The sequence below is a fragment of the Eschrichtius robustus genome, chromosome 15 (assembly GCF_028021215.1).
Source record: "Eschrichtius robustus isolate mEscRob2 chromosome 15, mEscRob2.pri, whole genome shotgun sequence".
Taxonomy (NCBI): domain Eukaryota; kingdom Metazoa; phylum Chordata; class Mammalia; order Artiodactyla; family Eschrichtiidae; genus Eschrichtius; species Eschrichtius robustus.
This window is the reverse complement of record NC_090838.1, coordinates 86,892,745-87,181,102: the sequence shown is the minus strand read 5'-3', so window position 1 is coordinate 87,181,102 and position 288,358 is coordinate 86,892,745. Positions and strand designations below refer to the sequence as shown.

The following is a 288,358-nucleotide window of genomic DNA, read 5'->3' as shown; positions in this document are numbered from 1 at the left end:
CTGTTTTAGAGAAGACATCTCCATCCAACCATCTGGGGCTGAATAATCCACTGTCCTGGATCACTTTTCTGAATAGCCGTGCCTTGGAAGGGGGCCCAGGCTGGACACCAGGAGAGCTGGTGCTATAACAGCCTTGCTGGGGATTAGCTGTCTGACCTTGGAAAAATCCTTTAATCTCTTGGGGTTTAAGTTTCCTCTCTACTAAATCTCTGAAGAACTTTCCAGTTCAAAAATTATTCTATATGACAGCATAATGCTTAAAGGAAAAGCATTCTTGTGAACTTCCACTATTGTTTTTTATTATATTAATCAAAATAGTACTTAAATATGTAAACTTAGAACTAGATATAAACTCCTGATGCACGTCATTTTAGAGATTTTGAAATAAGCAAAACAACAAATCCAATAAAATTTTAACCAATAAATATTATTATTAAATTTCAATTACTTTTATTCATTAATAATGGACAGTATTAAGTCAATGCAATGGCTAATACTGCTTTGCTGGACATAAACTGCTGCTAACAATTGGAATATAATTTTCCAGAGCACTGCCTCTACCACTGTGTTCTGTTTGATGACTCCGTTCTCCCATTCTCTCCCTTTGAACTCTTGTGAAACTTTCTTTAAAGCCGTGGCATCATTTGGCCTTTACTTTGGAAGAATGCACTGTTTATGTATTATGTTCTCCTTTGCTCTTTTCTCCTGAGCCTGCAGTTATTAAAGTAAAACAATATGGCTCCAAATGACGCTGCAACCGATGGTGATATCTTCATAAGGAGTCATCCAGATGATCCCAAACGTGTTTACATTAGTATTTTTATTGGGTATTTTGAGGTTATCATTGAAATAAAAACATGAGCATTTTAAATTTCTTATAAATTCACCATTCCCTGGGATCTCACTTTGAGAAATGTTGTATTATGACTTTACAGTGGCCCTGGCAGAATCTTCCTCTAGTGCCTGCATGATACCTCTTAGAAGGACATAACATATACATTAGGCCCTCAGTTCGTCTAACGTGTTTCTGGAAATCAGGACATAGAACACATGATCCAATATGTTTCCAAACGTCATCAAACACAAGGTGATGCCCAGGAAAGAAAAACCCATGCTCTCTCTTACAGAAATCCAATTCCCATTCCCTGCTTTCCAAAAGATCTTTAAGAAAGAAAATAGATCAGTAAGTTCCAAAGAACAAAAGGAGTATTACTACAGTGAAAAAAAAAAAGCATGGCCTGAAATTCACCTCTTGGCCTCCAGATACGCGGTATATTTGATTTTAAGCAGGCTGCTGCCATAGAAAAAACTCATGAGACTCAGACACAAAGAGAAGCTCATGGTGACCATTCTGAAGTGTGCTTGTGGGAGAGTGGACAGCCTTCGTAACAGAGTTCAAGGTCTGCAATCTCCAGGAACAGCCTACGATACACAAGAAAGCCATCAGCACCCTCGAGTCGTGGCTGACCTTCACAGTATAGCCCCAAGACTCACACCTCAGCGCAAGAACAAGGTGAAGGTAGCTCTCTCATGATGAGGCACAGGAAGGTGAACTTGGCATCAAAATTGGTTATGACACAGAAGCCAACCACCACCCAGGAAGTTAAGAGTCCACTGGTGGCCTGGCGGAGTATAATGGATCCGGAATGAAACTATCAGCCTCTGTGGGAGTTTGGCCACTGTCACAAAGAAGCACAGAATATTCCTCTCCCTGAACTGGTAGAGGAAAACTCAGAGGGCCAGGCCATTCAGCAGCAAAGCAGCTGCCAACACCAGCAGAAACAGGGACACTGACAAGGTCCTGACACTCTCAGGTTTTATGGAGGAGTTGAATACCTGGGAAGCCTGCATTTTTACAAATATTGGGGTGAGATTTTTGTTTGTTTGTTTATCAAAGATAGAGTTCTTTCTTTAAGGTCTACTTCTTACCTCTTTCCTGTGGAAATCCTTGTCTAGGAAGGCACAGAACAATTGTAGTAATTGCTGCAAAGGTGGGGGAAAAAAAGAAAAAAGAAAAATCGAAGGTAGTTAAAGCCTGAAATGGAACATTATTGAAAACCCCTTGTACATCCTTTCTTTTTTTAATTAAACTTTTTAAATTTTGAGATAATCGTAGATTCACATGCAGTTGTAAGAAATAAAACAATGAGATCCCAGGTACCCATTACGCCCTTTCCCGCAAAGGTAACATCTTGCAAAACTATATTACAGCATAAAAACCAGGATATTGACATGGATACTATCGACATACAGAGCATCTCCATTATCCTTCACATTGCACTTTTATAGCCACATCTACTTCCCTCCCACACCCACTCACTCTTTAAACCCTGGCCAACCACTACTCTGTTCTCTATTTCTATAATTTTGTCATTTCAAGAATATTACATAAATAGAACCATGCAGTATGTAATCTTTTGGGATTGGCTTCCTTCACACAGCATAACTCCCTGGGGATTTATCCAAGTTGTTGCGTGTACCCATAGTTTGTTCCTTTTTATTGCTGAGTAGAATTCCATGGTATGGATGTACCACAGTTTACTTAACTATTCCTCTGTTGAAAGATATGTGGGTTGTTTCCAATTTTTGGAATGAAGTTCCAAATGAAGTATTCTATTATAAATAACGGTGCTGTAAACATGCCTGTATATTTTTGTGTGATTGTAAATTTTCATTCCCCTAGGGAAAATACCTGTGAGGACAATTGCTGGGTTGCTTGGCGGTTGTAGGTTTAGTCTTTTAAGAAACTGCCACACTGTCTTTCTGCTGTACCATTTTACATCCCTACCAGCAAGGTATAAGTGTTTATTCTAAAATATATAAGGAAAGGAAAAGGAACTGGGTATTTAAAAACTATTTGAAAAAGAAGAATAAACCAGGAGCGTTTTGTGGTTTTCAGTATACAAGTCCTGAACAGGTTGTATTAGATTTACACCTATTTCTCTTTTTTTAATGATTGTAAATGATAATGCATTTAAATTTTTAGTTTCCATGTGTTTATTGCTAGTATCCAAATATACAATTGATTTTCTTTTGATTTGATATACATTTAATGGGGTTTTTTTGAATAGCAAAAGTTTTACATTTTTTTTAACATCTTTATTGGAGTATAATTGCTTTACAATGGTGTGTTAGTTACTGCTTTATAACAAAGTGAATCAGCTATACATATACATATATCCCCATATCGCCTCCCTCTTGCGTCTCCCTCCCACCCTCCCTATCCCACCCTTCTAGGTAGTCACAAAGCACCGAGCTGATCTCCCTGTGCTATGCGGCTGCTTCCCACTAGCTATCTATTTTACATTTGGTAGTGTATATATGTCCTTGCATGTTGATCTGCATCCTGCAATTTTGCTAAACTCACTTATTAATTACAATTTTTTGGTTTTTTGGTTTTGGTAGGTTCCTTGGGGTTTCCTTTGTAGACAAAAGTGTCCTCTGCAAATAGGGACAGTTTTAGCTCTTTCTTTCTGATCTGTATGCCTTTTATTTCCTTTTCTTGCCTAATTATACTGGCTAGCCTTCCAGCACTATGCTGAATAACAGTGGTGAGAGTGGACATCCTTGCCTTATTACTGATCTCAGGGGGAAAGCATTCAGTCTTTCACCGTTAAGTACAATCTAAGCTATAAGGTTTTCTAGGTGTTCTTTACCTAGTTGAGGAAGTTTCCCTATATTCAGTTTTCTGAGAGTTTTAATCATGAAGTGGATTTTAAACATTTTTTTTCTTCTTTCATTGGTATGATCATGTGATTTTTATTCTTTCTCCTGGTATTTTAGTGGACTGCTTTAATTGATTTTTGGATAATTAAACAGTCTTGCATCCCTAGAATAAACCTCACTTGGTTGTATTTTATACTTCTTTTTATATATTGCCGAATTCTATTTGTTAATCTTGTGTTAAGGATTTTTGCATATGTATTCATGAAGGATATTGGTATAAACTTCTCTTTTCGAATGTCTTTGTCTGGTTTTAGTGTCAGGGTAATACAAGCTTCATAAAACAAATTGGGATATGTTCCCTCTTCTTCCACTTCCCAGCATAAATTGTGTAGAACTGGTGTAAAATCTCTAACCTTTTGGTAGAATTTGGGGGGACTAGTTTTTTCTTTGGAGGGAAAATTTTAAATTATTAATTCGATTTCATAATATTTATAGGGCTATTCAGTTGAGCTATTTCATAAATGTGAGTTGTGGTAGTTCGTGTATTTTGAGGACTTGTCACATTTTATCAAATTTTTGTGGGTAGAGTTGTTTGTAGTATTCTCTTATTATTATTTTAATAGGTAGAGGGTCTGTAATGATATCCACTGTTTCCTTTCTGATAATGGTAGTTTATGTCTTAGCTCTTTTTTTCCTCTTGTCAGTCTTGCCAGAGGTTTTACATTTTATCGATCTTTTCAAAGAAACAGCTCTATTTCCTTGATTTTCTCTATTTTTTTCTAATTTATTTTCATTGATTTCTGCTCTGATCTTTATTACTTCCTTCCTTCTCTTTGCTTCAGGTTTATCTTCTCTTATTTTTCTAAGTTCTTGAGGTGGGAACTTGGATTGTTGATTGGAGGCATTTCATCTTTTCTAATGTTTCCATTTAGTGCTATAAATTTCCCTCTCAGTACTGTTTTAGTTGGGTCCCACAATTTTGAGTTGTATTTTCTTTCAATCTAATGTATTTTTTAATTTCCCTTGGGAGTTCCTCTTTTATCTGTAGATTATTTAGAAGTGTGTTGTTTAGTGTTCAAGAGTTTGGAAATTTTCCTGTTATCTTTCTATTGTCAATTTCTAGCTTGATGCCACTGTTGTTGAAGAACACACTCTATCACTTCAATTCCTTTAAGCTGTGGAGGTGTGTTTTATAGCCAACAATGTGATCTATCTTGGTATATGTATTGAGGGCACTTGAGAAGAATGTGTATTCAGCTGTTGTTGTGTGCAGTTTTCTATAAATATCAATTAGATCTCCTTGGTTGATGGTGTTGAGTACTTCCAAACTTTTGCTGATTTTCTGTCTATTCTATCAATTGTTGACAAAAAGGTATTGAATTTTCCAACTGTAATTATGTACTTGTCTATTTCTCCTTTCAGTTGTATCAGTTTTCCTTCACATCTTTTGCAGCTCTGTTATTTGGTACATACATATTTAGGATTACTATGTCTTCTTAGTGGAGTGACCTTTTATTATATAATGACCCTTTCTGTTTCTAGTAATAATTTTTTCCTCCCAAGTCCCTTGGATTATTGATTTTAGATCTTTCTTCCTTTCTAATATGGCACTCAATGCTATAAATTTCCCTCTAAACACTGCTTTTGCTACATCTCACAAATTTTGATGAGTTGTATTTCATTTTCATTTAGTTCAAGATATTTTTTAATTTCTCTTGAGACTTCTTTAACCCATGTGTGTTATTTAGGAGTGTATTGTTTAATCTTCAAATATTTGGGGATTTTTCCAGGCATCTCTCTGTTATTGATTTCTCACGTAGTTCCATTGTTGTCTGAAACAATACTTTGTATGATTTCTATTCTTTTATATTTTTCAAGGCATGTTTTATGGCCTAGAATGTGGTCTATCTTCATTCTAGTGAAAGTTCCAAATAAGCTTAAGAAGAATGTGTATTCTGTTGTTGTTGGATGAGGTATTTTATAAATGTCAGTTCGATCCAATTGATTGATGGGTGTTCAGCTTAACTCTATCCTTAATTATTTTCTGACTGTTGGATCTGTCAATTACTGCCAGAGAGGTATTGAATCCCAAACTATAATAGTGGATTTGTCTATTCCACTTTGCAGTTCTATCAGTTTTGGTCTCATATATTCATGTTAAAGACTTTTATGTCTTTTTGAAGAATTGATCCTTTTATCATTATCTGTGATAATTTAACTTGCTTTGAAATCTTTATCTGAAATTAATATGGCTTCTCCAGTGTTATGAATTGAATTGTGTCCTCGAAAATAATGTTGAAGTCCTAACCCCCAGTACCTCAGAATGTGACCTTATGTGGAGATAGTGTCACTGCAGATGTAATTATTTAAGATGAGGTCATACCAGAGAAGGGTGAGAGTCTAACCCAATAGAACTGATGTCTTCATAGAAAGAGGAAATTTGGAGACAGATATGTACACAGGGGGAACATCAAGTGAAGATTAGAATTATGCTGCCATAAGCCAAGGACCTATCAGAAGCTAGGAGAGAGTCCTGGAACAGATCCTTTCCTAGAACCTTCAGAGGAAGCATGGTCCTGCTGACACTTTAATCTTAGACTTCAGGCTCCCAGAACTGGAAGACAATAAATTCCTGTTGTTCAGGCCACCTACCTATGGTATTTTGTTACAGCAGCTCTAGCAAACTAATTCATCCAGGTTTCCTTTGATTAGCATGGTATTAGGACAAGTCTTAGGACTTAAGTCTGCCATTTATTTTTTGTTTTCTGTTTTTTCTGTTTTTCATTCCTCTGTTTTCTTTTTCTTCTTTGACTTCCTTTGATTTAGTTGTACATTTTTCAAAATTCTGTTTTGACTTATCTATAATGCTTTTGAGTGTATCTCTTTTTATAGCTTTTTTTAGTAGCTGATTTAGGTGTTATATTATACATACATAAATTGTCACAGTGTCCTATTCTCATTTTACCAGTTGAGTGAAGCATAGAAATTTAGTTCCCTTTATGGCCCTTTGCTCTCTCCCACTAACAATACAATGTTCTCCAATATTTCCTCTACATACTTTTAGAACCACATCAGATAGTGCTCCAATTTTTGTTTCTGCCATCAAACATAATTTAGGAAAATCGAGAAGAGAAGGAGAATATATTATATTTTTTCTGTGCTCTTTCTTCCTGCTTTTCCAAGGTTCTTTTTTTCATTATTCCTTTCTGTTTAGAGAACTTACTTTATTCATTATTTTAGGTTAGCTCTACTGGCAACAAATTTCTTCAGTTTTTCTTCATCTGAAAGTGTCTTGATTTCCTCTTCATTTTTAACGAAAATTCTCACTGGATATAGGATTTTGGGTTAACAATCCTTTTCTTTCAGTACTTGAAAAATATTGTGCCACTTCCTTCTGGCCACCATATTGTCATTCAGATTGGTTTCCCCCTATAGATAAGATATTTCTTTCCGGATGCTTTCAAGATTTTTTTTCTTTCTCTTTGATTTTCAGACTTTGACAGTACTGTGTCCTGGATGGATTTCTTTATGTTAATTCTATTTAGGGTTTGCTCAGCTTCCTTAATCTGTAGTTTTACATCTCTCAACAAATTTGAGAGTTTTCAGCCGTTATTTCTTCCAGGAATATTTTAGCCTTGCTCTCTTTCTCCTCTCATTCTGGGAATCCAGTGAAATAGCATTAAGTTTTAGGTTATAATCCCACAGACTCCAGAGGCTGGTGTTGATCGTTTTCAGCCTATTTCATCTTTGTTGCTCAGACTGAGTAATTTCTGTTGTTCTATCTTCATGTTCACATATTCTTTCCTCCATTTCATCCATTTTGATGTTGAGCCTATCTATTACGTGTTTGGTTTTTGTACTTTTCACTTGTAAAACTTCCATTTTGCTTTTCTTTATATCTTCTGTTTCTTTGCTGAGAATTTCTACTTTTTCTTTTGCTTCAGGCATTTTCATAACTGCTCCCTGAGGTATTTTATCACAGCTGCTTTAAAATCTTTATCAGATAACTCTAACATCTCTGTCATCTTGGTGTTAGCATCTATTGTCTTTTTTTTACTCAGTTTGAGATCTTTCTGGTTCTTGATACAATGATGAGTGATTTTTTTATTGACTCCTGGACATTTTTAGTATTGTTATGAGACTCTGGATCTTATTCAAACCTTCTGTTTTAGTTGGCTTCTTTTGACACTACTCCAGCAGAAGTGAGGTTGCCACCTTCTTACTGCAGGGGAGGGTAGAGCCCAGGTTCACCATTTGGCCTCCTTTGACACTCAAGGGTGATGGGGCTCTTCATTACTACTGCGTGGGGGTGAAAATTCTGGCTCCTCACTAGGCTGTACCTCCCTGGCTGGGAGAAGTAGGAGTTTGTCATTTACTGCTCCCCACTGACACCATCTGGGAGTGGCCTAGTTATTGCTGGGCAATAGCAAATATCCTGATTCTCCACTAGGCTTCTGAAACACTACTTGGGTGATTGGGGCATTTCTTTACACCTGGTAAGGGTGGAGGTCTAGGCTTCCCACTCAGCCTTTGCTGGAATAGGTGGGAGTGGGGCCACAGGCTTTTCTGTAGTATTTAGCTGGAGGAGAGCAGTTATTGTCTAACAGTTTCCTGTCTTGTAAGTGGTCCCTTTCCTGATCCTTTGGCTAAAAGAGCAGGCTCTGTTGAGGCTTTTTTTTGTTTGTTTGCACCATTGGCATTTCCAGGCTTCCATGATCTTCTACTCTAAGTCTGGAATGTAAAAGGTCGAAAGAAAAAAAAAAACCTGGGGAACTCACCACCATGTCATTTCTTGGATCCTGAAGCCCAAGCTAGTCTGCCTTCTCCTCTCCACGCTTCAGAGTCTCCTTTTGTTTATTTTGTGTATAATGTCAATGGCTTTCAGTTATACTTAGTGGGAGGAATAGGTAAATTGCACCTACTCTATCTTCCCGGAAGTCCACTGGTGTATCTTTAAGATTTATTTTGGAAGTTTTTCTTATATGGATAAAAGGAATAGAGACTCTCGCTTTCTTTAAGCCCTTGTTGCCTTGCAAAGGCCTTTTCAATGGTCATCCAATTAGAGCAGAGCTGTCCCTGCCTGTCTGACAGTCAGTTCCCAAAAGTAAACCTGAGGTGGGGATTTAGGTGAAAGGGATGTATTAGGAAGTAAATAACCAGTAGGGGAGTGAGGAAGTGGGACTGGGAAATGAAGGAAGCCAACAAGGGTGCATTATCCACAGAGTAACATTGGCTTGAGCTCTCAGGGAGCAGTGGAGACGGTGCAGGAGTCCCCTCTGAGTTTTCCTAATCAGAGGCAAGGGCAGGTGCAGCTTCACGGGAGTCCATGGTCATACAGGGCTCCACACTCGGAAGGGCCCCATACTTAGTTTAATGCTCTGCTCCCATCATTTTGAAATTCTTAATAATTTTTTAACAAGGGGCCCTACATTTTCATTTTGCACTGGGGCCTACAAATTATACAGTCAGGTGGTGGAATATTTATACCTACTTCCATTGCAGGGATGTAAATTCCTAGACATTCTGGGTTCTTCTTTAGCTCAGGGGTGCTGGGTTGCACAGTATCTCCCCAAAATGCACGTCTACCAGAACCTCACCGTTTTATTTGAAGATAGGATCTTTGCAGATATAATCAGTTAAAATGAGATCATACTGGATAAGGGTGGGCCTTAATCCAATGACTGGTATCCTTATAAGACGTGAAAACAGATGCACACACACACGCACACACGCACACACACAGGGGAGAATGTCATGTGAAGACAGAAGCAGAAGTGGGAGTGAACACCAAGGGTTACCAGCAGCCCACCAGAAGCTAGGACACGCGTGGAACAGTTTCTCCTGCAGAGCCTCCAAAAGGAACGAACCCTACTAACACTTTGATTTTGGACTTTCAAACTCCTTAACTGGGAGAGAATAAATTTCTGTTGTCTTAAGCCATCCAATTTATGACAGCCCTTAGAAACTAGTACACCAAGTAAGGTAAACTCCAGGTCCTGGCCATTGGGAGTGAAGGCACACCTGGACCATCCTGCAAAACACTGACAAAGGATCTGAGGGGCAGGGCAGAGCCTTGCTGGGGCCAGGCCCTCTGGCCTTGGCCTTTCATTTAACCAAACCAACCTCTTGTCTCTACAATGAGCATGTGGCCTAATGACCCAGCCAAGGAGGAGCCATTCAGACAATAGGGGGGTGGGGCCTCCAGTGAACCAGAGAGGCTGACCCCACTTAATTGCATTTGCATTCAAATTTTACAAAACCAAGCAATCCCAACCAAACAAGACCTGTCAGAGGGCCAAATTCAGCTTCTGTGCCTGGAAATTGCACTTCTGGCCCAGAAAATCTCCAGGAACTCAGCAGACTCACGCTGATCTTCGTGTTACAGCTGTTCTCTGGAGTGAAGATTCTTCTATCCCAAAGGCAAGCCAGCTTTATTCACAACTCTGTTGTTCAGTGTTCTCAGCTATTCATAAATATCTCCCCCAATGGCTCTAAGGGTTCTGAAATTCCTAGCTGACTTACTTCTTGGGTTAAGATATTAAAGTTATTTGCTTTATTGCAAATATCGTTAATGTCTCAGTCTACTAAAGCAATGGAAAATTAATTCGAATTATCAATACATTACCACATAATCTCTCTGAAGACCTTGCAGAGCCTTAAGCATGTAGGACGCCAAGCAGGAACATTTTGATGAGAATCAGGAGAGTGTGAACCATAGGCCACTGCCAGGGAGTGCAGTCCAGGCTGAGTGACACTGAACAAGATGGCAGGCAGCAGGGGAAGGAGTGTGCTACGAGTTGGAGGGAAGGTTACATAGATAAATAAAAAGGAGACCTGGAAGATAAACAGCCTTGAATCAAAATATTGCACATGGCTGGCACTGCCCTCAGAAATGACTCAGGGATTATGGCCACAAAGAATTTTTCTCCCAATTTTAAGCGTTTTGCTTGACGCCAGAGCCTCAAAAATAATACAACCATAAATGTAAACATACATGTTTTCTTCTTACGTCATTTCACCCTCACAGCATCTCTGAAAGGAAGCTATTTACACGGTGTAGATGAGGAGAATTCAATTCATGAAGATTGAGTTTTCCAAGGAGCAAGGAGGAACGCCAACATCAACCCAGCTCCTTTCCAAAACCTTATGCAGGGGCTCCTGGCACATGGAGATAAATCCTGCCAGTGGGAGATTGGACAGAAGTGATAAAGGGTAAATGGCAATCTAGGTCGGCTGCATGGACCTGTGACCAGTGTGTGACCCCACAGTGCCACATGCTCAGAAGGGGGCCCCGCGCTTGGGGCTTAGTGTTCTGTGGTTGCCATCTTGAAACTCTTAATGATTTGATCTTTGAATTTGTGTTTTGTGACTGAAGTCCAGTGGAACAATGGAACACATGCCAGGGGGCGTGGAGGCTCTGCTCACATGTAGTCCCACCTCCTGCTGCCTGCCAGCTACCCGGAGCTCAGTTGCCCATCCCCCATCCCCGCCCAGCAGCCACTACTGCCTTCCACCCCTGCTCGGGGCTGGGCTTGGACTCAGAAGGTCGAGGTCAAGCACACTTGTCCGTGCACTGAATTGTAGGTTGGGGTGCTGGGCATCTGGGAGGGTCTGCACTTGCCCCATGAAAATTCCCACACGTGAAGTACGTTAAAAAGAGAATTAAAAAACACCTTATCAGGTCGAAAGAATATAGAGACCACAAAAGAAAAGAAAAAGCCCTTTCCTCCTAGTAAACAAAGGGGTCCACATTTTCATCTTGCACTGGGCCCCGCACATGATGTAGCCAGTCTTGACATCAGTGTCCCAACATAATTGTGTATATAGGCCACTTGCTCAGGCAAGGAGCCCCTGGGCAACTTGCTGGCACACTTAACACAAGCTCCAGCACACTCAGACGTATCTGTAGTACTAAAAGCAGCGTCCCAGGGACACCCAGTCTGTCCACACCACTCTCAGCACCCTCCAGTCTTTGACCCGCTCTGCAGCTCAGAACTATGCAAACCAGCTACGGACTCTCTTACGTAGAGCCTCAGCTCAGCCTTTCCTGTGAAGGAGCTGTAACGCATACTCTTAGATTTGTAATATTCTATATACGAATAAATTATGTTAATTTTGTTCACTGCTAAACTCCTTCAGTAGACCCACTGGGAGGAACATAACAAGTAGTCCTGAGCGCATCTCTTAACCCTGGCCTTCTATGGAAACGTGGAGGAGATGCCCAAGTTGTTACCTTCTGCTGGCTTTTGACCCTTGACTTCCACAGATCAAGGCTGCAGCGTTACCCCCATATGCCTGAGGATGTGCAAGCCTTTTCAGATTAAACACTATTGCTGTCCAAAGTGGGGCTTTGTTTTGCTCCAAGTCTGCCATGATCTCTCCTGTGGTCTCTCCACTGACTTGTGTTGCTCTGGGGATATTCAGCACTGCTCTTGGTGCTGCTTCCAGCAACAGCTGACCGGTAGGACAAGCTCCTCCTGGGCCTGCTCCCGGACAGCTGGCAGGAACAGAGGCGATGCACTCGAGCCTGGGCACAGAAAGGGAGCAGGTGAGCCGGGCAGGGGCAGCTGGGGTAAGGGGGTTCTGCTGCCCCGTGACCGGCAGACCTCGGGGCACAGAGAGCAGCAGGGTGCACCCAAAGGACAGCCATAGGCTTCCTTATGCCCGTCCATTTGCAGTCCGTGGAGGGGCATAGAGAATATGCTTGTGACTGTGTTTGCAGAAAAAATTAAAGCACAGATGAAGAGCCTGCCTCTGTGGGGACCCCGAAGTGACCGGAGGCTGCACCCACAGCCAAGCGCACTATGGCTACAGTCCTCCAGGTCCCTAGCAAATGAGCTCCGACAACTTAAGATACTTGCTTAACCCACTTCCTCAAAAGTCACAATAAAACAAGTGCTCCAATGGGACTGATGCAAGTGGGTATGAGGGATTTTACTGGGGTGATGGAAATCTTCTAAAACTGAATTGTGGTAATGGTTGCACAACTCTGTACCTTTGCTAAAAGGTATTGAATTGTACACTTAAATAGGTGACTTTTATGATACATAAATTATACCTCGATAAAGCTCTTTAAAGAAAAAAAGAGAAACATATACTTTCTCATTCCCTTGAGAATTCCTGTCCATTCAGATCCCAGCTCCAGATTGCATTTATGTTTTTGTTTTTAAATCAGTTTTATGGAGGTATAATTTGCATATAAATAAATGTATAGCTTGATGAGTTTTGACAAGTGTATATATCTGTGTAATCGCTGTCACAATCATGATATAGCACATTTCTGTTCTCCCAAAAAGTTCCCGCTAACTGACTCACTGCAGTCAATTCAGCCCCAGCCCCAGGCCAACACTGATCTGTTTTTTGTCACTGTAGATTAGTTTCGACTCTTCTAGAATTTCATATACATATACTCTTTCGTGCCTGGCTTCTTTTGCTCACCATAATGTTTTTGAGAATCATCCTTTGCTCCTCTTTAAAAACCAAACAAAATAAACTTGTGTTGGTGGTTTCTTTAAAGTGAGACAGCATCTCTTTGATGTCTCTTTGATAAGAACAAGTTTTCTGAACTAAGAAACAACTTTCCTTCATTAGCCTAAGGCTCCTAGCTGATAATATTTTTCTTAGTACTGAGTTTGGAAGAAGAAATTTCACTTCTAATTTAGAATGAATTTTTATGTTATCTCTGTTCAATTTTTTAAAAAGTGAAAGAGAAAAAGGGTCAGGTTGGAGGGAAAGAAACACACTAAGACAAAAGTATTTTAAACTAAAACACCTCCCTAAAGATGTCACACATTTAAAGCTTTCAAGCTAGGTGAGTAATTCCTCAGGAAAGACAGAATGTTTCATGTTATGGCATGTAGTAGACACTCAAGTCATTGTTGAAAGATTGAATGAATTTGAAAAAATTTATAGTACTCACAGGAACAGACAATGTCTCTCCAAACTCGCCTAAATTGCTGAACGAAGCAGTCCGTGTGAAATCTGCCTTTCATCATGGGCAAGTTTTGCTCACAAGATAGCAAGCGGTCACTTTGAAGTTGCAGAGTGACTTTTAAAAATAGCCAAACCAAATGGAACAAAATGTGGGTGTTGGCTGACGTAGAAGGAGTATGCTGTGTCGAAAGTGAGGCCTCGAGCTGTTATTGAAGCCAAAGGGTTGACCTCAAATGGTTTAAGCAACTTGGGGAAGGAGATGAGACCATGAGAAGGAGCAGAAGTGGGGTCCAGGCAGAGCACACAGACCCCCATCTCTGCCTCCCACCAGAGAAAAAAATCGTTCCATTGATACTTTCCAAAGAGGTTAGGTGTTTCTCTGCGCTGTACCCTAACAACACACCCCATCTCCAGAAGTTTCCAAGAATGTGCTCCTGGAAATCTGTTTCTATAACTAGCCCATATACTGGCATCTGAAGCCTCTGCTTGGGCTTCCCTCTCCCTGCCATTCTAACTAATTTTATCATTTTTTTTAAGTGTTTCAACTTAGAAGAGCACCTGGGAATCTAAACTCGCTCATTTATTTGCTTTCTTTGTTCCCTGCTGTTCCCAGCTTCCATTAGGGATCATCTTCCTTGGACAATCTAACCATTGTCTTTGATTCACTTTGGATCACCCAGATCCCACAGCCTCTTTATCCCTTTTCCCATGACCACTTGGACCAACCCACCTCCCTGGCTCATCCCATATCATCTCCAGGCCCAATCCCTGCTGGCAGCAAGGGCAGAAATGTTTTCCACCTACATGAGTTTACACAGGCACTTTCTACCCAAAGAGCCTTTACCCAATCCAGGACCTGCTCCTGTTCTTCCCCGGGTATTGTGGATTGAATTGTGTCCTACCTAAAGAAGATTTGCTGAAGTCTTAACCCCCAGTACTTCAGGATGTGACTTTATTAGGAATGAGGATCATTGTAGATGTTAGCAGTTAAGATGAGGTCATGCTGGAGTCGGCTTCTAAACCAATGTGACTGGTATTCTTGTAAGAAGACAGCATGTGAAGACACAGACACACAGAGAGAATGCCACGTTACGATGAAGGCAGAGATTGGAGCTACGCAGCTGCAAGCCAGGGGACATCAAAGATTGCCAGCAACCCACGAGAAGCTAGGAAGAGGCAAGGAAGGATGACTCCCCTGTAGGCTTCAGGGGTGCATGGCCCTGCCCACACCTTGATTTTGGACTTCTAGCTTCTAGAACCATGAGACAATAAATCTCTGTTTTTTTAAGCATCCCAGTTTGTGGTACTTTGTTAGGGAAGCCCTAAGAAACTAATACAATGAGTAACTCTCATTTGCACCTGACCTTCACTGTAATAGGGAAAAAACAAATCTGACTCCAATTGGATCTGTTTCTTTTACTTTAATCTTTGTATTCTATTGCTTTTGCTACAAGTTAAGAATGTTGCCTATGGCCTGAAATATACAGGAGAACCCATCCTCAAGGCTGTAAACTTTAAAGGTATAACACTTTTCCATCCTTACAGAGATAAAAAGTTGAAGAACAGAGAGTAACATTTGTCTTGTTGGAGGTTTATGGGAACATCGTGACCTGACCTATGTGGACAGCTGCAAGAAGGAAGGATTCTGATGCCAAGAAGTTTGCAATAACCAACCACACCCTCTCCCGTTTTAGTATAAAAGAAGCCTGAACTCTAACTCAGGTAAGATGGTTCTTTGGGACATGAGTCCACCATGTTCTCTGTCTGTTGGCTTTCCAAATAAAGTCACTATTCCTTGCCCCAACAACTCATTTCTCAATTTATTGGCCTGTGGTGAGGTGAGCAGTATGAGCTTGGACTCGGTAACACACCTCCTCCAGGAAGCCACTCAGGGTTAGGAGCCACTCCTCTGAAATTGTATTTTATCCTCTGTTTAACCCCCTGGTAAAATAAGGTTTCTTAAATTATATATATATATATATTATATATTTTATATATAATATATATATATAAAATATATAATATATATATATACACACATATATATATTTTTTTTAAATATAGATTTTTTTTTTCTTTTTTCACTTTCCTGGTAATTCCTTCCAAGTAAACGATCAGCCCTGATATGGTCAAATGTATGATAGAATAGGGGAAAAAATACTAGCAAGGTTCTTCCTGACTTTTAGATTCTAAAGCCTGGGTCCTTAGGGGAATGTGGAGGACTGAAGCATAGACATCATGTTTGGGAGGAGTGAGGTTTGAGGAATGGTTTGAAAATATTCCCCCTGGTGTGGAGGGAGGAGGATGAAGAGGGGAGGAGAGGAGAGCAGAGGGTTGGAGCGTTTCAGGGAGAGGGGCTGCAACTGGCTTCCCTAGAAGAGTCCTGGGTAATGTTTGTCCAGGGTCGGGGAGGGGGAAGCAGCTCAAACCACTTTATAAGCATTTAATCTCCACAAATTCCTGGGAGGTGTTATTATTTATAAATGAGAGAACAAGGTCTAGACAGATGAGTGACTTGCACAAAGACAAACCCCAGGTAAGTAGGTGTGGTAGCCTTCAGGGTGGCCTCCACTGAGCCCAGCTTCCTGGTATTCATGCCCTTGCATGGTTCCCGTATTAAATCAGGATTAGTCTGTGGGACCAAGACAATATGGCAGAAATGATGGTGTTTCACTTCCAAGGCTAGGTCATAAAAGAGGGAAACATGAGAGAAAGAGTTTGAAGGCTGGTTTTGGAGACACTTTCCCAAGGACAGAGGGATGACTTGAGGTGTCACAGGAGTCCTTGCCTCCCTGGGGAGTGGTACCTGGTCTGAAAAGATTGTGAAAAATTCAGTCCAAGAGGTAGAAAGCAAGTTCATATCTGGTTGGGGAATCAGGAGAGGCCTGTGGGGCTTTGAAGGATAAGAGGATTTTTTTATCAGCAGAGTTGATAGTAAGAAAAGAATTCCAAGTGGAGAAATTAGCATGAGCAATGGACAGATATGGGAAAGGGTGAGGCATGCTTGCTGAGCAACACACAGTCATATACGGAGGGGGAAGAGGGGGGAGAATGCTATCAAATCATAGCAATGTCGACGGAAAAGAAAATGCACAATCTAAAAGTTGAGAATTATGTTTTATTAGGAGGACAAAACTGAGAACTTAAGCCTGGAAGACAGCCTCTCAGATAGCTCTGAGGGACAGCTCCAAAGAGGTAAGGGAGGAACCAAGATATATCGGAGTTTTGCAGCAAAAACTAGGTAGTCAGAACATCCAAAGATTACTGTTAATTAAAGAAAACCAGGGACTTCCCTGGTGGCACAGTGGTTAAGAATCCACCTGCCAATGCAGGTAACATGGGTTCGAGCCCTGGTCCGGGAAGATCCCACACACTGCGGAGCAACTAAGCCCGAGCACCACAACTACTGAGCCTGTGCTCTAGAGCCCATGAGCCACAACTAGTGAGCCCACATGCCACAACTATTGAAGCCCACGTGCCTAGAGCCCGTGCTCCGCAACAAGAGGAGCCACCACAATGAGAAACATGTGCACCGCAATGAAGAGTAGCCCCGCTCGCCGCAACTAGAGAAAGCCCATGCGCAGCAATGAAGACCCAATGCAGCCAAAAATAAATAAATTAAATTAATTAATTAAAAAGAACGGAAACCAGACATCTCAAGTTAATGAATGTAGCACTTTTCTATGTATGGGTAGATGCAAGAGTCTGGGCTCATTGAAATCGTTCCTTTTATATGCATCTTAGCTATCTAGGGCTAGTATCCTGGCTTTTCTCCATCCTCAGGGTGCACAGTGGGGGGCGGCTGCAGTGGCTGATGGCTTGACGGATGCAGCATCCTTTGCTTACTGATATGGCAGGGGACGTTCTTTGTCCACAGAATGAAAGAGATTTGACTGGTCATTTAACCCAATTCCTTCAGTTTCGTTTTGTCTTCATGGGGTAAAGGGCTGTGAATGACAGTCTGTGGAATGCAGCCATTGTTCTGTGGACAGTGAGAAGACAAGGTGTGTTGGACAGCTGGGGGTAGGCTTGCATTCTGAGTTAAAGAGTTGGTTTCCTGTTCAATAGAAAAAGAAGTGCCATGTGCTCTAGAACTCTTATTTTCCTTCCCAGTTGCACTGCGTGCTGTTTGATGCCTAAACCCGCGCGAAAATTTCAGCCTTTGCAAACACTGATGGTGCTCTACAGAAGGGACTCACCTTCCTTACCAGCCAGTTGGATTCTAACCATTCTTCAGGCCCAGTTTCAATGTTATACACCATGTTTTCCAAATTTTTTACTAGCTTCCAGGCAGAAGATTACACTCTGATGGGATTGTCACTGCCTGCACCTATGCAAGTTTAGCCACGTGTGACTGTTTCTGATGATCTGATTGTCTCTTTGACTGAGTTATTTGCATTGGTAACACCAGGCAAGATTGAATTGAAACTTGAATTCAGTTCCCTAAGCACCATTTAATACAACTCTGAAAGATCATATGTGATGCAGAACTGAAACTAAAAATAGTGTAGCATGCAAAAGACTCCCTGAGGGTGAGACTTCTGGTTTTAAAGTGTGGCATAAAGAGGGCAGTTTCCCTCTTCTCTGAGAAATCACCCAAAAGCAAGAAGGAGAATAAGAAACAGGAACAAAACTCTAGCTTGAAAGAAATAAAGAGACATCTGTAGCCCTGAACCAAAATAGATGAAGTGCAGTGAAGGTCAAGTAGGCGCGTGGGAAGATAATGAGAGAGGATAGCCACTGTTGGAAATGTCACTCAAACGCAGGAAAGCCTGGTTCCTCAAAGTAAGTGACACACCCTAAGGGACAAAACCAATGGCCTCTTTTTGGAATAATGGGAACAGTACAGGTTTGTGGCTGGAGATTCTGTTGAGTGGTTAAATCTAAAGTCTTGACAAATAAGAAATGTGGAACTGGATGAGGAAGGACACAGACGGGCCACGTTTGCATTCTGATAGTGACACAGAAGGGTGTGAGCAGTCTTATCTGACTGAGGAGAGATAAAGGAAATAAGAACTCTCACACTCAACCGCGTTTACCCTGGGAAATGGCACCAGCCCTTCTGCAATTTAAACCTCCAGGCAGACTCCATCTCTTTATAAAAGAATATTAATTTTTTTTAAGCCACAGAATATAAACAAAGATAGCACATGAAGATAAAGATGAAAGTAACAGTGGGGAAGTGGCCAGTGAAAAACAATTACCAAAAAGGCTGTTGCCACAGAACAGATGAAAAGTTGACTAAACATAGTTCCAGGAATTTTAGAAAAAAATGAGTGAAGTATTTGCTTATGAAAAAAGAAGAGCACATGGGCTTCCCTGGTGGCGCAGTGGTTAAGAATCCACCTGCCAATGCAGGGGACATGGGTTTGAGCCCTGGTCCGGGAAGATCCACATCCTGTGGAACAGCTAAGCCCGTGTGCCACAGCTACTGAGCCTGTGCTCTAGAGCCCGTGAACCACAACTACTGAGCCCACGTGCCACAACTACTGAAGCCCGCATGCCTAGAGCCCATGCTCCACAACAGAAGCCATCACAATGAGAAGCCCACACGCCACAACAAAGAGTAGCCCCCGCTTGACGCAACTAGAGAAAGCCCATGCGCAGCAACGAAGACCCAACGCAGCCAAAAGAAAAAAGAAAAAAGGAAGAGCACAAAGCAATATTGAAGAGTCCAGGAAAGACAAGGTAAGGCACAGAGGAAGACGGAATATGAGTCAGCAGAGCATAGGCAAGCAGAGGAATAAAAAGCAAAACCACTACAGAAACAAAGACTCAAACAGATGCGGCACACAAGAGAAGAGGGCTTAGCTGGAAAATACAATAAGGTAAAAGGAAGAGAGAATTGAGAAAAGTGAGCTAGTGAAATTAAAATAACCAAATAATTTTAAGCGATTCAGAGATATTGCCAGTATGATGGAGTAGTTTGTATCAGATCACCCTTCCCCACAAGAACAACAGCAGATTACACACAGAAGAGGGAATTAGGAAATTGAAAAATAAGTCAGTTGAAATTCTGAAAGGAAAAACAAAGAATAGGAGAAATAAGTGTAAGACACATATGGGACATAGTAAAAAAAAAAAAAAAGAAGTCTGACATACATGGAATTCAAGTCCCAGAAAGAGAGAAGAGAGAGGATGTGGCTGCAGAGAATCTGGTTATTAATTTTCCAAAAGTGATGAAAGGTATCAAGTCACAGATACAAGAATCCAAGTAGGATAAGTACAAAGAAAACCACACCTAGGCACATCATTCAAAGGCTAAAGGCCCCACATTCTGTCTATGGAATGTGTATATCTCTAAATAAATCCACTTCTTACCTTAAAAAAGAAAAACCAAAAACCGAAAAAAAAAAAAAAAGGCTGAAGGCCAAAGATAAAAAAAAAAAATAGAAAGAAAACATAAAAACACCAAAATATAGATCCTGTAGACATTAAGGATATAATGAAAAGATATTAAAAATAACTTTATGCCAATAAACTTAGACATTTAGATGAAAAGGGACAATTCCTTGAAAAACAGACTTTCCAAGATTGCCTCAGAAAGAATGGAAAATATAGGGGGCGCCTTCAAGTCGGTGGAGGAATAAGATGTGGAGATCACCTTCCTCCCCACAAATACATCAAAACTACATCTACATGTGGAACAACTCCTACAGAACACCTACTGAAGGCTGGCAGAAGACCTCAGACTTCCCAAAAGGCAAGAAACTCCCCACGTACCTGGGTAGGGCAAAGGAAAAAAGGAGAAACAGAGACAAAAGAATAGGGATGGGACCTGTACCTCTGGGAGGGAGCTGTGAAGGAGGAAAAGTTTCCACACACTAGGAAGGCTCTTCACTGGTGGAGGCGGGGCGTGACGGTGGGGGCGGGGGGAAGCTTCAGAGCCACGGAGGAGAGCACAGCAACAGGGGTGCAGAGGGCAAAGCGGAGAGATTCCCACACAGAGGATCGGTGCCGACCAGCACTCACCAGCCCGAGAGGCTTGTCTGCTCACCTGCCGGGGTGGCTGGGGGCTGGGAGCTGAGGCTTCAGCCTCGTAGGTCAGACCCCAGGGAGAGGACTGGGGTTGGATGTGTGAACATAGCCTGAAGGGGGCTAGTGCACCACAGCAAGCCGGGTGGGAGACCGGGAAAAAGTCTGGAACTGACAAAGAGGCAAGAGACCATTGAGAGGGGATTCAGAGCACCTCCTAAACAAGCTCCAGAGACAGGCACGAGCCACGGCTATCTGCGCAGACCCCAGAGATGGGCATGAGACGCTAAGGCTGCTGCTGCAGCCACCAAGAAGCCTGTGTGCAAGCACAAGTCACCATCCACACCTCCCCGCCCAGGAGCCTGGGCAGCCCACCACTGCCAGGGTCCCGTGACCCAGGGACAACTTCCCCGAGAGAACACACGGCATGCCTCAGGCTGTTGCAACATCACGCTGGCCTCTGCCGCCACAGGCTCGCCCCGCATTCCGTAACCCTCCCTCCCCCCGGCCTGAGTGAGCCAGAGCCCCCTAATAAGCCGCTCCTTTAACCCCATCTTGTCTGGGCGGGGAACAGACACCCTCAGGTGACCTACATGCAGAGGCAGGGCCAAATCCAAAGCTGAACCCCAGGAACTGTGCGAACAAAGAAGAGAAAGGAAAATTTCTCCCAGCAGCCTCAGGAGCAGTGGATTAAGTCTCCATAATAACTTGATGCACCCTGCATCTGTGGAACACATGAATAGACAATGAATCATCCCAAAATTGAGGCAGTGGACTTTGGGAGCAACTGTAGACTTGGGGTTTCCTTTCTGCATCAAAGTTGTTTCTGGTTTTATGTTTATCCTAGTTTAGTATTTAGGGCTTATTATCATTGGTAGATTTGTTTATTGATTTGGTTGCTCTCTTACTTTTTTTATTTATATATATATATTTTTTCTCTTTTTTCTCCTTTTGTGAGTGTGTGTGTGTATGCTTTGTGTGATTTTGTATGTATAGCTTTGCTTTTGCCATTTGTCTTAGGGTTCTGACTGTCTGTTTTTTGTTTTGTTTTGTTTTTTAGTATAGTTTTTAACGCTTGTTATCATTGGTGGATTTGTCTTTTGGTTTGGTTGCTCTCTTCTTTCTTTCTCTCTTTTTTCTTTATTACTTTTTTATTTTCAATAATTTTTTTCTATTTTAAAAACTGCATTTTATTTACTTATTTATTTTCTTTCTTTCTTTCTCTTTTTACTACCTTGTCTTCTGAGCTTTGTGGCTGACAGGGTCTTGGTGCTGTGGCTGGGTGTGAGGCCTGAGCCTCTGAGGTAGGAGAGCCGAGTTCAGGACATTGGTCCACCAGACACTTCCCAGCCCCACATAATATCAAATGACAAAAGCTCTCCGAGAGATCTCCATCTCAACGCTAAGACCCAGCTACACTCAACGACCAGCAAGCTACAGTGCTGGACACCCTATGCCAAACAACTAGCAAGACAGGAACACAAATCCACCCATTAGCAGAGAGGCTGCCTAAAATCATAATAAGTTCACAGACACCCCAAAACACACCACCCAATGCAGTCCTGCCCACCAGAAAGACAAGATCCAGCCTCATCCACCAGAACACAGGCACCAGTCCCCTCCACCAAGAACCCTACACAACCCACTGGACCAACCTTACCCACTGGGAGCAGACACCAAAAACAACAGGAACTACGAACTTACAGCCTGCGAAACAGAGATCCCAAACACAATAAGTTAAGCAAAATGAGAAGACAGAGAAATACACAGCAGATGAAGGAGCAAGGTAAAAACTCACCAGACCAAACAAATGAAGAGGAAATAGGCAGTCTACCTGAAAAAGAATTCAGAGTAATGATAGTAAAGATGATCCAAAATCTTGGAAATAGAATGGAGAAAATAAAACAAACGTTTAACAAGGACCTAGAAGAGCTAAAGAGCAAACAAACAATGATGAATGACACAATAAATGAAATTAAAAATTCTCTAGAAGGAATCAGTAGCAGAATAACTGAGGCAGAAAGACGGATAAGTGACCTGGAAGATAAAATAGTGGAAATAACTACTGCAGAGCAGAATAAAAAAAAAAAAAAAAAAAAGAATGAAAAGAATTGAGGACAATCTCAGAGACTTCTGGGACAACATTAAACGCACCAACATTCGAATTATAGGGGTCTCAGAAGAAGAAGAGAAAAAGAAAGGGACTGAGAAAGTATTTGAAGAGATTATAGTTCAAAACTTACCTAATATGGGTAAGGAAATAGTCAATCAAATCCAGGAAGCGCAGAGAGTCCCATACAGGATAAATCCAAGGAGAAACATGCCAAGACACACATTAATTAAACTATAAAAAATTAAATACAAAGAAAAAATATTAAAAGCAGCAAGGGAAAAACAGCAAATAACATACAAGGGAATCCCCATAAGGTTAACAGCTGATCTTTCAGCAGAAACTGCAAGCCAGAAGGGAGTGGCAGGACATATTTAAAGTGATGAAAGGGAAAAACCTACAACCAAGATTACTCTACCCAGCAAGGATCTCATTCAGATTCAATGGAAAAATTAAAACCTTTACAGACAAGCAAAAGCTAAGAGAATTCAGCACCACCAAACCAGCTTTACAATAAATGCTAAAGGAATTTCTCTAGGCAGGAAACACAAGAGAAGGAAAAGACTTACAATAACAAACCCAAAACAGTTAAGAAAATGGTAATAAGAACATACAATCGATAACTACCTTAAATGTAAATGGACTAAATGCTCCAACCAAAAGACATAGACTGGCTGAATGGATACAAAAGCAAGACTCATACATATGCTGTCTACAAGAGACCCACTTCAGACCTAGGGACATATAGAGACTGAAAGTGAGGGGATGGAAAAAGATATTCCATGCAAATGGAAATCAAAAGAAAGCTGGAGTAGCAATCCTCATATCAGACAAAATAGACTTTAAAATAAAGACTATTACAAGAGACAAAGAAGGACACTACATAATGATCAAGGGATCAATCCAAGAAGAAGATATAGCAATTGTAAATATTTATGCACCCAACATAGGAGCACCTCAATATATAAGGCAAATGCTAACAGCCATAAAAGGGGAAATCGACAGTAACACAATCATAGTAGGGGACTTTAACACCCCACTTTCACCAATGGACAGATCATCCAAAATGAAAATAAATAAGGAAACACAAGCTTTAAATGACACATTAAACACGATGGACATAATTGCTATTTATAGGACATTCCATCCAAAAACATCAGAATACACTTTCTTCTCAAGTGCTCATGGAACATTCTCCAGGCTAGATCATATCTTGGGTCACAAATTGAACCTTGGTAAATTTAAGAAAATTGAAATCGTATCAAGTATCTTTTCTGACAACAACACTATGAGACTAGAGATCAATTACAGGAAAAAATCTGTAAAAAATACAAACACATGGAGGCTAAACAATACACTACTAAGTAACCAAGAGATCACTGAAGAAATCAAAGAGTAAATAAAAAGATACCTAGAAACAAATAACAATGAAAACACGATGACACAAAACCTATGGGATGCAACAAAAGCAGTTCTAAGAGGGAAGTTTATAGCAATACAATCCTACCTCAAGAAACAAGAGACATCTCAAATAAACAGCCTAACCTTACACCTAAAGCAATTAGAGAAAGAAGAACGAAGAAACCTCAAAGTTAGCAGAAGGAAAGAAATCATAAAGATCAGATCAGAAATAAATGAAAAAGAAATGAAGGAAACAATAGCAAAGATCAATAAAACTAAAAGGTGGTTCTTTGAGAGGATAGACAAAATTGATAAACCATTAGCCAGACTCATCAAGAAAAAAAGGGAGAAGACTCAAATCAATAGAATTAGAAATGAAAAAAGAGAAGTAACAACTGACACTGCAGAAATACAAAGGATCATGAGAGATTACTACAAACAACTATATGCCAATAAAATGGACAACCTGGAAGAAATGGACAAATTCTTAGAAAGGTATAACGTCCAAGACTGAACCAGGAAGAAATAGAAAATATAAACAGACCAATCACAAGCACTGAAATTGAGACTGTAATTAAAAATCTTCCAACAAACAAAAGCCAAGAACCAGATGGCTTCACAGGCGAATTCTATCAAACATTTATAGAAGAGCTAACACCTATCCTTCTCAAACTCTTCCAAAATACAGCAGAGAGAGGAACACGCCAAAATTCATTCTACGAGGCCACCATCTCCCCGATACCAAAACCAGACAAAGATGTCACACAAAAAAACAAAACTACAGGCCAATATCATTGATGAACATAGATACAAAAATCCTCAACAAAATACTAGCAAACACATTAAAAGGTTCATACACCATGATCAAGTGGGGTTTATCCCAGGAATGCAAGGATTCTTCAATATATGCAAATCAATCAACGTGATAAGCCATATTAACAAATTGAAGGAGAAAAACCATATGATCACCTTGAGAAAAAGCTTTTGAAAAAATTCAACCCCATTTATGATAAAAACCCTCCAGAAAGTAGGCATAGAGGGAACTTACCTCAACATAATAAAGGCCATATATGACAAACCCACAGCCAACATAGTTCTCAATGGTGAAAAACTGAAACCATTTCCACTAAGATCAGGAACAAGACAAGGTTGCCCACTCTCACCACTATTATTCAACATAGTTTTGGAAGTTTTAGCCACAGCATTCAGAGACAAAAAAGAAATAAAAGGAATCCAAATAGGAAAAGAAGAAGTAAAACTGTCACTGTTTGCAGATGACATGATACTATACATAGAGTATCCTAATATGCTACCAGAAAACTACTAGAACTAATCAATGAATCTAAAAATAACAGGATACAGGTAAAATAACAGGATACAAAATTAATGCACAGAAACTTCTTGTATTCCTATACACTAATGATGAAAAATCTGAAGTAGAAATTAAGGAAACACTCCCATTTACCACTGCAAGAGAAAAAAAAAAAACCTAGGAATAAACCTACCTAAGGAGACAAAAGACCTGTATGCAGAAAACTATAAGACACTCATGAAAGAAATCAAAGGTGATAGAAACAGATGGAGAGATATACCATGTTCTCGGATTGGAAGCATCAACATTGTGAAAATGACTGTATTACCCAAAGCAATCTACAGATTCAATGCAATCCCTGTCAAACTACCAATGGCATTTTTCACAGAACTGCAACAAAAAATTTCACAATTTGAATGGAAACACAAAAGACCCCGAGTAGCCAAAGCAATCTTGAGAAAGAAAAACGGAGCTGGAGGAATCAGGCTCCCTGACTTCAGACTATGCTACAAAGCTACAGTAATCAAGACAGTATGGTACTGGCACAAAAACAGAAATAAAGATCAATGGAACAGGATAGAAAGTCCAGAGATAAACCCATGCACCTATGGTCACCATATCTTTGATAAAGGAGGCAAGAATATACAATGGAGGAAAGACAGTCTCTTCAATAAGTAGTGCTGGGAAAACTGGACAGCTAGATGGAAAAGAATGAAATCAGAACACTCCTTAACACCATACACAAAAATAAACTCCAAATGGATTAAAGACCTAAATATAAGACCTGACACTATAAAACTCTTAGAGGAAAGTATAGGAAGAACACTGTTTGACATAAATCACAGCAAGATCTTTTTTGACCCACCTCCTAGAGTAATGGAAATAAAAACAAAAATAAATAAATGGGACCTAATGAAACTTAAAAGCTTTTGCACAGCAAAGGAAACCATAAATAAGATGAAAAGACAACCCTCAGAATGGGCGAAAATATTTGCAAATGAAGCAACTGACAAAGGATTAATCTCCAAAATATACAAGCAGCTCATGCAGCTCAATATCAGAAATACAAACAACCCAATCCAAAAATGGGCAGAAAACCTAAACAGACATTTCTCCAAAGAAGATATACAGATTGCTTAGCACAACAAACACATGTAAGGATGCTCAACATCACTAATCATTAGAGAAATGCAAATCAAAACTACAATGAGGTATCACCTCACACCAGTCAGAATGGCCATCATCAAAAAATCTACAAACAATAAATGCTGGAGAGGGTGTGGAGAAAGGGGAATGCTCTTGCACTGTTGGTAGGAATGTAAATTGATACAGCTACTATGGAGAACATTATGGAAGTTCCTCAAAAAACTAAAAATAGAACTACCATATGACCCAGCAATCCCACTACTGGGCCTATACCCTGAGAAAACCATAATTCAAAAAGAGTCATGTACCACAATGTTCACTGCAGCTGTATATACAATAGCCAGGACATGGAAGCAACCTAAGTGTCCATCGACAGATGAATGGATAAAGAAGATGTGGCACATATATACAATGGAATATTACTCAGCCATAAAAAAGAAATGAAACTGAGTTATTTGTAGTGATGTGGATGGACCTAGAGACTCATACAGAGTGAAGTAAGTCAGAAAGAGAAAAACAAATACCATATGCTAACACATATATATGGAATCTAAAAAAAAAAAGGTTCTGAAGAACCTAGGAGCAGGACAGGAATAAAGACGCAGAGACATAGAGAATGGACTTGAGGATACGGGGAGGGGGAAGGGTAAGCTGGGACGAAGTGAGAGAGTGGCATGGACATATATACACTACCAAATGTAAAATAGGTAGCTAGTGGGAAGAAACCTCATCGCACAAGGACATCAGCTCGGTGCTTTGTGTCCACCTAGAGGGGTGGGATAGGGAGGGTGGGAGGGAGACGCAAGAGGGAGGAGATATGGGGATGTATGTATATGTATAGCTGATTCACTTTGTTATACAGCAGAAACGAATACACCATTGTAAAGCAATTATACTCCAATAAAGACGTTTAAAAAAAAAGAATGGAAAATATAAATAGTCCTTTATTTGTTAAATAAAATTGAACATATAATTAAAACTCCTTTCACAAAGAAAATTCCAAGCTCTGATGACTTCAATGGGAAATTTCTGCAAATAACAATAGGATCAATATTACACTAACTTGTCCAGAGAAAAGACAAAAAGTTGAGGCCAGCATAAACTTGATCACAACCTGACACTTCAATAAAAAAGTTTACCGCTATAACAAAATATAAATTTTCTAATTACCAGAAAACACATACACACACACAAACACACGAAGTCAGACAATATGGTGAAAGATTTCAAGAGAAGCAATCAAAACAAAAGCGTAACATAAAATATGACAGAATTGAGATCAAGGGTGTTAGTTAAATTAATAAACAGGCTCACCTATAAAAAAGGAAAACAGTATCAGATCAGCAAAAAAGCCCACAGTTCTAATATATGGAAATACATACAACTCTATGTAAGAAATATACCCAGAACAAATTGCTCAGGAAGGTTAAATTTTTTTAAATGTGCAAAGGCCAGTCAGGCAAAGGTAAAGAAAGAAAGAAAGAAAGAAAAAAAAAGCAGGGTCGTAATCTTTATTATACGTAAGTTGAAAATTCAGGACAAAAAGCATTTACAAGCTAAGGGAAAGCACTTCATTATAGCAAAATTGTGCAATTCACAAACTGTCATGAACTTCTGTGCCTCAAATAATATCATGTAGTCAGTGTTTCCAATTGACTCACTCAGCACAACCTCAGTCAACCTCTAGCACAAAAACAGCCAGAAAGCATGGGACTTAAGTTCCTTTCATCAGACGTATCGACAGGAGAATTGGAACACAAGTGAGCAGTGGGAGATGATCAACCACGCACAGGGATTGGCATCAACTGGAAAGCAGCAGTGGAAGCATTTGGTTCTTCTGGGACAGCTGGTGGAGGTGTTCCTGTCTTGTCCCTGGCATTTTGCATAGCAAGTGTCAGATGGCAGCAGCTGTGGAGTTTGGGGCAGTGGTGCAGTGGGCATGCTCTTTGCCTATCCTATGCTTGTTCCCTCACTGTATTTAGGAAGAAGATAACTTGTTTTCTTGTTTTCACAGGTCTACAGATAGAGGAATTTTGCCCCAGGATGGACCGTACCCTGGGTCTTACTCATAGATTTAGAGGTTTTAGAAGATGAGATTTGGGACTTTTTGATGAGATTTGAGACTTAAAGTTGATATGGGAACAGGTCAAGACCTTGGGAATCTTAGGATAGGATGAGTGTATTTTGCATATGGAACAGACTTGAATTTTTTAGATGCCAGAGGGCAGACTATACTAGGTTGAATAGTGTCCTTCCAAAATTCACATTCATCTGGAGCCTTAGAGTGTGACCTTATTTGGAAATAGTCTTTGCAGATGTAATTAAATTAAGATGAAGTCATACTGGATCAGAGTGGGCCCTAAGCCAGTGACTAGTGTCCTTACATGAGGAAAAAACAGACATACACACAGCAGAGAAGGCCACATCAAGATGGAGATAGAGATTGGTTTGATGCATCTACAAACCAAGGATCACCAAGGATTGCTAACGACCACCAGAAACTGGGGGAGACAAGGAAGGATCCTCCCTAGAGCCTTCAGAGAGAGCATTGCCCTGCTGATACCTCGCTTTCAGGCTTCTAGCCTCCAAAACTGTGAAAGAATACGTTTCCGATGTTATAAACCACCAAGTTGGAGGTAACTTGTTTTAGCAAATCTAGGAAACCATTATAGTGATCCTCTGGTCTTTTTTCTATACATACATACTTTTCTTGAATGTATGTGAATGTGTGTGTAAAATTAAGGTGTGTATACACTTTTTTAGATATAAAGCATCTTTCTATGTGATCAAGTAAACCCCATAGCTGCATACTTAATGGCCATGTGCATGCCATTTTATGAATCCCACAGAATTTAGTTAACCTTTTCCTCATGGCTGGACATTAATATGCTCCTTATTGTCCCATCTAACATCTCTTTAAAGTTCACCTGACCCTGGGACTTCCCTGGTGGTCCAGTTGTTAAGACTCCGCACTCCCAATGCAGGGGGCACTGGTTCCGTGCCTGGTCAAGGAACTAAGATCCCGCATGCTGCATGGTGTGGCCAAGAGAAAAAAAAAAAGGTTCACCTGACCCTGTATGAGAGGTAGCAGAGGGTGGTAGTTAGAGCTCAGAATCTGGAGCCAGACTGAGTTCAAATCACGACTCTACCTCATACCAGCTGGCTAAGAGTGCCTGAGTTATAGAACCCCTCTGTGCTCCCGTTTCTTCCTGTATGAGGTGCGAACAATGTCTGTGCCCTCCTCATAGGTTATTGTGAGGACTGCTGGGTACAGGGAAAGCCCTTAGAACAAACAGTGCTAACAACAAGTCAGGTGTTCTATCTAAACCTGAACGTAACCGTAACCCTAACCCTAACCCTATCGGTACTCCTGCCCCTCCTCCTCCACAGTAATGACCTCACCTTTCTTCACACAGAACCTTCCATCGTGAGGAGGAGTGAGAAAGCCCTGGAGAATGTGTGGTACAACTTTAATGCCCTTAAGTTCTGAGAAGACTTTCAAACCTAACTCTCTCCCCTAATTCCTCTGAGATGAGACCAACGTCCACAGGAGCGGGAATGACACCATTCAGTGGAAACACCATCTGGGAAAGACACAGGCAGGTGGCCAAACTCTTCTCCAGCTCCTCAAATGGTTCTATTCAAAGAATGCAACAGATTGGGCAGATTACAATCCAACAAAAATGTGTTGAGGGCCTACTACAAGCTAGGCCCTGAGCTGGATGCTTTCACAGTTACTATCTTTTTAAAAAAATTTTATTTTACTGAAGTATAGTTCATTTACAATGTCGTGTTGGTTTCTGCTGTACAGCACAGTGATTGAATTATACGTATATATATATATATATTCTTTTTCATATTCTTTTCCATTATGATTTATTACAGGGTATTGAATATAATTCCCTGTGCTATACAGTAGGTCCTTGTTGTTTATCCATTCTATATATAATAGTTTGCATCTGCTAATCCCAAACTCCCAATCCATCCTTCCCCCACCCCTCCTCTCCCTTGGCAACCACAAGTCTGTTCTCCATGTCTCACAGTTATTATCTTGTTTCAACCTCACAATAGCATCGTGATCTCACAGCAAACAAATACACAAATCTATACTAAGCTATAGAGGCTAAATGTTAAAGCCAGAGGGAGTAAACCAGGGGTTCTAAAATTAAACACGCAACGGAATCACCTGGAGAGTTTGTTAGAACTCAGGTTGACGTCAGAGTTTCTGATCAAGTTGGTCGGTGGGGGGGGGGGGTGCGGTGGAGCCTGAGAATTTGCATTTCTAACAAGTTCCCAGGTGATGCTGATACTGCTGGCCCCAGGGAGCATACTCTGAGAACCACTGGAGGAAACGCTGCAGTCTCTCAGCGACCATCCTGAATGCCCCTCTTCCCCGCCAGGGGTGCTCTCAAAGGACAGGTGCTTTAGTTGTCTACATGTCTGCTTATGCACTTCCTTCTGCTTCTTCCTTCCTCGTCTAACCCAGTAGCACTTACACTTGGGTGTCCCTGAGGGTTTCTGGATGGGGTTACAGAAATGAAACCCAGAGTGCGTGCTCTATGGCAGATTTAAGAGAATTTCAAGGGCAGTTTTTGTTGTACTTGATTTTGCCTTCTGTGCCAATTACAGAACATAATCTGCTCATAGGTTCTGATGCCACTGCATAATAATACATGGGATAGACTGTGAGAAGAAAGATTTTACACACACACACACACACACACGCATACACACAACTGAGGGGGAGGGGTGGGAGAGGAAGGATTTATGCGTGTGAAGGCATGTGTGCTTACACCTGAAGACGTCAGGAGTTCTTGTTAGGGCGGGCATTCCAGGCAGAGAAATAACAAGTGCAAAAGCACAGAGGCAGAAATGCCCAGGCTTGTTTAGGCATTGACGAGGGGATGTGTCATGTCACCTATGTTCCTCTCTTTGTTGAGGGGCATTAGCTCCTGATACTAACGGAGGGCTACACTGCTTACATTTTCTCTTTTGTTCCCAGGGCTAAAACGAGTTGGCATAGCTCTGACGGGCTAGGAGTGCAATGGACAAACACCAAGAGTATCCTGGCACTGGTTTCACAATCCTCTTAGGCCAGCATTGTCCAGTAGAACTTTCGGTGATGATGGAAATGTTCTAGAGCTGTGCTGTCCCAGGTTAGTCATAGGTGGCCCATGAAACACTTGAAATGTGGCTAATGGAATGGAAGAACTGATTTTTTAATTTCAGTTAATTTAAATTCAATTTTAATTTTAGATCGAAATAGGTACATCTGGTGACCTGTGATGGCAGCTCCAGAGGCAGGCCATCGGGGATCAGAACCGCTATGGTCTTCCAGCTACGGCTACGACAACTGCCTGAAGGCAAGATTCTGAATTCGATGCTGGTGGGAATAAATGCTGAAGGAGATATGGTCCCTGTCCTTGAGAGAGACAGAACTAAACATGCGACCAGAAAGCCAAGAGGTGAGTGCAGCAAGACAGGGAGCCCAGGATTCTGTGAGAACACATGGAGAGCCTCGTGGTCCTGTCTGTTGCTCAGAGATGGCGTCTCAGAAGGGTGGCGGCTGGTCTGAGGGTGAGGACGAGCTGGAGGTAGTATGAGAGGCTGGGGAAGGGCCAAGTGGAAGTGGTGGTGCCCTGGGGTTGTCATGGCGACACTGAGGCCCTGGAAATCACAGCGTGCCCTTGGGCTGCTATTTAATTAAGCCATCAAACCGTGGCAGGGAATTGCCATTTATTTATTTTTATACTTTATTTCATCCCCAAAAGAGTTAAGGAGGATTGTAAGAACAAACATAGAGCACAGCAGGATAAAAATAGAAAGCCCTTAGAGTGAAGGGAAAGTAAGGGCAACTAGTAAGATGAACCCAGAGGGCTTCTGGGTTGTCTCCATCCTTGATGAGCTGTCAGCTGCTTTACTCACATGGAGGAGTCCCTGCCCGCGCTGACATCTGGCATCTAAGGCACTTGATATCACAGTAGCTGGGTCCTGGGCAGGCTTCCCCAGGAAGTGCCTGACCAAACAATTGTCCGAAGATGGAGGTGATTTTGAAGAAGGCAGCACCACGGAGCCCTCCCAGTTCCATAAGTGCAAGAAGCAAGAACATATAACTCAGATCTGTGACCTAACACCCTGCTATGGATTGGATTGTGTTCCCCCAAAACACAATTCAAGTCCTAACCCCCAGCAGCTCAGAAAGTGACCTTACTGGAAAATAGGGTCTTTGCAGATGTAATCAAGTTAAAATGAGATCATGAGGGTGGGCCCTATTCCAATATGACTGATGTCCTTACGAAAAGGAGAAATTTGGACTCAGGGGCAAACACACACAGAGGAAAGAGGGTCACGTGAAGACAGAGGATTGGAGTCATGCACTCATAATTTTAATGAGTGCCAAAGATTGTCAGCAAACCACCAGAAGCTGGCAAGAGGTTTAGGAAGGGTCCTTCCCCTACAGGTTACAGAGGGAGCATGGCCCTGCCAACACCTTGCTTTTGGACTTCTAGCCTCAAGAACTATGAGACAATAAATTTCTGTTGTTCTAAGCCACCTGGTTTTGTGGTGCGCTGTTACGGCAGCCTTGAGAAACTAACACAGACCTTGACTCTGAACATGCTGCTTGAAAGGCAGTTAGAGTCAGAACTAGCTTGGGAATGTGTGAGGTTCCGGGTAGGGTTCTCAGGGGGACTGTGTATGCGAGAGGCCCTGGGTGAGAGGTGAGTGCTTCAGCAACAAGGAACTCTAGGAACGCTCACCATTCATTTAATTATCACTGCACCACATGGAACAGGGGCAGACCACGCGCGCGCGCGCGCACACACACACACACACACACACACACACACACTTCAGTTCATATGCAATCTTAGAAAGACTTCCCATTTCCTGATTGGTGCGCTACTTATTTCTGTTTTGGGTTTTGTTTCGTTGTTTTTTAGTTCCTAATGTCTTTGATTAACCATTTTTCTACATACTCTGTAACATTTTATTTTAAAATACAAACAGCCAATTATAACTAATGTGCACCTTTCAATCCACGTCAGGATTACAGCGTCACTTGTCACACCTGACAGAAAGTTTAGACGTGCCCTTAGGTGACTAAATAAATTCACTGAAAATGATACAAAGGAATAATAAAAAAATGTTTAAAGTGGGAATAAGGCCAACTAGTCAGTTTGTCTTAGTGTATAACAAAGCTTCAACATTCATTGTGCAATTTTTTCATTTCTAAATTTGCTTTGATAACAGCATTCCAATGTAAGTTGGCTTTGATTTTTTGAATACTTTTCTGGGCCTTATTTTCCTTGTCTGTAAAGTAGGGATGATAATAACGCTATCTCTGAGGTTGCTGAGGCTTCACAGTTAACTTGGAAACATACCAGGCACATACTTAGCGCTCCAGGGTGTTAAGTCTGAAAGGTATTTCGGGCCCAGGTCCTGCCCTCAAGGAGTTTATAGTCAACTTTGGGATACCAGCAAGTGAGGCAACACTGGGTTTTTTCCTCTCCCCAGCTGCTCCCCCCAGCCCTTCCTTCACCTGGGAGAAAGTCTTTTCTAGAAGGTTAAAAAGACAGAGACTGTGATAGCAAAAGAGTGTTAAAGATAGATTAGCATCTTTCAGGCTTCTCCTTAGCTCATTCTGACTACAGTTTACTAAACTTTACTGAAGCTCTTTATTTCTTCAGATGGACCAAGTAACTGTTTAGTGTCTTTTATTTCTGTCTGAAGGACTTCCTGTAGGCAGGTTTGCTAGTGATGAATTTTCTGTTTTTGTTTATCTAGTTATGTCTTAATTTCACCTTCTTTTTTCAAAACTCTTTAGAAAGACAGTTTGCTGGATACAGAACTCTTGGTCAACAGTCTTTTTCTTTCAGAACCTTTGACTATTTCATCCTACTGCCTTCTGGCCCTGTGGTTTCTGACGAGAAATCAATTGATCTTACTGACGATTTCATGTTTATGATGAATTGCTTCTTTCTTCCTGTTTTCAAGATTCACTTTTTGTCTTTAGCTATCAATAGTTTGGTTTGATATTTGATATTTCTAGGTGTGGATGTTTTTAAGTTTATCCTGCTTGAAGTGCATTGAGTTTCTTGGATGTGTAGATTATTTTTCATCAAATTTGGAAAGTTTTGAGCCATGGTTTCTTAATATATTTTTTCTGCTCCTTTCTCTTTCTCCTCTTCTTCTGGGACTCCAGAAGATTCAGGGAGTCTCTGTTCATTTTTGTTCACTTTTTTTTCTTTCTCTTCTTCAGAATAGATAATTTAATTTGGCCCATTTTCTTTTTTTTTTTTTTAATTAATCTATTTATTTATATTTTTATTTTTGGCTGTGTTGGGTCTTCGTTTCTGTGCGAGGGCTTTCTACAGTTGTGGCGAGCGGGGGCCACTCTTCATCACGGTGCGTGGGCCTCTCACCGTCGTGGCCTCTCCTGTTGTGGAGCACAGGCTCCAGATGCGCTGGGCTCAGTAGTTGTGGCTCACGGGCTTAGTCGCTCCGCGGCATGTGGGATCTTCCCAGACCAGGGCTCGAACCCGTGTCCCCTGCATTGGCAGGCAGATTCTTAACCACTGTGCCACCAGGGAAGCCCTTGGCCCATTTTCAAGTTCACTGATTCTTCCTTCTGCCTGCTCAAATTTGTTGAGCCCTTCTAGTGAATTTTCATTTCAATTACTACACATTTCTATATTTTTTCATAATTTCTATCTATTAATATTCTGTATTTGGTGAGACATCATTGTCATACTTTCCTTTAGTTCTTTAACAGGTTTCCTTTAGTTCTATGAACATATTTAAAATAGCTAATTTAAAACCATTATCACCATGATTCTGGGCACTTGATTTTCAAGGCTGCCACAGAGCTGGGCGGGGAGGAGGGGAAATGGAAATAGGGCAAGTTAAAATCCCAGAAAAACCATTGTTCTTACTCTAATTCAGCCTTTTAAAAAAATAAATAAATAAACACTACTTCCGGATTGCTAAAAGTCTTTGGTTAATTTCCAAAGTTCTGAAAAACATTGATTCTGAAAAGTTTGCCATTTTTTGCTTTTATAGAGTTTTGCCTATCCTTACTTTGCCATTTTTGCTGATATTACTTAATTTCATTGGTTTCTGGTCTTTCATTATTTTTTTTCCTCAGCACTGCTTTAGATGCATCCTGCAAATATTGATAACTTGTATTTTATTTTCATTTGGTTACATGGACCTTTTTCCATTGAGACTTCCTCTTTAACCCATGGATAATTTAGAACTCTGTTGTTTTATATCCAAGTGTTTATAGATTCTCCAATTGACTTTCTGTTATTGATTCCTACCTTGATTCCATTATCTTCAAAGAACTTACTTTGTATAATTTAAAATCTTTTAAATGTGTTGAGGTTTGGGGATGGAAAAAGATAGTCCATGCAAATGGAAATCAAAAGAAAGCTGGAGTAGCAATACACATATCAGATAAAATAGACTTTAAAATAAAGACTTTTACAAGAGACAAGGAAGGATACTACATAATGATCAAGGGATCAATCCAAGAAGAAGATATAACAGTTACAAATATATATGCACCCAACATAGGAGCACCTCAATACATAACGCTAATGCTAACAGCCATAAAAGAGGAAATTGACAGTAACACAATAATAGTGGGGGACTTTAACACCTCACTTACACCGACGGACAGATCATCCAGACAGAAAATTAATAAGGAAACACAAGCTTTAAATGACACAATAGACCAGATTTAACTGATATTTATAGGACATTCCACCCGAAAACAGCAGATTATACTTTCTTCTCAAGTGCACACAGAACATTCTCCAGGATAGATCACATCTTGGGTCACAAATCAAGCCTTGGAAAATTTAAGAAAATTGAAAACATATCAAGCATCTTTTGCAACCACAACACTATGAGATTAGAAATCAATTTCGGGGAAAAAACGTAAAAAACACAAACACATGGAGGCTAAACAATACGTTACTAAATAACCAAGAGATCACTGAAGAAATCAAAGAGGAAATCAAAAAATACCTAGAGACAAATGATAATGAAAACACAATGATCCAAAACCTATGGGATGCAGCAAAAACCGTTCTAAGAGGGAAGTTTATAGCAATACAATCCTACCTCAAGAGACAAGAAAAATCTCAAATAAACAATCTAACCTTACACCTAAAGGAACTAGAGAAAGAAGAACAAACAAAACCCAAAATTAGTAGAAGGAAAGAAATCATAAAGATCAGAGCAGAAATAAATGAAATAGAAACAAAGAAAACAATAGCAAAGATCAGTAAAACTAAACGCTGCTTCTTTGAGAAGATAAACAAAATTGATACACCTTTGCCCAGACTCATCAAGAAAAAGAGGGAGAGGACTCAGATCAATAAAAATAGAAATGAAAAAGAAGTTAAAATGGACACCGCAGAAATACAAAACATCATAAAAGACTACTACAAGCAACTCTATGCCAATAAAATGGACAACCTGGAAGAAATGGACAAATTCTTAGAAAGGTATAACGTCCAGGACTGAACCAGGAAGAAATAGAAAATATGAACAGACCAATCACAAGCACTGAGATTGAAACTGTGATTAAAAATCTTCCAACAAACAAAAGTCCAGGACCAGATGGCTTCACAGGTGAATTCTATCAAACATTTAGGGAAGAGCTAACACCCACCCTTCTCAAACTCTTCCAAAAAATTGCAGAGGAAGGAACACTCCCAAACTCATTCTATGAGGCCACCATCACCCTGATACCAAAACCAGAGAAAGATAATACAAAAAAAGGAAAATTAAAGACCAATATCACTGATGAATATAGATGCAAAAATCCTCAACAAAATACTAGCAAACAGAATCCAACGACACATTAAAAGGATCATATACCATGATCAAGTGGGATTTATCCCAGGGATGCAAGGATTCTTCACTATATGCAAATCAATCAATGTGATACACCATATTAACAAATTGAAGAATAAAAACCATATGATCATCTCAATAGATGCAGAAAAACTTTTGAAAAAATTCAATACCCATTTATGATAAAAACTCTCCAGAAAGTGGGCGTAGAGGTTACCTACCTCAACATAATAAAGGCCATATATGACAAACCCACAGCAAACATCATTCTCAATGGTGAAAACCTGAAACCATTTCCCCTAAGATCAGGAACAAGACAAGGATGTCCACTATCACCACTATTATTCAACATAGTTTTGGAATCCTAGCCATGGCAATCAGAGAAGAAAAAGAAATAAAAGGAATACAAATTGGAAGAGAAGAAGTAAAACTGTCACTGTTCGCAGATTACATGATACTATACACAGAGAATCCTAAAGATGCCACCAGAAAACTGCTAGAGCTAATCAATGAGTTTGGTGAAGTTGCAGGATGCAAAATTAATGCACAGAAATCTTTTGCATTCCTAAAGACAAACAACGGAAGATCAGAAAGAGAAATTAACGAAACACTCCCATTCACCATTGCAACAAAATGAATAAAATACCTAGGAATAAACCTACCTAAGGAGGTAAAAGACCTGTACTCAGAAAACTATAAGACACTGATGAAATAAATCAAAGATGACACAAACAGATGGAGAGATATACCATGTTCTTGGATTGGAAGAATCAATATATATATATTTTAATTTATTTACTATTTATTTTTGGCTGTGTTGGGTCTTCGTTTCTGTGCGAGGGCTTTCTCTCATTGCGGCAAGCGGGGGCCACTCTTCATCGCGATGTGCGGGCCTCTCACTATCGCGGCCTCTCTTGTTGCAGAGCACAGGCTCCAGACGCGCAGGCTCAGTAGTTGTGGCTCACGGGCCTAGTTGCTCTGTGGCATGTGGGATCTTCCCACACCAGGGCTCGAACCCGTGTCCCCTGCATTGGCAGGCAGATTCTCAACCACTGCGCCACCAGGGAAGCCCGGAAGAATCAATACTGTGCAAATGACTATACTACCCAAAGCAATCTACAGATTCAATGCAATCCCTATTAAATTACCAGTGGCATTTTTTTTACAGAACTAGAACAAAAAATGTTAAAATTTGTATGGAGACACAAAAGACCCCGAATAACCAAAGCAATCTTGAGGGGAAAAAATGGAGCTGAAAGAATGAGACTACCTGACTTCAGACTATACTACAAAGTTACAGTAATTAAGACAATATGGTACTGGCACAAAAACAGAAATATAGATCAATGGAACAGGATAGAAAGCCCAGAGATAAAGCCACACACCTATGGTCAGCTAATCTATGACAAAGGAGGCAAGGATACACAATGGAGAAAAGACAGTCTCTTCAATAAGTGGTGCTGGGAAAACTGGACAGCTACATGTAAAAGAATGAAATTAGAACACTCCCTAACACCATACACAAAATAAACTCAAAATGGATTAAAGACCTAAATGTAAGACTGGACACTATAAAACTCTTAGAGGAAAATATAGGAAGAACACTCTTTGACATAAATCACAGCAAGATCTTTTTTGACCCACCTCCTAGAGTAATGGAAATAAAAACAAAAATAAACAAATGGGACCTAATGAAACTTAAAAGCTTTTGCACAGCAAATGAAACTATAAACAAGACAAAAAGACAACCCTCAGAACGGGAGAAAATATTTGCAAATGAATCAACGGACAAAAGATTAATCTCCAAAATATATAAACAACTCCTGCAGCTCAATATTAAAAAAACAAATAATGCAATCAAAAACTGGGCAGAAGACCTGAATAGACATTTCTCCAAAGAAGACATACAGATGGCCAAGAAGCACATGAAAAGCTGCTCAACGTCACTAATTATTAGAGAAATGCAAATCAAAGCTACAATGAGGTATCACCTCACACCAGTTAGGATGGGCATCATCAGAAAATCTACAAACAACAAATGCTAGAGAGGGTGTGGAGAAAAGGGAACCCTCTTACACTGTTGGTGGGAATGTAAACCGATACAGCCACTATAGAGGACAGTATGGAGGTTCCTTAAAAAACTAAAAATAGAACTACCATATGACCCAGCAATCCCACTACTGGGCATATACCCACAGAAAACCACAATTCAAAAAGACACATGCACTCCAATGTTCATTGCAGTACTATTTACAATAGCCAGGTCATGGAAGCAAACTAAATGCCCATCAACAGACGAATGGATAAAGAAGAAGTGGTACACATATACAATGGAATATTACTCAGCCATAGAAAGGAACGAAACTGGGTCATTTGTAGAGACGTGGATGGACCTAGAGATTGTCATACAGAAAGTAAGTCAGAAAGAGAAAAACAAATATTGTATATTAACGCATATATGTGGAACCTAGAAAAATGGTACAGATGAGCCGGTTTGCAGGGCAGAAATTGAGACACAGATGTAGAGAACAAAAGTATGGACACCAAGGGGGAAAGCGGCAGCGGGGTGGTGGTGGTGGTGTGATGAATTGGGCGATTGGGATTGACATGTATACACTGCTGTGTATAAAATTGATGCTGTCATTCAAATTGTTTTTCTTATGTAGGTAAAGTGTTTCTTTCTGGATGCTTCAGATTTTTTATTTTATTTTTTATTTGTTCTTAGGTTTGACTATGATGTGTCTTGGTGTGAATTTCTTTGGGTTTATCCTGTTTGGGGTTCACTCAGATTTTGGAATGTGTTGTTTTATGTTCTTTGCCTAAACTGGGAAATTTTCAGTCATTATAGCTTCAAATATTTTTTCATCTCCACTTTCTTTCTCTTCTCCTTCTAGGACTCCAATAATATGAATATTAGGTTTTTTTCATTATAGTCCCACAGGTCCCTGAGACTCTGTTCTTTTTCTTTTCAGTGTATTTTCCCTGTGCTGTTCAGATTGAGTAATTTCTATTGTTATATCCTCAATCTCAATGATTCATTCCTCTGAAATATTTTTTTCTGGCATTGAGTCCATTCAGTGAAGCTTTTTTTTTTTAATTGGGTTATTGTATCTTTAGCTCTATAATTTAATTTCCCTTTGGTTCTTTTTTAAAACCTTCTACTCCTTTTCTGAGATTTTCTATTTTTTCCTGTGTTTCAAACATGTATGTAATTGCTTGTTGAAGCATTTTTAAAATGATGGCTGCCTTAAAGTTCTTGTCAGACAATTCCAACATGTGAGTCATCTCAGTGTTGACATCTGTTGATTGTCTCTCTAACTCAAATTGTGATTTTCTTGGTTGTTGGTATGATGAGTAATTTTCAGTTGTATTCTGGACATTTTGATTATTATATTGTGAGACACTGAATCCTATTTAACTTTTTTGGCGGACAGTCACCCATTTTAGCATACAGGTGTAGCATACAGGTCAAGGTGTGGGTGGGTTTTCAGCTCCCTGCTGGACCCTGTTGACAGCATCCTGACAAAGGCTGAGCAGTGACTCATACAGCCTGTGAGTACAAAGGAGTGGGGTGGAAGTTCAACAACCCTGTTAGCAATGACTCACACTACCTCATTGTCTCCAAGTGGGGTGTAGCTCAGCTCCCTGCTGAGCTGACACCGGGGTGGGGGATGTGAAGGACCGTCTAGCCCACCCACAAACTGCCTCCTTCCATTTCACTGATGCCAGGTGGAAGAAGATGTGCAGCTACCCACTGGGCCTCACTGACGGTTCCACAGCAGGAAAATCAGAGCACTGCCTGCTTCTGCTGGGTGCAGATAGAAGGTTAGCTCCCTGTTTGGCCCTGCCAACACCACCAGCTGGATAAATCAGAACTTCACTCCTGTTTCCTTGAGGCTGTCAGGGAAATGGAAGACTAGCTCCCTTTTGGGCCTGGCAGAAAACTTGGGTGGGGATATTTATCCACTGTCGTTTGGCTGGAGTAGGGGAGGTATTATCAAAAAGGTTTTCTGTTCTCTTATGCATCTCTTTTCTTGGTCCTTTGTTCAGGAGGAATAGGCTTTTCTTGGAGCCTTTTTTTTTCTTTCATTGCTCTTGTTGGTGCTTCCATTTTGCAGGCTTCACCAGTGCTCCATTCAGAACATATGGGAGGCAGAAAAAAAACCTATTGTTTTCTCAAGTCCTGTTGTTCTTAGGAAGTCTGCCTTCTATCTTTCAGAGTCTTTTTATGCTTGTTTGTTGTGTTGTGTGCAGGGATTTTTTAGTTGTAAGAGGGAAATCCTGGGAGGAATGTAACTATTCCATCTTGGGTGGAACCAGAACTCTGAAATTACTTTTTGTGAAGATCTGTAATGATGTGGGAAATGTTTCCTGTTAAGTAAAAAAGAAAGATATAATTTACATCTATTACATAACCTTGACCATGAGTGGATGAATGGAATTAACATTTGTTGGGCAGATGGATGAATTAATTCATTAATATCCTCAGTCAATGCTGTACCACCTGAGCCCCCAAATTTGATCACTTTCTTACTCCAAGCCTTAACATTTTCTACAAGCCTCTGTATGTATACAGCTATGGTCTCACTGAAGTTTACCTTACAAATCCTGAACACCCTTGGAAATGTTAGATTTGTGAGTCCTGATTTTAATCTTTTGTCCACTTTTATAATACATATAGTAGGTAGTGAAATTTTAGGAATAGATTTTTAAATAAATTGGTTGGTCATTTTCCTGAGACTGACTAATTTGGTCAAATAATTTTTCCTGGCTAGGAAAAAAGGCAATCCTCATTACAATGAGGCATCTATTTATCCATCAAGTAGATATGAAGCGAATGAGAATTAAAGAGACAGCTTTTATTATTTTTTCTTTTCTTTTTCTTTTTTTTATTTTTACAGTAGTTCCTTATTGGTTATATATTTTAAATATAGCAGTGTGCACATGTCAATCCCAAACTCCCAGTCTATCCCTCCCCCACACCCTTTCCACTGGTAACCGTAAGTTCATTCTCTAAGTCTGTGAGTGTTTCTGTTTTGTAAGTAACTTCATTTGTATCATTTTTTTATATTCCGCATATAAGCGATATCATATGATATTTGTCTTTCTCTGTCTGACTTACTTCACTTAGTATGATAATCTCCAGGTCCATCTGTGTTGCTGCAAATGGCATTAGTTCATTCTTTTTAATGGCTAAATAATATTCCATTGTATATATGTACCACATCTTCTTTAACCATTCATCAGTCGATGGACATTTAGGTTGCTTCCATGTCTTGGCTATTGTAAACAGCACTGCAATGCATGTATCATTTTGAACTATGTTTTTCTCTGGATATATGCCCCGGAGTGGGATTGCTGGATCATATGGTAGCTCTATTTTTAGTTTCTTTCTTTTATTTTTTTAAATTTTATTTATTTATTTATTTTATTTTTGGCTGTGTTGGGTCTTCGTTGCTGTGCGAGGGCTTTCTCCAGTTGCGGCGAGTGGGGGCCACTCTTCATCGCGGTGCACGGGCATCTCACTGTCACGGCCTCTCCCGTTGCAGAGCACAGGCTCCAGACGCGCAGGCTCAGTAGTTGTGGCTCACGGGCTTAGTTGCTCCGCGGCATGTGGGATCTTCCCAGACCAGGGCACAAACCCGTGTCCCCTGCATTGGCAGGCAGATTCTTAACCACTGCGCCACCAGGGAAGCCCTATTTTTAGTTTCTTAAGGAACCTCTATACTGTTCTCCATAGTGGCTGTACCAATTTACATTCCCACCAATAGTGTAAGAGAGTTACCCTTTCCAGCATTTATTGTTTGTAGACTTTTTTTTTTTAAATTTTATTTATTTATTTATGGCTGTGTTGGATCTTCGTTTCTGTGCAAGGGCTTTCTCTAGTTGTGGCAAGCGGGGGCCACTCTTCATCGCGGTGCGCGGGCCTCTCACTGTCGCGGCCTCTCTTGTTGCGGAGCACAGGCTCCAGATGCACAGGCTCAGTAATTGTGGCTCATGGGCCCATTTGCTCCGCGGCATGTGGGATCCTCCCGGACCAGGGCTCGAACCCGTGTCCCCTGCATTGGCAGGCAGATTCTCAACCACTGCGCCACCAGGGAAGCCCTATTTTTAGTTTCTTAAGGAACCTCCATACTGTTCTCCATAGTGGCTGTACCAATTTACATTCCCACCAGTAGTGTAAGAGAGTTACACTTTCCAGCATTTATTGTTTGTAGACTTTTTGATGATGGTCATTTTGACTGGTGTGAGGTGATATCTCATTGTAGTTTTGATTTGCATTTATTTCTCTAACACTTAGCGATGCTGAGCATCTTTTCATGTGCCTCTTGGCCATTTGTTATGAAGAGACAGATCTTAAAGCTCAGAACTATTGGCTGACCAGTGAAAGACCTTAGCAGCGTCCAGGGGGTGGTCAGGATCCACCGCAGGAGAGTTAGAATGGACTTACCTTCCTGAAGGAGCTCAAGCTTAGACCTTTGATATTATCTCCAAATAAGATTCTCTATACAGGGGCTTCCCTGGTGGCGCAGTGGTTGGGAGTCTGCCTGCCGGTGCGGGGGACGTGGGTTCGGGCCCTGGTCTGGGAGGATCCCACATGCCGCGGAGCAACTGGGCCCGTGAGCCACGGTTGCTGAGCCTGCGCGTCTGGAGCCTGTGCTCCACAACAAGAGAGGCCACGATGGAGAGTGGCCCCCGCTCGCCACGGCTGGAGAGGGCCCTCGCACAGAGGCGAAGACCCAGCACAGCTAAGGATAGATAAATAAATAAATAAATTTATTTAAAAAAAAAAAAGATTCTCTATACAGTCACAGATACCCCAAATGGCATAATAAACCATGTTGTATGTTCTTGTTTTAAAAGTATTAATTTATTAAATGGAAACATTTAAAATTTATCACAATTTTTATAACCCTGTTTTGGAGGTTTACCCTTTTTTAATATATCAGGAACCTCAAAAACTGGAAGTACCTGAGGGCCTTTCTTGATCTTTAAGAAGCTGTGGGAATTGGAACGAATATTCCTGGAGTTGCTGATCACCGTGTCTTGGAATACTATGGCCACCATTATCACTATATGTCCTCCTGGAATAGTGAGCAAATGCAATAGTCTTGGGTGAGAATTCATATCAAAGAAGGTATAACTAACTCGCATTTGCTTCTTTGGCTTTACCTCTGCTTCAAGAGATGCCCTCTGGGTTTATGAGAGCTCCAGTACATAGGGGGACTCAAGTTCCTTGGCAAAGTTCCATCAGAGAATCTCTTCCGGTGAGGGTCTACGGTTGTTTGCTCATTCTATGTGAACACAAACACAAGAGGCTTTCTTCTCCAGACACATTCTTTCATACTTCAGAGCAAACCTATGCATAACAAATCTTTAGTGTAATGAGGCTATTTTTGGCTCTGAATGCCATTGTTTCTGTTTAAGAAGGAGGAAAAATAGGTTCTTCTGGAAGATACTGATGGTGTAATAGCATTGTCCCAGGGTGCTTCACTTCTTTCGCTTATTTTTATATGTTCTTCTTCTTTTTTATTAATTTTTATTGGAGTATAGTTGATTTACAATGTTGTATTTGTTTCTGCTCTACAGCAAAATGAATCAGTTATATATATACATATATCTACTCTTCTTTAGATTCTTTTCCCATATAGGTCTTTACAGAACATTGAGTAGAGTTCCCTGTGCTATACAGTAGGTTCTTATTAGTTATCTATTTTATATATAGTAGTGTGTATATGTCAATCCCAATCTCGCAATTTATCCCTCCCCCGCTTCCCTCTATATGTTCCTCTGTTTGGACTTTATTGAAATTGACCTGCTTGGAGAAGATGATTGAGCCCAGGACACTTCACCTAGATAAACAGGATAATTTCCTCAGTGTGATGTACAACAACCTACAAGTACTTTTGCAGTGATGGCCTTTGTTCATAAGAATCAATAAAATATGCAGATTTTCCCAACATATTTGCCATTTGGGATGCCTTTTTTCAGTCTTTCCTTATCACTCTGAACTGTCTCACAAAAATTACATTTAAATACATTTATTATAATTCATATTATTCATTTGACTTCCTTTATTGAGAGCTTGCTAAATGTCAGGCACTGTTCTAGGAGCCTGGGGTACGCCAGTGAAGAAATCAGAAAAAGGTCCCTCTTCTCATGGAGCTTACTTTCAGTAGGAAAGATAAATAAATGAAGAGATACAATGCATGTCAGACAGTGATAAACGCTATGAAGAAAATGAAGCAGTGAGAGGCAATAGAGAGTGACAAGGGGTAGGATCTTAAAAAGGGTGGTCAGGGAAGGCTTCTCTGAGGATGTAACATAAGGAGCGAGGGAGTGAGCCACGTGGACGTTAGGAGGAAGAACATTCCGGAAAGAGGAACCAATAGATACAAAGGCCCTTTGATGGGAACATGCCTGGCAGAATCAATAGACGTCATCAAGAAGGTAGTATGGCTGAAGGACCGTGAGGGAGAGAGTAGGAGCAGGTGAGCAAGTAGAGCTATCCAGGGCTCAAAACACTTAAAGCTTTTTAGGCCATGGGAAGGACTCTGAATTTTATTCTAAATGTGATGAGAAGCCAGTAGAGGGATTTGAGCAGGGGCATGACATGAGTGACTTACATTTAAAGAGGGTCCCTTTGGTTGCTACATGAAAAATGGACTAAAGAGGCCAAAAAAGAAATAGAGAGACCAGTCTATGAGCTATTGCAATAGTGCAGGTGAGAGATGATGGTCATTTGATCTAAGGTGATATGTAGAGGTAGTGAAAGGTGATCAGATTCTATGTGTATTTTGAAGATAGTACAACAGGGTTTGCTAATGTATTGAACGTGGAGTATGAGAGGAAGAAAATAGCCAAGGATAACAACAGCACCAAGTGTTTTGGTCTGAGAAACAAAATGAGTGAAGTTTCCATTTGCTGAAATGGGAGGAATGCTAGGGAAAGAGCAGATCTGGGAAAAAAGTCTTTGGAAATTTAGACTTGTTTTAGATGTATTGAGATTAAGAGGCCAATTGGAGATCCAACGGGAGTGGTAAAGCAAGCTGCTGGAATCTAAGAGTCCTTATTACTAAAAATGGGGCTAAAATTAAACATAAACGTATTCAGTATTTCTCAAAGTATATTTTACATGTTGCTAGTTTTCCAAGTACTGTTTAACAATATTATATTGGACTTCCGTTTCTGATCATGATAGCGTAAGTGATACCAGAATAATTCCCCCTCCATAAACAACTATAAAACTGGACAAAATCGATAGGCAATTGTTTTGAGGCAGTGGACAACAGGGAACCCAGGACTGTAATCCCTTAGAAAAAAGGAAACTTACAAAGTGAGCTTCTTGATTGCCCGAACCTCTGCCTTGAGAACGTTTTCCAACAGCTAGCAAAGCACTGGAGCCTAAGCAGAACACTGTGTTCTATCCTAGCTGAGGACGTAGAAATAATGTTCTGGGGCAGCTGAGGCAGGCAGAATCTGTGGGGCGGGATACAGCAAAGGAAGGACCTAAGAAAAGAGGGCACCCTAGAAGTCCATATGGGGAGCCCCCATGAATCCGTTGCTGAGGGGTGGGCTGTCCATGTGCAGAGAAGCACTTCTTGAGACTTACCAGACGGTAACTGCTATGATTTTGAGAGCAGAACAGGGAGTAGAGACTGAACAGCACTTGAGGACATTGGAGTCCAGCCCTGCCGGAATGAAGAGATAGTGTTTATACCTCATTAGCATCCCTGGCATCCAGCTGAGACACTGGAAAGCCTGTACCTTAGGAGTAAGGACCAAGCCCTAGAGTAACATCTGCTCTAAATTCACCCTAACAGAGTCTAAAGCCAAGTCCCAACAAAGTTCACATGGGATAAAGAGAGTTTGGAGGCTGAGTCCTGCCATATATACAATGGAATATTACTCAGCCATAAAAAGAAACGAAATTGAGTTATTTGTAGTTATTTGTAGATGGACCTAGAGTCTGTCATACAGAGCGAAGTAAGTCCAAAAGAGAAAAACAAATACCATATGCTAACACATATATATGGAATCTAAAAAAAAAAAAAAAATGGTTCTGAAGAGCCTAGGGGCAGGACAGGAATAAAGATGCAGATGTAGAGAATGGACTTGAGGACACAGGGAGGGGGAAGGGTAAGCTGGGACGAAGTGAGAGAGTGGCATGGACTTATACATACTGCCAAGTTAAAATGGCTTGGGAGAAATCTCGAACTTTCCACATAACAGCACTAACCAAATATAAATGTAAGCCTGTATAAGTTCACCGTGATCGTTCATTAATTAATGAGCCTGCTAAAACAAGAATCAACACTCTTCAGAGAAAGAAAACAAAAACTAGAGTCTCTAAAATGTACTATCACAATGGCTGAGAATCAAAACTTGTTAGACATACAAACAAACAGGATAATAATCTATAGTAATTTTCTTTTAAAGAAGGCAGTTAATTTAAACCAAATCGAAGATGGGCCTCGATTTTAGAATTCGCAAAAAAGACTTTAAAGTAGCTGTTAAACTTCTCTTAAAGGATTAGAGGAAAATATGATCTTGGAGAGTGAACAGATAAGGAATCTCAACAATGAAAATGAGATTTGAAAAATGAAAACTATGAAAAATGGAAATCCTTATTTAAAAATTTTATTAAAGTATAGTTGATTTCCAGTGTTGTGTTAATTTCTGCTGTACAGCAAAGTGATTCAGTTACACATACATGTACATTCTTTTTTCATATTCTTTTCCATTATGGTTTAATCACAGGATACTGAATCTAGTTCCCTGTGCTCTATGGTAGGGCCTTGTTGTTTATCCATTCTATATATAATAGTTTGCATCTGCTAATCCCAAACTCCCAATCCATCCTTCCCCCACCCCTCCTCTCCCTTGACAACCACAAGTCTGTTCTCTATGTCTGTGAGTCTGTTTCTGTTTTGTAGATAAGTTCATTTGTGTCATATTTTAAATTCCACATATAAGTGATATCATATGGTATGTGTCTTTTTCTTTCTGACTTACTTCACTTAGTATGATAATCTCTAGGTCCATCCATGTTGCTGCAAATGGCATTATCTCATTCTTTTTTATGGCTGAGTAGTATTCCAAAAAATGGAAATTATTGAAGTGAAAAGTAAAAATGTTATTTTGCGGTTTAAAAAAAAAGGGATTCTGTGGACAGGTAAAAATGGGAAACTTGTTTCAAAAGAGTGTAACAGGTTGGCTTCCTGCAGTACTTCTTAAAGTCTTTCATATGCTTACATGCATTATGACTATGCAAAAGAGATTCTGGGGTACAATGGTTTCCACACATCCTTGACTTCAGAACTCACATCACCCAGGAACAGTGGTCTGCAGAACATATTTAAAGATTATCTCTTCTACCTGTGCTCATTCCCTGCCCTGCCATGCACTCTCAGACCTTCATGCCCTTGAACAATATTTCTTCTGCTTCAAAACTTTTCATACACCCACATTCACCTGATTAACTATTCACCCTTTAAAACTTATTTTAAGATTCTCCTTTTTTTTTTTTTGGCCATGCTGCACGGCTTGTGGGATATTAGTTCTCCAACCAGGGATCAAACCCGCGCCCTCTGCCTTGGAAGCGTGGATTCTTAACCACTGGACTGCCAGGGAAGTCCCTTTAAAACTTATTTTAAATATCTCCTTCTTTCTGAAGTCTTCCCAAACTCCCTCTCACAGAATTAGCCACTCCATCTTCCGAGATTCCCTAGCATTCTGAACAAACATCCGCTGAATCATCAATGGCCATATTGCATTATAATTATGTGTTTGCACAACTCTCTTTCTTGTGACCTCCTTATGGGAACTGTCACCTCCTTGAGGCCAGCGATCAGTCTGACTCATCTTGATGTCCTCAGCATACAATACAAGGCTAGGGATTGGCAGCCTCATGAGTGTTTGTTGAATGAGCAGTGTCTTACTTCAGAAGGTGACAACCAATGGAAAGCAATGATCAAGATGATACATGCTCCAATTTTTAGTAGCAAGTAAGTCACTAGAATCCTGTGAGGCACAGTACTTCCTGGTGATGAGGACCACAAACTCTGGGACCAGACTGCCAGGGCTTTAATCTATACTTTATCACTTGCTACCTGTGTAACCTAGGGCTACTTAATTACGTTCCTGTAGCCTGAGAGCCCTCATCTGAAAAGCGGGGATACTAGCACACTCTACCGCACAGGATATGTGAGGATTAAATGAGAAATTCATGTAACATAGCTAGCACAAAGCCCTACACATAGAAAGGATTCAGTGAGCAGTGGCTATGTATATTGTTGACTTTTCCTGCTTGTCACCTGCCTGCCACAACCTCCCCTCTAAGCATCAGTCTATTATCAGTATTCTCCCCTCCAGCTTCTTTACCTACCCACGCCCCTGCCTGTTACTACAGCCCCTTACCAAAGCCTATCTTCCCACTTATACCAAAAGGGTAGCAGGAGTTGTCAGCATGTTCCAGCATGCATTTATCACTACATTCACCTAGAATGCTTTATGCATAGGCCCCACTTACCCCTCAAGGCCAGATTAGATCTGAGTCTGCCCATGAAGCTTTACCAACTCTTAATTTTTCCCTTCCCTTCTGCAGTATTTGTCTGGTCCATATGATTTGACATTTGACTGCGTACTTCCATTATTTCATATATGCAAGTGCTCTTACCTCAAGAAAGACTATGGTCCTTCTGAGCAGGGACCTCAGATCATTCTATTTCCTTCTTTAATGACCTCCTAGATGCAAGACCCAGGAAACGGCCATTGCAGGATACTTGGAGTGCAATAGGGCATCAGACCATCTCTCTACATGCCTTTTGGGGTCTCAATGGTTGTACAGCAGAGGTTACACCCTCTCAGCTGCCTACAGAGTCCAGGCAGCAGGTTTGTGTGTGAGACTCTCAAGGTTTAGATAACTAAACATTATAAGTCAGTAGGGTCATGTGTAATCTAAAAAGGTTTGATGGTGTTAGACTACGTGAATAGAGGATAGGGTCTAGGACAAGGGCAAGAATTTTGTGTCCTCTCAGCTGGTGTGACATATTGTGTTTTATCCTTATACACTGATAGATTCTAGTGGCATTTCCAAGTGTATGCAAAGGAGGGAAGCAAGGATGTTTAGTAATCTAGAAATGGCATCAGAGGATGAACAGCTGGAAGAGTTGAAGATATTCAGTTAAGAAAACGTATGGCTTAATGTGGTGTCCTTTGATAAAGATTGTTAGAGTTTTTTCTAACCCTTGAAATCTGGCCTTGGTAGTGACATGGCTATAACAACTTAGCAAGAGGCTCTTTATCAAATTACTTTTATCAAATCACTGTTAACTGAGTGATTTAGAAAGGTCTTTTGCCTCTGTTCCCCCATTCCAACCTTAATTATAGAAAAAACAGCCCACGGTATTCTCCCCAAATCAGAGCTTTATAGCTGATTTTTTTTTAATTAAAAAATTTATTTGTTTATTTTTGGCTGTGTTGGGTCTTCGTTTCTGTGCAAGGGCTTTCTCCAGTTGCGGCGAGCGGGGGCCACTCTTCATCGCGGTGCGCGGGCCTCTCACCATCGCGGCCTCTCTTGTTGCGGAGCACAGGCTCCAGACGCGCAGGCTCAGCAGTCGTTGCTCACGGGCCCAGCTTCTCCGCGGCATGCGGGATCCTCCCAGACCAGGGCTCGAACCCGTGTCCCCTGCATCGGCAGGCAGACCCTCAACCACTGCGCCACCAGGGAAGCCCCAAATCAGAGCTTTAAAACAACATGAACTATCTCATACAAAATGGAGTTCTAGACATCAGTAAAACAATACTCTCAACTGAGTGTAGGAAGTGTAGTGAATGTTAAGTGTAGGAAGACAGTGAATATTATCCCGCAATACTGGCATTACGTTATTGCAGACATGTTAGGTTACTACACACATCTACTTGAGATCGTAAGGAAGCGACTCAGCAAACACTCCAACAACTAATGATCGTAAAACAGTCTGAGAGATTTTAAATGTTCAAAAGGAACGAATGGAACCCACAAGGCAGGAAGAGAACATTGGGGAAAATAAGGACGCAAATAGAAATTTTAGACATGAAATATATAGTCAGAAAAGTTAAGAACTCAATAGACAAGTTAACCAGTCTGGACGACTAGAGAGAGAACTAGTGGTTTGGAAGATGGGTCTGAGGAAGTCACACTGAAGCACAGAGAGAAGAACAGAGATTGTGAAAGTGAAATCAATATAATGTGAAGAATAGAATGACGAAATCCAATATGAATCTAATAGGAGATCCAGAGGAGAGAACAGAGAGAATGAAAGAGAGGCAACACATTGAAGAGGTAATGGCAGAGAATTTACCAGAATTGGAGGACGATGAATGCTCAGATTGAAAAAGCACACTGGGACTTCCCTGGTGGCGCAGTGGTTAAGAATCCACCTGCCAATGCAGGGGACACAGATTTGAGCCCTGGTCTGGGAAGATCCCACATGGGGATGTATTTTGTACTGCAGGATGTTTACCAGCGTCTGTGGCCTCTACCTAATAGATGTCGGTGGGAACCCCACCCACAGTTGTGACAATGAAAACGGTCTCCAAATCAATCTCCCATTGTTTCTCAGATTCCTTTGACTATGATCCACAGCTGGACATTCTCACATACCTGAAACAAGTTTCAGAAAACATTTCTTATGCTTAATTTTCTGATTTTCTGGTCTTTTCCATCTTTTTCTATTTCTTTTCTTTCTTTAATGCTCATTGTGACTTACGTGTCACTTCAGTCTGACTTCTGCCTCAGAACTTCATCAAAACTGTTCTTGGTGAAGATCAGCAATGACCTCCTCGTCCAGCAGACCCTTTGCAGTCCTCAGCTTACCTGAGCCCTCAGTGGCACTACACAGCGTGGCCCACACGCTCCTTCTGAAGTTGTCTCTTTCGTTAGCTACCATGACATCACGCCCCCTCATTTTCCTCTGCCTCCTCTGCTCTGTTTGTCTTCATTTCTGGATATTCCCTCTTTGTCTGATCTCTATATTGTGAAGGCTCTTAGAGGTCTGTCTTGTCATTTTCTCTCTTGTGCTAGACGATCTTCCACATTCTATGGCTTTCAATATCAACCATATGCCAAAGACTGCCAAATGTATGTTCAGCCCAGACTTCTCGTCTGAGCTTGACACCCACAGATCCAACTTCCTTCTTGATATCTGCCCTGTGATGTTTCACAGACATCTAAAACAAAAACTCTTGCCTTTTCTCCAAACCTTTTATTCTTCCAACTTTTTAAACCTCAATAAATGGTACCACCAATCCACACAACTGCATAAGCCAGAAACCTAGATGTCATACTTGACATCTCCCAGATGTCCAATGGATCAGGGTCTGTCAACCTGCAAAATACATCCTGAGTCTTTCTACTTCCCTCCATCCCCAAGGCCTTCATCTTACTCCAAGTTACCATTATCTTTCACCGAGAGCACTGCAGTGGACTTCTAACAGTCTTCCTGTTTCATTCTAATCCAGTCTCCGGCCAAGAGAAAGCAGTACTCTTAAAATATAAATTTGATCATATCTCTTCTCTGCTTAAACTCCTTCAATGACTTCCCTTTGCATTTGGAATTGAGATCAAAGATCTCAGCCTGGTCTATGAAGGTCTCCATGACCTCACCCCTGCCTGTCTCCCTAGACCCACTTGGCACTGCTTACCTAGTAGCTCATCAGCTCTAGCCACACTGGCCCACCTTCTTTTCCTTCTATGAATTGCTGCCCATGCTCTTTCCCGCCTTGGGTCCTTGACTCTACTTCCTCTGCCTGGAACACCTTTTCCTCACTCTTTGCAAGCCACTTCCTACTACTGCTTGAGGTGTCAGATTAACTTCCACTTGCTTAAAGAGGCCTTCCTTGCTCATCACCTCCCACTCCAATCTAAATTAGGTCCCTATTATGCTCTCTCCTGATGCTCTCTACTTTTCCTTGATTGCACCAAGTAGCTGTGTGATTATTTGTGTTCCCCACCAGAAAGTAAACTCTATGAGATAAGGACTGTCTTTTTTTTTAATTTATTTTTTATTGAAGTATAGCTGAACTACAATGTTGTGTTAATTTCTCCTGTACAGCAAGGTGGTTCAGTTATACATATACATTCTTTTTCATATTCTTTTCCATTATAGTTTATCACAGGATATTCAATATAGTTCCCTGTGCTATACAGTAGGACCTTGTGGTTTATCCCTTCTGTATATAATGATTTGCATCTGCTAACCCCAAACTCCCAATCCATCCCTCTCCACCCCCCTCCCCCTTGGCAACCACAAGTCTGTTCTCTATGTATGTGAGTCTGTTTCTGTTTTGTTGATAAGTTCATTTGTGTCATATTTTAGATTCCACATATAAGTGATATCATATGGTATTTGTCTTTTTCTTTCTGACTTTCTTCACTTAGTATGATAACCTCTAGGTCCATCCATGTTGCTGCAAATGGCAGTATTTCATTCTTTTTTATGGCTGAGTAGTATTCCATTGTATATATATACCACATCTTCTTTATCCATTCTAAAGACTGTCTTTTATACTCACCTTGAGCCTAGGTCACGGTCTGGCACGAATTCAGCACTTCATAAGTATTAATCAGATGAATGAATGAACAGTGTTATTTTGCAGAAAGAGATAGTGGGATGAGACCCAATGGGATGACTAATAGGTGTTGAGGAGATTAAGATATTGAATTTGCACTATTCTTTTGAGAAAACTGACAGTAAAGGGGATGTGAGAAAGTAACTGCTTGGAAAGGGGCAGCAGGGTCAAAGGAAGTTTCCTGTTTTAAACCATCCAAAGAGTGACATCAATGGCATAGATGAGTCTGGTGTTGGCAGGCCTCCTTCTCTATCCATGTCCTCAAGGAACTCAGCCAGTATGCCATCAGGATGTGACAAGTGCCTTTCTGAGTCGTGTCCTTTTAGGTTCAAACGTCTATGACAGAGTTGCTGGTCCCCTACTCTCAACCCTCTTCTAACCATGGTTGTGTCCACTGCTCATCTCTTACCCCTGTTGTCAACTCAGCCCCACCTCGGGTGGGACTGCAAGACGTTTTCTTTCTAGACAACTCTGGCAAAACGTTAAGTATGACCTTTGAGAACTGCTAACCTGAATATTGGAGGGTTGGTTCCAATAGAAACTAAGAATTTCTTCATTTTTACTTACAGAATTACACGGTGATAATGAAAGTTGAGTTTTGTAATGAGTTTTAAATATCATCACTCAGAAAAGCTTTACCTCTGGCCATAGAATCATAGCCTGTTGGAATATACTTGATGAACTGCCTCTTTCGCATGTGTGAGGTTGGACAAACCACTTTGTTTTTCTGAAGCTTCAGTTTCTTCATCAGTAAAATGAATGAGGGGCTGGATTAGACTCAGCTTGCAGTCAAGGATACATACATGTTCAGACCACATGATCCACCCTCCAAATCAGGGTATTTGAGGGTAGGACCAGGCCTATGTATTTTAGGAAGCCTCTACAGATGATTCTGACATACACTGCTGGTTACTGGCTTAGATTCTTTTAATTTCTAACATTTTATATTAATACCCCCCATTTGCTTAAAGTAAAACCTGTCTAAGAATAGCGCTAAAATGTCCCTCACAAAATTTTGGCTACCATTGCATATAAATTGGTATTTTCTTTTTTTCTCAAGAGATACTTTATTCAGATGAATAATTCACTTATAATAAAAGAAACCCAAGTACTAATGTCTTATTAATCTATATGGCTATAGTACATTCCCATGATTTAAATGAAACTAAGTACTTGATTTAGGAAGAATCCTACCGCAATAAATGAGATATCTTAATTAGGAAATGTTCTATAACATTCATGAGGAACGAAGGCAGTGTAAGAGTCTCCAAGCAAAACTACCTCATTTTATTACCAAACCTTTAGGCCTGAGAATCAGAGGAAAGTTCTCATATGGAGGATGAGAATAAAGAACTGAAACTTACCATGGAATTGAGAACAGAAATTACAGGCATGGTTAAAAAGCAGAACATAGTTGTAGGGAAATCACCTTCTTGTAACAGAACCCAGTGGGTGAGTCAGAAAACAGATGAATGAGAAACCCTGGTGGGACAGGCTCAGAACAGTGATGGGCCCCAGTCTCTCCAGTCCGTGCAGAGAGGCAGGAGCAGCCATCTGCGGATGAAGTCAACCCTCCACCCCACCGCAGGGAATATATACCTCCCACTCCTGGCAAAGGTGCAGCAGGACAGTAATTCTACTGCTGCTAAGTGCCTCCATCATGCCAAAATCAAGCCTCAAAATCAGAACTGGCCTGAGTTATAGAAAGTAAAGTTGTTTTTCTTGCACACCCAGGTTTGTGAACTGCAATCCATCCCTGCCACAGACTTGCTATTGTCATTACCTTCGTTACTGTTATCTCTGCCTTCATGTTGGGAACCTTTCTCCTCTGCTCTGTGGCTGGAGTGTAGATAACTAACATACCCTGAGTCCTTCCTGTTCAAGTCACCATCTCTCCTCCCATTTCTCTGGGTATAAATTGCCCGCCCCCCTTTCCTCCCTTCACTAATAGCAGGAGAATTCATTTATTCTCTCCTTCATTTCATTCAGTCATTCTAAAACTGCCATGTGTTAGAGACCACTTTAGGTAACAGAAATATAGCAGGGAATAGACAAGCTCCTTCTCTCCTGAAGATTGCATTCTGAAGGTGAGGGATAGAGAGTAAACAAATAAATATATAATGTGTCAGGTGGTGACAAGTGCTCTGAAGATAAATATAGTAGGGTAAAGGAATGAAGAGAGACAGGAGACAGATGCTATTTTAGAGGTGGTCAGGGAGGCCTCTCTGTTGAGCTGACATTTAAGCAGAGAGTTCTGGGAACTTATAAAAATGCTTTATACACATGATAGCCACAGATAACCAGCCAGCTGGCACAGTAGGGGGACTGTTCCCTTGACAGTATGCCCAGAGCCCTGTCACAATCTAAGGCTAAATCAAATGACTTCTAAAAGACCGGTAAACGCCACCTGGATGCATAGGTTCACTGATGAAAGAGAAACTGACCAAAAATAAAAACTGTAGCAGCAGAAATGGGCTTCCATTTAGGGAACAATATTCCCTAAAACATATGTAAAATTACTCAGCAAAAGAATAAGATTGTGACAAAACCTAAATACCTAAAACTATCCAATTGGCATTTCCGAATAGTGTTTTCCCTTATGCAGTATTGATTTGGAAATGTTAAGAGAAGGTTGAGAAGTTCATGGTCCCACATTTTCCAAGCTTTCATAGGGAAACGGATAGTATAGGCTCTCAATTGCAAATGAGGGAGGTGACTAGCTAAGAGTAACTAGAGATCCTCGTGGTGATGGAACAGCCCGGTATCTTGATTGAGATGGTGGTTACATGGATCTACATGTGATAAAGCGGGATAGAACTAAACACACACACAAATAAATAAATGAATGCATTAAAACTGGTGAAATCTGAATAGGCGCTATGGATTGTTCCGATGTTAATTTCTTACTTTTGACAGTATATATTTCTGCAAGATGTTACCATTGGGAGAAACTGGGTGAAGGGTACACAGAATTTCTCCTGGTTTTATTTCTTGCAACCACATGTGAATGCGATTATATCAAAAAGTAAGTTAAAAACAAACAAACAAACAATTCAGGCATTCTGAGCCCTGAGCCTAAGCCTTAACGATGATGTAGGGCCAGTGGTTGCAAATGTTTTATGTGTCAAGGGATTCTTCAATTAAACAATATAATCTTTTTAAATTTCTGTTATTCTGAGATGTTCTGTTTATCTCCTTAATGGACAAGAAGAATAAATCTAATTTAAAATAGTTTTGCAATACATTTATTATTTTAATTAAGTCCTTACTTTCTCATGACATAATCCACATAAAACATCCCAATTCAACATAGGGGAAAAAAAAACCAGATTCTAAAATATTGTATTCCTTCCACAATTTCCCATTAAAATACAAACTTCTATAGATAGAAAAGTGATCGAGAGGCAAAAAAGCTTTAAAATGATTCTCAACGTCCAGCAACACAGCTTGAACTCCCCCGCCTACTACTTGCACGCGCTGTGCACTTGGAAGCTTTAGGAAGAAAGAAGTACCTTTGCTCTGCGTCCCAAGAGCTTCGCTCCAAACCCACAGGAAGAATTCCCTTTTGTTTACCTTTGTTGTTTTGATTTATCTGAAATTTACAAAATAGGCACTGGAGGATACTGCATCACATTTAATTTTTTCACATTTATTTGTTTTTAATAATCTACACAAAATGTTATGCTTAATTGTGGAAAAATGGATTTTTGAAAACTTGCCTTTGAAGAACAGATTGGTTTATCCCAGGATGATGACCTGGCTGCTGTCTGGATGGTGGTGGGCCGGCTCTGCAGGGACCACGGGCGGGGGGCGGGGGGTGGTCTGCAAGACTGTGTCTGGAGACCGCAAACCCGGGCCTGAGAAGCTGGAGAGGAAATTCCCCAGGACACATCAGAGCTCAGAGCCCTGGGGAACTGGAGAGTAGGAAAAGGGCGAACCTGACCTCAGAACTCAGGGCAAGAGCTGAGCGGGGGCAAGAATCCTCTCTGTGCCGCAAAGTGCGGTGACCCAGGGACCATCCCACCCGTGCAAGACCCCAGCCAGTGAGGCTGTGGAAAGCCTGTTTCTCCTTCACCTCCTCTGCCTGACCCTTCCCTCTTTCTATGAAAGGAATGGACTAGTTGAGAAAAAATATAAAGAATATTTTAATTGTAACTTTAAAAAATTACTTATTTCCCAGCCCAAGGTATATCATTATTATTATTTTTTTAATCAATGAGAAACATTTTCCTCGAGCATTCTCTCATGCCCTTGGGCCCTTGGCCACTGCATGACCCATCTCCCAGGAGTCAGGTGCCAGGTGACAATGACAATAGCTTTGACGGGTGCAGTGGTGTCTCAGAGCACAGGAAAGGACAAATTGTGCAAAGATGTGAGGTGCAGCCGAGTTAACTTGCTGCTTTTTAGCGTTCATATTTGATTCTAGATTTTTCTGTTAAGTTATGCAGAACCCAAATCCGGGTGAATGTCACTTACTTTGTAGCCTCCAGCAATAAGTCCAAACACTATCAGATTCCTACCTGTGCAACCTAGGAAATTAGTATAATATTTAAGGTATCGACTCAGCTCACAGTGATCCTTTTACTGCCCCTCTTACCAGGAGTGGAAGAGCCCCTGGTAGCCTTGACTATCCCGAAATACTCCCCCACCCTTCCCATCCACCCCTGCACCCACCCAAGCACATCTAATGGGTCCTGCTTCTCCTTCCTGAGAATTGACAGTCTGAAATTCTGGTTCTGTCCGTTCTGTGTTTTGAACAGACACCGCAGCCCAACATGTTTTATGCCATGGGGCATAACAGAACACACATCTTCAAGGGTAGGAGTGAAGCACACGAGAGGCACATAGAGGGAAAATGTCCTCTGAGACATTCCTCTTCCAACTCCCTTTCTGAAACCCAGCCATAGCTCCAACTCGGGGGTCTATGAGACACTCCGTTTTTCTTATAATAATGTCTGCCTTTCTGGCTAATCGGGCCTGAGTCAGTTTATTTTACCTTCAGTGGAAGTGTCCTAATGAACCCTGGTAGGGTCTGCAAGGTCACAGACTGCTGATTTGCTGTCACAGTGCCTAGCATGTAGTAGGGACTCAATGAACATATATTGAATTAATGCATGAAGGATACCCTGGGCAAGCAAGCCATGCATGGGAGGAAATGTCAGGAAAGTAGCATTCCCCTGCTTTGTGGGAATGACGGAGGAATGGTGGAGCTAGTTATACAAGAGAACATACTCAGAGGAGAACTGGCAAGCGGGAGTCTATCCAAAATCCTGTAAACATCCTCTCCATATTTTGATGATTTCCCAGATTGTGAATTTACCTTCAACTGTAGAAGCCGGATCTTAACTTTTCCAGCCTCCCTTTCCACTGGAGTACAGATATTTGACTTGTGAGACACCGCTTGGAAGCCAACTCCAAGAGGAAACGGGCAGGACCTAGGGCGCCCACATTGCCTGTGTGCTGGGCAGAGGCAGAGGCAGTTCTGGGGATGGACCTTCCTGACCAGGTTGGTTCTGTGAACAGACTGTGGACAATGTCCGTAAAAGCTCAGCCCAATATGTCCCTTTAGCTCTTCTAAGGACACTGTGATCTTTCTAATACCTCTTAATAAACTGACTAGAGTGGATGCAGGGAATAGAAGCTAGAGTCTTCATCATGCAGTCAGAGCTGAAAATCACGTCTGAGAGTCAAGATGAGAATCCAAGATGAAAGCGAGGAAAGTAGGAAACCAGGAGAATGATCTTTTCTTCTTTTTTAAAAAATTTTATTGGAGTATAGTTGATTTACAGTGTTGTGTTACTTTCTGTTGTACAGCAAAGTGAATCAGTTATACATATAGCCACTCTTTATTAGATTCTTTTCCCATATAGGTCATTACAGAGTATTGAGTAGAGTTCCCTGTGCTATACTGGATGGACCTAGAGGTTGTCATACTGAGTGAAGTAAGTCAGACAGAGAAGGACAAATATCGTATATCACTGATATGTGGAATCTAAAGAATGATCTTTTCAAACAACCAATTTTGAGATTAATTGATTTTTCTCTATTGTTTGCCTGTTTTCTATTTCATTAATTTTCATTCCTATCTTTATTATTTACTTCTTTCTATTTTTATGAGCTTGATTTTCTGTTTTTATAGCTTCTTAAGGCAGAAGCCTACATCATTGATTTGAAACTTTTCTTCTTTTCTAGTGTAAGCATTTAAAGTTATCCTCCTTCTAAGTGATACATAAACTTCATCCCACAGATTTTGATATGTTGGGTTTTCATTATCCTTTAGTTAGAAATATATTCTAAGATTTCCAGTTTGACGCATGCATTAAAGTGTTTAATTTCCAAACATGTTGGGGTTTTCATATTCCTGATATCTTTCTATTATTGATTTTTATTTTAATTCCATGGTGGTGAAAGAACATACTCTGTATGATTTCAGTCCTGATGAACTTATCGAGGACTGTTTTATGGCCCAGGAGATGGTGTATCTTGATAAACTCATAAGCACTTGGAAAGACTGTGTGTTCTGTTCTTCTTAGGTGGAGTGTTCCAGAAACATTGATTAAGTCAAGTTGGTGGAAAGTGTTGTGTAAATCTCTGTTCTTATGATTTCTGTCTACTTTTTCTATTAAATACTGATAGAGGAATATGAAAATCAGTTTGGTAACTTTGGATTAGTCTAGTTCTCCTTTAATGTTCATCAGTTTTTAAGATTTTCTTTTTCTTTTTAATATTCACAACCCCTTGCATCAGGTATCTATTGCTGTGTAACAAATTAGCCCCAACTTAGCTGCTCAAAACAACATGCATTTATTATCAGGAATCTGGGTATGGCTCATCTGGGTGCTTCTGGCTCAGGTTTCTCACAAGTCTGTCATCGAAGGGTCAGCCTGGCCTGTATTCACAGTCATCTCAAGGCTCCCAGTTATCTTCCAAGCTCACTCATGTGGCTGTTGGCTGCCTCAGGTCTTTGCTGGCTCTGGGCTAGAGCCTTGACTAGGGGGCCTATCCACAGAGCTATTCATAACGCGGCAGCTTTTGTCCCCCTGAGGGGACAGAGAGAGACTTTTGTAACCTAATCTTTAAGTAAAGTCATATCACTTTTGCCACATTCTGTTTATCATTATTATTATTTATTATTATTTATTCTGTGATGTTAGACTTCTGTGATGGTAGACTCAGCCGATACTCAGGGGTTGGGGGTACAGAAAGCTGTGAACAACAGAATGTGGAGATCATTGGAGATCATCCTGGAGCATCCCACACACTCTTCAAGGCACTCAAAACAGAAAGAGATCTCAATATGTATACATATGGAGACATATGTAAAGAAATATATGTACATACATATACATACATGTGTAAATATATACATATTTGGTGATACTGGATTGTCTCATGGCATCTGGAAATGCTAAGCAACCAGTCCTCAGGAGAGTGAGGCTCAAGGCAGCTATGGGGACTCTGCAGCAGGAGTTTGTCGATGGTCCTATGTAAGCTCTCGTCATTTACATAACTCAGAATTCATCCTCCATGTTCATATTTCTTAGTCATAAATTTCAAGAGAATCTGATTGGACCAGCCTGGGATAGGAGTTCATAGCCAATCAACTATGGCAGGGAAACAAGATCATGGAGGATAAAACCCATGACCAGAGGTCCACCCCTGTGGGCAAGGGAGCAGTGCTCATAGAGGGAGGATGGGTTATATGCCAGGTATCACCCTGGTGATGCTCACAGGTAGTGCTTCCGTCAGAATACATTGGCAGTGGCTGAAGCCGAGAGTGGACTGGCTCAGGGGAGAAGATGTACCTGAAGACCAGGGGTCTTAGGGGGCAGAGGAACATTCATAGTAGCCCTTGTGTCCTACCCTGGGTCTTTGTGTGGCCCAGGCTCAGGCCCCACACCTTTCTGTACACCTCAAAGAGATCAAAGGTCTCTGTGCACCCTGTTAATGACCAAAGGAACTTTGGTGTCCTGCCAGGGTCACAGAGTAACCTAAGAAGAGGAGTTTGGCTCAGGGTTGGACTCAAGTCTTAGGTGTTGGACTGTGCCAGCAACTGTGGCCTCAGGAGGCTCTGAGCACTCGGCCTCCTCAGCAGGCAAGAGGAAGTGGTTCTGTGGTCCCACTAGATGTTTCAAGGCATGGGCATTATGTCCTGCCACCCTGGGCTAAGTTTGCTTGTTTCAAATATTTGGCAAGTGCAAAAATTCTTTGGATGAAATATGACCCAGGGTTTGATGACTTGGTCTCTCTGGTCAGGCCCCATTGGCACAAGTGATGGTCTAGGATGCCTTCTTAGCTATACATAGAGAAGCTAGATCTGGGGCTGAAGCAGCTGAAAGCCTATTATTGCTTTTTTTTTTTAAACAGAAAATTCCAAGCATACCTAAAAGTAGAGAGACTGGCATAATGAACCCCTGCACCAATCACCCAGCTGCAACTGATCAATTCATAACTAATCTTTCCTCTATAACCCTACCCACTGCCGCCATTTACCCTGTAGATTATTTTGAAGCAAATTCCATCATATAATTTCATTCATAAATATTTCAGGATTTATGTCTAAAAGATAAATTCTCATTTTAAAAAATCAATAACCATTATCACATCTAAGATAATTTAAAATTCTTCATCAAAAATCCAGCCAGTATTCCAATAGTCCCTTTTATTGCCTTTTTAATGTACAAACTCTAAAAATTAAAATTGGAATCCCCCCAACTGCTTTTAAAAGCATTCATTGGTGATAATATTCACAATAAAATATATTAAACCATGAAACAAAACAAAAAAAAGCATAAATGATAAAAAGTTTAAGTTGTTCTTTACAATGTGATAAATCATGAGAAACTGAAACCAGTTTCCATCATCTTTTTTCAGGCTGCTGCTTCTTATTTTCCAAGAAGGAAAGAAAAAAAGGTTAAAGCCTGAAGTTGTCATTAGGGCTATTAGATCATCCCACCCTCTCTCCTTCCAGCCACAGGAGAGATTACAGTTCCTCAGTCCCTTAAAGTGAGGTGTGGCCACATGACTTGTTCTTACCAAAAGTTGTGAGTGGAAGTGATGAAATGTCAGTTCTCATCAGATAACTTAATTTCCATTACAAGCCCCTCTGAAGCATTCTTTTCACTGTGCTATAGTGAGTGACTCAGGTTACTCCATCACCTGGGGTCCTGGAGGAACAGGTAGTGGATGAGAGAAACAAATTTGTTGTTTGAAGTCACTGAGAGTTTGAGGTTGTATGTTATCGAGGCATAACCTGGCCTACCTTGACTCATGCAAAGTGTTTAGGCTTGAGCAGGTCATTTCAGGGAAGGTCAAGCTATGGCTAATAACCTTTTAGTGAGAACCCTCTTGAGGGACCATTGGATTCACCTCTTATGATTTTACTGAATTGATCTGTGCTGTCGTTTAGGTAGAGCAGTGGAATCTTAATTCTTCGGGCTTTGACATTATTATAAGAGGAATACAATAATTAAAAGAGCACCCTGACAAATAAAACACCTTAGATGTATAAAATATTAAATGGACCTGAAGTTGAAACAAAAGATGAAACCCTGGCCTGGAGCGTCATGTCTCTGCCCTTCCGTTACCTTGGACAGCTCCCTTCATTTCTGGGCCTCGGTTTCCTGTTCTGTAATGATAATCATTATTACAAAAGTGACACTACTGGGCATCTTACACGGGCTAGATAGTTCCGTGGAACTTAATTTATTTAATCCTTACAAATAGCTTTCAGTAGTTAATTTTTTGTACCATTTTTAAAAACACAAAACTGGAAACATATTTAGAGAGGCTGCATAATTGCCCAACAATAGCTGCACATGGAGGGGGTACTTCCAAAGCCATCCTCAACTAAAGGTTTAAGGTCCATTTCTTGTTCTAAAATCCTGTGGATTTTTTGGTGTAAGGCTATTCACAACTAGTAAAACCACATTGTCAAAAAGAGAATAATATTTTCTCCAACAAAAAGAATCGTTCTTTTATTTGCAATCATATTTTCCATTGTGTGACAGAGCACATACTTTATGAAGATCAAGGACTCTGCTATTAATATTCCCTGGCCTGTGCACTATCAAAGGGATTCAAAGCATCAAACCTTTATGACAGAATTCAGATGCTAACCATAATGTAGACTAACTCTGAAACACAAATATTCCCCCTGAGAGCTTGCGCAGACTTTCTTTCCTTTTTTCTTTCTTTCTTTCTTTCTTTCTTTCTTTCTTTCTTTCTTTCTTTCTTTCTTTCTTTCTTTCTTTCCTTCTTTCCTTTCTTTCTTTCTTTCTTTCTCCCTTCCTTTCTTTTTTTTGTAAATTCTTTTCTTTTTTTATTGAAGTATAGTTGATTTACAATGTGTTAGTTTCAGGTGTACAGCAAAGTGATTCAGTTATACATATATATATATATATATATATATATATATATATATATATATCTACTTTTTCAGATTCTTTTCCCTTATAGGTTATTACAAAATATTGAGTATAGTTCCCCTGTGCTATTCAGTAGGTCCTTGTTGGTTATTTATTTTATATATAGTAGTGTGTATATGTTAATTCCAAACTCCTAATTTTTTCCTCCCCCCCTTCTTCTTTGGTAACCATAAGTTTGTTTTCTATGTCTGTAAGTCTATTTCTGTTTTGTACATAAGTTCTTTTGTATCATTTTTTTTAGATTCCACATATAAGTGATATCATATGATATTTGTCTTTCTCTGACACAGACTATTTCTTTGCTGACACCTTTCTTTTCAGAATAATGCAAAGACTTGTTAATTCATGGTCATAAAGACATTTTGCCAGACACGTTGTATGGTTTTACAATACCAGACTTACAACACCAAATTTAACTTGTAGTTAAAATATTGGAAATTAAAGTAATGATGTTTAGAAAAGGTAGAATTCACTTTATGGAAAACACTGCTTAGGCATGTGTGTCTGTGTGTGTGTGTGTCTGTGTGTGTGTCTGTGTGTGTGTGTTACAGCTATGATATCTGCTGTCAGACCGCCACTACCAGCTCCATACATAATGGCCAATTCTTGATTCCCCATTTAGGGAACTCACACTAGACTTGGCAGAGAGAATTGTGTCTCTCCTTCTGCATCTTCATCTCAGCTAATGTTATTATTTTACTGTCATACATTAATGTTTTAATTTTGTTTTTCATCATTTCTGGTCTCCATCTGAGCATCTTAAATATATTGGTCCTCATCTTAACTGAATATTCCTGAAATCTTTACAGTTAGGGTAAATAATAGGGAGAGGTAGGAACACCAAAGTCTGTCAATACATTGTTCAATGTCATTACTCCGCCTCCCAGTGGCTTTCCAAGGCTGCTAATTAACACCCGACCATGATATCTTAAGTACAGGTGAATGATTACTGAAGTGGGTTTCTTTAATAATGGTGTTTAGGAAAGTTCAGAAAGTCAGGGCAGCCTAAAATTCCATATCAAAGTTCTTATTGAGTATGAGAGAGGACAATGGTACAGGAGGTGAGAGGAACAGGGAAAATACTGGAGGTACCCTCTGTCCTCAAGAATATTATTTTCCTCCTTTGAATGGAAAGACCACCAAACCACATGAAACAGCTCAAAAAGTTATAGGATTAACAGTTAGGTACTGGAGTCTGTTGAGACTTTGAAACGGCAGGCTGAAATTTTGGTTTATTTCCAACTAGGCTGTTTGCCATGGAAATGTTTTTTGAGAATGCTAGAAAGACTAATATAGGCTTGTAAAATGTGTCAGTCAGCGTGGAAGGAAAATGTTGAACAAAACGATAGTTAATTCTAGCATTTAATGCAAAATGCGTATTCGTAGAGGTGTAAATGTGGTAGCAGTTACAGTCATCGATGAGGTCTTAGTTCAAGTAAATTTGGAAATTGCAAAGGCATCTAGTTTTCTTGGAATATCTGAGTAAAGAGCTTCCAATAGGATGAAATCCACATAAATAGTGGGCTCAACCCACCATCTCCCAAGCTACTATCCTTATCCTGCAGCATGAACCTTTCTGGGGTTTATTTCCCTTACCCTAGGCTACAGCAATTTACCTAATAATTGAACAGACTTAAACCTGGGGCTTCATGAACTGATTTTTTTTCTTTTTAAGAATAATGCCATGGAAAACCTACCAAGGAATAAGGCACACAGCAGACAAAATGAGCAGATTACTCTGTATATTAAAGAAGATTGTCAGTATGCTACATTTCTTCTTATTCTCTTATTGCTGTGGGCTTTATTTATACTCTGAACTAGATGAAAGAGAACTGAAAACAAAGAAAAAACAGTAGAAGAAGTTGCAAAGGCTGGATAAATAAAGATATTGGTGGGACCCAGAGTTGCCCTCATTTAATTCTCCTCCTCATCTCTCCTTTGGTTCACTCCCTCCTATTACATTTTGTACCTATCTGTCTTATCCACTAAGACTTTAAGTTCCCTTGAGGGAAAGGACTATGTCTTACCGATCTTTATCCTTTGGTATTATTCATTCATTCATCCATACATCAGTCATTCCATAAGTGTTACTGAGAGCCTAATATATTCCAGAAGCTTGGGATACATCAGTGAACAAAACAGATGGAGGTGAAAGACAGATCAAGACAACACATAATTAATAAGTAAATAGTACTATAGAAAGTGATAAATTTTATGGAAAAAGAAAAAATGAGCACAGGGTGAGGAGGATTGGGACTTGGGGTTGGATATATTATTAAACTGCAGTATTAACAATGGTGATCAGAGTATGCTTCGCTAAGAAGGTGATGACAGAGCTAAGACTGAAAGGAGGTGAGAAAGTGAGCCAAGCAGGGAACTGGGGAAGGAGAAGGCACTTCAGACAGAGGGAAGAGCTGGGACATAGGCCCTGGAGAAGAAGCATCCCTGGTATGTTTGAGGAACACAATGGAGGCGAGTTCAGCTGAAATTAACTGACCCCAGGGGAGTGCAGTAGAAATGGAAGTCAAAGTTCATGGGGGGCCAGATTGTGTAGAGCCACGTGGGCCAGCAGAAGACCTTTGGTTTTTACCCTGAGATGGGAGCCACTGCAGGAGGGACGCGAGGTATCTTATGTTTTAAATGGTCATTCTGCTGCTGTGTGGACAATAGACTATAAACATGCAAATTTATGTCAAAAAAGAAAGCAAATACCACCAGAACTTAAAAAAATAAAATCAAAGCTGAGTTTATATACTTGTCAGGCAAGGAAACACATCAGCGAAAAAGTTTACTAATTCATGAATTGGGAAAAGTCAGGGTTTTTTAAGTGCCAGAAAGAGGAAAAGGGGGTTCATGGGGGTGATGCTAATCTAAGATTGAAAACCAGCACCCTCATAGGAAAGAACAGTGCTGGATCAAACAGGGAACTTTGTTCACTGGGCAGAAACAAGTCTTCAGTTAGGTCTAATAAGGGTCTGGCCTAGGGGTCACTCAAAGTTCACAGTCCTTTATCAGCTTCAGTTGGTTTGAACCAGTTGCGGTATAACATAGCATCCCATTTTGATATCTCCTAGGCAAGGGCTGTAAGTGGAAAATTTTCCTTTTACAGTTGGGCACAGAGAAACCTGTTAGGAATTTCTTGCAGAAATCCAGGCAGAAGATGATGGAGCTCATCCCAGAGTATACCATGGAGGTGATGAGAAACAGCAACTGATGGTTGGAGTTGCTCTGGAGACAGGAAAAGCTGTGGGTGGAAACGGTTTGGGGAGCAGATTAGGAGTTCATGTGAGTTTAAGATGTCAAATAGATGCAGCAACAGGGACAGTGAGGCCTGGCTGGTGACATAAAGTTGGGACTTCAAAAAGAGTATAGATGGTGTCAAATACCAGGAGCCCATATGCAGTCAACCACTGAGCCAGTGAGATGGAGCCCTGGGGACTCCAGCAGTATTTTCCCCTCCAGGTCCCAAATTTTAATTCATATATATTTTTATTGCAATGAAAGTATTCTTGTAAGCCTCCTCAGATATTTTGTGGAAGGAAGTGGGAGTATAAATCAATGATCATTGCAACTTTCACTGTGCCTCATATGGTGTTTTAATTTCCCCCAATTTATTAGATATCATTATACAGATAAGGAAACTGAGGCCAGAATAGTTGAGTAGTTTGCCTAGCATCATGTAGCTAATAAAGGCTGGGCTGGGATTTAAGCCCAAGTTCACCTGAGTCCCTTTTAACTCTGCTTCCGATAGTTTACTAATCTGGGTAGAGAACAAAGTTGACTAGAAGGTGAGGAGTCCCAAATGTTTGTAGTTCTGGCATGTTCCAACTTAGTGCAATAGTTTTTAAACTTGAGCATGTATCAGAATCACCCAATGGCTTGTTAAAAGACAGACTGCAGGACCTCAACCCAGAGTTTCTGATTCCACATGGCCGGGATGTAGTCTGCTAATGTGCATGTCTGATAAGTTCCCAGGTGATGCTGCTGGTCTGGGGACGACCCTGTGAGAAGCACAGGTTTAGCCACTTTTCGCTGATTCTGCCAGTGAAATAGCCTGCCAAATGCCCAGGTCTCTCTAATTCCCCAAAGGGGATTAGAGGGGTGTCTGCTGCTAATTGGAACTTCAGAAGGGTCCTTGGTGATAATTCCTTCACTTTTTTTTTTTCTTTTTTTTGGCCGCACTGTGCAGCTCGCGAAATCTTAATTCCCTGACCAGGGATCGAACCCAGGCCCCGGCAGTGGAAGCTCGGAGTCTTAACCACTGGACTGCCAGGGAATTCCCAGTTCCTTCAGTTTTAACGTAGTTTTCTCCTTCCCAAGGCACATGGCTGTTGGGGGAGAGGGGATGATGGGGTGATGGCGGTTCAACTCCAAGTGCTCTCCAACACAGTTTACCAAGCTGTCCAGTAAGTTCTTCTTTTATTATTATTCTCCCAGCAGTCTCTTTGCCCTTTCCTGGGAACAAACTTCCATCATCACCCTTGTGACTCCCAACATCCATCAGGCACAGGGGGGGTACAGGTATGGTGGGCCCTAAATGCTTCCACAGCTATTGGGGGTGGCGGGCTTAAAGAACAAGAATACAAGCTTATATACACACAATTAGATGCAGGGCCTTGGAAGAAACTTGTGCAAGAGAGGGGCCCTAAAGCTTAAGCTTCATTAGCTTCATGGGAAATCAGCCTCTGATCAAACAGGTCTGTATATGTCTAAGCTCCAATTATAGCCATATGCTTAGTTCCCATGGGGCTCTTGAGCCTCAGGCTAATCAGAGGATGTGGTCGATTCCTGTGTAAGAGAACCTGAGCATTTCATGGTTGAAGAGGCTTGTCTGCCCTGAACCTGGTAGTCGGTGAAGGGCTGCTGAGTCCTTGTGCCGCACGTTGAAGGTAAGTTTTGACCCAGCTAAGGCACTCAGTTACTTATCCTTGGGCTTGATTTCTTAGGTGAGTTAAAAGCCTTCCAGATACAAACATGGAAAAGCCAACTTAGAGATAATACTAATTATTCCTATTTAATTATATCGAGAACAAAATTCGATTAAATTCTGACTCTAATATTCAGAAAAGTAAAAGTGCTTTTCAAAAATCAGGGTAAGGCTATTAAAATATAAAGTGCTTGCTTGACAAAGAAGACTACTGCATAGGCTAGCACTTTGAGTTTCTTTTGTAAGTCTTCCTGAAATTTTATTTTCCCATGTAGTTTGTTCCAAGACCTATTAGGGGTGGACTTGGCCTTCATACGAGGATTCACTCAACAAATCCTCCTAAGCATAAGCAAACGGCTCTGTAGTTAGGGGAAGTTACTAAGATAGTTACTAAATTAGGAATTAGGGGAAGTTACTAATTGATTAAAGAGGGAGTTTGTAGCGAACAGCCACGCCCACGAAGAACCTTGACCTAAGATGAAAAGGGCATCTAAGAGGCATGAGGTGGCTTCCTGAAGGAGACTAAAAGAGACCGCATTTGTGTTGAGCCTTGAAGGAAATATGTGAATAAAATGTCTTAAGAATTATTCCAAGACGGAGAAAGCCAGCATGAACATTGGACGCTGTTCTGAAGAACAGTCTGCCCTCTGCCTCCAGGGACACTGCTGCTTTACACACACACACACACACACCCCAAAGGGCTTTCCCGCAGCAAAGTGGGCACAATCCAAGGGCAGGAGGATTCCATTAAGCGTTCCTGGGTTTTGTGTCTTGAAGGCTACAAAGATGAATAGAGCAGCGCCACCAGGAACTCAATCAGGCCGTGGGTATTCTCGAAGCGGCTGCGAGGCGGAGGTGCGGCCAGGAGGAGTCACTGGAATGGATTTTCCGCGCTGGGCCTCGAGGTCTGGACGCGCACTCATTCCTCTAGAAGGCTCTCGCATTGCAGTACCAGGGATGCAGGGGTTCGTCCCCTGCTCACAGCAGCGTCCCAGCCTGCCCCAGCGCCCCGCAGCCCCTCCCCGGCCCCGCCCCGTACCAGGGCGGCTGCGCGGCCAGGCCTCCCGGTCCTCACGTGATCGCCGTCACTGACTCCGCGAAGCCTGAGCCGCCATCATAAGTCCTGGCGGCTGGGCCCTGGCCTGCTTCCCTCCTCCTCCTCCCCGGCGGGCCAGCGGTGACGGGTTGGGGGTGTGCTGCCCTCGTCCCGCCTGGCCACTGAAGCCGTGGGCCTCCGAGGGCGGGACGAGGAGTTCCGACCCACGGACCCCGGGGCGGGCAGACAGACGGGCGGGCCGCCCAGGTGACGACACGGCGGGGGCGGTGCCCAGGGCTGCGCCCCGCCCCTCGCAGGCCAGCGCCCAGAGCCCGCGGCCCTTGCCCGTTTCCAGTATGGCCGCCTGCTGTGCTTGACCCGCGGCCTCTCCGCTTCGACTCTCCGTATGCGATGCCGAGGCCGCGGCCGTGAGTGACACTCTCGCTCACACGCACGCACGGACCCAGACCCACGCCCGGAGCCCGAGCCCTGGGCCCGGAACCGCTCTCGCCCCCGGCGCCGCGGCCAGAGCCCGGACCACGGCTCCCGCGCCGCCGCCGCCGACTAGCCGAGAAGGACCGCGCCGGATCTCGAGCGCGGCGGCCCGCGGCCGGCAGGGATGGGGAAGCGGGCCGGAGGAGGAGCAGCAGGAGCCGCCGCCGCCTCCACGTCCCCCGGGGCCGGTCTGGAGCCCGCGGCCAGCCGCGGCGGGGTCCCGCGGAGCGCGGCCGCCGGCTTCCTGGGAGCGCTGCACCTGGTGATGACCCTCGTCGTGGCCGCGGCGCGGGCCGAGAAGGAAGGTGGGTGTCAGCCGGCCGGCATCTCCCGGGCCCGGCCCCGCGGCTGTCACCGCGCCCTCGCGGAGGCCGCTGCCGGGCTGCGACCGGGGAGGAAGGGCTGCGGCTCTGGGCTCGGAGGGCGGCCGAGCGCGGGGCTCGGTCCGGCGCGAAGTTGCTCGGTCGAGTCCCGTCCCGAGCCGGGAACTTGCGGTTCGGATGCCAACTCGCGGCGTTGGCGGCACGGAGTTGCTCTTGTTCTCCGTGATTCCTTCCCCTCGTCTTCCCTCTTGTCTCCTGTCACTGCCATTTCAAAACTTCCTGAGTTCTCATATATTATTGCCACTTGGTTCACTAGGTAGGAGGGGCATATTTTTAGACTTGATTGCTGTTAATAGGCAAATTTGAGGACACTTTTTTTTTGGTTGCGGTTTTAATAGCGGCGTGCGAACAGAGCTCACTTTAAAATGTAAAAATAGCGAGACTGGTGGAGAGGCTTCAAGACAGCTTACCGAATTTTACTTTGCATTTGTTCAAACATTTTGGGGGGAGGAATCTTGTTTTTTCAGCTTCCCTTTTCAGTATCGCTTTGCAGTATTGATGATTGTTTAGCTAACAATTCTTTCTGTAGCACAATTCTGCTTAGCTCTCTATTAAGCTATTGAAAGTCTGTTTATATTTTTTACCTGTTTTAAGATACCTAATTGGGTGTCATTGTCTTTAATGTAGAAAGACTTTAAAAACCAATGTCAAGTTTCTAGTTTGCAAACCTTTATCTATAATTTACAGTTAAGGGCTGACCCCTATTTTTAAAACTCTCGTTAGTATTGTATGACTGTAACACCGGTACTTTTACAGGGTTAAAAATCATTTTGTAACCTAGAAGACCAGATCTGTAATTTTGTCATTACTACGTGTTTTTGAGCCTGGGGAAATGAGTGACCACAGAGCCTTCATGAAGAAATCACTAAAAGTGAATGGTTTCTAAAAAGCTAAGCAAAACTTGTTAGTTTAGCTTCTGTTTCACACTAAACTGCCACCGAAAGAAAATAATTTCTTGCCACAATGACTTAAGGGTTGATGTTCTTTCTACTTACAACTAAAGTCACTTGCTTTTTATTGTTACTGAGGGCAACAGCGAAGCAAACCAAATTAATGTTAAAGTGCAATGTGTTTCAGTTTACTGTTTATTTTTTGGCTCAAAACAGTACATTCTCTCACTTAACTCTAAGCAACCTTAGTCTGGGTTAACATAGGTGGCAGTTATTCAGAGAATTGCCATCTGTAGAAAGGATTAATTGACAGAGGCAAGATTATTTCCTGAATAAAATATTGCTGCTTTAGGACTAGTCAGACCTGGGGTTGTCATAGTTAATCTTTGGTTACAGATCTGCAGTTGGTTCTTGTGTGGCCATGGTGCCCAGCACAGCCTGGCATGTAGTTGGTGTCCAATAAGTCTGAAATAGTACAATAAGTTAATGTCTCCTTGAGTTTAAAGTAGTACTTGGCAGGTATTGTGTCCTGCTTTTTCTCTGCCTTTGCTTACCTTGAACAGTGCCAGGCACACAGTAGGCATTTAACATTTGTTTGAGTGAGTGATTATATTCATGGGTCATTAGCACAGGGGAATAAAATGATTGAGTCTAGTAAAACATTAAGTTTGTATTGTCATCCTGCTGCTTATTTTTCCAACAGCCATTTTATGTGCTAATTCTCGGTGTATAGTTAAGTAAACAGATCCCTTGTTTGAGAAATGTCAGCCTAGGTTATATTTGCTAATTTCCCTTTTGTATAGTTTATAAGTTTTAGTACACCTCTTCTAATACCCATAAATGTAAGCGTTAGGGGAGGAGAATACCTGCCAGGGTGTACAAGGATGAAAAGATGTGGTGGAATCAGCCAGAGGTCCTGGCAGAATCAGACACCTTTTGTGGCCCATGTTTTGTCTGGATGAACAATTTGGATGGAGAAATTAGCTATTCAAGGTATTGATGGTAATTATACTAATATAGAACACAGGACTCTGCCCATCATAAATGGATCTGGCTCTAATCAAATATTCCATGAAGGTAGCTCCAAAAATGGCCAGTGCTTTCAGCCTCCTTGCTGATCAGATTCTAGTAGTTTTTGTTTGAGTAGAAGTGAGATTGATTTTCTTACATGAATGTGATACCGCAAATTTGGCACCATTCACCCCCCAAAGGATGCTGTTGGGTTTTTTTCCAGAAAATCTGGGCAGATTTCTGAAGGTAGCTGAGTTCACTTTGTCCATTTACATCCTGAGGACTTTTTGTGTTTATTTTGGCAGTATAAACCATCATAATTTTTCAAAGTTAAGACTTACCTGCAATTTTAATGATGTTTCTCTGGGCACTTTGTGTTTTAGTATATTTCTATTGCAGCAGAATCTCACTAGAAAATCTTCAAAACAAAATAAAACTCATTGTCTTTGGAAGGAAAGCAGCAGAAATAGCTAATGCAGTTTTTCATGTTTGGACTAGATGTTGTTAATTTTAAGTCAGAAGCGTGAGCCATTCTTTGTCTTAACATCCTGTATGTCTTAACACTCCTATATCTTAACATCTGTCTTCACTGATTTATGGGGGTGTGAGCCCAGAGAAAAGGGACCTTTGAAGATGTTTTGACTCTGCTCTACAGTTTGTAAGGACCTCTGAAAGAGTTGCCAGAGATAGAAGTTACTGTAATTACTACAACTAACGTACTTATTCTGGATTGGTGTCAAGATTTTTCTTGAAGCGAAGATCTAGATATTAAGAAGAGTTAAAACAGGGGTGTGTGTGTGTGTAGTGAAAAAATATTAAAATATATATAGTGAAAATATGTGTGTGCATCTTAAACGTATAACTTTTAGTGGTATTTTTATTTGTAAATCAGCCCATTCATTATTACAAGCAAATAAGAGCTTTTAAAAAAAAGCATCATATATCATGTATAATATAGTTTCATTGTGAAATGTGTTTTTGGAGGGCATGGTTGTCTTTTAATTTATTATAAATGAAGAGCTACATTTTATGTATCTAGTAAATATAAAGTTGGATAAATTCTCAGGAATGTGATTGTTTTAGTCTGTGACAATTTATATTTGTGTCACGTGTTTTATCATTAATTGGCGATTTATGGCAGGGCGAAGTTTGACAGTCTTTCTTAGGACTTTTAAATTTGTCTACCAGATACTTTAGTTTCGTGCACAAATTAAAGCTGTATTTGTGACAGAAGTGCAGAAGGAGGGTACGAAAGTGTTCTCTCTCCAAAGCATATGAACAGAGTGCTTAGGAATAAAGGCCAGAAGAAAAGAGATAAAAACCTAATTTGATTAGGTTTTTTTGTCTTAGGATGGTAGAATTGATCAGGAGCGGTATTTACTTTCTTCTAATCAAATTATTACTTCCTAATGTAAAAATGTTTTTTAAGAGTGATTTTCTTAAGAGTGAAATGTTTTAATCCTTGCATGGGGGTAGAGTGATTACTTTTTAATTTAGGGCCTAGTAAGTAGAATATTCATTCATAGTGCTTCACTAAAGAACTTTCGTTGCTTGCTTTTACGAAAAGCTGTTTGCTCCTGCCTGGATCATTGGAATCCTCTAGTTGGAAAAAGTGTGTTCTCTCTTCCTCTTGCTAAGGACAGTTTTGCTCCTCTTTGTAATCCCTGCAGCCATCCCCATAGACACCTGCCAAAAAATCAGCTTTTGGGAGTAGGTGTGAAATCATCTAATTTGTTATCATCCAGAGTAGTAATAAGCAAAACTACTCTTGGGGGAAAATGAAATCATTGTTGGTGCTTGATCTTTCAGAAATTCTCCTTCATCTGCATGTAGCTTGAGCTTTCTGATTGGCCTTGTCAGACTGAGAGGCCTTTTTTCTCTGGCTGAATTTTTCCTTATCTGCTGTAAGCAGCATCAGGCACTGTTGATAGCTGCTTCTTGGAACTTTTCTTCCTTCGTTTCTGTGACTTCGTACTTCTTGGTTATCATCCTGCCCTGTTGTCCCCGTTGGCTGTCTTCCTTCTCATGCACATCTGGCCACCACCACACGCTGCACATGTCCAGAGCAGAATTCTCTGGCGCTACCTCTGGTTTCCCAGTTTTTATTAATGCCATGATTATTCTCTCTGCCACGTTGGTCTCGATTTTGACCGTTTACCGAGTGGCATCAGTGTCTGTTAACTTTCTTGGGCAGCTCTCCCACCGCCTCTGGCCTCCTGCCTGGGGCACTGCCCTAGGCCCTCACTTCCCAACTCTCTCCACTTCTCTAAAGTCCTGCAGTCCCCTCTCTGAATTTGCACTGTCTTTGTTACTCAGCTGTCATTCATTTTGACACTTAATCATATACTGCCTTGTTTAGCTCCTTAAATTGTTTTATGGGTGTCATTCTTCACCCAGACTGGAATTTCTATGGGGCAGAACATCTATCAACATCTGCAATATGTATTGATACATAACAGGCATTCAGTTTTTTTTTTAACATCTTTATTGGAGTATAATTGCTTTACAATGGTGTGTTAGTTTCTGCTGTATAACAAAGTGAATCAGTTATACATATACATATGTTCCCATATCTCTTCCCTCAGGCATTCAGTTTTAAACAGAGCGTTGCCTAGAATGACCTTATCCTCCCCTTCTCATATCTGAAACCTGGATTGAGAGTCCAGAGTACAGGTAAAACTCTGAACTTGGATGCAGGTATTAGCAATTCTGCTACAGTAAGACATAGGGTGACACTACTTTTTTCTTCCCTACATGTTGCTTTCTCTTGTAACTAAAAGGAGTAACATACACTTATCTAAGCCATCACTTTTGTTACTTTTAGATTTTAATATTTCAAGTCCTCATAAAACCCCAATTTATAGATCATGAAGCAAGCACAGAGAAATTAAGTTATATTCCCAAGGTAACAGAGCTGGTAGGTAGTTGAGCTAGGATTCCCTTGCAAGCCGTCTCTCCCTAGAGTCAAGCTGTTTAATCCTGAATGAGTACTTAAGGTAGTAGATTCTGTTGTGTACCAGCTGGATAAAGAACAGTCCTGCCAGTTCATGCAAAACCAATGTGTTAAGTGTTCAAGCGAGGTGAATTTTTTTTTGTTTTAAACAACCGTAAACATCTATATCACTTTCTATTAACTTCTTAACCATTAAAATGATCACAGGCCACATCTGGATCGTGTACATTCTTAAAAGGAAACCAAGGAAACTCATGAATGGATGATCCATGGAGTTTGGTATTTGGATCCAGGTATTTGGTATTAGAAGCCACGAACTCGACTCTTAGTTCTTGATGATTTAGGTACCTGGTGTATTGCTTAGGTTAAAATTACACTGCTTTCTGTGAATTCATGTACTTCTTAGTTCTAGATTGGTGGGACAAGTTAGTCTAGACATTTGGAATAGTCTCAGAGACTGGCCCTGTATTCAGAGGAAATGGAGGTATCCAAAGGCTTTTAGTGGCATCAGCTTCTGACAGTGGTGAAATCTCTTTCAGACTTCTGTGAGAAGTCTAGGAGCTCCAGATGTTCATTTCTGGTGTTTTGTTCATTCTTGTGAAGGTGTTTTTGGATTAGGTGGTCATTATCATCCGTAGTAGATCAGTTTTTCTTTCATTCCTTTGTGATTGCTTTAGAAAGATTTTTAGAAAACTATAACTCTTGATTCATTTTGTTGAATATAGCACTTAGGGCAAAGGTCTGAAAAATGTCTAAGGTCTAAGAAGATCCTTGACATGGTCTGTCATGATAGAGCGTCAGACCCATTTTATTTATTTATTTATTTCTATATATAATTGCGGTAAAAAACAAAACACATAAAATTTACCATCTTAACCTTTTTTTTTGGCTGCGTGGCATGTGGGATCCTAGTTCCCCAACCAGGGATCGAACCCATGCCCCCTGCATTGGGAGCGTGGAGTCTTAACCACTGGACAGCCAGGAAGTCCCTGCATCTTAACCATTTTTAAGTGTATAGTTCAGTAATGTCAAGTATATTCACATTGTTGGGCAATGGGTCTCAAGAACTTCTTCATCTTGCAAAACTGATACTCTCTACCCGTTAAACAGCAACTCCCCATTTTTCTCTTCCACCCAGCCTCTGGAAGCCACTATTCTACTTTCTGTTTTTTGTGAATTTGATTCCTTTAGATACGTTATATCAGTGGAATCATTCAGGATTTAACTTTTTGTGACTGGCTTAGTTCACTTAGCATATCGTCCTCAAAGTTCATCATGTCGTAGCCTGTGATGGAACATCTTTCCTTTTTAAGGCTGAATAATCTGTTGTGTATATATATGTCACATATATATAATTATATATACGATATATATATTTATAAAATATATATAATATATATTTATATAATGATATATATTTATAAAATGATATATATATTTATATAATGATACATATATACACATATATATCATTTTCCCATTTTGTTTATCCATTTATCCACCAATGGACATTTGGGTTGCTTCCACTTCTTGGCTATTGAGGATAATACTGCCGTGAACATGGGTGGGCAAATGTCTCTTTGAGATCTTGCTCTTAATTCTTTTAGGTATATACCCAGAAGTGGGATTGCTAGATCATATAGTAGTTCTATTTTTAATTTGTTGAGCAACTGCCATACTGTTTTCCATTGCAGCTGCACCATTTTACAGTTCCACCAACAGTGCACAAAGATTTAGTTTCTTCACATCCTCGCCAACACTTGTTATTGCTTTCTTTTTTTTTTTTTAATAGTGGCCATCCTAATATATGTGAGGTGATATCTCATTGTGGTTTTGATTTGCATTTCAGTAATAATTAGTGATATTGAGCATCTTTTCTTTTTTTTTTTTTTTAGACTTATTTATTTTATTTAATTATTTTTGGCTGTGTTGGGTCTTCATTGCTGCGCGAGGGCTTTCTCTAGTTGCGGCAAGCAGGGGCTACTCTTCCTTGCAGTGCATGGGCTTCTCATTGCAGTGGCTTCTCTTGTTGCAGAGCATGGGTTCTAGGCGTGTGGGCTTCAGTAGTTGTGGCACATGGGCTCAGTAGTTGTGGCTCATGGGCCCTAGAGCACAGGCTCAGTAGTTGCAGCTCATGGGTTTAGTTGCTCCACAGCATGTGGGATCCTCCTGGACCAGGGCTTGAACCCATGTCCCCTGCATTGGCAGGCAGACTCCCAACCACTGCGCCACCAGGGAAGTCCTGAGCATCTTCTCTTATGCTTGTTGGCCATTTGTATATGTTTTTTGGAGAAATATTTATTCAAGTCCTTTGCCCATTTTTTAATTGGGTTATTTTTGTTGTTGAGTTGTAGTAGTTCTTTATATATTCTGGATATTAACCCCTTATCAGATAAGTGATTTGCAAGTGTTTTCTCCCATTTTGTAGGTTGCCTTTTAGGATTGTATTCTTTGATTCACAGAAGTTTTTAAGTCTCATGTAGTCTATTTGTCTATTTTTGCTTTTGTTGCCCGTGCTCTTAATGTCATATCCAAGAAAACATCGCCAAATCCAACGTCATGAAGCCTTTCCCTGTAGTATTTTCTTCTAGGAGTTTTATAGTTTGGGGTCTTACATTTTGATATTCATTGTGAGTTACTTTTTGTATATGATGTAAGATAAGGGTCCAAATTCATTCTTTTGCACGTGGATGTCCAGTTTTCCCAGCACCATATGTTGAAGAGACTGTCCTTTCCCCATTCAGTTGTCTTGGAACCCTTGTATAAAGATCATGTGACGATGTACATGGGAGTTTATTTCTGGGCTCTCTATTCTATTCCATTGGTCTATTAATCTCTCTTTATACTAGTACCACACTGTTTTGATTACTCTAGCTTTGTTATTTGTTTTGAAATCAGGAAGTGTGAGACCTCAACCTTTGTTCTTTTCTTTCAGGATTGGCTGTTGGGTTCCCTTGATATTCCATATGGATTTTTTTTTTTAACCTCTTTATTGGAGTATAATTGCTTTACAATGGTGTGTTAGTTTCTGCTTTATAACAAAGTGAATCAGCTATACATATACCTATATCGCCATATCTCCTCCCTCTTGCATCTCCCTCCCACCCTCCCTATCCCACCCCTATAGGTGGTCACAGAGCACTGAGCTGATCTCCCTGTGCTATGTGGCTGCTTCCCACTAGCTGTCTGTTTTACATTTGGTAGTGTATATATGTCCATGCCACTCTCTCACTTCGTCCCAGCTTACCCCTCCCCCTCCCTGTGTCCTCAAGTCCATTCTCTACGTCTGCGTCTTTATTCCTGTCCTGCCCCTAGGTTCTTCAGAACCTTTTTTTTTTTTTTAGATTCCATATATATGTGTTAGCGTACGGTATTTGTTTTTCTCTTTCTGACTTACTTCACTCTGTATGACAGACTCTAGGTCCATCCATCTCACTACAAATAACTCCATTTTGTTTCTTTTTATGGCTGAGTAATATTCCATTGTGTATATGTGCCACATCTTCTTTATCCATTCATCTGTTGATGGACACTTAGGTTGCTTCCATGTCCTGGCTATTGTAAATAGAGCTGCAGTGAACATAGTGGTACATGACTCTTTTTGAATTATGGTTTTCTCAGGGTCCATATGGATTTTAGGATGGATTTTTCTATTTATGCAAAAAATGCTATTGTGGTTTTGATAGGTTTTGCATTGAACCTGTAGATTGTCTTGGGTCATATTGATATCTTAACAATATTACATCTTGCAATCCATGAACATGGGATGTCTTTCCACTTATGTGTGTCCTATTCATTTTATTTCAGCAGTGTTTTGTAGCTTTCAGTGTACAAGTCTTTCACCTCCTTGGTTATTAGATTTATTCCTAGATGTTTTGTTCTTTTTTTGATGCTATTGTAAATCACACCTGCATTGTATGACTAAGGGTTGTGAACTAGTTTTTGATAAAAAAAACATGGTCTGCTTTTGAAACAACAAATTCTGCAAGCTTAAGGTAGTTCCTTAGATTACTTGCCTATAAAATGAAATGTATTTTAAGCCTCTTAAGTTCTAACAGTTTGTGACTATTTTCTTAATCAGTTTTGATTATAAAATGTGACAGTCTAACTTTGGTTCTTAAGAACTATTTTTTTTCCTATGTAGTTATAGTATACATTTGAATCAAAACATGTGCTAATAAAAACCTATCTCAGCAGTAAATTTGAGAAATAGCCTAAGCCAACTCTACTGGTACAGATTAATTAGCGTTTGCATTCATGGTATGGCACAGGCCCTACTTAGATTTTATTTGGAGGGGAATGAGTAAATTGGAAGCAGAAGATTTTCCTAGGGAATTGTTTCTGGTACAAAGTTGCTTTCTAAGACTTAACTGCACTTATAAAGAGCTTTGAAATAAGGTTCAAATTTGTCATTCTCAAGTTTTACTTGGTGTCTAAGCAGTGTCTAAGAGAGGGCGGTGTGCTTTTCTAACTGGATCACTTTTAAAAAGTGCTTCCATGAATTTGTGATATGGGCTCATGTGAAGTATTGCTTCTTGATTTGCAAATGGATAATAGAGTAGTGGTTAGCACTATCAAGAGGTAATGTCTCTTTTCGGGGCTAGTTCAGCAGTAGTTATGTTTCACAGGTAAGGGAGTTATTTCATATTTAGAAGTTTACCTCGCTGTACTGGGGGCTTCTCTTGGGTTATGGCTGGACTCAAAAATAGGTTACTGAGAATAGTGTTGACAAGAGAGGAAAGTAAGAAGGGAGCAGGCTGGCAATTAGATCTAATTTTATTGGAATCCTAGAGATTCTTGTAAATCGAAAATAATTTCTGAATATTGTCAGTTTCTTCCCAGCTGCATCTGGGTTTATTTATACTTGTATAGGATCTTGAGTTTCTGAAGGTTAAGGACTGGGTCTTATTCTTCCTGGACCTAGCATATTAAGGAGTTCAACACATTGAATTCTGTCTTGGTAGGAGAAGCAGTAAACCATAAAGATGGTCATAAAGATGAACCAGAATGAAGAAAAAGTATTTATGAAATGATAATATTTATACAAGTTTGATATTGTACCATTTCAGGAATATATTATGTAAGCAGTTATTGCCTATAATTGGTAATGCCTAGAATTACTTGATGATGATTGCTCATGTTTATCAAGTTCTTTCTTTGTGTCAAGCACTGTGCTGATTGCTTTGCATGCCTTACCTCTTTTAATCCTCACATTAATGTTGTGCGGGGCACAGTCCTTCTTCCTTCTTCTCCTAAATCTCTTTGTTCTTGGCTACAGTTCCTCTGTGGCTGTCAGTACTGCTGGGAGTTGCTTGTTTGTGAGAGTATGATAAAGGATTTTAATCTCCAATAAAATGAGACAGTGTAGTATATAATAATTCTTCTTGTGCATACAACTTAGAGGTCAGTTTGAGAAAACTTAATTTCACACAAAAAATTCATGTTGGTTGTAAAAATGAAACATTATAAAATATGGATGAGTAAATTGAGAAAAATTTCTGTAATCCCTATCAGGTAGAAAGAACCAACATCAGTCATCATCTCTCTTCCTTCTCCCCCATTTTTCTCCCCGCTACTCCCCATTTAAAAAATAGATATTGCCAAAATTGCCTTTGAAGAAAGCTATCAATTCATGTATTTCAACAATACTGTGTGAGGGTGCCTGCTTTCCCACGTTGGCTGTTATCCTTCTTTTAAGTCCTTGCCCACTTGGCAATAAAAGACATCCCTTTGTTTAATTGATTTTAAAAAATTGCTAGTGTTTCTTAGGCATGGTTTCATACCAGGTTGAGTGATGTAGTTAGGTGTAAGATGTATCTCAAGTTCAGAGAGAGGAGGGTTAGAGCTCCAGCTGGGGTACTAAGATCACATAACCTCGAGAAATTCTGGGTGACGCAAGGCAGTGTTCTATTTATGGACCTAAATCAAATTGTGCATCAACAGGGAAGGAATTCTGGGAACCACCATTCCACTGTGCATGGCAAGGAGATGGGGTAGGAAGAACATACCAAACTCACCCCGTGAGTTATCTAAGTTAATGAGAGAGACGTCCACAAGAGGTAGGAAGCTGAGAAGTAGAAATAGTGATTCAGAGTGTGGGTTTGGGCTCTGGCCATCTCCTGCTTTCTGGCGATGTGTCTGTAGGTAAGTAGCATTAACCACTGTCTGTCTCAGGTTCACTATCCATAGAGTAGGGGTAATAATAGCACCTCTGTCATGGAGTTATTGCAGAGATTTACCAAGGTCGTGGGTGTCAAGCCCTTAGCACAGTGCCTGGCACGTTAAAAAAAAAAAAAGAATTGCTGCTAAGACTGAACTGTTTTACACATTTGCTGGCTATTTGTATTTCTTTTGTGTTGTTTGATCACATCTTTGTCAATCTTTCTGTTGGTGTTTGAATTTTTCTTTTTGACTTAAATGAACACTTAATTAAAGATTTCATATTTTTCCAAGTTTCCATTTGCACTTTTATGTTTTACTTTTCTATTTATTATTATCATTTAAAAATGTATTGGCCAAATCTGTCACTGTTTTCTTTATAATAGAATTTTTATAACTGTAGTCATGAGAGATAGTATTCTGTTTTTCTTGTAATGTCTTTGCTTTTGGTATTAGAGAAATACTGGCCTCATAGAAATAGTTGAGAGGTATTTTTTCCTTTTTAGTTTTTTGAAAGAGTCAGCATGGAATTGGTGTTATTTTCTCCATAATATGTGGTTACCAATCAAAGAATTACAATTGCAACCATCTGGGCCTGGAATTTCTTTGTGGGTTTTTTTTTTTTTTTTTAGTTATAATCTCAGCTTTTAAGATACAGGGCTGTTTAGGTTATCTGTCTTTTTCTGAGTGGGCTTTGGTAATTAAAATCTTTCAAAGAATTTGTCTACTTCATTTAAGTCATTAGATTTATTGAAAAAGTTGTACATAGTGTTCTCCTATTTCTTGAATATTTGCAGAATCTGTAGTAGTGACGCTTCTCTCAGTCCTGATATTTATAACTTGTGTCTTTTCTAATTTTTCTTGATCTGGCTAAAGGTTTATCAATTTTAATATTCTTCTGGCAAACAGATTTCAGGTTTTTTTTTCTCCCTATTAATCTCTCTCTGTCTCTCTATTTCTGCTAAGATTTTTTATTATCTCCTTTCTTCTGCTTACTTCATTACTTCTAGTTTTTTAAGGTGGAAACTGAGATCTTTGATTTTGAGGCCTTTGGGGATTTACCAGGGATCTTTTTGTTATTGAGTTCTAACAATACATTGTTATGGTTTTTGTTTAAACTGTCCTTTTGTTTAAACTGTCAATGATTTTTTGAAAAGATTTCCAAGAGATTTGCATACATATGTGTGTGAATATACATGTATATACATTTATTTATTTGTATATGTTTATATATATTTACATTTAGTTTATATCATTACGTATAGTTACCATTTCTAGTGATTTTCATTCTTTTGTATATTTCCACCTGGTATCATTTTCTTCTTGAAAGATTTCCTTTAACATTTCTTGAAGTGTGTATCTGCTAATAATGATTTATTTCATCTTTTATATGTCTGAAAATGTCTTTATTTTGCTTTTATTTTCAAAAGATATTTTTGCTGTGTATAGAATTATAGGTTGATACGTTTATTTCATATGTGAAGTGTCTACCTTCACTTTCTTCTTCCTTTCATTGTTTCCCACGAGAAATTTGATGTCATCTTTATCTTTGTTCCTCTGTATGTAATATATCTCTGATGAATTTAAGATTTCTTTTTTGTCACTTGTTTTGAGCAATTTGATTTGATGTCACTTGGTATAGTTTTCTTTCATGTTTCATGTTTGTTGAATTTCTTGATCTATGGATTTATAGTTTTCATTAAGTTTGGGAAATTTTCAGCTATTATTTCTTTGACTGTTTTTCCTATCCTCCTCTCCTCAAACCCAATTTGGGTACTCTGGGTATTCATGTATTAGGCAGCTTGAAATTGTTCCCACAGCTCACTGTACTACTTAGTTTTTGCATTTTTCATTGTGTTTTGTTTTGGTTGTTATTGCTGTGCCTTCAAGTTCATCAGTCTTTTCTTTTGCAGTGTCTCATCTGCCATTAATCCCATCCAGTGTATTTTTCATCTCATACATTGTATCAATAGTTTTCATCTCTAAAAGTGTGATTTCAGTCTTTTTTATATCTTTTATTTCTCTACTTATTAACTTAACACATGGAACACATTTATAATACTTTTTAAATTGTTTTGTCAGCTGATTCTAACATCTGTGCCAGTTCTAGGTAGGTTTCAATTGATTATTCTCATAGTAGTTCATGTTTTCTTACCTCTTTGTGTGCTTGATGATCTTTAATTGGATGCCAGACATTTCAGATTTTACTTTGTTGGGTTTGTTGTTTTGGCTTCCGAAAAATACTCTTGAGCTTTGTTCTCAGATGCAGTTTAGTTAATTGGAAACAGTTTGATCTTTTTTGGGTCTTGCTTTTAAGATTTGTTAGGTGGGTCAGGAACAGGGCTCAGGCTCGGATCAGTTATTTTCCACAGCTGAGGCAAGACCTTCCTGAGTCCTCTATCCAAAAGCCCATGATGTGTGGGTTTTTCCAGCTTGACTGGTGGGAACAGGCACTGTAACTGGTTCTGTGAGTGCCCAGCACTGTTCCTTCTAATCCTTTTGGGTGGTTCTTTCCCACTTTAGGTACTGATCAGTACTTTGCTGAGTACGGTGACCCACTGTAGTGCCCTGTGCGGCTCTCTCCTTTATGATATTCCGTCCTATGAACTCTCACTGCCTTGGTTTCCTTGGACTCTCAGCTCTGCCTCATCAACTCAGAGAGTCCACCAGACTCTATCACAGTTTCCCCTCCCTGTGGCCTAGTAACTCAAGGCAGTGAGCCAATTGTAGGGCTCACCTTGTTTGTTTCCCATCTCTTAGAGATTGTTTTCTTCGTTGACTGATATTTAGGATCTGAAAACTATCACTTCATGTATTTTGTCTGAGTGTTTGGTTGTTTCAGGTGGGAGGGTATGGTCCCTGTTACTCCTTCATGCCCAGAGGTAGAAGTCTAGACATCTATATCAGTTATTATTCTCCAGTATAGCCAACGTTGTTATTTTCAGGTGTTATTCCCAAACCTGTTGCTACAGAAAAAGTTTTGGTGATTTCAGATCAGCTAGTGTGTTAGTATCCTATTGCTGCCATAAGAAATAACCACAAGCTTGGTGGCTTAAAAGAACACTAATTAATTATCCTACAGTTCTGGAGATCAGAAGTCTGAAATGGATACCACAGGCTAAAATTAGGGTGTTGGTAGGGCCGTGTCCTTTATGGAGGCTCAAGGGGAGAAACTGTTTGCTTGACTTCTCAAGCTTCTTGAGAGGCTGCCACATGCCTTGGCTTCAGCCAAGTCCTTCTTATGCTGCCATCTCTCTGGTCCTCCCTTTTCTGCTTCCCTCTTACACTTTTACGGATATTGGGCCCACCCAGATAATCCAGAATAACCTTATTATCTTAAAGTCAGCTGATTGCAATCTTAATTCCATCTGCAACCTTAATTCCCTTTTGCTTTGTGACCTAACATACTCACAGGTTCCTGAGATTAGGACATTGACATCTAGTGGGTGGGGGAACGTCATTCTGCCTGCCAGAGATAGATGGCTTTCAGCATCCTTCTCATCTGCTGCACACGTTTTTCTTTCTCTTTATGGTGAAGAAAAATGATATACTGAGGATTTTCTTCCTAACCTACACACATTAAAAAAAATTATTAGAAACAGTGAAACTCTGTAAACCTACATTTTAAAAAATGTGTTGTATATAGCTTGTCTACCATACATAATATTTAGAGGTAGTTTATTTTAATTTCAGATACAATTCATATATTAATTTTTGTGGTTTACTTGCTCAACTTGTGAATTGAGAACTTTTCAGCCCGTCGTATCTGGCAATCTGTAAAAACTTCTCAAGTGTGTGAAGTATTGCCACAAATGTAATTTTAGGCAGGTGTCAACCTACCTTATATTTCAATATTTTTTTCTCTTAAAATCGTATAATAGTATCTCTGTCCCCACCTCCTACCCCCACACACTCTTATCACAGTTAACTTCTTGTGTTGTTGCTTTTTATCATGTATAACAGCCTCAACTGGCTGAACATCTGTTCCTCCACCTGGCTGGGTTCTGCCTAGGGTCTCGTGCCTGGTAAATAGACAAGGTGAAGGCTTTGCAGATGGATGACTTTTCTTCACATATTAGTTTATCATTTACTAGCTGTTTGTGTCCTGGGGACAAATTATTTAATTGTGGACTTTTCTCATCTATAAAATTGGAACACACGTGCTTAATAGAGTTGTTAGGCACTTTACATAGGTACTCAGATGTTAGTTTTTGATATCTTTACAGAGAAGACTTCCTACCTTCTTAAATTTTTTCTTTCTTCTTTTTCTAGGCTGTTTCCTCTGGCCTGTGTCTCTATTTTCATCTTCCCACCACTCCTCCCCAGGTAAAGAAACTGTGCCTGGAGCTTTTGTTTCTTGGATCAGTTCTTAATTCCCTCTTGCCCCTTACTGAGCAAGGAAAGCCCAAGGACACACCCCAGAGAGGTAGCCATTTCTTTAAGGTGTCGTGTTTTATTTGAATGATATATGCAAATTTTGCATTCCATTCCATGCTGAAAACAATTTTTCCTAAGTGAATATTCCTGGAAGATATTTCATGTTTCCTACTTCTTGTCCACAGCTGTCCATTCCTGGAAGTACTTTTTAACTGGCTACAGCAGCGCTGTTAAAGTAGTTCTCAGTCAACAAAGAGAAAGGAATGGAATGTTGCCAGGGTCTTGGTTTGCAGCGGTAGACTAACCTGGGCCCTCTCGCGTTCCTGCACAACTTAGCATTGGACAAGTTCTGAAAGGCACTGAGTAAAATTTAGAGAAGTGGATGATTCTCCATCCCTTACGGTAAGACCAGGCAGTCCACTGTTGCACGACAGACTGCTTTGGAAGTGAAGGCACGTGGTGGCCACCAGCTACTTGTGGGAGAAGGGGTTTGGCTTTCGGTTTCATGGGTCTATTCCTGTAGATTCTTACTACATCAGTTTCTTTTTTTCCTTTTTTTTTTTTTAAATTTGAGCAGGTTGTATACAGTGATATATGAGTAATTTTCGCCAGATGGGTATGTAGATATGTTTCTGAATCATTGTAGAATGAGTACTCCAAGACTTTGGAATATCTGTGCAGAAAGATACATTCAGAAATATCAGAGAAGGCCTGAAAGTGTCATTCATTAGGTTTTGAAAAGGAGATGTTTTCAAAAACGTAAGCTAGGCATTTGGGTGTCTGCAGACAGAGTTAGGGGAAGGAGGTCTGTGGAAAGAGGTGGATGGGTGGCAGAAAGACCTAAACAAGGTGAGCTTGGCCTGGGGCCTGGAAGAAACTAGTAATAAAGCAACATTGTCTGTCTAACCTCCCCACCACGCCACCTCCAGGGGGATGGTCTTAAGAGGTACAGGGTGATTTCTCTTCAGAACCTTTGTACAATTGCAAATAAAAGTCTTAATTTATACATACTCAGTGGTCATAACACATCAACAGATGACACTTGATTGAGTTAAGTCAGCTAATTCACCAACATAAGTGTTGTCATTTCCTTTTTGTTCTGGTGGGAAGGCTGTGCCTTAGAAACTGGCTTGGGAGGTGAGCTCGGGAAGGGTCCCCTCCCCCTGATGACAGCTCTCTGTCTTCACCACACAAAGGCGAGTGGAAGCCGTTGGGAGTCACTCTTGCTTTGTGCAGGCTTCCCCCACAAGCACACGCCAGCACTGCTTGGCGAACTTTCTGATTTATGTTTTGGTCTGAACGTCTCCTTTCTGGGGTGGAACTCGTTCTCAAGGCCTGGTTGCAGGGAGATAGGAGTGCCCACTGTTATCTGCATTGTGCATGAACACAGCACGTGCTCAGTACATCTTGACTCAGTTGGAAATTGAATCACACACTGAAGGCTGGTTCATGACCATCTCTGTGTTCACCTCAGAACTTCATGTTGATTTCTTAAAATGTTAATACTTAAAACGTTAAAACACCACATTGGTTTTCTTTTCTTTTTTTTTTTTTAAACATTGCCCTTACCTAGAAGTCATATCTCAGGTTCTTATTTGGCCACCAGACTAGGCTGAACACTGGCAAATTAATTCATTAATTTTGATGCAGTGGGTGCCATGTCCTAGGCTGGGTCTAGAAAGATAAAGACGCACTTCTGGCCCTGCAGGACCCTCCAGCTTGGTGAGGTGAGCAGGACTGCAGACAGATGCTCATGTCACAGGTCACAAGTGCTTATCAGGATAGGCCAGTTACTGCGGGCAGGGCTCTCCAAGTGTACGCGTGAGGTGGGGGGACAGAGGACCTCAGCTGGGAACTGTGAGAAAAGACGTTCACTGTGATCCAGTTTACACGTCTCTTACTGGGACCATTTCTTCCTTATAAGCAAAATGCTGGGCTTTGAATAAAGCTTTTGGTGTCCATAAATAAACACATTTTGAACTGACCTTGTGCTTAGAATAAGTAACTCATATTGGGGTCTTAGGCTTGACACTGTAGCTTTGTTACGATGTGTCTCAAAGAGGGAGTTTTATATTTCTTTTTCCTCCTCCCTTCCTCCCAACCTAAAAAAAGAAAAACTCTAAAAAATGATATAAGACATCCCAACAGGATGTTTCATGTGGGAAGACAGCATGGTTTGATAAAAAGAAAAGCAGTGAAGCTCTAGTACTTACTAGCCCTCTGACTTTGGTCAGGTTACTTACCCTATTTCCTCTTAGATTAAATGGGAATAAAGGCACTTTATGGAGAGGTTGAGGAGATTAAACTTTTGGTTTGAGGGTGCTTGATAAATCTGTCTACCATCACCTTCCCTCCTCCAGTATCGACCCTCTTGAGAAATTCCCCATTGTAAGCTTTGGATTAGCGAGTATACAATCTTTAATGATAGGTAATTTGCTCATTACCTATTAAAATTCCTTATTTCCGTGTGGTCTTTATACTTTGATTTTTTATTCCCTTTTCCTTTCTGCCAGTTGGTTTGTACCAAGGAAAAGTAAATAGGTGGAACCTTTTCAAGGCTTCCTTCCTGTTGTCACACATGTGAACACATTTCCACACTGTCCCATTTTCAGCTACACTTCCCATTCCCTGTCAGTGTGTGTCTTTCACGCAACCAGTGATCAGCGAGCCTGCCGCTGGGCTCTGAGAATATGTTTAGGAGTAAGACGTAATCATTCACTTCCAAGAATTTCTTGTTAGAGAGACAGGCATAAACAAATAATTATAGTGTATCAAGGTTGTGTGTGCAAGCGGAGGGACTTGGGTGGACTGTATAAAAAAGCCTGTGTTGTTCAGCCGTATGTAGTGGAGAGAACATTACCAGTAAGGCTGTTTGGTCTGGTGGACGTAACCCAGGCTTACAGCGAGTCAGTTCTACCGCTCTGTAGTTCCATTCAACTCATCTTGCCACCTGTCTAACAAGTGTGCCCCTTAGTTGTTGTTTCAAGTGGCGGGCAGGTGTGGCTGAATGCAAACCTGTGAACACTCCTGGGAGAAGTCTGGTCACAGTGAGCTCCTGTCTTCCTGGTACGTGATCAGTCTTGTCATCTTGCCTGAGGAGCCTGGCTGCCTGTCTCGTGTAGAGACTAGACATACAGTTGACTTGGGAGTACCGCCGTGACTACTGTGACCTTGAGAGGGTTTTCCAGCCCTCACGCTTCGGCTTCCTGATCCGCTTTAATGGAGATGGTTGGAGTATCTCCCTTCTAGGGTTGGTGCGAGGACGGCGTCGGGTCATCTTGGCAGGCAGTAAGTGCTAGATGAGTGCTGGCTCTTGTTGATGTCGCACATTCATATTATGGACCAATCTGTATGACTTGTGTAATCCCAAGAGAGCCAGATTGCAGTTATGTTCAGCTGGACCAGACTGACTCCTTGGTCTGAAGATATTCCATGTATTCAGCTCAGCAAACATTTATTGAGGGCCAAGAAGTGTGTCGGACGCTGGCTTGGTCATTGAGGCCTCGGAGATGCATAAGAGGTAATTCCTATCCTCAGGTAGCTTATACTTGGCATTTGTAGCGTACTCTTTGCCAAAGTACTTTTAAGATCAGGACACTCAAAGAATCAGATTTTAAAAGTGGAACAAATGAGAAAATTAGAAAAGTGTTCTCTCTTTCAAAGGAAAATATCAAGTAGTTTAAGTAAAATTGTCCCTTCCAGACCTTATTAACCACCCCAGAAGGACTTCATCTGAGTTGGATGCCAGACACTATGCGGGTTTAACATCTGCTGAATTAATGTTGCATTGAGCAGAGAACCAGTCGGCTTCCTCTGAGGTTTACATGTTCAGTATATGCGTCAGCTCTAGTAATCAGATAGTTTGACCTACTATATATCCATGACAGAATTTTCTTTTATGACAAGGGAAGAAAAATATACCCCTGTCAACTTAATGATGACAGGTTAAATTAAAAGTTAAAGTTGATAATCTTGCTTGTAAAGTTTTTCTTTAGTTTCTAGTTTCACTTTAAAAAATTGTTTTCTTTAGGTTCTGCTGTCTCGCCCTTTACAGAATTTTCCTTACATGACTATTCTTTCTCTGCCCAATTAGATTTTTAGATCTAGTTAAAAGAGCCACACCAGGAAACTTGGCTAATGCCACCTTTTCTACCTTTATGTGAATTTCAGAATTATATTTAAATCATTTCTCCATGAGCAGACTAAAGAAGGATAGAAGCGAGCTTTCAAAGGTAGCCAAGTTACAATCTAAATTCATTGGAGAGTTTCTTCAGATTTCCGGAAGCAGTAATTTTCATTGCACTAGGGACTATGTAAACAGTCTGTGCTGTTCGTGTGATAAGATGAGCTGGTGCCCGGTCATAGGGCTTGTCACACCATCCAGAGTCATTCTTCCTGGTTTCCGCTAGGTGCTTAGCTGAATGGCCCTACAAATGGCCCTGATAGTTGGTGCTTAGTAAGTGGTGGCTATTATGTGCCAGATACTGTACACAGTAGTGTCTGTTTAAACAGGAAATGTAAATGCGTATTTTATAGATGAGGAAACTGGGGTTTCAAGACCGTGAGTCAGTGTTTTCCCAAACTTTCCTGATAGTAGTTAATTGTATACATTTAATTTTATCCTTTGATAATGCCTCCCTATTTTAGAGATTAATATCTTCCTTACCAGGATTTGCTGGGATTAAATAAGAATAATGCATGCAGATTGTCTAGCTCAGTGCTCAGTATGTACAAGGCATTCAGTAGATGTTGTTAGACATTTTACTCTGGTTATTTTTATCTTGCAGTGTTTTTCTCTCTGGAAGTGAAGGTGTATAAGGAAAAACAATCTGATTGCAAAAGGATTGATTTAGTCAAGGACATTATTTCTTAAGTATGTATTTAACAAGCTCCATTCTTAGTTACATGTGATTTTTGCTTTCCTCGGCAACATTTGACTGTTTTAAGAAATTGTTGGTAAATATTGACTTCTTCCTTAACTGTATTCCCCTGTGCTTTATATGCAGTGGAACTGAATTTATTCTAAAGGGGGAGGTATGTGACTTGCATACCAATTTCAGTAATAGGAAGTGACATGAGCAAAATTGCAAGGAAACAGAGAGTCAAAGATCAGTCGTGAAAAAACCCAGTGTAAAAACAGTGCTGTAACAATTCTCCCAATTTCCTAAATTTAACAGCAGTACTTTTGAACTTGTAGGTGGTGGTCTCCTTTATTTTCTTTTGTCTGAGGACAGAGGAGTTCTGATTGAGAAAGAAAAGGAGACCTTTGACTGCAGCTATATGTGGTAATGGGTGCGTAGGGATTGCTGATATCCTATTGGCAGAACGGTCAGGAATGTGAGGGCTTGGTCAGTTTTTTTGTTGTTTTTAAATTTTATTTATTTATTTATTTATTTTATTTTTGGCTGTGTTGGGTCTTTGTTTCTGTGCGAGGGCTTTCTCTAGTTGCAGCAAGTGGGGGCCACTCTTCATCGCGGTGCACGGGCCTCTCACTATTGCGGCCTCTCCCGTTGCGGAGCACAGGCTCCAGACGCGCAGGCTCAGTAGTTGTGGCTCACGGGCCTAGTTGCTCCGCGGCATGTGGGATCTTCCCAGACTGGGGCTCGAACCCACGTCCCCTGCATTAGCAGGCAGATTCTCAATCACTGCGCCACCAGGGAAGCCCTGTCAGTTTTCTTGGAAGTAGTTGGACTATTGTAGAACATTACTACCCTGTGTCACTTCTGTGTAAGTCTGTGGGTCAGAAAACTGGATTGACGAAAGTGTTTATATTTGAAAAGATAACTTATTCTTTCAAATATTAATTCCGTATCCAAATATCTTGCACTTTTTTTTGGTCTTTTTTTCACCTTAATTTTTTTATTCCTGGATATAAGATTCTTTTTTTTTTTTAATTTAATTTTTTTTATACAGCAGGTTCTTATTAGTTATCCATTTTATACATATTAGTGTATATATGTCAATCCCAGTCTCCCAATTAATCCCACCACCATCCCCCCCCACCCCCCGCCACCTCTTTCCCCCCTTGGTGTCCATACGTTTGTTCTCTACATCTGTGTCTCTATTTCTGCCCTGCAAACAGGTTCATCTGTACCATTTTTCTAGGTTCCACATATATGAGTTAATATACGATATTTGTTTTTCTCTTTCTGACTTACTTCACTCTGTATGACAGTCTCTAGATCCATCCACGTCTCTACAAATGACCCAAGTTCATTCCTTTTTATGGCTGAGTAATATTCCATTGTATATATGTACCATATCTTCTTTATCCACTTGTCTGTCGATTGGCATTTAGGTTGCTTCCATGACCTGGCTGTTGTAAATAGTGCTGCAATGAAACATTGGGGGGCATGAGTCTTTTTGAATTATGGTTTACTCTGGGTATATGCCCAGTAGTGGGATTGCTGGGTCATACAATAATTCTATTTTTAGTTTTTAGTTTTTTGTTGTTGTTGTTTATTTATTTTTGGCTGTGTTGGGTCTTAGTTTCTGTGCAAGGGCTTCCTCTAGTTGTGGCAAGCGGGGGCCACTCTTCATCGCAGTGCGCGGGCCCTCACTATCGCGGCCTCTCTTGTTGCGGAGCACAGGCTCCAGACGCGCAGGCTCAGTAGTTGTGGCTCACGGGCCTAGGTGCTCCGCGGCATGTGGGATCTTCCCAGACCAGGGTTCGAACCCGTGTCCCCTGCATTGGCAGGCAGATTCTCAACCACTGTGCCACCGGGGAAGCCCTATTTTTAGTTTTTTAAGGAACCTCCATACTGTTCTCCATAGTGGCTGTATCAATTTATGTTCCCACCAACAGTGCAAGAGCGTTGCCTTTTCTCCACACCCTCTCCAGCATTTGTTGTTTATAGATTTTCTGATGATGCCCATTCTGACTGGTGTGAGGTGATAGCTCATTGTAGTTTTGATTTGCATTTCTTTAATAATTAGTGATGTTGAGCAGCTTTTCATGTGCTTCTTGGCCATCTGTATCTCTTCTTTGGAGAAATGTCTATTTAGGTCTTCTGCCCATTTTTTGATTGGGTTGTTTGTTTTTTTTTAATATTGAGCTGCATGAGCTGTTTATATATTTTGGAGATTAATCCTTTGTCCATTGATTCGTTTGCAAATATTTTCTCCCATTCTGCGGGTCGTCTTTTCATCTTGTTTGTAGTTTCCTTTGCTTTAATATCTTGCACTTTTAATAGAAATTTACCACAGTACATTTGCTTAGAAGAAAAGCTTTGTAATACATGATGCAGTACAAACAGTTATCGAAGTGAAAATCATATTGTTCTAGCAATCTTAAAACTTTTTAAAGCTGACTACTTCCTAGGACCTTAAAAAAAAAAAACGCCATTGAGAAGCCTCACAACTCCTTTTCTCTCCCCTTAACACAGAGGAGATTAAGAAAAGACAGATACTAGGTGAAGCTGCATGCCCTAGGGGTATTTATTTAGAGCATATATAGCTGTAGTAATATGTACCTAAAACAGCCCTGTAAGGTGAGTGAACTTTATTGAACTTGTGCCAGCTTTCCTTTTTTTATGTTTAACAGCTGTATTGAAGTATAATTTGCATACAATAAAATTCACCAGTTATAAAAGTGTACACTTAATTAGTTTCACAGACATACACAGTCATAATATAGGACATTTTCATCATCTCAAAAAGTTCCCTTGTGCCTCTTTGCAGTCAGTGCCATCTTCATATCCTGGCTCCAGGCAACCACTGATCTGCTTTCTGTCACTATAGTTTTGCCTTTTCTAGACTTTAAAATAAATGGACTCATACTGTGTGCAGTCTTTTGTGCTTGACTTGTTTCCGTTTGCATAATGCTTTTGAGATTCATTCACGTGGCCTCTATGGCAGTTTGTTTCTCTTTATTGCTGAGTAGTGATCCATTACATGGATATAGTACAGTTTATTCACCTGTTGGACATTTCAAGTTTTGGTTTATTGTAATTAAAGCTTTTGTGAACATTCAAGTAAAAGTCTTTTTTATGAACAAATATTTTCATTTCTTGTAAATAAAAACCTAGGGGTGGGATTGATGAGTATATTGTACGATTACGTTTACCTTTATAAGAAACTGCCACACCATCACCAGCCAAATGTGAGCTCCAGTTGTTCTTGCTGTACATCCTTGCCTACTTGGTGTCCTCAGTCATTTTAGTGGATGTGTGGTGGTATTAAATCATTATGGTTTTAATTTTCTTTTGACTAACGGCTAATGATATGGGACACCTTTTCCTGTGGTTCTAGGCTATTTATAGATCTCTTTTGTTAATGTTTCTAGTCAAATCTTTTTGAGTTGTTTGTCTTATTAACTTTTGCAAGTTCTTTAATATTCGGTGTGTGTGTGTGTGTATAGAGAGAGAATAAAAGTGGCAAGAATGGACATCCTTGCCTTGTTCTCTATTTTAGGGGGAAAGTGTTTAGTCTTTCACCATTAAGTATGATATTAGTTGTAGGTTTTTCACAGATGTTCATAGTCAGGTTGAAGAAGTTCCTTTCTATTCTTAGTTTACTCACAGTTTTCATCATGAATTGGTGAACTTTGCCAAATGCTTTTTCCTTATCTGTTGAGATGGTTATATAGTTTTTCCTTTTCTTTCTTTTTTTTTTTTCTTATTATGTTAGTACAGTGTAATACATTTTTTTAAAAAGGTTAAACCAACCTTGCATTCTTGGTATTAACCTCGTTTGGTCATTATATGTTATTCATTTTTTTATATATTGCTGGACTCAATTTAGTAAAACATTGTTAGGGGATATGGATTTTAGTTTTCTTACAGTATTTTTTGTCTGTTTCTGGTGCCAGGATAATGTTGGCCTCATAAAATAAATTGGGAGGTATTTTCTCCTATATGTTGAAATATTTGTATAGAATTGGTCTTAAATCTTTCATGCTGTTTTGGGAAACCATCCAGAGCTCAGACAGGAAAACTACAAGGTGATCCTGCTGAAACATTTTACTTTGACACAGAGCAAAGAACTACTCAAGGACTAATGGGAACATATCAGAAGGACACAAGAGCTGGCTTGAAGGGACACTAATTGGCCAAATTTGGAACATTTTGAGCATCAAAAAAGGAATAATAACAGTAATCAATTATTGGGGGAAAAAATCCATGAACCCGTAGTGATATTCAAAAATGAAAAGTGTGGAAGGAATTGAAAATGGCATTACCAAAGAATGACATGTAGTAAAGTTATAAGGAATGGTTGAATTAGCAAAGCATCATTTTACAACCACCAGTGTAATAATTGATTCAGGCAAGAATCATCAGTGGATGCTAAAATCACTGGTGAAAGGTTGTTGGGTAGATGCACACTATATCAGTGTTCTCCCTATGGATTACTTATTAATTACCAAGGGAGAAAGACATCTTTATTATGGGAAGAGCTGGTGGATTCTCCATTCACTAAGTGATCCAATTTAGCATCACCAGTAATGTCAGACAAACTGGCATATCTGCCTGATGATGGGATATACTATGTCATCTATGCATTATTCTTGCCAAAAACGTTTTATATGACTCTAATTATAAGGAAACAGTAAAGCAAATCAAGATTGTGAGACATTCTGTAGGACTATTCTTTATTCTTCAGAAATATGTCATGAAAGACAAAAAAATTTGAGGAGACTTCTAATTTAAAGGAGACTAAAGAAACATTACAGCCAATTGTAATGCATGATCCTTGACTGGATTCTGGACTGCAAAAAAATAAGACACTTTTGGGTGGATAATTGAGGAAACATAAATGCAGACTACATATTTTAAAATATTATGTATCAATATCAAACTATTTGTGTGTGATAATAGAATTGTGCTTACATTGAAGAATGTCCTTATTCTTAGAGGATACATGCTGAAGTATTTACTGGGAAATGTTGTGATATCTGTAGCCTACTTTTAAATGGTTTTGGGGGAAAATCAATGTATACAGAGTTGGAGAGGAGGAGGGAGAATGTGCTAAAACAAATCTTACAAAATATTATTCTTTCAGTTTTTCTGGAGGTTAAAATTTTCTAAGTAAAAAAAAAATATGGCAAAACATGTTTTCCTGTTTGAGAAGGAAGGCCTCAGCCTTCACCAGGAGCCTCGAGCAGTTGGCTCTGCAGCCCACCTGCACGTTGACCTTGAGTCTTAGCTCATTGAAGACAGACCCTCCAGCATCAGCTCCTCCTGTTAACCTCTCCCTTCTCCTAACCTCCCTTTGTGTCTCTTTACCTACATGTTTCTTCAAGGCTAGCCCTTCCACTCTTCTCTTGACCCTCTGAGGCAGCCACTTTACGGCCTGGCTTCTGCTTTGCCACTGAGAAACCTGTCTCAGGACTTAGCAGTGGCTTCCAGTTGGCCAAATCTGGTGGCTTAAAGTCTTTGCCTCCTCTTTCCCCCATGCTCTCTACGTGACAGCCTTTGACACTGTTGAACCCTCCTCTCTTGGGGCTTCCACGATACGTGCTGTGCTCTTCTGTTCCTCTTCTCAGACACTGTTACTGTCAGTAATGCCTCTGCTGCCTGAGGGACGTTCTGCTGTGTATTAAACTGTAGGCTTCGGTTCATTTCTTCCTTGGTGGCTTTTTACATCTTACAGCCTCAGTTTTCATATCATTGTGGGTGTCTCTGGTTGTGACCTCTTTCCGCAAGTTCAAATACTGTTTTCGGACTGCTTGCAACAGCATTTTCATGTGCATATTTCATTGTTATCTCAAGTCCTTTATGTCTGAAGTTGGAACTGAGCCTTTTCCTTTCTTCATACTCTGCTCAAAGCTGGTCATCACCTGGCTCATTTGAACAGACATTTCAGTCACCATCCTGTAAAGCATCTGTGTATTACTATAAAATGCAAAATCCCAGAGAATGTGCTTCTTTAGAAGTAGGCCCAGAATCTCCCTTTTACTGAGTATTGAGATAACTTGGTGCAGAGATCCAAGGATGCCACGTTGAGAATTTCTGTTTCAGTCATTAGTTTAAAGGTTAGTTATTGTACTAGTTCACTGTGGAAGAAGCCGGTCTTATTGAGAGACTCCCTCTAAGTATGGAAGATTGTTGAGAGGCAGCCTGGACTTGAACTTTGCACACAGGAAGAACTGAGCTCTCATCTTGACCTTGCCATTTACTTGCTGTGTGACCTTAGGCAATTACTAGACAAATGGGAAGAACAGCACACAACTTCTAGGGCTTCCCTTTCCAGGCTCTTCTCTGGTTCCTTCCGATGCTCCCTAAATTCCAGGCCTATGAAAATGACTGTTATTTTCTGAGAGTACCATAATTTCTTACACCTCCAGAGCCTTTGCCCTGTGGTGCTCTCCGGTAGGAAGGCCCTACCTTAACCTCCTTGCTCACCTGTCTGACTCTCACTTGTTCTTCACATGAAACCACTATCTGGAGACATCTGCAAACCCTTGTGGCTGAATTTGGTGCCCCTAGTTCTTGGTTTACTTGTGGTGTCCCCTCTTAGTCTATGAGCTCCTTGAGGACAGGGCAGTATCTAGCCCTATCCCCAGCATGGTGCCTGTGTGTAGTAGCTTCCTTTTAAAAGTTCTCTCTCTCTTTTTTTAATAAATTGTCAGAGTACCTACTGTGGCATTAGCTAATTGTATTTCGGAGGCCCAGTTTTGAAATTTTCTTCCTCATTTGTTTGTCAACATACTTGGTGGCCTTGCGAACAGGGAGGAAACTTTCCAGTACGTTTTCAAAACAGAAAATGTATGTTCTTCTGGAATACAAGTTTTAACAACTTCAACACATTTTTCCCCTAATTTTGAAGGTTAACTTGTTTCTTTTTTTTTAAGTTCAGGTCTGTAATTGACTCACCCCACAATGAGATCATAAAGTAACCTTGCCCCTCCCCATCCTATGAGTTAGTCTTCTGTTTATAGCCAGTAGTTAACACCAAAAATGGTATCCCTAGAGCTTTGAAGCAAACCAGGGCAGAGTAGAAGTAAATTAAGATTTGTGCTTGGTTTCTAGAGAGGAAAAGATATGTATAATGACATATTTATATTCATGTAATCAAAAGTAAAACATATATGAACAAATATAAAAATAAGAAATAAAAATTCATAGTAATGCTAAAATTTATATTTAAGTAAAACATTTAATACTTGGGTACAATAGGACTTTTTTTTTTTTTTTTTTTTTTTTGGTTTGGAACCTGCCAAATTGGTGTCTTTTAATTTTTACTCCTTGTAAAAAGTTTCACATTTATTTACATATCCAATTTCATTTTAAAATTAATGCTGTTGGCTAATTTTTTAAACTTAAAATTTAAATCAGAGTTGGGAAATAAGCTATTAAAGACTAATAGTGAATAAAATTATTGAACCATACATTTACAAAAGTCATGTTTAATAGTAAAAAAGAAATCTAGTTTTTACTACTTACTGAAGAAAGGAGAGAAATATTCTCTAACTCTTTACTTCTAATTATAATTCTCAATTTGACATCACTTATCTGTTTTCACCCCCAATTACTTCTATACCTGAGAAAATTTTCCAGCTTTTAAGCGTTTTTTTTGTTTACCACTTATGGAATACAACTTAACTGTTACTTGTAAGAGTTCCTTGAATGAAACTTGCAATTTTAAATTGAACCTGTAAATTGTTTGATCAAGGTATAGGAGATCAGTACCACATGAGTTAAAACAAAGAATGGAATTTAAACAGTGTCATCTATATAATCACCAAATTATCTGATGGGACATTGTAACTGTTTCACATTTCTACTCAGCCCAAGCAAGAATGAAGTGGTTCTAAGATACTAGAATATTTGGCATTTTTTTTGCTTATGAGTGTCCAGTTGCTCTTTGTTGAAAAGGCTCTCCTTCTTCCCATGAATTGCTTTCTGCACCTTTGTCTCCTTCTTCCCATGAATCGCTTTCTGCACCTTTGTCAGAATCAGTTGGGCATATTTGTTTGGGTCTGGTTCCGTTCTGTCCCTTTTTATCTCTATGTATATATTCCTCTACCAGTATCACGTTGCTTTGAGGGTTCTAGCTATATAGGAAGCCTTAATATTGGGTAGAGTAATTTCTTACACTTTATTATTTCTCAGGATTCTTTTAACTATTTTAGGGAGTGTGCCTTCTATGTAAATTATATAATAAGCTTATCTATGTCTATAAAATATCTCTTGCTGAGATATTGATAGAAATTGCATTAAATCTGTATATTAATTTTGGGAGAATTGATATTTTTACAATGTTGAGTACTCTGACCCACAAATACAGTATATAAGTTCATTTATTTAGGTTTTTTTTAATTAGCATTTTGTAATTTTTAGTATACAGATCATATACATATCTTCTTAAGTATATACCTATGTATTGTGTTCTTTTGGATTGATTGTAAATGGTGTTTTTAATTTTAGTTTCCACGTGATCATTGTTAGTATGTAGAAATGTTTTTTGTTTGCTTGTTTTGGGGGTTCCAGTAAAATTTTAAAATAGACAGTCAGGGCTTTGGTTATAGATAAAGATAACCTTCAAAATGAATAAATTGATTGAGGGAAGTTAATCTGTATGCCAAAATCAAGTTCAACACACTTTAAAGGAAGACAACAATATTCAGACATTTGACAATGTGATATTCACAGTGTCCTGTATCCAATTTAAAAAGAAAACTAGATAGAAGCAGGAAATTTTGACACGTAAGCAGGTAAAGAGCAATCAATAGGAAAAAAAAAAACCCAGAAATAATAGTTGATAAAATTAATAAAGATTTCAAAAATGCTATTATAAATTCAACTGTTTAAAGGTCAATATAAACATAGAGGGAGAAACAGAAGATAAAAGACAAATGAACATTGTGAAGCTGAAAGCACAGTCTTTGAAATAAAAATTGATAGGCTAAATAACAGATGAGATACTGAGAAAGAACAGTGTATGTAAGGACATAGCAATAAAACGATCAATACAGAAGCAAACAGTAAAAGCAGGGGAAACTCTGAGTTTTGGATGCCTGTGGAACAATGGTACGCAGTCTAGCATATGTAAAAGTGGAACCCTAGAAAAAAGAAAAGGTGGTTAGAATGAGAAGAAATATTTTAAAAATTAATGGTCAGAATATTTCCTAATTTGATCAAAATTATAAATCCACAGATTAAAGTAGTTTAATGACCCTAAGCAAGATAAACACAAGGAAAATTGCATCGCAACAAATCATATTGAAATTGGTGAAAACAAATGATAAATAGAAATCCTAAAAGCAGTCAGAGAAAATAAGCACATTTTATTTAGGCTAACAAAGAAAAAAACTGTCACTCATTTGTCATGAAAACCAATGCAAATTAGAAGATAATGGAATGAAGTTTCTCAAGTCCTGGGGAAAAACACATATTATCAGCCTACAGTTCTGTGTTCAGTGAAAATATCCTTCAAAAATTAAGACGAAATTAAAAACATTTTCAAACAAGCTAAAGCTCAGATAATTTGTGAATAGCCAACTCGTACACAACAAATGTTTTAAGACGTTTTTCCAGGCTGGAGGAAAACGAAGCCAGATAAAAACAGAAATGCAAGAAACAGTGAAGAACGGCAAAAGTTTGTGGGTAAAAATAAATGGATATTATACAAAACTAATGATAATAATGTAGATTTAAAACATTTGAATAATTAAAAGGAATTGCCAGAATTATGCTAATGGCCGCATGGGATTAAATGGCTTTAAGAGTTCCTAACTTTGAGTATTATTGAGAAAGTGGTAAATATAATAATGTGTATTAGATTGTAGTAAGTAAAGGATGGCTATTCTATAAAGTAATCACTAAAATAATAGTAAAAATAGTGCATTAAATCAATATCCACATGGAAAAAAAATGAATCTTGACCCCCAACCTAACACCATGCATAAAAATCAATTCCAGATGGATTACCTATTTAAATGTTAAAAGTAACAAGAAAAGCTTTTAGATGAAAACATAGGAAACTGTCTTAATAACTTTGGAGTAAGCAGAGATTTCATATACAGGACATAAAACAAGCTCTTCATAAGGGAATGATGTGAAAAGTTTTGTTAAACAAAAAAAGAACACAGACTCAATACATTTTATTTGATACTGCAGTAACCTTGATGCCAAAGCCAGCAAGTATAGCTCAAAAGGAAAATTATAGTCCAATCTTAGTCAATAGTAGGGATGCAAAATATTAATAGAATATCAAATCAAATCCAGCAATTTATTTTTAAAAAGTATCTTATATTAGAGTTAATTTATATCAAAAGTACAAGGCTAAATTCAGTATTAAAGAACATATTAATATATCACCACGTTAACAAATTAAGAGAAAATTGCCCTCTCAGTAGATGCAAACAAACAAACAAAAATCTAGACAAAATTCAGCATCCATCCATGATTTAAAAAGTAAACCAGAGGGCTTCCCTGGTGGCGCAGTGGTTGAAAATCCACCTGCCAATGCAGGAGACACGGGTTCGTGCCCTGGTCTGGGAAGATCCCACATGCCGCAGAGCAACTAGGCCCATAAGCCACAACTACTGAGCCTGCGCGTCTGGAGCCTGTGCTCCGCAACAAGAGAGGCTGCGATAGTGAGAGGCCCGCGCACCGCAATGAAGAGTGGCCCCCGCTTGCCGCAACTAGAGGAAGCCCTCGCACAGAAACGAAGACCCAACACAGCCAAAAATAAATAATAAATAAATTAAAAAGTAAACCAGAAATAGACAAGAACTTCCTTCCCCTAATAAAGGACTTTGTCAAAAACTCTACAGTAAACAGTTTTCTTACTGGTAATATATTTAAAAGCATTTTTCTTAAAGTGAAAATAATAAGGGTATTTACGTGGAAAAAAATGGAAATGATAGCTGTTGGGAAAACTAAAAGTCATTATTCATTGACTATGTTTGTCTCCAGAGAAGACCTAAATAATATGTAAATTATCGTTATTAATTTGGTAGTTTAGCAGGATTACTACAAAAGTAAATTTCGTTTTTATGCGGAAATGTAAGTTTTTAAATGGTAGAATTTACGTCAGCAAGTTAAATTAAAAACTGGTACTTAAATCTGGGGAAAAAATGTGCAGTGCCTTTGACTGAATCAAAGTCATAATGATGCCCGTTTTCCCCCATATAAGTAAAAAATGCAATAAATGTCATCAATAATACTGACAGACTTTTTTGCTGGAAATTTATAAGGGGATTCTAAATTATATCTGAGCATGCTAAAGATGAGGAGTCAAGAATTTGGGGGCGTAGAAGAGGGAAGAAGCAGTGGAGGAGGAGGAGTGGGGAACGCTCTTTCAGATATCAAGATCTATTACAAAGTTAACATAATTAAGACAGTATACTGTGGATGCAGGGATACAAACAGGCCAGAGGAACAGAATGGAGATTTCAGATAAGAAATCTCCATTCAGGCGCATCCCGGATGGTTTGCCTGTAGACCAGAATGGAGATTTTCAGAAACAGACACGTGGATATATGAGAAAGTGATGTAGACGGAGGTAGCACTGCAGATTGTGGGGGAAGGAACAGGCTCTCTCAGTCACTGTGCTGGGATGCCTGGGCACCAGTGTAGGAAAAAAATGGAAGTAATTTCTGTCTCAAAGCATACACAAAAATTAATTTTAGGTAGATTAAGGAGTCAAAAATTAAAGGTTAAATTTTATTAATTTTATAAATATAGAGAATATAAAATAAAAGAACGACAGGATCGGACTACACTAAGATTAAGCATTTCTCTTCATGAAAAGAAAACAGGAAAGAATGAAAACACAAGCCACAAGCTGAGAGAAAGTATCTGCGGTAGGTATAGCTAACTTCAATGAATCACAAGACCAAAAATAAATAAAATATGAACAGAAGATTTGTGACAAAGCATTTCACAGGAAAGGAAACATGAACAGCCAATAAACATATATTATTCACAGATTTCTTCGTAATCAGAAAGATCCACATTAAAAACTCAAAGATACATCATTGATACCCACCAAATTAAGAACAATTATTAAAATTTTATCATTAAAATTTGTGATTTCTTTTCTCATTCCAAGTAAATATACACTTCCATTCCTAATTTGGGACTTTTCTTTAAAATAAGGTCCCTATATTGTAAAAACTTCAGACCTACAAAACCCGGATCCATTTTTTACCTCGGTGTATACCCAAGAGAAACTCATGCACATGCAGAACAAAAGACGTGTATGAGAATGATCATAGCAGTACTGTATGTAACAGCACATAATCAAAAACAATGCATATGTCTACGGGCAGAAGAGTGGGTAAAAACAGTGATAAATTCATATATTTGAATATAATGTGTATTATAGTGAATAAACTTCAGCTGCATGGATAAATCTCAAAACGTACCCTTAAAATAAAGACTGTGAGTTGGAGAAATAAATATTACGGCATGATGCTATTTATAAAAGCTTCAAAAACAGGAAAAACTTAAAATGCTATTTTTTAGAGATACATATATATGTGTTAAAACTATAAAGAATAGCAAGGTAATGGTAAACACAAAATAGAGGATAGTGGTTACCTTGGTGGTGTGGGTAGGAAGGAATATCAGATGGGGGCGAGCAAATGAGTGATGGCAAAAGTGAATTTTTAATATTTAATTTCTGAAGCTGGATGGTGGGTATACTCGTGGCTTTATTATCTTTAAACCATTCATATTGTTTCATAATGAGAATTTCTAAGAGTTCTAAAAACCTACAGCTAAAACTCAGTAACCTCATTAAGGGGAGTGGCTGGCAAAATATCCCTGTTCTCATTTCATGCATTTCCCTTGGTGATGATGAGACAATTATATTAATAAATGTTATTTAAGCTATTCTTACATAAATCCTTCAAGTTAATTCCTTGAGCCTACTAGAGTAGGAGTAGATTGGAGTCCTTGAAATAGTCACAGTTATTTTGAATATATCTTAAATTTCTGTTTAGGTTGTCAAGTCTTGAGGGGTTGAGATGTGAAAAGTGAAGCTGTTTGATGTCGGAGAAGTTACTTAACATTTCTGTGTCCCAGTTTTCTCAAAAATGTTTGTTATTTATGTCCCGTTGACTTCCTGATATCCAAACTTGTTCCTCTTTCCTTGCTTAAGATAGAAAACATAGGGACACATAAAGGACAACCATGGTCCAGGAGATGTCGTTATCATTGCATCCACAGTAGGCTGCAACCACCTGGAGTGGAAACATGCTCACAGACCAAGAGATCAGTCACTCAGGCCACTGTCACCTCTGACAGAAGTCTTAAATACCCAAAAGGGAAGCACACGCAGGTTCATGACACCATTTAGGCTGGGGCTAGAGGTAGAGAACCTCGTGTCCTTCTTATCTTTCCTTTTGGTTCAGTACCTAATAAATGAACTTCTTTCCTTCAAGAGCCTACCAATTTCTGACGCTTAATTTAGTATTAGGTGAATTAGGAACAAGTGGACCGGGATGCATATGTATTTTTGAAGCAAACCCATATAATCCATTCTGCAAAAAGCCTTCCCAGGAGTGTCATAGAATGAATCAGACCTATCTGTGTCTTTCCTGCCCTCTATCAGAATATTAAGGACCATTCCAGAATCAAATTTTGAAGTAGAGGTCTTGAATGTCTTCCATGCTTCTCTCCCATAAAATGTTACTAAAACACTTTAGCTTGTTGAAAACACAGAATATTTCCCCTCCCCCACCTCACCCCACCTTAACTATCTCTGTGGCTTTTGGTAAGTGAATTAATCTCTCTGGATACACTTTTTTCACGTAACTTGAAGTAGTTGAATTATAATTCTCTATACGTTCAGTTAAATAGAAATCCTCCCTCTGATCTTAAAGGGAATTAATATAAACTTTAATGTTTCTCTTGCTTTATTAGCAAATTTGTTTTACCATGGTATATTCCTTGTGTGATAGAGTACTGTCTTTGAAAAAATATATAATTTGTTTTCTAAGACCTATGGCTAACATTAGCTCAAACTACTTTTTATTTTACCCTTGAGATAGATTCACCTAAGTAATATTTTCTTTGCCAACTTCAACAGCCTGACTCAGTATTACTTTTTGAGTCACTGTCCTCCTTTTCATTTCCAGTATTTTCTTAGCCATAAGTTTAAGAAAAGCTTTTGTAAAGCCACACTGAATACTGCTAGCTCTTTATTTCCTTTTCTTTGGAAATTGTAAGTATTGTAGTTAAATTATGGGGCTCTTACTCTTTGCCCCAGAGACTTGACTCCATCCGTATTCATTTTCTTTTTTCCTTCTCTCAGCTCTAAATTCTTTTTAACATTGTGGGTGTCCAGTTTAAAAATCCAGCTTTCCACCAACATGGAGGATTTTCTTGGTATCTCTTTCACGAATTCTTTCTGTGGTCTATAGAAAACCTTGGCCAAGTGTGAACTTAATAAACTTCTAGTTTCTAAAATCTCTAATTCCCACTCTTGCCATAAAATACACTTTTCTCCTCAGTGCCCCAATCCAATTGAGTTTCTGCTCTGATCCTGTAGCCTAAAATAAATGGCAAAAAGAACATAAAAGCAGTAAATAGATGAATCCATTGAAAAAGGAAAAAAGAAAATGATGGCAATGAGATCTCAGAGCAAAAATGTGAAGAAAAATTTAACAGAAGTGGGGCTTTTTTAAAGCAAAGAATAAGGAAGCAAAACACTAAACAAAATAGATGAAAGCAGTTCTGCATACAGCAAATACTTTTTTAAAAATACCATACAACCAGGGGATGAGTTAAATCTCAGTAGCATAAGACATAAAGATTCTAGATTTAAAAGTATCTGAGAAATGGGATAGAGAGAGGGAAAGGACAGTTGACCTGTTCATTCAGGGCAAAGAGATGATATCCACTCTCTGCAACAGAAGGGTATGATATGTCAACCCAGTAGGACCAGGCAGTGGTCTTCAGCCCCACTCCCAGAGTTTGGGGAGAACATAAGAATAGGAGAGAGAATAAAGATCTTAGTCCTGCAAAAACTAGAGTATATCTGCACCTGGTGTGTAAGTAGAGTCATCTTAATATTGGCAAATAGAAATACTGTTAATTCTAAAGTTAATCAACAACATGCATGTAAAACCCTAGTCTTATGTTAGCCAGCAGTCTCCCTCAGGGAACTTTGGGATACAGACATCTAACACCATATTGTCTGGGATTCTGACCACTGAGAGAGAGTGATTGCTGGATAGGATGTGCGATAGACAGGAAGAGAAATTGGCTAAAATATTGATAGTATCAGAGTGTGCAGCAGAGATAGCTAATGCGGATTCCTCTTCTACTTACTAATTTCTTCTAAAATAGGTGTATTTGTTTCTACATGCAGCTATTGGATACAACTATTAAAAACATGCAGTTTTAAGTCACTGGAATCTAGAGAGTGTGCTAGGAGTATTTTTGGAATAAACATCTCTATTAGGTGGGTATTAAAATAATCGTCTTATGACAAATATTTATTGGAAAACAATATTTGCGAGGTAATCGATTCTTCTTTTTCGTCTCCTCCCCTCCTCCTTCCTTTTTTTCTTCATCAAATACTTAAAATTGATTTTAAATGAACACCTATTATCTCCGTTCTCCAACTATGAAACTATTCTAAAATAAGATTTAAGGAAGATTTTAGAAAATGGAGGTTATGTATTTATATAAACTTACAATTTTGGAGAATACACAAGTATTTGTCATTAAAAGGACTAGTTTATATTAAGGTTATCGTCTTTTCCCCTATACCTAGAGTGAGGATTAATTTTAAACATTACATAAATAGGAGAGATTTAATTAAAACTTGAAAAAATGTGTTACTGTTAATGGAATTCTTGCTGCAGTTACCTTTGCAAACCAATGTTAATGAAACTCTAGTTCAAAGTGGGTTTGGGGAATTGAGATAGCTATTTATTTTCTTACCTGAGATGCCATGATAGTCGTCTTAGTAAAATAAAGAGCCCAATTAGGAGTGTTCTGATTTGCAGATATTGATGAAGTTTACACAAACTGCTAGGATTTTTCATTTCAGAGCCCGTTAAACAAGGTCAGTGAGTGAGAAAGGGAAGTACTTCTTTGCATTTTGAAAGCCTTTCACCTGTGGAGCCAGAGAATGGACTTGCTCCTATGGCAGAGCCGGGTTCCGCTCTTGCCCTCACCTGGCTCGTGGTCCCTTCCCCCCAGTTTGGTATCTCTAGGTATTGCCAAGCTATAAATTGCCCTAGAGAAGGGAAGAGGTTCTTCAAATGTAATTGATTTTTGTGTGTTGATCTTATATCCTGCTACCATGCTGAACTCACTTATTCTGGGAATTTGGTGGTTTTTCTTTTTCTTTTTTTTTTTTTGTAGATTCCTTTGGGTTTTGTACATAAACCATCGTGTCATCTGCAAATAGGGACAATTTTATTCTTCCTTCCTAATCTGTATGCGTTTTACTGATTCTTCTTATTGCAGTAGCTATGATTTCTAGTACTGTGCTGAAAAAGATTTGTGAAAGCAATATCCTCACCTTTTCCCCAGTCTTAGGGGGAAACCATTCATCCTTTCACCATTAAGTACTGAAGTTAGTCATAGATTTTTGCGGATGCTCTTTATCAAGTGGAGGAAGTCCCATTCTGTTCCTAGTTTGCTGAGAATTTGTATCATGAATGGGTGTTGGATTTTTGTCACATGCTTTTCCTGCATCAATTGTTTTGATCATGTGATTTTCTTATTTATCTCTTGGTATGGTGGATTCCATTGATTGATTTTCAAATGTCTTGCATAGGTGAAATAAATCCCATTCAGTCATGGTATATAGTTATTTTTACGTATTGCTAGACTCAGATTGCTAGTATTTGAGAGTTTTTCTGTCTAAATTAATGAGGGATACTGGCCTGTGGTTAAAAAAAAAAAAATTGTCCGTATTTTTGTCTGGCTTTGATATCAGGGTAATACTAGCCTTATAAAATGAGTTGGGAAGTATTCCCGCTTCTGTTTTTTTGGAATGAATTATGTAAAACTGATGCTCACTCTTCTTTCAGTGTTTGATAAAATTCTCCAGTAAAGCCATCTGTGCCTGAGGATTTCTTTTTCTGGGGAATCTGTTGCCAAATTCAGTGTCTTTAGTGGCTGTAGGTGAATGCGGGCCTTCTAGTTCATCTTGGTTGAGTTTTGGTAGCATGTGGGTTTTGAGAAGTTGGTCCATTTTTTTCTAAGTTGTTGAATTTATGAGCATAAAGTTCATAGTATCCTCTTACTAATCTTTTAGTGGCTACAGCAATTACAGTGCCATCCCCTGCTTCTTCATTCCTGGTGTTGATGACTTGTGTCTTCTCTTTGTTTCCGTCTTGCCTAGAGGCTTGTCAGTTTTGTTGCTTTTTGCTTGACTTTTGTTTAATTCATTTTTCTGTTATTTACCTATTTTCAATTTCATTGATTTCTGCTCTTATTTTTATTATTTCCTTCCTTTTATTTGTTTTGGGTTTATTTGTTCTACTTTTTCTAGTTTCTTGAGGTGGGAACACAGATTATTAATTTGAGACCTTTTCCTCTTTTCTAATGTGAGCATTTTAGTGCCATAAAAATTTCCTCTTAGAACTGTTTTTGACGTATTACATTTTTATTTTTATTCATTTCTATGTGTTTTAAAAATTCCATTCTTTCTTGGCCCATGATTTGTTTAGAGGTGTATTGTTTAATAAAGAAGTGTTTGGATGTTTTTATTTTGTGTTTCTGTTACTGATTCCTAATCTGATTCCATTGTGATTAGAGAATGTAGTCTGATTTCCGTGTTTTTAAAGTTGTTGTTGAGGTTTCTTTTATGACCCAGGATGTAGTCTATCTTGAGGAATTGTCCAAGGTAGCTTAAAAGGAATATGTATTGTGTTGATGTAGGTGGAGTGTTCTGTAAATGTCAGTTAGATCCTATTGGTTGATGGTGTTCAGGTTTTCAAATATTGGGTTGAACGAAAAGTTCGTTTGTGTTTTTTATAACATGTTATGGAAAAACCCAAATGAACTTCTTGGGTAACCCACTATTTTGCTTAGATGTGTATTCTTTTATATCTTATGTTTCTTTTAGTTTTACCAGTTGCTGACAGTGGGGTGTTGAAGTCCCCAAATATGGGATTTGTTTACTTTGCCTTTTAGCTTTACCAGTTTTTGTTTCATTATTTTGCAACTATGTTGTTTGGTACATACACATTTGGGAACAGTACTTCTTTTTGGTAAGTTGATTCTTTTATCTAATGATAAAATGATACTCTGTCCCTGCTCTGAAGTCTACTATATCTAATACATAGCTCTACCTTAAAAAAAAAAAGTTAGCATGATAAATCTTTTTCTAACCCTTTAATAATACAAAATCTATTTATGTTGTGTTTGAAGTATATGGTTGGATAATCATTTTAATCATTCTGGCAGTTTCTGCCTTTTAATTGATGTGTTTAAAGCATTTACATTGAAAGTGATTATTGTTATGTTAGAGCTTAATTCTTCCATTATATTATTTGTTTTCTGTTTGTTTCTTCTTTTTCTTGTTTCTGTATCTCATTTTTCTTATCTTTCTGTGAGTTACTTCAACATTTTTTAGGATCCATATTGTTTAGTTTATATTGCTTTGTGTATTTCTTAAGTGGTTGCTTTATACATTACAGTATATATGTAACTTAACATAGCCTCCTGATATCAATGTTTTACAGCTTTGACTACAGTGTTAAAACCTTGATTTCATTGAGATTCCATGGCCCTTACCACTTTTAAAAATATAATTTCCTGAAGTATTTCTTCTCCATACATTGTGCTCAACTGATGTCATTATAATTTTGTTTCAACCATCAATTATGATTTAAGAAACTCATGAGGAAGAAGAATAGTCTATTATGTTTACCCCTATTTTTTTATCATTTTCTTTATTCTTGTTTCCTTTATGAAATTCCAAGTCCTCTTTATCACTTTTTTTTGGGGGGGGGGGGCTTCCCTGTGTTTTTACTTCTGTACCAGCATCTTTTAAAGAGTAAAAGTTTTCAAAAATTTTAATCAAACTCAATTTACCTTTTTTTTTTAATAGTTCATTTTTTCTTTTTTGTATCCTATGTAAGAAATCTTTGCCAAACCCAGGGTCACTAATCTCCTATGTTGATGTCTAGGAGTTTTAGCTCTTACATTAAGTTATGTCAGTAATTTCAAGTTGATTTTTGTAAGTGCTGAGGCATCTAGGTTCTTTTTTGTTTTCTTCTCTCCTTTCCCATATGACTGACCAGTTGTACCAGCATTACATATTGAAAAGATCATTTTTCCCCTGATTGAATTGCCTTGGTACCTTCGTCATAATCTATTGGCCATATATGTGGGAGTCTATATCTGGAGTATCTATTCTATTCCATTATATATTGTTTTTGTGTCAGTATTATGCTGACTTGATTACTGCGGCTTTATTTTAAGTCTTAAAATCAGGCAGTGTTAGGTTTTCCAGTGTTTATGTTTTTTAAAATTATTTTTACTATTTTGGGTCCTTTGCTTTTCATATACGTTTTAGAATCATCTTGTAAATTCCTACAAAAAAGCCTACTGAGATTTTGATTAGAATTGCATTGACTGTCTAGATCAGTTTGAGGAGAATTGCTCTCTTAACAATACTGAGTCTTTTGATTCACAAACACGGTATATCTTCCTATTTATTTAGGTGTTCTTTAATTTCTCCCAGTCGTGTTTTGTCAGATATATCCCTTAGGATATCATATGTTTTGATGCTATTGTAAATGGTTTTTAATTTTTGTTTCCATTTGTTCCTTGCCAATATTAGAAATACATTTGATTTTTTATATTGCCCTTGCATGCTGCCACTTTGCTAATCTTGCTTATTCTGCTAGAATTTTTGTAGATTCCTTAGGATTTTCTAAATTGAAGTTGATGATATCTGTGTGTAAAGACAGTTTTATTTTCTCTTTTCCAATCTGTATGCTTTTACCTCTTTTTCTTGCCTTCTTGCATCGGCTAAGACTTCAGATATGATGTTGAATAGTTTTAAGAGGGAATATCCCTTACTTTGTTCCGATCTTAGAGGGAAAGTATTTTGTCCTTCACCATTTAGTATGATGTTAAGCTGTGTCTTTTGTAAATGGCTTTTGAAAGCTTAAGGAAGTTCCTTTCGTTCTTACTTTGCCAAGATCTTTTTGTCATGGGGGGGATGATGAGTTTTGTCAAATGCTTTTCCTGCATCTTTTGAGATTATTATTATTATTTGTTGTTGTTGTTTTTAATGTTTGGTGGGGATTTTTTTGTTTGTGTTTTTAGTTTTATAGGTTGGGTTCCTTTTTTTTTGAATGTTAAACAAATATTGCATTTTTTGGATAAACCCTATATGATGATGATGTATTTATCCTTTTTATACATTAATGGGTTATATTAGCTGAAATTTTAATGAGAATTTCTGCATCTATTATAATGAAGAATGTTGGTCTGTAGTTTTTCTTTTCTTTTAATGTCTTTGTTTTTGGTATCAGAGTAATGCTGGCTTCATAAAATGAGTTGGGAAGTTTTTCCTCTTCTATGTTCTGAGAGAGTTTGTGTTGAATTGGTATTTTTTTCTTCCTTAAATATTTGGGAAAATTCATCAATCTATGGGGGGTGGGCCTACAGTTTTCTTTGTAAGACTTTTAACTATGAAATCACTTCTTTAATATATATAGGGCTATTCAAGTTAACTTTGTTTTTTAAACTGATATTTGGCATTTTGAGCCTTTGAAGGAATTTATCCATATCATAATCTGAATTGTTGACTATATTGACAGACTTTTTAATGATATTCCTTTACCGGACTTATGTCTATAGGAAGTGTAGTCATGTCCAGTCTCTCATTTCTTATTTCTAATATGTGACTTCACTTTACTGACAGGTCTGGCTAGAGATTTATCAACTTTATTCGTCTTCTCAAACAAAAAGCTTTTGACTTCTTTGATTTTTCCCTACTTTCTGCTACGTTGTCAATTTACATTTCTTTTATTTTAGGTTTAATTTGCTGTTCATTTTCTAATTGCTTATATTGGTCACTTCTTTGAGCATGTGGGATAAAAACTACATTAATAAGATATGGATGATTCTCACCTAATATTTAGAATATGATGTTATGTATTGTATACATATATGCAGTGCAGATATTACATATGTACACCATACATCTCATAATATATGATTGCATATTGGACGTACAAGGTAAAATCCCTGCACAATAATTGAATTGGCATATCATTTTAACTGACAGTTTTAAGATGGCTATAATACCACTGTGGTCATAGACACTTCTGCGGTTTATCATTTTTGTCACAGTTAATCTGTGACAGCTGTTGGGATACTAAACACCTCTACAACCAGTATTTCCAACTTGGCATAATTAGGTAAGGAGATTTACTATAGCTCAGTATGTGGTCTTTTTAAAGGTTGAGTGTGTTTAAACATTCAAATTTTTGTAAGTCTTGTGTAAATGATTTTATTTTTTGTGAACTTTTTATTTGGAATATTTTCAAACTTTCAGGAAATTTCTAAGAATCAAAACAAAATAAAAAACACAGGGCTTCCCTGGTGGCGCAGTGGTTGAGAATCTGCCTGCTAATGCAGGGGACATGGGTTCGAGCCCTGGTCTGGGAAGATCCCACATGCCGCGGAGCAACTAGGCCCGTGAGCCACAACTGCTGAGCCTGTGCGTCTGGAGCCTGTGCTCCGCAACAAGAGAGGCTGCGATAGTGAGAGGCCCGCGCACTGCGATGAAGAGTGGCCCCCGCTTACCGCAACTAGAGGAAGCCCGCGCACAGAAACGAAGACCCAACACAGCCAAAAATAAATAAATAAATAAATAAATTTAAAAAAAAACACACAAAAAAACAAAACAAAACAAAAAAACACACACACATACTTTCACCCAGCTTCACCTGTTGATGACAATTTACCCCATTTGCTTTAGCAATTGCTCTGTATTCTCTCCTCCCACACACATGTGCACACTAAAGAATGAATTTCTATACATGAAAGAACTGTGAAGCTTAAAGCTCTTCTGGAGTAGGTATCACATTTTGTCCCATGGCTCCACAGTATTTAACATGCCATACAGGCAACCTTTTAAGAAAAAATTTAGGGAATAGAACACAAAATCATGCAATATCTTTTTGTTGTTGAATTTTAAAATACTGAGATATAATTCCCATATCACAAATTCACCCTTTTAAAGTGTGCAGTTGAGTGGTTCTTTTAGTATGTTCACATTTTAGTATCTTCACAATCTAATTTCAAAATATTTTCAACACCCCCAAAAGAAACCTCATACACATTAGAGTCACATTCCATTTCCTCCCAGCCCCTAGCAACTGTTAATCTACTTTTATTCCTGTGATTTTCCAATCTGGACATTTCATATAAATAGAATCTTAAAATATGAGTCTTTAGTATCTGGCTTAGTTCACTTAGCATTATGTTTTCAAGGTTCATCCGTGTTGTAGCATGTATCAGTAATTCATTCTTTTTTTGTGGCTGAGAAATATTCCATCATATGGATTCATCACATTTTGTTTATCATTCATCAGTCAGTGGACACTTGGGTTGTTTCTACTTTTTGGCTGTTATGAATAGAGCTGCTATGACATTTATGTAGAAGTTTTTGTACTCAGGTTTTCAGTTCTCTTGTTTATATATGTGAGTAGAATTGCTATGTCTATGGTAACCTTTTTGAATAACTGCCAAACTGTTTTCCAAAGTGACTACTCCATTTTTTACTCCCACCAGCAACTTATGGCTTTCCAGTTTCTCCACATCCTCACCAGTACTCATTATTATCTGTCATCTTGATTATTGCCATCCTAGTATGTGTGAAGTGGTATCATGTTTTGGTTTCAATTTGTATTTCCCTGAGGACTGATTTTGAGCATCATTTCATGTGTTTATTGGTTATTTGTATTCTCTTCTTTTAGAGAAATGTTTATTCAGATCCCTTGTCCATTTTTTAAATTGGAATATTTGTCTTTTGGGGGGATGAGTTCTATATATTTTCTGTACCTAACTCTTAACAGATAAATAATTTGCAAAAATCTTCTATTCTCTGGGTCATCTTTTCACTTTCTTGATAGTGCCCTTTGAAGCACAGGAATTTTAATTCTGATGAAGTCCAATTTCTGTGTTTTTCTTTGCTTGCTTATTAGCTCTCCTAGCTTAGAAACATTGCCTAATCCAAGGTTATAAAGATTTACCCATGTTATCTTCTAAGAGTTTTATAGCTTTAGCTTTTACACCAAGGTCTTTGCTCCATTTTTGAGTTAATTTTTACATACAGTGTGAGTTAGGGTCCAGCTTCATTCTTTTGCATGCAGATATCCAGTTGCCCAACACTACTTGTTGAAAAGACTATCCTTTCTTCTTTCTTCCATAAAAGAATTGACCATAAATGTGAGGGTTTCTTTCTGGATTCTCAATTCTGTCCTATTGATCTACACATTTATCTTTATTCCTAGTACCACGCTGTCTTGATTAGTGTAGCTTTGTAATAAATTTTGAAATCAGGAAGTGTGAGTCCCCTGCTGTGTTCTTCTTTGTCAAGATTGTTTTGGCTATTATTGGTTTCTCGCATTTTCTTAAGTGTTTTAAGATCAATTTGGAAAAAAACAAGGTGGGAGTTTGATAATGATTGCATTGAATCTAAGATCAATTTGGGGAGTATTACGATCTTTACATTGTTAAGTATTCCAACCTATGTCTTTCCATTTCTTTAGATCTTCTTTCATTTGTTTCATTGAAGCTTTGTAGTATAAAAAGTATATTAATCTTACACTTGGTCATGGTGTATAAGCCTCTTTATATGTTGCTGGATGTGTATTTCTTATTTTGTTGAGGATTTGATATCCATATGCATAAGGGATATTGAGCTGCAGGTTCCTTTCTTGTGATAACTTTATCTGATTCTGGTATCATAGAATAAGCCTCATAGAATAAGTTGGGAAGTGTTTTCTCCTCTGTTTTATTTTGGAAAAGTTTGTGAAGCATTGGTGTTAATTCTTCTTTAAACATTTGGTAGAATTCACCAGTGAAACCATCTGTCCCTAGGCTTTTCTTTGTAGGAAGATTTTTGATTACTGTTTCAGTCTCTTGTTAATAGGTCCATTCAGATTTATTCTTGAGTTAATTTCAGTTACTTGTATTTTTCTAGGTATTTATCCATTCATCTAATTTGTTGGTGTACAATTGTTCCTAGTTATTCTCTTATAATTCCTTTATTTCTGTAAGTTTGGTAGGTCCTTTTTATTTCTAAGTCAATAGTAATGTTCCCTGTTTCATTTATGGGTGTTTTCTTGGTCAGCCTAACTAAAGATTTGTCATTTTTGTTAATCTTTTCAAAGAACCAAGTTTTTGTTTCACTGATTTCTCTGTTTTTTTGTTATTCTCAATTTTATTGGTGTCCACTCTGACATATTATTTCCGTTTTTCTACTTGCTTTGGGTTTAGTTTCCTCTTCTTTTCTCCTATTTTGTGAGAGTTTTTATCATGACTAGGTGTTGGCTTTTCTTAAATACTTTTTCTGATTCAGTTTATATGACCAAGTAATTTCTCTTCTTCAGCCTGTTGATAGTGGTGAATTATATTGATTGATATTTAAATTTTGAACCAGTCTTGCACAACTTGAATAGATCCCACTTGGTCATGGTGTGTAATTTTTTATACATTGCTGGATTCAATATATTAAAATTTTTTTGCACATTTTTTTGGGGTCCAAGTTAATGAGATATATTCTGTAGTTTTTTAAATAGTCTGTGTGATTTTTCTTTTGGAAAAAAAGTTTAGTAGCATATATATGTAACATAAAATTTACCATTATAACTGTTTTAAAATGTACAATTGAGTAGCATTAATTACATTCACAATGATGTGCCACCATCATCATCTATTTCCAAAACTTTTTCATCAGCCCAGAGTCTCAGTAATCATTAAGCAGTAAGTCCCACTCCCCCTTGCTCTAGTGCCTTGTAACCTCTAACCTACTTTCTGACTCACTGAATTTGCCTATTCTAGACATTTCATGTAAGTGGAATCACAATATTAGTCCTTTGTTGTCTGACTTATTTCACTCAACATAATGTTTTCAAGGTCCATGCGTGTTGCAGCATGTGTCAGAACTTCATTCCTTTTTATGGCTGAATAATATTCTGCTGTACTTATACACCACATTTTATTGCTCCATTCATCTGTTGATAGACAGTTTATCATACAGATCCTGTTGTGGGCTGTGGTTCCAATAACCAGCTTAATTTTCAGAGCCCTGGTGGTGGTATTTTGGTCTGCTTGTTTTGTTTGTTTGTTTGTTTTGGCCACATTGCGTGGCATGCGGGATCTTAGTTCCCCGACCAGGGATTGAGCCCACACCCCCTGCAGTGTAAGTGCAGAGACTTGACCACTGGACCTTCAGGGAAGTCCTTGGTCTGCTTGTTTTGTGTGGTGCCTCTGGTGCTCCCACTGACCTTTGCTTGTGCTAGGGATGAGGGAGCACAGTAGGGTGAGCTTCAGTGTATTAGTGATTTTCTGTTGCTTGTTTAGAGTAATTGGTGGTTCTCAGCCATTCATTTTGTAACAAGTTTGCTGATCTTTTTATATAAATTAAGCACTTTAGGATAAAATAAAAATTATGGTATTTTATCATAAGCTACAACATTAATTTTGAAAAACATTTGTGACTCACCATTTTAGATGTGTGGTGTATGTCCAACACATCTGAGTTGCGTAAAACTATATTTTGAGTTTTAGTAAACAACATGGACACAGCCTTTCTTTAGGAAGTTGGTAATACTGAGTGGTCTTGATAAAATTGGAATTTGACTTATGAATTCCTTTGCACTTTTTTTTTTTTAATTAATTAATTAATTTATTTATTTATTTTTGGCTGTGTTGGTTCTTTGTTTCTGTGTGAGGGCTTTCTCCAGTTGTGGCGAGCGGGGGCCTCTCTTCATTGCCGTGCGCGGGCCTCTCACTGTCACGGCCTCTCGTTGCGGAGCACAGGGTCCAGACGCGCAGGCTCAGTAGTTGTGGCGCACGGGCTTAGTTGCTCCACGGCATGTGGGATCTTCCCGGACCAGGGCTCGAACCCATGTCCCCTGCATCGGCAGGCAGACTCTCAACCACTGCGCCACCAGGGAAGCCCCTCCTTTGCACTTTTAATGTGGGAAGAAGATAACAAAGTAGGTGTATATTACTTCTTTCAGATAAGAAAATTAATGAGGAAAGAAACAAGGTTCCAGTCATAAAGTATCTTTATGGATAGAAGGGACCCATACAAACCTAGTCCAGAATGTTTAAAAATATTTGTTACTGAGCCTTTTGTTGAAATAAAATCCTGAACAAGTGTAACTATAAAAGAGGCATTAATATCATTAACAATAATTAATTCTGAGATAGTAATGCCATTATTTTAACCAATATTTCTTTTCTTCCATTTTCCAGACTCTGTGCTAGATGACAAGCAAACCAGAAACGATTTACAGGTTGTGATAAGAGTTAAAATAGGGCATGGATAGAGGGGACAGGGAGTGGCTTGGAGCAGTCAGTGGGGGGCCCCTCTGAGGGTACTGTTGAGGCTGAGACTTGAAGGGGGAGACACCAAGCATGAGAAGAGCGTTCCAGGCAGGGTGGCTCTTTGACGCAGGATTTGGGAGTCCTTTCAAGTCCTGCCTGTGTGCCCCTTTCTTCTCCTCTTGGTTTTTAAAAAAATCATGGATTTCACTAGTCCAGCCTCCTCCCCTCATGTGAGGAGACTGTGAAGGCCAGAAAGTAAAGACCTGATGGTCACAGCCTAGGATCCTGATGCCCGGTGCACACCCCCGCGCCCCCATACACACACCCAAATGACATGTATTCCTACTAGCTATTTACAACATTCATTGTTTTCATGAATTATTATAAAAGATGTCTGAAAACAAGCATTGTATCTAGTCATCATTTGCAGTGTTCAGAAAAAAGAATCTCTACCTAAAAGAAAAAAAATATATAAAACCCTAATTATAGTAGAGAAAGATGTGCCCTTAAAGTGAAGATATTTTTGTCTTATAAATGTCATTCTTTACTAAATGAGATAGGGAAGTAAACTCAATTTCTGATCTTCTGTTTTGAAAGTAAGTGATAAATAACTGACACACTGAGATTTTTCCGCTGAAAATAAATGTCTTTGTTACTCTCAGACATCATAGTGATGTGGGTGAATATGAGGAGCTTAAAGTAGGTCTTACTGAGCCCAGCTTCACAGAGTAAATGCCAATAGAATCATAAAAGCCAGAACTAAAACCTCTTGTGTTTATATGTCCTCCTTTCCTCCCTTGTTATTGGAAATACATGGCTGATTTTTAAAATTAGGTTGCTTGAAGGTACTGTTGGTTGTGAGCATTGGTGCCACTTTACTTTGAAAGTAAATAGTGATGGGTTTAGAAGCACAGGTTCTGGGGTCCCATTGCTGAAATGTATGGCCCCTCTCTAGCCACTTTCTTGCTGAGTGACTTCGAGCCTAACCTCACTGTGCCTGCTTATCTTCAAATGGAATCCATAAAGTCTGTGTCATAGGATTAGTTTGAAGTTTAATAACACAGTGATTGATAATTATTAGATGGTATTCTTATTTCTCATACATCAGATTGCTGCCTTAACTGGGGAACATTGAGACAGTTTGGGATTCCTTTAGAGTGTAAAATAAGGGACAAAAATTCTTGGGAGAGGAAGTAGCTGTCAGTTGTGGTTTCAAATCTAGAGATATGGAGATGTGTGAACTTGACTTGCTCTGGTTACTTTTTGTAATGTATAGCTTAATAACTGTTAACACATTAAATGAATAAGTACATATTCTGTTTTTCTAGGCATATAATTTGAAGTTACTATGATTGATCATTTAAAGCAAAATACTCTAATTTGTTTTATGCCAGAGTTGAATCCTATTCGTTTCTACATATTTTAAGGAAAGCTGTTGATGTATAACACAATATTTCCCTTTCAGGACTTTATAAAATAGCTGCCACTCTTAATTTTTTTCAACTAAGGTAATTCATGTTTTTGTTTTTTTTAAAGCTCCTAATTAAAAACACAATACACCCCAATTATATTACTGCTTTTCTTTCTTTAGTAAAGTTCTCATCAGTTAGATAAAGGTCTGATCTAGCTTGATGATGGGAACTTACGTGTTGGTCATTATATCATAACTCTAATAGCAGGCACCAAATATAGCACATTTCTATTACTTTTTTTGGTCTGTTTTCTCTGCTAACTAGATGGAAAGCGTCTAACTGGGAGCTAGACTTTTTGTCTGTACATTGTGAGCATTTGACTATTCAGTTAATTCTTGTTCATTGTGTTCTTACATCAGTAAATCTGTATTCAACAGGAGTATAACAAAAAGGTTTTCTGGATCATCTAAAATTTCACTTTATGTTAAAAGGGTGGGGGAGGGGATGAGAAATGGGATGGGTGAGCTGGGCGGAGCCTTTTACATTCACAGTCCTTTTTTCTTAATGGTTTATCACTTTATTTGGAGACATTTTTGTGCACTCCACATGTACTCTATGTCAGTAATTCCGTTGGAGCCATTAGCTCTGATCTCACTTTTGAAATGCAGCTACAGGCTAAGACTAGAGGTAACCAGAAAGAGTTCGTTTGTATCAATGTGAGCAAATACCAGTACTTATACCTGAGCAGAAAGGTGGGATTTCATTCACGCACTCAAGTGTTACTGAATGTTCTCTGTATACGAAGAACTGGTGGGGAATGAGCAGGGTAGAGCAAGTTGGAGCTGTGGTTGAAGAGAAACACAAGAAATGGAGGACAGGGCTTTCCCAAAATAAAATCAGGGTGTGATTAAGAGAATAAGAGGAAATCGATGCTCAGCAGGCAGGAAAGACACCATCCTAGTAGGTGAAGTGATCTGATTAGCTGGCATCTCATCTGCTGCGTGACTTTCAGCTTTGGTCATACTGAAAAAGCCAGGTACATGGGATTAGACAGTAGGCTTCTTCATGGACTACCCAAAGACCAACAAAGAGGAGCCAGTGAGGGTCATGTGAAGCCAAGTGAAGCACCATTGTTTCATGGGTTTTAAAAAATAAGCTTTTCATTTTAGAACAGTTTCAGATTTATATAAAAATTCTAAATATAGTACAGAGTTCCCATATACCCCCCTCCCAGTTTGCCCGATTATTAACATCTCACATTAATATGGTACTTTTTTTTTGCAATTAATGAACCAGTATTAGTACATTATTATTAAGTAAAGTTCATATTTTATTCAGGTTTCCTTAGTTTTTACCTGATTTTCTTTTTTAGAATCCCATCCAAAATAGCATATTACATTTAGTAGTCATGTCTCCTTAGGCTCCTCTGGTCTGTGACAGTTTCTCAAACTTTTCTGGTTCTTGATGACCTTGACAGTTTTCAGGAGTGTACTGGTCAGGTGTCTTGTAGAATGTCCCTCAGTTGGGATTTGTCTGATGTTTTTCTCATGATGAGCCTGGAGTTATGTGATTTGGGGAGGAAGACCACAGAGATAAAGTGCCATTTTTGTTATGACATATCAAGGGTACTGTCCACGTGACTTTTCCCTGTGGATATTGACCTTGATCATCTGACTGAGGTAACGTTTGTCAGGTTTCTCCATTGTAAAGTTACTCCTTTTTTCCTCTTTTCCATACTGTGTTCTTTAGGAGTCACTGTATGCATCCCATGCTTAAGGAATGGGGAGTTATGTTCCACCTTCTAAGTAGAAGAGTTTCTATATAAATTGTTTAGAATTCTTCTGCCTGAAAGTTTTGTCTCTTCTCCCCCATTGTTTATTTATTCATTCATTCATTTATTTATACCAGTATGGACTCATAGATATTTATTTTATACTTTGGGTTTTAATCCAGTACTGCTTTACTTATTTTATTGCTCAAGTTGTTCCAGCTTTGGCCATTTGGGAACACTTACTGTTAACTCTTACATCTGTTTAACATATTCCCATCAATGTAAGGCTTTTTTTTTTTTTTTTTTTTTTTTTTTAAGCACTTTCTGGCACAAGTTGCTCCCATTTCATCTTGTGTATTTCCTGCCCCAGTCCTAGATTCAGCCATTTCTCCAAGAAGCCCCAGTTCCTTTTATTGGAGAATGGTAGTAGAACCCAAGATCTAGGTGCTAGATGCGCTTTTTGCTACTGGGTTGTAATACATGTGTGTATACTAACCTGTGTGTATGCACATCTGTAAATATTTCTATATGCAACCATCTGTATCTGTATTAAGCTCAACATGAGTTTGTACTGATGTTGCCAACTCTAATCCATTACCACATAGATTGTTCTAGCCTCCTTCCCTTGCTTTTGTGTAAACTCTTATTCCGACAGTGAGAAATCTCTCGCCATCCACCATCCATATATTGTTCAATTCCAGTGTACATGTATAGCAGCGTCAGGATGGTTAACCCAAACCCCTGTGGAAAATAACTTTATTAACTAGAGATGGTGCTTATGTACAGTTTCTGTTGCCTTTAGTCTTACAGATTCCACTCATTTCCAGATTACTTAGGTCAGCACCTTTCCCCACTCCACCCTACTTCAGGGAGATGGTTTCATACCTTTGCTATGTAGTTAAATTGTTTTGTCATATTCTATAGTCTATCCTGGGATTCCTGATCTCCTAAATGATGTTTTTTAAATTGCATACAGTAGGTTCACGCTTTGTGCTGTGAAGTTCTGCTTTTGCAAATGCATAGTGTTAATTGCATCTACCATTACAGTATCATACAGAAGAGTTTCACTGCTTTGAAAAATTCCCTATGCTTTACTTATTCCACCCTTCCTTTCTCTCTCCAAACCCCTAGCAACCACTGATCTTCTTACCATCTCTATAGTATTGCCTTTTCCAGAATGGCATATACTTGAAATCATAGAACATGTAGCCCTTTCTTTTACTTTTTATCACTAATATTCCATTGTATGGTGTGGTTAATCTACATTTGTCTCTTTATTCAGCTATTGAAGGACATCTTGATTGTGTCCAGTTTTTGATGATTATGAAAAAAAAACTGCTGTAAGGAATTGCTTGCAGATTTTTGTGTGGACATAAATTTCCAAATCAGTTGGGTAAATATTTAGGAGCACAATTGCTGGATTGTATGGTAATCTTACGTCAGCTTTTTAAATACCCTGTCTTTGCATTGTACTCAGTTTCTTGGAGTGGAATAATCTCCTTTTGCCATTCTCCTTGCCCACTCCCCTACCAAGTCAGTTTTGACCATTGATCCCAGGTCCTGTCATCACTACAAATGAGCAAATGATATAGAACTTCAGCTTACCATTTTGGGCGGAAATAAAATCCTCTAGTGATGTTTCCTATGTGCTTATGTTATTTTCAGTTAATCTATCAGTGAAAATAATCAGCTGCATCTAGTTGAATTTTACTGTTTTGTGCTTTCTGGCAGTATAGCAGGAGTAAATATTTTGTGAGTGGCTTACATAGCCTGTAGGTTGTTAAAAATACTTTCTAATTGGGTTGTATTGTTTTGGTTTCACAGTTACTAAAATCCTGAAGTATTAGTCAGATTTTTCTCTTCAACCATCACCATCAAGCAGTATATTTTCAAAATATTAAGTTGTAGTAATTAACTTTAAAAGATTTTATTTAAATGAAATTTATGTTCCCGTTAAGTGATAATATGTTTTGTTTCCTTCACAGCATTTATTCAGTCAGAGAGCATAATAGAAGTACTGCGTTTTGATGATGGAGGGCTTCTACAGGTAATTTTATTTTAAACTTGAAGAATTATCTCAGTGTCAAGCCTTGAATAACATCTGATTATTATTTTTCTTCTAAAACGTAACTGGTTCATATGAAATATATTTTATGAGCTTCGTATGCAGACAAGGCAGTAGAGTCATTGGTAATAATAAAAACCTCCTTAGCTGTATGGATTACCTTTTAAATAAAATATTTCTGGTGGATGTTGGGAGGTCAGGTGGGGAGAATCAGATCAGGAGCAGTGGAATTGGTGGTAAGCTCTATTAGTGTGGAGCCAGTGAGTGAAACACTGAATTCGGATGTTGGACCTCAAAATATTTATCTGGAAGAGAACTTCTCCAGAGGATATAAGTTCTGCAGATTTACATCTATATCATCCTTCCACTAGCCATTCTAAGCCATGTCTTTATATATATTATACATAAAATTAGAAAGTGTAATCTGATAGAAATCCTATTCTGCCTTTCAGACGTAGCTCACTTATCACCGTGAAGCCTATTTTAGTCTTCCCAGCTAAAAATCAGTTCTAGAATTTCAGAGCTGAAAGAGACAGTAAAAGCCATCTTAACCAACCCTGATTTTTGTGGCTGATTTTCTCCTTCCAAACTTTTTTCATATTCTATGCTTGTCTTACAGTACTCACCACCTTTGTAATAATAATGTGTTTTTAAATACCATGTTATTTGATAGCACGGCTGATAATTTTTTTATTCATGTTATATTCAGGGGAAACCAAGGTTTAGATTAAGAAAGTTGCCCAAGATCCCATGACTTTGCAGTAACGGCACGGGTATTAGAATTCTGGTCTTCTCACTCCGGGTGTGATTGTTAGTCTCTTTGTTACATGATGCTGCCTATGATGTATTTGTTTACTTACTTATAACTAAATACATGACTTAAATAGTTCTCCTGTAGCTTATAATAAAGGCAGGAAAGTGAAAATTAAAGTTAGATCAAGGCAATAGAGAAATAATTCTGCTAGGGACTTGGAATAAGATTTCTCTTTGTGTTTTAGCATAAATTTAGATTTCAGACACTAAGCCAAACAAAGTAAGCAAGGAAAAAAGTGATGGGTTGTAAGGTTCTTTTTCTCTGACAATGAAGCAAATAAATGTTTCGGATGAAAACTTTTTCCCTGTTTCTAAATTTTTAAATAAACTTATTATTCTACTTTTACATAAGCGATGTTGAGAAACACAGCAGGCAGTGGCTGCATGGTACTTGCAGAAAGTCTTTGTATGGCTTTTTATATTTTAAAAGTGAATAAAAACTGAAGATATATAATGATCTCTAGTTTTGTAAAGCCACCTTGCTAGAAAATGATCTTAGTCTCTTATTCTAGTTCTTTAATCTGTTGCAAGATGAGAACTTGGAGAACCTATAGAAATGACTGTTTTAAACATCTCCCTTTTGGTGATTTGCAGGATCTAGAGAGCAGGCAACTCAGGACTGAATTTCTAAACAATTCTCTGAGTGTAGTTGTCCTTTACTGTTTGAAAAAGGATTTATTATGTCCTTCAGAAACAAGTTGCAAGTTGATAATCCATTTTGAAAATTCTGAAGCTTGACATGCGTTTTTGCTGGGGGAGGCTGTCAATTCACGTCTACAAGGACTTGGGTGTGGAAGAGCTCGTCAGCTGGGATGTCATTTGCTCATCCTCTTTGGATCTGCTGAAATGCTTGGACCAGAGCTTGGGGGAAGCCTCAGAGTTCTATAGCTAAGGTAATTTTAGACTGGAGTGTTAAGGGCAGGTATTAACCACTGGTTACCTCAGCCACAGTGAGACCTCACTAAGCCTCCTGCAGAATGCCTAATGTTGAGATGCTATATATAGTGGATTATATATCTGCAAGTAACAGAACGTAAGACCCCTCTGAATAGAAATTTATAAAAATCATTCATTTTAATGTTGAAGAATGTTTCATAGGCACAACTGTTTTGATTTTGACATAATGTCATTCTTTCTGGCGATAATTTGCTGATAAGTTCAGCTATTTCTTAAACAGCTCCTAGTTTCTTGTGATTAGAAGTATGTTCATGTAGCATTTCTGTGGCAAAATATATATCGGGTTTCTCCAAATTAAATTAAAGCTAAAGCAGGGAGAGAGTCAAAGCAACAGCCTTATTTTACATTATTTAAAATTAGAATTTTGCTTGAGAGCATTCGTTCCCAGATTGTGGAATTTATGTTACATTCATGTGGCTTGGCTCATGGTGATTTTTTAAGTCCTAAAAATTAATTGATGATAAGTCAGTAAAAACTGTAAAAACATTAAAAATTTGCTAGAAAGTTTGGACTTGATTTCCTATTTTATTTTTAAAGAAAAGGAAAATGAGGCTCATAGAATATTCAGCTGCTAGAGCGAGAATCCAGCATCCAGTAAGTACCCAGCTTCCTGGTTCCAGAGCTCTTTCCACAGTATGATGCATGCGCATTTCTTTTTTTTTTTTTTTTTTTTCTAATGTGACGACTGTCAGTTTCTGGCTGACTGAAAGTCTGTAACCTGCTGTTGAACCTCTCCACTTGTTCTGTCTGTGGGAATGCTCTTCTGTAGGACAAGCCAAGGCAAGTCTAGGGGATTCCTGTACGAGAGTTTAGGACTGACTGTAATTTAGGAAAGTCCGAACTCCCAGCCAGGCGGTGCAGTGCATGCCCGTTAGGAAGGAGAAGCATGGCATATGATGGATGTTCTCTGTTTCCCCTCCCTAGTAACTCGTTAGCCTGCTTCTCCGTACTTTCATGCCCCAGAAGGCAGCCCTTGTAGTGAACTTAAACAACTGGAGCACCGTTGTCCTATGCGCATTTCTTTCCAGTGCATTCCATGCATTATCACTAGTAATGTTAGGATATGATTAGAAATTGTAGCAATCCTCTTAGCCCATGTTTTCTTTAGTTGGTGTTTTGACCATTGTAATTCCTGCTTGGCAAGGCTACTAAGATTTGGTATATAGAATGTAGGAAGCTGAGTCAGTTCTTAAGGTGAGCGGACACTGAGGATTCTGCCTCAGGATCTTGCTGAGAACCCCAGCTGACACATATAATAAAGGATATCTATTAAGGAAGAGGGGTGTGGAAAAAACTATGGTAAACAACATACTTAACAGTGAAATGCTGAAAGTTTTATCTCTGAGATGAAGAATGGATCAAACAAAGATGCCCACTAAATACCACTTATATTCAACATCATGCTAGTTGTAGCCAATAAAGTAAGACAAGAACAACTACTGAAACTCGTGCACCTAGAGCCTGTGCTCTGCAACAAGAGAAGCCACCACGATGATAAGCCAGTGCATCGCAACAAAGAGTGGCCCCGGCTCACCGCAGCTGGAGGGAGCCCGCATACAGCAACAAAGACCCAACGCAGCCATAAAAATAAATAAATAAATAAAATTTAAAAATAAATAAAGACAAGAAAAAGAATTAAAAACTAAAAGGATTGGAAAGGAAGAAAAAAATATTATGCACCTCAGATTATGATAGTTTATGGCGGTCATCCAAAGCATCTACAGGTAAGTTACTATATTCAATAAGCAATTTAGCAAGTTTGCAGGATAACAGTTGATACATAAAAAACAACTGCATTTCTTCGTTTATGTTGAGCCGTATGAATTATACCACTTCTGTAGATCAGAAAAGGCAACAGAGTCTAGCCAGACTCACACATATATGGATACTTGATTTATGAATAAAGTGTCGCTGAAGAATACTGGGGAAAGAAAATATTGGGGAACAGTCAATAAAGAGTGCTAGGACAAGTGAATATATGGGAGAAATAAAACTTTGACCTCACACCAATAACAAAAATAGTATAACAATTTTGGGACTCTGGAGTCTTTTGAAGGCTTATAGCTTCAAGCGGAAGTCTTGAGGTAAATTAAAGTAAAATATGGTCCATTTCAGCTCTTAGCCTAGAAGCAGTTACCCACCCTCAACCCCTGGCCCTGTGGCAAGCAGCTGTGCATGTTCATCAAACAGCTTGCACACAGCTTGCAGAAGCCTGTGGGCAAAAAAGGATTCTGTCCTCCAAATATTGGGGATCCATGCCCTGATTGCTGCTTTTGATTGCAGAGGTTTAGACAGAGAGGCAGGTGGCCATTGTGGTTGCAACTCCCCCATTGTTAAAAGTTCCTCACCCTGAAGTGAACCAGAAGATTTAAAGGGCTGACAACCTTCAAAAGCCACTTGCATATATGGGGGAAATCAGAAAATCACTTTGAATGTTCAGGGAAAGGCCCAGGTTCATAAAACACCTGAGAAGGCCTTAAGTTTACACCTCAGGCTTATCTTTGGCACAGACATAGCCTACATCATAAAACCAAAAACAATAAACAGAAGCAAACAGATAGCAAACTCTGGAAAAGGAGGAGAATCTGACACCCAGAGTTACTACATTATTAAATTCAAATATCCAGTTTTAAACAAAAAATCACAGTGTACAAAAAGAAACAAAGTATGGCTCATTCAAATGAAAAAATTAATCAACAGAAACTATCTGAAAAAGACCTGATGGCAGATCTACTATACAAATTTGAAGTAGATCTACTTTAAAACAGTCATCTTAAAGATGCTCAAAGAACTAAAGGAAGATGTGAAGAACATCAAGAAAACAACGTATGAATAAAATGGAAATATCAATAAAAAGATAGAAAACCTAAAAAGAAAACCAAAAGAGGGTGACATCATCAAGATGGCAGAGTAGGCAGCCCTAGCTCTCATTCTTATACAGAAACACTGACATAAAAGTAAATACTGGTACCAAAATACTTTGAAGAGAAATTCAGAATCCATCAAAGAAGCAGAAGTACCCCTAGAAAGGCACAAACTGAGAGCAGTCAGATTTTGCTGATAAGAAGAGTACTGACTTTTCTTTAATCTTTCATCTTTTCCTCAGAATCGAGAATTTCCACTGTCTTATCTTCAAGTTTGATGATTCTTTCTTTTGCCTGCTCAAATCTGCCTTTGAATCATTCTAGTGAATTTTTCATTTCAGTTTTTGTACAATATTTCAGTTTTGCAAGATGAATAACTTCTAGAGACTTAGTGTACAACATGACTGTAGTTATAATACTGTATTGTATACTTGAAATTTGCTAAGATAGTAGTTAATTGCTCTCACCAAAAAAAAAGAGTATATGAGGTCGTCATTTCACAATGTATATGTATATCAAAACATCACATTGTACACCTTAAATATAAACAATTTTTATTTTCCAACTATACCTCAGTGAAGCTGGGGAAAAAAGAAATTAAAAAGAAAATTGAGCTGAAAATACAATAACTGAAGTGAAAAATTCTCGATGCTGAGGAACAGAAAGATTAAAGAAAAGTCAGTAGAGCCTAAGACCATCAAGTGAACCAACATATGCATTGTGGGAGTCCTGAAAGGTAAAAAGAGAAAGAGACAGAGAGAATACTTGAAGAAATAATGGCTGAAAATGTCACAAACTAATGAAAGACATGAATATAAGCATCCAAGAAGCTCAATGAACTCCAAGTAAGATGAACTCAGAGACTCATACTGGGACATGTTAAATCAGACCTTAAAAAGGCACAGAAAATCTTGAAAGCAACAAGAGCAACGGGACTCATCACATAAAAAGGATCCTTGATAAGTTATTAAGAGATTTCTCATCACAAACTGTGGAGACCAGAAAGCAGTGGACCCATATATTCAAAGTATTAGAAGGAAAAAACTATCAACCAAGAATCCTATAACTGGCGAAACTGTTCTTCAAAAGTGAGGGAGAAATTAAGACATTCCCACATAAACAAAAGCTGAGGAAGCTCATTACCATTAGACCTGCCTTGCAAGTAATGCTGAAGGGAGTCCTCCAGGTAAAAATGAGAGAACACTAGACAACAATGTAAAGCCATATGAAGAAATAAAGATCACAGTAAAAGTAAATACATGGACAGTTTAAAAGTTGGTATTATTGTAACAATGGTTGGAAACTCCACTTTTTGTTTTCTACAAGATTTGAGACTAATACATTAAAAAATAGTCTAAAAGCAAGGATTATTGTCACTTTGGTTTGTAACTCCACATTTTGTTTTCTATATAATTTAAAGACTAATGTACTTAAAAGAACTATTATTTTGTTTTTGGATACAAAAAGAAGAAGTTCTGTGACATTAACAACCAAAAGAAGTAGGGATGGAGCTGTAAAGAAGTACACATTGAGTGTGATTGAGTTAAATCTGATAAAAATTCAAATTAGAGTGTTATAACTTTAGGATGTTAGATTAATCCCCATGGTAACCACAAAGAAAATAATATAGGAAATACCCAAAATGAATTTAAACATTTCACTACCAAAAAATCAACTAAACCAAAAGATGACAGGACTACAGGAAATGAGGGATGAAAACAGTATAAGGCATATAGAAAACAAATAGCAAAATGACAGAATTAAGTATACTGTTGAAGCTGAGCTGGTAGGAATTCAAACAAGTTTGTTGTAGATTTAAGATATAAATTATAATCTCCAGGGTAACCACTAAGAAAATAATGTAAAATATACATAAAAGGAAATGAGTGGCCAACTTCAGCTTGTGTAAGCTAAAAGAAGTCAGTTTTAGGCATATACAGTCTTATCAAGGGTATGTCGGGAATTCCCTGGTGGTTCAGTGGTTAGGGCTCCACACTTTCACTCCTGAGGGCATGGGTTCAATCCCTGGTTGGGGAACTAAGATCCCACAAGCCACAAAGCCAAAAAAAAAAAAAAAAAAAAAAAGGGTATGTCGTAATAAGTGTGTAATAATTACAGATAAGAGCACAAGATTTGAATTCTGACACATAATGTTTGATCCTGGACTGGTAAATATAATTTGAGTGTCTCCAGTGTATTAAGAACTGCAAGGACCACTAGAGATAGAGACAGTTGTGGCAGTTATGCACTTTGAATTATAATGTAAGGAGATGTTATTACAAATGAAAATTAAATTATTGATATGTCTGTATAAACTTCAGGTTACAGTAGGGTTTTCAGTCTTGGCAATATTTATATTTTGGACCAGGTAATTCCTTGCTGGGAGATGAGGAAAGAAGACCGTTTTATGTGTTGTAGGGTGTTCAGCAGCATCCCTGGCCTCTACCCTCTAGATGCCAGTAGCCCTTTCAGTTGCAACCATCAAAAATGTCTCCAGACATTGCCAAATGCCCCGGAGGACAAAATTGCCCCCAATTGGAACCACTAGGTTATAGGGATAAACTTATATATTATTTTTGTGATAAGAGAATTTAATACTGTTTGAGAATATACCACAGACTTATTTTTGCAGAGTCTTTTCCATTTGAGTGGAAGAATAGTTCATTTTCCTCCTTTATATCCCCTTGGGGTGCTCTCTGAGAGAGACTGTGCTCAGACTGGTCTGGAATGTGGAGCCTAGCGGTGAGCTAGGCTGAGACTGGAGGCCTTAAATGCAACAGAAGAATGGAGTCTGAATTGTGGGTGGGAATTGTGCTTATCTTTGTAGATGCACAGTGAAAAGATCATTTGCAATATGTCAAGCGTTACCAACTTTAAGTATCTGTGATTCAGTGAAGTTTACTTTGAAATATTGTAGGTATGTCTTATATTTGATAGAAGATACAGAAATACATGGCACAGGCATTTTCTAGGGCCCTGAGTACTCCTGACAGACCCTTTATCTCTGAGCATAAAGTTCAAAGGTTTCCACTAATCAGATGGTGAAATAGGAAATCTCAGTCTCTTCTAGGGATTGCTTCATAGCTTGGTGAGCTGACCATCTTTTTTCATATGATTACTGGCCATTTATTTTTCTTTAAGTGATTTGCCTCCTGTTCTCTGCTTATATTTCAATCACAGTATTCTTTTCCCCAGTTTCTTTATTTTTTTCTTTTTGCTGTTCAGTTATAAAAATACTTACATAAATAGCAAATCTTTTCATTGTTACTAATGTAACCCTTTTTTTTGCTTGATTTTTCTCTTCTTTTCTGGGGGGTGGGGTGGGAGGAGGCGTTTACCTTGTTTATTTTTGCTCATTCTTGGGCTTTCAACGTTTTTGCATCATTTTGTGTTAGGTATTTACAGTCTATAGTTGGGCTTTGTTTTTTCGACATGATCCTTTTGTCTTTCTTAATAGACGAGTTTATCTCATTTAATCATGCTATATATGTGTTTAATCTATTCCATCTAATTTTTATGCTTTCCTTTTTGTTCTCCCTCAATTTCGGGGCTTAAGTTTCAGATACATATTTAAGATATGTTTAAACCTTCATTTCTCAAATTACTTCAGAAACAAAATAGTGTCTATTGTGATCTTTCCTTTTCTCTCAATATTTAGGGTTGTGCTGAGATTTTTATTCTTATTATAGTTAAATGACTTTTCTATTTTGTGGCTTATACTTCAAAAACAACATTTACTTTCTGCTTTTCTAACCTTATTTCCACAGTTCCTTTACTGTATCTGCTTGTCCTTTCACAAGACAGCTTCCTCATTTGCAATTCTTCGTGAGTAATCATCTTGGCCAGATTGTCTTCGTGAAGATATTTTTTTCCCCTCCAGAAAGTGTACATGGGTGCTACACTTCCTGAGTCTCCTTTCTGTCAGCTCCAGATGGGGACCACAGTTTGGCATGTCCTAGAATTCTTAGGTTGTACTTTTTACTGAAGTAAAAGTGACACAGAGTAAACTGTGCATGTTTAAAGTGTACGATTTGAAAAGTTCGACATATTATACACCTGTGAAAGCATTACTGCAATCAAGATAATAAATATATGTATCCATGGCCCCCAGAAGTTTACTTGTGACCCTTGGTAATCCCTCTACCCTCACTCTCCATCTCTAGGCAACCACTGATTTGCTTTCTGACACCATCAGTTTATACTTTAAATCATTTTATATAAATGGAATCATATAGAATGTACTTTTTGGGAATTTGACTCAGCATGATTATTTTAAGAGTTATCAATGTTGTTGCATGTATCAGTAGTTTATTCCTTTTTCCCCATTCAAATGTTATTTTCTGTTCTTTTAAAAATATTTTTTCTAAAATAATAAAGAAATATTTAATAGAGAAAAAGAAAGGTTCCTAGTCTTTGAGTTTACTCTTTTTTTTTTTGCTGAGTAGTATTCTACTGTTCTATCCCATGCCACAATTCATGTGTCACTTCATCTGTTGACGGAAATTTGGGTTGTTCCAGTACTGACCTATTACAAATAAAGCTGCCATAAACATTCATGTATAAGTCTTAGTATGGACTTATGCTTTTGTTTCCCTTGGGCAAATATCTCAGAGTGGTCGTATGGTGGGTGTTTTAAGTTTAACTTGTAAGAAATTGCCAAACTTCTTCTAAAATGGTGATTCTGTTTTACACTCCCGCCAGCAGTGTATGAAAGTTCCAGTTACTACACATCCTTGCCAACCCTTAGTATGGTCAGTCTTTTCCATTTTGGACGTGATTGTAGGTTGTAGTGTATCGTTGAAGTTTAAATTTGCTTTCTCTCGATAACTGGTGCTGAGCATCTTCTCATGTGCTTAACTGACATTTGTAGAATTGCTCATTTTTAAAAATTGGGTGGTTTCCTTATTATTCAGATTCATAAGTTCTTCACATGTTCAAGATACAAGTCCTTCATCAAATAGGTGATTTGCAAATATTTTCTCTCAGTATGTGGTTTGCCTTTTCATTTTCATAGCAATGTCTTTTGGTGAGCATATTTTTAAAAATTTGATGAAGTCCAATCCATCAGTTTTTTCTTTTATGACTAGTGTTTTTTTTGTCCCGTTCATGAAATCTTTGTCGTTTGAATGTTGCAAATATAATCTGTTTTTTTTGTCGAAGCTTTATAATTTTAGTTTTTATGCTTAGAACTATGATTTATCTAAAATTAATTTGAGTGCATGGTGTGATACAAGGCTAAGGGTTCATTTTCCCCCAAGCTTTGTCCAGTTGTTCCAGCACCATTTGTTGAAAGGATACATGTTTCTCTACTGAATTACATTGATGCCTTTGTTGAAAATCAAGTTGACTATAAACGTGTGAGTTCATTTCTGAGTTTTCTCCAGTTCTATTGATCTGTTTTGTCTGTCTTTATACTGGTGCCACACTGTCTTGATTGCCATAGCTTTTTTTTCTATTGTAGTAAAATATGCATAACATAAAATTACAGTTTTAACCATTTTTAAGTGTACATTTCAGTGGCATTAAGTACATTCGCATTTGTTTCTGCATCACCACCATCTGGCTCCAGACCTTTTATTTTCATCCCAAACTGAAACTGTGTGCCCATTAAACAATTCCCCATTCCCCCTACTGCAGCCCCTGGCAACCAGCATTCTACTGTCTGTCTCTATGAATTTGTCAACTCTAAGTACCTCATGTAAATGGAATCATATAGTTTTTGTCCTTTTGTGACTGGCTTGTGTCATTTAGTCTAAGTGTAGACTTAGTTTTCAAGGTTCATCCATGTTGTAGCATATGTCAGAATTTCCTTCCTTTTCAAGGCTGAATTATATTCTTTTGTATGTATACACCACATTTTGTTTCTTCATTTATTCATCATTAGGCGCTTGCGTAGCTTCCATGCTTTGCAATTGTGAGTAATGCTGCTGTGAACATGGATATCTAAATAACTGTTGAGTCCCTGCTCTCTGCATTCAGTTCTTTGGGGTATAAACCTAGACGTGTGATTGCTGGATCTTCTAATCCATATCCTGCACTACAGTCAAAGTAATGTCTCTAACACTTAAATCGTCTAGACCATGTCTGTGTCTGTTTCTCTCCTGCAACTTCAGTCCCCTTGTACTGCATTTAGAGTACAACACAAGCCAGACTTCTTAGCATGGCTTCTTACCAGGGCACAACGTGACAGGGTGCTGCCTCACCTCCAGCCTCGCTTCTGCTTCTCTCCCGCTTCTCTCTAAACTCCAGCCAAATAGACCTGCCGTCTGTTTCTTGAGCATCCAGGCTCTTTCCTGTGCTAGGACCTTTGCACGTGCTGTTTTCTCCACCACCACACAATCCCACCTCCAAACACAGCTCTTCTTTATCCTTTAGGTTTCAGTATACATGTTATCTCTTCAGACAGGGCTTCCCTCATGACATATTTAAGCATGTCACCTATTTATTCTCTTTCATAGCATCTTTCCAATTTTTCCAAAGTCCTTTATTCAATGTATAAACACATATTTATTTAGTTTTAAAATAACTGACTCCCCCTACCCCTACCCCGCCCCATACCTCAAGCTCCATGGTGGCAGGAACCATAGTAGACCAGCACCTGCACACAGTTGGGAAGGAGTGAACAGTGAGAGACACGTGTAGCCTCACAAAGTAATTGGAAAGAGGACTCTTCTCATAGGATGTATTGGTTTGGCAAGCTTCTAAAAATCAGTTCTATTACTTTGCATTATTTCCATGTGTGTTTAAAATTTAATCCAAATTATTCTCTCATTTGAATTATATGCTGTGACAAATCATTTCATATGATTTAGGGATCAGGTTTAACCTGAAAGTAAGTATAAGGTCAAAGTTGAAACTGTAATAAAATATGTTGGGTATTCTGTATGTCTGTAGTATAAAGATTTGGTTTCCGTGTTTTCACCATTGTTTTCTTCCTTCACAGACTGAGACAACACTTGGACTCAGTTCATACCAACAGAAAAGGTAAGGCAGTAATAGGTATATATATATTTTTTAATATATAAAATTTTATGTATTTAGTAAGATACTGACATACTTTCAGGTCTTTCTTGGGGATTCCTGCTCTCTGTTTTCCCCATACTTTTTTTGGTGAGGAGGGAAAACAAATAGTAAATCACATTATATCATGTATTTCAAGTATTGTGTATGGAAGACCAAGTTTAAATCTGAATTTGCATGTCGTGCATTGTGTAGTATTCCTTCCGCATCACATGCAATGGGGGTTACTTGTAGCTGAAACTCCCCTTGCTTTGGAAGAGTTTCGGCTTTATAGCTCCCAGTGACCTCTCCCGTGGTCCTCCCCGCTTTTTATGGGCTGAGCAGTGCTGCCCTCAATTGTCATCAAGGGTCTACCTGCAGGCCCCTGGCAGAGGAAGTTACCGTATAAGGAGAGATGATTCTAATTACAGGAGACCCTAACTGGTTGTCTTGTTGACCCCCCTTGTTTGACACATGAGGACTCTGAGATTCTTAGAACCAAGGGATGTGCTAACAAGGTTAGACTGGCAGGGTTTCAGGTAGAATTCATTATCTTCTGATCACCAGCCCCGTGTTGCATTCCCTTTGATATTCTTATATCAAATATGGACTCCTTCAGTGTTCGCTGTATTTTCTCTCTTTAGCCAGAAGAGCAATATAGAGTTAGTTAAGAATGAGGGGAAATGCTGTGAAAGAGGCATAGGGGAGCCAGTGGAGGCGCATGAAGGAAAGTAGTGGTGATGGAGCTTACATGGTGGGGAAGAGAGGTGAGAGTCTGCACAGTCTGCTCTGTGCTGGGGCTGTGGATACACTCCCTGCCTTGAGACGTCTTGAAGGACAGTAGAGACACAGCTTCTGATGAGTTATAAAGCATATGTGTTGATGAAATGACAAAGGCAATCTGCTTTCTGAAAGAAGGCAGCTCACTTGAAGAGTATATTATAATCCAATGATAGAAGCCTCAGGGCTTAGTTGTAGGGGATCAGGTACCTGAGACACATGGGTGTGCCTCACATGGTGTCTCACTTTCATCATCAAAACAGTCCACAAGGCCTAAGGCACAGCTGAGGTGAAGTTAGCCTCTGACTGCAGCTCCTGGTCTCCACTACTGGCCGCCTCTGCCAGCCTCTCCTCGGGGGTACCCCCGTTTCTGCTGAGCATTAGAGATTGCTGAGACGGACACTTTGTGGCTCTTGAGCTCCTGTGGTCGTTTCTGCACCAATTTCTGACTTCTTGTGCTCCCCCATTGTATAGTCCATTTGCTGCCCTGTGACTTTTCTAGTAAGCCGAGAGGTTCAGCCCCATCCTTTCTTGTGTTGCCTAGACGTGATCTCCTGAGTGAAAACTCTCATTCTGTAAGTGAAACGTAACTTGCTCCAGGGAAATTTATATCATGAAAAGCTTAGTTACAAAATGATTCTGTAGCCAATGGTGGCGAAGCTAGTCTCTGGCGACCATTTGGTCCCTCTCCACCACAACTGTTACTATCTGCTTCAGCCCCAAGGGCTTCCAGGACATTCTGCAAAGAGAAGAGCTGCTGCTTTCACGAGCTCAGGATCATGGGAATTAAAACTATGAAAGAATTTTCCAAGCTACTCTTTTTTATATTTCTCTCCTACCTTCTGGTTCACCCTTTCTAATTTGTCTTAATACAGTTATCAATTACATGATAATATTTTGTTTAAAAAGATGCCAGCTACATAATATAATGGTGGATAATGTGCACATAGTATTCCATCAGTGTTTATTTTAGTTGAACACCAAAATGTTATAATGGGTACCAGTAATGATTTAATATTTTGGGACGTGAGGCCACCTTTTATGAATGTCTTTTCCTAGGGTTGTGGAGCCCTATGGTGGGAGATTAGGAATTAAAGAGACCTGAGTTCTGTGTTCACCAGATGTATAGCTTGGAGAAAAACTATTTAACTGCTCTGAGCATGACTTTCATTTGCATACTGGGGAAGATCATTTCTCGGCCTGATGTATCTTATATGTGATATAAGGTTGTGCATTATATAAGGTTGCTGTAAGGACCATATGAGAGACTTATTTGGGTAACAGTAGTTTGCAAACATTAAAATGTTACATAAGTTGTGGGTGTTTGTTAATTTATTTGTTCAGTCATTCAGCAAATATTTACTGGAATCTTTACATACACCAGGCATTGTTCTAAGAATTAGTGATTCAGTCATTGTGTTTGTTATCTATTGCTGTGTAATAAATTACCTCCAAACCTAGAAGCTTAAAACAGCAGACATTTATTATTTTTCTGTTTCTGTGAGTGAGAAATTTGGGAACAACTCTGCTAAGTAGTTGTGGCTCAGGGTCTCTCGTGAGATTTCAGCCAAGACATCAGCCGAAGCTGCAGTCATCTGAAGGCCTGGGCCCGGTGGGTCCTCTCCAAGATGGCTCACTCACATACCATTAGCAGAAGGCCTCAGTTCCTTACTGGCTGTTGGCAGGAGACCTTAGTTCTTTGCCATGTGGAACTCTCCGTAGGGCTGCTTGAATGTTCCCATGTCACAGCAGCTGGAGACCCTAGAGCGGGAGATCCAAGAGAGAGCACAAGGAGGAAGCCACAGTGTCTTTTGTAATTGAGTCACACAGTCACTTCCATCATATTTTATTCATAGGAAGTTACCCCCAAGGAGAGCAGAATTAAGCCCCCACCTCTTGAAGAGAGGCAGATCAGAGAATTTGTAAACATATTTTAAAACTACCACAGTGCTGGCTGGGCCAGATAGTCAAGACTCCTGCCCTGGTAAAACCTGTGTGCTAATGGGGAAAACAGACAATAAGCCACCAAATAAATGAACAAAATATCAGCTAGAGAAAGGTCTGAGATAGACAAGACTCCATTGCTTCTTTAGATTTGACCATAACGAAGGCCTCTCTGAAATCATGTTTCAGCTTACCTGGTGAAAGTCTTAGGGCAGAGCATTTCAGACAGAGGAACAGCTAGTGCAAAGGTTTGATATTGGGAGCAGTGTTGTTGTTATTATATTATGTTGTTATAAGAGCTGGAAATGTTGGCGTATACAGTTAGGTAAGAAGGATACATGTGTGTATCTATGTGTGTATGTGTATACACAGTGTCCACAAGAAGAACCAGAGTCTTCTGATCTTTAAGTTTCCTGGTATCTCTAGGATATAAGCCAAAAATACTGGGCTACAGAGTACTTTTCAAACTAAGGTGGTTGAGGTTCTTTAATTGACTGTATAGTTTGCTTTTTATTAAGTACAACCATTTTGGTTGCCTACAGTTAACCATAAGCATCTAGAAGATTATAGTTAGAGCCAGAACTTGCTAATACCTTAATGGCAGATAAAGTCTGCTCACAATTACAGTTTGTCTAATATCTGTTATAAATTTTGTGAAAAAGTTAAAGGGAATGTTCTTAAGTTGTTTTTTAAGATTCCATTTGGGTTTATACTTAGATTTATTTTCTAGCTCTGGAGCTTTTAGCTGCACATGAAGTGACATATATGCAAAAAACAGTACTACTTTGCATAAATCTTGAAGACTGTAGTAATTTTGATGGTAGACTTAAACCCAACCATATCAAATATTATAATAACTGAATGGTTTCCACACCAGTTGTCAGACTATATTAAGGAAATATCTAAGCATATATTGTCTACAAGAAATGTACTATATTTTTCAATTTATATTTAATTTTTTTATCATTTGTTTTGAAATAACTTTAGAGGATAGATGCAAAAAGAGTACAAAGAATTCCCATATATATCCCATGTATATCTTGACCTAGATTGAGTCCCCATTTAACATTTTACCACATCTGCTTGATCATTCATAATCTCCCTCTCCACCTCTTCTTTCGTTCTTCTCTCTCTTCCCTATCTTTCTATATATAGGTATATATGTATATGTAATTATTTTTCTGAATTTTTTGAGAATCAGTTGTAGACATGATGCTCTTTTATTTTACCCCTAAAAACTTCAGTGTATAATTCTTATAAATATAGACATTATTTTACAAGCCACAGTAAAATCAGGAAATTAATACCTACATATACTACTTAATCTACAGACCTTATTTTAATTTTGTCAATTGGTCCATAAATGACTTTCACTTTAACAAGTAAAGAAATTCTTGGTCCAAGATTTTACTTCTCACCCTCACATTTTATGTATTTTGTTTATTATTTTTTAAATTTTATTTTATTTTTTGGCTGCGCCATGGAGCATGCGGGATCTTAGTTCCCCGACCAGGGATCAAACCCATGCTTCCTGCATTGGGAGCACAGAGTCTTAACCACTGAACTGCCAGGGAAGTCCTTCCCCTCACATTTTAATTCATTGTGTTAAAATTTACACATATTTTTTTTATTGTCCATTCAATAGCAAATTATTGTAATTTATTTTTAATAGTTTGTTTAATAGTTTGTTTTTTAACTTTTAAACTAGAGTGGTAAGTGAATTATGCACCATCATCGCAGTATTAGAGAATCTGAGTTTGACTGTATATTTACTATTACCAGTGAGTTTTACACATACATTCATATGTTTTTTTGATGTCAATTAGCATCCTTTTATTTCTGCTTAAAGAACACCCTTTAGTATTTCTTGTAAGTCGGAAGTGGCTATGATGAACCCTCTCAACTTCTGTTTGTTCAGTGAAGTCTTTATCTCTCCTTGATTTCTGAATGACAGCTTTGCTGGGTATAGTATTGTTGTTTGACAGTTATTTTCTTTCAATAGTTTGAACGTCATCCCACTCTCTCTTTGCCTACACAATTTCTGTTGAGCAATCCACCTGTACAGTACCTCCTCCTTATCTGCGGGGCATACATTCCAAACACTACACTATTACTGCAGATAGTACCAAACACTGTATATACTCTGTTTTTTTCCTATACTGACACTGGGTCACATATACAGCAAGGGTGCAGTGGACAAAGGGATGATTCATGTCTCGGGCGGGGCAGAGCAGGGCAGCATGAAGTTTCATCATGCTACCCAGAAGGGTGTGCAGTTTAAAACTTACCTATTTTTTATTTCAGGAATTTTTCATTTAATATTTTCAGACCATGGTTGACCGCATGTAACTGAAACTACAGAAAGTGAAACCACAGATGAGGGGGGACTAATGTAGTCTTACGGGGTGGGGAGTGGGGTGTTCCTTGTATGTGATGTGTCACTTTTGCTGCTTTCAGAATTCTCTCTTTGTCTTTGACTTTTGACAGTTTAATCATAATGTGTCTCATTGTAGGCCTTTTCAAGTTCAACCTGTGTGGGGTTCTTTGGGCCTCATAACTCTAGATGTCCACTTATCTCCCCACAACACTGGGGGAGCTAGATGTCCACCGTGGGCTCTCTTTCCCATCTGAGAAACTGTGGGCGCTAGGGGGCCCTCTCAGTGCAGCGCTGCACCAGCCTGGTGGAGAGGCGATATGACCAGAGTATAGCCATTTCTCTTACCTTATACAGTTTGGTTTTTTTTTTCTTCTTTTTTCCTGCTCTCTGTGGTCCAAGGATGTTCTTGAGCCTCACCCCTGTGTTTTGGGATTTTCACAATGGTATCTCATCTATCGGTAGTTGTTGGTTGGTCTTCTTGTGAGGGGGACTGAAGTCAAGAATGACCTATGTCACCTTCTTGATGATGTCACTCCCCAAAAGACATCATTGATAATAGGAAAAGGAGGGACAGGGAGAAAATGTTCACAGTACAGAACATTTGACAAAGGACATGTATCTAGAATATATAAAGAACTCTTACAACTCAAAATTAAGACAGACATGCCAGTTAAAATACTTTGAACGGACACTTTGCAAAAGAAGATATCTGATTGAACAATAAACAAATGAAAAGTTGTTCAACATCATTAGTCCTTAGGGAAATGAAAATGTAAGCTAAAACGTATTTATTGAAAAATATTGATATAGGAGTAATCTGTATCTTTTCTCTTAAGTCACTATATAGCTGTCTCTAATAAAAGTCATATTGGGGACCATTTTAAACTGTTGGTGACTTTTTAAAAAGTTTTACTTGTTAAAGTGCTTTCATTCCCCTCTTATTTCTGCTTGCAATGCTTACTGTGGATCAAGCTACAAAAGAGTAGTTCCCAAATGTGAGAGTGTACATAAAAGTGCCAGTTTCTGGGCTCCATACTAGATGCAAGGAATCAGATTCGAGAGACGCAGGGCCCTGGAATCTGCATTTCTACAAGCATCCTAGGTGATTAAGATGTAGGTAGACCACAAATCATTCGTTATGAAATATTGGCCTGAAGAGAACCTTTTGTTTAGGTAGTAATTGCCCCTAGGAAAATATTTTAAATTTCACAGTTTAAACAAATTCCCAAAGCTCCAAGAATGTCTTGTATGCTTCATTTGGGAAGGTCTTGTGTGCTTAATTTCGACCTAACAGTTCACCAAACAACACAGATTTCATGTATCTCTCCAGTTGTTCCCTCGCTTGAAGTCAGAATAGTCCTTATTCATCTCCTTCTCCCCAAATAAACAGTTAATGTTTTAGTGAAAATAAAATATTGTATTGAAAGTTTCAGAAAAAATACAATCACTGCCGAAAGCATAAAATCATGTATTACTTTTATAATGTCTAAGATTCTGTTTCTTTGAAATTGACAAAGGGCACCATTTTTCATATTGCTTCTTCCCCAGTTTATTTTTCAACATTATGGATTTGTAGACATTTGCTTTCTGTTAATAAAGCACTAAACAGTGTCATGGCCATTCTAAATAAACAGTAGCAGCCATTTCAATCAGCTGTAGGTATGTGATAGCTATGCTATTGAATTTTTGGTTTTGTTAAAACAAGATTATACCTGTGACAATTTGTGTTGTACCCACTCAAATATTAAATTGGTCCTTAGATATAGATCTGCTGTTGTTTTGAAAATATGCATTTATTTATGAGGGAATTATCTGTTATGTATTGTCCCCTCTATCTCATATTCTGTGAGCATCCTGTAAATGTTACGATAACAATTGCTGGACACCACTTCTTTGGAACATTTTAGGGGAGGTCTTAGCCCACATAAGGCATGAAAAAGGAAAACGAGGTCTAAGGATTTAAAAGGAAGAAACAGAATTGTTGTTACTTGCAGGTGATCTGTCTACAGAGACAATCCAAGATAGTGATCATTTTAGCAACACATATAATGGCAGGGGAAAATCTAAGCGAATCTATAGACAGACTGTTAGAATTAACTCACCAAAATGCCTGGGTTTAAGATCAGTACCCCCAAATCAGTAACTTTTTAATATAAAACAATCACCATGTATATCTATCTGCCTACTTGACATCTCCATCTAGATAAGACATCTCAAGTTTAAATGTCTAAAACAATACTCTTGAATCCCTACCCAACTACCCTTCCCCACTTCCAACCCACTCTTCCATGTCATGACTACGTATCTAGTTTCTCAGGCCAAAATCTTAGAGTTAAGTCATCTTGATGCCTCTCTTCTTTCTCTTACACTCCATCAGCATGATGTCTCTAGCTTCCAAAAATATTCAGAAAAGAGCCACTTCTCACCACCGTCCCTTGCAGTCATCCTGGGCCACAGTGGCTGTCCCCTCCTCTCTGGACAACTGCAGGGCTTTCCTGATTCACTCTTGGGCTCATGCAGTCTCTTCTTCATACAGCAGCCAGATTTGACCTTTTAAATGTGTTAGATCATGTTACTTCGTTGCTCAAAACACTGTAGAGGCTTATTGTTACCCTTAGAATGAAATCCAGACTTATGCAAGGAGACCTGGCCTCTGTACCGCTCTGATCTCAGCTCCGGTCTCCTCCCCCTCCTTCCTGCACTCTGGCCACTTCAGCCTCCTGGTTCCTCATCATGCCAAGGACATTCCTGCTTTCTTCCTCCAGATCGCTACCAGTCAGGTCTCAGCCCCAGTGTCCCTCCTCAGAGAGACCTTCTCTGTTCCTGCTGTGTTTGATTTGTCTTTATATGTTGGACGTCATCACGTGATGTGTTCTACTTTTGTTTTCCCCATTGGCACGTTAGTGCCGTGAGAACAGGCTCTTTGTTCTCGTGGCCCCAGCCACTAGACAGCCCCTGACGTTCAGTATATTTGCGTTGAGTGAATGGGGTGTGCACTGCACTTTTTCCCTTGCCTGGCCACTTTAAACATTTCCACTTGAAATTTGGGGGTTAGACTCTCAGTTCTGTGAGAGAAAAAAAACTGTATCTTAATCTCCTTTGTATCTCTAGCATCTAACACAGTCATTGTTTATATATATGTGAATTACTGACTCAGACACATTTACTTTATGCATTACACTTTTTTTTTTCTTGATTGGATGGAGATTTTATGTAAATTTGAGTTTCACACTGTTAAAATTGATGAACTGATCAGTATCTATTGTTTTAAAGGAACTGAAGAGTATCCTCGTTATAGTATGTCTAAGAAGGGCAGAAATCAAGAGGGAGTATTCTGTACCTCTGGCTACATGTGGCAGCTGTCTTGTGAGGAATTGTGCCTTCATTGTCCCAGTGTCTTTAGTTTTGTGCTTTAGTAAAGTATAATCTTACATTTGGTCTTTTCCTTCTCGTGTTTGTCATCTTTAATGTTCAACATATGTAGAAGGATTGTCAAGCAGCACAGAGTAATATTCTTAATTGGTAAGGCTAAAAACACTTTTAAACCTTATTTTTTTAAGCTCAATTATTCCACTGCTCAGACTATTTAATCTTTATTGAATTGACTTAAATCTAGATCTTCTACATTTTCTGTATGTCCTTGTCTATTTCTGTTGTATTTCCTGTATTTCCTGAATGAAATTACTATATCATGTGAAGCTTGTGCTCTTTTGAATTGCAGAGGTGATGGAAATAAAGTAGTCTCACAAAATGGGTTTTGCTCTTACATCATTTCTTAAAATACAACAGAAAGATAATCTACTGTTTAGAAACTTTAGTGTCTGAATGACTTTCTCCCTCTCTCAGTATGTAAACAGATGACTTTAGGTATGTGGACCTCCTCTCCAAGGTTATTTATACTTTGCATCAATGTTAGGTCGTGGTGATGTCTAGGAGGTTTGCTTATTCAGGAATCTGTTTTAGTGAGAGGTTCTAGTATCAAGGGGAATAGTTAGAAATGATACTCAAATATTTAGGCCAAGACATCATAGATCAGTATGTTGCAAACTCTCAGATTAAAAAGATATTTCAGTTCTTAGAAATTTCTATCCCCAAATTGACTTTTGTTTAGTTCTTTGACACTCTAGTTACAATGGGATCATGAGTTTTTGTCTCTATAGATTGCCTTCCAAGAACAAGTAATTATTTATTGTTCACTGTACATGTATTAAAAATCCAAATGAGACAGTTCCCTGGCAGTCCAGTGGTTAGGGCTTGGTGCTTTCACTGCAGTGCCCCAGGTTAAATCCCTGGTTGAGGAAATGCGATCCCTTAAGCTGCGTGGTGTGGCAAAAAAAAAAAAAAAATCCAAATGAACATATTAAGGTATATTGTTATCAATTATATCAACCAAATAAATTTCCACAGTCTATTTGAGCAGTTTCTGTTTTTGCATACCTTTGAATAGGAAAAACACTCCTTTTGTTTTCCCCATTTTTTAAAACAAACGTTTATTGATTTCCTCTAATAAAAAAGTAACGCATATCTCTAATATAAGACTCCACTTTTCTTAAAGAAACTTTATCATGACAAAACTCAAGTGTCTGACTTTGGTTTGGGGAAACACATATGTTGAAGAATTGCTTCTTAGGCTGTTTTCTTTTTACTTACAGTATATCTCTGTACCGGGGTAATTGCAGACCTATACGATTTGAGCCACCAATGCTGGATTTCCATGAACAGTAAGTTTAAAATTTTCAGACCATAGCAATATTATATATATTTTATGCATGCATTTGTCTTGCCTTTTGCCTGTGTTATCTTGTATGAGAAAGTTACATGTTTTAGTCATCAGGAAAGTAAATGATGTTGAATACAGTTTGAAAATGGGCAGTAAGTATCTATTATGAATCTAACATATAATATTAAATTTTGAAGTTTGAAAAATATCCACATTTTGGAGTCTCTGGTTCAGAGGATCTTATCTTCAGAAGCAGCATTAAACTTAGGGTTACCTTTCTGATTAGCACTTCATTTCCATTTTTATTATTTAACATTTTTCCTTGTGGATGTAGAAGAATTTATTAATTTGTTTGATGTATATGCTTTTAAAGTACAAACTTTTATACATCATCAAATAAATAATATTATCACCAACCCAGGAGGCCAAACAAAAGCAGATCCTACAGGAAGACAAGGTCCAACCACAGAGTACTTCCTCAAACCATAGTTCTGCTTACCTTCTGCCTCTGGGTCTCAGGTTTTGCACATCTCAGATACACTGAGGGGAAGACAAGTCTTCACCCGTATTTGGTTCCAACCCAATTTAGCAGGTAGGTAAAGAGAACATCTTAAATGATATAACTACTAGAGTAATGCCACTCTGGTAAGTTAGCAGAAGAAAAGAAGTTTTAAAAAAATTTTTTTTTGTTTGTCCTTTTTTTTAATATAATTTTTATTGGAGTAAAGTTAATTTACAATGTTGTGTTAGTTTCAGGTGTATAGCAAAGTGAATCAGTTATGCATATACATATATCCACTCTTTTTTAGACTCTTTTCCCATATAGGTCTTTAATATTGAGTAGAGTTCCCTGTGCTATACAGTAGGTCCTTATTAGTTATCTATTTTATATATAGTAGTGTATATATGTCAATCCCAATCTTCCAATGTATCCTTCCCACTCCTTTACACGCCGCCCCCCCCCCCAGTGACCATAAGTTTGTTTTCTACATCTGTGACTCTGTTTCTGTTTTATGAATAAGTTCATTTGTACCACTTTGTTAGATCCCACATATAAGCAATATCATATGATATTTGTCTTTGTCTGACTTCACTCAGTATGACAATCTCTAGATCCATCCATGTTGCTGCAAATGGCATTATTTCATTCTTTTTTATGGCTGAGTAATATTCCATCGTATATTTGTACCACATCTTCTTTATCCATACCTCTGTCGATGGATATTTAGGTTGCTTCCATGTCCTGGCTATTGTAAATAGTGCTGCAGTGAACATTGGGGTGCATGTATCTTTTTGAATTATGGTTTTCTCTGGATATATGCCAGAGAAAGGAGTGGGATTGCTGGATCATATGTTAGCTCTATTTTTAGTTTTTTAAGGAACCTCCATAGTGGCTGTACCAATTTACATTCCCACCAACAGTGTAGGAGGGTTTCCTTTTCTCCACACCCTCTCCAGCATTTATTAGAAGAAAAGAATTTAAAAGGGAAGTTGGTAGGGGGAGCTGTATGCAGGTCTATTCTGATTCAATAAATGAAAACTGTAATTTTTTTAATGTTGTCAAAGTTGTAGTTAACCGTTTTCTACTAGTGAAGGCATTAAATTTAAATAATTTCTGTTTAAATATTTCAGGGTATTTTTAAATTTGGAAGTGTATTAATCTTTTGATTTGAAACCAGGTACCTGAAACTGTTCTTCTACACTAAGATGTTAATGTCAAGTTTTCATTTAGTTCTTACGTGTACCACAGTAGGCAGCCTTGCATTCTTTAACATTCTTTAATTAATTCTGTAATAATTTCTTCACAATCTCAAACCTAGAATAATCAAATATATCAGTTATACTTGTACAAAACCATGGTAGAGTAGTCAGCATAAGAAGAGCTGTCTGATAACAACTCCATCTTTTCAGGTGTTTACAGAGATCATGGATTTTTGGGGTGGGGCTGCAGAGAGAAGTTTGTGTGCTTCCTTTTGTACCTATAGATGGAATCAGTATTTGCAAGTAGTCGTTATATAAATAGTAAAATTGACTTGTGGGTGTTAGGTTTAAAGACCATAATGTTTAGATAGGAAATACATCACTATTGTTTCTGTCCTATAAAAAGGTTTAGATACGATGTTGAGATGGCAATAACGTAGAGTTCTTAATCCAGTCACAGTAATATATCACCCATAGTCTCCTTCTGTCAAATGCAAAATATTTAATGAAACATGGCATGCATTTTGATCTTCAGCAAGAAAGTTCATTATTTTTAAAATAATGATGAGTTCTGTCTCTCTGATGAACTCCAGTCTAAGACTATGGCATGGGCCATGTTTATGATGACACCATGAGCCTGGGGACAGAGGAGATCAGGGTACAGTAGCAAAACTTTAAGTCTAACGTAGTGAGTATTCTTACTTTGAAAAGCTTAGCAATAACCATTTTAGAGAGATTGTTTCAAAAGTTATATCTATCCAACGTTTTTCACCTCATTTTTTTTTTAAGGGAGTTTTGAAAATTTCATGCATCCCTTGAGATAAAGAAATTTTCAGGTGTGCAAAATATCTGAATCGAAATTGGTAATTCCTGTTCCAAATTATCTGTCCCTCAACGCTTTACATAATGCCCCACCCCCCAAATAGGAGAAATTGAGATAAGGGCAAGCAAAATTCTGGACTGGGAGTTTTAACCTTTTTTGGATCATGGTTCTCTTTAAAAACAGATGACAGCTATCAGAACCTCTTCCTTCCTTTCCCCAAATGCGCACACACACACACACAGTTGCACATACCAATAACATTTTGCATATAGGTTCAAGGGTTTTATAGCCATCCCCATCAAAGTCCATATCTGGATCCTTAAGCGCTAGTAAAGATTCCTGTTCTAGGCCACAGATTATTAAATCACCACTACAAAATTTACTGGGGTTTTGCCCAATATGCTAGCAGTACATGTTCACTGTAGTAAACTTAGAAAATGCGTATCAAGAGAAAGAAGTAAAAATTTACGAGTAATCCAACCACCCAGAAACATAAACATTGAACTTCTATCCTTCAAGTCCTTTTTCTGTGTATCTGTATTTACTTATTGAGTTACAAAAATATAACAGTATTTTCTGAACATAAACTATTTTATAACCTTTCTTTTTTAAAAAATTTATTTATTTATTTATTATTGGCTGCATTGGGTCTTCGTTGCTGCCACGGGCTTTCTCTAGTTGTGGCGAGCGGGGCCTGCTCTTTGTTGTGGTGCGCGGGCTTCTCATTGCAGTGGCTTCTCTTGTTACGGAGCACAGGCTCTAGGCACGCAGGCTTCAGTAGTTGTGGCACATGGACTCAGTAGTTGTTGTATGCAGGCTCAGTAGTTGTAGCTGGCGGGCTCTAGAGAACAGGCTCAGTAGCTGTGGCACATGGGCTTAGTTGCTCCGAGACATGTGGGATCTTCTGGGACCAGGGATTGAACCCATGTCCCCTGCATTGGCAGGTAGATTCTTTTTTTTTTTTTTTAACATCTTTATTGGAGTATAATTGCTTTACAGTGTTGTGTTAGTTTCTGCTGTATAACAAAGTGAATCAGCTATACATATACATATATCCCCATATCCCCCCCTTTTGCCTCTCCCTCCCACCCTCCCCATCCCACCCCTCTAGGTGGTCACAAAGCACCGAGCTGATCTCCCTGTGCTATGCGGCTGCTTCCCACTAGCTATCTGTTTTACGTTTGGTAGTGTATATATGTCCATGCCACTCTCTCACTTCGTCCCAACTTACCCTTCCCCCTTCCCCGTGTCCTCAAGTCCATTCTCTGCGTTTGCGTCTTTATTCCTGGCGGGTGGATTCTTAACCACTCACCACCAGGGAAGTCCCTAACCTGCTTTCTAAACATATATACTGTGCATTTTTTTTATTCCATAGAATTTTCTGTTACATTATTTTATGGTATCAAAGAACAGCAAATTGTATGGATATATTTTAAAAATTCATTTATTGTTTTAAACTTTTTGTTCTTATAATCAGTGCTGAAACTCATGCTTTAAGCACAACCATGACTAGTTCCTCAGGAGAGTCCAAAAAAATGGAATTAGGAGGTGAAAGGATATGCAGAATGTAAAACATTTTTAGTTAATATTTAGGCTAGAGAGTAATTAGGTGTCATGTACAAGGAGCACTGATAGGAATCAATGAATTAATCTACGACTGGAGAGGACGATGTGCTGAAGATGTGTGAACAGACAGGTGCACTCCAGTACAGACGAGGGTTGGGTTATACGATGAAGAAAATTGTTTGAAACAGAGTGTGAGCTCTTGGTTACAGCACAGAAAAAGGGATAGCGGAGTTAGACTGGACTGTTCCCCAAAGCAGCAAATTTGTATGCTGCTGCAAGACTGGAAACAAAAGGAAAAAAAATTTACCCTTAATTTAAACTTTTCTGTGTCCAGCCTGAGAGCACTGAACGGAGTTTGTTTTTATCTCATAAAGGTAGAAGTGGATCTATAGAAGTAGGAGTTGGGAGCAGATGTGAACACATGTATTAGAGTTCAATCAGAGGAACAGATCCAGTCAGATTTGTGTGTGTGTGTGTGTCCCTGTATATGTTTATGTGTGGGGTTTTTATAAGGAATTGGCTTATCTAATTGTGGGAGCTGGTTAAGCAAGCCCAAAGTGTACAGGGGCAGGCACTCAGGAAGGGAAAATTGCGAGCAGGCTGGAGCCTCAAGGGCAGGACCTGAATATTGATGTCCACGGGCAGGTACTTGGGGAGGATCCCAAGGAAGCAGGGCAATCTCAGATCCAGCTGTTGTTGGGAGTCTCTTAGCTCAGATGATGGCCAAACTCTCTTTAAAAGCTCCAGGCATGTTATACATACTTTAAGAGGCTCCTCTCCAAAAAGAATTTTTCATGGAAGGTTTCATGCAGTCATACAGAAAAATGGAACAGATAGTGAATATATTCTTAAACTAAATTCAATAATTACAATTTTTGCCATATTCACATTTTTGTTGATTTTTTTAATCATTTGTAGCAGACATGATGACATTTCATTCCTACATTCTGCATAAGTACAGTACCATTATTGGTATTGTAAGAAAATTAACAGTAATTACAGAGTGCCGTAATCCCTCTGTTTTGGTCAGTGCTGTCGTTGTTTGGTTCTAAGTGATAGAAATCTAACTGAAAGGAGTTAAGCAAAAATAAGGATATACTAGGAGGAATTCCAAGGACTGTAATATATTTGCAGAAAGTTCAGAGTTGCAGTGGGACCTGGGAACGACAGGATGCACGTTATCCAGCACCACTAGGCCTTTCTTCCCCCCCGCATCTCTTATCTCTGCCCCACTTGCTGTTGGCTTCTTCTCTCCCACTGCCCATATCTTTTCCCTACAATGATGAGAGCAAATCTACTGACTGTTCTTCAGACCCACATTCTCTAGCCTCCCTCCCTCGGGGAATAATACCTTCTTTTACTTTAGTTGGAAAAATCTCAGAGTAGTACAGTCATCACCCTGGCTTAGGTGAGGTGGCTACCTCACCGCTCAGATAAGGATGGTGTTTGGTGGTGGACGTGTCTCCCAGGGGGTGTCTCTGTAATTATCAGGGTTTCACCCAGAGAAAGAAAAGTCGTGCAGTGGGCAGTAACTCCAGTTGAAGCCCGTTACAACCTCCCTGGCCCGTTGAACCCCCGATGACCTTCAGTCCTCTGTAAAGCACGCCTTCCCCGGCCTGCCTGACAGAGGTAGAAACTGCCTTCCTCTCTGCTTCCATGGTGTGGTGTTCACTCCACAGAGCTGGGATGGATCCACACCCAAAATTTGATTTAGATGTCAAGACTGATTCACACACCAAGAAGGGCTGAAAAGATTTAATATCCTCACGTAATGAACCTTTCTGGGGAGAGCAGGGAGGGCTCCCAAGGTCTGAAAAATGGCTTGAGAGAGCAGAGAAAGGAAACTGGCTCGGCTCTTACGCTTAGGGTGTGAGGCTGGGTAGGCTTGCATGGTCTGAACTTCTTAGTAGATCGGAGAGAGAGTGTGCAGGCTTTCCTGTGGGCTTGCCCAGATGTGGGGCATAAGGTGAAGGGACATTGTGGGGCTTGAAATCTGTCAGCAATGAGACATCAAAACTGGAATTGGGTTCTTCATCACACATGACATCCTCTACTAACTTCTGTCAGTGCTGGTTATTGCTCTAATTGTTTCTTTTGACGTCTGCTTCCCTACTAGACCCGACTATCAAGATAAATACACACTATTTATCTTTACATATCTGGCACGTATTTCACACTTAACACATGCCGTACATTGTCTTTAAGTCCAGCAAGATTACCTGCTGATTTCTTCTGCTACAGTAAAATTCGTTTTGCATTTTCAAGTGTTTTTGCAGCACTTCATTAAACATTTGCTATACCTTTTCTTCTTGATCCAGCAATGTACTGATTTAATTAATGCCCATGCTGTAAACGTTTCATTAGCTTCATATGTCTAGCAGTAATTTTTGGACTTGAGAAGTAGCCTTAACAGAACACTTCATAATATTTTTTTCCAGAAATTGTAAGTAATCAGAAATCATTGCTCACTGTACCTTGACTTATGCACTGAAGTTTTGCCTTATGTTTTCTGTGAACTACTTCTACTGCTTGTGGTCATTTTTGCTAAACCAGAAGCCATTCTTAATTTTAAAACACCCTTTGCAGTAAATGTAAGAACTTTTGAGTCGGATGAAATTTATCACTCCAGGTTGCATTCAGTTGCCAACCAGGGTCTCCAAGACGGTTTCCTGTCCTTTAGCAAGGATGCAGCTCTAGCTCCGTGGCTGCTTTCTAAACCGCTGTGGCCTGACTCCTCTCACTACCCTGGCCGTCCCTACTGCCCTGTAGAATGTCTTTGACGTTTGATCAAATTAACTTTCTTGAAAAATAGGCTTTCTTTGTTTACATCCACTTTGTTTAAATTTATTCTTTGATTCTACTCTTTTGCCCCTTCCCTCTCCCTCCCTCTCCCTCCGCCCTTCTTTTCTTTCCCCACTTCCCCCCTCTCTCTCTGTAGCAGTCAGCCTGGAGCAATCTTGGGCCTGACCACCACCTTCCCCCCACCCCCTGCTTTACTCACCCCCTGCAGTTATTTATGCCAGTGCTGTTAAATATTTTTCTGTTTCCATAACAACTCCTTTTTTCAAACATTTATTGCTGATTTAAAAGATTCTTTGGGTGGGAACTTGTTTTACTGAGTTCTTTGGTTTATATAATTATTAAGTGCAGAAAATCTTGATTTCAAATCTAAAAGTTTAAAACAGAGATTTAATGGCTCTTAAAAAGTGGACATTGAATAAACTTGCTAAAAATGGAGGTGTTTATTGTCAAGTTCAGTTCTTGAGAGGCATTTCTCCCTAATCACTTTTTGGTATTCCAAGAAAATCAAGTAGGCCCTCTTTTCTAAAGGGATGTTTGGTGCTTTTTAGCTTTCCAATTTCTAACTGTTCAACCAACACTCCAGCTCAGCCCTCAGTCTAAAATGTGTTTGAGACGATGGTCAGATTTTGTGGTAATCGAGTGGTCAAAGTACTGCATACTGATTTGGCCCAAATTCCTGCCAGAGGTTGTGTTTAATAGACTGCTGTGTCACTGTCATTCACAAAGTTTGCCTGAGGGCAGCTACTCAGCCATTTCTTCAGCTGTTTCATGGCACTGCATTGTCATCTTTCTGTGTAGAAAAATTGCCATTGACCACAAAATTGCACCTTCTTTCCAAGCTAGTCTCTAATTCATGAGTGCCTCTTCCTAATTCTTTTGAGCCTCAGACTCTTGTAAAATATGGACAGTTAGTCAGAAGCTCTGCTCTTGACAGCACAGAGAACAGCTGTATATCTCAGCTTGGTTTATCTATAAATAATTCACACTAACCCCCTTGGCCCTCCTGTCTTTGGAGCAGCTGATAATGGAAACAAACTGGACCAGCACTAGCAGGCATTTGAAAATCTTTGTCTTATTTTTAAATCTTACCTGTCTAGCCAAGCACTCACACATGGTGCTTATGACAGGCAGGATTCTAAGATGGCCCCCAGATTCCTGGCCCCTAAGGTGCACATACACCTCCTCCCAATTGTATTCAATCAAGCACTAATCTAGATGTTGCTGTAGAATTTTCAAAGAATTTTGAACACGTAATTAAGGTCCCAAATCAGTTGACCTTTAAGATAGGGAGGTAGTCTGGGCACCTGACCTAATCACACAAGCCCTCTACATCTGGCTGTGGCAATCAGAGACAGAAATGTTGGAGATTTGAAGCATGAGAGGTATTTGATGCAAGGGAGTTTCTTTGTGTTGGTTTTGCAAAGGGCAGGGGCCATAGGGCAAGAGACTGAGAGCAACCTAAACGTTGCCAGCAACCTGCATGAGCTTAGAAGGGGACTTTGAGCCGTGATGTGTGAGACCCTGAGCAGATACACCGGTCATGCTGTGCCTGGACTTCTACCGTACAGAACTGAGAGATGATACATGGGCATTGCTTTAACCCTCTCGGTTTGTGGTACTTTGTTAGGCAGCATAGAAAACTGATGTTTATTATAAACTGCTTGTTTATTTACAAGTAAATTTGTATTAGTACCTGAGCATAGTTTTCCATGGTTCAGTGTGACTTCTCTCCTCAGTCTTCCACTTTGTCAAGGGAACTGAGGAGAGGGAGAGGCAGGGGAAGCTGTTTGTATGAGGTCTGTAAGCTGGTCCATCCAAGGAGACCTCCCTCTGCTTCCATGGTGTGGACCACTTGGAACTGCAGGAAGCCTGCTCTGTGTGTGCATGAGTGACTGGAATAGCCTGCTGACGCCTTCCCTCAGTTCTTGTTACTCCAGACTTCTCTCAGCAAGTAGATGACCCTTCTCCAAGGGTTCATTTCTGGAGGGTGTGGCTTAGGGCCTTTCCTCTTTGATCCCTAGAAGAAAGGGTAAGGCCAGCCTCACCAGCATTGCAAACCAAGCTTTCTGATCCGCCCCTGCTTCCAGGCTCCTAGAACCTCCAGGCTTGTTTCCTTACCCCAGAGCCCTCTCCTGTAGCAGGCCATCTTCAGTCTTGTCTTCTTCAAGGATCCCCCAGAGTACTTGTCTGTCTTATACCCTGTCTTCTTTATCTAAACGGAGATTGATTGCACTGGGGTCACTGGAGGAAAAGCATTAAGAACAAATTCATAGGGAGGAGAAACACTGGTTGCCCGGTAGCCTGTGGGACATTTGAATTGTAAAAGAGCATGTTTGTTGAAAAAAGCACATAATCGGTGAACTTACCGGGTGGAAGGAGGACATTTTTATTTCTGTGTACTGTTATTCTACTTATATGTGTATAAAGCTTGAGGAAGAAGAGTTTTACCTTCCATATTGTCTCTGTAAAGCTTCTTCCTGCAGCATCATGGCCGCAGTTTGAAGTGCCAGCTGGATCTGTACCTACTTCCCTAATTACTTTATGGTCCCTTGACCCTGCCTGAGATGAATGAGCCTGTTGGTTAAGAGGTCTAGCTCCTGAGAAAGTCTCTACCTGAGCAAGAGGAAGTCCACGCACTGGGGGCTCCTGAGGGCACGCAGCCTCCTGCCTCCTAACCCTAAATGCGTTGCCGCAGACCTGCCTCTGGATGCCCCTCTGTCCCTTCCTCAGGGCCCAAGCCTTGGCTCACCTTTGGGTTTTTTCCTCATGGCTGAACTGTAAGCCACAGAAAGATTTTGAACCTCGTGATGGACAGGCTGTAAGCCACGAAGCAGTTTTGGGCCAGGTTTTTGCTTCCCTGCAAAGCAGGAGACTCGTCTGTGGGATCCTGCCTCTCAAGGGCAGTCTGTGGGTACAGCCTCTTAGTGACCGCTAATGCCACAGAATCACCTGCTCTCAGCTGAGAGACTTTAAGGGAGTTCGTCTTCTCTACAGCCTTCCCGCTTCTGGCAAGAGCTGGTGGCATCTGCAGTGATGAGCTCTCAGAAGGGGAATATGTCTTGGTTTAAGCCTTAGAGGCACCAGAAGACATTGAACCTCAGCAACAACAAAACTTCATGTCAGCATTATAAAGAAATTCTCAGATGGTGTGTAAGATAAAAAGCAGCACAACCCATTTTCAAAACCTTAAAAATGTGTTAAATGTTTACAAAAGACAGTGAAGAGTTCTTATTTATATAGTTTGTGGACCTTATGCATATGAACGTGACTTTTTTGGGTAGTATGGAAAGAAGGTATTGTTACCCCATTCTAGAAAAGACAGAATGTTTAAAACAACTCAAGATTCAACTGTAGATGAAGCTGCAGAAGAAATGAATAAAGTGGTGCTGAGTTACATTTGATGTTGATTTAGGTGATACAGAATATGAGAATCAAGTGAAATAATGTGACTGTGTTAAAAGTCAGGTTGAGTGCATGTAATTCTGCCCAACTTTAGACTTTGAGGGTTTTACCCCCAAAAGAATAAGTCCTAATAAGGAAGTTAGACAAACCTCTAAGGAAACAGACTAAAACTTCTGCTTGGACAATAAAATGAGCTTTGAGTTTATTTATCATAATGTTTAATTATAACACTTCCACCCTAAATTCTCTAATATTCTATTTAGATAAAATTTGTTAAAGTACTTTTCAAATTGAATTATTGAGGGATCATATCACAACATATGGGGCTTACTGTCTGACTAAACAGGATTCAGCATTGATGGTTATATAAGAATCACCTGTAAAGATAAGGTAGCACTGTTACAGTGGTGGCTCAAATGTAGGTCCTCGGCAAATACCTTTTGATTCATTGACCTCAAGTAAACAACTCACATAGCAAAGCCATCTTGACTGATGTGGTCACTCTAAAGCAAAAGGAAAAATAAAAGACTCTGAATGCTTTATTTCACTTTTATATGATGATGCTTAACAATTATAGGGCAGTGTTACTTTCCAGAGTATTTTCATTACTTTACCACATTATTTTCACCTTTTTTCTTTTTTATGAAATATAATATACAGACAGAAATGAATAAGACATATGTATAGTTTTGTATCTGCCACCCAGTTAGAAATTATTCTAACGTAATTTTAACGTATGTAATTATATCTTAACATATAAATAATATTGTGATATAGCTCATTCTGGTTTTTTTTTCCAACTTTGAGATATAACTGATATATAACGTTGTAAGTTTAAGGTATATAGCACATTGATTTGACTTACACTGCAGAATGATTACCACCATGGCATTAGCTAACACCTGCATCACATCACATAATTACCATTTCTTTTTTGTGGTGAGAACATTTAAGATCTTAGCAACTTTCAAGCGAATAGTACAGCATTATTAACTATAATCACTACGCTGTACATTAGATCCCCAGAACTTATTCCTCTTCTAACTGGAAATATGTACTCTTGGACCAGCATCTCTCCTTTACCCCCAACCCCTAGTCCCTGGTAAATACCATTCTAGTCTTTGTTTCTATGAGTTCGGCTTTTTTAGATTCCACATATAAGTGATATCATACAGATTTGTCTTTCTCTGACTTACTTCACTTAGCATAATGCCCTGAAGTCCATCCGTGTTGTTACAAACGGCAGGGTTTCCTTTTTTCTCACGGCTGAATAATGTTCCATCGTGTATATATACACCACAGCTTCCTTATGCATTCATCCATCGATGGACACTTAAGTTGTTTCCATATCTTGACCATTGTGGACAATACTGAGGTAAGCCTGAGAGTGCCATGTATCTCTTCGATACCCTGTTTTCATTTCCTTCAGATATGGGAAGAAGAGGGGGTTGCTGGATCATAAGGTAGTTCTGTTTTTAATTTTTGGGGGAACTTCCATACTGTTTTCCATAGTGGCTGCATAGCTCATTCTATTTCTTACCTTGTTAAAGGTCTGTTTTTGTTAGAATATTTCTCTGCTCTCTTATTTCTAACCACAGGAGTAAAATAGTGAGTACTTACTCTACCGTTAACTCCGCCTTTGACGGCTACACATATTACCTCTCCTGCGTTACCACCACAGACAGCCCTGCAGTGAAATCCTCTTACACGGTCACTTACAGACCGTCATGAGAATTTCTTTGGAATATAAGCCCAGAGTGGAATGCATAGGTTACAGAGTGTGAGTACACTTTATGTATCTAGGTGTGGCCTGATTGCTCTTGTGAATGGCCTTTCCTCTCTGTACTCCTCCGAGCAGTCCACTAGCATTCCTGTATTGCCATGTCCCCTGTATTCGCACTTAACGTTAGCCAACTTTCTAATTTTGCTAGTTAAATAGGGATAACATGATGCCTTGTTAATTTTGCATTTCTCTGATCACTAGTAAGTTCAAATATCCATCTCTATATGCTTATTGGCCTTTTGAGTTTCCTCTTCCTATAAATTGCCTGTTCATATCCTTTGACCATTTTTCTTTTGGGGTTCTTAGTAATTAGAAATTCCTCTTATATTACCTACATACTGAATTAGACACTCTAGGAGGGGGGCAAGCAATCTGTGGGGTGTGTGTGTGTATATATGTATTTGGACACACTGCGTGGCTTGTGGGATTTTAGTTCCCCAACCAGAGATCGAACCCGGGCTCTCAGCAGTGAGTGTGGAGTCTTAACCACTGGACCACCAGAGAATTCCCCAATCTGTGGTTTATGTATAAGCCCACCAGGTGATTCTGATATGAGCTAAAGTTTGAGAACACTCTTTATATGATTTTCCATTACCCTAACCCATCCCACCTGGTGACAGAAATGAAGCTCAGTTAATTCAGGGAGGTCACAACCGATTCAGCATTTCCTTAAGCAGTTCAACCTACATACATTGCCAAGGGATAAGATTGGTCCATCTGGACCTTAGTTGTTATCTTTTATTAACCTGTGGTACCCTTTGCAATTTCTATTTTTTCTTTCCTCCCTCCCTCCCCCTTCCTTCCTCCCTCCCTCCTCCCTCCCTCCCTCTCTCTCTCTCTCTCTCTCTCTCTCTCTCTTTATTTCTTTCTTTCTTTCTTTCTTTCCTTGATTGGCTCTGGTTGTTTTCCCATGATGACTGGTACTTTGTCTTCCTTATGCCAACCCATTCAGATCAGGTCTCCAGCCACTTTTGAATCAGCTTTTACACATAAGAAGGCCTTCATGCTAACCGCAGGGAAACCCAAATTCCCATGTAGCTGTCTCTACTCCACGTTTCCCCCACGATGCCAGATAGGAGATCTCTTTAAGGTTTTCAGATTCCTCAGGCTGTCCCCAGGGTGTTAAATCCAGGTGTTCTGTACTCTAAGTTTTGTTCTCCTCCAGCCAGATTTATCTAGTAGAGGGGCCGTAGTAGGACCTTGTCTTAGGGGCAAATAACATAATCTAAATACATGGCTTCCTTTTTAACTGTCTCAGCAAATTTTCCTTCTCTGGCCTGTTATGGGGCTAGGAAAACTGACTCTTAAATATGGTGATGGTTTCATGCATTTTGCTAAATCTATTCTTTACAATATAAAATTTGTGTCTTTAAAAAAAAAAAAAAAAAAAAGAAATTCCTCTTATAGTCTAAAAATAACCTTAAAGTCTAAAAAGATATTTAGACATTGCAAATATCTTTTCCCAGTTTGTCATGTGTCCGTTAAATTTTCCCATCCGGTATTTTGTTGAACAGAAAGTCTTAATGTTTTCCCCAACTTCTGAAAAATTTAAAAGTACAGAGAAGTTGGAAGAATAATATGGTGAACACCTACATAACCTTTATCCAGATTCACCAAGCGTTAACCTTTTCTTTCTGTCTGTTTTTCTTTCTACACACACACAAACTCCACTTTTTTTCCTGGAAGTAAATGTATACATCATATTTCACCCCTAAGTTCTTCCGTGTGTGAATCCTAAGGGACTGCTCCTGCGTAAGCACAATTCCATTATCACACCCAAAGAATCTAATATTGATACAGTAACATTATCTAATATATAGTTTACATTCAAATTTCCCTAATTGCCAAAAGCAATATAGTCTCCCATCCTCTAACCAGGTTTAAATTAAGGATGACACATTGCATTTGGTTGGTAGGTGTCTTTAATCTAGAACAGTTTCCTACCTTTTTTCTTTTTTTTATTCATAAGATTGAAATTTCTGTAGTCCAGGTCAGTTGACGTATAGAATAGCCCACAAACTGGATTTGCCTGATTATATCCTAATGATTAGATTTCAGGCTAAACATTTTTGTCAAGAACATTACATAGATAATGTTGTATTACGTTATATCAGGGTAATGTAATGTCCATATTTCTAATTATTGTTGATGCTGAGTTGGAGCACTCATTGGTGTACTATCTGCCAGATCCTGTAAATTGTAAAGATGGCTTTTCCTCTTTGTAATTAGTAAATAATCTGTAGGGTTGCTATCCTGTTCTCCATCAGTCTTTCATCTAATAGTTTACCTCATCAGTACCCACAGACTCTTACCTGAATCAGTCATTACATCGATAGTTGCAAAATGGTGATTCCTTTTTTCCCCTTCAAATTCTATCATTGTTTTTTTTCATTTAGGAATCAAGATTCTTCTGTAAAGAAGTATTCCCCTCTTTTCTTTGATCATCACTATAGACCAAGGGTTAACAAATTATGGCCCTTGACACCTGTTTTTATATATAAAGTTTTACTGGAACATAACCATACCCATTCATTTACGTTTGTCTATGGCTGCTTTTTGCACAACAGTGGCAGACTGGGTAGTTGTGACAGAGATTGCATGTTCTGTAAAGCCTGAAATATTTACCGTCTGGCCCATTACAGAAAAAGGTTGTTGATCTCTGCTATAGACTCATGGGTTTTGTTTTTTAATCAGTGTGTTATAACCCTTTACTTTCACTGTTCTTTTTGCTCCAAATTTTACAGATTTTGCCGGTGGGAGCCTCTTTAAGCTGATTCCTTTTTCTTTTTTTGATACGTCCTATTATCTTTGAACACTTCTTTGCTTTCTGATACAACAAACGTTCCAGACTTCCTTATGTATGCTTTGTCCAAGACCTGGAATTAGCCAAAACTAAAGAAGTCCTGGTTTCTTCAGTGGGAAATGACATTTAGAAACCCAGATCTGGGCACTGAATGCGCTCATTGCCCCTATATGTCATTGCTTCTGTGCTCATGTGGACCAATCTCTGGAGGAATATATACATGTATATATACATATGCATTATGTATGTATATATTGATATGTATACATGCATAAATCATGGCCCATACTGATAAGTCCAATTCATATTTTCCCAAATCAAATCCAGCCTCACAGAGTTCTTTCTCATCTTTCCCCATTTTGTATCAGCATCTCTCTTTTCCCCAAAGTGTTTGGTAGAATAGTCCCTTTAAATATTTGGTAGACTTTGCCAGTCAAGTCCTTATGGACTGGAGTTTTCTTTGTGAGGAAGTTTTAAATTGCAGATTTAATTTCTTCAGTAGTTTTATTTTCTGTAATGCTTACATATTTTTTTCTTAAATTTGTCAGTTTTGGCAAGCTCTGTTTTTCTAGGAGTACAGCAATTTCAGGATTTTCAAATTTACTATCATGAAGTTAATATAATTTTATGATTGTTTTACTGTTTGTAGCATCTGTAGTGATGTCTTCTTCATCACTGCTGGTATTGATATTTTATGCCTCCTCTTTTTTCTTTATTCATCTTGCCAGGTAGTTAACAATTTATTAGTCCCCCCTGCCAAAATGGGAATTTTTGACTTCATAAATCATCTCTACTTTATGTTTTACTTCATTGATTTCCACTCTTATTTGCATTATTTCTTTCCTTGTACTTTCTTATTTTAATTTGCTATTCTTTTTCTAATGACATGGATGCTTAGCTCATTAATTTTCAGGCCTTCTTCTTTTCAAATATGTACATTTAGATTTATGAATTTTTGTTTAAGCACAACTTGAACTGTATTCCACAAGTTTTTAATGAGTTAATTTCTTCATTTTGATTCAGTTCCAGATCTTAATTTTTATTCAGATTTCATCTTTGATCCATGAGTTGTTTACACATGTTGGTTTATTTACATATTTATAGAGAATCTGTTTATCTGCTTGTTATTGATTTCTAGTTTAATTGGGCCAGGACTAGAAAATTCTGCATATAAAAGTGTTCTGAACAAAGAAGAGATAGAACAAATAGAAAATAAGTAGCAAGATGGTAGACTTTAACCTTAAAAATAATTACATTTAATATAAATAGTCTAAACACACCAATTAAGAAACCAAGATTGTCACATTAAAAAAGCAAGACACAACTAACAACAGAAACCCAAAATATAGGAAGCAACACTAACAGAACTAAAGGGAAAAAACAGACAGTTCAATAGTAATAGTTGGAGATTTAGGTACCCCACTTTTGATAATGGCGTTTGGAAAGGAAGAATTAAACCATCTCTATTTTCAGATGTTATACTCTTGTACATAGGACATCCTAAGCAATCCACTTTTTTAAAAAAATAGAACTAATAAGTGAGTTCAGCAAGGTTACAGGATATTAGATCAATATACAAAAATATTTGTTCTATACACTAGCAATAGACAATCAAAATTAAGAAGACAATTCCATTTACAATGGCATCAAAAATAATAAAATACTTATATACAAATTTTTAAAAAGTAGTGCTGTATACTAAAAATGCCAAACCATTGTCAAAAGAAATTAAAGAGCTAAGTAAATAGAAACCATCCCATATCCATAAATCAGAAGACACAAATGAGAATGGCAATACTCCCTAAATTGATCTGTGGATTCAACACAATCCCCACCAAAACCACAACTGACTTTTTTACAGAAATTGGCAAGCTGGTATTAAAATTCACATGGAAATAAGAAGGATCCAGAATAGCCAAACAATTTTTTAAAAGGAGACCAATGTTGGAAGGCTAACAGCTCCCAATGTCAGAAACCTTCTAAAGAGCTTTAGTAGTCAAGACCCTGTAATTACTGCCATATAGATAAATGGGAAAGAATTTAGATTCCAGAAATAGAACTTTATATTTATTGTAAATTGATTTTGACAAGGGTGCCAGGACAATTAAATGAAGAAAGAATAATGTTTGCAACAAATGGTGCTAAGACAACTGGCAAAAGAATTAAGTTGGACCCCCTACCTGACACCATACACAAAAATTAATTCAAAGTGTATCATAGAGCTAAATGTAAATGTAACAGAGCTAAACTATAAAACCTTAGAGGAAAACATTGTAATGTATCTCCATTATGCAGTGGTTTGTACAATATTTTCTTAGATACGGCTCCAGAAGCACAAGTGACAAAAGATAAAATATACGCATTGGATTACATAAAAATTAAAAACTTTTGTGCTGCAAATGATACCATCAAAAAAGTGAAAAGATAGCCACAGAATGGGAGAAAATATTTGCAAATATCTCCTAAGAGGCTTATATCCATAATGTATAAAAACCTCTTGCAACTCCTTAAATTTTGCTGTGTGCTTATTAAGACAGGGTTTCCTTATCTCTCCTTGTTGACATTTCACAAACCCTTTCAATCAAGAATTATTTCATCTTTTTTTAAAATTTTGGGTTTTGCCCATTGTTTTTGTCCATATTCTTCAAGTATTCCTACACTCCATTTTCCAAATATTACCACTTCTAGTTACGTTCTACATATCTGTTTTTCTTTTGATTTTTATAGCTCTATCTTTTAAAATATTCTAAATATATATTCTTTCTTACTGCATTTGGAACTAGATTGTCAATCTGATCTTCCAACTCACAAATAGATTTTTATCTACCTATCCCATCCGTTATCTTTATACATTATGTTTTCTGCTGATATTTTCTCTTGTTTTCTATAGGCTTTCTTCATTTTACTAGTATCTTGCCATTTCTCCTTAAGCATATTCCATTATGCTTATTTTTAATTCTTGGTTTAACTTTTGCAGCTTCAGGTATGCATTATTCAGCCTTTACTAGGTTATGCTGTGATCACAAACGACCCAGTGGGATCTAGACTGGAAGAGCACTCCTATCTGTGAAATGCCATTTACTTGGCAGAAGAAACAGAGTACAAGAAGACTCTTAAAACTTAATGATATATGTCACTTTTGCTCACATTTCATTGGCCTAATGTTAATGAAGTGGAGAGATATAAGCCTCTCACCAGTTCAGTCAGCAAATTGGGAACAACATTGTGGTCTATCACAACACTGTATATGTTTTCAACTTGATTGTACTACTCCTCACAGATCATGTTATTTTGATGTGTGAACTTCTGAGTTGCTGTCTTATAATGCATATTGAGGAAGAGCAGAAGACCAAGCCTTGCTCTTTGTCTCTTCTTGTGAACTTAAGAAGGGAGATGATCCCCAAGGTGGAGAGGTCCAGTTACATACACACATTCACATAAAAACTATTGATTGTCCTGTGTTCCCACCACTGTATCTTGACAGTGCTTAGGCAGAAGTGTCTGGAAGAGGTATCTTCCTAAATTGTAATCTAGCAACTCTAGGGCTTCGGAGGACCAGAGAGAGGAGTGTAGAGGTGGGTGTGCTCAAGTGTAGCTGATCATCAGCTTCTTACCACAGTGAACCTTTCTGCCATCTGGGTTGAAGGGGGAGGCTTTGATTGTACCAAGGCAAGCAGGGAAGGGACTGGAGAAGAGGAGAGTGACTCCTGGCTTCTCGTTGTCGGCCTGGGCTGCTCTGTGTCCCTCACTTTTCCCCACCTGCCAGTTCAGGCAGCCTTCTGTTCCCCCAAGGGTTTCTTCCTGTTTTTGGTTAATCCTTGGAATCAGGGATTAACTTCTAAAGTTTTCCAGCATTGTTGTTTGTATATGCAGCTGTTTGGGGGTGTCAGGGAGAACCAGTAACATATACTAACCAATTCACCATTTTAAAAGGAACCCAAAGCCCCTGGTTTGTTTGTTTTTTTTTAACTAGTGAAAGTTATCAGCTGTTCACTGTTTTATCAGTTTTCCAACATCATAAGTTACAAGTGATAAACTGAACTGAGGAAAAGGCAGGGGCAAAAATTCCTGAAGGACAAAAGCATGGTGGACAGTTGAACCACATATAAAATGTAATTCTGGCGCTGCATCTTCAACTGCTTAGAATTCGAGGTTTATACAGATGAAACAAAATTTCAGAAAACATAGGCCAAAATGATTGTACAAGAAGAGGACCTTGTGACAGAAGTTGTAATTGAATTAGAACATGAGGGTTTGGATTCACATAGAGGATAAGGAAGAAAACACAGAGCAAAGACATTGGTAAAGGCGTGGGGGTCATGCACGTGGAACCAGCCTGACTCAGGTGGAAACATAGGGAATCACATGTGTAAGCTGATTGATTCCAGATTAGGGGGGCTGATAACCACTTCTAACAGCAGGTGGTATTACAGAAAGAAAGAAAGGGATCTGACCGTTTTGTTCCCTGCCTGCTTCCTCACTAGATTGTAACCACTGAGGTCATGGGCGGGGGCAAGGGCGGGCAAGCTGCCCCGTGCACGCTGTCACCAGGTGCCTGGTTCTGTGCTAGACAATACGAGGAATACACAGTGCACATACAACGTAAACTTCGTCCTTAAGGTACTGATAATCTTGTTGAGGAAATAAGACAGGCGCCAATTAAGTAACTAGAGAGAACTCTGAAAAAATGTAATTTATGCAGAATTCTCTTAAGCTGTCAAGCTAGGAAGCCTGTGCAAATATGATTAGCAACGTAAGTACTTAATGGACTACATACTGAGGAGGTTTCACTTTTAAGACAAACTATAATGTGGATGCCATGGGGAACATTAAAGTGAATCTGTGGATATCAGACCTCGAGTGTGTGCTTTATACTGTTCCTTTGAAAGGGTTAGAGCAGGAACTAGAGCCAGATGGCCTGGATTCAGAGTGAGGTTCCAAGTATGACTTTAGGCAAGTTAATTAAGCTTTCTGTGCCTCGGTGTCCTCATCTATAAAATGAGTATAACAACAGCCCCTAACTCATAAGGCAGATCTGCTCACAGAACGTTGCCACTAAACTTCTTCTAAATTGAAGAACATCTATCAGTGGAATCTGGGGAGAGGAGGATAAGATTCAGAATTAGTAGAGAAGCAGGCGGTAGGTGGTATTACAGAAAGTAATAAAGGGATCTGACCGTTTTGTTCCCTGCCTCCTTCCTCACTAGATGTAAGCTTTATCCAGTTGGAGACTTGCCTCCTTACATCCCAGTACCTGGCTCAGTGTGTGACATACAGTTGGCACTCAATAGTTTTATTTGCTGAATAGCTAATGCATGCATTTTATGTGTAATTTTAGATATAAACTAATTTAATATATAATTTCATACGTTTGGGTATGTATTTGTCTAAATAATTTTGATGTTTAATTTTTTAACAACTAGAGGTTACCTCTAAAACTAGAAATTGTCTTTGAAGTATTTGTAACAGTTTTCTTTTTGTTTTTACAGACCAGTTGGAATGCCAAAAATGGAAAAAGTTTACTTACATAATCCTAGTTCTGAAGAAACTATTACTTTAGTATCAATATCTGCTACAACATCACATTTTCATGCATCATTTTTTCAAAATAGGGTAAGCATCTCTGCTGTATTTGATTTCTCTTGAGTTTGAAATTGAAATGTCTAGGTTTTTTAGTGTATAATTTTACTTTGCTATAATTAAAATCTGGTTTGAATGTTTCATATTTATTCTGGACTTTAGTTTGCCCCATTTCCTGAGAATTATCACTTCTACTCTTCAACACACATTGTTTTTCTCAACATGAAACAGCCTAACAAATCAACTTTGAAACTTAAGCACTCTGAAAAATGTAGCATTCATATATTCAGTTGGTTTTCTTGTCCTTCCTAATAATAGGTAATTCCTCAGCGTTGTGTTAGTTTTCTATTGCTGTGTAATAAGTCACCACAAACACCCACTTATTAGCACATGGTTCTGTAAGTCACAAGTCCAGTGGGTCCTTTGCTCTGAGTATCTTAAGGCTGTAACTAAGATGTGAGCTGGGCTGAGTCCTTGACTGGAGACTCAGGGGAAATCCACTCCCAGACTCATTCAAGTTGTCGGCAGAATTCAGTTCCTTGTGGTTGTAGAACTGAGGTCCCCGTTTCATTGCTGGCTGTTGGCCAGAGACCTCTCTCAGTTCCCTGAGGTACCCGCACTCCTTGTCACCATCTTCAAGCCAGCACTGGTGCGTCACATCTCCCTCATGCTTCAGAAATCTGACCTCCTCTCCTACCACCAGTGGAGAAAACTCTGCTTTAATCATGTCATTGGGTCAGCATTACCTGGGTAGTCTCCTTTTTGATTAACTCACAGTCGGCTGACTAATAATCTCATTACATCTGCAAAATCCCTTTTATCAAGTAGTGCAGATCACAGGTGTGGTATCCTTCATATTCACAGTCACAGAAATTAGGGCAGGAAATTTGAGGGCCTGTTTAGGGTTCTTCCTACACAGGTGTCCTCTAAAATTTTACTTACAATCATTTTTGTAGATAGTATGCAAACTTGTTACTATAAAAAAAACTTTTATCTGGCAAAAAAAAAAAATCTTAATAAATTTTTGATTTGAGAGAATGCATTAAGCTTTAATATATAGGCTTCCAAAATAATTAGCTAAATAGCAAATGTCAGAGGGAAGTAAATGAATGGAGCCTGATTTCCTCTTCCGAGGGTTTTCACTGACTCCTTTGAAGAGATATGACTAAATAACTAATTTTTAGCATATAAGTTTATATCAATTATTTTGATGTTTACATTTCTCCTTTCTAAAGTCCTGGCTTCATCGTACGTTGTCATTAAGTAGCAACTTCTAGGGTAAATAATGGCATATAATTTTGGCTTTTTTAAAATTTAAAACTATTTTGTAAACAAGGAATGGATATTCCTTGTTTATAATATCAGCATATTTTGATGATAAAGTTTTAATTTTCTTATACTCTTGGAAAGCATCCCTTTTCTAAAATATTTTCTAAAACAAGTTTCCCTTGAGTTATTATTTGTTTTACCTAAAAGATATTTCCACAGTTTTTATAAATGTGCTGATGGTCTCAAACAATCAAATCCCAGTGCTAAGAGAGACCTAGTCCAGTACCCTCTTTATATGAATGAAGAGCTGAACCCCAGAGGGCTTTGCCTGTGGTCATGCAGTTAGGGACAAGAGCCAAGGCGAGGGTCTAGGTCTGCTGTTGGCCTCCCCAGGGATTTGTATCTTATTAAGCTACAGGGTGGGTCATATACGTTACAATCTGTGTATGGAGACACACTTAGGTATAAGTGGAGTCATCCAGCTTTCAGGCATTGCCAAAGTGTAGAGACATGTTGGGTTAAAAGGTAAAATAGTGAAGTGTAATGGAAACAGTTTAAAAGTAGTTCACAACTACACTACAGATTTTATTTTTACCTTGTTAACTTACTTTGCTAATTCAAGCAATGTTTTGTTGTTTCTAAACATCAAGCTTCACCCTTGGTAGAGGCCAAGGTTTTTACTCTTGTCATGTTCCTATCACAATACAAAGCAGACCAAATAAATAGCAGAGTTACAAATAGATTCTTACAGGGGCTAGCCAGGTAGACGATGCAGACCAAGTGGAATGAGGGGTGACCTGGAAGAGCACATGTCCCATCCAAAGGCACCAGCCCCCACTCGGCTCCAGCCAGTGGTGGCCATGTGGGAATGTAAGCTCATGCACACTTCTTCTGATTTTCCAAGATGAGTCGGAAATAGGAATTTTTATAAGATAATAGCTACTGATTTTACAAATTAAAAATGAATTTGACTTTAGAAAAACAGATAGTGTGGACCAAAGAAAGCTAGTTAAAGGCCACCAATTTGACATTTCTGACCTAGGCTTTGCCAGGGACTTATTTCTACAAATGAATCTTATGCAAAGGGAAGTCTTTCTGAAAAATTCTTCAAAAGATAATCTCGATCAAGGGATCAATCTAAGAAGAAGATATAACAGTTGTAAATATTTATGCACCCAACATAGGAGCACCTCAATACATAAGGCAAATGTTAACAGCCATAAAAGGGGAAATCGACAGTAACACAATCATAGTAGGGGACTTTAACACCCCACTTTCACCAATGGACAGATCATCCAAAATGAAAATAAGGAAACACAAGCTTTAAATGATACATTAAACAAGATGGACTTAATTGATATTTATAGGACATCCCTTCCAAAAACAGCAGAATACACTTTCTTCTCAAGTGCTCATGGAACATTCTCCAGGATAGATCATATCTTAGGTCACAAATCAAGCCTCAGTAAATTGAAGAAAATTGAAATCGTATCAAGTATCTTTTCCGACCACAACGCTATGAGACTAGATATCAATTACAGGAAAAAATCTGTAAAAAATACAAACACATGGAGGCTAAACAATACGTTACTAAATAACCAGGAGATCGCTGAAGAAATCAAAGAGGAAATCAAAAAATACCTAGAAACAAATGACAATGAAAACACAAAGGCCCAAAACATATGGGATGCAGCAAAAACAGTTCTAAGAGGGAAGTCTAGAGCAATACAATCCTACCTCAAGAAACAAGAAACATCTCAAATAACCTAACCTTACACCTAAAGCAATTAGAGAAAGAAGAACAAAAACACCCCAAAGTTAGGAGAAGGAAAGAAATCATAAAGATCAGATCAGAAATAAATTAAAAAGAAATGAAGGAAACAACAGCAAAGATCAATAAAAGTAAAAGATGGTTCTTTGAGAAGATAAACAAAATTGATAAACCATTAGCCAGACTCATCAAGAAAAAAAGGGAGAAGACTCAAATCAATAGAATTAGAAATGAAAAAGGAGAGGTAACAACTGACACTGCAGAAATACAAAGGATCATGAGAGATTGCTACAAGCAACTCTATGCCAATAAAATGGACAACCTGGAAGAAATGGACAAATTCTTAGAAAAACACAACCTTCCAAGACTGAACCAGGAAGAAATAGAAAATACAGACAGACCAATCACAAGCACTGAAATTGAAACTGTGATGAAAAATCTTCCAACAAACAAAAGCCCAGGACCAGATGGCTTCACAGGCGAATTCTATCAAACATTTAGAGAAGAGCTAACACCTATTCTTCTCAAGCTGTTCCAGAGTATAGCAGAGGGAGGAACACTCCCAGACTCATTCTGTGAGGCCACCATCACCCGGATACCAAAACCAGGCAAAGATGTCACAGAAAAAAGAAAACTACAGGCCAGTATCACTGATGAGCATAGATGAAAAAATCCACAACAAAATACAGGTAAACAGAATCCAACAACACGTTAAAAGGATTATACACCATGATCAAGTGGCGTTTACCCCAGGAATGCAAGGATTCTTCAGTATATGCAAATCAATCAATGTGATAAACCATATTAACAAATTGAAAGAGAAAAACCATATGATCATCTCAGTAGATGCAGAAAAAGCTTTTGACAAAATTCAACACCCATTTATGATGAAAACCCTCCAGAAAGTAGGCATAGAGGGAACTTTCCTCAACATAATAAAGGCCTATATGACAAACCCACAGCCAACATCATTCTCAATGGTGAAAAACTGAAACCATTTCCACTAAGATCAGGAGCAAGACAAGGTTGCCCACTGTCACCACTATTATTCAACATAGTGTTGGAAGTTTTAGCCACAGCAGTCAGAGAAGAAAAAGAAATAAAAGGAATCCAAATTGGGAAAGAAGAAGTAAAACTGTCACTGTTTGCAGATGACATGATAGTATACATAGAGAATCCTAAAGATGCTACCAGAAAACTACTAGAGCTAATCAATGAATTTGATAAAGTAGCAGGATACAAAATTAATGCACAGAAATCTCTGGCATTCCTATATACTAATGATGAAAAATCTGAAAGAGAAATGAAGGAAACACTCCCATTTACCATGGCAACAAAAAGAATAAAATACCTAGGAATAAACCTACCTAAGGAGACAAAAGACCTGTATGCAGAAAACTATAAGACACTGATGAAAGAAATCAAAGATGATACAAACAGATGGAGAGATATACCATGTTCTTGGATTGGAAGAATCAACATTATGAAAATGACTCTACTACCCAAAGCAATCTACAGATTCAGTGCAATCCCTGTCAAGCTACCAATGGCATTTTTCACAGAACTAGAACAAAAAAATTCACAATTTGTATGGAAACACAAAAGACCCCGAATAGCCAAAGCAATCTTGAGAAAGAAAAACGGAGCTGGAGGAATCAGGCTCCCTGACTTCAGACTATACTACAAAGCTACAGTAATCAAGACAGTATGGTACTGGCACAAAAGCAGAAATATAGATCAATGGAACAGGATAGAAAGCCCAGAGACAGGCTTCCCTGGTGGCACAGTGGTTGAGGGTCTGCCTGCCAATGCAGGGGACACGGGTTCGAGCCCTGGTCTGGGAAGACCCCACATGCCGTGAAGCAACTGGGCCCGTGAGCCATAGCTGCTGAGCCTGTGCGTCTGGAGCCTGTGCTCTGCAACAAGAGAGGCCGCGATAGTGAGAGGCCTGCGCACCGCGATGAAGAGTGGCCCCCGCTTGCCGCAACTAGAGAAAGCCCTCGCACAGAAACGAAGACCCAACACAGCCAAAAATAAATTAATTAATTAATTAATTAAAAAAAAAAAGCCCAGAGATAAACCCACGCACGTATGGTCACCTTATCTTTGATAAAGGAGGCAAGAGTATACAATGGAGGAAAGACAGTCTCTTCAATAAGTGGTGCTGGGAAAACTGGACAGCTACATGTAAAATTAGAACACTCCCTAACACTATACACTAAAATAAACTCAAAATGGATTAAAGACCTAAATGTAAGGCCAGACACCATAAAACTCTTAGAGGAAAACATAGGCAGAACACTCCATGACATAATCACAGCAAGATCCTTTTTGACCCCCTCCTAGAAAAATGGAAATAAAAACACAAATAAACAAATGGGACCTAATGAAGCTTAAAAGCTTTTGCACAGCAAAGGAAACCATAAACAGGATGAAAAGACAACCCTCAGAATGGGAGAAAATATTTGCAAACGAAGCAACTGACAAAGGATTAATCTCCAAAATATATAAACAGCTCATGCAGCTCAATATCAAAAAAACAAACAGCCCAATCCAAAAATGGGCAGAAGACCTAAACAGACATTTCTCCAAAGAAGATATACAGATTGCCAATAAACACATGAAAGGATGCTCAACATCACTAATCATTAGAGAAATGCAAATCAAAACTACAATGAGGTATCACCTCACACCAGTCAGAATGGCCATCATCAAAAAATCTACAAACAATAAATGCTGAAGAGGGTGTGGAGAAAAGGGAAGCCTCTTGCACTGTTGGTGGGAATGTAAATTGATACAGCCACTATGGAGAACAGTATGGAGGTTCCTTAAAAAACTACAAATAGAACTACCATACGACCCAGCAATCCCACTACTGGGCCTATACCCTGAGAAAACCATAATTCAAAAAGAATCATGTACCACAATGTTCATTGCAGCTCTATTTACAATAGCCAGGACATGGAAGCAACCTAAGTGTCCATTGACAGATGAATGGATAAAGAAGATGTGGCACATATATACAATGGAATATTACTCAGCCATAAAAAGAAACGAAATTGAGTTATTTGTAGTGAGGTGGGTGGACCCAGAGTCTGTCATACAGAGGGAAGTAAGTCAGAAAGAGAAAAACAAATACCATATGCTAACACATGTATATGGAATCTAAAATAAAAATGGTTCTGAAGAACCTAGGGGCAGGACAGGAATAAAGACGCAGACGTAGAGAATGGACTTGAGGACACGGGAAGGGGGAAGGGTAGGCTGGGACGAAGTGAGAGAGTGGCATGGACTTATGTATACTACCAAATGTAAAATAGATAGCTAGTGGGAAGCAGCCGCATAGCACAGGGAGATCAGCTCGGTGCTTTGTGACCACCTAGAGGGGTGGGATAGGGAGGGTGGGAGGGAGACGCAAGAGGGAGGAGATATGGGGTATATGTACACGTATAGCTGATGCAGTTTGTTATAAAGCAGAAACTAACACACCATTGTAAAGCAATTATACTCCAATAAAGGTGTTAAAAAAAAAAAAAAAAGATAATCTCAATGTGTATATAGTCGAAGAACAACTTAAAAGCCAGTCTGTGTTTTCCACTATCAGGAGATAGAATTAAATAGTAAAATAATCTATACCTATCAAAATCTACATTTAGGTACTCTAGATTTAGCTTTAAAAGAGATAGCCAAAATCTATGCTACCTTAAGTTTTTTTTTTTTTTTTTCTTATTCTTCTTCTTGCTTTTCATTTTTATTCCCTACAGTAAGATACTGACTCCAGAAGCTCAAGAAGTGGAGAGGAGAGATGGAATTAACTCTTGGGAGAAGAAATAACCTTATTTCCCCTCCACTTAATTTTATGCCCATCATAAGAGCCTTTGGGGAAAAATGAAAAGAGTTTCTCATGTCCAAGAGAGCAAAACCTTTCTGTATGTTTATCCTAACTCTAATTGCCTTGTCATCTTTAGAATTCCTGGTCAGATCATATTTCTTTGAGAGTAAAACATTTTCTGTAAGTCACTTAAGTTTTTGATTATTAACCAGTATCATCTCTACGTTAACTAACCAGTAGGAAATACAAAATAGAATAGTTATTATTTAAAAGGCCAAGTGTTACATAACTGTATTTTAACACATACACACATACAAATAATACCCCTTACTAAGGTTTGGATTTTAAGATCACCTGAAAATCAAGAACAAGGGTAATAAAAGGAATGTGGTTGTGTGACAATTTGTTTTTCTATATATAACTCCTGATAATTGTGGTTTATAATTATCTGTTGACTAACTATAATTGTCTAATGAATTATAATTAAAATTACATAGTATTAAGACTGCAGTTTAGGCCTATTCATCTTCGTGGCTATACTGCATATTGGCCATAAAATATGTAATGTATGGCTTGTGACAAAAAATACAGATTTTTTAATACTCTATAATAGTCAAATTTTAATTACCATAGAATTGTGGAACTGGGTACCTTATAGACATTGGTGAACAAACAAAAAGTATTTTTTCCTTGATTCTGTAGAGCCTTTTGTTTGATTACCTTTTCAGGTACACTGAAGATTAATTAGGATAAACTTTGTTTCAGTCTATGGCTAAAATGAAAATGTTTTTACCCATTTATTTTAGTATGCTTAATATAGTAAACAATCTCTTCTCATAGGCTGAAAATCATTAATGAATATTAATGATTATTTTTTAATTATATGTAGAGACCTGGACATTTTTTGTTCTATTTCTGATATCCATACATGTTAATGGGAATTGAACAAATATGATATAGCAGTAGCAATGATATAGCAGGACAGCCTTTCCTTATTGAGTGTTCTTGGCTCCCATGTCAAATATTAGATAACCATATATGCAGAGGTTTATTTCTAGGCTGTCTATTTGTTCCACTGGTCTACATGTTTTATTTTTATGCCAGAACCATACTGTTTTAATTTCTGTAGCTTTATAGTATGGTTCGAAAGCAGGAAGTTTGCTGCCTCCAGTTTTGTTGTTCTTATGATTGTTTTGTGTTTCTATATACATTTTAGGTTTGTTTTATCTCTGTTAAAAATGCCATTGGGATTTTGATAAGATTGCATTGAATCTGTAGATGAGTTTGCTTAGTATGGATATTTTAAAAATATAATTCTTCTGAGCCATGAATAAAGGATATCTTTCCATTTGTCTTTTTCAATTTCTTTTATCAGGGTCTTAACAGTTTTCATTATACAGGATCTTTTGCCTCCTTGGATAAATTTATTACTAAGTATTTTATTGTTTTTGATGATATTGTGAGTAGAATCGTTTTTTTTTTTAATTTTTCAGATGTTTCATGGTTAGTGTATAGCAACCCAACTGGTTTCTGTGTGTTGATTTTATATCCTATAACTTTACAGAATTTTTTGATTAGTTCCAACAGTTTTTTGGTTAAGTCTTCAGGATTTTCTATATATAAGATCATATCACCTGCAAATAATGACAACTTTTCCTTTCCACTTCTGATGCCTTTTATTTCTTTGTCTTGCCTTAATTGCTTTAACTTAGACCTTCCAGTACTGTGTTGAATAAGAGTGGTGAGAGTGGGCACCCTTGTCTTGTTTCTGATTTTAAAGGAAAGCTTTCAAATTTTTATCATTGAATGTGATGTTAGCTTTGTGTGTTTGTATATGGTCTTTATTATGTTGAGGTGTCCTCCATCTATACCCAATCAGTTGAAGGTTTTTATCATGAAAAGATGCCGTATTTTGTCAAATCCTTTTTTATTGTGTTGCTGAATTCACTTTGCTAATAGTTTTTGAGAACTTTTGCATCTGTATTCATCAGGGATATTGTTTATAGTTTTCTTGTAGTGTCCTTGTCTGGCTTTGGTGTCAAGGTAATGCTGACCTCATAAAATGAGTTTGGAAGTGTTCCCTTCTCTTACTTTTTGGAAGAGTTTGAGAAAGATTGACATTAATTCTTCCTTAAGTATTTGATAGAATTCACAAGTGAAGCCATCTGGTCCTGGAGTTTTCTGTTTTGGGCGGTTTTTGGTTACTAAGTCAATCTCCTTACTCATTATTGATCTATCGAGATTTTCTGTTTCTTCCTGATTCAGTCTTGGTATGTTGTGTGTTTCTAGGAATTAATCCATTTCTTCTAGGTTATCCAGCTTGTTGGCATAGAATTGCTCATACTGGTATCTTATGATCCTGTGTATTTCTGTAGTATGTCTTCTCTTTCATTTCTGATTTTATTTATTTGAGTCTTTTTTTTCTTGGTTAGTGTGGCTCTTGATCTGTCAATTTTGTTTATCTTTTTGAAAAACCGGCTCTTAGTTTTGTTGATTTTTTTTTTTCTATTGTTTTTCTGGCCTCTGTTGCAGTTTATTTCCATTTTGACCTTCGTTATTTCTGTCCTGCAAACTTTGGGCTTAATTTGTTCTTTTTCTAGTTCTTTGAGGTGTGAAGTTAGAATGTTTATTTAAGATCCTTCTGTTTTCTTAAAATATGCATTTATTACTATAAACTAAGTTTATCCTTCTCAGAATTGCTTTTGCATCATTCCGTAGATTTTGGTATGTTTTGTTTCCATTTTCATTTGTTCAATGTTAATTTTTATTTCTCTTTTGATTTCTTCTTTGACCCATTGGTTGTTCAAGAGAATGTTGTTTAATTGCCACATAATTGTAGAGTTTCCAGCTTTCTTCTTGTTGATTTCTAGTTTAATACCACTGTGGTCTGAAAAAAATACTTGATATGATTTCAAACTTATTCTTCTCTATGTGCACTTGAGAAGAATATGTATTTGCTGCTATAGGATGGAATGACCTATAAATGTCTGTTAGGTCCATTTGGTCTAATATATGGTTCAAGTCCAGTGTTTCCTTGTTGATGTTCTGTCTGGATGATCTATCCATTGCTGAAAGTGGGATATCAAAGTCCCCTACTATTATTGTATTCTTGTCTATTTCTCCCTTCAAACCTGTTGATATTCGTTAATATATTTAGGTTCTCCAATGTTAGGGCATATATATTTTTAATTATTACATCTTCTTGATGAATTGACCCCTTTATTATTATATAATGACCTTGTTGTCTCTTGTTACCATTTTTTACTTAAAGTCTATTTTGTCTAATATAAGTATAGCTAACCCCATTTTCCTTTGGTTTCCACTTGCATTGAATTTCTTTTTTTTTTTCTTATTTATTTATTTATTTATTTGGCTGTGTTGGGTCTTCATTGCTGTGCGCGGGCTTTCTCTAGTTTTGGCGAGTGGGGGCTGCTCTTTGTTGCCGTGCACGGGCTCCTCATTGCGGTGGCTTCTCTTGTTGTGGAGCGTGGGCTTCAGTAGTTGTGGCACGTGGGCTCAGTAGTTGTGGCTCGCGAGCTCTAGAGCGCAGGCTCAGTAGTTGTGGCACACGGGCTTAGTTGCTCCGCGGCATGTGGGATCTTCCTGGACCAGGGCTCGAACCCATGTCCCCTGCATTGGCAGGCGGATTCTTAACCACTGTGCCAGCAGGGAAGTCCTGAATTTCTTTTTGTATCCCTTCACTTTGAGCCCATGTGTTTCCTTAAATCTGAAGTGAGTCTTGGAGGCAACGTATAGTTGGGTCTTGTTTTTTTTATCCATCCAGCCTCTCTATGCCTTTGATTGGTGAATTCAATCCATTTGCATTAGAGTAATTATTGATATGTAAGGACTTCCCAGTGCCATCTCATTAGTGGCTTTCTGTTTGTTTTATATTTCCATTGTTACCTTTCCCCTCTGTTTCTGCTTGCCTTTGTAAATTGGTGATTTTCCATGGTGTTATATTCTGTTTCCCCTTTCTTTACCTTCTGTGAATCTACTCTAGGTTTTTGCTTTTTGGTACCATGAGGCTTACATAAAATATCTTTAGATAAAACGGTCCATTTTACATTGATAACAACTTAATTTTGATGTCATGCAAAAGTTTTACCCTTTTACTCCCTCCCTTTAATGTGTTTTGGTGTCATTATTTACCTTTTTTTATATTGTGTAATCATTAGCAAATTATAGTCACTGTAATTATTTTTAATAATCTTCTCCTTAAACCTTATACTGTAGTTAAGTGGTTAACACACCATCCTATTACAGAATTAAGTTTTCTGTGTCTGATTGTACATTTACCTTTACTAGAGTGTTGTATACTTTTGTATGTTTTCATGTTGCTGATTAGCATCTTTTGATTTCAGCTTGAAGAACTCTTTTCAGAATTTCTTGCAAGGCAGGTGTAGGGGTGATGAAATCCCTCAGTTTTTGTTTGTCTGGGAAAGTATTACTCCTTCATATCTGAAGTATAACTTTGCTGAATAGAGTATTTTTGGCTGGCAGTTTTTTTTTCAACACTTTGATTTGTCATTCCACTGTCTCCTTGTCAGTAGGGTCTCTGCTGAGAAATTGCTGATTGCCTAATGTGTTTTCTTTGTAGGTTACAATCTTTTTTTCTCTGACTGCTTTTAGGATTCTCTCTTTATCTTTGATTTTTGACACGTTCATTATAATACCTCTTGGAGAAAGGCTTTCTGCATTTAGATAATAGGGTAATCTGTTAGCTTCGTGAACTTGGATGTCCAAGTCTCTCCCCAGGTTTGGGAAGTGCTCAGCTATTATTTCTTTAAATAAGTTTTCTGCTCCCTTTCCCCTCTCTTCTCCTTCTGGAGCTCTGATTATTCTAATATTTTTTGATGGAACTCCATAGATCACATAGGCTTTCTTCACTCTTTTTCATTCCTTTTTTCTTTGTTCTGTGCTGTGTTATTTCAAAATTCCTGCCCTCTAGCTCACTTATTCTATTTTCCATTTTATCTAACCTACTGCAGATGCTCTCTGTTGCATTTTTCATTTCATTGATTGAAATCTTTAGCTCCAGAATTTCTGTTTGGTTCTTTTTTGTGATTTCTTTCTCTTTGGTAAATATCTCATTTTGATCATGTATTTTTTTTAATTTACTTATTTTATTTATTTGTTTTTGGCTGCATTGGGTCTTCGTTGCCGCGTGCGGGCTTTCTCTAGTTGCGGCGAGCAGGGGCTACTGTTCATTGCCATGCGCAGGCTTCTCATTGCGGTGGCTTCTCTTGTTGCGGAGCATGGGCTCTAGGTGCGCAGGCTTCAGTAGTTGTGGCACGCGGGCTCAGTAGTTGTGGCTCATGGGCTCTAGAACACAGGCTCAGTAGTTGTGGTGCACAGGCTTAGCTGCTCCACGGCATGTGGGATCTTCCCAGACCAGGGCTTGAACCCATGTCCCCTGCATTGGCAGGCGGATTCTTAACCACTGTGCCACCATGGAAGCCTGATCATGTATGTTTTTGAGATTTTGTTGGATTATCTTTCTGAGTTTTCTTGTAGCCTGTTGAGTTTCTTCAAAACAGCTATTTTGAATCTTTTATCACCTAGACCACAAAATTCTGTAACTTTGAGCTCAGTTGTTGAATTACTGTTCTTTTGGTGATGACATGTTCTTTGATTTTTCACATTTCTTACAATTTTGCGTCGCTGCTTTTACATTTGAAGTAGCAGTCACCTCCTTAAATCTTTACTAGTTGGCTTCAAATGGGGTGTACTGTTCATTGGTGCTGTTATATGTCTAGGGTTTTTCAGAAGGTGGTGGTGCTATAGCTCAAGTTTGCTTTCTCCCTTGCCCACGCGTCCTGGTGTGTTTTTCTGATAGCAGTCCATGTACCAGACTTGCTCTTGTTCACTTGGGAGTGCACACAAGGAGCCGTCTGCAGAGTTGGGGGAGGTGTGGATTTAGCTCTTGGGGCATTGGGGGGGCCTGCAGACCTAGTGGGGAGATCCTCCAGTGAGATACTCCAGAGACTCCTGGATGAACTTCCTGATGAAGTCCTGAGCACAGTCAGCAGGAACTGCCTACCTTTAATGCCCTTTGATATTTTTATCTGCCTCTTTCCTAATCTCCTACCTTCCCCCAGTTATGGAAGTCCCACCTCAGTACTCTGGGTGCTAGTGGAGAGAAACAGGATTCCCAGCCACGTCCTGCACAGCCGGAGGAGTTGGGCACTCACTCACTGCTCTCCTCCCCCCACCCCCTCATCCCTGCCCAGGAGAGGTCACCATCCCATGCAGTGTTGCCTTAGCATGGGTGGGGGAGTTGGCCCTGGGAAAATTCCTTTTACTATCTTCACTGCAACCAAACTTTTTTTTTTTTTCCCTTCCAATGGCATGCTGGAATATCTCCTTGGGAAAGATAGACTTCTGCAAATTATCTCTTGTCCATCAGTATCTGCCCAGGTCAGCACTCTCCAGGTTTTTTCCCAGCTGCAGTGAGAGGGGTTGGGGCAGGTTCATTTGTCCCACGGCCTGTACAGAAGTCTGTCCACCTGTTTCCAGATGCACAGGTGGGCAAGACAGCTCCCAGATCCTCAGGCGTACGGAGCTGGATTCCACAAGTCCCACAGAGGCACTTCTGTTTGTAGATGGATATCTAACCCGTTGTTTTAAAAGGAGGACAAAAAGGAGGAATGTCTTACACCACCATGATGCTGACGTCACTCCTCCAGTTTTAAATAGGATGGTCAGAGTAGGCTTCATTCAGAGGGTGACATTTGAACAGACTTGACGGAGGTAAGGGAGAAGACTGTAGGGAGGGAAATGGAATATATGGAAGAAGAACATTCCAGACAGAGGGTTCAGGCAGTAAGGTCTCCAATGTGGAAACATGACTGGTGTGCAAAGGGGACAGTGTAGCTAGACCAGAGTGAGCAAGGGTGAGAGGAGAAGTAAAGGGAGGTGGGAAGGGACAGACTGTGAAGGGTCTTAGAAGCTGTGATAAGGATTTGGGCTCTTATCCTGATTGAAATGGGAGGCCATCACAGATTTTGAGCAGAGGAATGAATGATAGCTTATGTTTTATAAGGATCACTGTTTTATCAGAAATAGACTGAAGAAGGGTAAGGGGAGAATCGGGGACACTAGTTACCTTGGCTGTTGCAGGACTTCAGGGCAGCATTACTCTGAGCAGAGTGAAGAAGTGAAGAAAGCTGCATTTGGGATATATTTTCAAGATAGGAATAGGATTTTCTGAGGTGGGATTGAGAGAAAGAATAGTCAAGATGGACTGCAGAGTTTTTGTCCTGAGCAGCTAGGAGGACGGAGTTGCCATCAGCTGAGATGGAAAAGGCTGAGGGGGGAGTAGGTTTCGGGAGTGTGGTCAGTAGTTCAATTTTGGACGTGTTAGATTTGGCATGTCTCCTAGACGTCCAGCTGGGGGTGCCAAGTAGGCAATTGAAGTCTGGTGTATGAGGGAAAGGACTAGACTCAAAATAGAAGTAAAGATGAGAATCCATGGACCCGGGTGAGATCACCAGGGGAGCAAAAGGCCAGGGACTCTGATCTATGGTACAAATACGTGAGACTTTGCTGCAGATAATTTAAAACTAAAGTTAGCACGCCTTGTGTCTGTCGTCTTCATTACTTTTTCCTACTGTTTTCTTTTTTTTTTAAATCAAACTAAATTTATTTTATTTAGGAAGTTTGTTGTACCAGAGGGAACAAAATGATGAATTGTAGCAAATCTGATGAATTCTTATGGGAAGATTACATTCCTGAGCCTGAGTTTATTGTTCTGTTTCATCACTCTTTTGTTACATTGTTAATTGTCATTTGGAAGTAGATTTTCCCTGTTATTAAAGAAAAGAAAAGAAAAAAGATTTGTTCTGTGTGTCTCAGCATCTTCTTAAAGTATTCCAGTCTTTAAGTTATAAAGGGTTGATTGGATATTGGGAACTATCAAAGAGAACCTGTACTCTCATATCCAGGCTCTTTTTTCTCCCAGGATATAATGCTTTTCACAGCTTTCAACAAATACTGAAATCTGTTTTCAAAGAAATCTTTGTACTAATGTATGTTTGTCCATGTAATAGACTGAAGACAGCCACATCTGGCATTCTCAAAGAAGCACATAACTACTAAATGTAATGCTGCAAATCAACTTATTTCCTTTAAAACTTCACTAAGTAATTCCAAGGAGTACAACAAGGTTCCTTATCACATATGTGATTTGCAGATCTTTTCTTCTAGTCTGTAGCACGTCTTTTCATCTTCTTTATAGAATCTTTCAAAGAACAGAAGTTTTTAATTTCCACGAAGTCCAGCTTATCAAATTTTTCTTTTATGGGTTATGCTTTTAGACTTGTAGCTAAGAACTATTTGCCTAAACTGAAGTCACAAAGATTTTCTCCAATTTCTATTCCAGAAGTTTAATAATTTCAGATTTTACATTTAGGTCTGCGATCCTTTTTGAGTTAATGTTTGTTTATGGCGTGAGATATAGATCAAGAGTTATTTTGTTTTGTTTTGCATATGGATATACAGTCGTTATTGTGCTGTTGGTTAAAAAGACTATCCTTTCTCATTGAAATACCGCTGCATTTTGTCAAAGTCAAGTGACATTGAATATGTGGGTCTGTTTTTTTGGACTTCCCATTACGTTCTAATATGTATCTAATAGATATCTAATATGTCAACCCTTTCACCAATACCACACTGCCTTGATTACAGTAGCTGTTTAGTAGTTCCTGGAATTGCAGTGTGAACCCTTCAGCTTCGTTTTCCTTTTTTAAAATGGTTTTGCTCTTCTTATTCCCTTTTCTTGCCATCTGAATTTTAGAATCAGCTTGTCAATTTCTTTTTAAAAACCCCTTGCTAAGATTTTTTTTAACATTTGTTTGAATTAATCTTAAACATATAAATAAGTACAGATAATCTTGTGTTCCTCACCCAGTTTCCCCTAATGCTAACTTCTTATATTGTATAATCATAGTATAATTATCAAAACCAGGAAATTAACATTGGTAAAGTACTGTTAACTAAAAACTTACATGAATTTTAACAGTTCTCTATCAATGTACTTTTTCTGTTCTAGGATCTTATTTCACATTGTATTTAGTTGCATTTAGGTTCTCCTTAGGCTGAAACTTTTATTGCAGTTACGCTGGATACATAAATCAATTGGGGGAGAATTAACATCTGAACAATATTATCTTCTGATCCATGAACACAGTACATCTCTCCATTTTTTTAAGTCTTCTTTTATTACTTTAAGCAATGCTTTGTCATTTTCCGGTCACAGAACTTGCACATTATTAGATTTATATTTTTGTGTGTGTGTGTTATTGTAAATGATACTTTTTTAAAAATTAGAATTCCAGTGTTTATTGCTAAGATAGGGAAATACAATTGATTATTATATATTGACCTTGATTCCTGCAACTTCATTAAACTCATTATCTCTTATGGGCATTTTTGAAGGTTATTTTTGGGATTTTTTATATAGGCAGCCATGTTGTCTGTGAATAAAAATAGACCTTTCTTCCTTTCTAATGTATGTGCTTTCTATTTATTTTTCTTGTCTCGTACAGGCAAGTACTTCCAATACAATGTTGAATAGCCGTCATGAGAGAGGACATCCTTGCCTTGTTCCACATTGGGGGTAGGGGGAGGGTAGCATTCAGTCATTCATCATTAAATCTGGTATCTCTGGGTCTTTTGTAGATGCTCTTTATATGGTTGAGGAAGTTCTCTTCTATTGACCTAGTTTACTGAGATTTTTAATCATGAATGGATGCTGAATTTTGTCAAATTATTTTATGCACCTACTGAAAGGATTTTTCTTCTTTAGTATGTTGATAATATCAATTACATTGGTTTGATTTTTGAATGTTGAGCTAGAATTTCATTGTCATGATAAAAACCACTTGATCATGATGTGTTATCTTTTTTATATGTTGGCTGGATTCAGTTTGCCAATACTTCGTAAATGATTGCATGTCTACATTCATGAGGGATGTTGGCTTGTAGTTTTCTTGTCAAATCGTTGTCTGGTCTTGGTATAAAGGTAATACTAGACTCATAAAATGAAGTGGGAAGTGTTCTCTTCTGTATGCTGAAAGTTTATATAGATAGGTGTTATTTAATGGTTGGTATAGAACTCTGCCATTCTACCAGTGAAACCATCTGGGCTTGGGCTTTTCCTTGTGGGAAGGTTTTTTAACTACAAATTAAATTTTTTTTAGTGGTTGTTAAGACTGTTCTGGCAGTTTTGTTTCAAACGAGCTTTGGCAGATTGTTTTTCAAAGAGTGTGTCTATTTCTTCTAGTTATTAAATTTATGGGCATAGAGTTGTTTGTAATATTCCTTTATCATCCTTTGTATGTGTAAAGGTTGTATTATGATGTCCACATTTCAGTTTCTTATATTTTCATCTTCCTCCTTTTTACTCTTGGTCATTCTGTGTAGGGTTTTATCAGTTTTATGGACCGTTTTGGTTTTACTGATTTTTCACTGTTTTTCCATTTTCTATTTCATTATTTTAAGCTCTTGTCTAATATTCTTCCTTTTCCTTATTTTGGGTTTAATTTACTCTTTTTCTAGTTTCTCAAGGTGGAAACATAGATTATTGATTTGAGACATTTCTTTTCAAGATAAGCGTGTAATACTGTAATTTTCCTTCCAAGTATTGCTTTACAGCAGCATAGCACAGGGAGATCAGCTCCATGCTTTGCGATGACCTAGAGAGGTGGGATAGGGAGGGTGGGAGGGAGGCTCAAGACGGAGGAGATATGGGGATATATGTATGCATATGGCTGATTTCACTTTGTTGTACAACAGAAACTAACACAGTATTGTGAAGCAATTATACTCCAATAAAGATCTATTAAAAAAAAAAAAAGAGTATTGCTTTAAATTTTGATATGTTGTGTTTTCATTTCCAATTGATTCAGAATATTTTATAATTTCCTTTGTGACTACTTATTTGACCAGTGGGTTATTTAGAAGTGTGTTGTTTACCAGTATCCTATTACTGATTTTTTGGCTCAAGTGTGACCTCCATCTATCATTTATAGCTTCTAGGGATTCTACGCAGCAGAGTTTTGTAGCCCACACTGGGCATTTAGCAGTGTGTAAAAATTTTAGCCGAATTCATTTTACCGTCTTGTACGTTAGCCTTATCTTCTTCCCATTCTCTGTCGTGGGTGAGCTGGTACTCACATTCCACCTCTTCTCGAAGGTGCTTGTCTTTCCTTAAATTTGGGGCTAGTTGATACACAAACTGTGATGCGTTCAAGAAAAGTTACGATTTTGCAGATTATTCTTTCTGTTTTTGATAATGCAGGAGAAATTCCCAGCTTTCTACATCCAAAGGTGAAGACAGACATCTCAGTGCCATATATTTTAAGCTATAATTTGGGGAGCATTTTAGAGTTCTAGCCACAGAGGCAGAATGAGAGAAGTTAATGACTTTACATATTAAAATGCACTTTAAGGCTTCATTGCAGGCAGAACTGCATTTGCAGTCTCTCAAACTTCATGAAGCAACCCTATTATTTTGTTGTAATAAAATTTTAATTTGCTAACCACCGTGACATTCTCAGTCTCTGCACAAGGTAACAGGAAGGAGTTCCTGCATGTATTATCACCGCTCCCTTCTTTTTTAATGTAAGTTGCTGGCACATTTTGTTCCTTGTGTGAATGTACGACAGAGGTCAAGGGGTTGAGGCTGGGCTTATTTGTTTATTCGAATAGTACAAGTGGCTGCTCAGTAGTAGAGTAGAACATCTGTATAAGAAGCTCGGCTTCAGCTCAGCTCCTCCTTGATCATCTGATGTTGGAAGAGCCTGTAATTAGGTACTTCATTCCAGCCTAGTTATTGTTGAATGAACAGAATCCAAGGGAACCATCTGTTGTACAGGGTTTTAGAATCATGATTGACAAAGATATGTGACATCCAATATGAAGTCATCTTTTTTTTCCCATTGCAAAATAGTTTGGCTAATTTAAAACTTAAACCTTTAGGAGGAAAAGGCTAGTTTATACAAATGATTCTAAGATGTTTTAGAGGACTTTAGCTATCTTTTTTTTTTTTTTTTTTTTTGGCTGCGTCGGGTCTTAGTTGCAGCACGCGGGATCTTTCGTTGAGGCACACAGGCTCTTTGTTGCAGCACGTGGGCTTCTCTCTAGTTGTGGCACGCAGGCTCTAGAGCACACAGGCCCAGTAGTTGCGGTGCACGGGCTTAGTTGCCCCGCAGCATGTGGGATCTTAGTTCCCCGACCAGGGATTGAACCCGCGTCCCCTGCATTGGCAGGAGGATTCTTAACCACTGGACCACCAGGGAAGTCCCGAGAACTTTAGCTATCTAATTGTGGTCACCATGATCTGATTTTTTGGTTACTAATTTAACTTTATTTATTGCTTTTCTTTTTCAGAAAATTCTTCCAGGAGGAAATACATCATTTGATGTAGTTTTTCTTGCAAGAGTAGTAGGAAATGTAGAAAATACTTTATTTATTAATACATCTAATCATGGGGTATTCACTTACCAGGTAAGAATCAGAATGAAAACTTTATTTATAAAATACAGTTATCATCTTCAACCTGTCATGTGACAACCTTTTGGGAACTCTTCAAAAATTCAGGGGATAAGGGAAAATGTAGGAGTTTAGATTCAGAGAATTTTTTTTTAACTTTTAATTTTATATTAAAGTATAGTTGATTAACAGTGTTGTAATAGTTTCAGGTGTACAGCAAAGTGGCTCAGTTATACATATACGTGTATCCTCTTTCAAATTCTTTTCCCATTTAGGTTGTTATATAATACTGAGCATTTTTATACTTACAGCTGTGTTTGTGAATATCCCTGTTCAAATCACACTGTGAACAAATGCTCTTAAAGCTACAGCTAAAGTATTACTGTAAGATTGGTTGGCAAAAGAACAGTTAAAAATATTTTCACAGTGACTAGGTTTTTTTTTTTTTTATTTACTTTTTGCACGCTTACAAAGTGATAATAGTTTCAGGATCAAAACTTATGTGCCTGCTTTTCTTTGGTAATTATATTGTTTAAAATTTTTGATAAACTCTTTTCTATGTGCAATCATTGTTTGGGTTATTAAAGAAAGTGAATGTTTTGTGAATCAAGGTTTTTATATATCAAGATTACTAAGAATAATTACTTATTTGACACTGTGCTACACACTTTACATGCACTTCTGCCTGCATTACAGATACTGTTATTCTCACTTTTTTAGATGAGGAAGGTGAAGTTTAGAAAGGTTAAATAATTATGCTCAAGTTATTGAGCAGGGATTCAAACCCATGTCTTTATAACTACAAAGACCATCCTCTTAACCACTGAGCTATACTGCCCATGGAACTCAATTGTTTAAATTCTTACTTGGCTAGTGTCTTAACTTTACAGTTTATATGCTTTTGTTTTTGAACATTTCTTCTCCACTACCCAGGACACTTCATGTATTTTGGAAATTAGTGTCAGAGTAAACATTCCATTTTAGTCAAGAATCGATGCTTATTTATGGTGAACAAGTCCTTATTGGTCGTTTGATAGGCAGTATATACTTTTGAAGGCAGTATAGATGAGTAACTGTGACATGCTGTACAGAGCACTTGGCATATACTTGTTGAGTAAATGAAAAGACCACCATGAGAATATGAAGACCTGTGCCCTACAGTGGTGCCCCCAACTGACCTAGGTGTTTGTGGCCCACGGGTGACCTGAGGGTCATGATCAGGTTGTTCTCAAGGTGAACCTCAGTGCCAGGTGTCTTCACCTCTTCGCATCTAGTCTTTCACCACGTCTTTCTCCTAAGTGTACCTCGAGTCTGTCTACCTCTCTCCTCTTCACCCCCACTGCTCTCTCCCAGGCCGTCCCCACCTCTCCCTGGATGACGACACAGGAGCCTCCTGACTGCCCTTCCTCTCCTCCACAGCCCCTCCTACAGTGCATTGTTCTCTCTGTAGCCAGAATGATCTGCTCTGAGCATAAATCAGATCCAGTCAGCTCCTCACGTAAATCCTTATGTTTTCCCATTGCTCTCAGAGCAAAGTGAAAGCTTCTGACCAAGGCCAACAAGGCTCTAAGGATCTGACTCCCGTGTAGCTCTCCCACCTCATCCCATTTGACCATGGTTCTCATCTTATTCTTTGTCTTCAAACAAGCCACACCCTTTCCTGCCTCCTGCCCTTTGCCTGTGTACTTGCCCTTGCGGAATACACTTCACTGTTGGCTTGTTCTCATCTATCGGGTGACGTCAGTTCACGTCATCTCCCCGTCCACCCTCTCTTAAAGAATTTTCCCACCCTCACTGCAACCAGTTACTCTGTATCACATTACCCATTTTTCTAAACCTTTTTATTGTTATCTAGGCTGTCCCTAATACTAGGATGTGAGTTTCATAAGAGCAGGCACATTATCTGTCTCGTTCACTGTTGAATTGTTCAGCAGTGCCTGTGGTTGTACCTAGCACATCATAGGCACTTAATAAATATTTGTCATTTGAATGACTGGCTCACCCTGTTTGGTCAACCCACATGCCTATGGAGGAATGACCTGGGACTGTGCTTGGTATTTAAGAGATTGTCTGGGCCCTACATCCATCTTCTGATGGTTGGAACAGGGAAATCTTTTAATTCCCTGTTTCCTCCTTTTGTCTATCCCATGACTTCGTGAAGGACTACTATCATTTTCATTTCTAATATAGAAATCATTCCAAATGTATATATATGTGCATTTATATATATATATAAAAGAATATATATATATTCTTGATGTATATCAAGAATTTGATGTATATCAAACAGGTAGCCAAACAAGTATAGAAACTACGTGTGTTCCTTTTAAAGGGAGTTAAAAGATTTTTTCCATAAGTTGACCTCACCAGTTTTCCCTAGAGCAATCAGTTATAACTATAAAAATGTTATAAAACTATAAAAGCAACTAAAATTGCGTCTTTTTTCCTCCTTGGAATCAGGTATTTGGTATTGGAGTTCCAAATCCATACCGATTGAGGCCATTCCTTGGGGCCAGAGTCCCTGTGAATAGCAGTTTCTCACCTATAATAAACATACACAATCCTCACAGTGAGCCTTTACAGGTGAGTTTATGGTGGTGATTTTGAATGTGTTTAACTTTAGTGGAAATTAATGCTTAATGTGAAATCTCAGTTTGTTATAGTTTTCAAGACTATTTAAAATAACGTGGTACTGAATAATAGTACTCAAGAGAGAGATTCTTTTTTTGCAGCTTGTAGTCTGAATTTGGGGTTATATCAGTCCAGTTATCGAATTTTTGGAACCATTTTTAAAATGACTGTGGTTGTTTCTGGTGTTAGTTTTAAGCACCTCTACATGTAATTTAAGAAGAGTTTTCATCTATACAAGGCCACTGCTTTTCTTGCCTTCAGCTCCTTCTGGCCCAGTATAAATTTTTAAAACCACTATTCGTATTTATTTCTAATAATAATAAGTTTTTGGTGATGGCAGCCTAGAAATTAAAATCCAAGGAAAGGGTAATATAGAACCATTGATTAAAAGCCAACTTATTTTTTTATTTTTAAAAATCCAACTCCATACCTTACCCAGTGTTTTAGTAGTAATTATTTTCACATTTGAAATCCCTCCTCACTCGTGCTTTGTCTCTAAGACACTGGGCGTGACTGGCGTCGCTCCTTCAAATATTTCCTAAAATTAAAATCCCCACCCCATGCCCCCAGTGACTTCCAGCCGTGTGACATTTGCTGCCACTGTAGCTTCTAGTTTTGTTGTCTGCGTTGTGTACTCCTGGAGGACTTTAGTGATAAAACAAGTAAAGGTTTTCTACCCATTCTCATACTTCACCCCAAATTTGCACTTAATTAAATATATTCTTTATTTTTAAGAGATAGGTTTACCTGCTTTTAAAGAAAAGTCTCCTGCCATATAGCCCTTCTATTCCTTGGTATTTACCCAAGAGAAAGGAAAGCACATGAAACCCCAAAGACTTATACAACATGGTGTTCATAACAGCGTTGTGCCCAAACATCTGTAGTGACCAAAAACTGGAAACACCCCAAATGTCCATCAACAAGTAAATGGATCAAAAATTGTGGCATATCCATAAAATCAAAAAGAAATGAACTATTAGTACATAAAACAACATGGTAGATCTCAAGATAATTACACTGAATAAAAGCAGCCAGACACAAGAGTACATACTGTATGATTCCATTTATATAAAACTCTAGACACTACAGACTAATCTAGAGTGGCCAAGAGCAGCTCAGTGGCTGCCTGGGGATGGGAGAGGGCAGAGGGCGACAGGTGGATTGCAAAGGTCATGAGGAAACTCTGGGAGGGAAAGGATTTATTTAATGTCGTAATTGTAGTGGTAGCTTCATGCCTGTATACATGTCAGAATTCATCAAGTTGTACACTTTAAAAATGTGTAGTTTAGAGCTTCCCTAGTGGCGCAGTGGTTAAGAACCTGCCTGCCAATGCAGGGGACATGGGTTCGAGCCCTGGTCCGGGAAGATCCCACATGCTGTGGAGCAACTAAGGCCGTGCGCCACAACTACTGAGCCTGTGCTCTAGAGCCCGTGAGCCACAACTGCGGAGCCCACGTGCTGCAACTACTGAAGCCCGCGCACCTAGAGCCCGTACTCTGCAACAAGAGAAGCCACCGCAATGAGAAGCCCACGCACCGCAACGAAGAGTAGCCCCCACTCGCTGCAACTAGAGAAAGCCTGTGCGCAGCAACGAAGACCCAGTGCAGCCAAAGATAGATAGATAGATAGATAAATAAATAAATAAATAATTTTTTTAAAAATGTATAGTTTATTGTACATGAATGGGTTGGGACTTCTCTGGTGGTCCAGTGGTTAAGACTCCGCACTCCCAATGCAGGGGGCCCGGGTTCGATTCCTCATCAGGGAACTAGATCCCGCTTGCCGCAACAAAGATCCCGCACGCAGCGATGAAGACCCCGCCTGCCGCAACTAAGACCCGGCATGGCCAAATAAATAAATAATATTTAAAAGAAAAAATCATGGGTGTAGGTACAAGCCACAGAGATATATTAATAGTAGCTGTGATTTTGCTACAGAAGACTTCAGATATTTTCATACTGCACTGATATTGTTGCATATGCTGAAGAATGATATGCTCTTCACTATGTCACAATTACAGTAGTTATTAGATCTGCTGCTAGATCTTGTTATAAATGTGCGAATAAAGAAGCATTTGTGTTACTATAAGAACTGCAAATTTTGTATTTCTAAAATATGATACTTTCCATAAACTGTTTCCTTAGGAAAAAATAGAAATAAATGTCCTACAGTTGGATTTCCTAAAATCCAGTCTCTGAAACAGCTACACTATTTCCGAGTTCAGTATTTCAAAGTTACCTTGTTTTAATTAAATATACCACCATTGCTTACCCATATGAGCACTGCCTCTGGTGATGTGACACCACACTTATCCCACATTTATATCTGTAAACGTCTTTAAATTTCTTCTGATGAACAATTAGGGTGTCAAACGTTTCTGTATAACAGCAAATCACTTGCATCGAAAACATGACTTTGACTTAACCATCATGTGCTCCTTTGTCACAGGTTGTAGAAATGTACTCTAGCGGAGGAGATCTTCACCTCGAGCTTCCGACAGGTCAGCAGGGAGGCACCAGGAAACTGTGGGTGAGTGCTGACGTGTTCTTCTCTCTTGTGAGCTCACATGAGACCAGTTACTCTCTTAAATACACCAGAAAATACTTAACTCCTCATCACCCGAAGAAATACGGGTGACTTTTCCGTAATTATTGTCTTAATATTAAAGTTATATCAAATTAACACAACATTGTAAAGCAACTGTACTCCAGTAAAAATTAATTTTAAAAAATAAATAAAATAAATTTATATCAAATATACTTGAAAATTGGAGAGACAGAAATAGAATAGTAATTTTTGGAAAGAGCAGTGAACAAAAATTGGTGTAAGCTTTAAGCCATTGTGTGGAAAGAAAGAGGTTTTAACTATTCTTCCTCAGAATAATATTGGTAAAGTTGTCTCTGAATCTAATCATTTATAATATGCTTTACACTAATATTGAAGAAAAAAAAAGAAGAAGAAGCCATGGGAAGGACCTGCTACATTTTTTAAGGCAAAGCATTGAACATGCAGACTTACTATTGATGGAGGAGATGCCATTTGCAGAGGGAACATAGTCAGGCCCTCGTGATAACTTAGAAACTTTAAATTTTTAGGCGGTCTATAGCCACATTTAATGCTATTTAACATTTGACAGTATTCTGTGTCCATGGTTAGAGAACCACTTTTTCTTGGAGAATACTAGCAAATATTAACAGATTAATGAATACATAGTAACTACCTTATTTACAAAGGTTCCTGCCATAGGAGGGTTGTTTTTATATTTTTTAATGTTGCCTACCCAGCTTTAATCAAAGAAGGGAAAGTCATAGAAAATGCAGTTCTTGTACCGAGGTCACTAAAATCGCTGCTCATTCGTAATTGAAGACACATGGACCTGACCACTATGAATAGGTTCTGAACATCAAAGTTTCTTTGTTAATTGCTCTGTTAAACACACACAGCCTCTAGATTCTGTCATCTGACCAGTCTCAGCCAGGGAAGGGACGTGGAGGGGACATTTTTAAGACATTGACTTGAACATTTAGAAACCAATTTGTCAGTGACTAGGTTAACTTCTAAGATGTAGAACACTCTAGCAGGTAGAAATACGTAGTGGATGGTCTTTTTATATCCTTTCACAAAAATGATATACCTTGAAATTATGATATTGTTTGAAAAGCTTTTGGGAGAAATAGTGTATAAAACAGTGCTTCATAGAATTAACTATAAGCAATTAAATTTGTTTTATAATTCTAGATAGAAGAACTGAGAATTTACTATGAAATATAACTGGATTCTAATAAATAAACATAAAAAAATTCAGATTTCTAATTAGTTAAGAACTGTAATGAATGGTAGCAGACATGGCAGATTGTTGCAATACTCCTAGCAGCTACGAGAAAAGATATAGTGACTTATTCCTACAAATCTAGAGTGAGAAAAAGTCAATTGGCCTTGACCTCACCCCCAGCCCATTTCAGTGTACATGAGAAAACCCCAGCTCCTAAAGATGGGGAAGTGGATGGTCCATCTCTAGTGGCCCCAGGAGGGTTCCAGTCACCTCTTTCCTACTTTGAGACTAAAAAGTTAAGAGAGTAGAGGCAAGTGAAGACCAGTAAATTCTAAACCACGAGGATTTCCTAAAATAGGGCAAAAGGTGTGTGCAGAAAAACTCTGGTGGTCCCAAGGGAGCCAGATTATTCAAAAACCAGGAAAAGAATTATACCTCAAAAAAAAATTTTTTTTCCAGTGAGTCTTCCTTCTAGTGTATATGTAAGTGTTCTCTTTTTACGTGCCTAAAAAGTTATGCTATCTTACATGCTCAGAGCCTTACTGAACGCGGTTGGTGAACTGTGGATTTGCTTGGGAAGCTTTGTTTTGTTAGGTTTTAAATGAAAGGAGAGCAGAGTCTACGCTCTCTTGGTTATCATTTAAAGAGAATCCTAAATGGGCAGAAGACCTAAATAGACATTTCTCCAAAGAAGATATACAGATTGCCAACAAACACATGAAAGGATGCTCAACATCACTTATCATTAGAGAAATGCAAATCAAAACTACAATGAGGTGTCACCTCACACCAGTCAGAATGGCCATCATCAAAAAATCTACAAACAATAAATGCTGGAGAGGGTGTGGAGAAAAGGGAACCCTCTTGCACTGTTGGTGGGAATGTAAATTGATACAGCCACTATGGAGAACAGTATGGAGGTTCCTTAAAAAACTAAAACTAGAACTACCATACGGACCCAGCAATCCCACTCCTGGGCATATACCCTGAGAAAACCATAATTCAAAAAGAGTCATGTACCACAATGTTCATTCACTGCAGCTCTATTTACAATAGCCAGGACATGGAAGCAGCCTAAGTGTCCATCAACACATGAATGGATAAAGAGGATGTGGCACATATATACAATGGAATATTACTCAGCCATAAAAAGAAACGAAATTGAGTTATTTGTAGTGAGGTGGGTGGACCTAGAGTCTGTCAGACAGAGTGAAGTAAGTCAGAAAGAGAAAAACAAATACCGTATGCTAACACATATATATGGAATCTAAAAAAAAAAAGGGTTCTGAAGAACCTAGGGGCAGGACAGGAATAAAGACGCAGACGTAGAGAATGGACTTGAGGATACGGGGAGGGGAAAGGGTAAGCTGGGACGAAGTGAGAGAGTGGCATGGACATATATACACTACCAAATGTAAAATAGATAGCTAGTGGGAAGCAGCCGCATAGCACAGGGAGATCAGCTCGGTGCTTTGTGACCACCTAGAGGGGTGGGATAGGGAGGGTGGGAGGGAGACGCAAGAGGGAGGAGATATGGGGATATATGTACATGTATAGCTGATTCACTTTGTTATAAAGCAGAAACTAACACCCCATTGTAAAGCAATTATACTCCAATAAAGATGTTAAAATAAATAAATAAATAAAACATTTAGGTAAAAAAAAAGTGTATTCTGAAACTATTGTCATATGAAGAGACAGTTAATGAGTATGCTGCTAAAAAGTGTAGGGAAAAAAGTATTACAGAGATGTATCAGGAAGTCTATCAATTAAAAGAATTTGGTTTAAAAGAATAAAAAATAAATTTAAAAGAAAAGGGAGAATCCTTTTTGCAGTGACCTAGAGAGGTAGGATAGGGAGGGTGGGAGGGAGGCTCAAGAGGGAGGGGATATGGGGATATATGTATGCATATGGCTGATTCACTTTGTTGTACAACAGAAACTAACACAGTATTGTGAAGCAGTTATACTCCAGTAAAGATCTGTTAAAAAAAAAAAAAGAGAATCCTGTAAACTTCTGGAAAAGCAATTTCCCTTTGATGGTGATGTTTCTGTTGTTTAGAGAATTTCAGGACTGAATTATATACCCAAGCACCAGCAATACATCAAAGAATAATTGATTTTTATAGATTAACTCTACCTCTTAATGATGATTTTGCCGCTGACAATTTGTTTTCATATGACTTTATTTCTTTCATTTTGCTCAGTTTTACATACCATACTTCATTAGTTTTAAGATATGTGTGTTTTTATCATTTAACATCCTCCAAAATTGGACTGTGTGTTATAATCAGTGGAATGAATGTATTTGTTTAATTGGCAATATGTTTTTTTCTTAGTAAGTATATAAAATAATAATGCATCTTTCAGGTGATGTCATCTTATTCAGTAAACTGTGGTGGTTTTGCTACATTATGGTCTGTTAACTTGTCAGGAAATTCCTCCTTATGAAACCAAGGGAGTGATGAGAGCCAGTTTTTCGTCTAGAGAAGCAGATAATCACACCGCTTTCATAAGAATAAAGACTAATGCTTCAGACAGCACGGAGTTTATCATTCTTCCAGTTGAGGTGGAAGTTACCACAGGTGAGTGGATGACTAAAGGAGCTGCAAGTTTGTTTTAGTTTCAGTACATCCTACTCTGGTGAAGTGAAATATAATTGTTTTCTTTTCTTTTTTCCAAGCTCCTGGAATTTATTCCTCAACTGAAATGTTAGATTTTGGTACACTGCGAACACAAGGTAAAAAAAGAGACAGTGTCTTCATAGGTCTTTTAAAAAATCCCTGTATTCATTGCTGATGGCTCTACTTTAACTCCTTTGTAATTAATTCAGCTTTGAAAGTTATTTCTCCGTGGGTTACATGATCTTGTAGAAATCTACTTTTGGGAACTCAGAGCCCTTAGTGATTTATACCCCATTCCTCTGAGGGATACCACTGCTTACAAGATGGGAAAGCAATGTCATGGATAACTTAAGTCTTCTAAATGGAAGATTGAGGCATCAAGTAGTTTCTTAGTTTCTTAATCCAGTTTCTCACCTATTTAGTTATGCTGAATCTTTTCTTTTAATAGTAAAATAAAGGAAGTAAAAAGATTTACTTCTGGATTTTTGTTTAGATATGGATTATTCAATTGCATTATAATAACATAATGTTAGAAATTGGTCCCCAATGGTCAGAGAAAGAATTCAAATTCTAAAATTGAAAATAACCAAAAAAGGATTTATTAAGAGAAAAAAGTAAGAGTACCTGTAATATGGGATTCCTGTGGGCCATATGTAATTTAAACTTTAGTTGTTTAGGATTGAAGACCCATTTTTGAAAATTAGATTTGGTTTTAATATAATAATTTTATATTGTACTTTACTGAATTGCTTCATTATGCTTTGCAGGAAAACTAAAAGATTAGTGATAACGTCAATTTCACTGAAAAATTTTGTTTTGTTTTGTTGTTTGGTCTGATTGTTTAGGAGGGGTCACTTCCTATAGTACTCACTGTCCTTAAGAGTAAGGCAATTCCTGTCTAGGAATGTGATTGTCACATTCTTTTTATAAGTGTGATTGTTATTCTAGTTCACATTCTAAAATATATTCCGTCTGATATCTGAGAAGAGAAAGATTCTAACTTGCTATAAAGCCTACCATTTTAAGAAATATTTTCTTTTCCTCAATTTTAACAGATCTACCAAAAGTTTTAAATCTTCATTTATTAAATTCAGGAACAAAAGATGTACCAATAACAGTAAGTTTTTACTTTTTTTTTCCTAATTTATATATTCTTTGTTTTTAAACTTACGACAAAGTTTAAAATGATTAAACTCTTGCTCTAAAGGAATTCTGTTTTGTGGTGACCTGGTGACACTTTGGTTCAAAGTGTCATACAAGAAACCTGTTCTGCCTCTCTAATCACCAGATTTTCAGGATGAGAAGGGCATGTGGACAATCTTCTCCAAGCTAAGTTCGAACCAGAGTTCATGAGGTTCCTGTTTAGGCCTGTAGAGTCTGATAAATCCTAGGATCTACGTGCCATGTGCAAAGAAAAACGGGTTGTTAGACTTAAGGTACGATTAAGTAAAAAGAGAGAAGAAAAGATTCAGATGAGTTGGAAAGAGAAATAAGGAAGCAAAGAAATATGGTAGGTAGTGGTTGAGTGCTGTTAACATTTGTCTCTGGTACCCCTTCTAACCCGCAGCGGCCGTAGTTACCTTGACAGCACACTGTAAACTAGGGTCCTCTCTCCCCGTCACACATACTCGCAGAACAGGTGACTTTGATGCCTCGTAGTGGAATTGGAGTGTCATGAGATGGTGAGCAAGGTCACTGTGCATTAAAATGTGGTTACCTGGGATGACCATCTCTCCCATCACTTGGGGTTTGTATACTGTCTTCTCTTTGGTCTCTATTCCACCAGTTGGTGGTAAACTCTGGGTTTGGGCAGGGATGGGCAACAGTCTGTTAAGTCTCAAAGCCCATCTGATCTATTTCATTTTATCAGAGTGCTCTGAATTTAGGTTTTCTGACATCAGCACAGGTTCAGGTTATAATAAAAATATACTGCTTTCCTCTTCCCTTATTCTCTTTGTAAGTTGGGAACCTCACCAGGAGGTGAGGTTGTGAGCTAAAGCAAAATCTGGGTAGACCTTGCTCACTAGTAGAGTCATAGTCTAAGCAGTGTCCTGCCATATGACCTAGTATTTCTTCCTGCTAGGTAGGAGAATTGGGGGTGGGTTAGGGGAATGGAGTCTGGCAAAGCAGCGGTCCCCAAACTTTTTGGCACCAGGGACCGGTTTCGTGGAAGACAGTTTTTCCACGGACCAGGGTGGGTGTGGGGGGATGGTGCAGGATGGTTCAGGCAGTAATGCGGGCGATGGGGAGCAATGGGGAGTGGCAGATGAAGCTTCGCTTGCCCACCGCTCACCTCCTGCTGTGCAGCCGGGTTCCTAACAGGCCGCAGACTGCTACCGGTCTCCGGCCCGGGGGTTGGGGACCTCTATGGTAAAGAACTTCCCCCAATCTGCAGTGGAGCTGAAACTACCCCAACCTGAGGTTCCTAGCACTCCAGTGTTAGGCCGACTGAGAGGGACCTGCTCTGAAGGTGCCTGAGTCTGCTGGGGTTCATGCCCCTGCTCCTCAGTGAAGTCTTCAAGGGCCTGGCACCCTTCCACAGATGACAAGGAGCAACTCCTTTGACCTAGCCACCCTGATACTATATTTTTCTTAAAAAAAAAAAAAAAAAAAAAAAAACACATAATGCTGACTGTTACTGCTATATTGAGGGGTTAGTGATTGTTTTTGGCTCTTTAATCTGTATTGAAATTTTCACAAGTCCATAGAAAAATGAGCAAAGTAAGAGCAATATAAATATTTATAAAAATATGAGTGTGTTAACATAATTAACATAAAGTTGTAAACACCCTTTCTGGATAAGGACTATTCTGAGATAATGTCGTTGTTTCTTTGACATTAAAATGTTTGTTGTTTTATTATTAAAGGTAGTAGATAGTTGGGGGAGGGTTGTTTTTGTTTTTGTTCTTTTAATAGAATAAGTGGGGAAGTGTTCTTTCCTCTTCTGTTTTTGGGGAGAGTTTTTGAAGGATTGGTGTTAATTCTTCTTTAAATGTTTGGTAGAATTCACCAATAAAGTCATCTGGGCCTGGATTTTTCTTTGTGGGAAGTTTTAAAATTATTAATTCAATCTCTTTACTTGCTACAGGCCTGTTCAGATTTTCTTTTTCTTCTTGAACCAGTTTCAGTAACATGTCTTCCTAGGAATTTTTTCATTTCATCTAAATTATCTAATTTGTTGGCATACCATTGTTCACAGTGTTCCCTTATAATACTTTTTTTTTTTTTCCTGTGAGGTAGGTAGTAATGGCCCATCTTTAATTGTTGATTTTAGCAATTAGAGTCTTCTCTATATTAAAAACAAATTTTTGGTCAGTCTAGCTAAAGGCTTGTCAATTCGGTTGACCCTTTCAAAGGACCAACTTTTGGTTTTGTTAATTTCCTCTTTTTTTTTTTTTTTTTTTGGTTTGACACTAAAATACCCTTTGTTTTATGAATAAAGGTAGTAGATAGTAGGAATTTCTCCTTCCCTGCCACCAACATCCTCACATTTGCAAAATAAAAAGTTAGAAAACCTCTGTTAGACTTCCTCACACACACACACACACACACACACACACACACACATTTTAGATTTTACCAGTGAAACGCAAAGGCCTAAGAATCACTGCTCTGTTACAACATTTTAAAACCTCACTTTGTACTCAGAATTGTGATTCATTTTGTTCAAATTTTCTAGTTTAGTATATCAGACTTTCCTCTGTAATGGAGTGTGATTCCTTCTGCTAGATTTGTCCAGGTTGCTTTGGCTACAACCTACTTATGTTCTTTGAACTTCTTGGTCCTGGATTTCTTCTTGAGCCCAGCTGGCAACATGAAGCACAGTTACCGCAATACGTGATGATGTGCATACAACTCCCTTCCCAGCCCTTTCCTGCCCACATGCTCAGGGCACTAACCTCCACGAAGGAGAACTCCTGAAGCACACCGTCTGGCCGCACGTCCTGGGATTCAGTAGCACATTTGCCTGTAGGGCAGACCCTGCCTATTGGTGGATCACTTGCCATTGCCTCAGTTTGAGATGTCGGATAATTTTTACTTTTTATGTGTTCTGCATGCTGTTTGTCTCTTACTGGTTTCTTCAGTCTGTGGGATGCCTTGTACAGAGGAGGAACTCTCATGCTTGTTGGGCAGACTTCAGGCCTTGAAGTCACTTCTCCACATGTGAGGGCTTAGAGACTTGATGGGAAAGTGCCTTTACTTAGCCCAAGCATTCTGGTCTAACTTTTTACATACAATAAATGGACTCAAACAAATGTCTTTTTCAATAAACATTTTCTAGAAAAATGAAATTAGCAATTCTAAGAATGTGAATGAAAAAATGTAATTCATTTATGATAGGTAATTAAATATAAATAGGCCCATGTTCCTCCTCTTCTCTTTTATTAAGGAGTTTTAGGATACATTGTAAGTGAACATTTTTGTTCTTACCATGGGTTAGACATATCTAGGTTCTTTACACGGATTACCTTGTTTGATACAGCTCTCTTGTACACAGGTCCTTGTTTTCCAAATAGGGAAAATGAGTCAGACCTTTTTATTTATTTGTTTGTTTGTTTGTTTGTTTATTTTTATTAATTAATTAATTTATTTTTGGCTGTGTTGGGTCTTCGTTTCTGTGCAAGGGCTTTCTCTAGTTGCGGCGAGCGGGGACCACTCTTCATCGCTGTGCGCGGGCCTGTCACTGTCGCGTCCTCTCTTGTTAGGAGCACAGGCTCCAGACACGCAGGCTCAGTAGTTGTGGCTCACGGGCCTAGTTGCTCCGCGGCATGTGGGATCTTCCCGGACCAGGGCCCGAACCCATGTCCCCTGCATTGGCAGGCAGACTCTCAACCACTGCGCCACCAGGGAAGCCCAGACCTTTTTATTTTTAAGTGACTTAATTCGACTGTAAAATGTGCAAGTTACATGAAAGTATATTAGGAAGATAATGATACTTATTAATCAAGTCTTTATGAATATATCATTTTATATTCAATATTCCTATTAACCTATTGATTTACGTATACGTGTTTAGATCTACATTTGTATCTACCTATGTATGTATTTTTTTCTAACATCCGAAGCCTATACTCTGCCAGTGTTTTGGTAGTTTTATCTCATTTCCTCACTCATTCCTTCATTCACTCATTCAGTAAATATTTAATAAGCATCAACTATATGCTGGCTTCTGTGCTAAGTACTGAGAATACAGAAGGGAATCAGACAACCAAGGTCTTTGTCCTTACTGAGCTCATTTTTTAGCTGGGAGACAGACAAACAGGTATGTAGCATAATTGTAAATTGAGAAATAAACAGAATGGCATGTAAGTTGGGGAGGGAGTTGGTTTAGATAGAGTTGTCTCTGAAGAGCTGACGTTTGTAGTAATAACTCAAGAGTGAGAGGTAGGCACCCGTAAGAAAAGCTGGTGGCCAAGTGTTCCCATCAAAGGGATCAGCAAGTGCAAAGGAATGGCTTTGATGTCAAGGGAAACAGGGTTGGGGGGTGGTTTGAATGGAAAAGATGAAGGCTGGAGAGTCAAGCAGGCCTCCCTGGGGCCCTGGGAGGGGTTTAGATTTTATTATAAGTGCAATGGGAAATTACAGAATTTTAAGCAAGAGAGTGATGTCATTTGATTTATGCGTTGTAAAAAGTCAGTGTAGCTGCTTGTGGAGAATGAACTGAAGAAGGTTAAAAATCTGTTGCATGGTCCACTTGAGAAATGATGGTAGCTTGGACTCCTCGCCTTATCAGCCAGGGGATGAGCCCATCTACCATGGAAACTGAGTTTTAAGAGAGCTTTCCAAGGTTTTTCCTGTATTTTTCTCCATAATATGCCAGACCTAGAGACTGGTGCATTTTTTTAAGGCTCCCTCCCTCCCTCCATTTCACAAATATATAGAATTTTAGGATGAGCTCAACAATGCTAAAAGCCAGAGGGTTTTTTTAAATTCCCCTTCAGGGAATTCAGAGTCTCTTCATCTTTCAAGATATAAGACCACTAAAGCAAGCAGCTCCAATTATAAGTTCCTCGCCTGTCAATGGACAAGATGCCCAGGTCCAAGCCTTCCTGACATTGTCTATAATGCAACTTTGAGAATATGGTTTTCCTCAATATTTACAAAACATTAATGCTATATAAATGATGGAATAAGTTTGCTTGAGATGTCTTAAGGCACCTTTGTATGAAGTTTCCTTGCTAATTAATGAATAAGAATCACAGCTGTACTTAATTTTACCAATGTCAACTTGACATGAACCTTAGCTCATTTGTGCACCTACTGTTAAAAATACAATCGCTATATACTGAAAGGTTATTTTTCTTGCTTGCTCAAAGTAGTTGAGTAGTTTCAGAATGTCCTGAGCCTTGAGTTTCACTTGAGAGTTACTGAGCATTAGCTGGGTGTGAATGTCGTGAGAAAGGCTGGAACTATTGGGTTGGCCAAAAAGTTCGTTCGGGCTTTACGGAACAAACTTTTTGGCCAACCCAGTATACTTCGAGCCTATGCAAACTGCCTTTCCTGGGAATCTTGCCCTGTTTTTTCCACTTCTTGATTATCTTTAAGTAAGCAACAGTTAGTGACTGGTACTAAAATATATTGTTAGTATAAATATGCTTATTACAAGTTAATGATTATTTATTATTTTTCATTTAAAACCGTCAGAATGAGCCAACTATTTAAGTGTTTTGCTTGTTTTGTCTCGCTTCGTTTTTGTTTCCTTGGAAAACAGGTTTTAACTGATTGGGGGATTTTTTTTTCTTTTAATGGTAACCAGTGAACAATTTAATTTAGACCATTTGTATAAAACATGAGTCAGTTGACTATTATTTTACTGTTAGTGTGACATGTTTTTAGGTAATAATACTGAATGTAAAGTTTTCCTCTGGTAAGAAAAATCTTAAAGTGTGTTTCATGTGAGAAAAACATTTTTTTCATCAAATATTTATTCTTAGTTCTTACTACTTACTGTGACTATATGGTAATAGATACCATTGCTTAGCTGTTTCTGGCATGGGGTTGTGCTTGTTACTGATGAACCACCACTTACATTCTTTAAGTGTGTTTGAAAATGGTCAAGGTTCCATTGCTGCTGTATCATAATCAGTAGAGCAAGTGAAAGAATTAGGAACCATATGTGTCCTCTGTAAACTGTAAGGCTTTATAAGGTCATCTCTCTAACAAATCCTGACCTCAGGATAAATGTGGCTAATTCAAAAAAAAATAACAGCATAATTAGGGACTTCCCTGGTGGTCCAGTGGTTAAGATGCTGCACTTCCACTGCAGGGGGCCCAGGTTCAATCTGGGTTCCTGGTTAAGGAACTAAGATCCCACGTGCTGTGTGGTGCAGCCCCCCCCACCAAAAAAACAGCAAAATTAATAGAATCACAAAATTTTTCAGATAGGTGGAAACTTAGAAAAAAATCTAATCCAACCCCTAGGATTTTACGGGTGGGAGAAATAAGGCCCAGAGTAAATGGGCAGCTTACTCAGACTCACACTGCTGGTTAAATAGTTAGTATCCTTCTGTTGTAAACTCATCACTCTGGGTCTCACATGTACTTCTCTACTGCTTTCCTTTCCTTCAGAAGAAGTTTTTAGTGTAGTGTGATGAAACCAAATGAACCTTTTGTCCAGTTTGTAGTTTATCTTACAGTCAAACTGCTTTGTTTTACTGTTAAACACACACACACACACACACACACGTATATATACATACATACCTACCCTTCAAGGAATGAAGAGATTCATACTTTAAATGATTGCTAATAACAGCAAGCTTATTGATAGTAAATATATTGATATGAGCCAGTCAACTCCCAGCTCCATTAGAGATTCAAAAGCAAATGAGGAGTTCTCAAAGAAGAAGAAGAAAGAAGAAGAGTTAAAATGCTGGGAGAGCCTGAGGCCAAGAGCTAAGGCAGTTAAGATCTCCAGCACAGGAAACTGCAGGGCCATCCTCCCAGGCCCAGTAAAGACACCCTAACAGCTGAGGACTAACGGCAGTGGGAAGGGAGGTGCCCTGCTGACTGGGACTAAATAGCAGTGTCTGTCATCACTCTGTATGTAACCAACTTTGTTTCCTATGATTGAAACACAGTGCAAGAGACTGCTTTTCCTCACACTCTTCTGAGGTGCTTCTTGTGCCTTCAAAGGACTGTCCTTCATTCTCTATAGGCAGATTCCACCTTTATAAATGAGCAGAAAAGGTGGGTGGGGAGCTGGGCGAAGAACCTAGTGGCTCACGGGGATTTGACTGTGCCCATGTTAGCGGGATTGCCTGATGAGTGTTCCTTTCTACTGGAAACATCTGGCTTTGACAAGTTTATAAAGCCCCTGAAAATTCAACAGAAATCCCAGAAGTGTTCTGAAATCAAAGGAATATTCAACTTGCATTCTAAAAGAAGATTTTTGATCAAAACTTGTGTTCAGTACCCCAATTTTCATTAGTATATGTTTGGGCAGTAGGATGCCAGGTGAAGGGCCCTGGACCAAGTCAGGACAGCTGGTTTCCAGTTCTGTCTCTGGATGCCAAGCTATTGAAACATCACTCAATATTGCAAGGTGTCCTTCATCTGTAAAACAGGGAAGGAAGTTGGTATCTTTAAGGGCCCTTCCCATGAAAAATGCTTTGTGTTAGTGCAGATTATCATATTAAAAAAGTAACTGCACTTAAATAGTATTTATTTTTTAAGCTTGCTCAAGAAGTGCAAGCTTTTACTGTTTTGTTGTTGTTGTTTTAGGTTTAGTTGTTGGAATAGAAAGCTCTCAGTTTGTTAAGTTGAAAGCGTTCTGACCTCTTCCAGGTTGCGCATCCCTGCCAGCTGCCTCACCGCTCACCCCACAGCTGGGAGTGCAGCCCCTATCACAAGTCCTCATGTCCCCTTCTCTTATATATAAATTAGGCATTCATTTAGAAAATAAATACCTTTTCTTCTATTTTGTGTATTCATACCCATTGTACTTTTTACAGTCACTTTATCATACATACATTTTTCTCCTGGTCATCATTTTATTTCATAAAAATAATCTAATGAAGTTAATTTGAGGTCTTATCAGCTTAGCCTACTCTATTTAAAGGGACCGCATAAAGTTAAACTTTTCAAGTTTTGATTCTGCTTTACTTTTCACTATAAACTGAACCACTAGACGAAAATAATGCTATGTAAATTTTTCTCTTTGCAGAGCGTTCGACCTACACCACAAAATGATGCTATAACGGTACACTTTAAACCAATTACATTAAAAGCTTCAGAAAGTAAATATACCAAGGTTGCAAGTATCAGCTTTGATGGTAAGTATTCAACTTTTTCTCTCTGATAGAGTGCTCTTATTTTGATAAATTAGAAGGCATCTATGTTGACATCTTAGTATAGAAACCCAGACCATTTTACAGTCAGATTTTATAGTACTGGTTAGGTTGGTTTTTCTTGTAAATCATCACCAACTCTTATTTGATTGTTTCACGAAAGAAAATATTGTAACTTCATAAACCTAAATTAATATTAGCAAATACATTAGGATTGGAATTAAATTTTTGTTATCTGGGCTCTTTCACATATATACCTATTATGCTTTGCCTTAATTATGAAGTCATTAATTTTTGTAATTAAGGGAATATATATTTGAATTTCAGAAGCATGTTTGAATTTAAAAGCAGAAATGAAGTATTTTGTGTAACATTTCCATATATTGGCTTTTATTAACAAGGCAGACTGTCCTACCTAAACTAAAATAACTGCCTTCATGATACAATTGTCAAATTAGATAACAATTATTTCAAACATGTATACTGTGTATTTTGACATTTGAAATATTAACCCAGACTTTAGCATATTTTAATAGCATGTTTTTATTCAGTTTTGCCCACTTTACTAGAACATTTACTGAATTTGCTGTCATAAAATTTTTTGAGTAGTGATGTAATGGCTGTCTAGCTGTATATGTAATTTAAATTTAATGAAAGCTGGAACTCCAAGTGGGACTTTTCTCATAAGGGTTAGGGTTACACGGGCAAGTGAGGAGCCCTGAAGCTTAAGCTTTGGCCTCATGATAAAGCCATCTTTGCTCATGGTCCACATTTTACAGCTAAGCTCCTCATCAGAAGAGAATATTCGGTCACTGAGTGACCTGCTGAGTGTGGCGCAGTGTTTGTGAGAGCATCTGTGCTCACTCCATGCACGTGGAGAGTCTGGGGAGAGTCTGGAGCAACTGCACAGTTGGCTGCCAGTACAGTGTTCATCCTATGAGCTCAGAGAAAACTCCCGAAGAAGCTAAGATTAAATACATGGCATACTTCCACAGTCCAGCTGTCAGGAAATAATCGGTATTGTAGAAGGCTTGATAGCACAGATGTTTCCAAATGTGTGATAAATTGTCTTCTGTGTTGCTAAGATACCAGCCATGACCACCAGTATCAGTGTCAGTATCAGCAGGTACATTGTCTTCCCTTACGGAGAAAGAGAGCGACCAGTAATAATTTCTGACCCCAAGAACAACATGTAGGACCTACCCTTCTGATAAATCCAAGGAGTGGGGGGTATACACTGGGGCAGCTGTGCTGTGTACTTCCCCCATTCTTCTTTTCCAGCTCCTGTATTGACAATACAGTGACTGTTTCCACTGAGATAAATGAAAGTCAGGAATGGTGGTTCTGAGATCACAGACTCCAAAATAAGTGTTTCTTAAAGAAATGATGTAAAATTTAACACAAAGACAAGGGAAAGCATCTTTTAAAGCAGGTGCTACATTTCTTAAAAGTGGTTTTTATTATCATGGGAAAATCCCTCCACCTTTCACCTCCCACCTCTCCCATCACTACCCCGGATTCCAATACAAATGGTATTACCCTTGAGATTGCTGTGAAAATCAATCAAGAAATGCTTGTTTTACTTAACTTTTAAGATTTTCAGGGGAATTCCCGGGCAGTCCACTGGCCTGGGTTCAATCCCTGTTAGGGGAACTAAGATCCTGCAAGCCGAGAGGCATGGCCAAAAAAAATAATTAATTAATTAATTTAAAAATGAAAATTAAAAATTTCAGAATGTGCCATGAATATTAACTCCACAGTGTTCACTTACCAAGCAAGCATGTCTCATCAAGTCGTGATTCTTTATGATTTTTAACTGAATTTTCTTGAGGTTTTGACCACTTCATTGCTAAAATATAACTTGATAAGATACTATGAAATGCCTAAGTTATGGCCCTTGTTATCAGCCTTATGTCAGAATAAATAGCAAAAAAAAAAAAAAAAATTTAAAGCATCCAGAAACGGCTCTACAGTAAGCAGAAAGAAATGAGGTTTAATGGGAGTTTCAAAAATCTGAATTTGCACCATCTGTACATAGCCACATACTAGATGTCATACCATTTTGTTTGTTGTGCTTTTTTTGTGCTAAAGTTGGATAACAAACATTTGCAGAACTTACATATAAATTCTTGTCATAAGTGGAAGTGTTCCTGAAGTACTTAAAGGGGATAAAGATACACAGCTTCTTTATTTGCTTTGAAAAGAATATCTAATGGGTACACAGATTGGATCCAACTGACTCTTTTCCGTAATTCCAGATGGAATTATTCAGAAGTGCTACAAAACTTAAAGGTTTTACTTCATCTGTGAGGACAATATGATGGCAGGGAGGGTGTATGCCTCCTCGTACACTATAGGCTAGGGTTGGCTAATATAAAAAGTCAGAGCTCATAACTCTTGACATTTTTTGCACCAGGCTACTTTATTGGTATTTATAGCAAGACTCTGGCCACACAAGGAATGTTATTTCTTAATCCAGCTGTAAACTAGCAGTTCTCAGTTTGGGGGGCTGGGCAGTTTTGCCTCCCAGGGGATGTTTGGCTATGTCTACAGACACTTCTGGTTGTCACAGCTGATGTCCAGCACGAGGCCGTCCTGTGCGCCGCCCAACATCCCGCAGTGCACAGGGACAGCCACCGTGCCACCCAACAGCGAGTGTACCTGGCCTGAAATGTTCGTAGTGCCAAGGCTGAGAAACCCTGCTAAAGGTAAAGCCAAAGCTTATGGCTGTAGAGAGGTAGCTCAGATATAGCACTTTTCCTCCTGAATTGTGTTCACTTGCTAATTCCTTACCTGTTTATCCCATTACAGGAAAATTAAAATATCTTTCCATTTTTGTATGAAAAATGTGATATTTCAATTAAAATGCTGTAAAAGTATTCTTTGTGCCAGTCTGAAAGCTCAGCTTCTTAAGATTTTGTCAGTCCACATGCAAAGTCACTCTCGTCCTCCTCTGTATAAACTCTTTGGTAGCAAAAGGTGACAGATTATGTTTTATGCTTCCTTTCAGCATCAAAGGCAAAAAAACCATCTCAGTTTTCTGGGAAAATAACTGTTAAAGCAAAGGAAAAGAGTTATTCTAAACTTGAAATACCATATCAAGCAGAGGTTTTAGATGGGTGAGTTTGTCTTTAAAATAAACTTTATAACTTTTTATTAATCAGTAAATTAACTTTTTATTAATCAGTAAATTCATTGATCTTAACAAAAGTAGTAGCCAAATTCACATAAACTCCATGGAATTCGTGTTGAGAAGAACAACTTCAACTATAAAGGAGAAAAATCTCCTGTATTTTGTTTATTTTTTTTTACTTTTTTAGAAGAAAGAGGTAAATGGGCTGATATGATCTGGGCTTAAATGAAGGCTTAATGAGTCCATAATACAATAGAAAAATGAATCTGTGATTTTTAAATCATTTGAACCATTTCCTTTCTGTAATTCTTTTTGTAACATGCAAGTGGCTATGGCTTGTTATTAAAGTATATTGTCACTTGAAACAAAATCATTTATATTCCTTTATAGACTCATTAAAACACTGTTCTAGAATTACAGCTTTTTATAAATGGGCAATAATATATGTAGTTCATTTTCTAATTATACTTTAACCAATAATAGTTTAATGTCCAGCATGGCAGGGACTCCATGTGGTCAACCACTAAAATGTTTATAGTCTTAATTCTCTAATAACAGTCCTAATGCTGAACGTAAATTATTACTCACAGCGAAAGAACTTGGATTTTAAATTAACACGTGGAAATAGAAATAATTTATTTTGTTTTTGTTTTTTTCAAATAGTTATTTGGGATTTGATCACTCTGCAACACTGTTTCACATCCGGGACACTCCTGCTGACCCTGTGGAAAGGCCAGTTTACCTTACTAACACTTTCAGTTTTGCGATCCTCATTCATGATGTGTTGCTACCAGAAGAAGCCAAAACAATGTTTAAAGTATGTCTGGGAACCCTCACACTTTTAATTTTACTGACCTGCCAAGCAAATGATGCTGACACATTGTTTTTTCTCTCCCATCATTTCCTAGGTTCACAACTTCAGCAAACCAGTCTTAATTCTTCCAAATGGATCAGGATACATCTTTACTCTGTTTTTTATGCCATCCACATCATCCATGCACATAGATAACAATATTTTACTTATTACCAATGCCTCTAAGTTTCATTTACCTGTGCGGGTATACACAGGTTTTTTAGATGTAAGTATGCTATCTACCTTTAAAATTTAAACTCCCTATACATCTTTTGTGTTTTCAGCTACTGTCAGGCAATCGTGTTGCACACACTTAAATTTTGCTGTTTCTGTGCTTTACAAGTTGTCCTAATTCCTCCCTCATCAATACTTACAAGATTTTCACCCTCCCAGCAACCATGTCTCCTCATGATGCAGTTGACTCCTCTAGTTACGCCTCTATTTAGATCTTTTCCACATTCCACTTTCTCTTGGTTTTGCTTTTAAACTGTCATAGTCATGGGGAAGCTAAAAACAAGCTAAGTGGAAGAAAGATAATAAGCAGGGAAGAAATACTATAGGGCGGGTGAAAAGGAAACTATGTAGGGAAGAGATGACCAAAACCAGGAAGTGCAAGAATGAAGAAGAGAACCAGATAAGAAAGAGGGAATAGGTGGGAAAGACACAGCTGGAATAGTCACCTAAATATGGCAGGAAAGGAAATAAAGGTCTTTCTAGTACAGAAAATAAGCCAGGGAAAAAAATCCAAACAAAGCTGTGCTTACAATTATCAATGAAAGAAGTTTAGATAAGAAAGAAAACTGATAGGAAAGATATAAAAGAAAAAAAGAAAGTGAAAACATAGAAATGTAGTTCTCCAAAAAACTAGCATCAGTAAGAATTTTAGAGCTGAAGGGACCGTCACTATTATACCACTCCTGCATTTCTTTTGCTTAAATGATTACTGGTGTGTAGCTGCTTTCATGAATGTGTGATGTTTGCTGAGACTGAGGACTTTTTGCCTAATTCTCCAGGGCTCCACTTAACCTCACCTAGCACTTTAGTTTCCTGCTGCTTTTATGTGCCTTCAGAGAACTAGCAGTTCAGTAGAGGCCATGAGTGTTTTCATTTCTGAGTAATCAAAATATTTCCATTGTGCAAAGTTCTTAATTATATATTATGTATGCATATATTTACATAAAATATAGGGACCTTAGTATATCTTAATACAGTTATTTTTCTTGATAACATTCTCTTACATAAGTGTGACTTTACATTTAATCTAGTTCTTTTATATCTTTCCAGTACTTTGTATTACCCCCCAAAATAGAAGAACGTTTCATAGATTTTGGTATACTGAGTGCTACAGAAGCAAGTAATATTTTATTTGCAATTACAAACAGCAACCCAATTGAGGTAAAAAAAAAAATTGTTTTTATTCTAACTCACATTTAAGGATTTTATGCTAGTGCCGCAATAATCACTTTCATATCTTTCTCTTTTTTAAGTTGGCTATAAAAAGTTGGCATATCATTGGAGATGGTTTATCGATAGAACTCGTAGCTACTGAAAGAGGCAATAGAACTACAATAATCTCAAGCCTTCCAGAGTTAGAAAAATCCTCTTTATCAGACCAGTCATCAGTAAGTTAACTTTTTTATTGTTTCCTTAAACTTAGATGTAAACCTCAAATAGAAGACTAGTCATCATAATATTTTTATGAGAGTTGCAGTAGCACTGGCTATTTGATGTTGAAAGGACCTTATAGGTAGTCTACTTAAACCCCCTCCTTTCATGGTGAGAGAGCACTTGAGACTCAAAGGAGTTAAGTTGTAACACAAGTGTCCTTACAGGAGAAATTCCCATGGGTAGTAAACTAACCCTGTGTTCATTGAATTCACTAGGCAGAAGAGATAGCCCTGCACATTGATAGAAGGTGTTTTCAATTATACAGTAATATTTCTGGTCAATTCTCTGTACTGATTAGAAGAGAGTATCAGTGAGGCAAACATCGTTTGGTGGATCTCTGTGTGAATCTCCCTATATACTTTTACTCTATCTTATGTACAGTTGGTCATAAAAGAGCATGAAACAAGAGTAAATGAATATAGCAGTCTAAGCCCTGATCACTACTAAAAAGAGAACTTGGAGTTTATACCTACTCAGAACAGAATTAGTAGAATCACCTTGTACGACTTCGAAGGAGCAGAACATATGTCACCTGTAGGGTAGCATAGAACTTCTTGTGACAGTTTTACAAAAGGAAAAGCAAATGTCCTTATGCACAGAGGTTACTGACAAATATGCTTCCATGGAATGCCGTAGGTCATAAACATTGGCTTAAACATTTAAACATCTCCCAAAATAGGTTTTTTGGAGGACAATCTGGCAATATATACCACTCCTGGGAATTTTTCCCATGGAAGTAATTTAACGAGCCAAAAGCTGTGAGAATGCAGATGTTTGTGATAGCATTATTAATAATTCCAAATAACTGGAAACAGCCAAATGCATAAAGTCATGATTTTATGATTGAATATTAAAGCAAATAAAAAGCTGCAAATACAGTTGTATGTAGAAATTTGGAAAAGGATTTCTGAAAACGTGGGAAATAGTACTAAATAATGTGTATTCTAATTGCAGTTGTGTGGCATTCAAGCTACATAATCAGATATTGTGGTCGATATATGGGTGTTTGCATTTTAATAATTTATAATGTTTTAAATTTGATTCATAAATAAAGCCTCCTTTTAAAACAAAAAAGAATATGCCCATGAGAAGTAATATTTGTCACCCCAGCCGAGGTTTTATTTTTAATACAAATAGAATGCTGAAAAAGGATAATAATGAGACCAGCCATTAATGTGTTCATTTCAACAATGAAGTCACAGTAAAATTGTATGTATATCTAATCTGAGATGGTTGAATTATACTGTTTTTTATAAGACATTATAAATTAATAATTTTAGGACTCTGGATCATTTCCTCGTACTAAATAACATGTGTTAACACTTACTACTTAAATTTGAGAGGTCCACTCAGTAACATGAAGCCTGCTTGAAACTTTAGGGTTTTAGAATTAGGTTTTATATAAAACTGTATAAACACAAAAACAAGGGACAGAAAGATGGGATCACTGTTATGAACGCTTAGTTAAAACAGGAAGTTGTAGTGAGTTGCCAGCTTCAAAATAGCAACTCCACAATATGTGTTTTTTTAAGTTTGTAATGCCTAAACTTTCAACTGCTTTCCACCTGTTTTCCAAAAAGCCAAACCTGTGAACTAAATAAGCATCCTGTTCCTTATGAAACACACATTGCCAACAGCTCTCTGTGCTCTTCAGACACATGCTCTTATTTGGCTGGTTAGAGTCATGATGAAAACGTTAAAATTGCGCAAAACGAACACAGAAATGCTTATAAAAGGGGGAAAGTGAGTATGTTTGGCATATCAACATTTGTTATTTTGAGGTAAATGTGAACTCTAGGTAAAATACAACTACTACAAACTAAAGTACAACTTCACAAATTGAATTTCATGTTTTTTGGAAGTATCATGATTGAAAAGGTTAACTGCCAGAAACATCAGCAAATAGCTTGAGAAAACAAGATCCACATTCTCCTTTCTTTCACATTTTTATTGCTTAACTTTTCCTTCTTTCCATGATTCTTGATGTTTCCATATGATCCAATCTCAGTGGATCTGAAGACATGGTTATTAAAACATGACAGAGTTAAATTCAGAACTTGAAGCATAACCAACTTTGTATTAATACTTGTGCCCTAATGCGGCCAAAGGGTTAGTGGAAGGCTGTGTCCCTCTGCTGCAGCCCTCACCCGCTTTGACCCTGCACGTACACGGTTGGGGTGTGAGGACCACACCCCTCCCCAGCTTTGCAGCTGAGAGGTCAGCTGTTCCTCAGGGAACTAGTTTTCTCAGTGGCCCATGGAATAAGTATAGTAGGTAAACATCCAGGGATGGGCATTATTTTGAGATATTTGTATGTGATGATATGGTAATTCAGTGTTATACTGGTACAGGTTAGGATTTTGAAGTCAGTTTATCACTGTAGCTTTCTTTTCCATTTTAATAGAAAACTTCAGCCAGCAAGGCTGATGAATTATGTCATTTCTCCTACATACAGGTAATATTAGCTTCAGGATATTTTGCAGTGTTCAGAGTCAAACTTACTGCAAAAAAACTGGAAGGGATTCATGATGGGGCCATACAGATCACAACAGACTATGAGGTAAGGACTTTATTTACAGGGATTCATGTCAATGGGGTCTTTCTGAATAATTCAGTCTTTTATTGTTTTTATAGAAACAGAGAACTAAGTTTACTCAGAAAGTTACAGTTTACCACTTTCATGCCTTAAAAACTGAGCTTTTGAGAATAATTTACAGAATATTGGTGTTTATTAGCTCATAGTTTTCTGATAAAACCCAAATCTTTTGACTAAAAACAACTTCAGAAAAATGCATTTGGCACATTTAGAATTGCTGTTAGAAGCCTGCTTACAAATAGTTGTAGCATTGCACAGACCCTGACTGAAATTCCTGAGATAGGTCTCTCTCTTTTCTGAGGTCATAAATATCCTCCTGTGTAACATTTCCAAAAAGGAAGATACAATCAGGAAATCACATCTTAATTTGAGTTCTCACAATCATATTTACATGTCATTCTAAGTCAAGGAACCAAGTGAAAATCAGTGAACTTTTTAAAGGCTTTTTGTGGGGTTTGACGTGTTGCATTCAATGAGACTTTGAAGAGACATATTTCTGCCACACCTAAATATTTTGATTTATTATTTCAGAGCTCTTCACTAAAGTCAGCAAGGTGCTACCCTTGTTCTCCTATCTGTTCAGTACATACAACCCCCGCATGAAAGAAAACTAATTCAGAATAAACAGAATTGGTCATTTAATAGTAAATGATATGTTGGGAGTATGTCAAATTAATTACCTCCAAAAATAAGGAATCCACATTTATCACTTTTGATAGGAATAAGTACATTTCATATCTTAGCAAAGTATCAGTATCTTTGTGAATTGCAAATAAGAGTACGAGTTGAGATTCAAAATCTGGAACGTTCAACTCATTTTTTCAAATTAGGTTGATGTTAATTTATTGCTGAGTACAAAAAGTAGAGAGCTTTGTAACTTTAGAAAATGCTGGATTTGTCATTCATTGTTTTAGGAGAATAATTGAACTTTACTTTTTAAATTAATAATCTACAAAATAACCTATATTATGAAAAATCTGTTCTTCATTCCTTCCCCATTGTTTGGTCTTGTTTACCATGTTTTCATCGAATCACTGAGAAGTACATGGAAATTTATTGTATTTCAGTGCATTTTATGAAGTACATGGATAGATTAAACAGTATCCATGGGTGATTTTAATTTTGCTTATCAGTTGGTTAATGCTAATATACATCCCAAGATTGGTTCTTTTAATCCCCCAAAATAACTGTCCCCCTGCAACAACTGTCAGTGTCAATCGCAGACTTAAACACTCATTTCTCTGTGGTTTGCTTCTTCCCTCCACAGATCCTAACAATTCCCGTGAAAGCTGTGATCGCAGTGGGTTCTCTGACTTGCTTCCCAAAGCATATGGTTCTTCCACCTTCTTTTCCAGTAAGACAGTTAATTTGTAGCCTTCTTCTTGCTAATTTTTTTTCTCTTTGCCTTTACCTCTGTGTTCCTAGAATTCAACAATAAAGTCAGTTACTCTTTATTAATCACTTATTTTAAGGTAAGACATTGTACCAGCTTCTTTAGGAGACATAAAGAAGAATAAGAAATAGTCTCTTCTCTCAAAAAGTTTTCAATCTAGAATGAGAAATGGGCCCATGATTCATAGACGTAGAGCAGGATGTAGAAATTGCCCTAAGAGGTGAAAAATAACACGCTATGAAGAAAATACATATCTAATTGATGAAGGTGCCGTGTGAATTGGCTTGGAATTTCTTCTGGCAGGGATAGACAAGGGGTAGCAAGAATAGCATTCAGGGCCCAGGGAACAACCTGAATAGAGACACAGGCAGCAAAGTCTGAGATGGCTTTAGGCAGTGGTGAGTTGTCCAGTTTTACAAGAATGCAGGGAAGTTTCAAGAGAGAAGATGGAATGGTACCTTGGAGTGATAGCATGAAAAAAATGCAATGCACTTAAGTCCATGAAAATCTAAAGTTTTTGAGCAGAGGCTGGACATCGTCAGAGTTAAGCTTTCAAGACTGGCTCTCTGGCAGAAGTAAATGTAGGACACGTCTGGGAGTAGCAATAGTGTGCCTGGAAGCCAACCCAGAGACTCTGGCCACGGTCCACAAGGAAAACGTCAAAGGGAGGTTTGAGCTTAAGGCGTTGGCAGAGGCAGTAAATCGCTTTCATACCTCCACGCCTTTGCTGCTCATCTGCCTTGGCTGCCCTTCCTCCTCTCCTACCTTCAAGAACTCCTACATGTCTTTCAAGATCCAATTCCATTGTCCTCTCCTCTCTGAAGATTTCTTCACTCCACTAGACAGTACTAGTTATTTCATGTGTGCTTCTGAAACAATTTGAGATTACTTCTCTTGCAGCAAGCCTCACATTGTGCTGTAAACGTTGCCTTATGTGTTGGTCTCCCCAACAAGACTCTGAGATCCGGTGGGAAAGAGATGAGGGATCTTATACCCAAGTAGCAGGTATCTAGTAGATAATGGGTGGATGAAGGAGCAAAATGATGAAAAAGAGAACATAGGCAAGAGACATTTCAGATAAACCGTTTGAACTGTACTTGAATATCTTGAGGAGGTCATACTAATGGAAACAGGTATGGGTAGGTAGGTAGATAGAGGACTCAAGAATATGACATAGAGTTTGAGCCTGGAGAACAGGGAGGAAAGAAACGGGGAAACCAGGAGGCCACCTTTTGCAGGAAGATAGTGTAGTCGATTCAGGGCGCCTTGGAGCAGATGGAAGTGTCTCTCAGCTGTGGTAGGAGACCTGACAGGTTAAGAGAAACAGTACATTGCAAAATCTTAATGCTATATACGATAAAACCTAAATTCAAAATTTAGCCTCTTAAATATAAATTAGCTTCAAATATAAATTTGAATTAATAGGTTCGGCACACCTAAGTTTGGGTCTTAATTAAATCTTTGTCTTCTTATCATTCCACTTTGTACTGACTATACAGAACTCTTGACTTCATTATTTATCCAAAAGAACCTTCAATTGCCTTTTCAATCCTTGATCTCCTTGATACCTGCATAAATCCTGGAAGGGAATAATTCAGTAGATGACAAAATGAAAGGCTCATGGACAGAGTAAATGAGAAGGCATCTATAAAAACAAGGTGTTGGTTTTGCAGTACTTCAGATTAAGCTTTCAGATATCTTCAGATGGCTTATAGGATCAGATATTTGCTTGGAATTACAAATTAACTTGATAATTGGTCTTAATTGGGCTGCTGTAACAAATTACCATAGATTGGGTGGCTTAAACAACAGACATTTATTTCTCATGGTTCTGGAGGCTGGGAAGTCCAAGATCAAGGCACCAGCAGATCTGGTGTCTGGTGAGGGCCTACTTCCTCGGTTTGCCGACGGGCATCTTCTCATTGTATCCTCGCACAGCCAAAAGAGCAGACAGGGAGGGCAAGCTCTTGTGTCTCTTTTAAGGGCACTAATCCCGTTCATGAGGGCTCCACCCTCATGACCTGATCACCTCCCGAAGGCCCTGCCTCCTGATACCATCACACTGGGGGGTTAGGATTTCAACATGTGAGTGCGGGGGAGCACACAGACATTCAGCCCATAACAGTCATGAAATTCTGTAAAATCTCTTATCATATGGAGACTACTAGAGCCAAGTGATGAAAACTTGGTACTTCAGAATGAACATTTCAAATAACTCACAGTTTAATACTTCGTATTTGAATACCATTGTAAAATGAACTTCTGTATCTGTTACCTCTTTTGATCCCCACCATACCCCTGAGAGACAAGACGTGGGCACAAGAGTAGTAGTTATTACAGGTGCATGAAGACCAGGTAACTGCCGAGAAGACACAGCTGGTTGGAGGCCAAGCTGGGACTCAGCATAGGCTTCTGCTTTCTTCTCTTATGTTCTTATCCTCACAGCAGCGTCCCCACCCTCTAACATCTTTCTACTCTGGTTAGACTGTAAATGATGAGTGTTAGTCTTAACTGCACCATCATTCAACTCCTTTTACTGTTCATTTTCTTAACTTCTTTGTCTTTTTTTTTTTAAACCTTTATTTATTTATTCAGCTGTGCCAGGTCTTAGTTGCAGCACCCGGGATCTTTTAGTTGTGGAATGTGGGATCTAGTTCCCTGATCAGGGATCAAACCCAGGCTCCCTGCACCGGGAGCGGGAGTCCTAACTGCTGGACCACCAGGGAAGTCCCGACTTCTTTGTCTTTCAATACCAAATATTAGACCAGCAGGTCTGGTCATTTTAGAGACTTCTTCAAATGACTAGGAATCAGGTTATAGGATTCTGGTTCTGTATTCAGACAAAAGAAAGTAAAATATTATAATATGATTCTTATTGATGATTATTTGAGTCATGTAATTTTTTATTTAAAATCTGGTACCCTGTCATAGGGAGAAGCATGCAGCTGATAAGAGCAATCATTGGTAATTTAATGATTTAATCTGTATGCTGTTTTAATATGATGCTTGATAACCTGTGTTTTTTAAAAATGTCTAATTTCTCTTTGGCACAAATAGTATTTTTCTTTTATAAAGAAAATAGCTTTGGATTTTAGAGTTCAGTTATTTCATCCTGAATTTGGATACTTTTAAGGCAACCTGGCCTTGATATAATCAAACCTTTCTTAACAAACTGACAGTGACTGCTTCCTTTATTCAAAGCTAGCTCTGTACCTTTGTTAGTATGTGAACATTTTTACTTTATTTTTACGAGATTGCAGAGATTTGTCCTGCTAATTTATCTGTAATAGGCCATAAAAACAACAAAATACATATATTTGGAGGAGGGGCTCTGGTTACAAATTTAAAGTTTATCAACTTTTGAAAATTCTAAATGTCTTTGAACTTTGGTTTCCTAGAAATATGTCTGTCAGCTCTAAAGTGTGTGTTCTGAAGAAAATCTACGATTTACAGATGAGTTTGTTTGTTTTCTTCCTTCAGGGGAAAATAGTTCATCAGAGTTTAAATATTATGAATTCCTTCTCACAGAAGGTAAAGATCCAACAAATACGATCTTTGTCAGAAGATGTACGATTTTACTACAAACGATTACGGGGCAATAAGGAAGATTTGGAGCCAGGGAAAAAATCAAAGGTTTGAAAATGTTATATTTGCAAAAATTCCCATCCATTAGTCCTTTGTTATTGTGACCTTCTGTGGATTTGGGATTCATGGTTCTCCTGTGCCTCTTTATAGATTGCAAACATTTATTTTGATCCTGGACTGCAGTGTGGGGATCATTGCTATGTTGGCTTGCCTTTTCTGTCCAAATGTAAGTTATCTTGCCGTTCTCTCTCATGCCCTTCGCTCCCTCCCCAGAATACTCTTTAATAAAAGGCGGCCACTTTTAAAGCCCATCCCTATCTCTTGATGCTATAGAAATCATTTGAAGGGCTGAGTATGTCATACCATTTGTCTCCTTGGTTTAGCTGAACCCAAAGTACAGCCTGGTATAGCCATGCAGGAAGATGCTTGGGACGCTGACTGGGATTTGCATCAAAGCCTGTTCAAAGGATGGATGGGAATAAAGGAAAATTCCGGTCATAAGTAAGTGGTTTTGCTTCATTTAAGTATTTGAGCTGTCTTTACCAGTATGAAACATGACTTTCTAAAGTTATTCTTATATTAGGTTATTTTATTTCTCTGTAGGTAAGAAAATATGCCTAATCTTCAGGAAATTATAATGAGGCATCTTGAATTGCCATTGTAATTGTATATTTCTCAGAAGTATGCACACTACCATTTTTGTCTTTTTTCCAGTGTTCTAGATGCTTCCTTAAAGTCAAAGAAACTGGATGAAGTTGTCCTTGTGTAGGATAACTTCAGTGTTTACCTTAGACACATCCATTTGCATAAGAAAGAAAGTTTCTACCTATCACTGACCTCTGTTAAAGGCTAGGAAAACACTTTCTGGGTTTAACCTCACAGGAGGAGGAGTGTCTTCCTCCCTTTCCAGAGCTGAGCTGTTAGGGGTGCATGGCCCGTTCACATGGGCTCAACCTTATGTCTGTGGCAGGTAGAAAATGTCCCAGCGGCAAATCAGTACCACATCTGGATTCAAAAGCAAAGACACACTTTTGTGGCAGTATAGAAATTTGATCTTTCTGTGTACTTCAGAGGAGAATTTGACTAGCAAACTGATGAAAACTGTTCTTCTCCATTGGCTGATTTGAAATGTATTTGTCAGTATCATCAAGATCTTCCAATTTGTAGTACTGTTAAGATTTTCAAGCCATGAATGATTAAATCTGCAGGTTTCTATTTATCTGAACTATCTGCTGTGAAAAGTTCTCTTAAGGCAAAAGAGAGTTAAATTTTAACTTTAAAATGGTTAAAATTAGTACAGAGACTACTTCTAATGAACTCACTAAGAGAACACTAATTGAAACACTCCTTGGTCCTCTACAGTTCCACAGCAGACATTGTAAGGTATAGGTCGCCTCCACAGTTTAGCATCCAATTATGAATAAATAACTTGCAGTGCTGCCCTAGGTTCATCTGCCAAGGAACCTCTTCACGCCCCACCCCCTGAAACCCCTGCTTTCCTCTCTGTGAGCCTAGTGTTTCACTCCTAAAGACCCAGGCTCCCTGCCTGCCCTGTGCCACTGTGTCCCAGTTGCACAGTGAATGTGGCATTTTCCCTGCCCCTGCCTTTGTCTTACTTTCTCAGCGTGCATGTTACAGAGAATTTGTTACTCGTTGTACAAAACTGGTACTCTCACCAATATTAGGGTGTCATAATTCAGTAGTCTTATAGGATAAAACAGGCTTCAGTGTTTGTGCCCAGGCACCTTAGCCCCATTTATAATATTGTTTCCTTAGGGAATGTGCTCTGAGTTCTTAACAGCTGGCTTATAAATACTCATAAGTAGGGAAATAGTCAAATGAGGCCCTGAAAATTGCTCTTAACTATATATATCTGGACAGAATCCTCATATGTGTTACCTCTTCAACTGATGTCTTCATTGTATATCAGGATTTTGTTTTGTTTTTTATCTCAAGCGGGGAAAAAGCCATATGCCAAGCAGTGCACTGCCTTCTTATTAGTTCTACTGAAAATATTTGCCTGCTGTTGGTGTCTGGATCTTTCCACTAAACATGCAAGATCCTTTAGGATCCCCATAACATCATGTTATCTGAATACCCCTGCCTTTTGCCTTTCGTATTCCGTACATAAACAATACTGTACAGGTGATCAGTGATACTTTGGCAGCTCTTTGTGCCAAAATAGAGACATCTTCATACATGTCTCTATGAAAAGCATAATTAAATATTAGAGCAAGTAAAATTTCTCAAGTACACAAGCCTAATAGAATTTCCTGTATTCAGAAAACTCAAATATTTCATTTTGTTACAGTGACTTACAAATTGTTTTTCTAGATTGAGCGCTATATTTGAAGTAAATACAGACCTTCAAAAAAACATACTGTCAAAAATCACTGCCGAGCTCTCCTGGCCGTCCGTCCTCAGCTCACCCCGTCACATGAGGTTTCCCCTTACTAATACAAACTGCTCTTCAGTAAGTATTCAGTGTGACATCAGTTCTGGGAAATCTGTAATAGGGTTATGAAGTATCTGCTCTTTTTTTTTTTTAACATCTTTATTGGAGTATAATTACTTTCCAATGTTGTGTTAGTTTCTGCTGTATAACAAAGTGAATCAGCTATACGTATACATGTATCCCCATATCCCCTCCCTCTTGCGTCTCCCTCCCACCCTCCCTATCCCACCGCTCTAGGTGGTCACAAAGCACTGACCTGATTTCCCTGTGCTATGCGGCTGCTTCCCACTAGCTATCTATTTTACATTTGGTAGTGTATATATGTTCATGCCACTCTCTCACTTCGTCCCAGCTTACCCTCCACCCCCCCACCCTCCCTGTGTCCTCAAGTCCATTCTCTACATCTGCGTCTTTATTCCTGTCCTGCCCTTAGGTTCATCAGAACCATTTCTTTTTTTTTAGATTCCATATATATGTGTTAGCATACGGTATTTGTTTTTCTCTTTCTGACTTACTTCACTCTGTATGACGGACTCTAGGTCCATCCACCTCACTACAAATAACTCAATTTCGTTTCTTTTTATGGCTGAGTAATATTCCATTGTATATACGTGCCACATCTTCTTTATCCATTCATCTGTCGATGGACACTTAGGTTGGCTGCATGTCCTGGCTCTTTTAACGGTGGCAATCTTTCACTTACTGTGTCTTTACTTTGTTTAAGGAAGAAGAGATTACGTTAGAAAATCCTGCAGATGCTCCTATCTACATTCAGTTTATTCCTCTGGCCTTATATTCCAACCCTTCCGTCTTTGTAGATAAGTTAATATCAAGGTAGGCATTGCTGGTAGATTATCAAAATGTTTTCATATTAGCAGTGAATTATTATTTTACACATTTAAAACTTTATTTCAGCTCATACAGTAATAGATTGGGCTTAGAGAAATTCTGCATCTGTAATTTAAGTTGAGAGAAGGTTCTGGGGAGAGAGAGGGATATTATATTAAGCATCTAGAAAAGCTTCCAGTTTAAGACAAGAAAAAAATAATATAGAACTCCTTCCTAAAATCTTATAAAGAGGAAGCAAGTGGTGGAGCCTTTCAAATATTTTAGTTTTAAAAAGTGAACAAAATATTAACTGTAAATTGTAGCTATTTTTTGAAGGCTGTTAATCTGATAACATTGATCTCAAAATCTGCCAAAAGATAAGCACAACCTTAGTATTTATAACCCCTTTAATTATGATGCTGTTTACAAAGAAATATGTGTATGTTTTTTTATTTCAGGTTTAACTTAAGTAAGGTGGCAAAGATAGATTTAAGAACACTAGAATTCCAAGTCTTCAGAAACAGTGTAAGTATTCAAACGTCATACTATTCCAAAGAAGTAATTCTACAATATGATCAATGCAATTGTGAAAGAAAAATATTGACCATCCTTAAATTGGCTGAAGGGCAAGTTACTGAAGAAGTCAGAACGGTCTAGTAATTATTTTAGAGGCAAAAAGCCCCAGAAGAACGGGTGGGATTTAGATTGCCATGAGACACCCTTAATAGAAGGTCCTGTTTGTGGGCATTAAACATTAAGCTCATGAAGGTTCATAATAATGGCTGCCAGAACCTCTGAGAATATGTAGATAAGGTATATACTGATAGATAATTTTATTTTTATTAAGCCTCAAAATATTGAGCTTGGTCATTTAAATTTTTATTTTGGATACTTTCTAATAAAATTGTAAGCTCCATGAAGGCCAGACCCACGGCTAGCTGTATTCATACTTAGCGCAGTAGAGAGCATAGTTTTAACTCAACAAGTGTTTTTAAACTAATAAATGTATACGTAAACTGGTTTGTTCTAGGACCAAATATTCTCTATCATACGGGCCGGGCTGAGCAGCCACTAACCACTCATGATTATATAAGAACTTAATGTGTAGGATCTGTGTCAGTCAGGAAATTAGCACTTGGAACTAAAGCCACCTGCAAACTGGCCCAAGTCTCTTGGCCTCAACGCCCTTCCTCCTGCCCAGCCACTCTCATCCAGCCTTAAACAGCCTGTTCACACCAGCCCTGCTGGCTGTGGAGCCTGCACTGATTCGGCTCTCTGGCTCTCCCTGAATCTTCGTCTGCAAGCACGTTAACTGTGTTTTTTGTTTTCTTTTTGACGTATGGTAGGTACCTTGTTTCCCAGTTCTGGGTATAAACTCCTTGAGAGCTTGTCTTCTATTTATATGGTTTCCTTCCCACATTTATAATACGAATGGTGTTGAGTGAATGAGAGTAGGAATCTAGTTAATCCTCCATCATCTGAATTACTTTGAATGAAAACAGTAAACAGCCAGCTCCTTCCTCTCCTTGCTGTGAGCTCTTTTGCTGAGCACGTCCCAGTCTGTCAAGTAGCCACGGGATGCCTTCCTGCCATGCTGTGGCTTTGCTGCTTCCCATTTGGAATGAGGGAGGTTGGCTCCTAGAATAACCATGGCTTTGTACCTACTAGCTTGGTCACCTCGACCAAGTAAATAAACCTTTCCAAACTTCAACTTCTTCACTTGTAAGTGAAGTTAATAATTTGTATATTACAAAGTTTTTGAAAAGGTTAAACAGACCAACATGGAAGCCCTTAGATGGGTTGCTTGGGACATAGGAAGCCCTCAATGAATGTTGACTGGATGAGTCAATCTGTGGCTCACCAGGTGGGAAGGAAAGGCAATACGAAGGTTTTCAGTATTTCATGAGCACCTACTATGTGTCAGCATTATGCCAGTTGCATTCACATTTATAATTTCATGTAATCATTACAATAGCCAGGCTGAGCTATTACTAACCACCCTAAGAATAAGTATTTCCCTTGTTCTGTTGGTGGTGGAAAAACAAAGCTCAGAGAGAGGAAGTAACTTGCCCAAGTTCCTACCTGTCATAACTGGCAGGGCCAAATTCAAATCTAGTTCTCTCAGAGTCCAGAACCCTTGCCCATACTTTCGTGACACATGGTCATTACTGGTTAGGAATCACTAATTAACCTGTCCAACTTGATGTTTTGTAGTTCTTGAAGGATTTGTGTCCTTTCCCATAGCTTTGTGTTTTAATGTATAAGGCATAAATTAGCCAAACCTTTATGGAATTTGTATTGTCTATTGTCTATTTTTAAGTAAATCTTAAATAAGAAAGTAATTTTTTAAAAAAGAGAAAGTAATTTTCAATGTTGTATTTTTCTTTTCTGCTGAGTAACAGGTAGAATACTAGACTGAAATTTAGACAGTCTTATATTCTAGTCCATGCCCTTCTCTTGGAATCTTTTTTACTTTGCTTTTTCCATCCATAAAGTGCCAACATAATAAGTTCAAGGTTATCTAGACTCCAAATATCTAGAAAACTCAGTAACCAGAAATTCCTTTTACTCTGCTTTTATAAGAGAGGGAATACTCATAAGAAGTAAATGACCTAGTATTTACCTTTTTTTATCTTACCAAATCTTTAGTGGTACCTACAAGATGTAGGTACTGTGAGAGATAGGAAGATGAATAAGAATACTCTAGACCTCAGGAATTTATTCTAAATAAGAAATGCTGGAGGAGGTCTTAGGGTGAGCTTAGGATAAATTCTATCACAGTTCTCTACAGTGCTATAAAACTGTGGATCTCAGAATATTTGGTCTCAGGATTCCTTTACAGTCTGAAAAATAATTAAGAATTTCTACTTTATCTCAATTTTTAAAAATTATTAAGGACTCCAAAGAGATTGTTTGTTTATGTGGTTTGCATCTATCAATATTTACCATAGTAGAAATTAAAACTGAGAGATCATTAAAATATTGATTTAATTCATTTAAAATAATAATAAAATAATAATAAGCCCATTCTATTTGACATAGATATATAAAAATGAAAAAATAGATATATATTTTTTTAAGAACCATTTTGTAAGAAGAGTAGATTGTTTTACATTTTTACAGAGCTCTTCAATGGCTCTCTGACTTAATATACAGATAGATTCTCCTATCTGCTTCTGCATTTGGTCTCTTATGATACATTGTTTTTGATGAAGTATATGATAAATATCTGACCTGACCTGACACATTCATGTAGTTGCAAAAAGGAGTGTCTTAATTGCCTTTTTAGTTATCATAACACCATGCATCAGTCATTTGGAAAATATTGCTTCACTAAGATATGAAGAGCTTCTAAATGTTGACACAGTTCACTCTGCAGTATCCAGAAAATCATATTCATTCTTACAACCACTAATCTCATCAGGGAGTTCTTTAACTATTGGCTCTAAAGCTCACAGGGCCAAAATTCTAAATTTCGCTCAAACACTCAAATTTTACCATTGGCAACAAATGCTTCAGTTGTTTCCCTTAAAGGAACAGATGCACTTCATTTTCGTAAACATGTCTACTAACTACTCCAGTCTGAATAACCATATATTGACTGTCAATCGTTCTTTCAAATATAAATGGTGTTGCGGAGGCAGGAACTAGTTCAGTTGGCATCTGAAACGATAGCTCTTCCAGACAGCATGGTCCAGCATGCTGCAAGGGGTGCTGCGTGCATACTCCAGTTTATCACATGGTATTGAAAAGGCACGTGCTCAGTAAATAGCCTCACCTGCCAGAGAGCAGACAGCAGAAACAAGAAGAACTACAGTCCTGCAGCCTGTGGAATGAAGACCACATTCACAGAAAGATAGGCAAAATGAAAAGGCAGAAGACTATGTACCAGATGAAGGAACAAGATAAAACCCCAGAAAAACAACTAAATGAAGTGGAGATAGGCAGCCTTCCAGAAAAAGAATTCAGAATAATGGTAGTGAAGATGATCCAGGACCTTGGAAAAAGAATGGAGGCAAAGATCGAGAAGATGCAAGAAATGTTTAACAAAGACCTAGAAGAATTAAAGAACAAACACCTAGAAGAATTAAAGAGCAAACAAACAGAGATGAACAATACAATAATTGAAATGAAAAATACACTGAAGGAATCAGTAGCAGAATAACTGAGGCAGAAGAACGGATAAGTGACCTGGAAGATAGAATGGTGGATTTCACTGCCACAGAACAGAATAAAGAAAAAAGAATGAAAAGAAAAAAGAAAAAAGAATGAAAAGAAATGAAGACAGCCTGAGAGACCTCTGGGACAATATTAAACACACCAACATTCATATTATAGGCGTCCCAGAGGAGAAGAGAGACAGAAAGGACCTGAGAAAATATTTGAAGAGATTATAGTTGAAAACTTCCCTAACATGGGAAAGGAAATAGCCACCCAAGTCCAGGAAGTGCAGAGAGTCCCAGGCAGGATAAACCCAAGGAGAAACATGCCAAGACACATTAATTAAATTGACAAAAATTAAAGACAAAGAAAAATTATTAAAAGCAACAAGGGAAAAGCAACAAGGGAAAAACAACAAATAACATACAAGGGACTCCATAAGGTTAACAGCTGATTTCTCAGCAGAAACTCTACAAGCCAGAAGGGAGTGGCACAATATATTTAAAGTGATGAAAGGGAGGAACCTACAACCAAGATTACTCTATATCCGGCAAGGATCTCATTCAGATTTGACAGAGAAATCAAAAGCTTTACAGACAAGCAAAAGCTAAGAGAATTCAGCACCACCAAACCAGCTCTACAACAAAGGCTAAAGGAACTTCTCTAAGTGGGAAACACAAGAGAAGAAAAGGACCTACAAAAACAAACCCAACACAATTAAGAAAATGGTAATAGGAACATACATATTGATAATCACCTTAAATGTGAATGGATTAAATGCTCCAACCAAAAGACACAGGCTCACTGAATGAATACAAAAACAAGACCCATATATATGCTGTCTACAAGAGACCCACTTCAGACCTAGGGACACATACAGACTGAAAGTGAGGGGATGGAAAAAGATATTCCATGCAAATGGAAATCATAAGAAAGCTGGAGTACCAATACTCATCTCAGATAAAATAGACTTTAAAATAAAGAATGTTACAAGAGACAAGGAAGGGCACTACATAATGATCAAGGGATCAATCCAAGAAGAAGATATAACAATTATGAACATATATGCACCCAACATAGGAGCACCTCAATACATAAGGCAACTGCTAACAGCTATAAAAGAGGAAATCGACAGTAACACAATAATAGTGGGGGACTTTAACACCTCACTTACACCAATGGACGAATCATCCAGACAGAAAATGAATAAGGAAACACAAGCTTTAAATGACACAATAGACCAGATAGATTTAATTGATATTTATAGGACATTCCATCTGAAAACAGCAGATTACACTTTCTTCCTAAGTGCGCACGGGACATTCTCCAGGATAGATCACATCTTGGGTCACAAATCAAGTCTCGGTAAATTTAAGAAAATTGAAATCATATCAAGCATCTTTTCTGACCACAACGCTATGAGATTAGAAATAAATTACAGGGAAAAAAATGTAAAAAACACAAACACATGGAGGCTAAACAATATGTTACTAAATAACCAAGAGATCACTGAAGAAATCAAAGAGGAAATCAAAAAATACCTAGAGACAAATGACAGTGAAAACACAGCGATCCAAAAACAAAAAAAGGCACGTGCTCAAGGGTTGAGATTTAATAAGATTAATATTTATTACTGTTTAATCAGTAACAGTTTTTTTGGTTTTTTTTTTTTAACTGCAAGTGCATGGCAGTGAGGAAGACAGTGGCTACTAGGGAAGTTTGATGCCACTGCCTTGCTTCTAGATAAAGGGTCAGCAGTTTTACCCACCATTGCTTTTGCTGACCATCAGTGCAAAGGTCAACACAGTGAAAAAGGCAAAGAACGTCTGTCGGTGTTCTGAAAATAGTTTTGACACCTGAAAAGACCTCTGAGATCCCCAGGGGTCCATGAATCCCTCTTTAAGAACCACCACTACAACAATTATTGAGAATTATTGAGGGCCTTAGTGATATCCCAGAGGCATTACAACATCCTAAAGTATTTTCCAAGTCATCAGAGTTTAAATTAGTTGTTTTGGCGAATATATGTATAATGTATAACGTGTTCATCAATTACTCAGAATAGTTCATTTAAAAGGGAACCTATTTACCAACCATTTTGGAGCAATCGAAACATTGTTGTCCTAGTAGACATGGACAGAGAAGAATTTTCGATGTAGGAAAAAATATTTGCCTCAGAAGTGAGAATTAAAAAGTAGTGTGCTTCACAAAGTCTATTGACTATGAAGTTATGTTTGTAGAATCATGCTGTTGAAGTAGATGGATCTGTATATAGTAGAAAAATCATGCAAAATGCACTCTCCTTTCACAAGTTAGCAGAGCCATGTAGAGCTATGGACATTTATACCCAAGTATTACCAACCCTTCCCCCCAAAAAGTTTAAGGTTAATGTTACTTGAAATCAGAACAGTGTAACCTTATATGTGAACTATGATTTTTTTAAAAAATAAAAAACAAATGTTTTTTAATTTTATCTATAACTGTCGGGAAGTCATATTTTGATTATTAAACTAAGCTATTGAACTTTAAATCATCAAGTGTTTATGAAACAGTAATTATGGGCTTAGCTTTCAAAATAAAATTCAAAGATAGATTGATATGAATTGGAAATATTTTTACAAATAAAATGGTGCAACCTTAAGATCCTCCAGCTGATAGTCTGTCTGAGGGGAGGGGCAGAAAAACAGTGACTGAAAGGGGGGACAGCACCGGTAGGACTTCCGGGTGCTGGGTGTTCAGTACACAGCTGTTTGCTTTGTGCCAAAACACTGAGCTACTCATCTCTTAGGTTTGTGTCCTTTTCTGTTTTTGTGTCATGTTTCAAAACTTTTAAAGTTAAAAATAAAAAGATCTGTACACAAAAACAAGTGCTTAGTACAAACATGAAGACTTTGGTGACCTGGGGAACAAAGCCCTTTCTGGGACTTAATGCAGAATATAAAGTGTCGTCATTGGTTGCCCAGCTCTGCTTGCCAGCCATCCAGCCTCTAAATCGTCAGGGATAGAATTGTTTATATAGTTGATCAATTTGAGGAACTAATATTGGGCTGTGGATGGGGTAAAGGGAAAAAAATTTTTCCAGAGAATATACTAATGACTCCTATTTGTTTACCCAATGATTCAAGGCTCATCCACTGCAGAGTTCAACAGGATTTACAGAAGGCCTCTCCCGACATTTAATTTTAAACCTAATTTTAAAACCTGGAGAAAAGAAATCTGTCAAAGTAAAGTTTACTCCAATTCACAATAGAACTGTTTCTTCCCTAATCATAATCAGGTATGTTCTGTGATTTAAGTGTGGGTTGACTTTTAGTACTTACATAGAGTCCTTTCTTGATTCGTTTCAGTATTAATATTTGCATTAATTTATTTATGAAATAGGGTATTCATTTTGCCCAGAATACACACACATACCACGCCTCATGAAAGATACCTTTGTGATTATATTTTTAGCTAAAAGACCTGAATACTGTCTTCCTGTACCACGTGTGACTCTTCAAAGTGAAAAGCTCTTGCTCCTTTTCATGTAAACATTTAAAAATTTTTCAAGTGCAAATGTTTCACCATTAAATTTAGTGTATTAATTTTTACATGGTTTATAAAGTAACAGTAAAAGTTATAGATCAAAAGATTGTGCAAATTTAATGGGAGGAAAATCTGTGGTTCTTGTTCTTACATAGAAATAACCTGACTGTGATGGATGCTGTGATGGTCCAAGGACAAGGAACAACTGAGAACTTGAGGGTGGCAGGCAAGCTTCCAGGTCCAGGGAGCTCCTTGCGCTTTAAAATCACAGAAGCATTATTAAAAGACTGTACAGACAGTGAGTATTCCTATCATATCCAAGGGCACAAATTTCAGCGTTTGTTGTCAACAGTAAATAATTCCAAAAACAAGAACAGTATTTCTACATGTGCACATGTGTATATTAGTGATGGATACTTAAGATTTTTTTTTAAATTTATTTATTTATTTATTTATGGCTGTGTTGGGTCTTCGTTTCTGCGCGAGGGCTTTCTCTAGTTGCGGCAAGCGGGGGCCACTCTTCATCACGGTGCGCGGGCCTCTCACTGTCGCAGCCTCTCTCGTTGCGGAGCACAGGCTCCAGACGCGCAGGCTCAGTAATTGTGGCTCACGGGCCCAGTTGCTCCACGGCATGTGGGATCTTCCCAGACCAGGGCTCGAACCCGTGTCCCCTGCATTGGCAGGCAGACTCTCAACCACTGCGCGACCAGGGAAGCCCGATACTTAAGATTTTAAGAAATCACCCTGACTTGCTTTCAGAGTTGCTTGGTTTGGATCTTAAAAAATTTGAAGTGTCAGTATTCATTGCATGCCTTAGATAATTTACTCTGAATGTGAAAAATAAAGCACAGTAAGTCCCCTACATATGAACCTTCAAGTTGCAGACTTTCAAAGATGCAAACATGGGTTTGCATGTCCCATCACGTAAGTTAGTTCACGTCTCTGACGCACATTGTAACGTGTGTGCATCCTCTACAAGTGATTGTACTTTTGTGTACTTTACAGTACTGTATAGAGTACAGTAGTACAGTACCTTTATTTTAAGCCCAGGATGTCCAGAAGCAACCGTAAAAGCAGTGGTGATGTAGCGAGTACTGCAGGCAGCCCCTGTATGCCAGCTGTTTACTGTACTACTGTACTTTCCAAGGTACTGTACTGTAAGATTAAAAATGTTTTATTTCTTGTATTTGTTTGTTTTTTATGTATTATTTGTGTGAAACGTATTATAAACCTATTACAGTACGGTACTATATAGCCAATTGTGTTGGTTAGGTACCTAGGTTAACTTCGTTGGACTTACGAACAAATTGGACTTAGGAACGCACTCTTGGAGCTAAACTCGTTTGTATGTAGGGGTCTTACTGCAAAATTAAACTTCTGCCATCTAAAATGACTTAACAAGGTAGAGTACTTCCTGACGAAATCTGGGTAATGGCTGATCTCTTTGCCCTGAGGAGCTCATTCATAATCTCTGGGATACATTCATGAAGAATGTATTATCATTGCTTGGACCTGGAGCACAGGATAGCAAGATTTATACTCACTCCTCATTTTTTTCCTTTAGGTTTGAAACTAAGAGAACCAAATTTCACATTGAAAAGAACATTTAAAGTAGAGAATACAGGACAACTTCAAATTCACATAGAAACCATTGAAGTCAGTGGGTACTCATGCGAGGGATATGGCTTTAAAGTTGTCAATTGTCAAGAACTTGTACTAAGTGCCAATGCCTCTAAAGACATAATCATTTTGTAAGTATTTTCTCATAAGATAATGAATCACTAAGTTCTCATTAACTTTTTATACTGGAGTTGTTCAAACGTTATGCTAAAATTGTTTTCATACTCACAAAAAAAGGTCTTTATCCACAAATATATTCATTTGATTTTTTTTTTCACTTAATCTTTGGTTATTTCTTCATATCTTTGTTTTCAAAATTGTGAAACTCCAAAGTGGATCAGATAGTCTTAGAAACCAGTTTCAAAATTATTTTCAAGATTGTGTAGGAAACTGACTATAAATTCAGTCTCAGCAGCAGAGCAGACACCTGTGTTACACACATGCAGTTTTTCCGTGTTGTGCAGTGTATACAAATGTGTGATATTTTGGTCAGAAGACAGTTTTAATGCCTACATCGGCAATAGTTGCCGCATATTTTAACAATTGATAACTTGTAATGTTATAAAGTTGATATAATAAAATGTAACTTCTGTCCCCTTAATGGAACGATAATTTCATGACCCTCAGTGGACACTTACTTTATAAGTAACTACATTACTCCATGTAAGGCATGACACTTGGCACCTGAAGGTACAGTGAGGAATAAGACACCTTTCCTCAACGTGCAGATCGTGTGCTTGCGGAGCATACAGTTAACAAAATAAAAATAATATAATTAGGGCAGAAAGCAGTGCTGCAGGAGATGAACATCAGTAGGGCTAGGGTGGTTCTCTACACACACACAAAAAAGGCATTGGGAATGCATCGTAGGAGAAGAGTGTGGATTAAATAAAGGAGGAAGGAGGAGGGAAGGGAAAGAAGCTCAGAGACTACTTTCCTAATTAATAATCATGGGAAGCTGATTATTGTTCTCTTTTTATGTAACTTCTCCAATTATCCACAGAATATAGTTGTTTTGGTTATTCACCTCATAGGACAATACTTTGTCCATCTTAAAATGAGAAAGTTGAATAAAAGTATCAAACTCTAAAATTCTGTGTTCTGTTTCAAAGGCATTATATTTAAACTGTTTGCGGTATATTTTTAAAAACTTTAGTCTCACTGCCATCATTCCGTTTTAGGTTTACTCCTGATTTCACAGCTTCTAGAGTTATTCGTGAACTGAAGTTTATAACAACCAGTGGCTCTGAATTCGTATTTGTATTGAATGCATCCCTTCCTTACCATATGTTAGCAACCTGTGCAGAAGCCCTGCCCAGGCCCAACTGGGAGCTGGCTCTGTACATCATCATCTCAGGAATAATGAGGTACTTGTGTCTTCTTTCGAGATTAGTATTTAGGCATCACTTGACACTGTTTATCATGGGCCCACTACGTGCCAGTCACTGTTCTGAGTGCCGGGGATTCACCAACGAACAAAGCAGGCAGACCTCTCTCGTCAAGCCTACATACACCAGTGGGAGCAGTCAGAACTGAACCCTTCTTGGGTGGCATATACGATAAACCAAAGTCTTTTCTACCTTTGAAATTTGTTATACAAATTAAGTACAGGTTAATTTCTTAAAGGAAAAAAACACGCATAGTTTACCAGCTAGTTACTCGATTTGGGCATTTGTACTGTACTCAGCATAATAGTTTATTCTTCTGGAGTCATACCTAAGCAACATAAAACTGATGAGAAGTATTTTTTAAACCCTCAACATCCTCATCTTTTTTTCAGCATATTTCTTTATGTTTCTTTAAGAATGAGATATACTCGCCTCTGAATTAACTTACATAGTTACCCTGCACATCCTTTAAGGGAAAAGAGTTGGCCTAGAGAGTTAGAACTAAAAGAAAAGATAAGAGCTGCTGCTTCTTGGTAAAAGAAAAGCTACCCTGCAGTGTCTGTTCTGATACAAATAATTATTTCCTCCATACGAGCCTCCGTGTACGTTGGCATTCTAGAAAAGTCAGTATGCAAACTTTCATCCATAATGCTTTTTTGTCATGTCACAGGCATTTTGTTTTTTATATCATACTGTACTTTACCAAGAAACTTGCCTTTAATGTCACATTTTGTTACTCTTGCACTCACAAATGAACCCCGATTCTCCAACTTCTGTACCCCTGCAGTGCACTGTTTCTTTTGGTAATTGGAACAGCCTATTTAGAAGCTCAAGGAATTTGGGAGCCATTTCGAAGGCGACTATCCTTTGAGGCCTCGAACCCGCCCTTTGATGTCGGAAGACCATTTGATCTCAGGAGAATCGTTGGTATTTCATCTGAAGGAAAGTATGTTCACCTGCCGGAAATAAATTCTCCAATATATATAGATTTGGCCGATGTAATTGAAAGAAAAAATAAGTTTCTTCTTTTCATCTTTGCTCAGGGGGAAAAATCTTTAATACCCTGCGTATAGTGCTCTGTTACTAAGAACTCATAGCGAATGCCATGTTTTTATTATATTGATAAGGGTAAAAATATTCTCAGTTGTATCAATACCTCAATTCCTAAATTGTCAGTTAGAACAGACCCAGTCCAGTTGTGGAAAGTACCCTATTTCTTGCTGTTTTTTCCTTCGGGTAGTTCATATTTATGGTGGCTATGCTGTTGAAGTAATTTTTTTAATCTTAGATCTTGTAGGTTGCTATTACTGATCTGCAGTTGGTCCTTTTTCAGCTTGAACACACTCAGCTGCGACCCCAGTCACAGTAGGGGGTTCTGTGGAACAGGCAGCTCGGCGTCCCGGCCCAGTGCCGGGAGTCATAAGCAGTGTGGCCCACCCGTGCACGCACACAGCAGTCACAGCAGTAGAAACTCAGCTGACGTGGAAAACGTCAGAGCCAAAAGCAGCACAAGTACCTCGAGCAGGACTAACGCCCAGTCGGCGAGCAAAGCCGGCGCCCTGGTCTTAGATCCACATGCCGTGGCCCAGGGTCACACAGCAGGCAGGAAGTCCAAGGGGGCAAAACAGAGCCAGCACGGCAGCCAGCACCATGCCCACAGCCCGCTGGAGCAGCACTCGCCACCGCCACCACCAGTGCCTCAGCACCAGGAGCCACAGCCTGAGAGGCTGTCCCCTGCACCCCTCGCGCACCCTTCCCACCCAGAGCACCCCAGCAGCACACGGCACAGCTCAGAGGACTCAGACATCACCAGTCTCATCGAAGCCATGGACAAAGACTTCGACCACCACGACTCCCCACCCCTGGAAGTGTTTGCAGAGCAGCCGCCTTCACCACTGTCGAAAAGCAAAGGTAATCATGGGTTCTCACGGCCAGGAAAGCGTGACATGTGAGGGGAGAGCCAGCGCGTGTTTAAGGGGCTACTGTGATCGTAGTTGTGATGAATAACTAATTCAGTAGGTGTTCTTCTGGCTCAAGTTCATCTCTGCTCTTGGACTTCAGCTTTTTTCCATATCAAGATGCAAATAGAGGTATCCATTTGTCATAAAAGATATTTGTATTTCTTAGATTACTTGCCAAATTCAGAAATTTATTGGACATCTACTGTTTTCCTTTTCAACTGCGTGTGATTACTGCGTTACTGTGGTAGGTTGAGCGTTTTTTTTTTTAATTGTTAAAATAATTTTAACAGAACGGAGATCATCTGCCTTTTAACTCAAAAATAGGACTTCTGCACAACCTGTGCTTTAGAGCAGGGATTGGCAAACTACAACCCGTGGGCCAAGTCATCACCTGTTTTTGTAAATAAAGTTTTATCGGGACCCAGCCGTGCTCATTCGTTTACACACGGTCCATGGCTGCTTTTGTGCTGCAGCAGTAGCAGAGCTGAGCAGCTGCAACAGAGGCTGTAAGGTCCACAAACCAGAAAATATTTACTGTCTAGCCCTTTCCAGAAAAAGTTTGCTGACCCCTGCTTTAGAGTTCTTCATGCTGTATTATTTATCCGTTTCTCGGTAACGGTTACCCCACAACCTAGTGGCTTAAAACCCCACCATTTACTATCTCACAGTTTCTGGGGGTCAGGCATCTGGGTGCAGCTTAGCCGGCTTCTCTGGATCTCACAAGACGGCAGTCAGGGTGTTGGCCAGGGCTGAAACCTTCGTAAGGTTCAGCTGAACGTGGACCTGCTTCCAAGTTCACTCAGGTGGTTGATGGCAGGATTCATTTCTTCACGGCCTGGTGGACTGAGGGTCTGGGTTCCTTCCTGACTGTGGCCAGCCACCTCTGCATAGAGCAGCTCAAAGCCGTTGTTGGCTTTACCAGAGCAAGCAAGTAGGAAGGCAAGAGAGAGAACAAGCTGGCAGGACAGAAGTCATGGTCTTCTGTGACCTACTCTTGGAAGTGACCCCCCATCACTTCTGCAGTGTTCTCATTAGAAGTGTGGTCCAGCCACACTCCGGGAGAGAGAGTTCCAGGAGAGCATAACGTGGGGCTCCCTTCTTAGAAGTCTACGCACCACACATACATAGGCAGGCTAATTTGTAACTTCCAGAATCAAAATGTGAAAAATAGTGAATGGCCTCTGGCTATATTTCAGTTTATTCCCTTTACAGCCTGAACTTTTTTGCATCTTCCTCTCTCTCCTGTGGCAGCCATGCTAATACATTACTCTAAGCCTATTTAAGTCCCTCCCTCACTGAGGTACCAAGGAGTTTTTGCCTTTGGTTTGCACAGGGAATAGGGAACCTGGCAGCCCTGAGAGGCCAGAAGAAACCTGACGCCCCAGAATCCAGGAGTTTTCTTTTAGAGAATTTCTTAGTTCCAGTGATATGAAGACTAGTTCTATATGGTCTTCTTAGAATTACTTGCATTTGGATTTGTAAAACAGTAGAAAGTCTTGAATAATATTTAACTTCTTCCATAGAAATCTTTATTTGTTGTTATCTCATTAATAGAGCTTACATATTTTAGGGTAATTTTTATAGTAATATTAAATGAATGCTTAAAGTTCCTTTTTTAAATTAGATCAAGCTACATAATGTGTTTTTCTCCGATCGAGAGCATGAATAAAATAAACATATATTATCCTTTCTTACCACAAAGAAAGGCTCTGGCAGTCAAGGTGAGCGCCTTGTCGCTTGTGTCTAAGATAGTCCTCTAACACCACCATAGGCCCGTTTGTCTTTTCAGGGCCATTCATCTAGAACATAAAGTTTAAAATTTAAAAATGTTTTTTATTGTTCACAGTGGTCTGAGAGTCGACCTACTAAAAGCTGTGTAATGATGGAGCGTGGGTACCACATTATTAGTGATTCTTGAGCTCACAAGGAAGCAGTGATTACCAGCTTCACTTGAGCGGCCACCCCACTTGGTAGCCTTCCCACTGCTGCTGTGTGGAAAGAAGGAAAGAGCCAGATCTTAGTTTTTTTTTTTTTCTTCTTCAATAAGTGGTTTTATTTAAGTATAACATACATGTAGAAACTCAGTCTTTTAAAACAACTTTAAAAGTTGGGCGTTGATCTTGGGGCTGCAAAATAGTGATAGATCATAAAACCATAGGCTCTTAGCCGGGTGGAGCCTTTATCATCTCTCTAAAGCTTACCCCAGTGCCCCTGCTAAAATAGTCTCGTGTTTACATTAAATATGAACCTTTTCTTTTCAGAAGCACCCGGTTCTCTCCCCTGCCCTCCCCAGTAACTCAAAGAAATCTTCCTTGTAATGAGCTTCAGTGACGTCTGGCCTTTGGAGACTGTTCAGAAGGACCCTTCTTCATGTGAACGGAGTCTCCCTGCTCTTGCGCTCTCTGGGTACATGGCTTGCAGGCCCTCCAGTCACTTCTCTAGCCGTCCCAGCGGTCACTTTTCCTCCCGGGAGACGGGGCCCAGAAATGCCCTCTGTTCATGGCTGCCTGAGCAGGGCCCCTACGGCTGTACTTCTGTGGCTTCTCCTCCTGTGACACGCGAGTCCTGGGGACTGGATTGAGGGTTAAAACCTGAGAACGCACTGAGCCTGGTGCAGCCATTTTCAGTGTCTGCATTCACTGCAGAAACAGTGGATTCTGCCGTTGGCGGTCTGAGGGGCAGCTTTATCTCAGGTGGGGAGAAGCCGAGTGGTGTGGGCTCACAAGGCCAGGCTCTACCTTCAGGCAGACCCAGATCAAATCCTGGCTCTGCCACTTACTGTGTGATTTGGAGGAAATTACTTCTCTGAGCCTCCGTTTGTTACCTTTGAAGTGGAGAGAATAGCTTCTACTTACATGGTAGGGGGTAGGCACTGCTGTGATTTTTAGGGCAGGAAATGGCGCTGCCATCACTAGGCTGCTGGGTTGCAGTTGGCTGTGGCACATCCCAGCGGGAATGTCTGCTTGGAACTCGGTCTTGAGGGTGAGGAATGGGATAAGCAGAGAGCTTAAGCTCTCTGAGATAAGCAGGACAGAGTCCCGAGGACAAGGCCAGCAGACAGTGCAGCAGGAAGCAGGTAGCAGATGCGGTTGGCATGTCCCAGCAAGGCCAGAGCAGAGGTAGAACCGAGCTCCACAGAGCCTGGAGGACCTTGGCAGGAATAGTCTCTGTGAAATGAGCCTAGAAGCCAGGTAACTGTGGCTTGGAGAGCACCTGGCACGCCAGACCGTTACCAGTGGCCGCTTCTTGGTGTGCGTGTGAGGGGCCAGTGAGTGAGGGGTGGAGGTTACTCTTTAATCTGTAGTTTCCATGTTCTTTGATTTTTAACCAAAAAAAAAAAAAAGGATGTGTATATCTTGCAGTAGTATTTTTAATGAAGAAAGAAAATAGGGGAACATGTTGCTTGAAAATATCTGTGGGCCAAGGACAGAAAGGGGGGGTAGAGCTGAGAGCAGCGGTGTTGTCAGCGCTTCCTGACGTTCCAGACACGACCGCAAGTGCCTCGGGCACCTGGGTGATGGGCGATGCGCTGACCCTGTTTGCAGGGGAGAAGCCCAGTCTAAGAAGGGTTACGTCAGGCAGACCCAGGAGCCAAGCCCAGGCCCGACCCTAACCCTCAGCTCGCAGCTGCACGACACCACCTCCTCCACAAGGAGGAGCAGCATTTGAGTAGATAATTGGTGCGACCCAGTGCCCAGGGAGGTGGGTGGGTGGGACCCAGCTCTGCAGAGTATACAAGGGCACGTGTTCCACAGGCCTGTGGACGCAGAGGGATTGGTAGCTTCTGAGGCCGAAGGGGAAGCGGTAGGGTAGAAACAGAACGTAGAGGAAGTCTGGAATAATCAGACCTCAAATAGCTGAGATTTTGGGAGTCCATAGGACATGGGAATTGGATTTGCAGAGCAATCCCTCGGGCAACATCGGGGACCCAGCTGAGGGTCACTGTGGCCTCCCTCACGCTTGTGCCGTTCTTCTCCATTGACTGTGCAGCCCACGGGGGAAGGGTGAACACGGGGTGGCTGGCACCCTGCAGGGCAGGGACAGCAGAGAGACCCAGGGCTGAGAACGTCGTGGGGCGTTGGCAGGAGAACAATGGGCGTGCCACGCTGTGCGGAATTGGCAGGACCTTAACACAGAAGGAGCCTCACTGACAGGGAGAATGGACAAGTCAAGGGCCAGGGACTCCAACGAGTCAAGTTACAGGGATGATGGAAGCAAGGGAATGAGAGGAGACCAAGGTGTGAAAAGGAGGCGTGAGGGTTTAGGGTTCGGGAGAAAAAGCAGTTCCGGGCAGTAACAGGCCCTCAGGTGCAGCCTGGAAGTGAGGCATGGGGGTGTAACGGAAGTAAAGCCCGTTAGCACCAGCGAGACCTAGAGGTCCACCGTCCTTTATACAACACTCGAGAGCCACCTTTGTTGGAATTCAGGTTTTCAGAAAGGTATACGATGATGTGCCATGTGATTCATGAGACCGTAAAAGTAGCTTCACATCAGTTCAGTTCAGTTGTGCCACCAAAAGAGGTTTTGTTTCTAAATGAGTTGGGGAGAAAACGCTTTGGAAGCTTTTGGGATTTCAGAGTGACTGATAAGAGATTGTCATCCCGACCTATACCAGGCCTTGGCCTGGATGACGGGAGCTTGAGAGTCCAGGATGTCCGTGAGTCACTGCCAGGCTCCTCAGTGAACACTGGGGGGTGTGTAGGCTCCACTGTCGAGGCTGGGCAGAGTGTGTGTACAGGGTCCTAGGGGTGCAGACCTGATGGGTCACCCCTCCTGCCTCTGGGCCGCCTGCCAAGGGAACAGGCAGACTGGATTTAGAGCTGAAACTAAAATCCACTGTGAACAGCATCCTCACTGCAAAGCAGGGCATCTGCTAAGTACTGGTGGAGCCCGGGGCTTGGCTGATAAGCTTTCTGCTCCCTCCTCTATTACTGTGTACAGCCCCACAGGCCAAGGTAGTTAGCACTTGGAGTGAAGGTAACCTGATTGGCCCAACAAAGGCAGAGACGCTGGACGAGAGTGAGCAGAGAGAAGGGCTAGCGTCGGCTCTAGGGAAGCAGGCCCGCTGGGGTCAGCTTGCCACCGGGACAGGAAGTGCGGAGGCTGCCCCTACATAGAGGAGCCCTCCCCACCCCGCCCTGGAAGACAGGGTATTGGGTAAGTGTTTTGAGGCCTTGCTGCCCAGAGTTGACGTCCAGGGGTCAGCAATAGTGACGTAACTTGAGAGCTTTTAGAAATGTCGAATCTTGGGCCCCAACCCAGACTGCCGAATCAGATTCCCTATTTAACAGCATCCGCAGGAGATTGGGATAACCTGTGTTGAGCCATTACAGCCCCATTCACTAGGGGAATGTAACCAGTGAATGTCTCTGGGGGGTGGTTTGGGGCTGGGCCCATCTAGTCGGTTTTTTGTTTTTGTTTTTGTTTTATTCAAACAGAAAGTCACAAAAATTATAATCATCCTCATCAGTTCACTCAGTCCCATGTAATTAATTTTTTTTTCATCTTGATCTTTTGTTAACACTTTTATGAATTCATCAGTTTTCCATTAGAGTTCTGAAAATGCTTATTCATTCAGTTCAGCAGTATAGTCAGTTACCAGAAACCTGTACTTGTCAGAGTCTTTTCCATGAATTCCTTGAAGATGAAACCCTTTTATAGGAACATATTTGCAAAAGCATCAGAGTACACCCAGAACTGTCTGTAAATGACAAAAGATTTTAAAACGACCACGGTTAAAGATTTGATGAAAGTTCATAATAATGCAATTGACAAGGAAATTTAGTTATTTCTGAGATATACATTTTAAAGTAATAACTAGAATTATGACTTATAACATTATACCAGAACATATAAGATTTTTAGGAATTTCACGTAATGTCCATCTAGTGGGTTTTTGGGCAGCTGGGAGTTGGCCTTAAAGATAGTGGAGAGAAATGCCTAAATGGGAAGACAGAAGCTATCCTTTCCCAGCATTGAGTTGTATTAAGTTTGCTCTAGAATATCCATGATATTTTATTTCTAGAATAAAGAAATCCAAAATCTAATAGAACATAATACTTTTATGAAAACCCTAAATAATTGAACTCTGTGCCGCATAAGGTTTTGCTTGTGCAGCCTTTTTGTCTCAGTCCCGTGTACCTTGTTGGTTCTGCTTAGTGCTTCAGAAGGTATGTACAGCCTTCTAAGGATACAAGGAAAACTAGAACAAAGGAGAATATGGGTCTGCCCGCAGATTCATAGGTAATTCCTTTCCTGGGATAGATGTAAAATTTTTTCACTTAATAAAAATTCTTTTCTACCTTCTAGTGGGCTAAACCAGTATCTTCACTATCTAAGCACAGAGCTTAATATGACAAAATAAGATGGTAATTGCTACTGATTTTTGAAAACAACATTTACTTTGGCTTAAAGAACTCCTGTAGAGTTTCCTTCATATGCACCTTTTGGTATGTTTTAGGTTATCATACTCATATTGAGGTATCATTTCAGAACAAGTAGGGAGAAATAAACTTAATGACCAGTACCGACCCAAATAAATCATATGTTGGTCTGTACTGTTTATTGGCATTACTTAGACCTTTTAAACAGGCAAAAGATGAAGAGAAAGACAGATTCCTGTCAGAATGGATGATCCTCTAGAGATTCTTCCAAACCTTCAGTCAGGTGTAACTGTCATTGCCTGGCTTAGGTCCACAGCTGCCAGGCACTGCACACGTTCAGAGAAACCATTTGCTAGTAATTGAAATTGTCCTGAAGTAATTCTTTTGGGTGGGCATTAAGTGAAACGATTTAAAGTTGGAGAGAGACAACCAAAGCAACTTGCCCCAAACTAGTGATTACAAATTCCTTTATTCGCTTCTTAGTGAAGACAAAAAAGTAAATGAGTAGGACATATTTTTTTTTTATTTATTTATTTATTTTATTTATTACTTATTTTTGGCTGCATTGGGTCTTCATTGCTGCGCGCGGGCTTTCTCTAGTTGCGGTGAGCGGGGGCTACTCTTCGTTGCAGGGCGCGGGCTTCTCATTGTGGTGGCTTCTCTTGTTGCGGAGCACGGGCTCTAGGTGCGTGAGCTTCAGTAGTTGTGGCTCGCAGGTTCCAGAGCGCAGGCTCAGTAGTTGTGGCACGTGGGCTTAGTTGCTCTGCGGCATGTGGGATCTTCCCAGACCGGGGCTCGAACCCGTGTCCCCTGCATTGGCAGGCGGATTCTTAACCACTGCGCCACCAGGGAAGTCCAAGGACATATTTTTTAAATTGATAATTCATATTTTGCCTACTTTTAAAATGATTAGTGGTGGTTTAAAGGATTAAAGCACATATAAAACAGTGAATCAAAGACAGAAAGTAGTTTTCGATGTTTTATCTGTTTGTTTTTAATTATGGTGCTATCTCAACAAAAACCTAGAATAAAGTTCGTTGTTACCATTCAGTGTTAAATTGCGCTGCAAATTTCCTGGCGGCTGAGGCCAAAGGGAAGCATCGTTATATAGTTCTCCTGCAGGAAAAGGAGGCAGGAGAGTTCATCCGAAGAAACAGACTTTGCTGGCATTGAAGTCCTGCCGAGGAATCTGAGGACACTGGGTGATAGACTGGGCGTTGTGTCTTTGTTGCAGAGAGAACGGGAATGTTCTTCACACAGATGCTTTATATTGGCCGTGTAACGTTGAATCTTAACTCCCCACCGCATCGTGCCTCCTAGATGTACGCTCGGCCTCGCCCACGCGCACAGCATCTGTGGGGCCCGTGGGTGTATATGCAGTCGCTTGTGGTCGGATTATCTCGTAAGGGTCAGAGCATCACTGTTAGGTGAAGATGCCGGACCCGTCAGCAGCAGGTGGTGCTCGGTCGCAAATACTTAGCAGCCTGCCTCATGTTCTTGTGCCCACTGAGGTTAGCCCCCAGGGGTCCTGCAGGTGGGGACAAATGGTTTGTGTCAATAAAGAGTTTCGAATGCACTCAACTGTTAGGAAATATATACTTAATTAGGCCTTAAAGTAATGAAGAAACTATTTCATTCTGACCATTTTTAAGAGCATCCACCAACCGGATACCTCATTTTGAGGAGAGCTGACCCTGTCATCTCACCGAGATGCAGTAGCTGCAGAAAGTAGCCCCTGTCCGAGTTGGGTGGGAGGGTTTCATACTCGCCTATTGAGTCTGGATGAATGCCTGTCACCTGTCAGCAGTGTGAGGTGGGTTTGGGGGCCCACTTTCTAACTTGCACCTCTTGTTTTCTCTCAGGCCTCCTACCCCAGAAGCACACACACAAGGAGCAATAAAGTACCACTTCTCACAGTCACCAGTTAGGCATCCATAACCTCTCCACCACCTTCCTGCCCATGATGGAACTTAGGTGGAGAAGAAGCTTATGCAGAGAGTCCAAGTGAGACTTCCTGCTTCCCTTCCAGGTCTGAAACTTCTTAACAGAGCTTGTGTGTTTGGGGATGGCAGCTTGAGATAGATGGTTAGGGCTTCGGAAGGCACCCCAGGTTTACTTTGCCAGCCAGCCATGGCCAACCCTTCTTGGGGGGAAGGATGCACAGGGACACCAGGCCTCTTCTTACCCCTGGAGTCAGGACATGAAGACCAGGGCAAGAAAGCTTGTCACATAAGAGCACTGGCCAGCCTCTCATGGTCATTGTCATGTCCTTAGCAGGCTTATCTTCTAATTTCTAGTTCATTGTTGATGATTAGAATTTAATCTGTCAAATGACTTTCCTCACTTTCTTTAATTTGGGCATTCAAATTACGTATCTTTAGAAATATCAGTAGCCTAGGAGCCATAGATTATATACAGAAAAAAATTTTTCAGTGGTAGCTATGTTAAAAAGAAGTTTGTGTATTCATGGATTGCGGAAAGCAGCCAGTTTTCTAAAGTATGTCAAAAGCCATAAAAATAAAATAATGCACGCGCGTCCTTTGAAAACCAGTAAGCTCATATCTGGAAATTTAACATCAGGAGATGATCTTACATACCTCATGTTTTATAATAGTGAAAATTGGAAACTAAGTGTCTAAGAACAGGGGGTTTGTAATTAATGCAGCCTGTCATTGAAGGTAATTATGCCTAGAGTGTCTGTGTTATAAGAACTGGACGGAAGACCATTGTCTACTTCCATGAACTATGCTCCTTTTGTTTGTTTTAGTGAGTGGAATAGGGCGGACCAGTGGTCAGTTGTGAGGTACACATTTGTAAATCTCCCATTTTTCACGGACGGACAAGCGGTTAGAATGAGAGATCCAGTCCTTGGCATGTTGAGAAAAAAGTTGGAATAGAGTTTGGAAGGGTGGCTTGCAGGCCAAATGGACCTGTTATTTGCAAAAGAAAAAAATGTGTTTAGCTTCTTAGAAGTAAACAACACTTGATGCGTTCTGAAGGATTAATGTACTTGGCAAGGGTTAGTACCCACGCCATGAACATGCCATGACTTGGTCACATGTGACCTCTTGGGGACTTTTTGCTTTTAAATTTCAGACATACACTTTTTTTTTTTTTTTTTTTTTTACTTTTGAGGTAATTATAGATTCACACGCAGTTGCAAATAATAACGCGGAGAGATCCCTTGTACCTTTTACCCAATTTCCCCCAATAACGTGTTGCAAAACTGCAGTACAGCATCACAACCAGGATACTGATGTTGATGCAGTCAAGACACAGGGATCCCTTATGGGCCCTTTTCTAGCCACACCCACTTCCCTCCCACTCCCCTCCTCCCCCCCAGCCCAAACCCCGGAGGAGGTTTAATCATTTCTCCCGTCTTATAATTTTGTCACTTCAAGAATGTTATGTAAATGGAGTGAAGCGTGATTCTGGATTGAAACCTGGGTAAGTTGTCATGAAGGATTGAGATGGAGAAGCTTCTGGACTTGGGGCAGCAAGTCTCAGAGCAGGTCTCGCTGTTGGTGTATTTCACTGTTCAGAAAGGCACAAAACTCACTTCTGCGGCTCAGCAGACACTGGCTGAGCACTTGCCGCGTGCTGAGCCTTGTAAGGCACTGAGGATGGAGAGCCCAGTGCGGCCTAATCTCTGCCCTTCAGGTGCTAAGACTGTACAAGGAACAGAGCCTAGGGGTGAGTGTTGACCGCAGTAGGTCAGCGAGCATCCTCAGCCAGGAGTCTGCCCGGCGATGGTGGGAGGGGGTAGACGTAGGGTTAGTGGCCTCGGGGACAGTTTATCCAGGCAGTGGTGTGAAGCCTGAGGAACCTGTCGTTCATGTTGGGTATATTTCTCCTTTGGTCACTGCTGGAAACATACTCTGAGTTTACTAAGCTGCTTCTCCCTTCAGCTTGCACCGTCTTTACTTGGATGGGTTAATTTTCTATTACTGATCATGCATCAGTTAAGTCATGGTTCCCATAAGACTAGGAGACCTCCTCCACTGTGTATTGAGTTAATTTATCTTTGAGAGGGCTGTCTCCCTCAGAATTCCTATTCCCACTTCCCAGGTTCCTACTCTCTCTTCTGTGCCCAGCAACAGCACGGGGATGTGAAATGGTAGCTTGGCCTCTGGAAACTGAATGTTCCACGATGGGCCAGGGGCTAAGGAAGGGCTCGGGACAAGGCTAGAGCAGACCTGGAGAGATAGATGGGTCCAGACTGTAAAGGAGTTTGAACGTTATCCTATAGAAAACAGACAGAATCAAGTTTTTGTATTTAAGAAGTGTTTCAAAAGGAAAGTAATGCTGTTGGCAGGGTGGAAGGTATAAGGAGACACAACAGGAAGACGGGGCTGTTACAGTAGGCCAGGCCCAGGTCAAGTCCTGAGCTGAGGAAGTGGCAGTGGGAGTGAGGTAAGAAAGGAATTAGAGGTTTTAGAGGTAGAATCCACTTGAGTGACTACTTGATGGTGAAATTGGGCTGTTTGGATCATTTCATCCAGGTGGCTCGGAATTGCCCAAATTCAACTCTGTACTTCGGGTACCTTTCCTCCTGAGACTCCCACGGGATATACACACGCAGAGGTCACGAGAAACCGGAAACAAGGCAGCCGATCCTGTGCCTGCAGTGCCCAGCTCAGGTCTCATAAATCTGTGTGGAATTTACAGCCCAAGCCAAGGATTCTCAGATCAGCCCTACATTCCAGTCCCCAAGACGGCTTGTTGACACCGATTGCCGGGTCCACCCCCAGGGTTTGGTTCAGTACACCTAGAGAGGGGCCTGAGAATTTGCATTTCCAGCAGGTTCCCAGGTGATGCTGATTCTGCTGGTCTGGGAAAACACTTTAAGAACTGGGGGCCCTGAGGAAGAGACCCGTGGGAACAAGCTTGCCGGTGGCAAGAGGGAGACAGACGCCACCCCCAAGCGTGCAGCCTCGCAGGGAGCAGGGACTGCTTACGGGTACACGTGGGCCTGTCCTCCGTCTGATCCACTCAGATCATTAGTCCTTTCTCTGGGGAAGGAGCACTCTCTCCTCTCCCACCAACTTTTGAACTTGGGAATAGAAGCAGCAGAAGACATCATACATGACAGTGAGGTAGCCACTAGCCTGGGTGATTGAACTGATGCAGATACTGTAGAGCAGTGATCCTCAGCCTGGCTGCATAGTGGATCCACCAGAGTAGCTTGTTAAAAATATACCCACGTCCAGGTCCCACCGAGAACCCCTTAATCAGAATCTCGCGGGGTGGAGCCCTGAGCAGTGTTTGTTAAAAGCTTCCTAGGTTGTTCTAAAGTGCAAGAACCATTATTTTAGACTGAGAACCCAAAAGATGTTTCTAGGATGTTTAACTCAGTTTGGGACATTTTAGATTTGAATTGCTTATGTCAAATTAATTAAAGTTCAGCCCCAAAGGAGAATATGAAAGGAAAGGGAAGAAGTTCCAAGGGCAGATTTCCAGGGAACACCAGCAAAGATGAAGCCAGGTGTCAGAAGAATCACAGTACCGGAAGAGGGTGATGATGTTGGGGTCCAGCAGGGACAGGGAGGGGGATAATCCAAAGAGTCCAGTGGAACCGAGAGGTCTTGTAGAATGAGAGGTGCTAGAGGTCACCCGCACTGACAGTTGGGCTGTTGTCAAAATCACATTCTGTAAGGTGCTGGGGACAGACGGCCATGGGCAGCATATTAAGAAGTCAGTAAAAGATGGGGATTTGGAGGTAAAAGTGTAAACTACTCTTTCATGAAATAAGATTTTTTAACTAACTACTGGTTTGCTGTTTCCTTTTCTCCTTTATTTGTACATCTATGGCTTCAAAATTTGAGTCCAGTTTTTTTTAAAAAATCACTTCCAGATCTTTTCTATTTATTAAGGAGGTTTCAGGTTATTGTGAATACAGATTATTTATACAGATAATGCCTCTCATCCAGTGAACCTGAGCATGATAAAAAGGTATAATTTCAGGTGAGAAATGCATTTCATGGGCGGTTAATGTCGGCCATGCGGGAAAATTTGAAGTGCTTTCAGCATGAACCGCTAGACACTCAGACTCTGAGAAATCCGAGGGCTCGCAGGGCCAGAGTAGGACAGGCTCCTTCCCTTCTGCCACAGCCGAGAGGGCTCTCGGCATTATGTTACTGGTGTTCACGGCTGTGTTCCCAGGACACACAGCAGTGCCTGGGAAACGGCAGGCGCTCAGATGCGTCGAGGGTTGTTTTCTCATCTGTCTTGGGAACATCCACATCTTTTAAAATAATAGGACTTCCCTGGCGGTCTACTGGTTAAGACTCTGTGCTTCCAATGCAGGGGACGCGGGTTCGATCCCTGGTAGGGGAGCTAAGGTCCCACATGCCACGTGGCCAAAAAAAATAATAATAATAAAAAATATAAAATGCTACGGTTGAAAAAATTAAAATAAAATAATAGGCTTTTCGTAGCTCTGTTTTACCCTCTGTCCATCTGTAACATTAGCTGGTACTTATATACCTGGCACTGTCCTAAGGGCTTCATGTAGTTCCTCATCACAACACTGTGAGGTCGTCTCCCCCAGTCTGCAGATGAGAGGCCAAGGTCACGCCGCTAGTTAGGGATTTGGACCCAGTTACTGGGGTTCTCAGCACCGTGCAGGTGACATACATGCAGCTCAACCCGTGTCACCGTCAGGCTCCCATCTCCAGAGAGATCTGAAAGGATCTCTGGTTTTCACGTCTGTGACTTTTCAAAGCTACATCACCTCCAGGATATAAAAAAGTACAGGTGACCCTTGAACAACAAGGGTTTGACCTGCATGGGTCCACTTATACATGGATTTTTTTTTTTTCAGCAGTAGAGACTGCAGTACTACACAGTCCATGGTTGGTTGAACGTGCGGGTACAGAGGAGCCAACTCTAAGTTATACACCGATTAACCCCCTGTAGTTCAAGGGTCAGCTGTCTTCTGAGAGGTGTACAGATTTGTCACAACTAGTGGGTTTGCCAAAGCTCATGGAACTGTACACTTAAAATGGGTGTATCTTATTGTATATAACTCACGCCTCAAAAAAGTTGATTTTTTTAAATATTCTAATCGAAAAGTCAAACGTGATTTCGAAAGCTTTAGAGAAGAACTGGAGTAGAGAAAGAAACAGTTATTAATCAGAGTTCAGTCTCTTCAAAAAGTTTTAATAGCTTTGTTTTCCAAGCTGTTTAAAAGTCAAGTGTCCTTTTACATTGATTGTCATCCCCAGGGAAAGGAAAGCCTCTTCAGCGCAAGGTAAAACCACCTAAAAAGCACGAGGAAAAGGAGAAGAAGGGAAAGGGGAAGCCCCAGGAGGACGAGCTGAAGGACTCCTTGGCCGAAGACGACAGCTCCTCCACCACCACAGAGACCTCCAGCCCAGACACAGACCCGCTCCCCAGGGAGGTAGGACGGCCCGCAGGGCAGGGGTCACACACCGTGAACGCGCTGCGCTCAACACGCGCACACGCCTGAGGGCCAGTGCTCGGGAGTGCACAGGCGCGCCCAGGCAGTCACTCCCTGCAGAAGCGCCACTGCGCTGGGCCTGAATGTCTTCACTTCCCCGGGGAACAAATTAGGAAGCCTGCTAATAAGGTGAAATAGTTAGAGATTGGAAACACAGCTTGAAAGTTAGGGACCATCTGGAATAGGAACGACTCTGGCTCATGCAAATTGTTTCAGATTTCAAGTATCCAGAGAGGATGAGGAGGAATTCTGTCACTTGGATGGATTATAGTGGCCGTGTCCTGCCGTATCACCGCTGCTGCAGTGGGCCCCGGTAGCAGGTGGCGCAGGGGCTGTGACCTCGGCACGCCGGGAGGCCGCCTCCTCATCCTCCGCTCCCGGGGGTGGGGGGTCACGAGCATCAGGGCTAACACTGCAAAATGTCCAGACACCGTGGCCATGAGATAAATGGAGGGTAATGTTACTCTTGTGACTGTGTCAGGGAGCATGAGTTATAAGTGGTATGCATGCAGAAAAGTGAGGGCATACTTCTGGTTTGGCATTTCTATTTTTAGATAACTGTATTTCAAATTTAAAATGATCCAAATAGAGCCTTTAATATTGTAGAGCAGAATTCTTTTTCAGTGGTAATCTAGTGGCTTAAGAAACCATTTCTTAAAGATATCCAGCAGTGTCATCCACATATATTAATTTTTAAAATAAAATGTACACGTGACACTTTCTGGCCAGCCGCCCTCCCCTGTGCATCCCTGACGTGTGGCGGGTGCTCTGGGCCAAATGTCAGGGTTGGGGCTGGCGTTGTGTCCCGTACCTCCTCTGTGACAGATGACTGCAGAGGAGCAGAATGCCAGCTACTGATCCCCGAGTGGGGTCCCAGCCGTCTCTGATATGAATAAGCGTTTGGAAAGCGTTCTCAGCACAGACTTGCTCCACAACTTTGCCCCACTTCCTTTCTGCCTTTCCGGCATTTTCCTAACCACTCCTCAGCGGACCCCCTCTGTGCACCCACTGGCATCATTCTCCCTTCTCTGCTGTTGGTTTTCTCCTGGTTGTCCCATCTCCTGCCCTGTCATTTGCTTCCTTACAGACACAGCTCAGGACCGGCGGCCTCCGTGCCTGTTACCCTTCTCCCGGCTGAGCAGTCTGTAGGCCTCCCCCTCAGCACTCTTGCGTAGAGCTCGTGTGCTCTTGTCTCTTTGTGACTGATCTGTTTGCCAGTTTTGTGCACTTTCTTCCCAACTGGATTTCAATCTTGGGAGGTCATTTTCTCTCGGATGTATGCCTTCTCCAACCCTATTCTACCCATGTGTTCAGCAGATACATGTTGAGTACCTGAGTGCTGGGGGCTTGAGAAGCAGCCATGGACAAAAGAACCAGGTTCTTGTCCTGCAGGGGCTCACGGTCTGCAGAGTTCTTGACCAGTCGGGTGTTCCGGAAATACTTACTGCATGACTCAGAATAGTCCCAAGAGGTGGGCAGGAGGCTGTTTTACCCTTTCTCTGCAGTTAGATAGATCAGTCTGTGTGACCTGTTAAAATCCAGGCTGCCGGAACCGTGCAGCCGGATGCTGTCGGGTGGACGCTCGTCTGCCCTGTGTTGGGAGCTCCCCCCATACCCACAGCTCTGCCCTTCGGCCGGGTATGTCTTTCCCCGATGGGCCCTGTGCACCCTGAACACAGAACCAGGTTTCTGTTTTATTCATTTCCCATCTGTGCTGTGTGTGGTCCTTCTGCGCGTGAGCTGTGCACGCCCGCTCCACAGGCGGCTCCCGGGCGGGGTCACCGGTGCCTGAACGATACCTGCCCTGTTTAGAGATAAGCCCCCTGGGCTCACACCTGGGTGTTGCGGCAGCATCACCTGACTCTGAAACGCACGGTACGGTCTCCGTGCTCACCTGGTCGAGGACCCAGGGGCAGCACTGCTCTGAGATGCAGCTGGGCTGTGGCCTTCTCAGGCCACATCGCCAGTCGTGTGTAGCTCTGTATTGTAGTCCTGACTTAACGTTTCTTGTACAAAAGGCAAGGTTCTGCTCCCCAGTGCTTAAAAACAAGAAGCTACCCGTCTGTTGCTACCACTGTCAGCACCCACCCCAGTCAGGATATGAGTATAAGTTAAAGTGACATTCGTTCTAACTCACACTCACCAAAACATAATTTATAGTAAATCAAAGACTGAAAAATTGACAGACCCACAATAAAGAGAGATTTGAAGAAAGGAGCTTATCATTTTCATACATGTGATGTGTGTATCTACTACATGTTTGATTTTGTGTCTCTGCCTTCAGACAGGACTATATCAGGCATTTTTGTTAATCCTTCTCAGCAGTTGTGTCAATTTTTTTTTTTACAGGATACAGAAAAGCAAAAGGGAAAACAAGCCATGCCTGAAAAACATGAAAATGAAATGTCTCAAGTGAAACAGAAAAGCAAAAAACTCTTAAATGTTAAGAAAGAAATCCCAACAGATGTGAAACCCAGGTAAGAAAAATGAGTTCAGAGAAATGAGGTATGCAGAAGAAGTTACTGGTGAGAACCAGGTAATGTTTTCGTTTGCTTGGTTGGTTTTTAGGGGGTTTTTTGCAACAAAAGCTGCATACCTCATGACGTTCCTCTGGGGTTTTTTCTAATGCCCAGTGTTCACTGTCTCTGGTGAGGGACAGCCACATGCTTCCGACGTCAGACGTATAAAAGGCAGAGTTAAAGCTACTTGTGAAAATGGAGGAGGAAAATGTAGGTTGGTGATCTGTTTCCCGGCAGAGAGCCGTTTCACTTCTGCACAAAGATGGCCTTGGTGGTTTAGCCGCAGGTACGAGCATAACTTCTCTCAGCTAGAGCTCTGAGTCTGCTCACTAACCCAGAGCTGCCATTGGGATCTAGAATTCTGTGCTGTAAAACTTGGGAGAACTTATTCTTAACCTTAAAAAAAAACAGTGCTCAGGGCAGATGTGACTACCAGACAATTCTGCCATGACGTAGCTCCCGTCCAGTTTCTGTGGGGCAGGTCCTGTTGGGCCTCACAGGGAGGGCGACCTGCAGAATGTTGCCCCAGGTCAGTGACTGAGCTGAACTATTGGGTTATTCGTTACCAAGTTTACTTCGTACTTTCACTAAACTTTGGGTCTGCCTAGTAAACTAATCCTAGTTTCAGTGTGGTTAATAATGCCCTTTCTAGCTCACCATATAAAGTGGCCATCTGCGTGGAAGCCAGTATTTGCCTTCTTGTGTGGTAAGTGGGCATCGACCCAGGAAGTTGAGGGAATTAGGTATAAATTGATAAAGGAAGACATTTATCATTAGAATTGCCCTTAGCTGTGCGGGTCTGTTCTTACTCTGATTCTAGGAATAAAACTTGAGCTCTGCAAAAACATCAATAAGCTAGACTCTGTCCCTAGATTATACAGTTTAACTCGACAGGGGCCGTCTGTTCTGTAGAACCAGAAGCTAATAAGAAATTAGTGATTACTGCAGTAAAATTTAACCTTGTCCCTGAACTTACGAAATAACACAGGATGTGGCAGTGATCAGTAACAGAGTATTTATACCTAAAAGTTACCCTTTTGTGCAAAATGTCAGTTTAAGTGACCTAACCCCACGATTCGTTGAGAACGATCTGACCCAGTTAGAAGCAATGTCAAGTGGAGTAATGGCTGATACACTTGAGTCTCCCCTGAGAGGAATCAGCCTGAGGTACTTTGGTGCTAATGTTCTGGCACCCCAGGACAGGAATTAACCCTCGTCTAGTGGCTAGGGATTATTCTTCTAGACCTTTTTCAGGCTTAGTTGACTGATCAGATGTTTTAAAGTAAATGAGGCTAAAAAATCCAAATTATGAAAAATCCTGGTTTCTACATATGCTGAGATTTTGTGAGAATGGACAGTCATGCTCTCATTCTTATGATCATAAATTTTAAAACCCAGCTTCTAAGAATTATCTTAGTGAAACCATATCATAGGTGGCTGTCACCAAATCTGCACTGTTTATTCTCCTTGATGCCTGAGGTCAGTATTTTTAAGACAGATCGTACGTACATGTTAATCCTAACTCTCATCCCTCTTCCATTGATTTCTGTCATATTGATTTTTTTATGAAATAAGTTGGCCATTAGCAGATTTGACTTTGAAAGTTTGTAAACGACTCCACTTGATGCCCCTGACTTTGCAGGGATGTTGAGTTTGCTGGTAAACCCAAAGCCAGAGCTGCCCGCTCTCCAGCCCCCGTTAGGAGGCAGTGAGAGTAGTTAACTCATGTCCTTTTGATGTGTAGTTAACGGAGAAATCATTACCAGAAGACAGTTTAAGCAACGTGCTCTAAATTGTCTTTTGTAACTGGAGAAATCTATGTCAACCCTGGTCTTCTCATCTCCTGTATCTAACCTCTTTAAACTCACTGATCTTGTTTTGTGTTTTTCTGGATTCAGGGATAAAAGTATTGAGTCAGAATCTTTTAGTACATCAGTCAAATTCAGAGTTCAAGACCTTTTTTTAATAACCAGAAAGGTGGCCTCTGAATAGAGCCGTTTGCTGTCTCCACTCGGTTGTGACAGTAAATGCCCTGTGCTGTCCTGTGCTGGTCACGCCCCAGTGACACCTGACGTTCCTGTCACCTAAGAAGTGCTCTCAGCGTGTTATATGTGATTCCACGTATCTGAAGGAAATAGACGCACATTTTTAAAAAAGAGATATTAATAAGGCATATATTATGACTTTCTTTTGGAAGATTTATCTGGTGGGGAAAAAGCATTTATATATCAGTTGGCCAAAAAGCTGATCTTCTAATAGTAAAATCTGTGGGTTTAGCTCACATTTGCTTTATCAAAAAATTAGTCTTTAAATATTATCAGTATTGTTGGAACATTATATTATATCATCACCTCCAGGCCAGAAGACCCAAATCCTTAAATGCTGGAGAATTCATTTTCCTGTAAGTAAGTGGTAATAAGCCAGAGGAATGGCTCCGACGTGGTCTTTGCCTCTGTAGCCCCATCCTACCTAACTCCCAAGAGTTGACTTCAAAAAAACCACTAGGAGTGTGGAGCAGAGGGTTACAAGGGCAGAGATCTGGTCTCCCCTTTCTTTCCAGCTTATACGCTGTAGAAGTGGGTCTGTAGACCTCCAGAAGACTGTATTTTAGGTCAGAGATGCCAGGGAATGAGAGATGTCGGACACTAAAAGGACTTCAGGAGACCAGGAAAGGCGCAGGGCTCCCTGGTTTAGGATACCAGCTCTCCATTGATTCTTTTGTTTTCTGTTTATCAACGTATGTTTACGTAACTTAAATGTAATAATCTAAAATAAGCAAAGTGTGTTATAGAATGATTGTACCCTCTGTCAGAGTCTGCTTGAACAGCGCATTCGGCTCGAGGCCGTGGGTGCCCCAGTGCACGCTCCGGCCTCCAGGCCCTCAGCACTGGGAAGGCCCTCACCTTGCCCTCAGCTCTCTGCCTCCCCTCTTCCCCCAGGCGGGGGCATGGACCGAGTATGACGCGAGCAGCAGGAAACTCATGAGCGTGCGTTAGCGTCCCAGCGAGCTTTCTGTTCTTCTCTTCTCCAAGGAATCACCTAAATTAAGTTGGCCCTTAACCATTTTATTCAGAAGCCTTAAAAAAGGCTTCTTGGTAGAGATCATCTGGTTTAACTTAGGAAAGTATGAGTCAGCAGAAGTAAAGTAGTTGTCTGGCACCTTTTTTCTTAAAAACCAACTAACTCCACGGTGGTGCAGAGTGAAGCTTTGTGTAGACAGTCGCCAGCCCCACACTTATAAACGACTTGCTTACAAACAGTTCACACCCACCCAGCTCCACCACCACCACTGGGTGTCTCTGTCAGGGGAGCCTTTGTTTTTTAAAAGGTGGCATTTTTAAATAACCCTGTCAGTCAGAAGTAGAAGGGCAGACGATGTATAAAACTGTAGCATTAATAGTCTCGCCCGTAAACGGATTTTTTCATGTCAGTTTGTTATCCCACCTAAAATTCTATTTATGTGGGTTAACCGAACCCTTCAAATTTTTGGCTAGCTCTTACACTAATTCCAAATATACTAACACTTTATTATAGAAAAATTGTGAAATATAAAGAAACAAGAGAATGAAAATGACCTTTGGCCTCCTACCTTATAAAATGTTTGTAAAGAGCCTCTGTTAAAATTTATCTGTTTATGAAGTCATGCTTCACGTACTGTTCTGTCATCTGCTTACCTTTTTTTGCCGGGGGGGGGGCGGGCGGGGGCGGTGCTGGTGGTGCCGTTGGATCTGGAAAGCCTGACCCGTTCTGACCTTTGCACTCTGGTGTGGACCAGCGTGGTCTGTGCCTGGCCCGGAGCCCAGCAGGAATTGGCCGCCCCCCAGGGAGTGCAAACTCGGAGGGGCAGCGGAAGGAGGAGGAACCTGAAGGGTGGGGCTGGGGGTAGAGCGGCGTGTGGGAATCACACGCCCGAGGGCTGGGGCAGGACGTGCGCTACAGTGGAGAATGCCAGACACGTACCCATTTAGAACATCTGTGTCGACCGGTAAACTTTGTAAGATTTTCGATGAAAAGCAAGCTATTGGCTCAGCCTTAAACTGACAGCTTTGCAGCCATCACCAGGAGCCCAGTGGAGATGCGTGATGATTTTTGGAAGAATTCTCATCAGGGGCCGCTGGGTTCTGTCCGCTGTGTCCCACCGTTCCCCGGGAAGACGTCCTTTTCCTGGTCTGTGTCAGCCCAGCTCCTGTCAGAGGCCTCCCAAGCCTGCGACTTGATCTTGGTGGGCAGCACAGAAGCAGCTTTGTAAAAAAGGTGTTTAGGGTCCATGTATTTCCATTGTTCACCAGGCTACTTTATGTGGGCCATCTCCCCAGTTCATTTCTCCTAGAGATTGCTTCTCTCGGCAAATTTTAATGTTTTCTTCATCAGGCTGTGGAAACTCAAAATAGCCGAGGTGCCGCCCATTTTGCCTTGCTGACAGGAAGGTCAGAGCCAATTCATTGTCCTGTTTATATATGTTTATTATGTTAAGCTTACCTCTAAATATTTTAGAAGAAATATACTCTAAATAGATTAATAAAAATAATATTTAAGTTTTCGCCTAAGATGAACCCTGAGTTCAAGAATAAAGAAGAATATTCATCTCCCCCACTCAACCTCCACCTTAGGCAAATAAAGCGGTCCTGCTATTCTGCCATGGGCTCTTGGGGTAGGTCACCCAGGAACTTAGCCCTGGTCAGTACACAGTGCCCGTGAGAAAAATGCGTTCAAGGTTTTGAGTAGCAGAACCTTTGGCATTTCTAAGCCTGAGACCCGTCAGAATCTCCATATTCCGGAGTCCCACAGGCAGTCTAGCTGCCGGGTGAGACTCACTCACGAGCAGGATGACTGCACTTAGTAGCTCCTAAACGGCTAGTCTGTGCCAGCAGCTTCATACACCTTATCTGATGCAGGTGTTCCCACCCATTACATACTATTAAACAATGGACCTCAGTTTTTTGTCCGCACTCAGAATAGGAGAGGATACATCTGCAAGTGCGAGTCTCCTGAACAGTACTGGAGGTGCTTGGAACGCGGCCAGCCCTCAGGACTGTGGGTTGATAATGCCTCAGGAGGCCAAATGAGTAAAAGAAGGTGTTGGAATTGTAGAGGGATCAGTGACTTCTCCTCTCTACTCTGAAACAAAGGGCTGCGTTTGAATGTTCCACCTGTGATTGTCTTTCAGTTCTTTAGAGCTACCATATACCACCCCTTTGGAAAGTAAACAACGTCGAAATCTCCCAACCAAGATTCCTCTTCCAACTGCATTGACAGGTGGATCCAAACCGCGAAATTCCCAGAAAACAAAAGGTATTTTCATTTTTCATCATACAGATGCCCTAACGATTCGTTGTGTTAGTGGTTGTGAGTTGGCAGTGATCAGTCAGTAGTTACCAGTCATAGGACGTCTACGGTTGGGTTCTCATTCTCATTAGAAGAGAATGGGTTCTTTGAAATTGGCCCGAAAGAAAGGAATTATCCTCCATAACAGCCTTCTTTTCTGAATTCTGTACAGGTACAAACAAGTTAGTGGATAACAGGCCACCTGCCCTAGCAAAATTCCTCCCAAATAGTCAAGAACTAGGCAACACCAGTAGCTCAGAAGGTGAAAAAGACTCTCCACCGCCAGAGTGGGATTCCGTGCCCGTTCACAAGCCCGGCAGCTGTAAGTATGGTGACCTGGAGACCACAGGCTCTCCGCACCCACAGCCCACCCAACTCTGGGCCGGAGAACTGTGGGGGGGATGGCCAGGGCACATATTGCTTTAGAAGGAGACCCAGTGTCTAGTCTGCCGGAGCCGGCTCGTAGCAGCCAGCAAAAGCTGCTGTTGAATAGTCTGCTGGTCGTTAAACTGTTGTAGCTTAATCGGCCGTGGTGGGAGTATTTATACCAGAGAAATCAGCAGACGATTCAGAGGGCTAGTAAGCCAGCACCCCAGTGCCGAGTGTAGGGAATGGAAAGATCTGCGTAGAGCGGTGAATCATCCAAAGAAGTACTACCTCCTGAAAGCGTTAACTCAGCAGCCCTTTACCTGACTAGTTTCTCATACATTTACAGTGTTAACTGTTTTTTGTAAAAATGCAGTTTATTCCCAGTTTACCCACATCTTTTCCATAAACCTATGTTAGTTCTCTCACTAGCCTCTTGACCTCGTTCCTCCGGTCAGGCCTGCAGGAAATTGTGAAAGTAGCACCGTCTCCTAGAAGAGGGTGGAGGTCCTCGCCCTCTAGAAATTTAGGACCTGGAACAGAAGACGACAGAGACCAGCACAGTGAGGGCCTGGTGGCAGGGCTTGGGGGGGTCAGTCCCTTAGGGCTGATTTGTCTACACTCACTGAGGTGTCGGAACGGCCTCCGTTTGACCCGTTTGTGCCAAAGGGAAAATGAGGGTTGAGCACCAGGTTTGAGGTGAAGGAGGCTTAGAGAAGAGGGGGTGGTGAGTTGAATGAGGGCGAGGAACTCGGAAACTCGAGTGGGGTGTGCGGTAAGCACGCACCTTTGTAAAGACATACTGGAAAGAGATGCTCCCTGGGTTAAAACCTGCAGCCCCGTAATTGCTGTGAAACTTTCTGGTGCCTTATAGTACTGTATTTTTGCCTGAGATGAGAGATATAATCCAAAATCCCTGGTCATTCAAGAAGTGTTGAACGAGTCTCTGGGTCGTCCCGGTGTCCGGGCTGATGCTTTCGAGTCCTTAGGTCCCCTCTGAGGTTTCAGCTGGACATCGGTCCTCAGCTTATACCCTGGGATTGGGGTGGTTCCTGCACAGAGGAAGCTGCGTTCCAGTGTAGGGAATAAATACCACGTGCCCAGGGAGCCGGTTTCATGGGGTTGCCTGGGGCCCAGTGAAGTAAACGCAAGCCCTGCCGGCATCAGCACCGACACAAGCCCGAGGGGTATCCTGCAGGGAAGAAGGTGTGGGCATCAGGTCAGCAAACCCCAGAGCAGGTGAAGAAGGGGTTCTCCACGTAAGCAAGGGTGAGGGGGCAGGGCGGGTGGAGACGGGTCGGTGGATAGGTGCCAGGACCATGGGGGAGGGGCAGGGAGAGTCACCGGGGCGGGGGCACGGTGGCGCCGGAGATGGGACAACTCCGCCTTCGAAGAGAAGGGTGCTTTGTTTGGTGGTGCCGGGCCGGGGCCTTGACACAGCGCGGGAACTCGTAGCCTCACTCAGGCCCCAGCCCCCAGGCTGTTGGGAGAAGCACCCGGTGCTGGAGGGAATGGTCGGGGCAGGGGAACCACCACGCAGAGCCGGCTTGGGTTCTGGAAGTGAGGGGGACAGGCCCTCCCACGGAGGGGGAGCAGAGCAGACCATCCTCACTGTAAAGGCCCGAAAGGCCCGCCAGGAGGGGGCCGGGGAATAGGCCCCAAGCCGGGCGAAGCCTGCTGGGCAGGGAGGAGAAACGAGGGGGACGACGGGCCGGGTGTTGGCCAGGGAAACGGGCGAGTGGGCAGCCGTGCAGACCGGGGGCCCCAGAGGCCGAGCTCGCAGAGGGCGGGCCCCTTCCTCACACTTCGCATCACAGTGGCTGGAGCAGCACCCAGGTGTGCACCACAGATGCGCGAGGTGGTACCCTTTTCTGATACAAGTTGTATGTTTCCATTCGGTGAGTGCAGAATCAGTATTATTTTGTGACACTGAGAGCTCTTCTGTTTTAAAGTTTCAAAACAGCTGTACCTTAAAGGGCAGCAGGAATATAGTAGGAGTTCCTATCCTTGTGAAACAGGGACCGGGAGCGGCCCCGCACCAGGCGGGCCCACGGGGTGCGGGGCTCATCCTGGAGAAGCTGGGGGTGTTCTCCTGGGCCCCGCACCTGCGCACTTCGGACGGGTGTGGAAGCGCAGAGGCTTCCAGGTCCCGGCGGAGACTCCACCTGCCCCGTCCCTGAGGGCGTAGAGAGGCCTCCTCCCAGCCTGAGGTGTGGGAGGGAGAGGACCGCGCCCTCCGCAGGGCCTGCGGAACGCAGCCAGCCGGGAGGTGGGTCACGTCGGTGATTCCGGGAAAGGCCCAGAATACAGAGAGAGACACGACTAGCCTTTTGTTTCTTTAATCAGAACACGTATGACAGCTGTAGGTTTTTCTCGTTAGAAGCACTTGAGTCCTGCATAGAACCAGCTAGAACGCCAGAAGTAACCGACACTGAAGGGTAAAAAGCCAAGTGTCACATTGAGACCCTTTGTTTTTAACTTCCAGCTACCGACAGTCTTTATAAACTCTCTCTGCAAACCCTCAACGCAGACGTCTTCCTGAAACAACGCCAGACCTCGCCGCCGCCGCCCAGCTCCCCGTCGCCGCCCGCCGCGCCCTGCCCGTTCACGCCCCGGGGCAGCTACAGCAGCATCGTCAACGGCAGCCCCGGCAGGTAGGCCCGCGGCCCCCGCCTGTGCCGCGCTAACCCGGTGCTGCTCCCCGTGGGTGGGAATCCTCGGTGGCCGCAGACGGCCGTCCCTTCTCGCCTCTTCCCTCGGCGGGCTCAGCGCCCTCCCCGCGGCGCCACCTTCCCACCCGTCACCCGTGCCCGAGGGGCACCAGGGTCACGCTCTGGGCCAGGAGCATACTCAGCGTGGACTGAAGACCCACAGCAGCTGCGCTGTGGGCAAGGCGATGGGTCTGTGGGTCGTTCCCTCTGACCTGAGGCGGGTGAGCGTAGCAGCGAAAGGGCGGGACCTGGAGGAGGTAGGAGCCGAGCAGGGAGGGCTCCTGCCCGGCAGTGACAGTGACCCCAATGGTGATGACACCCGGGCAGCGGCCGCCTGTTCCCGCACACGCGGCGGCGCCCAGCCTGACCCACGGCCACCCTGCCCGTGTGGGAAGAGGCGGGAGGCCCCGGGCCTGGTGGGCACTGGCCGCCGGGGCCCTCGCACGGGGGCTGCTCGCCCGCCCGCAAGCTCCGCTCCGCTCCGCTCCGCTCCGTCCCGCTGCCCGGCATTCCCTCTGGGACGGGGCTGCCTCCTTTCCTGGCCCCTGCCTCTCTCTCGCACCTGGAATTTTACCTTTCCCCACATTCCTTCTCCCCGGCCCCCCCAGGCTACACAGCCTCAGGCCACAGAGCATTTCCTGAGGCCTGGCCAGGCTCTGTGGGCTGCCCGGGGCTGTCCCCGGCTCCCGTCACCAACCCCGGGTCCGGCCGCCTTGCAGGCCCTGGGACGCCTCGCAGGCCCTGGGACACGTGCCCGGGGGCCTCCGCGGGGGGCAGTGCCCACGAGGACTGAGCTTTTCTCTCCTTGCTTCTTCCCTCAAGCGACTCTAAAACAAAGCAGTCAAATGGAAGCAAACACAAACTGACGAAAGCAGCCTCGCTCCCGGGCAAGAATGGCAACCCCACTTTTGCTGCAGTCACGGCCGGGTACGACAAGAGCCCAGGTGAGTGGCTTGGCACTGGGAGACCGGGCGCCGCTGGGCCTCGGGCCTGGTGGAGGCACCTGCGGCCTGGCTGCTTTGATTGATTCGGAGCCCATTGTTACAGGTGGGAACGGCTTTACTAAGGTTTCTTCAAGCAAAGCAGACTTTTCCAGCAGCCTTGGCGTGCCACACACTCCCGTTGACAGCGATGGCTCAGACAGGTACGCTTGGCCCTTCTTACCAGGGGAAGGCAGGAGGGTTTCGCAGGCCAGTTTAGCATCTTCTATCATATGTGTGCTTCGAGGCGTTTGCCCCTAGGTGACAAGCAGGTGTTTGTTGAGGCGGTCAGGAGCCTCTCTGTTGGGTGGGGCAGAGCCCCGAGTGCGTGCTCCCACCTGGCTCCCTGACGGGAGGAGGGGCCGCGACGTGTCCCGCCCCAGCGGAGAGGGAGGCAGACGTGCATTCCACCTTCTGAGTCTCTTCTGATTCTTCTCCGTTATCATGGTTGTTGTGAAAAGGATGTGATCCGATCATTAGAAATAAATAGAAGAACAAAAATGCACTCGAGAGGAAGGACACGGAACAAATTCTAGGCAGTTTATTGTAAGTTATTGGACAGGCCACTTCTTTGACCCAGAGCAACCACAGTGGCCTGGTGGCATGCAGCAACTGCCTCGGTTCATTTTCCCAGATAAATAACAATGACAATAAGATTATAACTGTGAGTAAGTAGAGTCCCAGTTTTACCTGCTTGACACTAAAAGGAAATCCTAGATTTGAAATAATTTTTTAATAAATCTTCCATTACCGAAAGGGAAACAAGGAAGAAACGCCTCTTTTCTCTGCATGACACTTGCTCTGAGCCAGGCCGTCAGCTCGCGACAGGGTAGCCTGGGCTCTGAAGTCCTCCGTGCCTTCCTCCTCTGTGTTATGGAAGGTGTTTCCAGTCCCCACTTCTGCCTGTAATGCGTGAGCCCCCAGCTGAAGCAGCGCCTCCTGTGTGTGAAGCCGTGCGTGATGGATCTGTCTCCACTAACCATCACATTTTTGTGTGTTGCATTTTCCTCTTACAACGTTCAGCTCAGGTTTGTGGAGTCCCGTCAGCAACCCCAGCAGCCCTGACTTCACACCCCTCAATTCGTTCTCGGCCTTTGGAAACTCTTTTAACCTAACTGGTGGTGAGTGTTTACACTAGACCCATGACTAATGAGCCTGTGGACAAGGACGGAGGGAGGATAAGGTCCACCTTCACGTGTGGAGGAAAGTACGATGGTCATTTAGTGGACATTTTTAAAGGATGCCTTTCCCTGTATCAGTGCAGTCAGGCGGCAGCAGATGGGCCGACTTCAGGGAAGTGGGTCTGTCCGTGCTCTCCTGGACGGGGTGTGGCACAGCCGCCCAGGTGCGAGGAGGCCCAGCGAGAGGCCCTCAGAAGGGTCCCCTGTCCGCTTGGCACCCCAGCCCGAAGGTGCGGTGGTCTGCTCGATGCTCTGCAGGTCCCAGCTGGCTCGTGTTCCACAGAACTGACTTAAGAGCTGCAAGAAAGGATTCTGCGTCTGAGATGTGACTCCTGGCCATGCTAGGGCTCTTTATTTTTCTTGCTGTCCAGAATTAGGGGCAACTGTGTGAATTTCACATTAGCTGTGATCGTCACGTTTGCACTTGACCGTCCAGTGATAGGTGTGGGTGAGGTATTCAGACCGCGTGCTGGGGTCTGGAGAACAGCCCCCCCGCACCCCGTTTTCCCCGAACGTGGTGGGAGCTGATGGAGGGGGTGGGATGGCTCCAGGTGAGCAGCGGGGGGATGCGGACCCCTGAGGGGACGCCCCACCTGCCCGGGGGAGCACGGCCAGATCCAGCATGGACTTGCCTTTGCTTCCTCACTTCCAGAAGTTTTCAGCAAGCTCGGGTTATCGCGATCGTGCAATCAGGCCTCCCAGAGGAGCTGGAGCGAGCTGAGCAGTGGCCCCTCTTACCTCTGGGACTCTCCAGCGACCGAGCCCAGCCCTTCCTGGCCAGCCAGTTCCGGTTCCCCGACCCACGCGGCCACAGTGAGTCCTGGGCTTGCGCCCCGCCCGCTCACACGTCATCACTGCTGTCGCTGTCCCGTGGGTGGTGCTGACAGATACAAATGACAGACAGACAGCAGCTCGGAAGGCGTGGCTTAGCGCTTTCGCCATCTCTGCTGCTGTGTCTCCATTTCTGCCAAAGTGACCATCACTCTTCAGAGCCGTGATGGTCAAGAAGTTAGTTACGGCAGGAACAGCTGAGCAGCTGGGGGGTGACGTCTGAATCCTCTCACTTCAGCCTCTCCCGACTGAATTAGACCGCGGGGTGGCTGGTGGCCCATCTCAGGTCCCACCACCTCCAGAGTCAGACGGTGCCAGAGCTCGGCATATGCCTGATCCCGAGAAGCACCCGTGTCTCGGCTTGAGCTTTTCTAGAGTGCATCTGTTTGCTTCTCAGCTAAATTGTTCTGCAAAGATCATGCTCCAAAAACGTGTTCTTACCAAGGAAAATGATTACTGGTTTCGGCTTTTACAAAATCGTGACAGACAAATATGACCCCACTGTGATTACTTCTTCATCCTCAGGAAAACTAAGTTAATTAGATGTGCACGGTTTAATGGTAGCTATTTTAGCTTCATAGATTCCAAAGTTTGTCTTCACTTGTAATCATTCTGTCCTCAGTTTTACAGTCATCTTAACCAGTCTTTAAAACAGGGTCAGTCACGGGGAGGGGTAGGGGGAAGCTGGGACGAAGTGAGAGAGTAACGTTGACATATGTACACTACCAACTGTAAAATGGAAGGCTAGTGGGAAGCAGCCGCATAGCACAGAGAGATCAGCTCGGTGCTTTGTGACCCCCCCCCCCAGAGGGGTGGGATAGGGAGGGTGGGAGGGAGACGCAAGAGGGAAGAGATATGGGGATAGGGGAATACATGTATACATATAGCTGATTCACTTTGTTATACAGCAGCAACTAACAAACACACCATTGTAAAGCAATTCTACTCCAATAAAGATGTTAAAAAAAAAAAAAAAAAAAGAAAGAAACAGGGTCGGTAACTGTTCGAGACTTTGCAGGCCATTATTTCTGGTGGAGCCTGTCCAGCTCCGCCCTGGGTGCAAAGGTGGCAGGGGCGGCTCGTAAACACACCGCTGAGGCCGCGTCCCCCCCAACTTCAGCCACAGAAGCAGGCGGCTGGACTCGGCCCCCCGGCTGTGGTTTGCCGCCCCTTCTTTAAAACATCAGGACCGTCTGCTTAGACTCTGAGGTGGCCGTGTGTATAAAACATTTGTTTTAAAATAACTAAAATGAAAGAACCGTGCGGTCTAGCCCATTTTTAGCGTAACCGTCGCCGCTTTACCCCCTACCTGCCTCCCTCGAGCCTGACGCTCCCCGTTGTGTGTTTTGTTTCGTCAGCCGATCCTTGGCAGCACCAGCAGCCTGTGGTCCTCCACTCCGTTCAGCAGCTCCATCTGGTCCAGCAGCCTGCACAGCACCCTCCCCTTCACCAGCCCTGCCAACGCGCTGCCAAGCATCGGCCTCGTGGGCCCCGAAAACCCCTCCGCTCCTCACACACCCTCCGCCACCAGCCCCGCCGACGACCTGGGCCAGACCTACAACCCGTGGCGGATATGGAGCCCCACCATCGGAAGGAGGAGCTCCGACCCCTGGTCTAATTCGCACTTCCCTCATGAGAATTGAAATTAGGCAGAAAAAGAAAAGAAAAAGAAAAAAGTGGGGGCCCCTCGTCTAGATCATGATACGCCCATTTTCGAGACATCTTTTTAAGGCTCTTTCTTACCGCGGGAGCTTCCCACTCCCCACCCTCCTCATCTTTGCAAAACAGACTCAAGCAGGGCAGGCTTGTACCACTCGCTTCTTTCAGATCTTTCTTGCAATTATGATAATATGAGATTTGCTGTTGTGCTTTTAGAGAAAAGTCTGGACTCAGCCACAAACTCTAACAAGACCTGTACATCTGAAAACCTTAACTGTTATCAAGTTTCCACCACTTGTCTTCTTCCATTCTTTATTTATCTGTATGAACACAAATTTGACATTACAGCTAAGGAAATAACTTGAGTTGATTCAGAAGTCCTGGCATGTGACAATTTTATTAAATTACCAAGTTTGGTTTTTAATAATTTCAAAATATTATGCGCCAAGATCTAATTTTAAAAATGTATGAGGACTTTGTGCTGAAAAATAGAGTATTTTTTTAAAATAAGGCTGTCTCGGTTTAAAAGCAGATTACAGAAATGTAAGTCAACTTTAAGAACAGTGAATGAATGTAAAAACATTCGGTTGAGACCATATGCATTTTCTGTGCTGTTTGTACTTGAGGTATGTAACATTTGTATACCTGAATTTATTTTAAAGATAAACTGAAATGCACATAGCCAAGTCTTGAGATACAAGATTGAATGTGTATTTCTTAAAAATACAACTTTGTGTTGTACTTTGAAATAAATGATGCTTTTTTTCAAAAGCCTTGAATTGTTGTGTCTTTTTTTTTTTTTTTTTTTTTTACACACAAGATGCATGTATTTAGATTCTCTCACACCAAAGTAAGCCAGCCATTCTGTCATTGCCTTATCCTGTGGAGTTGGACTTACCATGGCTAGAAGCACTGTGGTCTAATTAAATTCTGATTATTTCCATAGTATTCCCTAAAGGCCCTTGATAGGGACTTACCTGGTGGCACAGTGGTTCAGAATCCACCTGCCAATGCAGGGGACACGGGTTCGAGCCCTGGTCCGGGAAGATCCCACATGCCGCGGAGCAACTAAGCCCGTGTGCCACAACTACTGAGCCCGCGTGCCACAACTACTGAGCTTGCGCTCTAGAGCCCGTGAGCCACAACTGCTGAAGCCTGCGCGCCTAGAGCCTGTGCGCCACAACTGCTGAAGCCTGCGCGCCTAGAGCCTGTGCTCCACGATGAGAGAAGCCACCGCAATGAGAACCCCACGCCCCGCAACGAAGAGTAGCCCCTGCTCGCCACTAGAGAAAGCCCATGCACAGCAACAAAGACCCAACGCAGCCAAAAATAAATAAATAAATTTATTAAAAAAAAAAGGCCCTTGATAGAAAAAAGTTCACACATCTTAAGCATGTTGACCCTTCTCCAATTTCAAAACCCCCACAGCTCCCCCAAGTGGTGCCTGTAGAGACCATACAGATACAGGCAAGTTCTATGGGCAGTTTGGTCTAATCTCTCAGAAAGTGTTGCCTGCTCCAGCTGCCTTTAACTCATCCTCCTTTTTCCAATCTATAAAGCCAGTCTTTGCTGGGTAACCAGAGACGCCAAACATAAATGTTTTGTTTGAGGTCAATTAGACGATGAAGAAATCCACCCGTCCAGCTCAGAGTGGTTTAGTTGAAGCATCGTACAGAGAGATTTTAAGTCTGACCTTTTCTCTGCTTTGCAGCGAAGCTCAGCAGAACCAGCCCCATTGCTTTCCCAGCCTATGCTCTGCCTGGGACTCGGGACACCAGCTTCCTGTCCGCTCAGAGCTCCGGCGCATCGGCCTCATGGCAGACCTGGGCCTTGTGTACAGTCTCACTAGCAGGGGCTCCTGTGCGCAGTTGCAAAATTGAGACATACTTAAGCCTTGGGATTCTCTTTGTACACCAAAGCAGTTCATAAGGTGTTACAAAGCTACTGAACAGCTGAGCTTCATATAAACCCTCATTTACAAAAGAAAAGATTTTGTTGGCAGACTTTACCTCAGTCAGAGTATCTCAGGGATCCTAAACTTGCTCCTTTGGAAGAATCACCTGAAACTCCCAAACGCCTTCCTACTTTCACCCCACGGGACCCTCATCTGCAGGCTTGAGAAACACCAAACACCTGGAAAAGGGAAAACATACAAACAGGTTTCTACTGTTACCTGGGTTTTCCAGATGACTCTTAGGGCAGGTATTTGAGAGGCACCATACTCACCAACCAAACCTGAAGCTTTGACGGGATTCAGCCTAACAATTTTCAGTGAAAAACTGGTTAGCACAATAGTTTGCTTTGTACTAGGCCAAGGTTGAATCTTAAAGCTATATATATAGCTTTAAAAGATATCCATTATTTTATTTAAATACGATGTATATAAAAATATAAATATATTATAAATTTTTATACACTTATAAATAGTATTTATATTACATTACTACAATTCATGAAGACAATATGTTAACAAAATTTTAATGTCCAGATTGTTAACTTTAAAACCTTAGACCTAAATTAACCTTTAAATATTTGTTACAGTTTTTGAAAAGAAAAAAACCGATACAAAAAGAATTTTAATTTACCCTTATTTCTTAAAATGTCAGTTGAGTAACAAAATATGCAAATGATTTTGGATGATAATATATTTTTGCCATCTCAAAATTTTAAAGTAATATAAGTACTCATAAGATATTTGACAGTTTTTATACTTCTGTCTAGAAGTCTCATGTCTAAAGAAAAAAGGACAAGTTGATTACTGTTGTAAGTCATAATTAACACAGATAGTTATACTGGGTACAGTAATTGCAGACACATTTGGGTTATACGCACAGGATAATTTTGGGTGGGCCAAAAAGTGCCTTCAGTTTTTAAGTAAAAATAAAAGACACATTTTTCATTTCACCAAGAAGTTTATTGAACGACATACTCACCCTTTTGTTCTACTACCTTCTGCCATTTTTCAGGCAACTTCATAATTCCATCTTCCCAAAACTTTTTATCTTTTTGAGCAAAGAACTGTTCCAGGTGCCTTTTACAGTCTTCCAGGGAACTGAAATTTTTTCCATTAAGAGAATTCTGTAAAGACCGAAATAGATGGAAATACAAAGGTGCAATGTCTGGTGACTATGGCGGAAGAATCAGAACTTCCCAGACGAGCTGCAACAGTTTTTGCCTGGTCATCAAAGAAACGTGGTCTTGTGTTATCCTGATGGAAGATTATGCATTTTCTGTTGACTAATTCTGGACACTTTTCATCGAGTGCTGCTTTCAGTTGGTCTAATGGGAGTGGTGGTTTTCCAGAAGGAGTTCATAATAGAGGACTCCCTTCCAACCTCACCATACACACAACATCACTTTCTTTGGTTGAAGACCGGCCTTTGGTGTGGTTGGTGGTGGTTCATTTCACTTGCCCCACAATCTCTTCCATTCCACATTATTGTACAGTATCCACTTTTCATCACCCGTCACAATTTGTTTCAAAAACAGAATATTTTCATTATATTTAAGTAGAGAATCACATGTAGAAATACGGTCAAGAAGGTTTTATTCACTTAACTTATGTGGAACCCAAACATCAAAGCGATTAACATAACCAAGCTGGTGCAAATGATTTTCAACGCTTGCTTTGGATATTTTGAGTATGTCGGCTCTCTCCCGCGTGGTATAATGTTGATTGTTCTCAATTAATGTCTCGATGTGATCGCTGTCAAGTTCAACTGGTCTACCCGACTGTGGAGCTTCATCCAGCGAGAAATCTCCAGCACGAAACTTCACAAACCACTTCTGACACATTCAATCAGTCACAGCACCTTCTCCATACACTGCACAAATCTTTTTTTGTGTTTCAGTTGCATTTTTACCTTTCTTGAAATAATAACGCATAATATGCTGAAAATGTTGTTTTTCTTCCATCTTCAATATTAAAATAGCTACACAAAAATTCACCAATTCTGATGTCTTGTTTTAAATGCACATCGATATGACAAGCTGTCACATACAATCTAACAAAATTGTTTCAAATGAAGTTAAAGACAACTAAGTGCTACTAGAGGCATCTTACGGAAACAACCGAACAAACCTTTTGACCAACCCAATATTTTCTTAATTTCCTTTTTGGCTTGTTCATTGTCATTGTGTAGAAATACAACAAAGTTTTTTGTGTTAATCTGTATCCTGCAAGTTTGCTGAACTGGTTTATTATCTCTCAAAGGTGTGTGTGTGTGTGTGTGTGTGTGTGTGTGTGTGTTTCCAATTCGGAAACTTTCATTTCTTTTTCCTGCCTAATTTATCTGGCTAGTAAGTCCTGTCCAATGTAGAATAAAAGTAGCAAGAGTATACATCATTGTCTTGATACTGCTATTAGGAGGAAAGATTTCAGTATTTATTTACTTATTTAGGCCACGCCGGGCCTTAGTTGCTGCAAGTGGGATCTTCATTGTGGCATGCAGGGGGCGGGATCAAACCCGGGCCCCCTGTATTGGGAACGTGGAGTCTTACCCACTGGACCACCAGGGAAGTCCCAGGTTTCAGTCTTAAACCATTAAGTATGATGTGAACTGTGGATTTTTCATAGATGCTCTTTGTCAGACAGAGGAAGTTCCTTCCTACTCATAGTTTGTTGAATGTTTCTATCATGAAAGGCGCTAGATTTTTGTCAAATGCTTTTCATCTATTAAGATGATCATGTGGATTTCTTTATTCGGTTGATGTGGTGTATTACACTGATAGATTTTGTATGTTGAATCAACCTTGCATTCCTGGAATATATCTCACTTGGTCATGATGTATAATCCTTTTAATATACTGCTGGATTGGTTTGCTATTTTTTTGTTTTTGAGGATTTTTGCACCTATATTAATAAGGGATATTGGTCTACAGTTTTCTTTTCTTGTGATGTCTTTGGCTTTGGTTTCAGGGTAATAGTGGTCTCAAAGAATGAGTTAAGAAGTATTCTTTCCTCTTTTTTGAAAGAGTTTTAAAAGAATGTGTTAGTTTTTAACAAATGGGAGCTAATTAAACCTAAAAGCTTTTGCACAGCAAAGGAAACCATAAACAAGACAAAAAGACAACCCTCAGAATGGGAGAAAATATTTGCAAACGAAGCAACTGACAGGATTAATCTCCAAAATATACAAACAGTTCATGCACCTCAATATCAAAAAAACACCCCAATCATAAAATGGCCAGAAGACCTAAAGAGACATTTCTCCAAAGAAGACATACAGATGGCCAAGAGGCACGAAAAGATGCTCAACATCACTAATTATTAGAGAAATGTAAATCAAAACTACAATGAGGTATCACCTGACACCAGTCAGAATGGCCATCATCAAAAAAATCTACAAACAATAAATGCTGCAGAGGGTGTGGAGAAAAGGGAACCCTCTTGCACTGTTGGTGGGAATGTAAATTGATACCGCCACTATGGAGAACAGTATGGAGGTTCCTTTAAAAACTAAAAATAGAACTACCATATGACCCAGCAATCCCACTGCTGGGCGTATACCCTGAGAAAACCTTCATTCAAAAAGACACATGGGGCTTCCCTGGTGGCGCAGCAGTTGAGAATCTGCCTGCCAATGCAGAGGACACGGGTTCGAGCCCTGGTCTGGGAAGATCCCACATGCCGTGGAGCAACTAGGTCCGTGAGCCACAACTATTGAGCCTGCGCGTCTGGAGCCTGTGCTCCGCAACAAGAGAGGCCGCGATAGTGAGAGGCCTGCGCACCGCAATGAAGAGTGGCCCCCGCTTGCCGCAACTGGAGAAGGCCCGCGCACAGAAACGAAGACCCAACACAGCCAAAAATAAATAAATAAATAAATAAAAATTAAAAAAAAAAAAAAAAGACACATGCACGGGAATTCCCTGGTGGCACAGTGGTTAAGAATCCACCTGCCAATGCAGGGGACATGGGTTTGAGCCCTGGTCTGGGAAAATCCCACATGCCGTGGAGCAACTAAGCCCATGCTCCACAACTACTGAGCCTGCGCACTAGAGCCCGTGAGCCACAACTATGGAGCCCGCATGCCACAACTACTGAAGCCCACGCACCTACAGCCCGTGCTCCGCAACAAGAGAAGCCACCGCAATGAGAAGCCCGTGCACCACAACGAAGAGTAGCCCCCACTTGCCTCAACTAGAGAAGGCCCGCGCACAGCAACGAAGACCCAACACAGCCAAAAATAAGTAAATAATTTTTTTTAATTAAAAAATTCAAACTTTTTTAAATTAAAAAAAACCAGACACATGCACCCCAGTGTTCACTGTAGCACTATTTACAATAGCCAGGACATTGAAGCAACCTAAATGTCCATCGACAGAGGAATGGATAAAGAAGATGCGGTACATATATACAATGGAATATTACTCAGCCATTAAAAGGAACAAAATTGGGTCATTTGTAGAGATGTGGATGGACCTAGAGACTGTCATACAGAGTGAAGTAAGTCAGAAAGAGAAAAACAACTATCATATACTAATGCATATATGTGGAATCTAAAAATATGTTATAGATGATCCTATTTGCAAAGATGAAATAGAGACACAGACATAGAGAACAAAGGGGGGGTGGCATGAATTGGGAGATGGGGATTGACATATATACACTACTGATACTATGTATAAAACAGATTACTAATGAGAACCTACTGTATAGCACAGGGAACTCTACTCAGTGCTCTGTGGTGACCTAAATAGGAAGGAAATCCAAAAAAGAAGGGATATATGTGTATGTATAGCTGATTCACTTTGCTGTACAGTAGAAACTAACACAACATTGTAAAGCAACTATACTCCAATAAAAATAAATTAATTTTTAAAAAAGAATGTGTTAGTTTTTCTTTGAATATTTAGTAGAATCATCAGTGAAGCTAGTTGGACCAGGGCTTTTCTTTGTTGGAAGTCTTATTACTGACTCAATCTCTTTACTTCTTAGAAGTCTATTCAGAATGTCTATTTCTTCTTGAGTCAGTTTGGTAGTTTATGTGTTTCTATGAATTTATCCATTTCATCTAGGTTATCTAATTTGTTGACATACAGATATTCATAGTATTCTTACATTCCTTCTTATCTCTGTAAGGTTGGTAGTAAGGTCCCCACTTTCATTCCTAATTTGACAACATTCTAACAGCACTGAATCTGCAGCAAACCTCCAAATCATAGACATACCCTCCAATGACCTAATCAGAGGTCAAATCCTGTAATAGGTTCTTTTTCACACACTACTGCTGGAATACAACAAGGTTCACAATGGTGTGTATTCTACCTCATCAACAAAGCATATGCTCAAATTGTACAACTACAAGTATGCTCCTGGTGGTCTTTGGCTGAAGGGCATTGAGAAGTGGAATATACAATGGGTACAGGGACTGTGGAGTTAGTCTGGACTGGATTTCAATCCCAGCTCTGCAGTGAACCTTTGGCACACTCACTACTCTCTTCACCTTGGTTTCCCAACATGAATACAGGACCATCCTATCTCAGAGGAGGCTGGGGAAAAACAAATGAGGTGAGGCCAAAAAAATTATAAGTAAATGGTGCCTGTTCCAGATACTGCAAAGATAGTACTAAGAGTTGCCATACACCCCAGTATTTATATCTTACATCATTTATATCTTACATTAGTATGGTAATTATAACTACTGTTATAATTAAGGAACCAATATTGAGACATTATTATTAACTAAAGTCCATATTTCATTCTTATCTCCTTAGATTTTACCCAGTGTCCTTTTTCTGTTCCAGGATGCCATCCAGGATTCCATACTACATGTAGTCATCATGTGTCCTTAGGTTTCTCTTGGCTGTGACACGTACCCTGACTTTCCTTGTTTTTTATGACCTTGACGATTTTGTGAATACTGGTCAGGCATTTTATAGAATGCCCCTCAATTTGGATTCTTCTGATGTTTTTCTCATGATTAGACTGGGGTTATGTGTTCTTGGGAGGAACACTACAGAGGTATACTGCCATTTTCATTACATTATATGAAGAGTATATACTATTAACATCACTTATCACTGTTGATCTTGACCCTCATCCTGGTTGAGGCAGTGTCTGTCAGGTTCTCCACTATAAAAGTTACAGATCTTCCTCGACTTATGATGGGCTAACATCCTGATAAACAGATCATAAGTTGAAAATATCGTGTCAAAAATACATTTGATACACCTCACCTACCGAACATCATAGCTTAGCCTAACCTATGCTAAACACACTCAGAAAACTTACATTAGCATACAGTTGGGCAAAATCACCTAACACGAAGCCTATTTTACAATAAAGTGTTGAATGAGATATGTAATTTATTGAATACTGTACTGAAAATGAAAACCAGGGTAGTTGTCTGGATACAGAATGATTCTAAATGTGTCTGTTGTTTACCCCTGTGATCACACAGCTGACTGGGAGCTGAGGCTCGCTGCCACTGCCCAGCATCATGAAGGAGTATTGTACCAAATATTGCTAGCCAGGAAAAAATCAAAATTCAAAGTACAGTTTCTACTGAATATGTATCACTTTTGCACCATCATAAAGTAGACAAATCGTTAAGTCAAGCTGTTGTATGTCAGGAACCATCTGTACTCTTTTATTCCTCGTTTTCATGCTGTCGTCTTTGGAATGAAGTCACTATCTACAGCTCAGACTTAAGAAGTGGGAGTTGTGCCCTACCTCCTTGATGATGGAATATCTACATAAATTATTTGGAATTCTTCTGCCTGGGAATTCTGTCTCTTCGCTTCCATTTATTTATTTATTCATTCATTTATTTATTTATTTAGTCAATTATTTATTTGTATCAGTATATACTCATGGAACTTTATTTTATGCTTTGGGTTATAATCCAGTATTACTTTATTTTATTGTGCAAAAATGTTTCAGCTTTGGCCACTGGGAACCCTTTCCATTGGTTCTGTGCCCTGTTGCACACTACCATCAGCGTGGGTTTTTTTGGCAGGGGTCGTCTGAGCACTTCCTTATTTTCTGGCACTACGATAGTCTCCAGTCTGATCTTAGATATTTTCTGCCCTAATCAGTGATTTCTCCAGGGACCCCAGGTCCTTTTATTGGAGGATGGTATTGGAAACCAAGATCTGAGTGCGAGGTATGCTTGTTGCTACCAGAGAATCATTGCTTCTAGGCCCTCTCAGCTGACAAGGCAAGGAAATATACATGTGCGTACTAACTTATGTATATATACATATCTATAATTATTTCTATATTTAACTTTCTATCTATGCTAAGCTAAACATGAGTCATACTAATGTCTCTAATTATGATATGGAACGTCCTAGCTTCCTCCCTTTGTGTATGTGTAAACTCCCACTCCAACAATGAGAAAACTGGACCCCACCATCTGCTATCCATTTACGAAATTATTCAATTCCAGTATACAGTATCAGAATTGTTAACCTGAACTCATATGGGAAACAACTTTATCAACTAGAGTAGAGTGCTGGTGTGCAGTTTCTTTTGCTTTTAGTCTTACAGACTACACTCATTTCCAAAGTTATTTAGGTCAGCAACTTTTCCCCTATCCCCTTCAATGAGGTTGTTTCATACATTTGTAATAAAGCTAGATTGTTTTGTCATATTCTTCATTCCATCCTGGGATCTTCCTAAATGATTTTTTTAAAATTTTTGTACAGTAAGGTTCTTTTTTTTTTTTCTCCTAATTTTTTTTTAACATCTTTATTGGAGTATAATTGCTTTACACTGTTGTGTTAGTTGCTGCTGTATAACAAAGTGAATCAGCTATACGTATCCCTCTTGTGTCTCCCTCCCACCCTCCCTATCCACCCCTCTAGGTGGTCACAAAGCACCAAGCTGATCTCCCTGTGCTATGCAGCTGCTTCCCACTAGCTATCTATTTCAGTAAGCTTCATTCTTTGTGCTGGAAAGTTCTATAGGTTCTGACAAATGCATAGTGTCACATATCCACAATTACAGTATCATAGAGAATATTTCACCACCCTAAAAAAACCTTCTGTGCTTCATTTATTCAACCCTCCCACCTTCCCCCCAAACACCTGCAAACCACTGATCTTTTAACTATAGTTTTGCCTTTTCCAGGATGTCCTATGATGCAAATAATACAGTATGTAGCCTTTTCACACTGGTTTCTTTTGGTTAGGAACATGCACTTAGGATTAAACTATGTCTTTTCATGGCCTGATAGTTCATTTCTTTTTATTTCTGAGTGATATTCCATTGTATGGATAGACCAAAGTTTGTTTATACTTTCACCTATTGAAGGACACCTTGATTGCTTCCAGTTTGGGTTGATTATGAATAAAGCTGCTATAAACCTTCATATACAGATTTTTGTGGACATAGATTTTCAAGTCACTTGGGTAAATACCTAGGAGCACAACGTGCTGGGTTGCATGGTGAGAAATGGCCAAATTGCCTTCCAAATTGTCTGTACCATTTTGTATTCCCACAGCAGTGAACAAGAGTTCCTTCTATTCTGCACCCTTGCCAGCAATTGATATTGTCAGTTTTATGGCTTTTATCTATTCTAATAGTTGTTAGCAGTATCTCAATGCTGTTTTAATTTGCAATTCCCTAATGAGAAATGATACTGAACATCTTTTCTTGTGATTATTTGACATATTCTTTGGTGAGGTGTCGGAGCAGATATTTTGCCCACTTTTAAACTGGGTTGTTTGTTTTCTTATTGTTAAGAATTCTTTGTATAATTTGGATACCTGTCCTTTATCAGATATGTGTTTTATAAGTATCTTCTCCTGAGCTGTGGCTTGTCTCTCAATTTTCTTAACAGTGTCTTTCTCAGAGGAGAAGCTTTTAATTTTAAGAAGGTCTGACTTATCAATTTTTTCTTCCATGGACTGCTTTTTGGGTTGTATCTAAAAACTCTTCACCAGGAGTGATGGTGGACTGTGAAACTCCGGCCATTTTTCCTGAGGGGGAACATTAAACAAAACACTACAGACGGACTCAAATAACTTTACAGGAGCTCTGGAAACCGGTCAAAGATCTACAGCAACCAAGCAAATGCCCCATCAAGAAAAAAATCACATTCAGAATGGTAGGAAATTTCACAGCATTTTTACTCACCCTTATCCCACCCAATATAGCACAGTGTCATCAGAATGAAGTGGCCTGATTCCCAGTTCCATTCCTCAGGACAGAAGGCGCAGAGGACAACCTGTTTGCAACATTTTGATCTGTAGACTGACACAGAGACTGGCTTCTATCTCACCTGACTTGGAGCTCAAAAAGGGAATGGTGGCATAATTTGGATTTCAGACTGGCAGAGGCCACAGAAGACAGTAGTGGGTGCCATGATATGTGAAAACTGCAGAGGAACTGCATACATACAGATGCTTGGGGGAAAGACATTACAAGTAATAATATTTCTCAATGATAATAGAGAAATAAATAGAGCATCTAAGGCTCTGAGAATAAGTTGGAGTGAGGCTCTTTGGGAAATTAAGACATTTGAAATCAGCTGTGTATATAGAAGAAATTTTTAAAAAGCACACACACAAGCCCAGGCAGAATACATGCATAGAAAACATCTGATAATATCTTCAGCCTCTACCCAGGGATGACCACAAAACTCAAGGGCCCAGAGTCCTAGAGCTAAAGCCGGGAGACTAAAAAACTGCAGACCACCGGGGCACTACTCATTCCTCCTGGTCTGATCCACTCTTGTACCAGGGGCCTGATCGGGCCTGGGTCTGCCTCCTTCCTGAGGAGGCCAGAGATCCATCTGAACAGCTTTCCTACAGCAGTGTCCCACTTCAGGTGGCCAGGCGGGAGTTCCAGACCAGTGTGGTCTCCCAGGACACGACACAGCAGCCAAGTTTATTGGTGCTGGGGCCACCACAGTTGGTGTGGTTGGTTCAGGGGCCGGTATTGGAACAGCGTTTGGCAGCTTGATCATTGGCTATGCCAAGAACCCGTCTCTGAAGCAGCAGTTCTTCTCCTATGCCATTCTGGGCTTTGCCCCATCTGAGGCTACGTGGCTCTTCTATCTGATGGTCGCCTTCCTCATCAATTTTGCCATGTGAGGCTCCATGGAGGTCACCTACCCACCCCTGCTGCTTGGACTCCAGGTCATGCCTGGTGCTGGAGTGTGCTAAGCTTTACCATTAAACACAATGTTTCCCTAAACTCAAAAAAAAAAAAAAAAAACTCAAGGGCCCATAAATTAGCAAAGGTCTTCCATATTGGTCTACAAATATTGGAGACGCAACTATTTTTTCAAATGCCAAATTTTCAATGATCACAAGGCATACAAAGAAACGAGGAAATACTCATTTAAAGAAAGAAAATAAATCTCCAGAAGCCATTTCTGAAGAAACACATGCATCAGTTACTAGACAAAGACTTTCAAAAGAAACTACCTTAACATAGTACAAGCCATATCTGGAAAACCCACAGCAAATGTCATACTCAATGGTGAAAACTGAAAGCATTTCCTTTAAGATGAGGAGCAAGACAAGTATGCCCACTTTCACCACTTCTATTCAACCAAGTACAAGAAGCTCTAGCCAGAGAAATTAGGCAAAGAGAAAAATAAAAGGCATCTAAACTGGAAAGAAAGAAAGAAAATTATCTCTGTTTGCAAATAATATGATCTTATATGCATAAAATCCTAAAGATTCTACCAAAAACCTGTTAGAACTGAATAATGAATTCAGCAAAGTAGCAGGATACAAAGTCAATACACAAAAATCAGTTGCATTTCTAAACACTAACAATGAATGATCCAAAGAGGAAATAACAAACACAATTCCATTTACAATAGCATCAAAAAGAATAAAATACTTAGGAATTAACCAAAGAGGTGAAGACTTGTACAATGAAAATGATGAAACATTACTGAAAGGAATTAAAGATGTATATAAATAAAACACATCCCATGTTCATGGGTTGGAAGACAATATTGTTAAGATGTCAGCAGCACCCAAAGCAACCTACAGATTCAATACAATCACTGTCTAAATCCCAAGGACATTTTTTACAGAATTAGAAATGCCATCCTAAAATTCATATGGAATCTCACAGGACCTTGAATAGCCAAAATAATCTTGAAAAAAATAACAAAGTTGGAGGCCTGATTTCCAAACATATTACAAAGTTACCATAATCAAAACAGTGTGGTACTGGCATAAAGACAGACATATAGACAAATGGAAAGGAATAGAGAGCCCAGAAATACACCCTCATGCATATTGTTAAATAATTTTTGACAGAGGTGCCAAGACCATTCAACGGGGAAATGACAGTCTTTTCAAGAAGTGGTGTTGGGAAAACTGGATGTCCACATATAAAAGAATAAAGTTGGGAAGATGACGGTGTGGGAAGACACAGAGTTAGCGTCTCCCCACAACTAGGGCACCTACTGGCCACTGGTGGGGGACTCTGACGCCCAAGGAGATGGGAGGAACCCCAAAGTGAACCGGTAGGACATAGGGGGACTGAGGGGGAAGGAGAAGTGGAGGCCAGACAGGATCGGTGCCCCTGAGGCCGGGGAGATCAGGAGAGGCAGGTGGAAGGGGCCCTCCAGGAGGAGCAGGACAGGAGCGGAGGGCATTTGCCCTGCCCACTTGGACCTGGGGAGCCTGCTGAGCTCCCAGGCCAATCCCCTGCCCTCCAAACCCCCCTCCAGGCTGCGTGGGTTCTTGGGGACATAGGAGGGAGGCCCAGGATATAAGGAGAGGCAGGCGGGAGGGGCCCTCCAGGAGGAGCAGGAGAGGAGAGGAGGGCGTTAGCCCCGCCCACTCAAGCCAAGGAAGCCTGCTGGGCTCCCAGGTGAGGTCCCCCGCCCTCTGAGACCAGGGGTGGGGGGCACGCCTGGGGCCCTTCTGTTCCTTGAGCCTAAGCCCCACCCACCTTTTACAGTGCTGTGGGTCCTGAGTATTGGCCCCGCCCACTGCCCAAACCTCGCCCTGCTTAGGCTCCACCCTCCACAGCCAAGGTCTTTTCTCCCTTTTTATTTTTTCTCTTCCCTCCTCGTCTTCTTTTATTATCGTGGTACTGATGTAGTTTCCAGTTGTTGATTCATCTATATTTTTATTTTTATATTCTTTCTAACATATCTGTTATTTTTCTAGTCTAATTTTATTTTTTACTTTATTGTTTTTTGTTTTTTATTTTTGCCCCCCCACACAGCTTGTGGGATCTTGGCTCTTGAGCCCAGGGTCGGGCCAAAGCTCCTGCAGTGGGAGCTCCAAGTCCAAACCACTGGACTAACAGAGAACCTCAGACCCCAGGGAATATTCATCAGAGTGAGGTCACACGGAGTTCCGCATCTCAGTACCAAGACCCAGCTCTAATCAATAGCCTACAAACTGCAGTGTTGGAAGCCTCAGGCCAAACAACCAGTAAGACAGGAACACAATCCCACTCATAAAAAAAAAGAGAGAGAGAGACAGCAAAACAGTATGTCACAGATGAAGGAGCAAGGCAAACACCTACAAGACGAAATAAATGAAGAGGAAATATGCAATCTACCTGAAAAAGAATTCAGAGTAATGATAGTGAAGATGATCCAGAATCTCGGAAATAGAATGGAGGCACGAATTGAGAAAATACAAGAAATGTTTAACAAAGATCTAGAAGAACTAAAGAACAAACAGAGATGAACAACACAATAACTGAAATGAAAAATACACTAGAAGGAATAAATAACAGAATAACGGAGGCAGAAGAATGAATAAGTGAGCTGGAAGCTAAAAGGGTGGAAATAACTGCTGAGGAACAGAATACAGAAAAAAGAATGAATTGAGGACAGTCTCAGAGACCTCTGGGACAACATTAAATGCACGAACATTTGAATTATAGGGGTCCCAGAAGAAGAAGAGAAAAAGAAAGGGTCTGAGAAAATATTTGAAAAGATTATAGTGGAAAACTTCCCTAACATGCGAAAGGAAATAGGCACCCAAGTCCAGGAAGCACAGAGAGTCCCATACAGGATAAACCCTAGGAAAAACACACCAAGACACATATTCATCAAACTAACAAAAATTAAATTCCAAGAAAAAATATTAAGGCAGCAAGGGAAAAACAAAAAATAACATACAAAGGAATCCCCATAAGGTTATCAGCTGATTTTTCAGTGGAAACTCGGCAGGCCAGAAGGGAGTGGAAGGATATATTTAAAGTGATGAAAGAGAAAAACCTACAACGAAGATTACTCTACCCAGCAAGGATCTCATTCAGATTCGATGGAAGTCAAAAGCTTTTCAGACAAGGAAAAGCTAAGAGAATTCAGCACCACCAAACCAGCTTTACAACAAAGGCTACAGAAACTTCTCTAAGCAGGAAACACAAGAGAAGAAAAAGACCCACAAAAACAGACCCAAAACAATTAAGAAAATGGTAATAGGAACATACATATTGATAATAACTTTGAATGTAAATGGATTAAATGCCCCAACCAAAAGAGACAGAATGGCTGAATGGATACAAAAACAAGACCCATATATATGCTGCCTACAAGAGACCCACTTCAGACCTAGGGACACATACAGACTGAAAGTGAATGGACAGAAAAAGATATTCTGTGCAAATGGAAATCAAAAGAAAGCTGGAGTAGCAATACTCATATCAGATAAAATAGACTTTAAAATAAAGACTGTTACAAAAGATAAGGAGGGACACTACATAATGATCAAGGGATCAATCCAAGAAGAAGATATAACAATTATAAATGTTTTTGCACCCAACATAGGAGCACCTCAATACACGAGGCAAATGCTAACAACCATGAAAAGAGAAATCAACAGTAACACATTAATAGCAGGGGATTTTAACACCCCACATACACCAGTGGACAGATCATCCAAACAGAAAATAAATAAGGAAACACAAGATTTAAATGACACAATAGACCAGATAGATGTAACTGATATTTATAGAATATTCCACCCAAAAGTGGCAGAATACACTTTCTTCTTGAGTGCGTATGGAACATGCTCCAGGATAGATCACATCTTGGGTCACAAATCAAGCCTCAAAAAATTAAAGAAGATTAAAGTCGTATCAAGCATCTTTTCTGTTCACAACGCTATGAGATTAGAAATCAATTACAGGAAAAAAACTGTAAAAAACACAAATATATGGAGGCTAAACAGTGCACTACTAGATAACCAAGAGAACACTGTAGAAATCAAAGAAGAAATTAAAAAATACCTAGAGACAAATGACAACAAAAACACAATGTTCCAGAACCTATGGGATGCAGCAAAAGCAGTTCTAAGAGGGAATTTTTTAGCAATTCAATCTCACCTCAAGAAAAAAGAAAAATCTCAAATAAAGAATCGAACTCTACACTTAAAACAGCTTGACAAAGGAGAACAAACAAAACCCAAAGTCAGTAGAAGGAAAGAAATCATAAAGTTCGGAGCAGAAATAAATGAAATAGAAATGAAGAAAATAATAGCAAAGATCAATAAAACTAAAAGCTGGTTCTTTGAGAAGATAAACAAAATTGATAAACCATTGGCCAGACTTATCAAGAAAAAAAGAAGACTCAAATCAACAGAACTAGAAATGAAAAAGAAGTAACAATTGACACTGCAGAAATACAAAGGATCATGAGAGATTACTACAAGCAACTCTATGCCAATAGAATGGACAACCTGGAAGAAACGGACAAATTCTTAGAAAAGCACAACCTTCTGAGACTAAACCAGGAAGAAATAGAAAATATAAAGAGACCAGTCACAAGCACTGAAATTGAAACTGTGATTAAAAATCTTCCAACAAACAAAAGTCCAGGACCAGAAGACTTCACAGGCAAATTCTATCAAACATTTAGAGAAGACCTAACACCTAACTTTGACATAAACCACAGCAAGATCTTTTTTGAGCCACCTCCTAGAGTAACAGAAATAAAAACAGAAATAGACAAACGGGACATAATTAAACTTAAAAGCTTTTGCACAGCAAAGGAAACCATAAACAAGACAACCCTCAGAATGGGAGAAAATATTTGCAAATGGAACAACAGACAAAGGATTAATCTCCAAAATATACAAACTGCTCATGGAGCTCAATATCAAAAAAAACAATCCAGTTAAAAAATGGGCAGAAGACCTAAATAGACACTTTACCAAGGAAGACATACAGATGGCCAAGAGGCACGTGGAAAGATGCTCAACATCACTAATTGTTAGAGAAATGCAAATCAAAACTACAATGAGGTATCACCTCACACCAGTCAGAATGGCCATTACCAAAAAATCTAGAAACAATAAATGCTAGAAAGGGTGTGGTGAAAAGGGAACCCTCTTGCACTGCTGGTGGGAATGTAAATTGATACAGCCACTATAGAGAACAGTATGGAGGTTCCTTAAAAAACTAAAAATAGAACTACCATATGACCCAGCAATCCCACTACTGGGCATATACCCTGAGAAAACCATAATTCAAAAAGAGACATGTACCCCAGTGTTCATCGCAGCACTATTTACAGTAGCCAGGACATGGAACCAACCTAAATGTCCAACGACAGATGAATGGATAAAGAAGATTGGCACATATATACAATGGAATATTACTCAGCCATAAAAAGAAACGAAATTGAGTTATTTGTAGTGAGATGGATGGACCTAGAGTCTGTCATACAGAAAGAGAAAAACAAATACCATATGCTAACGCATATATATGGAATCTAAAAAAAAAAAAAAAGGTACTGATGTACCTAGTTGCAGGGCAGGAATACAGAGGTAGACATAGAGAATGGACTTGAGAACGTGGGGTGGGAGGGCGAAGCTGGGGTGAAGTGAGAGTAGCATCGACATATATACACTACTGAATGTAAAATAGTTGAATGGTGGGAAGCAGCAGTGTAGCACAGGGAGATCGGCTCGGTGCTTTGCGATGACCTACAGGGGTGGGATAGGGGGGATAGGGAAGATGGGAGGGAGGCTCAAGAGGGGATATGGTGACATGTGCATGCATATGGCTGATTTGCTTTGTTGTGCAACAGAAACTAACACAGTATTGTGAAGCAATTATACTCCAATAAAGATCTATTTTTTTAAAAAAGTAAAAGAAAAAAAGATAAAGTTGGGCCCTTATCTTACACCTATACAAAAATTATTCAAAATGGATCAAAAACCTAAACATAAGAGATTAAACTATAAAACTCTTAGAAGAAAACCAAGAGGAAAAGCTTCAGGACACTGGATTTTGTAATAATATTTGGAATATGATACTAAAAGTAAAGGCAATAAAAGAAAAGATAAACGGACTTCATCAAAATTAAAACCCTTTGGGGACTTCCCTAGTGGTCCAGTGGTAAAGAATCCACCTTACAATGCAGGGGACACTGGTTAAATCCCTGGTCAGGGAACTAAGATCCCACATGCCGCAGAGCAACCAAGCCCACGGGCCACAACTACTGAGCTCACGCGCCTCAACTAGAGAGCCTGCGTGCCACAAACTACAGAGCCCACACACCCTGGAGCCTGCATGCCACAACTAGAGAAGAGAAAACCCACACACCACAACTAGAGAGAAGCCCGTGCACCACAACGAAGAGCCCGCATGCCGCAACTAAGACCCAACACAGCCAAAAATAAATTAAATAAATAAATAATAAATCTTTTTAAAAAAATTAAGACCCTTTGTACATCAAAGGACACTAATAACAGAATGAAAGGCAATCCATGGAGGAGGAGAATATATTTCCAAATCATATATCTGACAAGGGATTAATATCTAGATTATACAAAAAACTACCACAACTCAGGAACAACAACACAGACACACACACAAAAAAAACTGATTTTAAAATAGGCAAGATATTTCAATAAACATTTCTCTGAAGAAGATATGCAAATGACCAATAAGCACATAAGAAGATACTTAACATCTTAGTCATTAGGGAAACGCAAATCAAAACCACAAGGAGATACAACTTCGCATCCACTAGGATGGCTGTGATAAACAAAAATAAAGGAAAAGAAAAGAAAAGGTAAATAGCAAGTGTTAGTAAGGATGTGGAGAAATTGGGACCTTGTGCATTGCTAGTGGGATGTAAAGTGGTATGGCTGCCGTGGAAAACAATTTGGTGGTTCCTCAAAAACTAAACATAAAATCAGCATATGATCCAACCACTCCACTCTGGGTATACACCCAAAAGAACTGAAAGCAGAGACTCAGACAGATACCTTTGCACCCATGTTCACTGCAGCATTAATCACAACAACCAGAAGGTAGAAGCAATCTAAGTGCCCATCAACAGATGAATGGATAAGCAAAATGTGGTTTGTACATGCAAAGGAATATTATTCAGCCTTAAAAAGGAAGGAACTTCTGACATATGCTACAACATGGATAAAGCCTGAAGATAGAATGCTAAGTGAAATAAGCCAGAAGGAAAGATATTATATTATTCCAATTATATGAAATATCCGTAACAGACAAATTCATAGAGACAAAGTAGAATAACGATGACGGGGCTGAGGGTAGGGAGTAATGGAGAGTTAGTGTTTATTTGGGTACAGAGTTTCAGTTTGGGAAGATGAAAAAGTTCTGGAGATGGGTGGTAGTGATAGTTACAGAACAATATGAATGTGCTGAATGGCACAGAACTGAACACTTAAAAATGGCTTAAATGATAATTCTTATGTTATTTACATTTTACCATGATAAAAAAATTTAACTCCTTATCAAATGCAAAGTTATCTAGATTTTCTCCTATGTTTCCCTCTAGAAGTTTTATAGTTTTGTGTCTTACATTTAAGTCTATGATCTATTTTGACTTAATTTTTGTGAAAGGTGTAAGATGTGTCTAGGTTCTTTTTTAAAGATGTGAGATATATATATATAATGGAATACCACTAAGCCATAAACAGAATGAAATTTTGCCATTTGCAGCAACAGAGATAGCCATGGAGGGTATTACGCTAAGTGAAATATGTCAGAAAAAGAAAGACAAATAATGTATGATCACTTATATGTGGAATCTAAAAAATACAACAAACCAGTGAATATAACAAAAAAAGAAGCAGATTCACAGATACAGAGAAGAACCGAGTGGTTACCACTGGGGAAAGGGAAGGGAGGATGGGCAATATAGGCGTAGGGGATTAAGAGGTACAAACTATAATGTATAAAATAAGCTACAAGGATATATTAAACAACATGTGGAATGTTTTATAAAATAGCCAATGTTTTATAAAATGCACATTGAAACTGCCAAAATGTAAAATAAAACAAAAATAAAAGAATTCTAAAAAGAAATGAGGTACAATTTTCCAAGACTGAACCAGGAAGAATTAGGAAGTATAAACAGACCCACCACAAGTAATGAAATTGAAACTGTAATTAAAAATCTTCCAACAAACAAAAGTCCAGGACCAGATGGCTTCACAGGCGAATTCTATCAAACACTTAGAGAAGAGCTAACACTGATCCTTCTCAAACTCTTCCAAAAAATTGTGGAGGGAGAAACACTCCCAAATTAATTCTATGAAGCCATGATCACCCTGATACCAAAACCAGACATCTTTTTCACAAAAAAAGAAATTTATAGACCAATATCACTGATGAACATAGATGCAAAAATCCTGAATAAAATACTAGCAAACAGAATGCAACAGCACATTAAAAGGATCATACACCATGATCAAGTGGGATTTATCCCAGGAATGCAAGGATTCTTCAATATACACAAATCAATCAATGTGATACACCATATTAACAAATTGAAGAATAAAAACCATATGATCATCTCAATAGATGCAGAAAAAGCTTTTGACAAAATTGAGCACCCATTTATGATAAAAACTCTCCAGAAAGTGGATATAGAGGGAACCTACCTCAACATAATAAAGGCCATATATGACAAACCCATAGCAAACATCATTCTCAATGGTGAAAAACTGAAAGCATTTCCACTAAGATCAGGAACAAGACAAGGACGTTCATTCGTGCCACTATGATTCAACATAGTTTTGGAAGTCCTAGCCACAGCAATCAGAAAAGAAAAAGAAATAAAAGGAATACAAATTGGAAAAGAAGAAGTAAAACTGTCACTGTTTGCAGATGACATAATACTATAGATAGAAAATACTAAAGCTGCCACTAGAAAACTACTAGAACCAATGAATTTGGTAAAGTTGCACGATATGAAATTAATGCACAGAAATCTCTGGCATTCCTATACACTAACAACAAAAAATCAGAAAGAGAAGTTAAGGAAACAATCCCATTTGCCATTGCAAAAGGAATAAAATACCTAGGAATAAACCTACCTAAGGAGGCAAAAGACCTGTACCCAGAAGACTACAAAACACTGATGAAAGAAATCAAAGATGACATAAACAGATGGAGAAATATACCATGTTCTTGGATTGGAAGAATCAACATTGTGAAAATGACTATACTACCCAAAGCAATCTACAGATTCAATGCAATCCCTATCAAACTACCAATGGCATTTTTCACAGAACTAGAACAAAAAATTTCACAATGCGTATGGAAACACAAAAGACCCCGAATAGCCAAACAAACCTTGAGAAAGAAAAACGGAGCTGGAGGAATCAGGCTCCCTGACTTGAAACTATACTACAAAGCTACAGTAATCAAGACAGTATGGCACTAGCACAAAAACAGAAATATAGATCAATGGTACAGGATAGAATGCCCAGAGATAAACCCACGCACATATGGGCACCTAATTTATGACAAATGAGGCAAGAACATACAATGGAGAAAAGACAGCCTCTTCAATAAGTGGTGCTGGGAAAACTGAACAGCTACATGTAAAAGAATGAAATTAGAACACTACCTAACACCATACACAAAAATAAACTCAAAATGGATCAAAGACCTAAATGTAAGACCGGACACTATAAAACTCTTACAGGAAAACATGAAAAATACTCTTTGACATAAATCACAGCAAGATCTTTTTGGACCCACCTCCTAGAGTAATGAAAATAAAAACAAAAATAAACAAATGGGACCTAATGAAACTTAAAAGCTTTTGCACAGCAAAGGAAACCATAAACAAGATGAAAAGACAACACTTGGAATGGGAGAAAATATTTGCAAATGAAGCAACTGACAAAGGATTAATCTCCAAAATATACCAACAGCTCATGGAGCTCAATATCAAAAAAAACAAACAACCCAATTAAAAAATGGGCAGAAGACCTAAATAAACATTTCACCAAAGAAGACATACAGATGGGCAAGAGGCACATGAAAAGATGCTCAACATCACTAATCATTAGAGAAATGCAAATCAAAACTATAATGAGGTATCACCTCACACCAGTCAGAATGGCCAGCATCAAAAAATGTACAAACAATAAATGCTGGAGAGGGTGTGGAGAAAAGGGAACCCTCTTGAACTGTTGGTGGGAATGTAAATTGATGCAGCCACTACAGAGCACAGTATGGAGGTTCCTCAAAAAACTAAAAATAGAACTACCATATGACCCAGCAATCCCACTACTGGGCATACACCCAGAGAAAACCATAATTCAGAAGGACACATGTACCCCAATGTTCACTGCAGCGCTATTTACAATAGCCAGGACATGGAAACAACCTAAATGTCCAATAATAGATGAATGGATAAAGAAGATGTGGTACATATATACAATGGAATATTACTCAGCCATAAAAAGGAACGAAATTGGGTCTCTACAGCCAGAGACCCCAGGACCAAGTTCTGTCTACCAGCAAGCTGACACCAGCTCTGAGACACCATGGACCCCCTCAACTAGCCACCCCAGGATTCAGTCCCACTCACCAGTGGGCCAACACCAGCTTTGGGACACATCTGACGCCACAGCCAGCCATGTCAGGAACTGGCCCACTCACCAGCAGGTGGACACTAGATCCGGGACACCTGGCCCTGCAACCACCCACCCCAGAACCTGGCTCTGCCCACCACTGGGCCGGCACTAGCCCCTGGACACCTCAAGCTTCACAACCAGCCACCATGTGACCTGGCCCTGCCCACCAGAGGCCTCCACACAAGGCAGGGCCTGGCAGCCAATCAGACTGGGGGCTGCCCATGCCTACCAGACCACCCACAGTTGTCGGCCGGCCACAAGAGAAGGACTAATGCAGCCCCCATAGGGGGCACCCCTAGAGCATATAGCTCTACTGAAGAGAGGTGCAAGCACCACTGGGAGGTATAGGATGTCTCCCATAAAAGCCCACTTCTCCAAGGCTGGAAAATGTAACCAACCTACCAGATACATAAAAATAAAAACAGCAACCTAGGCAAAATGAGGTGACAGAGAAACATGTTCCAAATAAAGGAACAAGATAAAACCCCAGAAGAACTAAGTGAAGTGGAAATAGGCAATCTATCCAATACAGAGTTCAAGGTAATAATCATAAAAATGTTCAAGAACTTGAGAGAAGTTTGGATGAACAGAGTGAGAAGTCAGAAGTTTTTAATAAAGAGTTAGAAAATATAAAGAAGAGCCAAACAGAGATAAAGAATAAATAATGGGGGGCTTCCCTGGTGGCACAGTGGTTGAGAATCTGCCTGCCAATGCAGGGGACACGGGTTCGAGCCCTGGTCTGGGAAGATCCCACATGCCGCGGAGCAGCTGGGCCTGTGAGCCACAATTACTGAGCCTGCGCGTCTGGAGCCTGTGCTCTGCAACAAGAGAGGCCGCGATAGTGAGAGGCCCGCGCACCGCGATGAAGAGTGGCCCCCGCTTGCCACAACTAGAGAAAGCCCTCACACAGAGACGAAGACCCAACACAGCCATAAATTAATTAATTAATTAATTATTTTAAAAAAAGAATAAGTAACGGAAATGAAAGATTCTCTAGAAGGAATCAACAGTGGATGAGATGATACAAAGGAACAGATCAGTGAGCTGGAAGATAAGAGTAGTGGCAATCATTGCTGCTGAACCGAAAAAAGAAATAAGAATAAAAAGAAATGAACTGGGAGACTAGGATTGAGATATATATGCCAAAGTGTATAAAATAGATAATAAGAACCTGCTGTATAAAAAAAATTTTAATTTAATTTAAAAAAAAAAGAAATGAGGACAGTTTAAGAGACCTCTGTGACAACATCAAGCATGCTAACATTTGCATTACAGGGGTCCCAGAAGGAGAAGAAAGAGAGAAAGGCAGGGAATATATTTGAAGATATCATAGCTGAAAACATCCCTAACCTGGGGAAGTAAACAGACATCCAGGTCCAGGAAGCACAGAGAGTCCCAAACAGGATGAACCCAAAGAGGACCAAGAAACAGAGTAATTGAAATGGTAAAAATTTAAAATAAAGGGTGAATATTAACATCAGCAAGGGAAAAGCAACAAGTTCCATAGAAGGGAACTCCCATAAGGCTACCAGCTGACTTTTCAGCAGAAACCCTGCAGGCCAGAAGAGAGTGGCAGGGTTTAAAGTGATGAAAGAGAAAAACCTACAACCAAGAATACTCTGCCTGGCAAGGTTTTCATTCTGATTTGATGGAGAGATCAAAAGTTTTACAGACAAGCTAAAGCTAAAAGAGTTCAGCACCACCAATCCAGCTTTAAAAGAAATGTTAAGGAACTTCTCTAAATGAAAAAGGAAAGGCCACAACAAGAAATATGAAAATTATGAAAGAAAAAAATCTCATTGGCAAAGGCAAATATACAATAAAGGTAGTAAATCAACCACACAGAATGCTAGTAGGAAGGTTAAAAGACAAAAGTAGTAAAATCATCTATATCCACAACAAGTAGTTAAGGGATAAACAAAACAATAAGATGTAAAATGTGATGTCAAAATTAGTAAACAGGAGGGGGGGAGTAAAAATGCAGTGTTGTTAAAATGCTTTTGAACTTAGAGATCATCAACTTAAAATAATCCCATATATATGTAGATTGCTATATATAAACCTCAAACCAAAAATCTATAATAGATACACACACAGAAAAGAGAAAGCAATCCAAACATAACACTAAAGACTCATCAAATCACAGGTGAAGAGAACAAAAGAAGAAATAGGCAATAACTATGTAATATCTTAGTATGGTATCAAATGGTAACTAGACTTATCATGGTGATCATTTTGAAATGTACAGAAATATTGAATCACTATGTTGTAATAACATAGGTTAATTATACTTCAAAAACAAACTCATAGCAAAAGAGATCAGATGTACAGTTACCAGAGGTTGGGGTGGGGAGGGAAATTGGTTGAAAGCAGTCAAAAGGTACAAACTTCTGGTTGCAAGATAATAAGTACTACAGATGTAATGTAAAACATAATAAATATAATTAACACTGCTGTATGTTATCTATGAAAGTTATTAAAAGAGTAAATCCTAAGAGTTCTCGTCACAGGAAAAAAATTATTTTTCTATTTCTTTAATTTTATATCTATGAGATGATGGATGTTCAACAAACTAATTGTGATAATCATATCATGATGTATGTAGGTCAACTCATTATGGTGTACCTCTTAAACTTATATAGTGCTATATGTCAAATATTTCTCAATAATACTGGAAGGAAAAAAAAAAGACCATCATTACCCACCATGGAATTGTCAGTCTTTGCTTCTTTGTGAAAGATCATTTGCCTGTATTTGTGTGTATCTACTTCTCAGCTCTCAATTCTGTTCCATTAATTTATGCACCTGTTCTTTTAACACCATGCCGTCTTAATTATTATAGCTTTCTAGTTAGTCTTAAAACTGGGTATTGTGGGCTTCCCTGGTGGCGCAGTGGTTGGGAATCTGCCTGCCAATGCAGGGGACACGGGTTTGAGCCCTGGTCTGGGAAGATCCCACATGCCGTGGAGCGACTAAGCCCGTGAGCCACAACTATTGAGCCTGCGTGTCTGGAGCCTGTGCTCAGCAACGGGAGAGGCCACGACGGTGAGAGGCCCGCGCACCGTGATGAAGAGTGGCCCCTGCTCACAGCAACTGGAAAAAGCCCTCGCACAGAAACAGAGACCCAACACACCCAAAAATAAATATAAATAAATAACTGTATTAAAAAAAAACAAAAAACAAAAAAAAAACTGGGTATTGTGAGTCCTCCAACTTTGTTCTTTTTATTCAGTATTATTTTGATTACTCTAGGTTTTTTGCCTTTCCATATAGACTTTATTTTATTCTTTTTAATTTATTTATTTTTATTTATTATTTTTGGCTGTGTTGGGTCCTCGTTGCAGTGTGTGGGCTTCTCATTGTGGTAGCTTCTCTTGTTGCAGAGCACGGGCTCTAAAGCACGTGGGCTTCAGTAGATGCAGCGCGTGGGCTCAGTAGTTGTGGCTCATGGCTTAGTTGCTCGGTGGCATGTGGGACCTTCCCAGACCAGGGCTTGAACCTGTGTCCCCTGCATTGGCAGGCAGATTCATAACCACTGCACCACCAGGGAAGCCCTCCACATAGACTTTAGAATCATAGCTACAAAAGAGCTTATTGGGGTTTTGATTGGGATTGTGTTGAATATATAGATAAATTGACAGACATATGGCATCTTAACAGTATTGCATCTTCCAATGAACAAGGAATATCTATTTATTTAGATCTTCTTTGATTTATTCTATCAGAGTTTTGTAGTTTTCCTCATATAGATATTATACATATTTTATTACATTTAAAATTTTGTGTGCTATTATAAGTGATATTGTTTTTTAATTTCAAATTCCAAGTGTTTATTGCTGGTATATAGGAAATCAATTTACTTTTGTATATTAATCTTGTATCCTGCAACTTTGCTATACCTTCTTATCAGTTCCAGGAGTTGGGGATGGGGGGTGGTTTTTTTGGTTGATTCTTTGGGATTTTCTGCATAGGGAATCATGTCGTCTGTGAAGAAACAAAATCTGTAT

At 39.8% G+C, this 288,358-nt stretch overlaps 1 protein-coding gene and 1 pseudogene across 3 annotated transcripts; both read left to right on the top strand.

Moving 5' to 3' along the window:
- The first annotated feature begins 70,597 nt into the window (after nucleotides 1–70,597).
- On the top strand, nucleotides 70,598–262,263 carry TMEM131 (transmembrane protein 131). Of its 3 annotated transcripts, none has more exons than XM_068564214.1 (42): nucleotides 70,598–71,213; nucleotides 123,292–123,353; nucleotides 134,949–134,989; nucleotides 144,758–144,826; nucleotides 165,195–165,318; nucleotides 184,551–184,667; nucleotides 187,113–187,235; nucleotides 189,732–189,812; nucleotides 193,489–193,639; nucleotides 193,738–193,794; nucleotides 194,734–194,795; nucleotides 202,845–202,953; nucleotides 205,979–206,087; nucleotides 206,765–206,918; nucleotides 207,010–207,180; nucleotides 208,239–208,349; nucleotides 208,442–208,576; nucleotides 211,078–211,182; nucleotides 212,486–212,572; nucleotides 216,092–216,244; nucleotides 216,347–216,422; nucleotides 216,580–216,697; nucleotides 218,531–218,669; nucleotides 219,376–219,485; nucleotides 219,938–220,004; nucleotides 226,766–226,917; nucleotides 227,321–227,463; nucleotides 228,730–228,916; nucleotides 229,967–230,152; nucleotides 230,961–231,119; nucleotides 231,507–232,084; nucleotides 243,020–243,157; nucleotides 245,744–245,919; nucleotides 248,329–248,456; nucleotides 253,666–253,790; nucleotides 253,996–254,145; nucleotides 256,675–256,843; nucleotides 257,723–257,844; nucleotides 257,948–258,044; nucleotides 258,904–259,001; nucleotides 259,717–259,874; nucleotides 261,251–262,263. In XM_068564214.1, the coding sequence occupies exons 1-42, from the start codon at nucleotides 71,033–71,035 to the stop codon at nucleotides 261,533–261,535; spliced, it is 5,763 nt and encodes a 1,920-aa protein (XP_068420315.1). In that variant the 5' UTR covers nucleotides 70,598–71,032; the 3' UTR covers nucleotides 261,536–262,263. The 3 variants fall into 3 exon arrangements, with proteins under 3 accessions (XP_068420315.1, XP_068420314.1, XP_068420316.1); XM_068564213.1 differs by having other exon boundaries at nucleotides 70,599–71,213; nucleotides 259,714–259,874; nucleotides 261,251–262,262; XM_068564215.1 differs by lacking the exon at nucleotides 243,020–243,157 and having other exon boundaries at nucleotides 70,602–71,213; nucleotides 259,714–259,874; nucleotides 261,251–262,262.
- A 9,364-nt stretch (nucleotides 262,264–271,627) lies between these two features.
- On the top strand, nucleotides 271,628–273,593 carry LOC137777414 (ATP synthase F(0) complex subunit C1, mitochondrial pseudogene; annotated as a pseudogene).
- The last annotated feature ends 14,765 nt before the right edge of the window (nucleotides 273,594–288,358 follow it).

Excerpts from the sequence above, each read along its gene's own strand:
- TMEM131 (XM_068564213.1), top strand. The coding sequence starts at position 71,033 with ATGGGGAAGCGGGCCGGAGGAGGAGCAGCAGGAGCCGCCGCCGCCTCC. Across the intron at positions 220,005-226,765 it reads TCCAAGTCTTCAGAAACAGT|GCTCATCCACTGCAGAGTTC; the intron begins GTAAGTATTCAA and ends CAATGATTCAAG. Across the intron at positions 245,920-248,328 it reads CAGACCCGCTCCCCAGGGAG|GATACAGAAAAGCAAAAGGG; the intron begins GTAGGACGGCCC and ends TTTTTTTTACAG.